Source organism: Gobio gobio, assembly GCF_949357685.1.
Source record: "Gobio gobio genome assembly, chromosome: 12".
NCBI lineage: Eukaryota > Metazoa > Chordata > Actinopteri > Cypriniformes > Gobionidae > Gobio > Gobio gobio.
Genome location: NC_137105.1, coordinates 12,957,961 through 13,201,753, shown reverse-complemented (window position 1 = coordinate 13,201,753; position 243,793 = coordinate 12,957,961). Strand labels below are relative to the sequence as shown.

Sequence of the window (243,793 nt, the reverse complement as noted above, 5' to 3'; positions counted from 1 at the left end):
AATTTCGGGAAGAGCACATTCAGACAATTAAACACGAGTGGAACACATTAAGCTAAATCCATTTAAATCAACGATAGGAGGTGTATATTTACCTTCTTTCGTAGACAGTTTCTTAGCATCCCTCCACCACCCCATCTCCTCACTTTGATTTAATAAACTCTTATTAGACGTCAAGACAATCCATAATACAATGCAGTCTAGTTCTAGACTACCTCTATCACGGGGGGGGATACTCTGGGTTTGGCCCAAAAATTCTGACCCCAGAACCCTCCCCGGACAGCACGCCAAATACGCATAATCTTTACTCTATTTAATTTGATGCAAGTGTGAACTCGAGAAAGAAATGAATGAGAAGTGCCATAAACTGAATCATACCTGTTGCGCAATTGTCTGTGACTTTTTTTAAGTCTAAAAATAGATCAATCCAAAGGAAATGTTGAAGAGCAAACATGTTGAAGATTAGCCGATGGGCTGTCGAGTCATTAAATATAATAATACCATATACATAATTATATTTCCTCACAAAAGTGGTTTATTCAGGGTAGTGAAGCCCATCCTCCATTGACATCCATTAAAAAATTGGCCTCTTGTCTTGTTAGCAGGCGTTACGCTTTTTTCGGCTAATTTTGCATGCTTGCCTTCAAGTGGCTTTGGTTCCGCCTTGTAAACGGCGCCTACTTAATGTCATTCATTTATAAAAGAGCACCATTCAACATCCAAATCCTTAACTTGAGAATGGCGGGCAGCAAGAATTGCTTAGATTGACGTGGAATTTAGCGCACACTCAAATCTGTGCGTACGCACATTTTATAAATTAGGCCCCTGGTTTCTGCTCATGAAACTGGGATATAGAGAAAGTTTTTAAAATTACACACTTCACCATTACTATCATTCTTAGTGGATTCAACCATGTCATTTATTTAGTCTCTACTGTTCTTCCAAAGCTGCATGAAACCACAACAGGTCCTTAAATCGCAGCCAGCGAGGAAGAACCGAGTTAATCACCTACTTGCTTTTGCAAATAGTACTGTACCGTGAGACAAGACATTAGTGAGACATTTCCAACAAAATCCATAATTACACTTGAGCAGAATCTCTTTTTAAGCCCCGACAACACCATGCTGCAGTTTGGCAAACATTCACATTGATTACAGAACCGTGTTGACAGCGGACGCAAGACTGGCTGGGGCGTAATAAACCCCATTCTAATTGTTTCTAAGGAAGTCACGTCAATACCCATCTTTTACCCTCCCAAGACCACGGACAGGCAATTAAAGTACACTCCTGCAATAATGTACGATGCCAGCCATCCAGGCAAAACCTTGCGAAGTCACAATAAAAAGGCTCACAGATGCCTCCAGGCCTCATATTTATGTTCTTATCTTTGCATACAGTATGTGAAGCTAAACTTCACCACTTCATTTTAAAGCTATTCCTCCCATAAACCGATGCACTTTTAAGATGGCACAGTGTGAAATCTTTTGTATTTCCTTGGTTTATCAATAGAAATGCATTTGGCATGTGCATATTCGTAATGATATGTAGATGATGTATTTGCACAGTGTTTCCATTTCTGGCTTGGACCCTCAATGAAGCATAATATGTGTGCATACATTTTATACATGCAGCCTTCCCTCACCCAGTACACGCTGTGAACTTAGTCCATAGGGTCTTGGCACTGGTCGCAGTGGATCATGTCCTCGCAATAAGGCTCCACTTGAATGGTTGTGCTGTAAAAGCCAAATTTGGTCTGAAGGAGATCAGTGGCTTCCTTTAAGACACTCTGAGGGTCAGCATTCTCCTCTAAAATGAGAGCGAGAGAAAATGTTTTGTTTAGCCTATTATCCTGTGCTTTAATGTTCATATACACAATCAGGCATAACATTATGACCTAATATTGTGTTGGTCCCCCTTTTGCTGCCAAAACAGCCCTGACCTGTCGAGGCATGTTCTCCACTAGACCCCTGAAGGTGTGCTGTGGTATCTGGCACCAAGGTGTTAGCAACAGATCCTTTAAGTCCTGTAAGTTGTGAGGTGGGGCTTCCATAAATCGGACTTTTTTGTTCAGCACATCCCAAAGATGCTCGATTGGATTTAGATCTGGGGAATTTCGTTGTTGTGCTCCTCAAACCATTCCTGAACTATTTTTGCTTTGTGGCAGGGCGCATTATCCTGCTGAAAGAGGACACAGCCACCAGGGAATACCGTTTCCATGAAAGAGTGTACATGGTCTGCAACAATGCTTAGGTAGGTGGTACTTGTCAAAGTAACATCCACATGAATGGAAGGACCCAAGGTTTCCCAGCAGAACATTGCCCAAAGCATCACACTGCCTCCGCCAGCTTGCCTTCTTCCAAAAGTGCATCCTGGTGCCATGTGTTCCCCAGGTAAGTGACACACCCAGCCATCTTCCTTGGACCAAATTTGATAGATACTGACCACTGCAGACTGGGAAAACCCCACAAGAGCTGCTGTTTTGGAGATGCTCTGACCCAGTCGTCTAGCCATCACAATTTGGCCCTTGTCAAACTGGCTCAAATCCTTACTGTCGCCCATTTTTCCTTTCCTCAACTTTGAGGACAAAATGTTCACTTGCTGCCTAATATATCCCACTCACTAACAGGTGCCATGATGAAGAGATAATCAGTGTCATTCACTTCACCTGTCATAATGTTGCCTGATCAGTGTATGTTCATACTTGAAATGAATGAAAGCATGAAATACAGGATTTATATTTATTTATTTTTTATATTTATATTTATGCATTAGGTAGACGCTTTTATCCAAAGCGACTTACAGTGCCCTTATTACAGGGACAATCCCCCTGGAGCAACATGGAGTAAAGTGCCTTGCTCAAGGACACACTGGTGGTGACCGCTGGGATCAAACCAGCAACCACGTATCAGTTCCATGGTTTAACCCACTGGACCACCATCTCACATTTATTATCATTCATAGATGACATTTGTGCCTAGAAATTTTGACAAGTTTGTAATTCAGAGACATATATCTGTGTCAACTACTTTTTGTTTTTGAAAATAAATTCTGTAAAAAAAATAAAATGAAATAAAAACCCAGATCACTGTGACTTGATACAGATACAAGTGTAACAATAAACATAATAAAACAGATAAAAATTAAAGGGTTAGTTCACCCAAAAGTTTTTGTCATTAATTACTCACCCTCATGTTGTTCCAAACCCATAACACCATTGTTCATCTTCAGAAAACAAATTAAGATATGTTTGATGAAATCTGAGAGCTTATTACCACTTTCAAGGCCCAGAAAGGTAGTAAAGACATACTACAGTACTACAGTGGTTCAACCTTAATGTTATGATGAAAAAACTAAAATAACGACTTTATTCAGCAATTTCTTCTCTTCCGTTTGAGTCTATGACGCTGTACACATGAGCACCACGATATATGTGTGTGGTGCTGATGCAGGAGCCGGCCAATACTGATTCAGCGTTCTTACGTAGAACCCAGAAGCGCTGCACTGTGTTTACTATATGTGAATGGCATAGCAGAATTACATGCTCAAAAGGTATTCTTATCACTTCATAACATTAAGGTTGAACCACTGTAGTCACATGGACTATTTTAAGAATGTCTTTACTACATTTCTGGGCCTTGAAAGTGGTAATAACATTGCAGTCTATTTGGGGGGGTGGGGTTCAGAAAGCTCTCGGATTTCATCAAAAACATCTCAATTTGTGGATGAACGGCCTTACGGGTTTGGAATTAATGACAGAATCTTCGTGTTTGGGTGAACTAACCCTTTAATTTCCATTTGAGACCTTGAGACAAAAAGACCTATAATTTTTATTATAAATAAAAATGACCGTAAAAGCATGATATTTTCATGTTAATAACAGCGAAACTTACCTAATATTTCTAAATGATAAATGGCGCCATGCAAATTTATATTTGACTAATATTCTTATAAAAACAATCATTTAAAAAAAAAAAAGTTCTTTAAATATAATGTTGCATCCCACATTACAATAAAATAAAGCAATTGATGTAACAAATAACATGTTTAATACATTTAGATAAATAATATGAACAATTTGCATAAACAATAAGACAAGTGAACATTAAAATAATAACAATATAATTGAGCTGTGACACAAGTAATGAACTTACCAATAGCTATGTGAACAGACAGCAGACTCTGGCTTATGGTGAGAGCCCACAGGTGCAGGCTATGCATGGCCTTCACTGCCTTCAGAGACAGCAGCACCTCCTTCACTGAATTAAACTCGATTCCTTTGGGCGCCCCTGAACACAGACACATGACAATGAGTTTACAAGGATAGAGGGAGACCATCTGCGGGATTTAAAGTTTGCATTTAAAGGTGATGTGTGTAACTGGGACTGGATTCTTGTGTTTGGGAAATGATTTCTGCAATTCCATTTGGTGTCACTACGAAGACATTACACACTTCACCTTTAAATTGAGAATATTAACCCATACAAAAATATACTGACATTGCATGCATATTTTAAGTCATTGAGAATAATGCAACTGTAATTTAATAGAGTCAATTATTTAATGTGAAAATTACCCTCCATGAGAATGCGGAAGACATCTTTTAGAATGGTAATGGTGGTGCCCAGGACGAACACAGAGAAGAGGAAAGTGCAAATGGGATCAGCTATTTTGTATTCTGGCTGCGTTAGAAGTTGGATAGAGAACAGGAGGTACTGATGCATTAAAGAACAAAATCAGATGGTTCTTTGCAAAGTGTCAAATTGAATTAGACCACAGATGTCAGAAGAAACAGTCTCCACTGAGGTGCTTTCAAGAGTCAGGGAAAGAAATCAGTGTCCAATTCCTTATCAAGGTAATTTGATTAAAGAAAGAAAAGAAAAAATTTGAGGTCAGTAAGATAAAAAACTGAAATATTGTAACAATTTAAAATAGTGTTGTACTTTAATATATTTTAAAATGCTATTTATTCCCGTGCTGAATAACATTTTAAAATATATTAATCTCTATTAAAACTCATCAAAATATAATATATTTTATAATATATTAAAACTACCTCTATCCTTGTAAACTCCAGTCTTCAGTTCTGCTTTTTAATATTTTTGGGGAGACCGTGATACATTTCTGTTAGGATTCTTTGGTGAATAAAAAGTTCAAATGAACAGCATATAAATATTTTAAATATAAATATTTTGTAATATTATTTGTATATTATTTGTTCAATTTAATGCATACTTGCTGAATAAAGAGTCTCCTATTAATATCTTTCATAAAAATCTTACTAACCCCAAACTTTTGAAGGTGTAAATAATTAGTTTAACTACCTTCTTAAAATAATGAATACATATTCATATCATTCATTAACCTTTTATGATGCCATTAAATAAGACAAAATTGCTGTCAAATTGATTAATCACGATTAATCGCATCCAAAATAAAAGTTTAGTTACACATATATGTGCTGTGTATAATTATTATTATGTATATATAAGAAATATTTGCATATATATAATATATACACACAGTTGCAAGAAAAGCATGTGAACCGCTCGCAGAATCTGTGAAAATTTGAATAATTTTAACAAAAGATAGATCATACAAAATGCATTTTTTTTATTTAGTACTGTCCTTAATAAGACATTTTACATACAAGATGTTTACATATATAGTCCACAAGACAAAAAAATTGCTGAATTTATTTAAATGACCCAGTTCAAAAGTTTATGAACCAACCTCTCTTATTTTGTTCAAATTATTCACAGATTTCAGAATCTATGAATATATATATATATTTAACAATTTTTTCTTAGATATATACATGAATGAGTGTGTATTTATACATACATGTACATGTATTTAAACAATCTCGATTAATCATTTTGACAGAACTAATTTAAAGACAATATAATTGACCCTTTTTGCTTATGTAAATAAATATCCCTGGGTCTTACTGTGCAAGTCCTTTATTTACAAAAAATATTCTGATTTATTGCCAAATGGAAGTTAATTGCACTGTCAATGCCTTTTTATATTGTCTTTAAGACATTTTTAAGGTGATTCTTTATGTTAGTGTTCATTTACCCTGAAGTAGATGATAATGGCGGCCACCAACACTCCAAAGCTCTGTAAGAGATCCCCCAAAACATGAATAAATGCTGCTCTGACACTGGTGTTCCCATGATTACCCAGGAGGCTGTGGGAGTGGCCATGGCCCACGGGGCTCATCCCATTCTCATCAATCTTGTGGTAGCCTGAACCGTGACTGTGGAAGGTCGTGGAATGGTGTAGAATATAGGCCATTCTGGAACATAAAAAAAGAATGCAAACAAAAGCATATCAATTTATCGAAATAGCCTATAGTCTTTCACAGAATAGAAAATACAATCTTATTGTACATTATCTGTACGTCCCTTAAAGGGATAGTTCACCCAAAAATAAAAATTAGCCCCCGAGGCATCCTAGGTGTATATGACATTCTTCTTTCAGACGAATAAATTCTGAGTTATATTAAAAAAGTCCTGGCTCTTCCAAGCTTTATAATGGCAGTGACTTGTTGGTTCGTTTTTGAAGTCCATAAAAGTACATCTATCCATCATATAACTGCTCCGGGGGGTTAATAAAGGCCTTCTGAAGCGAAGTGGTGTGTTTGTGTAAGAAAAATATCCATATTTAAAACTTTATAGACTAAAATAACTAGCGGTCAGCAGTACGCAAGTCGACTTATGGCGAAAGAGTAACCCTTGACGCATGCGTATTGACGAACGCAGAAGCGCAGAGGATAGAGCAAAACAAAACACCGGTCATGAATTAGAGTCTAAAACGAGTCTATGAGAGAAGAAATTTGTTGCCTAGCCCTATCCGCGAGAGGCGTCAAAGCTTGCGATGCTCCTATACATCGCGTCAGGGGTTACTCTTTCGCCGCAAGTCATCTTGCTGACCGCCAGAAGCTAGTTATTTTAGTCTATAAAGTTTTAAATATGGATATTTTTCTTACACAAATGTGCCACTTCGCTTCAGAAGGCCTTTAATCAACCGCCCGGAGCCGTGTGGAGCAGTTTTATGATGGATAGAGGCACTTTTGCGGACTTCAAAAACGAACCAACAAGTCACTGTCATTATAAATCTTGGAAGAGCCTGGACTTTTTGAATATAACTCTGATTTTATTCGTCTGAAAGAAGAATGTCATATATACCTACACTCTAAAAAAAAAAGGCTCGTAATCATAGGGGAACCTTTTTTAGTGCTATATAGCACCAATTTTGGTGCTTCAGTGGTTCTTCAGCGGTTCTTCAGAGGTGCTATATAGCACCTTAGTCAAAGAACCGGTGAAGAACCTCTGAAGAACCTCTGAAGAACCGCTGAAGAACCACTGAAGAACCTCTGAAGAACCTCTGAAGAACCACTGAAGAACCACTGAAGAACCTCTGTTTGTTTTTATTTTGGGGTGAACTGTCCCTTTAATTGCTACTTAAAGACTTTATTTCTAATAATCGTGGATTTATATCAAAATTATGCCTGAAAATTCCAATGTTAAAGTCACCATGAAATCTAAATTTATAATTCTTATGCAATATTGCGGCATTTATTAGAAATATCCGTGCACATCATTATTTTTATTTTATTTTTATTTGGTCTCATAATCTTTATAAATAATAACCTTCATATTGCAGGGACATCTCTTTTCTTTGATGATGTATTTACTGGCGCAAGGGCGGTACAGCCTGCCACTCACATGACATCATAGCAATAGCAAACCACAACCATCCAATCAATTCCCGATGGACAAAGTCCCGCCCTACATTTTTCTTGTTTTCGAAGCTGTTTCACTCGGATACATGTCAAAATAGGGAAGAAAAGACTATATCGCAACTTCTGTTTCATGCCAACTTTAACTCATAGGAATCTACTCACATGATGTTGACCACGACTGCACAACCTGAGGTGACGAGCATCACACTGCCTTCGATTTCATAATCATTTTTTACTATCCTCTCAATGGCGAGGTACACCAACACCCCAGTCACGATCCAGATGGACATTACAGATACCAGGGCTCCCAGAATCTCTGTGAAACGTTCATTTGAAACCATTGAAATATGGTTCGGCATCATATACTATTGCTGGATGTTGCAAAGTCTTAAAAATCTCCATAGTTCATGCAAAGGTGACTTAAATTGCGGCCCGCTTCTCATTCAAAGCCATCTTATAACTTGAGAAGATGAAGAATATAGCCCATAAACTGTATGGATTTCTTTTTGTGATATTTTTGTTGTTTTTAGAGCTTGACAGACAGACGTGGCCAGTGTGAATTAATGTTGTATGGGAAAAGTTCTTCAACATTTCACCTGTTACATGCATGGGACAAAACAGCATATTGGTTCAGAACATTAAGATGAGTAAAATTGTCTTAATTTTTATTTTTGTGTGAAATGTTTCTTTAAATTATAGGCATGATTTAGACATTTTCAACATGTCTATGAGGGGATGGACTCACCTGATCTGTGCCAGCCAAAGTTCATTCTCTTGGTGGGTGGTCTTGAGGAGATCCACAAGGAAAAAAGACTGACCATCATACTGCCAAAATCCGTCAGAAGGTGGGCTGCATCGGTCATAATGGCCAGACTGTGTGCTAGATAACCACCTGGAAGAGCAGCAGAGAATAAGAATAAACTATAAGAGAGGTACACTTTTAAAAAATGATACCATAGAAGAATCATTTTTGGCTCCCCAAAGAAACTTTCAGTGAACGGTTCCTAGAATAACCAAAATCTAAAGAACCTTTTTCACTATAAAAAAGCTTTTATGCAATGGAAAGGTTCCATGGGTGTTCAGGGTTCTTCATGGAACCATAGATCTGCCATAATTGGACCATGAATGTTATTCATTCTCCCTGACACGTCTTTACAAAGTGTTCTGTAATGAGTATAATACAATAATTAAAGTGATTGAGGTGCAATAGTTTTGGAGAAAGCTAGCACATCAGCATATTTTTTTGTTGTTTAAAAGAAAGAATGACTCAATGTACATATTTTAAAGTATTGCACTTGTATATGCTGACAAGCTGAACAAAACACAGAAAAGCCTGCTTATCACTTTTAACAGATGACTCAATGACTTCAAGTAATTATGTGCTACAATGACAAATTGCTTAATCCATAATTTACTTAGTTTTGAAATGCAATAAAAGCATTCATCGTAAAAAAGAACAATTTTGCACTAAAAGACAAAGCAAAATAAAGGGCATATGTTAGTTAAGCTCAGTGGTAAGTCTTTGCCACAACTTAAAATGTAATTTTATTGTAGCCTATTGTATATACACCGATCAGGCATAACATTATGACCATTATGGCATAGGTGAAGTGAATGACACTGGTTATCTCTTCATCACAGCACCTGTTAGTGAGTGGGATATATTAGGCAGCAAGTGAACATTTTGTCCTCAAAGTTGATGTGTCAGAAGCAGGAAAAATGGGCAAGCGTAAGGATTTGTGCCAAATTGTGATGGCTAGATGCACAGCAGGTCTGCAGTGGTCAAAAGTGGTCCAAGGAAGGAACAGTGGTGAACTGATGACAGGGTCATGGGCGGTCAAGGCTCATTGATGCACATGGGGAGCGAAGGCTGGTCCGTGTGGTCCGATCAAACAGACGAGCTACTGTAGCTCAAATTGCTCTAGAAGTTAATGCTGGTTCTGATAGAAAGGTATCAGAATACACAGTGCATCGCAGTTTGTTGAGTTTGGGTCTGCATAGCTGCAGACCAGTCAGGACCAAGCAACAACAGTGGGCACGTGAGCATTAGAACTGGACCACAGAGCAATGGAAGAAGGTTGCCTGGTCTGATGAATCACATGTTCTTTTACATCACTTGGATGGCCGGGTGCGTGTGTGTCGCTTACCTGGGGAACACATGGCACCAGGATGCACTATGGGAAGAAGGCAAGTCGGCGGAGGCAGATGCTTTGGGCAATGTTCTGCTGGGAAACCTTGGGTCCTGCCATCCATGTGGATGTTACTTTGACACGTACCACCCACCTAAGCATTGTTGCACCCTTTCATGGAAACGGTATTCCCTTGTGGCTATGGGCTCTTTCAGCAGGATAATGCGCCCTGCCACTAAGCAAAAACGGTTCAGGAAGGGTTTGAGGAGCACAACAACGAGTTTGAGGTGTTGACTTGGCCTCCAAATTCCTCAGATCTAAATCCAATCGAGCATCTGTGGGATGCGCTGAACAAACAAGTCCGATCAATGGAGGCCCCACCTCGCAACTTACAGCACTTAAAGGATCTGCTGCTAACATCTTGGTGCCAGATACCACAGCACACCTTCAGGGGTCTAGTGGAGAACATGCCTCAACGGGCCAGGGCTGTTTTGGCAGCAAAAGGGGGACCAACACAATATTAGGATAGGATAATGTTAGAAGTATGAGAAGTAATTTATGTAAAATTTAAGCCAGTTCTTAAAATTCTGAAACCCATACTTTTTTTTCTAAAAAGACAGTGTTCCTACCTATAACTTCTCCAACCATGAAAACCAAACAGACTATGGAGGCGATGTACAGTTTCTTCTTTGCTATGAGTTTCTCTCGGCTCTCGTCACAGGCTGCTTTTTTTGCATGGCAATGAGTTCCAACGGGCCTCTTCAGCTCGATGGCACCAGCCATATCACCATTTCCTAGAGGCAGGTCTGGACAGCTTTCTTTGGAACCTGAGAATTCACTATAAGAAGAAAGCATGATGTGCAGTGACACTATTTCAATGCCTTTTAAAACTCAGACTTCAAAATACAATAACCCTTCCTGGTTAGGCTACTACGCAAATTTGACAGCATCATAAGTAAATCACCTGTGGCCTGAGATACTGGGATAAGCTCTAGGTCCCTCCACGAACCTTATAAGCAGTTTGGAGAATTGATGGATGGATGGGTGGATATCATGAAAGTTACATGATATCAATTGGGCAATCAAAAAAAAAACATAAAAATATACTACAGCAATTCAGGCACATATAATATACATTATAGTTTTAAATAAAAACCAGGCCTGTATCACGCATGTGTAAGTATAAGGAAAATCGTATGTTCAAGTGCTTTGTGGGGGAAACACTGTACAGCGCATGCTATGAACACCCAGATCAGCCTGAGTTGAAATCTGCTGACATGGTCGTTTTGACTCGCCTGTCTTATGTGTTGATGAGAGAGACGCTATGATGGGGCTAATGGGGCGGAAAGCGCAATCTCGGTGCGCATGAGATCGCATCACGCGCGCACGCACACACACACACGCGCTGCTGCTGAAAGGAGGCAGTCGAGTGGAACTGTCTGTTTAATCACCCCACCGGGACACGGACATGATACATGAAATTTGGCCTGTATTCTACTTATTGACTTTCAAATCAGTTTTCATTTGCAGACTATTATTAAAATATAGCCTAGCTAGTAATAAGTGTGCTAAAATTAGGATGTGCGTCTCAGTTTGGCTCGGTTTATTTTTATTTAAATATGCATGCAAACGCAATCAATTTTCAGATTTGGTTAATTGTAGCCTATAGCCTATGTAAAATATATAGAATGTGTAAATGAAAATATTAATTATCTTATGGGCTAATTTACGTTTACAGTAAATTGTTAAAATCATGTTAAGTAAAAATGCAAATTTACGGTGCAAACGTTTGTTCCTAAGCATCACATTTGATTATAGCCTACTTTATTCTTAGTGTGTATTAAGTACATTAGTTTGTTTCATGTTGTTTAGTTAATGTTTAAAGCATTGTTTTAGTTTATTATACCATTGTGGTGTTTTGGGTATAGGCTACTCTGCCATTTAGCATTAATCAGTTATTATTAACTGTTAGTTATGTGGTTTAATTTGATCAGTTATGTAATGTTGGTTATAGTATATCGATCTATTTTAAGGTGTTCAGTTAAAGTAGATTAGTAGCCTGTATTAATACCATATCGGTGACCAAAATGGCTCTTAATGCCTGAAGTGAATTTTTGCCACTGCTTGCAGGTTCAACAGCATTCATAGGCGATATGTTTTGATGAGGCAATTCACATTCCTCCTCTAACACTATCACCTCTGTTCGTATTGTATTACATTTATTAAATTCACAAAATGTCCTCTTTTGTGGAAAGGTGCATATGGAGAGTTTAGAGTTTGGCAGGAGGTGGCTGAAACATGCTGGTCCTGTGGCAATGCAGTAGAGCATGACATCAGGGCTGGTTCTGGTTCTACACGCCACAGCTGGATTAAGATACTGCAATGTGTTGTGCTGTGATTGTAAATGACGATATATTTGAAAATCAAAATACGTAAATCTTTCTTAACACGTTTACAATAGGCTATTTAATGCATTAGAGTTTTTAACAATATAGGGTTGATAAATTAAAAAGTAATAATAGCATTTAAAATGATCGCCGTGAAGCACGTGCATGCTGCATTTCCCCTTTTCTTCTCCCAGAAAGAGCAAGCTGGGCAGATTTTCGATTTGAGAAAATTTAGAGCTATAATAGAATAGGCCTACCACCACATCCGATTCTACACAACATCTACTTCGCAGAGTTGTTTCTTGTCCTTCGACATTTTTTCAGGTGACCTGTTGATGTACTACAGTTTTACCAATGCCGTGATGTAGCTAGCATTCTCTGAAATAACGTGTTTGTTGATGTAATGCAACCAAGCTAAATCGGTGAAAATGCTTCAGCCACATCTAAATATTTCCCATTTCTCCTTTAACAATCTAATGCAAACCGCGGGATATTCATTGCAATTCACGGCAAACAACTGGGAAACGACTTCCAAGGCAATGGCTACTTGCACAATCGTTTGTGGTAGCCTATCGGCTGGACTTTTACTCGTTTTGTCGCATAGACAGTTTTCTGAATATGTACGCGGTTTCAAACATTGTTCCGTTCCTCGGCGTCTTCTTCAATGTCACAAAAATGTATTAGCCTATAGCCTACAGCTTTGGTTTGTGAAAATTGTCGGTTATGCTTTAGCAGGAGTAGCTAATTCATGCATTTGTATTTAAATATTTAAAAAGATGTTCAACTTCTATTTAAAACACACCATTAGTTTTATGTCCGTCGCAAATTGTGATGTTTTCGTATTATTAATGAAAAATGCTGACGAATATCTGTTGTTATTTAGTACCTACTATTTAGTTTTCATGGTGAAAATCGAAAATGTATTTCTACCAGGTAGCTAATAATCAGGAGTAGCCTATAAATGACACAATATTTATTTAAAAAAAATATATATGGACAAACTCAACCGTTGTTTTTAATAAATTTTAAACCCAACAGTTGGGTTTGTCAACAACGCAGTATTTTTAAAGTGCACGTTTAATTTGATTGCTCTTTTTCATATTTACAACTCAAGTGCATCTGTCCAGGTGCTGAAACTCTTCTCTCACCTGCTTGCTTTATATGATCATTTTAGCAGGGTGTGCAGACTATGAAGGGAAGATTTCTAAGCAATGGTTCATGGTTTTATCTGATTTTTATTGCTTCAAAGAAACATAATGAAAAGCTTATATCGTGCGTATTTCCATATGGAAGTCACATACGGTCATTTTGCTCTCTAAAGTTCCCTGAGGGCAATGCTCAAAAAAAGCTACTGTCCAAAATCAACTGAAGCATAGAAATGAATCTCTTAATTAAAACTATATAAGCATCGCACTCGCTGCATGCTTAACACATTTAAATTATGGAATGTGTTCAGAATTAACGTGAATAGATTGCTTTATAATAATTTTATTGTTTTTGAATTACAGTGTCACAATTCGTAAATATCAGACTCCCTCTGTTCACTACAACGGGTCTTGTAAGGGATTTGGGGAATCATTAAGTCAGAAAATATCAAAAGATTTCTGTGTTCTCAATAAGAACTAGCCTAAATGTTTTACATTTTTTCAATTTTCAAAAATGTTTTCTATAGGCTAATTGTGCACATTTCTAGACCATGCATTTTTAAATCACACCATCTCCAATGCAAATTGACAATAATAAAAACAATAGCCTAATCATTCTAATACATTTTACCTGTTAAGTTTTAAGGAGTATATTTTGGCATTTCTTTCGTTGATGAGATGCGATTTCTCTGAAGTCGGTGGAGGGTCCATGGTCCTGTGCGGCTTTAGTGACCAGTGGAAAAAACGGATTAATAAAAAACCGCGCCGAGAATTAAAATAGGCGTTTTAAATTAGACGGCAAAATAAAAATTCTTCCAAGCCATTTTCGAGGGATTCAAAAAAAAATGAGTGAAAGCACTCATTGCATCAGGTCCACAGAAAGGAGGAAACTGGGATTGCGGTCAGTAATTCCGATGCTGTATGCGGACTCGGAGCCGGTAAACTTGGCTGTGGGTGAGATGATCGGATGGATGTGGTGCAGAAGATTCAGCAGTCCAGTGAACTCATTTACGAATCTTACTATGGCGAAGGCATGGTTATTATTATTCATGAGCTAAAGGAAGGCCTGTAAGAGCAACGTCATCATTATATACACAAGCCATTGGAAAGCTACAAAGCAACGTCACCAGGACATAAGTAGTTACGCGAGCTAAGCCGTGGCTGTAGTAGGATATCCGTGAAAGGTGGCATCGCTTGTGTTTACCTGAATGAAGTCTGCGTCTGTTGGGATGAATGAGTCTGGCTCGTGTTTGGAACAAATCAATCACGTGCTGCGCAATTCTGGCTGCAGTGCAAAGGGGTGTACGCGTATGTAGGCTACAGAATGAACAAGTTATTTTCAGTTATTTCTATGTATGTAGAAAGAGCCTCATGACGCAACCAGTGTCCAAACAAACAAACACGGTCACTGGAGGGCCACTGTCCGGCATAGTTTATCTCCAACTTGCCACAACTCAGGAAGTTTCTGGTTCAGGTGTGTGTGGGTTTTTTATTGCAAGAAAAGAAACAGTAGGCTAGCTACTGGATACATTAACATAAAACTAAAAGGACAACAACAACAACCCACACAAATAACAGCGACAATTTAACCAGTAAGAAAAATGTGATCATAACTCTTAAAAGGATATTTTACCCAAAAATAAAAATTCTGTCGTCATTTATAAGTCACGCTCAAGTTGTTCCAAACCTGCGTGGATTTCTTTGTTCTGCTGAACACAAAAGAAGATATTTGGAAGAATGTTTGTAACCAAGCAGATCTCGGCAGCCATTGACTAGTGGGGGGCAAATACTATGGTATAGTCCAGTGGTTCCCAACCACGTTCCTGGAGGACCCCCAACAGTGCACATTTTGCATGTCTCCTCAATCAAACACACCTGATTCAGGTCATCAGCTCATTAGTAGCTACTCCAAGACCTGATGTGGGTGTGTCAGACAAAGGACACATCCAAAATGTGCACTGTTGGGGGTCCTCCAGGAACGTGGTTGGGAACCACTGGTATAGTCAATGGCTGCCGAGATCTGCTTGGTTACAACATTCTTCCAAATATCTTCATTTTTGGTTGAACTATTCCTTTAAAAAAAAAACGGCTATTGTTCGTATTGTTATCAATGAGCTGAAGAGATTTTACAATAAGGGAAATATCAGCGATAAAGACAATGGCAAAGTCTTGAGAAATTTGCTTTTGTGAATAAAAAACAATTTACACTGCAACACAAAGAAATTAACAACAAGATCAGTAGTATAGTCACTCCTAGAAATATAGCTAGTTTGTCACATTTTATAAAAGGAGAAAGATAAAAACCAAAATACATGCACTTTGCAAAATAGGCTACACATACAAGTTAACACATAGATCAACAAAGCAATCTGGGAGTTGGTTGGATAAACATTATGTAGAATCTTAAAGTGTAGCCTACCTCTCTTATAGGAATATTTTTTTTCAGGGAGTCCCCATGCTCTCTTTGAGTGAACAGTCAAAAAAATACATCTATATGTGTAAACCATAATGTAACAATAACGCTAGCATATATGTTGACAAATACATTTTTTATCAAGAAAACAAACTCCATCCAATAAAAGTTTGGCCATAAATGCTTTTCTCTCATTAAAGCAAATATGTGAGCACATAATTTGGAGACAAAGCTTAGAATTGAAAGTCCTAGCAGGCAGAGGAATTCCGGTGTGTTTGGGGTTGGAGCTAAACATTGCAGGACAGTGGTCCCCCAGGAGCAGGAGTGGACATCCGTGTTATCTACCTATAGCAGGCATTCTCAACCCTGGTCCTCGAGGACAACTGTCCTGCAGAGTTTAGCTCCATCAAGCACCCCTGGGGCCCGTTTCAGAAAGGAGGTTAAGTGAAAACTCTGAGTAGGTTAACCCTGAAATAAGGGAAACTCTGGGTTTTATGTTTCAGAATGGGAGGTATGTCAAGCCCGAGAAAGCAGGGTAAGCCAAGCCCGTTTCTGAAAGAGAGGTAACTTATACTCAGAGTCAGTTACCAGGGTAACTTACTCTGTGAACCTAACCTGGTCAGAAGCAGGTTTTCTTTGGTAAACCCAGAGTTTGTTTCGTTCTCCTCCCCCTTTTTAAAGCACCAGCAGTGTTTAAATACTTTATTAATTCATTCAAACGCCACAAATGCTTTTCTTACTGAGTATTTTGGTCATATTTCAAGTATAAATAAAAAAAATTATACATTTAATCTAAATCTAAAGTAAGCAAAGTTTACTTAAAACAAATTAAATGATCTGCCACTTGACAAAAATACAAAGTAAGAAAAGCATTCTTTGCAGGAACATTCATTGCTCATATTTTCATCATGAGGACACTGTCAAAGTGACAAACATGGCATGTCCTTTTATACAGGATCCTGACGTTCACTTGATAATCCTCTAGAAGTAACCTAATAATTAGAATTTCCTTTAGGATTTCCAGTGGTTGGATGCATTGATGACACTCATATACCCATCATCACACTTTCTGAAAACGGATTACTGTAATGGAAGAATGCCAGATGGTAGTACAAGATATATGCCATAACCACCACCACCACAGCTGTTAAATACATTTATTTACATTTTTATAGTCATCTTTATTTCCTACAAATACTTTATTCTTTTTCCTGTTGGATGTTAATATTCTTCCTCCATCTCCTCTTCATCTGTCAGTGGTGCTGGTGTTTGGCTGGATTGAGGCTGGATTTACTCTGGCCTGAGTAAAAGTCAACTGTTTAATGTCATTACCCTGATTAATAAATGTAACAGGTGGGATCAGAGAACATTTCATTATGTGAAAAGAGCATAGACCCTTTTCACATTTCTGGGTTTCCAAAGCTGAAGTCGTCATAGGGTTAACTCTTATAGTGGTGAATGAGAGAATACATTAAATATATATTTTTGTGTCCCCATTTGCTCCAATAGCAAAAGAAAAACTCCACAATAGTGATTTAACAACTTTCAAAAAGATGGAAAAATTAAGATTGATAACTGCAGTGAAAAAGAGAGAAAGGTGTTAATTTTAACTATCACTCCCATAGACGCTGTATTAGAAACACTCTCACAGCAGCGGTAACTTGATTTTTGTAATTTAATGCAAAAGTAATATAATACAAAGTATTAGTGTTATAAATGTACATACATAAAAATTTTTTTTTTTTTTTTAAACTTTGCAGGATTTACGATATTGATGACCATTCAAACACGTCATCACTGTGAAAAGGGTCTATGTGGGAAAAGCTGCTGCACATTGGACACTGTAATGATATTTAATTAATATGTCAAATGTTTGTAAAGTCATTAAACCAACACCCATGAACATTTTATGCTTAAAGCTTTTCCTGATTGAATTATGTTTTTTTTTAGCTGCTGCCACATTCTTTGTTTGCCTTTTGGATACCATGAAAATTAAACTTAATTAAAATAATTAAGAATTAAACTTGTGTATTGACCCGAAAGTATGCAAACGTCTTTTTGTTGGGTGCTGTTGCCATGGTGAATCGTAATTTCGGAGCTCCATTGATCGTGGCTTTTCATAGTTGGAGTGCATGTGCTTAACTCAGTCTACTCAGAGTTGATTGAACTACCTCAATTCAGCTGTTCTGAAACCCAAAACTCAAAGTTTCCCATCTCAGAGTAAGTCAACTCAGAGTTCAGGTTTAAACTCAGAGTTGGTTGAACCTCCTTTCTGAAACAGGCCCCTGAACCAGTTAATAAAACTCTTCAGGATTATTCAGGAAAGAATGGGAATACACGTGCGCGCGTGCACACCGTTTTATTTTTTTTAAAACAAATTATTCAAACAATAAACAAATATAATAATATGACAGTAATCTATAGTATTATATATAAAGTAATAAAATACAAGTTAGTCAAATAAAACAAAAAAGCAGTGGTCAAGCGTTAACTATGCGCCACCGCGAGCGTGACGCAAACGCACTTCCGGACATGCGTAACCGCGCGTTCGCGGCACAAAACATGGCGATGACAATGAGCCAAAACGATGTTCAGGTGCAACAGAAAGAAGAAGGAGAGGAGGATGATCCGTCGATGTCTAGATCTGACAGGTGAGTAGATGAGTTGCCTGACGAGCTCAGCTAATGTGATCAGTAACTGATCCGGTTGATAAATAAAGGACAGCGTTTTGTTGATCAGTGGCAACAGTACATCAGACGACACAAGTTATACAGTGTACCTGCTTCGTTTGATCTTGTTTTTCGTCTGGTTAAGATCTAGAACATGCAGATTTGAGCAGCTTCTTTTTTCTGGAGCTGCTGGCGTGGCAGATCTGCCGCTCACGTCAATGGAAAAATCAGTCGAATGAAGAGTTAAATTTTAAAGCAACATGCAGAGTTAATAAGATATGAAAACTCAAACATTACATTTGTTTTGAATGCTAAAGCCGGTATTATCCACTTTTGTTTGTTAAAAGGCAAAAATAGGCTATTTTGGGTGTTTTTACAATAAGGGTTATTGGGCATAATGTCCGTTAGAGTGTTACGTATATAACCTGATATTGACAAAATATGGATATTTATAAACTTATAATGCATATTTCCATTATCTTTTCACAATTTTTAAACACCTTTGGCCTTCTTTGTATAGACCAGAACCTAATGTGACATACGTTCCTTGTATTCCTTCCCAAAAAACAGCAAAACACACACATGCACCTCAAAAAATGCTTTTCTTATTTAGTATTTTTGTCTTGTTTCTAATCTAAATATCTATAAATTCTTAAATCAAGATGCGTTTACTAGATAAATAAAATGACATAAGATAATTTAGTTTGTTTTCTGGGGAAACAAAGCAGTATGACGTGAATTTTTGCTTAAAACAAGCAAAATTATCTGCCAATGGGGTAAGACAAATTATCTTGTTTAGTCCCAAACAGAAACAAAAAAAATTTTCTTACCCCATTGCAAAAAAATGTAAGAACAAATTCTCTTATGTCATTTTACTTATCTGGTAAAAGCATCTTGATTTAAGAATTCTTAGACTGGAAACCAGACAAATACTAAGTAAGAAAAGCATTTTTTGCAGACAATAGAATTTCATGTCAACTGCCCTTAATCCACATAAGCCTGGTCTGCGAGTCAAAGCAAACATCCTGACCTTTTCAGCACTACCACTGTGTAATGGACTGTACTTCAATTTGATGATTCATTAGTGCCAGTGAGTGTCCAGTGTCTGTCCATGTGATGAGAGTCTTACTCAAATGAGGCTCCAGTTTTGCCTGAGCAGATGTGTGGTTTCCTGGACAGGATATGAAGAAAGGTCCTAGTCCCTCTGCCGCACTAACAGAAATTATCATGTGAGCAGCTCTTTCTGAGGCCATCATAAAGACCACGATTTCCTCAAGCTCTCTATGAAACAGTATTCAAAAGCTATGCTCAGGTCAGATGGGGCCGTTCATGATTATAAAGGCATGTCTGATGGCGACGTGGACACTCGCACGTACTACTTTGCCCAATTCACTGCCATTATTATAATGCTTGGATTAGCCAGGACATTTTTTTAATATATCTCAGATTGTTTTCGTCTCAAAGAATAATGTCATGTATACACCTAGGATGGCTTGATTAAATCATGGGGTAATTTTCATATTTAGGTATCCCAAACTATCTTAAACTATCCCTTTAAGTGACATCATGAATTTTTTTTAGCTAAAGCATATCCCATTGCTTTATTATACATAGGCTTAATGTTTGCATTTTGGATTTTCTTTGTCCTTATTTTGTGGTAGTGGCGAGGATTCCCTCGATGGCCTTATGAGCCACCGATGTCCCCTTACCCCTTCGCTGTCCCCACGGAAACGGACCACCAGCCAAAGCAAAACGGAGCCTCCACTTTTAAGGACAAATAAGAGGACAATCTACACCGCAGGACGACCACCCTGGTACAACGTTACTGGGACCACCTTTAAAGAAGCCTTTGTCATAGGTACGACACCCATGCATACCTTTACTACATTTGATTACCACAAATCAGTCTTAAGGCCCTTTCACACCGGACGCGTAACAAAAAAGCGAAGCGTAAAAGCGAATATTTTGCGTCCGAGTAGTTCGCGTCAAAACCATTCACATCAGCCGCGACACAAATTAGCAACGTCTGTGATGTTTCAGAGCTCCAACATTCCAAAACATTCGCGGCGTCAGCTGAGAAAACACAGACACTTCCTCATTCAGTGAAGATGAGCTTTTCATTTTATTTCAAAGACCGAAAAGAAGGTTTTGGCTGCACCCAGTCTTAAAGGAACAGAGAGTCTGAAGTAGACTGGGTAAACCCAGCTTGATCTGCCGGCGATTTGATTTCGCCCTGCAACTAGGGTTACCGAAACACGGTGCCTATATAACCGGTATGTACCGGACCGAACCTGAACGCAGATTTCGGTGCCTCATTTCGGTGCAGCTTAAATTCAAACGTGCTTTTGCGCTTTGACTGGCGCCGAGCCTGAGACAGACACGCTCAGCGCTCATCACATATCACAACTATTCCGTGTTTTCAACCACAATGTTTATTTTAGGTTTCAGACATTTAAATGCTCATAAGTACTAGAAAAAAACACACACTGATGTCTATGGAAGCGGCAAAAACAATCCTTTCAGATAGTTATAACTTGACTACGTGTTTTATTCATATCAGATACACATTAGTAACTATATAGTTTACTCTATTCTTCTCCCAGTTCAGCGGTCACTTACTTTCATGTATTTCGTGAGACGTGAATGAATTTACGTGATGTACAGATCCGATTCGGATTCTCTGAGGTGCAAACTAACATGGCGCCGCCCATCACACAGTATAGATCAACTAACACACATTCACTCACACATATTTGAAAATTAGAATATCAGATAGTTCATGACATAGTTAGCAAGTTTTGTGAATATTTTGAAAAAAACGGAATAAACCCGATACAGCTGAGCTGTCATACAACGCTATTGTGGCAGCTGTGTGTCATGTGAGAAGCCTGACGCATTGCCATGGAAACAATAAGGTGACGCGTTCTAAATATTTAGCCAGAGAATATGGTCATATTTCTGAAAAATAAAGCTGGTTTGTAGCATACCAAGAATACAGACTACTGCTGTTATTACTGTAACTGTTATTTAGAGTTAAATTAGGCCTGTTGTAGTTGGGCTAGGGTGGTTTTAGTTTTACTGTGAATTTGTTAAGTAAATTGTGTTTTGTATTTATTTATATATTTAAGTATACTTTAAACTTGTAATAAATTGTTCAATTTAAATAATAAAAAGAAATCTATAAAAAGCCATTCTTTAATCTCATCCACCTCGTTTTGTGGCTCTTTTTATTTATTTAAGTATCGGTTCAGGCACCGTTTAGGCACCGGTACCGTTTTAAAAGTATCAGTTTGGCACCGGTATAGAAAAAAAACCAAACGATACCCAACCCTACCTGCAACTCAGTCTGGAAACCTGTACATTCATTTCTACTGCTTCTGTTACACTTTTGCGGGAACCAATCACAGATTGGCTTATCTACCTGGCGCGCTATTGGTGGGTTTAACACGATGACGGATAGAGAAGCGATGGGTCGTTGCCCATTGATCACGCCTCTTGTGGTCTGATTGGTTGAAGGACTATCCAATTGCGTACAGAGTCATTTAATTTATGCTCATTTATCACGCCTCTTGTGCAGTAGAAAATACCTAGCAGACTCCCCAGACCAATGTTCAATCTTAAGTTGAGCTTGGTCTGGTGATAGCCAGACAAAGTCTGAAGGGGAGTATGCTAATCTTGTACAGGAGCTAAAACTTTATCATGGCCAGTTCCGCACTTACTTTCAAATGTCCGTGGGACAATTTGAGGAGCTCCTCCAGAGACACCAGAAACACTGCATCTGCTGAAACACACCACAAACTTCAGGAACCAATCGATCCGGAGCAGCTATGTTTCCAGTTGAGTCACAATGTAAACATTTAAGTGCCACGGTCGTACTGACGGAAACACATTCACTTTCCATAGTCGCGGACACAATTAGGTTTAGAAAATGTTTTAACTCAAAAGGTTATGTTATCGTTGTCTGTAGCCTACAGTGGGCAAACGCAGCTGCAGAAATGCAATACCGGGCAAAGGTTAATGTTGACTGAATAGCTAATGACATCAACTGAACAGTTTGTCACCTATGTGATTGGTTTCATCAAAACGAAAAAAAGAAACATCGTTTTTTCGCCACAGCACATTCGCGTTCGGTATGGAAGCACTCATTACTCAAACAGCTGATCAAAAAATAAAACCATCGCTCGAATTATTTGTGCGTCAAAATCGCATCCAGTGTGAAAGTACCTTTAGTGCAATGAATTTTCACATTTGATAAAAGCTTATGAAAACGTTGTACAATAAGTAATATTAAGAAAATGTAATGGGCGTAATTAAGGTTTTATGTTGTATTAATACTTTATTAAACTCTTAAGAGACTCAGAGAAGCATAAATGTAAAATTAAGTATAAATAAAAACTCTTAAGACCGAATTCATGTTTTAGTTTTTTCCAGTTTGGAGAATATTGACATTGCTTGCTCTAAATAGAGACATTAATTATACACTATTGTTCAAAAGTTTAAAAAAAAAAAGTCTCTTATGGTCACAATTGCTGCATTTATTTGATCAAAATGCATAAAACACTGATATTTGTTATTTTTTCCAATTGAGATAACCGTTTTCTGTGAATCTGAGGTCTGAGGTCATTAGTATGCAATCCATTACTCAGAGTGCCTGTCGTACGGGTTACAATTTCACACTTGGATGTGCTCCAGTCAATTATTCCTGTAAAAAAAAAAGAAAAAAAGGCTGGTGTTACTGTCATCCCTGCTCGTTCGGTCAGAGAGAAACTAATAAATCCACCCAAGTGGAATGATCTTCCCTTAACAAAGGTCAGAGAAACAGGGAGACGAGAGGGGGCATAAGAACACTAAAAAAGTTTTAAGTAACTTTAGTCCATAGAAAAACAAGAAGCTTTTTCTTATTCCTACTGGTGGTGTATCTCATCTTTTGTTGTTGTAGTGTTTTCTTTATGGCCTTTATTCAAGAGATCAGGGCCTGTATGGCCTGTATTTATCAAGCCTCTGAGAATTACTCACAAGAACACTGCTAAGAATTGATTTAAGAATAAAACAACTCTTTGCTCAAAGCTGCACTTAAAAGTTAGTTATCAAGCATCTCAGTCGTAATTTAAGTGAAGTGTAGGACTAAATCTTAAGTGTCAGTCTTAGAAATGATTCACGGTACTTTGCTGTGCCACAAACAGAATTTTGGATGATGATATAGCCATGGACCAATCCCTGAATAGATTTCCTTATTTAGGAATGTTCTCTGATAAATTCTAGTTCCTAAGGAGTTTACATTCAACACACATTTGCTAATAAAGAATTTAGGAGAATACATTGATATACACATTGGAAAGTAAAGATAAACAAGTTTTCCACCATGTCTTAATTACAAATTTTAAACCTGTGCTGTTAACTGACCTGCCTATATGTAGCCTAGATTTTATAATATAATCAGCCACCGTGGATTCCAAAAGAAAACCGAACTGGCGAGAGGAAGAAGCACTGACGAAGATGATGCCTGCTCTGTCCAAACGATACCGTTTGATTAACTGTTCGTCGTCAAACATTTCAAAAAGTTTCTCCCATCACAAGCCCCTACTGGCAACTCCTAACCACTTGAGACCTCTCGAGCTGTCTTAAATACTAGATACTTACTCGGAGAGTAAGAGTGATTCTTAGCTTTAAGAAATGAGAACTTGCTTTTATACTTAAGTTTGGAAGTAGGAGTAAATATCACATTCTCAGCACTTAAGACTAAAATGGCTCTCTGAGAAGCTTGATAAATACGGGCCCTGATACTTAAAACTTTAGTGTCTGAAAATGTAGTGGTCAGCATAATGGCTTGCATGACTGGCTTTTGTATAATGCACAGTCTGAGGAGTTGTGTAATCCAAGCAGAATTTTTATTTTTGGTTGTTACTTTTAAGGTTGGACGGATCCTAGCAATTTATTATAATAAATAACTATTGTATTAACTGTTATATTAGCACAGTGACTCTAAAAAAAAGTTATTGTTTTTAAAAAATATTTTTGGGGCTTTACTTTACAGCCATTTTTGCATGTAAAAAGTTACCTTGATTAAATAGCTGCAAAAATTGTATTTATATCATGATTGTTCTGCCAAATAAATGTTTGCTACATAGTGGATGGTGGACAATAACCAGGTTTTGCAATTGCAACTTCAAGAATTGTATAAGTAAAGCTGGGTGAAATTTATATTTATTTTCATTGTGGCACATTATTAATATACATGTACACACATACCAAAACTATACATACACACACACACAGTGCATTCGGAAAGTATTCACAGCACTTCACTTTTTCCACATTTTGTTATATATGCCTTATTCCAAAATGAATTCAATTTTACAAACAATACCCCATAATGACAATGTGAAAAGTTTGTTTGAAATCTTTGCAAATTGATTAAAGAAAATCACATAAGTATTCACAGCCTTTGCTCAATACTTTGTTGAAGCACCTTTGGCACCAATTACAGCCTCAAGTCTTTTTGCGTATGATGCTACAAGCTTGGCACACCTATTTTTGGGCAGTTTCTTGCATTCTTCTTTGCAGGACCTCTCAAGTTCCATCAGGTTGGATGGGGAGCGTCGATGCACAGCCATTTTCAGATCTCTCTAGAGATGTTCAACCGGGTTCAAGTCTGGGCTCTAGCTGGGCCACTCAAGGGCATTCACAGAGTTGTCCCGTAACCACTCCGTCTGGACACTCTACCATACTGGCCAGATTGGTAGAGTGCTGCAGAGAGGTTTGCTCTTCTGGAAGGTTCTCCTCTCTCCACAGAGAAACTCTGGAGCTCTGTCAGAGTGACCATCGGGTTCTTGGTCACCACAGTGACTAAAGGCTGCAACATACTCCGCAAGAACAGAGAAAAAAAGTTCTCGCTCCCAGGGCTGCGAGAACAAAATGACGTAATTTTGTTCTCGGAGCCCTGGTTTGGGAGTTCTCGCAGCTCGTTCTCGACACATCGTCTGAGCAGAACTTTTCTCTTGTGGGTGTCCTAGAACTATTGTGTGATTGGTGAGAATTTTAAAGTGAGCGGGGTTAATGTGGAGAAACGGAGATGTTCGACACCTGCTTTTCTCGTGAAGTATGGAATGTCCTGGCCAGAACGAACTTTGTTTCTTTGCACCTCGAGAAAACGAACAAATTTCTTTGTTCTTGCAGAGTATGTTCCAAGCTTTCCCCGCTCACTTTAAAATTCTGACCAATCACACAACAGTTCTAGGACACCCACAAGAAAAAATTCTGCTCAGACAATGTGTCGAGAACGAGCTGCGAGAACTCCCAAACCAAGGCTCCGAGAACAAAATGACGTCATTTTGTTCTCGCAGCCCTGGGAGCGAGAACTTTTTTCTCTGTTCTTGCGGAGTATGTTGCAGCCTTTAGGCCCTTCTCACCCGATCGCTCAGTTTGGCTGGACGGACAGCTCTAGGAAGAGTCCTGGTGGTTCTAAACTTCTTCCATTTATGGATGATGGAGGCCACTGTGCTCATTGGGACCTTCAATGCTGCAGAAATTTCTGTACCCTTCCCCCGATCTGTGCCTCGATACAATCCTGTCTCAGGTCTACTGACAATTCCTTGGACTTGGTTTGTGCTTTGACATGCACTGTTAACTGTGTGCCTTTCCTAACCATGTCCAATCACCTACATTTACCACAGGTGGACTCCAATCAAGTTGTAGAAACATCTCAAGGATGATCAGTGGAAACAGGATGCACCTGAGCTCAATTTTGAGTGTCATGGCAAAGGCTGTGAATATTTATGTACATTTTATTTTTAATACATTTTCAAAGATTTCAAACAAACTTCTTTCACCTTGTCATTATGGGGTATTGTTTGTACAATTGAGGAAAATAATTAATTAACCTTGATAACACCAGCAAAATTCATGGTTATGCCATGATTGTTGTCCAATAAATGTTTGCATGAAATATTTGCTCTTTGTGCATTTGAACAAGCTGCAGCTTCTGGTTTGTCCTGCAGGTCTGTGTGGAGGGAGTGCCTCTGGGAAAACCACCGTGGCCAATAAGATCATAGAGGCTCTTGATGTTCCCTGGGTTGTTCTGCTTTCTATGGACTCTTTCTACAAGGTACTTTTTTAATCGAGTTAAAGAAGACCCAGAATACATCTGGGTTTGGACTTCTTGTCCTTTTAAATGAACATCGGTGGTGGGATTGCTTCTAGTTGCATTTGCAGACTACTGTGCCATTAAAGTGCTTCAAATGGAAGTTCTTCATGTGTTGAAACCATTGAAGCATTAATATAATTTCCTCCTGCCCCTGTTGGATGTGCTGAAACCCTATAAGGTCTACTCATCAATCCTTTTTTGATTTAATGGCACATCCTTCAGCCTATTAGTGGTCTAATTAAGTGGTGCAATCAGTCAATCTGTTTTTCTCTATGGAGGGAATTCTACAGGGCACTAGTACCCTTAAAAGATGTAATCTTTAAGGCCCGGGTATGCTTCATTTTCTGCGTTCCACTCCATCACTCAACTGTGAGCGAGCCTTTCATAGTATACTACTTTGGCCATGAGCGCGAAAACAACACGCGTTCGGCGCGTGCGCATCTAGTGAGCTTTGTTTTCAAGTGCTCAAGTCACTCAAGTCAAGTGCACTGTTGTACACACACCATCCACGTGGACAAAAATTGACAGATAGTGTGTATGGAAGTCTGCAGACTTTCGTCTTGATGATGAAAATTGACGCGTGGACTGTTTAAGAAAGCAGGCAGTCGAAGTATACTTTGGGCTTTAGCGTTATCGTGTTTTTTATCTTCCTTTTCTTGCTGACTTGCAGGTTTTGAGTAAAGAGGAGCAGGAGTTGGCAGCCAGAAACGAGTACAACTTTGATCATCCTGATGCCTTTGATTTTGAGCTGCTGGTAACTGTGTTGAGGAAACTGAAAAAGGGCAAAAGCATCAAAGTGCCAGTGTACGACTTCACCACCCACAACCGTCGCAAGGAGTGGGTAAGCAGTGTGTGATTGCCTGGTTCGTATGCATGAGACTACATAGACTCATGCGTACTACTACCTTTTTTCCCCCTACAAAATAAAACTGTAGTTTCTGCATCACCAAGTAGAATTGGACTTGGGTTACAAGGCGTTCACTTACATTTTGTCTTTGCGTATTAAGCTGGGATAGAAGAATGTTTTTTAGCTTTGAAGAAATGACTTGTGCTTTATGTGTAATGCAGCAATGCAATATAATTGTTCAATTAAGTTCTATTATGTCACATTGTGGCAGAAGAACATTACTATAACATGAATAACATCAAATATTTTTCCTGCATATTGATGCTAATTTAGATGGATTTACTGTCTAAAACCGATTATTATATGATTATCTCTGTATCGGTTTAATTTAACTCATATACTTATTTTAACACAACCCCCCATGTCAACTTGGTACAATTTTGAGGGTTACATTTATTCTTTAGGCAGCTTGCAATTTCATGCTTGATAGAAATAAAGCAGTACCATTTAAACCACAGCACTATAATTACTTCATTTCAGACATGATTATTTAGGGACTGTGCTTTTATTGTCTACCTAAAATTTAAGGTTTCATTTCGCCATAAATGGGTCGTAATGTTGATGAGCGATAAAGGGAGATTTCTGGCTCTGTGGCATATACAGGCCACATGTGCTGATCAATACAGCCTGAGTGGCCATTGACGGGAAGCCTCACGGTAGTGCGTCTGTCTTAATGGGATCATGACACCATCAGGGTTCCCCTCATTCTGAAGCAAGGGAGCATGGAGGAAATGCATCACTGCACACTTCCACAGTCTGTCTCTGCACTGCCTCAGTTTATTAACATCATTTGAAGTGAAAAAACGTTGTAGTCCAGATCAAGCACTTCAAGGCATTTTCTGGGTGTTTTGTTTACCTTATTTTTGGATAATTTGATCAGTTGGGGTATAAACCAGGTTTTGTATTAAAAAGCTCAATATAATTGATTAATTGTATACCATAAATGAAGAATTCATCAATGCATTTTTACATCTCATTATAATATATTCATATATGACAAATTATTAATCGCATCCAAAATAAAAGTTTGCATTTAAATTACATAATATATCTGTGTACGGTGTATAATTATGTATATTTTAATACACACATATACATGCATACACGCACATACATGCATAGTTTTAAGAAATATTTGCGTTTATGTGTATTTTTATTATATATATATATATATATATATATATATATATGTATGTGTGTGTGTGTGTGTGTACACAATTAATTCCTGAATGAATCAGCCATTTGAACAATTAAATGAATGAATGGCTTAATGACATTTAGACATCGACCACCACCTTCTGGCAGTTTTAGCTTCTTATTTAGAGTGTCATTTCATTGAATTTTTCCATATTAATAATAAAAAAAAAAAAGCTTTTTTAAGATATAGTTCACTCAAAAATGAAACCCTCATGGCTGAAGCCTAAAAATTTGTGTAATAAATTCTATGTTGATTACAAATTATTATAAAAAAATGTTTTAAAGCTACTTTTTGTAATGTCTTTTTGATGCTTTTCTCGTTTAATGCAATAATGATTTTAAATGATCTTTTGGGGGTAATTTCTCAGCCAAATTTGAAGTGAGATTAATTTGCGTTTAATTAGAATAATTAATCGTTATGATGTTATGCATGTTATTGTTATTCCTGGTCATTTGATATTCTGTTTATGATCTTGTGTGCAGAAAACTGTCTATGGGGCCAACGTTGTGATATTTGAGGGAATCTTGGCTTTTGCCAACAAGGAGCTTTTAAAGGTAAGCCACATATTAAATTTGTCGCACTGGACATTATATAAAAGTGTCCGATATAATCTTTTAAGTGTGGTTTGTGATATCGCAAAGGAACTTGAGTCTTGAGGATGGAAAGAGGGGAAGAATAATGGAAAACTTCATAGCCTGATATATAGAAGAGCATCATGGGAGTCATAAAGCTGAGGGAAAAATGGAGGTGTAGTAAAAGATAAGGTCAAATGAAAAGAGAGATGTGTAATGATAGGAAGAGACGAAAGGAAGTATTATGAGTTATGTATTCCCACAGGTTAGTGATGGATGCCGAATGACAAACGTTTTTTCCTTAGTGTTTAAAAGGCTGAATTTATTTGTATTAAAATGTACTTCAAAAATATAGTAGTTTTTCAGGGTTCTTTGAAGTTTAAAGGACAGCAGTTATTTGAAAAAGTAATCTTTTTGTAATATTCGTTACTGACTCCAAACTTCTGAATGGTAGTGTTTAACATTTAGGAACATTTGTCATTAAAATGTGCTTATTGTCATAAGAATAATATTGCAATGCAAAAGGCTTCATTATCATTATGTAAGGGGGCTGAGTAAACGACACTTGGGTTTACTGTATGTGTGTGTTCTGCTGCTTGCAAATGGAGACCTCGGATTGCCATTTATTTGCTGCCCTTATTGCACTCAATATGCAGGATTACACTTCACGCTCTCGCTCGTATCCAAGTTATATCATCAACACTATCATTCCTTACATTTGTTTACTGAACTAAATGCATAACATTGTCTGGTTACTTTTCTTCCTGAACAAGTGCGCACCCGAGTCTGTGTTGCTTTCACATTCATGTGAATCATGCCACAGTTCGAGTGCAACCACCTCCGGTAGTCTCGGGTTAGGTACCCCGGTGCACACCCGGGCTTGTCGGCTTTCACATTAGCAATTTTTCTTGTGCATCGTGCACCCGTTTGAACTAAACTGCCAGTGTGAAAGCACCCTAAATTTTAATGTCTTCTCTTTTTTTCTATTTGGGGTGAAATGATCCTGTAAATTTCACACATTCTGGTGTGTCTTGTCTCTGAGTAATGGACCTCATTCCCACAAAACGGCCAGGAAGATGAGATTCCCTTTCTACAATACCATCTCTGTCTCTCCGCAGCCCTGAATAAACATGAATACTGGTTAATGGGTGGATAATGAGTTTTAGTTGTCTCTTCTATCATTTAGGCGAGCAACTGCATCTCCGGTTGAAGATTAGGATTAATAAAATCGCATTCCTAATAAAACTGCACAAGGACTTTCCTCTCCTTGTGTTCTATTCCTCCTGCATCCGGTTGTTTTCCTCACACAATGAAGATGACTGATTCTTTTCTCTCTTTAATGGTGAAGGTAAGGACTGGCTAAAGGAAGTGAATAGGCAGCGTTTATTTACGCCAGCGTTGACTGTTCCCATTGCCGGGTTTCGATTCTTCCCTGTGTGAAGTGTCCGGAAATCTATACAAATTAAAATGGGACTTGTTGTGTACGTATTGGCAAAGCAGTTCATCCTGATGTGATTTATGAGCACCATGCAGCAGACGTGGCGCAGAACGAATGAAACTCAACAAACGGTAGGCGTTTTTGCATCTGTCGTATAGAATGGATCAGGGATTTCAGTTTAACTCTCTCATGGCAGGTCTTTGTGAATACAGCGACAGCTCACATCCATTATTTCATTTGAGAGAAATTCGTTCAAGAAGGATGAGCAATAACTTCCCGTCCTTTACAACTTGATATACACTTGACCTTTTACCCCATTCATATGCGTTTCTTGCATTCCTACACACAAAGTCTTATAAATTATACTTCGCCGTGCTGGCAGGGCTGCTGGCACTGCTGTTTGAGGGTGTTGGATTGTTTATCGTTACCCTGAAATTTAATGCCTTCGCCATGTCTTGTCGGCTCACTGAATGATATTCATTTTCAGCATCAGTGTCAGCACCAGCGGTACGTCTTGGCTAGTTGGCGTCACGCTGCACTACATTGCTTTGATTGATCCTGACTTTTACTTTGCTGAGCTGCTTTTTAAAACATCCTATCACTTCGCTGCGTTGAAAGATCTTATGCGTGTTTTCAGTAACAGAAACCGTCGAGGAGAGACAGTAGTAGGTCCTGGACAGATTGTGTCTGCCTTGCAAAATGTCATCACTTTGGACTGGAGGATGATGAGGTTTTACCTGATGAGCCAAAACATAATGACCAAATATACATATTATGCCAAATATACTTTTGATCATCCGTGTGTTGCCAAAATGGCGCCGACTCGCCGAGGCATGGACTTTACAAGACCCTTGAAGTTGTCCTGTGGTATCTGGCAACAATATGTTAGCAGCAGAGGTTGTGAGGTGGATCGAACTTGTTGGTCCAGCACATCCCACAGATTCTCAGTTGGATTGAGATCTGGGAAATTTGGAATATTAAACTCTTCATCATGTCTCAAACCATTCCTGAACAATATGTGCAATGTTGCATTATCCTGCTGAAAGAGGCCACTGCCATCAGGGAACACCATTGTCATGAAGAGGTGTACCTGGGGCCCGTTCTTTGTACCTCGCTTAATACATCTAAGATGATTTGACAGATCCCAGATCTTTTAATCGTGATAACTGATCTTTGGCTAATTTGGTTCTTCAAACGAATTTGCGGATTGGATTAAAATATCTGGATTAAATGATCTAAGATTACTGAGCGTTCTTTTTTCCCCTGAAGAGGGCAGATGCATCGATACTCGAAACCACGATCAGCAATGCAGCGATTGGCTGGCGTCAAGACAGCAACGTAATGAAATCATATAATTAAAAAGCCACCTGGCAAAAAACTTGACAAATTACACAAAAAAACCCCACGAATTTCTGAACCTTTATAAGGAAACAGCCAAACGACCAAACCAACATAAAAGTTATAATAGATAAATGATAAATGTTTTTTTTTTTAAACATGATTACCAATTATTTATATTCACGATTTTATACAGTATTTGTACACCCTTTACATTTTTATTTCAATGTTGTAATTTCATTTTTAATTTAATTTGAAGCAGATTTGTAACGTGACAGTTTCTTATGGGTCAAGATAAAATTATCCTCTCTTGCGCTGCATCAAGCCACTCCCATAATATCCGTGATCACTTAATGCACGGCTCAGAGTAACTGTACAACGTGTGTAAACCAATAAAAACAAAATTATATAAAGTAATTATTCTATCACAAATAAATCGCTCAATCAAGTGGCTGTGTCTATAGTATTATACACAACATTATACATTCTCATATACATATACAATATAACATTTTTATATTATTATTTAAAATTATTATTATTGCCCCTGGTTCAGTAATGAACTCTTGTAATAAAGTAGCAGTGGCTGGGACAGATTTGAAGTATCACCTCAAGATGCAATCTAATCCTGTTTACATGAAATAAGCCTGCTCCAGAGCAGGTTTAAGCTTACGGACCTGTGACTATGACAGCAAGTCCAGGATGAGCTTCGAAGAACCAAACAATCCAAGATCATGCCAAATCGTCAACAATCAAATCCAGCTAACTGAGTTAGCGAGGTACGAAGAACGGGCCCCTGGTCTGCAACAATGTTTAGGTGGATGGTACGTGGCAAATTTACGTCCACACGTATGGCCGGACCCAGCAGAACATTGCCCAGAGCATCACACTCCCTCCACCAGCTTATCGCCATCCACGTGATGCAGGATCAAAACCAGACTCATAGAACCAAATCAAGTCTTCAGAAACCACCAATGAACTATGGTGGAAAAATGTTTACCTTTTATCACAGGAACACTTTATATTAAACCCTTAAAAATGCACATAGTTGTGGCCTGGTTGCATTTAGCATTGTAATTATCGAAGTATTTTTCTTTGCAGTCCTAACTTGCACTTTTCTGTTTGTCTGTCACACAGTTTTTGACATTTTGTATTGTATTTCTGTCTCTGTGTGCCCTTCAGCTGCTAGACATGAAAGTGTTTGTAGACACTGACTCTGATATCCGGCTGGTCAGGCGTCTCAAAAGGGACATCACGGATCGAGGGCGTGACATTGGAGGCGTCATTAAACAGTACAACAAATTTGTCAAGCCAGCGTTTGAACAGTACATCGAACCCACTGTGCAAGTTGCAGACATTGTGGTCCCAAGAGGTAGGTGAATTTGGAAATTGGCAAAACACCCACCAGTCTTGACTATGAAGCATATTTTAGTGGAATTTTATTCAGAAATGTAATTAATACATCATTTGATAAAATTGTTTGATAATTTTTTGACATAAAATTATCTTTTTTATCCTTATATAGTTGTAAGAACTATATATAATCACCATGAATATAGCTTTTGGTGGTGATATAGCAATTAAATGCATAAAATAACTTTCATTTAAATTCATGATTTAAGTTATTATATACATTCAAAAACTATAACATTCAAAAATGTTTTGCCTCAGGTGGAGAGAACTTTGTAGCCTTAGATCTGATTGTTCAGCATGTCCACAGTCAGCTGGAAAAGGTACGTAATAAAAAGGGCTCCTCGTTCTCATCTGTTCAACATTGAGTGAGAATGGTTAGTTGGTCTGTGCATATTAAAGTGCTGAGACTGGTCAACATGCATGTTGTTATCCCTGCTAGATGATCCACATGCTCCTAATATATACACTCAAATGTTGCATGCATGTGCATATGAATCCCATGCCATGGTATAAGTATAATGTGCTCATGGTATAAGTATAGTTTGCCCTCTGGTGGCCATACTGTACCGGTGATACAAGATATATTGTTCTAAATAGTGTGTGCATTGGTTAAAACAAGAAAAGGTCTGGCCAGTAATCTTGATCTTCATTTTACAAACCGTCTTCCCCTTTATAGTCCCTTTTAATTCGTTTCTGGACAACATTAGGATTGGTTCCTCATAGTTTAGGACCGTCCACGAAACATCAACATGATTTCATTTGCAACCTGTAAAATTCTGTAATGTAATTTCTAACACGTTGAAATGATGACCCTATTGTATCCAAAAGGGGACATTTTGTTCCAGAATAAAGCCTGGCCCAATTGTGAATTTGCTAAAATTGTGCCTAAATAGCCGTTTGGTTGTTGGTTAAAGTCCCCCCTGTAGTCAATAATTGTATCCCTTAAAACTCACGTTTAACCACCAAAATGACACAGTTAAAAGTTTTTTCCGGTGAAAAATTTCTTCATGCCTTAAAGCTTGAATGTACACCCTTACTTCATTTAGTATACGTGGATTGATGAATATGCAAATGAGCCCCGTCTCCACTTACTCACACCAGCTCAGAGATTCAGTCGGTCAACTTCACTGTAGTAAACACTGCAAAATGGTATTGCTCTTTACAACGTTACAGTATAATTACATAACATGCATAACGGTAATTAATATGATTAGCCTTTGCCCTGACTACGTTCTCAAAGACCTAATATTGTGTTGCTAATGTTTCACAAACCATGTTCCCGTTCGCCATCTCTGAGTTAAGACATAAATCAACATCTAAATGAACAACTCAGAATGTCAGTGGAGAGGGGCATATACAGTGAGGAAAATAAGTATTTGAACACCCTGCTATTTTGCAAGTTCTCCCACTTGGAAATCATGGAGGGGTCTGAAATTGTCATCGTGGGTGCATGTCCACTGTGAGAGACATAATCTAGAAAAAAAAATCCAGAAATCACAATATATGATTTTTTAACAATTTATTTGTATGATACAGCTGCAAATAAGTATTTGAACACCTGTCTATCAGCTAGAATTCTGACCCTCAAAGACCTGTTAGTCTGCCTTTAAAATGTCCACCTCCTCTCCATTTATTATCCTAAATTAGATGCACCTGTTTGACGTTGTTAGCTGCATAAAGACACCTGTCCACCCCATACAATCAGTAAGAATCCAACTACTAACATGGCCAAGACCAAAGAGCTGTCCAAAGACACTAGAGACAAAATTGTACACCTCCACAAGGCTGGAAAGGGCTACGGGGAAATTGCCAAGCAGCTTGGTGGAAAAAAAAGGTCCACTGTTTGAGCAATTAGAAAATGGAAGAAGCTAAACATGACTGTCAATCTCCCTAGGACTGGGGCTCCATGCAAGATCTCACCTTGTGGGGTCTGAATGATCCTAAGAAAGGTGAGAAATCAGCCCAGAACTACACGGGAGGAGCTGGTCAATGACCTGAAAAGAGCTGGGACCACCGTTTCCAAGGTTACTGTTGGTAATACACTAAGACGTCATGGTTTGAAATCATGCATGGCACGGAAGGTTCCCCTGCTTACACCAGCACATGTCCAGGCCCGTCTTAAGTTTGCCAATGACCATTTGGATGATCCAAAGGAGTCATGGGAGAAAGTCATGTGGTCAGATGAGACCAAAATAGAACTTTTTGGTCATAATTCCACTAAACGTGTTTGGAAGAAGAAGAATGATGAGTACCATCCCAAGAACACCATCCCTACTGTGAAGCATGGGGGTGGTAGCATCATGCATTGGGGGTGTTTTTCTGCACATGGGACAGGGCGACTGCACTGTCTTAAGGAGAGGATGACCGGGGCCATGTATTGCGAGATTTTTGGGAACAAGCTCCTTCCCTCAGTTAGAGCAATCTAAGATGGGTCGAGGCTGGGTCTTCCAACATGACAATGACCCGAAGCACACAGCCAGGATAACCAAGGAGTGGCTCTGTAAGAAGCATATCAAGGTTCTGGCGTGGCCTAGCCAGTCTCCAGACCTAAACCCAATAGAGAATCTTTGGAGGGAGCTCAAACTCCGTGTTTCTCAGCGACAGGCCAGAAACCTGACTGATCTAGAGAAGATCTGTGTGGAGGAGTGGGCCAAAATCCCTCCTGCAGTGTGTGCAAACCTGGTGAAAAACTACAGGAAACGTTTGACCTCTGTAATTGCAAACAAAGGCTACTGTACCAAATATTAACTTTGATTTTCTCAGGTGTTCAAATACTTATTTGCAGCTGTATCATTAAAAATATATAGTTAAAAAATCATACTTTGTGATTTCTGGATTTTTTTTTTTAGATTATGTCTCTCACAGTGGACATGCACCTACGATGATAATTTCAGACCCCTCCATGATTTCTAAGTGGGAGAACTTTCAAAATAGCAGGGTGTTCAAATACTTATTTTCCTCACTGCAGTTCATCATAACATTGTAATATACATAGTTCACCAGCGATACTGCTAAATGTGCACAATTTTTCATAACAACAGAAAAAATTTACCAGGATAACCTGGCTTCTCTTGAGGCTCCCCTGCTTAGCAGCGGTTAATGATATGCTAAAGCCCGCCCGCCTGTTGACGTGATTGAACACCGGCGATTTCAAACCGCGTTTTTGGGACTGTCTTTGGTTCACTGCCGTGTTAAGGTGAAAATACTCAGCGATGGTGTTGACATGAGTTTGCACATAGTTTATCTTTTATAGCATATTAAAACCACCACATAGACGTATACATACAACATTAAAAACTTGATTTTCACCACAGGGGGTCTTCAACATTATCCACTTTTTACATGCGGTGATAAATCATTCAGACAATATTCTACGAAACCAGCAGACATGTGTTAGAAAAGCTAATGTAAAGTCAATTTTGATTTCATGTTGACTTTAGGTGTCTAACAAGGTAATTATTAGCAAGACAAAGATGTTAACACTAATAAACGTTTGGTGAGTGATGTTCATGTGCATGTACTGATGACAGTTATATTCCACAAAATGGGTTTAGAGCCTCTTTGAAATGTAATCCTTTTCTTGTCTGGCAGGCTGAATAAAGTCATGAATTATCCTGAGTTGGAAAATGCGATCAGTCACAGTGAAGAATGATCTTTAAGACTAATGAACCATGTGTTTTTGTACAAAAGATATCAAGCTCTAAAGCCACTGGGCCGCATTGCGTTTCTCATCCAATAGAGGTTAGATTTGAGGTCTGCGTTATTTTGGTATAACATGTGATAATGTGGGGTTTTAATATTGTGTGTGATGGTATTGACATTTTTTACTTTGAGAGAAAAAAATTAGATGAACGTTGGACTTGCTAACATGACAGGTTTGGTAACAATCAACTAAGTTTGATTGATATCTATCTATATCAATCTCTGTCTATCTATCTTCTAAAATTAAAGTAAAATATATCATTTATGGAAATGTAAATAAATAAAATATTATTGTTCCTATATTAATCATTTGGTAAATTAACATTTTATTTATGCAATATAGAATTTCCTTTTTTTTTTTTTTACGGTAAAGGGGAGGTTAAATCTAGGGGACAAGCCCCAAATAGAGCAAACTCAAAAAAATGTTGTTTGTTTGTTTGTTTGTTTTTAATTCACAGTATGAAAAATAATTGTATTTAATAAAAATAAAAAAACCCTTTTCAAAGTAAATTTGTAACCTCAAAGTTATGGAGAATGTATTGTCTGTATATGTGGTAAATGGTCAGCCTGCTGGACATGACCGCACTGATAAAGATTGATTATTTGCAGTGATGTAAATATGAGAAACGTAAATGTATATTAAAGGTCCCATGGCATGAAATTTTCATTTTATGAGGTATTTCAACATTAATATGAGTTCCCCTAGCCTGAATATTGTCCCCAAGTGGATAGAAATGTTGATCGGTGTAAACCCGAGTTCTGGCTGTCTTTCTCTGCCTTTGAGAAAATGACAGGCCAGACGAGCCAATCCTGAAGTCTCCTGGTTTGACGACCAAGCAGGAACGGTTACCTCCCTTTCCTCCGCCCAGAGAATCTGGCACGCCCTTGCAAGCGCTCGAGAGATCATTACTTGTGAACGAGTGAACGCTGGCAGTTTCTCAGTGTTTGGATGTACAAATGAAAACCGAAGTCTTTCTTCAGTTCCTTCTGATCTGTGATCATTGATTTCTTATGTGTAGCTAATTATTTATTATTCGTGCACACACTGCGGCTTCTCTCTCTCCCGACAGAAAGGTGTTTTCTATCTTGTGAGTCAGTGTTTTTGTACGTCCTCGTCGCGTCTATCTGTTCTTAAATGTGCATACAGTCTTTTCTGCTCAACACCAGCAGAGTCAGATCTTTAGATATAAACCTCACACACGCCGAAGCTCGGCCTTCAACATCCCCGACCCCCAGTACTGCATCTGGCCCACAGCGGAGGCACCAAACGCGGCGCGAGATTAAGCAGAAGGAGGGTAAGCGTGAGGGTATCCGGCTAGGCTAGCCAGCTTTCCCCACAATAAACTGGATTACATTCGATTACTGCTGTTGTGTCTTTGTTTGCGCTGTGTAACGTTACTCAATGCGCGTCACTGACGCTTTTCATATGATTGGAACATATCTAGAAATAATGCTTTAATCAAACTTACTAACTCGTTCATCTCGCTGTAATGGTACATTGCATGTGTTACAAAGTTGGTAGAATAATGATGAAGAGGACTCGGTGTGACTGGGACTCGTGTTTATTCAGAACTCTCAGATACAAACACAATAAACTCGCACTGACAGACAGCGCTCTCATAACTCAGTAGTTACTATAAATAACTTTGTTAGCAATCGCGCCGTCTCCGTGATGTCCGGTTCGCGAACGAATCATTCTTTTGAATCGGTTCTTTTTAGTGAACCGAACCAGTTCACCAAATCGGACTGAATCGTTCTAAACGGTTCGCGTCTCGAGTCAGCGCTGATCCATCATTTACTAAAGTTACTAACTTTCTGACATGATTGACAGCCCCTCCGACTAGAAATAAACTAATAACCTGAAGTATATGCTAGTAACTTCAACAGTTCACCCTGAACTGAGACATGCTGAGAGAACTGATGAGAAGTGAACACAGGTCCTTCTGTCTCTGGCAGACTCGTGCCTGCTCGTGCCTCGTTAAACCACGCCCCCTCCGCTCATTTAAAATGCAAAGATGTCAGCCAATCACAACAGTGGGCGTTTTTACTGAAGTCTCACAGCAGACACGCCTCTTGAAGCAGGGCATTCAGCCACAGGGCAAACAGCAGTATAGAAAAAATGCCTTTTATTTCTAAATTATGACATTTTATGATGTAAAAATCATACTAACAATATAAGTACACCTCAGGAAACACAATAAAATAATAGAAAAATGCCATGCCATGGGACCTTTAAGACTGCAAGAATGTGATTGTATCAGCTTAAGTGTAGGGTTCAAGAACAGCTGATATTGCCATTAAATATTTTCCAGTATACCATGGAGAGGGTGAGGGCTGACTGTTCGGAATGGCTTTTTCTGAGTGAATATCTCATTTCATGAGTTTGTCTTTTATTCTTTTCTTTTTTTATTCTTCTCCTCCTTGTGTGTGTTTGTAATGAAAATACTTGCTAAACCCTCAACCGATTGCTCTAACCATCCCAGCGTGAAATCACAGTGAGGTATGGCTGCTTCTCCCCTCATTCCCTTCCATCTATCTTTCCCTCATTCTTTAAACTTGTGCTTCATCTGTCCTTTCTTTCCCTCAAACCTGCAGAGATGCAAATAGAGACAAAAGGAAAAGCCTAGCTCTGGCCATGGTGTTGGATACACACGACTACTACACTAAACAAATTAAATGTTGAGTGTTGTTGTTGAGGCCGCCGCAATGTAAACGGATACACAGCTCCGCCCACATTGTAATCTCATTGGTCTAAAGAAATCTAATATGCTGATTTGCTTATCTATGTTAAAAACATTCAGGCTGCTTGATATGTTAGTGGAAACCATGATGCATATTTTAGGATTCTTTGTTTAAATAGAAAATTAAAAAAAAAACATTTGTGACATAGAAGTTTGTGACTTTTGAACAATTTGATGCATCCTTCCTGATAACAAAAAGTGGAGCCTGAACAAATTGCACAAAATTGACGTGATGACAAAAAATAGTTTTCTAAGGAAAAACACCATTGCTTCACCTTTTGTCTCCACCTCCACTGTTATTTTGATGCTGTTTCTAACACGGGGATGGGCCTATTTCAGTGGTTTTTCTCTTTAGGTACTGTGCAGCTTGCAAATCCCATGAATACATAGTCTCTATTGAGACGTCTGCTATCGTTTTATCATTTTATTCAGGCCAGCAGCATTTCAGCTGAAAACCACTGACATACTACCCAAACCTGAGCTCATCTTGGCTGTGATCTGTCCCATCTGTTCCGTATAGACTTTAATCAGGTCGTGTTCTTTTCTCCCCCTCCCTCTCTCTCTTTTCTCTGTCTCGTCATCATTATCTCCCAATGATCATTTATTCCCTTCTTCAGAGGAAACTCCGCTGGGATATGTGAGGATAAATTCTTGCATCCTCTCGCCTTTTTTTTTTTTTTTTCTCCCCGTTTCCTTCATTTCATTAGTTTATTTTCTTTAATCCATCCTCTGCAATCCTTCCTCACTTTATAAAACCATGTTCTGCTCCTTTAGTAACAATCAGCTTTTTTTTACTATTATTGTTTTACATTTTTTTCAACTCGCTTGTGTATGTTTAACTCAACTTCATCTTTTCAGAATGTGCAAATAACCTTCACTCTGTCAATCTATCACAGTGTCCTAACCAGTCTCAACATTGACAGGACATTCTGTCTCTTGTTTTCTATTTTTGTGACATTTTGCCTTGATAGCCACACCCACAATGCAATTTCATTGGTCCAAAATCTGATTGGTTATCATTGTATCATTCTTCTCAGCAGTTTTGTGTTCAGTGTAGACAATTTTTTTTTTCGTCGCTGAACACATTTCGTATCGCTCCTGGTTAGGACATGGTGGCTGCATCCGAAATCGCATACTTCCCTACTATATAGTAGTATAATAGTATAGACTGATATTATAGCTTGATCTGCCAGCTATTTGATTTCGCCCTGCATCTCAGTCTGGAAACCTGTACATTCATTTCTACTGCTTCTACTTTTGCCGTAACCAATCACAGACTGGCTTATCCACCTGGCGCGTAGTCTGATTGGTTGAAGGACTATCCAATAGTGTACAGAGTCATTTGAATTATGCAGTAGAAAATACATAGCAGACTCCCCAGGCCAATGTTCAATTTTAAATTGAGCTTGGTCTGGTAATAGCCAGACAAATAATAGTATATAGTAGGCGAAAAACAGTATGTGACAAAAGTATGTCCGAATTCACATTACTCATAAAATAGTAGGCAAAAAGTACCCGGATGACCTATTCTTCCGGGGAGATTCTGAAGTGTGCATGTGATGGACACTTTACTATCCCATTTGGCCACTGGAGAGGATTTGTGAATGACAGTGAAGCGACGTATCTGACGCTGGTAGGTCACATGATAATGACAACATGGCGAATGTAGTACATTCCAGATTACATTCATACTACACACATTCATATTATATATATATATATATATATATTACTTTTTTTTGTGGTCTTGAAGTAATTACTTGTTCAAAATAAGTACCTACTCAAGAGAGTATGTGATTTCGGACACAGCCGGTGTTTTTCTTTATGGGATTGTGGGCTGAGGTTTGGTAACTGGCAGCCACAATGAAGGAAATTTAGCAGATAAATATATTAATGACAGTCATTTTTCTTTCCTATCTGATTATTGTAGATTGCTGTGCACTGTAGAGGGCAGTGGTGGCTCTCTCAGTACTTGCTTAGTTTTTCCACTTTTACAATATTGTAACTTTAAACAAATCAATTGAACACTTATTTAGATTTTTAGTGTAGGTTCAGCCCTAAACCATCTTGTTGGTTTTATTTAACATCACATTATTTCACTGCAAAAAGTAGTTTACCCTAAAATTAAAGCTGTCATTTACTCTCCCTCAAGTATGACTTTCTTCTCCTTTGTGACGAAAGAAAGTCATACGTGTTCGGAATGAAATGTAGATTTTTAGGTGAACTGTTTCTTTAATGCTTGTACATCAGATCTTTGGTTGCAATACCCTCACTTCTGCCTACTTCTAATTTAAAGGCCCATTCACACCAAGTCTGACAGTTATATTGATGATGCACATACTTATCACACTGGTCTTTCTACTTAGAAACTAGCTATATTTAGCCAACACATAAACCAAGTTAATATCTTATTGGTCAGTAAGGTTTTCTGGATGCCATTGTTTAGTTTTAAAATGTATTCATTATTGAAATTCTGACTTGGAAGTGAATCGGCCTTAACTCTACCTTGTCCTGCTACCATAACACTTCAAGCTAGCTTTTCAAACCATATTTACACTGGGAAAAAGTCAAATATTATATTTGTCTCTTTTCCTTTAACAAAACGTGTGGTGTGTTACTTTTTGTTTGCAACACGTGGAAAAAAGGAGTGTTTACATCTCGTATCCATGTGCCATATAGATCAGCCCTGGCATCTGCCCATCAGGGTCAACCTCTACCCAAGACTCTGAGCGTCATGGAGAGCACCCCACAGGTCAGAGGAATGCACACTATTATCAGGTATGACTTCTGTTCTTGTGAATACTCAAGTACTTGTGTAACATTACATAAGTACTTAAATTTGTAATATATTGTTTGTTTATTTAAACGGCCGTTAAAAAGTTTGGGTCAGTAATATATTTTTTTTTCTTAAAGAGATGAATACTTTTAATCAGTTTTATTCAGCAACGACACGTTCAATTGATAAAATGTGACCGTAAAGACGTTTATAATATTACAAAATATTTATCTTTCGAATAACTTTCTATTCATCAAAGAAAAACGTATCATGATTTCTATCAAAAATATTAATCAGCACAACTGTTCAACATTTATTATAATAAGAAATGTGTTTTGAGCATCAAATCAGCATATTAGAATGATTTCTGAGGGATCATGTGACACTGAAGGCTGGAGTAACGATGCTGAAAATTCAGCTTTGCCATCACAGGAATAAGTTATGTAATTAAGAATGACTTTTTATTTAAAAAATGTATTCCAATTTAACCCCAAACTTGGAAGAGTAGCACATTTGAATGATTTAAAGAATCTATTTATCTATTTATTTTATTAAAATATAATGTGAAAAAATAAAAATGTTGAAGAGGTGCATCTTCACACATTGTCATGTGAACATCTAGTCACAAGTGATACTGATTTACTTTTCACCAAACACAATTTAATGTCAAGTTTGACATCTTATGGGATTCATGTGACTGATTCAAACTTTCATTAAAAAAAGTGTCTTTCATTAAAAGTGATTTGAATGATTCATTTAAAAGAATCTGCTCACCTAGCAAAGCCAAGCCTAGTTGTGCTGCACCTAGCAAAGCCAACATAATAATAGAAAGACTTGTTGGCATTAGCCTAGTTCATGGTACACATCTCATCACATTAACAAACTGATAGCTCACAGCTCAGATAAAAATAAATATATTTTAAAATGATGCTGTAGATTCAGAAAAAGCTACTGTACAATCATTAAAATTGGTTTGGATATATGGTTTTAGCTTCAAACCCAGCCAGAATCTTCACCACTGTACTCTTTAGTGTACATCTTGGGTTACTCTAGTATAAGTGTAAATAGAGAGCAAAATGTATCATTGTGAGATGGACTTGAGCAGGCCAGCAGGAGCTTGACTTGTATTTGTACGTTTTGGGCCACTGATGTTTTGTAATTGGGCAATTCAAATAAAATAAGGATAGTTTCTCACTTTATCTGAACTCTCTCAGACCTGTGGTTCCTGTTTACAGTATCATGCTCTCCTCCAAAACTCACATCATCTCTGTTGTGTATTATTGACTGTGTCCCCTGTGCCCCCAGGAATAAAGAAACCAGTCGGGATGAATTTATTTTCTATTCAAAGAGATTAATGAGGCTTCTCATAGAGCATGCCCTGTCCTTCCTGCCACTGAAGGTGAGTGGACCGTCATTAATGACCGACTTACATCTTTTAAACCTGATTATACGAGCTCTGGATATTGGTCATAATACAGTGATGCATATGAATGTCAGGCAGCACCCCCATGGACAAATAACATTTTTATGGTGTGAAGTGAAGCAAGTCTTCATTGAAGATTATAGCACTAGTTAGTTCCATCACTGATTCTTATTTCCTCTTCTTTCTAGCCGGTGTCTGTTGAAACTCCTCAAGGAACTGTATATGAAGGGAAGAGGCTGAGCGGGAAAAGGGTTTGTTTATTTGAAAATGTAAATGTGTATGCTTTGGGGGGGGGGGTGACTAGATTAAATCAGGGTTATTGTTAATTTACGGTGTGTTCACACTTGGCATGTTTGGTTGGATTAAAACGAACCCTTGTGCGATTGCTCTGTTAATGCGGTTCATTTGAATAAGTGTGAACACTGGCATCTGAACCCCAGTGTGCACCAAACAAGCGGACCGAGACCAGATGATGGGTCTCAATCTGCTTCCAAACGAACTTTGGTGCGGTTCGAGTGAAATATGAACGCAACACAAACATTTAAACAAAACAAAAACAGGACAGAAGATGCAGCCCTAAGAAGGACAGAATTTTCAAGCATACCTGTTTTTTCTTGTCATTGTTGCGATGTTGCCCATCACAGTTCGGTACAGGCATCAGAATGGCCTCTTCGTAGCATATCTTCGTTTGTGTGTGTGTGACAGAGGGATTCCTGCTGCTTTTTTGACTTTACACGTTTTATAAGCTCTTCACGAGTTCTCAGCTGGTCAAAATACCATCATTTGAAGGCTACGCACATACAACTAGAGCATTTAACCCAGCACATAACATTGTTTTGGATGTTTGACAAGTTCCGTCACAAATCTACATTTTGGGGGTTTGTATCTCTAGTTTCAGTGTTAAATATGACTGTAACAAAGTTCGTAGGTATGGGAAGGAGGAGGCGGGAACCGGCGAACGTTCAACAAACTGAAAGTAAAAACGGCCTCCTCACAGAAAACGTAAAATCCAGGCCAGGGGTCCGTTCTTCATACCTTGCATACATGATGATTTGACAGATCCCCACAACTTTGCATTGTGTGAGGGTGCCTCCTTGTCATTTCGGGCTTATAACAAAAAACAGAACAATGTCTAAAAGCTGCTATGTGACAGTGTTCAGAAAACAAGCTAAAAAACACAGAAATAAGGTTTTATAAGCTTTCGACCCAAAAAAAACGAACGTTTAAGGAGACAAAAGTGGAAAAAGGCAATAAAACGTGAAGCTTCAGCAGGAAGAATGGGTACATTTTGGGATCCTGACATTCGGTATGCCTATGTGTGCAGTAAACATTTTGTCACTGTTAAGTCAAATATCCAAATGTCAGTTTTATGTTATTTCCTGTCGCTGATTACGTTCCCCTCCAGTGGGTGTAGTTCTCAGTGTAATATAACGTGCCATCGTGATGCCACGCCCCCGTTGCGAGTCTGTTGTGTGCGACACACACTAATCCTCTTCTATAGTATTAGTTAAACTAAAAACTTCGCTGGGATTGCTCTGTAAATTAAATTGAGAATGTAATGTTTTAAATACTGTAGTCTATGCCAGATATATAGCCTAGGCTACATTTTGAAATCATTTGAGGCTGAAACATCCATGCGTGTTTATTTTAGCACTTCGGTCAGTGAAACAACACAGCCTATAAAACAAAAATGATTTTCAGTAAATAATGGTAACCTCAAGAATATATGAAAATTAAATATTAGTTAGAAAAATATTTGATTCATACTATTTCCCCGCAAAGATGCGTCATATAGGCTATACCGCTCTGCGCTTTGAGAGGAATGGGACACTGAATAGACACCTTCTTGAATATCTTCGTCTTCATATGTTCTACTGATGTTGCAAAGCAACACTTGCTGTAAAATGTCTGAAGAGCGGATTTTATTTTCCACAGGGTCAAGACATTTAGGCAATGTTTGATTATTCACTGCCAGAGAAAACGAAACTAAAATCACCGGCGTTTGTGAAATGCGCTATTCAAATAAACCAAACTTGACGCGCCTTACCAAGTTTAATAACAAGAACAAACTGTGTTAAATACAATTTGAAGTAAAAAGGTATTCGTCTTACAGTGTTTTTTATACTTTCCCACAGTAAAGGATGTGAATAGTTATAATAGACTTAATTATAAACAAACGAAAGGAATAAACGTTTATAATCCCCTGCGAACATGGGTGCGACGTGAGTGAAGATTTGGGAAAAGAAACGAGATGTCCATGTCCATTGGGATAAAATGGACTACTAGACCTATTGTTCAAATTCACAGAAAATCGAGTGACCATATCCAAATCCAGATCGCAAAACAGAATGAAAAAGTGCTATCTGACCATTATTTCCTTTCAAAGCTTTGTGCTTCACTCCTGTGGTAATATTCACGTGAAACAGCATTCACATACAAAACACTGGGTTAGTAAAATAACGAAGTTATTTTTTTTAAAGTAGAAAATAGTATTTATGTAAAGAGATATATTAAAATAAATAGAGCTCAACTCTTAAGTGGAAGGAACCTATTTTTCCCCCTCACGTGCAACCTAGCGGATGAATCATTATTTGGGTTAGTAAAAATAACGAAATTATGGTTTTAAGAGAATAGTATATATGTAAAGATATTTAGCCTAGTATATTATCTACCTATTTACCTAATTCCGGTTCTTCAAAGCTAACGGATTCAGTGTATTTTCGTTTTGTCATCTTAATTTGGTAATTATTTAAGTGAAAAATATTTAGTGTAGGCCTATATATTTTATTAATTTTATTTATATTTTATCTGATCTATAGATCTATAGGCTGTTTGCACGGTAAAATAAAATACATTTTGGCTGCTGTCTGTAGATTCCTTCATGCACAACTCGTATTCTCTCGGATGTTTCATATGCAAATGTTTTAACAGCGGCTGTTGTTTAGGGTCCTTGTCATCACGAGACAAATCGGCATTGCAAATTGAACGCGTAGCTCAACTTGAATCGCCTTCTTTTGACTTAAAGTATGCTGTCACGTTTTCTGTTCATGAGTTCCATTTTCACTTTCAACAGCGGCGTCATTACGTTCGACCAGCGGGGCCCCCGCGCATAGTGCAAGCCTAGGGTTCGGGCTCGGTGGAAATAAATTCTGAGGTTCGGCAGAAACCGAACCCAGTCAAAAAGCCCAATGTTCGGCCGAATCCGAACCCGAACCCTGGATTCGGTGCATATTATGACACGTGTCTCTATGAGCGTCGTAGAACCAAACAATCCAAGATCATGCCAAATCGTCAACAATCAAATCCAGCTAATGAATGAAGAATGGACCCCTGGGGCCCGTTCTTCGTACCTCGCTAACTCAGTTAGCTGGATTTGATTGTTGACGATTTGGCATGATCTTGGATTGTTTGGTTCTTCGAAGCTCATCCTGGACTTGCTGTCATTGTCACAGGTCCGTAAGCTTAAACCTGCTCTGGAGCAGGCTTATTTCATGTAAACAGGATTAGATTGCATCTTGAGGTGATACTTAAAATCTGTCCCAGCCACTGCTACTTTATTACAAGAGTTCATTACTGAACCAGGGGCAATAATAATAATTTTAAATAATAATATAAAAATGTTATATTGTATATGTATATGAGAATGTATAATGTTGTGTATAATACTATAGACACAGCCACTTGATTGAGCGATTTATTTGTGATGGAATAATTACTTTATATAATTTTATTTTTATTGGTTTACACACATGTTGTACAGTTAATCTGAGCCGTGCCTTAAGTGATCACGGATATTATGGGAGTGGCTTGATACAGCGCAAGAGAGGATAATTTGATCTTGACCCATAAGAAACTTGAATACTGTCACGTTACAAATCTGCTTCAAATTTAATTAAAAATTAAATTACAACATTGAAATAAAAATGTAACAGGTGTACAAATACTGTATAAAATCGTGAATATAAATAATTGGTAATCATGTAAAAAAAAAAAAACATTTATCTATTATAACTTTTATGTTGGTTTGGTCGTTTGGCTGTTTCCTTATAAAGGTTCAGAAATTCGTGGGGGGTTTTTTCTGTAATTTGTCAAGTTTTTTGCCAGGTGGCTTTTTAATTATATGATGTCATTACGTTGCTGTCTTGACGCCAGCCAATCGCTGCATTGCTGATTGTGGTTTCGAGTATCGATGCATCTGCCCTCTTCAGGGAAAAAAAGAACTCTCAGTAATCTTAGATCATTTAATCCAGATATTTTAATCCAATCCACAAATTCGTTTGAAGAACCAAATTAGCCAGAGATCAGTTATCACGATTAAAAGATCTGGGATCTGTCAAATCATCTTGGATGTATTAAGCGAGGTACGAAGAACGGGCCCCAGGTCCTCTCTAGTCCTTCACTGTCGTCACATCTCCTTTAATGCTTCCGGGAGGATTTGAGACCGGTGTGACGCACAGGTGATGTTCATCTGCAAATTAAGCCGCCCTGCTTGTCACATTAGCTGCATCTTATTTTGAAGGCTGCATCCTCCAGAGGTCGCATTTGAAGGCTGCATACGTCATTAATTATGTCTTATTTAAGAAAAAGAACCGTAATAAAATTGACTGTTATTCCTTGTGAGGTGTAAAATACTGTCATTTCTTTCTTACTTCAGAATCTAACGGTTACTTTTCTTAAATGAGGCCGCCTCGATGACGTATGCAGCCTTCAAATGCGAACTCTGGAGGATGCAGCCTTCGAAATGAGACGCAGCTAATGACAGCGTGAACGCTAGGCGAACCAGGACTATATGTATTGTTTTAATTTTTTGGTCCGGACAAAAAGAGCTAAGAGAACCAAACTACTAAGTGTGAACACAGCCTAAAACTAAAGCTATTCAAAACTTGTGTTAATTGAAATAAAGCTGAAAAAAGATATAAATATTAGTTGGAAAAACTCAAACTGAACGAAAATTAGAAATGTTGCCTTGGAAATAAACTGAAATAAGTTGAAAGTTGAAGCACTAAAATTATTACCGAAAAATAATGAACTAAAACTGAAATAAAAATAAATGAAACCTAAATAGCAATATAAAAAAAAAAAATACTAACAAAATGACAAAAGCCCATCAAGAAATCACTAAAAATTAAATAAATGATACTAAATCTAAACAAAACTATTAGTTTTCAAAATAAAAGCTAATTAAACTATAATAGCATTATAATTTGTCCCATTAGTTGGTATCGGTATTATCTATATAGCAGGACTTTATACCAGTGTTCATTCTTGTTTATTCGTTTGATAGATCACTGGTGTGTCCATTCTACGGGCAGGAGAGACCATGGAACAGGCCTTGATGGCTGTTTGTAAGGACATTCGACTCGGAAAGATCCTCATCCAGACCAATCACGACACAGGAGAGCCTGAGGTATCACATCTTCACCCATCCAACTGACACACACGTCAATAAACAAGCTCTGATCAAAAAGTGTCCATGTTATCATGTGCCCTTGTTCTCAGCCTTGGTAAGACCTAGCATGGGATTTACTCATAGCCTACTGTTCGGGTCACGGTCTGTTTCTCTTCTGTGGTTTGTCAGATTTTATATCTACGCCTGTTGTATAATCCATTCAACCTGATGTGTAACACGTGTCGTGATGTACATGATAAACTGTGCTGACACTGATGGATTGTTTTGTAAATGTATGGTGTACATCTTCCTCTAGCTGTACGTTCACTTTAGATTTATATACTATTATGGTTTTTATTAATATTTTAGATTAGCTTATCATTATTTTATAATCTTTTTCATTTTAGTTTTAGTAATTTAATGTGCTTGTCATATTTGTTAGTTTTTGTAAAAATATTTATTTTTAGTTTTAGTCATTTTAGTAAGATAACTTACAATAATTGTACAATAATTATGTTCATTTTAGTGAAAAACCTTGTTTCAAGATTTTTACTGATAATTATGAATACACACAGGACCTAAAACTAACTTTTTGCCACACCTGCCAGTGGCTGGTGACTTCAGACCGACCATGATTTTTGCAAAAACAGGCAGTGAAGATACCAGTGAAAGTTCACAATTCTGTATCCAAATTTCAATACCACATTTTGACACCATTTCATATGCTAAAACCTATTATTTATTTTTTTTGTCTTCTTTTTTTCGAGTGTTAATTTTAGGCACTGAATACACGCATTCAATATTTACATGCAGCAAAAAGGCTTAAAAATATATTTGTTTCCCCATTAACTTTTTAACTATATCACCCATCTCCAAATCTTTGATCTTCAAGTTCCTCTGATGTCCTTTTTACATTTCGAATTAAGTCTCCGTGCAAAACCACTCTCAAATTCCTTGACGTCTCCATCTGTTTTGCATGTTTATGTACTACCTAATGGCACACAAATCTCTACTCAGTCTAAAAATCTCTCTTATTACGGTCTAATATCCTCCACAGCTCCATTACCTGCGTCTGCCCAAGGAACTCAGTGAGGACTACGTCATCCTGATGGACAGCACCGTGTCAACAGGGGCGGCAGCTCTCATGGCTGTCAGAGTCTTACTTGTAAGTCACTCCAGCAGACACAAAGGTCATAGTGCGTTTCTATTTATTAAAATTCCCCAAATGAGCACAGGCATTGACATTTTTTTTTGCATTTCCAGTAGGGATCGACCGATACAGATTTTTTTAGTGCCGATACCGTTTTTTTGATGACCGATACAGGCTGCCGATTTTCTTGAGCCGATATTTGGAGCCGATACTGCTTTTGCTCCCTCAATTTACATCATAAAAATGACACAATGATCATGATGATGACAATATTACAAGTCTCAATTTAAAAAAGGAACATTTATTGTACAAAAAAATATATATATTTAACAAATAGTAAAAACAGGTAAGGTAGAACAAGTAAAAAAAGAGTTCAGTGCTAAAAATGAATTCTGAAAATATATATTATAATTAAAATAAAAAAAGCATAAATAAAATAATTACACTATTGCACACAGTAGCAACCAGTGTTGGGGGTAATGCATTACAAGTAACTTGAGTTACGTAATCAGATTACTTTTTCAAGTAACTAGTAAAGTAACGCATTACTTTTCAAATTTACAACAAAATATCTGAGTTACTTTTTTACATTTATTTGACTGACAGGTCTCCTGTCCCCATGTAGAGTGTAAGTGCAGAGGCGTTGTGTGTAAATATGATGGTTATTGTAGTTCTAGACTAAATGTGAGAATTTATTAATCTCACTTGCACAATAAAGATTCAGTACTCCTCAAAATGAATAAAATCATTCAAATGCAAAAATCAGAGTAGCCTACTATGCAAATAACCAATAAATAAAACAAATATTTTTATGGATTTAATCTACCTTTATTGACCAATGTCTTGCTGCTGACCTTTGATTCAGTTAAGCCATGAGCAAAAATTACTAGAAAAAATTACCAGCCCAGGTGATAAAAAGTAACGCAGAGGTAACGCAAAAGTAACATAACTCATTACTTTTCTTAAAAAGTAACTAACTCAATTAGTTACTTTTTAAGGGAGTAACTCAATATTGTAATGCATTACTTTTCAAAGTAACTTTCCCCAACACTGGTAGCAACAAGCAAGCAGCATAATAAAGTGCACACTGACTGTGCTATACTTAATTTTAAAAGTAACCAACTATTTACAACCTAGCCATTTAGTACTTAGTTGCACTTAACTTAATCTCTTGTAGAGCAACACCAGCGGTAATTCAGGAAAAAAATCTCCCTATGCTTCATGTGAAACTCAATCCCCACACATCCGAGTGTGACCTGTCATAAGCGCAGCACAGTCAGTTTCTACGGTTAAAATTCGCTTTGGCGGCTGCCAAAAAACACAATTTGTCACGGTTGATTATTTGGCGCATCGCCGCAAATTAGTCTGTGTGGTGTGGGAAACACTGGAGAGACACACACACACGCGTCCAAACCGCAGCAGCCAGGTGGGCACTGAATAAAACTCCCACAAATACCACGGAACAATGTCGGCATTACTTAATCCCGACGACCAGTGTTTGTAACAGCTACCGTTATATATACGAATTGCCTACAATTTAGCTATTTGCAGGTCCCTAAATACAATGGCAAGCAGTTTTAAAGACGAGGCATTCAGCATTTGCGTTTTCCATTTTTGGACGTACAAACTTGCTTAGCTAGTTGCAAGCACATATAGAGCAACGTGTTTCCACTTTCAACGTGTATAGCAATATTTCAACTAAGTCAAACAGTTAAAAGATGCTTTGAAAGTTTAAAACTTAAAGTTTTTTTGGGGAGGGGCAGTGCATGAACTGCAGTGTCTCCAGCAGCACAGAGCTGCTGGTGGACGCCTGTCTGTAAATAATGCCGGGAAAAAATATCGGCGAACGCAGCAGCCTTGTATCTGCCGATACACGTAAAAAATGCAAATATAGAACACTTATTTCCAGTGCATTGTTGAGGAATATTAGTAGTTAAAAGTGTCTGTTTAGCTGACCCACCCATAGAACAAACAAAACAAGCCCTGAAAATTGATACAAGAATGTGTTATACAGACACTTAATATGTAATGGTATTAGATGATTAGTTAATTGCATTTGATTTGCAATGTATTTGTAATGGCCGTTTCATGCATATTTGGCATGAGCTTTTGTTGAATTTACACTGTTCTGACCAGCAGGGGTCACCAGCGTATGGCGTTTTGAACACTTCGAAACAGGGAATCATTTTGCGAAAGCAATTGGTTCAGTTGATTTGAAGCTTTGAAAAGCTTTGTTTCTCCCATCACTATTGTAGAGTAGTTTATGCCTTTAAAGCCAGTTTATGCCTTTTAAGCCTAACTTTTAAGATGTGCGGGATAAATGTCAACATGTCACTATGCCTTGTCCTGTTCGGACTTATCTGTTTCAATGGACACCCCACACAATCACTTTTCTGAATGATCTTTGACCTCTCTCTTGCATAAAAAACAAACAATCCTGGCCAAATTGTGCAAAAGTTCACATAGGATATGGGTGTTTAAAAAGGTCTGTCTGGCATTTGTTCAATACTTCTGTCATCAACATGGCTACTTGGGAATATGTAGATATGTTGCACATTTATAAAAGATAGACTGATGGATAGATGGATGATATGTTGCACTAGGTAGCCAAATGTATTAAATTATATATACACAAAATATTAAATACTATATACACACAGATACACAGATCAGGCATAATATGACCACCTTCCTAATATTGTGTTAGTCTGTCGAGACATGGACTCCACTCGACCCCTGAAGGTGTGCTGTGGTATCTGGCACCAAGATTTTAGCAGCAGATCCTTTAAGTCCTGTAAGTTGCGAAGTGGGGCCTCCATGGATTGGACTTGTTTGTTCAGCACATCCCACAGATGCTCTATTGGATTGAGATCTGGGGAATTTGGAGGCCAAGTCAACACCTCAAACTCGTTGTTCTGCTCCTCGAACCATTCCTGAACCTCCATTTTTGCTTTGTGAGGCCACAGCCACCAGGGAAACCGTTTCCAGGGAATACCGTTTCCATGAAAGGTTGTACATGGTCTGCAACAATGCTTAGGTAGGTGGTACGTGTCAAAGTAACATCCACATGGATGGCTGGACCCAAGGTTTCCCAGCAGAACATTGCCCAAAGCATCACACTGCTTCTGCCGGCTTGCCTTCCCATAGTGCATCCTGGTGCCATGTGTTCCCCCGGGAAGCAATGCACACACACCCGGCCATCCACGTGATGTAAACGAAAACGTGATTCATCAGACCAGGCCACCTTCTTCCATTGCTCTGTGGTCCAGTTCTGATGCTCACGTGCCCACTGTTGGCGCTTTCGGCGGTTGGCACTTTTGGCGGCTATTTAGCCCCATACGCAACAAACTGCAATGCACTGTGTATTATATTAGAGCCAGCATTAACTTCTTAAGAAATTTGAGCTACAGTAGCTCGTCTGTTTGATCGGACCACACGGGACAGCCTTTGCTCCCCACCTGCATTAATGAGCCTTGAGTCTGTTGGCAATTCACCACTGTTCCATGAAGACATAATCAGTGGTGTGACACACACACACACACACACACATATACATATACACACACCGATCAGGCATTACATTGTATATAAAATAAATCAGGGTGATTTACAAACATCTGTTACAGGATCATGATGTCGAGGAGGATAAAATCTTCCTGCTCTCTCTGCTCATGGCAGAGATGGGAGTTCACTCAGTGGCCTATGCCTTTCCCAAAGTGCGCATCATCACCACTGCCGTGGACAAGAACGTCAATGATGAGTTTCACATCATTCCAGGGATTGGTAAGAGCTCCTTGATTGGCAAAAACAAAGGGGGGGAAAGGGAACATTCAGTATCTTGTAATCCAAAGCAATTGTTTTGCAGGTAATTTTGGGGACCGTTACTTTGGGACTGATGCTCCTTCAGACTTTTATGAAAGTGATGAGGGGATGGACTACTGAATTTCATCGAGATGTGTATGTGAGCAACTCTGCCTTCACGCATCGGAGAAGGGAACTTTTAAGCACTTAATCTCATGATTGTGGACCCAATGCCCTGCCCTATTTAAGCATAAGCCTTAGCGGTCTCTTGCTACCGGTTTTTGCAATACTATGTGCTACATGTGTGCCCATGCTCAATACAGGTCAAAGCATCAATGGACCCCCAAACATTGGAGATTACTGCTCATTAGTGTTCCTCAGTGCCCACATGACCATCACAATTAGCAGATTTTCATTACTACCTGAGTGGATTAATAAGGACACAGCACCGTTTGTTCATGAATGTGTTTGAAATGGCATAGTACCAAACTTATACTATTTTTTTGGTAGCATAAGTATACCGTATATACTGTGTAGAATGCAGTATGTATAATTGATTGCAAACACAGCACATACTCGCCAATGTTTGTTAGCTGGGGTCCGTTCTTCGTACCTCGCTTAATACATCGGAGATGATTTGACAGATCCCAGATCTTTCAATCGTGATAACTGGTCTCTGGCTAATTGGGTTCTTCAAACGAATTTGCGGATTGGATTAAGTTATCTGAGATTACTGCACGTTCCCGTTTTCCCTGAAGAGGGCAGATGCATCGATAGCTTCGAAGAACCAAACAATCAAAGATCATGGCAAATCGTCAACAATCAAATCCAGCTAACGGAGTTAGCGGCGAACGAAGAATGGACCCCTGATTTCATGTTATCTTGACTTTCCTTTGTATATGTGGCATACATGTGTATTTGAAGTGCTTGACCAAATTGACATCTTATCCTAAGTTCATATGTCTACATTTTTTCAGCTTTAGTTTAACCTGCCTTTTATATTGCAGCTTTGCTAAAACTGTGCAGATATGTTACTACCTTGAATGCCCATGCACAAAGTAGGAAATCTGAGGATTTGGTTCGGACATCAGTGTTTACTACAATGCTGCAATTCTAGTCCAAAACAATACGTCTATTGTTTAATCTGCATTTACTTTGTCGTTTTGGAATTTTTTCCAATTGATTAGTATCTTGAAGGCTGATAAAGATGTGATGTGGCAATCAATATATCAGTCTACTTGGTGGCACTTGTTTGTATGTAAAAATGTGGGGGAAAGGACTTTTGTTAATAGGAAATGAAATTTTGCCTCCAAAGGAATACTTTTCATCTCATCGTTGGTTTTAGTATTTAGCACTATATTGTCACAGAGGGGAACAAAATCAGGGTTATAGTTTATGTTGCAGCCATGTTCTGTTATATACTTGAATTGTAAAGTTAATGTAGATAAATGTATATTTATTTTTCATTAGTTTACTTGCCTGATTGATAAGAGGCAGTGACGGATTAATTTGCAATGACAAAAGTTGAGAGAAAATTATTAAAAAACCATTTGGCAGGTATTTCAGCAGCAATTAAACCAAGAGAGAGCAAAACGTGTGCTTCTGAACTTTCGCTGTTACGTCTTTTTTTCTTTCTTTCAAAGCCTGATTAGTGACAATACAGCAGCCTGTGAAGCACTTAATAGTGTAGCACATTATTTCAATAGAATTTAATTACAAATAATTTGTTTATTTGGTCCCATTTGACAAAATGTACTTGAAATTTACGTCTCTGTCTCAGGACCCTCCATGTAATATATATGTTTTTGTTGTTGTGTGTTTGTTTCTAATTGCCTTTTGGTAAACTGTGGTTTTATGGCTTGGTTATGTCTTATCCTTCTAAATAAAGCATAACCAAATATAAGTAATGGATTTCAGACTTCACTACATTGGCAACAGTTATAAGGAAACATTTGATGTCTCGCCAGAGATGTGTACTGTACTTACTGATTTTGTTGTACATGTATGATTGGTTTATCTGTTTACAAGCTTCAAACTGACCTCCAGTGCTGTAAGCCATTCCACTTATGTTGAACATTTTCGTGTCTATATAAAAAGCGCAATAAAATATCTTGTGCCTAATGTTTTTTATTCTTTAATTTAAAAAATAAGTATTTAAAGTTTGCATGACACGTGCCTTAATTTTTGATGCTTTTTTGTTTTCAAAATTGAAGATTTTTGGTTTGGTAAGTTTAATTGTTCTGATTTTTTTCTAATTCAAGATTTAAAATGTGTTTCAAAACGGGAACACTAAACCATTTTAATTTCAATAGTCACCACTAGACTTTTATTTTGAAGCATGTTCCGCTTTGCTTTTCTTGCTTCACGCTGCATACTCAAGCATCACGCTATATTGATGTCTTTTGGCTAAAATGAATTGTCAAACACCTATCAAGTTGTCCTGAAGCACGACGTACAAACAATACTTATTTAAGCGTGTGCGTTTAAACTTCAGTCCCATCTTTTGAAGTCACTTTCTGTCCTCTTTTGACTTTATCTTGAAATAGCAGCAGTCATCCCGCTTTAATTTCCAACATATCTTGGACAACTCATTGTACAACTGTTTTTCGTGACAAGGTAAGACTACACTTATGTCTAACAAAAGCCTTCGTACCGGTTAAAATTGTCTGTAGAAGAGTCTTAAAATATATCAAATGCAATTACGTAAGACTTGTGAGGCACCTGAGGGAAGACTGTTGGACGGAATTGAATTAAACATAGGAAAATAAATATGTTATGGTGGATTAAACATTCTTAGTTGTGTATGTCAAAGTAAAAAAACAGATTTACCCTTATCCGGCTGTGTTAAAACTTTTTTTGTTTGTGTGAAGTTTGTAAATTCATCTTGATTGTATGACGCGCGCACTGCACGCGCCTTTGATCAGCCAGAGCGCGCGTCTCGTATCAATCTAGGAATGCAACGGGACTTTATTAAATCAGAGATGCTCAGGGCGGACTATAAAGATTGGGAACCGGAGTTGTATAAATTCAGTTCCCCTGAAAAACTGTTCCAGTGGGTGGAGTAACATGAATATTCATGATTTGTCCCCTATTGTAGGCGTGTCCTTGAGGCAACGCGCAAACGAGTGGAACTGAACATATTAGTGCACACTCCTCAAATAGGATCTTAAATTCTTTAATGCTTTAGATTTCTTAATAATTACTCTTTTTTTTTCTCCCCCCCCCCCCCCCCCCCGCTGAAAATCCATAGGCAATAGGAATGTTAAAATATTTGTCATGGCAATGTATTGCATAAATAAAAAAAAAACATGTCTGTTTGAATATTTTTCTTCCAAAAACCGAGACAATGACATTTATTTTATTCTTGCCAGCCACATACTAATTTAGCTATTGCTCAAGTTGTCAGCTATTCTATGTATTTCTGCAGCAGTTTTCATTGCAGTAATTTCAGTGGTCTTGTGTTTATCTTAGACTTTGTCCCATGGCGGGTCTTTGGAGATCTTATCAGGGGCTGATAGCCAAACGTCCATGGACAGTGCAGATTATAACTGCTGGTAAGAGCTGTATGCTTCCCTACAAACTCTCCACAAACTCTTACAGTCCTCACCACTTTTTCTTTTTTGTCCTGTAGTTGATGTTCCCAATTTCCTTTTAGGTCAACTCTATCTCAGATGGTATTGGTTAAATATTTACCTTTCCTATTAGCACTATCACTTCTAAACAGCAGGATTGTTTTTGAGCATCAATAATAGATCAGCCATATAAACAACGGAAAGCCCTTCTCTGCAACAGTCTGCTTGGCTGTTTGCTTGAACTTTGTCATTGTGGGTTTTACAGGGTGGGAGTATAGATTAAAGGGATAGTTCACCCAAAAATGAAAATTAGCCCATGATTTACTAACTCTCAAGCATTCCTAGACATATGACATTCATCTTTCAGACGAATACAATCGTTATATTAAAAAATGTCCTGGTAATCCAAGCTTTATAATGGCAGCCCAAAATTTGAAGCCCAAAAAAAGTGCAGCCATCCATTATAAAAGTAATCCACACGGCTCCGGGGGGTTAATAAAGGCCTTCTGAAGTGAATCGATGGGTTTGTGTAGGAAATATAAGAAAGTGTAATGCCTCTCGAAACGCTTACGCTACGACTAACTTCATTGTCTTTTTTTGTGTTAGTTGAATACGGAAGGCGGTCTGGCAGAAGCTAGATAATTTACTTTATAACGTGTCAAATATGGATATTTTTCTTACACAAGCACATCCCATCACTTCAGAAGGCCTTTATTAACCCCCGGAGCCGTATGAATTGCTTTTATAATGGATGGATGCACTTTTTTGGGTTTCAAATTTTGGGCTGCCATTATAATGCTTGGAAGAGCCAAGACATTTTTTAATGTAACTCTGATTGTATTCGTCTGAAAGAAGAATGTCATACACACCTAGGATGGGTTGAGGGTAGGTAAATCATAGGGTAATTTTCTTTTTTTTTTGTAAACTATCCCTTAAAGGGGGGTGTTGGTTTGGTTATTTTAACTTGTTTTGAATTTAAATGCTATTAAATTATAATTTTTGAAACAGGATCACTCACATTATCTATCACCTTTTGCATCGAAGACATTTGGTTATTATTTAAAAACTGTCAAAAATTTAAATTAACATTTTTGCTGCAATTACATTATTGTTCCAGAAGATGGCAGGACAAAACAACATATTAATGAATAGTTGAAGTCCAGGTTGTTCTGCTGGAGACGTTCCTATTGTCTGAACGCAGATGTTGAAGCATTCAGATGATGAGGAGTCAAACATCCTTTGCCTTTTGAGATACATTCTAACCTTTTCAGAACTTAAGTTCAGTTCCAAGCGATTGGGGGAAATGTCTTGTTCTGAAAGTCTTCTGAATGATTTTACATGACTTATTAATTAACGCAGGTAGTGTAAAGTTTATCACTGATTTTGCAGTTCCCTTTTGGTGTCGCCATAGTTCTGATATCACACATTTTAATTTAATGTGTGATTACTGTGCATTAACCAATCAGACACGTTTGAAAGGAATCTTTTCACCTCGTTGAACAAAAGGAGTGAAGGAGAGTACATTTTATTGTTATTCAATGAGCATGTTTAAACAAGCTGTTGGGTGTATTGAGTCATTCCAACTGTAGCATTAGGATTAATTAGTGCTTGGCTAGACTGCCATTGACAACTTGGCCGAAATGCTTAAAATCACCAGTGGCCTCGTGTCGCAGAGCGATTGAGGATGCAAGTTTTATGTAATCAAGATTACAGACATAAGCTATGATTCATCGCCTTTGTTTTCCACAACTGGGAGGGATCTGATATTTATAGAAACTTTAGCCCTAAGGGTATAGGTTTAATATTAGACTGCAAGATGCTTTAAATGATAGGGAAGCGAGGTTATTTCAAAATTAAATAATATCTGGATGTTTTCTCAGTTGTGTGCCCCGGCGCTTATTCCCAGACCAAGGGACGTGATCTTACCTTCAAATAAATCGAATGCAATAAAACTTGGCATTCTCGGCCAAGGTGAACGACATGAGTGAGATGGAAGTTCAAGGTTAAGTTTTCATGTTAAAATAGGCTTAGTTTTTTTCATAAACCAGTTTAATCTACAGAATCTATTTGTAGGTTGTTTGAGTGTCCCGATCATCCCAACCAATGACATGAGTTTAGGGCGAGGTTATCTATTTGTCTGACCAGTTTGAAAGCTGTTTGAAGAGAGACATTATTTTAATTGTGTATATATATTTTTTTAAATATTATAATCTGACAATACATCTGATTTAGTTACATTGGATGCACACTACTGTTCAAAGGTCTTTTTAATGTTTTTGAAATAAGTCTCTTATTTGCACCAAGGCTGCATTTGTCTGATCAAAAATACAGTAATACTGTGAATAATTAAATATTCGTTTTCTATTTTAATATATTTCTGTGATGGCAAAGCTGAATTGTTAGCAGTCTTCAGTGTCACATGATCCTTCAGACCTTCAGAAATCATGCTTAATTGGGGCTCAAGAAACATTTCCTATTATTATTTATCACAATTAAAAACAGTTGTGATATATATTTTTATGGAAATATACATGTTATACATATACATTTTTTTCAGTATTTTTTTGATGAATAGAAAGTTCAAATATAATTTCATAATATTATAATTGTCTATACTGTCACCTTTACTGTGTATTATTTTATGTAACCCATAGTCATGATAGTTGCATTGAAAATATTTACATCTTGCACCCTTTATATCCACAAATAACTGCATGCAAACTGGGATGAATTAAACGCATTTATTTTACTCAAACTCTCCACTTTCTGTGAAGTGATGAATTGATGTTCACTTGGACTGAACGTAAAGGTGGGGTAGGTGATTTTCGGAGAGGCTTGCAATAGCAAGTTAGCTTTTAAAACATAAGATCCCCTCACTTCTTAGCGTCTCCAAAGCCACGCCTCTTTCAAAACACACGACGCACACAGCAGGGAGCAAACAAAAGCATCACGAGAGACGGCATTAAACTACCTCATGTCTCAAAGCACATAACTGCTGCGTCCCAATTCGCATACTATCCGTACTAAATAGTATTCGAAAAAATAATTAGTATGTCCCAAATCGTAGTATGTTGAAAAGAGTATTCCAAAGATTCCCGGATGGTCTACTATTTCCGGTCATAATTCGAAGTGCAGAACGATGCGCACTCTAACGGCTGATATTGGCCACAACCCATTGCGAAATGGACGAGGATTCGATCAGAACTACAAACGCGGATAAAAAGTGTAAAAAAAAACTACAAACATGACGGTTACGCGAGTCTGACGGTTAAGTAGAGAGGATTAGATAAAGGGGTTTGAGTGAGCAATTATCAGTATTTAACCTGACAAAAATATATTTATTCAATGTTAGCCACATTATATTTCTCCTGCAGCAGCATTGTGCACTTTTGTAATGATACGTTTGTCCATTAACTTTGCAAACACATGAGAGGAGTCTCTGCATTAAAGACCCACGAATGGCAGATCAACGTGGCGCTACTACATTTCTCTCCGATACGGTAGGAAATTAAATTGAATGTGGAGGATTTGAACTGTGACGATGATTGACAGGGCGGTTTAAACGGTGACTGGACGCACGTAACTAAGCAACAGAGTCCGTTAAAGATGACGAAGTAGTATGTCCCAAAGCTTGCATACTCTTCTACTACACCCTTAAAAGTATGTACTTTTTCTTTACAAAAAGAGTACATACTTTTAGGACATAGTATAAGTAGGCGAATTGGGACGCAGCAAACATTACAATAATAATGAACATAAACAATTTAAAGAGCACTGACTTGTACCACCTGACTGCTGCAGATTCATTTTGGCGTTGATAGTGTTGCCATTGAAAATCATAAATTCTAGTCATGAACCGCTCCGAGTATAATGCAAGCCTGTAGCACTCCTCTCAGAAACTGAAGCCTTCGCGCCTCGATCGCCCCCAGGTGGCTGGTCCCAGTATAGGTCCTAACCCCCCGGCCCCTCAGTGTTTTCTAATGGACGCGAGACAAACTAAACAATCAAATTACACTTCAAATAATTTTTCCAAAAGTTGGTTTCTGTCATTGTAGGCAGTTTTTATCACGATGATTTCATTTCAAGTGTTTGTTTTTGTAAATAAGTTTGATTTTCGTTAGTTATTTGATGCTGTAAAAACGGGGGGTGTGACGTCATGATTGACAGCTGAGATTGACAGCTTCTCTGAGTGAAGTTGTCACTGAGGCACTAACAGACTTTTTTCGGGAGGAGATTGGAGCTTTAGCTTAAATTTCTACATTTCCACAACTGTTTATTTCACACCGACATAATGAGTTGTTCTGAATCTGTGAGAGTGTGGGCAGGCTTTTGATGTCGCACCTCAACTTCCTGCTCTCTACCGCGCAGATTCCGGTCCCAAATCTGCGCAAGATGTCAGCGCCATATTCAGATCCCCGGAGGCTTCAGTTACTTCAGCGGAAGCCAATGAAGCCGCGACGTCCATATGTTTTTATGGTCTATGGTATAATGTCACAGGATTCTCTTCCAAATTACAGTAGTTATGATGTGAACACAGCTTAAAGGCCTGTACACACCGGGACGAATATCGCGCGCTCTTATCGGCAGCATTTTTCGGCGCGTCTTGAGTGTTCACACCCAAGCGATTTTCACTGGCGATGTGCCGAGTGATTCAGTAGATAGTGCTCCCGGTACACAAGGTGGTGCTGCGGCACTTTACGCTTCTGACACTCGCTTGTCACACAGAAGAAGAAGAGAGACAGTATTTACGTGCTTGCCAAAACCACAGATATATTATAGCTGTGTCCCAATTCAAGGGCTGCGTCCTTTGAAGGCCGTATCCTTTGAAGTGCGCGGCCGACGCAGCCTTCAAAGGACGCACCGAGACTCGTTTACAGTGGAAGGTATAGCGGATTGCGTCACCGCAGCGCGACGAAGGCCGTCCCAATTCGTAGGTCCTTCGAAGGCTCCTTCAAAATATGGCCTGCAAATGCGTCCTTCTTTTCCCATGAAATGAAGGATAGTTGGATGGATGCTTCGCAGCCTTGCCTAACCCAGAATTCATTGCGCGCCGCGACGTCAGATTTTTGAAGAGAAATTGCCAGATTACACTTTTAAATGCAAGTATTGGGTTTCAATTTACTCCAGTAATCTAATGTATCTACTGATAAAAATAAAACGTTGACTAATATGTTACCAACATATGATTTTATATAGTTTATACTCTTTATTATGCACATAAATGGGCCGAGGTAAACATCTTTAGCTGTTTTGTTTTTAGGCAGTTGAATATAACTTTAAAGTCCAGTATAAATGTTCATTTCAGTTCTCTTCAACGGCAGCTGTCAACAGTTGCTAAATATTAGGCTACAAATAATGTAACGAAATACATTTACTCTGTATTTGAGTATAATTGTGAAGTACCTCAGATTTTTATTCAACTTCATCTCAGAGGCAAATATTGTGGTTTTATGAAAAACTGACTTTTAACACATGGATATTACATTTTGATATAAGTTATCGTTTAAAAAAGAATCTAAAAATAAAATACACTAGAAATATGTCTTATAGATCAGGGATAGGCACCGTTGGTCTTGGAGGACCACTGTCCTGCAGAGTTCAGCTCATAGAACAGTTATGCATGTTAAAATATTTTGTTGTTTGCTTTGAGGATGTGAGTTAATTTAATTTATTCTTCCCTCTTTCTGAAAACATCTTAGCGACATGGCAGCCGTCGAATAAGTCAGCACTGCAAACCTGTTGGTAGACAGTGGAAAATGCACTGATCCCAGATGATGTCCCGCTGACAGAGGCTTCACCAGGGTCAATAAAGCCCAGCTCAATAAAAGACTACATAAAAACATTTTCTTCCATCTGTTATGTACAGTTAATTTTAAAATGTATTTAGTTTTTCTAATCTTAAACATAACTTATGTAAATAGTTGTAAAAAGTACTGTAAATAAAAATGTATAGAACAATTTATTTTTTCATTTACAAATTAATTGACATGACAAAAATAAATGTACAGAATTATTTATTTTATTAACAAATTATAACTTGCATAACAAAAATAATGTGTAGAACGGTAATATTTCATTTACACATTTTAATTTACAAAACCAAAATTTTAGTTCTCAACTATCTCTCAAGAAGAGAAAACAATCAATCCATTCTCTCCCTGCTCTCCTCTGTCTCTCGCTGAAACTTCCTGTCCTCCCTCAGTATCTCCATCAGCTCATCCTCTCGGTCTCTCCATCAGCTCATCCTCTCGTCTCGTCTCCTCTTGGTCATCCACTGCTGAACTTGGCCCTGGTGTGTCCTCAGGGATGGAGGCAATGAGGACAGTGGGGATTGTCCCAACACCTCATTCATGAAGACAAACCATGGCCAAGTTTCCCACTCCCTCACCTGTCCCAGGACACTTTCAATCCTAAGGCAGAGAAAACAAACATGTCTGTCAACAACAAACAAAACAGCACAATACATTTCAGTAAAGATGTGTCTATTAACTTGCATACTTTTTATTTATTTTTTAAGTTGTAATAAGTTTACTTTTTTTACCTGCAAGGCAGGGGTGCAATCTTAAGAAAAATTAAAAATATGATGCATCAGTAGCCTACAAACATACAAAATACTCCAGAAATCATATTTATAGATACTCAAATTCTATATTCTCGATTTTTCCGGCCTGGTAAATAAATACTAATTTGCTGCCTCATTTTAATAAAGCTGCTAAAAGTAACTTGATCCATAACAAAACGAAATATTACATCAGATCACCTAACGAATAAAGCTGTGCCGTGGTAACACAGAAATAAAGACCACCGGCTTTTAAAACGTTTCGTTGGTTATTTGAGTAAATTAAAACACAATAGGCTACTTACATGTATAAGTGTTCCTCGGCCGCAGGATGGGCAGAGGAATACACTGCGAAGGATCCACTTGTTCTGGTTGGTTCTATCCTTCGCGGCCGGGGAGACGGACGGTGGGTAGGGTTGCCAGGTCTCTGCAACAAAAGTAGTCCAAAAGTCCCAATGCGATTTTCTCCATCGAGCGGCCGAATTCTCCACTGCAGTTGTACGTTTGGGGGTGTTGGAGCGGCGAAATCGTACTTATGGGGTAGAACCAAACCCGCGGAAAAAATTTTTCACCCGCGGCAACAACTTAAAAGTGGTCTAATTCGGCTGAAAAAACGGGGACTTGGCAACAGGGACGGCAGGCTGCATTTGAAGGCTCCTTCGAATTGAGACAGCCTTCGTCGCGCTGCGGTGACGCAATCGGCCTTCAAATGCGGCCTTTGAAGGATGCAGCCCCCGAATTGGGACACAGCTTCTGTCTATGGCCGAAACCATTCACACACTTTTTGCTAACTGGCAGGCAGCATTAGCAGCTCATCTTCTTCTTTGTCTACTTACTACTTCTGCGTCGTATCAATGCATGCTCTGCAAGATCGTTTTGTGCTTGAGCGCCACCAAGTCGTGTTTTACTGTCACTTCAGCAGCTCCAGGCACGTGAACAAAAGCGCTGATCTCATTGGTCGGCCAGTTTAACGCGCCGCGTCAAAATAAAAAAAGGAACCAGAGGCGTTTTTTTTACGTTTAACGCCTCGTGACTAAACAATGGGCACCAATGTGAGTGTTCACACCGACGCGTAAAACGGCAGGCGTAAAAGCGTCATTTAAAAAAAAAAACGCCTCGGGTTAGTTTTTTTTATTTTGACGTGGCGCGTTAAAAACTGGCCGACCAATGAGATCAGCGCTTTTGTTCACGTGCCTGGAGCTGCTGAAGTGACAGTAAAACACGACTGGGTGGCGCTCAAGCACAAAATCGGTCTTGCCGAGCACACATTGATACGAAGAAGAAGTAGTAAGTAGACAAAGAAGAAGATGGGCTGCTAATGCTGCTTGCCAGTTAGCAAAAAGTGTGTGAATGTTTTTGCCATAGACATAATATGTCTGTGGTTTTGGCAAGCACGTAAATACTGTCTCTCCTCTTCTTCTGTGTGACAAGCGAGTGTCAGAAGCGTAAGTGCCGCAGCACCACCTTGTGTACCGGGAGCGCATCTACTGAATGTGCACGTTCACTCGGCACCTCGCCAATGGAAATCGCTTGGGTGTGAACACTCAAGACGCGCCGAAAAACGCTGGCGATAAGCGCGTGCGATATTCGTCCCGGTGTGTACAGGCCTTTAGATTGTTTTTTTGGTTCAGGAGGAACTGGAAAAGGTGCCTGCTGTTTCATTTGCGGTGCTCACGCTAATGTCTCTGCATAGCATGAAATGTGTTGATGATGTATGATGTCTGTGCGAACAGGGGCCCCTATTTTAAAGATCTGAGCACATGGTCTGAAGCGCATGGCGCAGGTGCACTTAGGGCATGTCTGAATCCACTTTTGCTAGTTTAATGATGGAAAAATCGGTCGGCACACGGCCTAAAATGGTTGTACCTAGTCTCAATGAGTCATGGGTGTGTTTTGGCCATAATGTGCAATAAACCAATCAGAGTCTCATCTCCCATTCCCTTTAAAAGCCAGTTGCACTTGCACCATGGCGGATTCGTTATTTACGTGGCAGAATTTGCTAGCGGAAAGACTGAACGCTTCTCCAGAGAGGAATCTTTTATTAATATTTAAAAATGTTTGTGCACGGCTGTGTGAGTAATAAGCAGAGTGTACGCGTGTTGTGTATTACTAACACGCGCCCTTTAAATAACACACAAAATACTGCGCCATTGACTTTAGACCAGGTTTTTGTTGGTCAATGGCGCAGTAACACGCCAACGGTGCACCTGAATACACCTTGTTTTCAGACTAGCACGCCCAAGGGCGAACAGATGGGCACGTGTGCATTTGCTATTTAAACAACATGGCTCTGGACGTGAAAATGATTACTGCATCGGTCTGAAACTAGCAAAAAACACCTGTCACACCTGGCGTCGCATTGCCACGGGTGTATGATAGGGCCCAGGGTGTGTGAGGGTATGTAAAAACATACATTGGCCCTGTCCCAAATGGCACATTCGGTCTTGTCGACTTACAATGGCTGTCGTGTGCACGTGTTCGTTAAGTCCATTAGACTATACCCATTGTTTATTTGCCACCAGTGGCACAAAAATTACACACTTCAGCTTTAACCGATGCACATGGTTGAAGTGATAGATGAATTTATTTATAACAGGTACAGATGTGAAGAGGAAGAGATTAATGAACGAATGAATAAATGAATGAATGGAGGGGATGAAGGCGCTACATTTCCGTTTTCAAGTCATTAGCAATGCATTAACCCCATAATCTGTGCTAAATGTAGAAACGAAAAAAATCAATGTCATCCAAAGAGGGCAAATCTGAACGAATGTGTTTACTGTAGCCCAGGTAAGCCATGTCACACCGGCCTCATCAGCTAAATGGGTAGAGTTGCCGTAGCCTGCCGCTGGTCCCCACGGAGAACGTGCAGATCCCTGCCAAATTGATCACAGATAATTTCACTAAGCACAAGATGCGTCAATCAGGGCTGTTCTTCCTCTGAGACTCTCCCTCAAGGACAGACGGTGGGAAGTGTTGTGCTGACATCAGCATATTTCGAGATGCATTTAGCATAGATGAGTGCCATACTCCAGTTGGCACGAGGTACGGGGCAGATTGCACCTGAGTGTGTGGTAAATTGCATTTTATTTGGCACAGCGTAATGGCAAACAACCGTGTTTATGTTTGTTCGGGGTCGTCATCTTTGCTAATATAGATAAATGGGCATTGGTTTCCTATGAAATTGCTGCTTTCTTGTTTTTTTGTTTTTTTTTGTAGTCAGAGACCTGGAATATAATATTTAAGCTCCTGTTTATCATGATGCAAAGATGAACGCAAATGAGAAAAGGTCCTCCCAGGACAGGCTGTTCTTAACAGATGTTTTAAGAGTTTACTCTTCGGTGCTTCTAAACCTGTTAATGTCAAGTTAAACCAAGAAGTGGAAAACATAAGTGTTTATTATCGCCTCACAACATGCTGTTAGCTCTCACTCAGCCTCTGCCCTCCTGTCTGCCTGGTTCTCCCTACCATGATCAATAAGCTGGTGCTGTTTTGATAAGATGACCCTGTAAAAGCATGGCAAAGGTTCCTGGCTCTTTTCAGTCTGCTATACTGGATTATTAGTCTTTCCTTGACATTTTATGAAAAGGTTAGGTCACTTAAAAGGGGCTACGTTGCCTCGCTGGGCTCTGTCGTTAAGGCAGAATGTCCTTTGTAAACCATGATATTTGGGCAAGTGTGAGGAAGCAGCTGTCCTCTAAATTTAAAGGCAGTTGCAATTTTTTATGTGTTGCTCCATTTCTCCTCCCTGGCAGTTCTGTATTTGGCTGCAGAAGAATTTTTTTTAAGGATGCTGCAATTTAGTCAGTCAAGGTGAAGCGTGATGAGTGTTTAGAAATCAGGGGGTATTGATGTGGAAACATTGTTGTCATTGTAAACAGCTTGACTTTATATAGTTGGGTTTTAATTAGGCATGCACCAATATAGAAATTCTGGAAGATTTATGTTATGTATTTATATTATGGATGATAATCGAGATGATGGTCAATATTATAGGTCTGTTTTATTTCTTTAAAACAGTCCCAATGCTTTCAATAGCAGTCCAATCACTGATACCTATAATACCACTAATTTTATATATAATGTTTAGGTCAGTATATGATATAACTGATATTTTATATATACTAACATTCAAATGTTTAAGTAAAATTGTTTTTGAAAGAAATTAATATTTTTATCAGCAAAGATGCATTAAATTTATCAAAAGTGACAGTAAAGACATTTATAATGTTACAAAAGAGTTGAACTTTCTGTTCTTTAAAGATTCCTGAAAAAATGTATCAGTTTCCACAAAAATATGCAGTATGTGCACAGCTGTTTTCAACATTGATAATAGCAAGAATGACTGCTAAACATTCAGTTTTGTCATCACAGGAATAAATTACATTTTTAAATATACTAAACAGTTATTTTAAATTGCAATATTTCAAAACAAATTCTACTGTATTTTTTATAAATTAAATGCAACTTTGGTGAGCATAAAAGACTCAAAAAACTAAATCTTACCAACCCCAAACCTTTGAATGCTATAGGTTTAGCGTATATTCCCTGTTTTTGCTGTTATGTACTGTTTAAATTGGGAAAAAATAAATGGCAATATTATCTGCTTCCAATCTGCAGTCTAATACTTATGCCTGTAATATAAATAAATTATTATATTATTATTATATATAATATATTATTTAGGGCTGTGTGATATTGAAGAAACATGTGATATGCAATACCTTGTTAAATGATGCAATATTCATGTGTAAAATCTATTTAAATTATATTTTAAATATATATTTTTATTTATCTTTGTTATTAAAAATAAGAACTAAAAACCGTAGTCTTCAAATGAATTAAATATACACAGATACATAAAAAAAAGCTACAAACGTTATTCAGCCAAGAGCACTAAGTGATTTTCTCTTTTTCTTTTGTTGTTTGACAGACAGCGGCAGGTTTACTGTATTAGCAGGCTGTCACTTTAAGACCTAATGCACAGATCCTATTGACACGCATTCGGTTTCTTTCCCCAACTGATATTGTTCACTTAAAGCATAACCGACTGTCTTTACATGAATACTCATCAAGACAGCCATTTTGACATAACTGTGTGTGTTTTTGACAGTTTGAGTGTGTAACAAGACACGAAACAGAACTGAAGGGATCACACGCTTTCAGGGAGGCGGCTTGTGCGCATATTTCGGTGTGTGTGACAGCGCGAGACTACAAGGAGTTGTTTTTCGCAAGTTATTGCGTTTAATAACTATTTTTAATGTCAAGCAAGTCCCATAAGTAACAGTCGTGTGCCCAGTCTATTCTCTGCTATATGTGTCGACTTAAAACATACACTTTTCACAATGTTGAAGCAGCCTATTAAAATCATTCAGATATTTTGTGCCGTTGCGATATGCATATCACGATATGTACATCTGCAATATTTAGATTATAATTTCGATATATTGAGCAGCCCTAATATAATTGTTATTATTTTGCTATTATTTGCTTCAGATAGTGACCTAATCACAGATAATTATTTGTTACAGCATATACACAATATGATGTTTACAATTTTAGGTCATACCAGTTTGCCTGAATCACCAATACACATAATACTAATTTGAAACCCTGTTAATCTTAACTTCAGAGATTTGTGAATTTGCGGCTTACTCAGGGCTTTCTGTGAACTCAATGGTATTTCTGAAGAAACAGATAATCTAGAAGCAGTGTTAGTGTCACAAACCCACTGCTGGTACCATCAGTCCAGTGCCTGTGTACTCTTAGTCATGTCATAACACTGAGTCACGGTGTTTGCGGTGGAGCACAAGGCCGGTGCTTGTAAAATGCAATCGGAGAGTCCAGTGTGTTTCTCTCACTGATCAGAAAAGGCATCGTCTGCTGTGTTTGTGTGGGGTTGAGTGAGAGCGTGACACAGTCTTTCTGTTGGTGGATCACCCCGCTGTGCCCGTTAACAACCTGCTGGAGCGAGACCAGAGTTCCCAGCATCCTCCTCTCCAAGGCATTTCATCTCACACCGCCCTCCTGCTATGGCATGCTGTGTACAATAGCGGCTTCTCTGCAGCTCGCCATGTGTTTTGAACAGTGACCTTACTTATCAGAGGTCGATCCACCTGATTCAGGTTCTATTGCATCAGAATTTATTTTCTCTTTTTTTTAACAATTCAGTACTATATACCAGTAGAATATAATTTTAGTACATCATATGCCGTGCCAGTAATTTTTTACAAACAAGTTTAAGTGACTTTCAAAACAACTTTACCCAAAGGGTTGTATATTGTGTTGTAACAATTTGTGGTAAAATTGATATGAACAATTTTCAGTTAACAAATATTGCAATTGTTTATGCTTTAAAAAATAATTTCATAAATAGATTTTATTGATCAAATTACTTCTATTAACTAAATCAAATAAATATTTGGTGACCACCCTTTGCGTTTAAAGGTGAAGTGTGTAGTATTTATGAGGATCTATTGACAGAAATGCAATATAATATACATAACTATGTTTTCAGTGGTTTATAAAGACCTTACATAATGAACCTTTTTATTACCTTAGAATGAGCCATTTCTATCTACATACACCACGGGTCCCCTTACTGTGAAATCGCCATTTTGCGCTGTCATGTTTCTACAGTAGCCCTAAACGGACAAACTTCTCTACAGAGCGCTAGTCACTCTCTACTCTCTCCGATGACAACATTTTTGTCCTGGGTCAGCCACCGTAGCTTCTCTATGTGCTTGGAAAGGGAGGGGTGAGCAGTGGGTGATTGCAATTCACAACCTCACCGCTAGATGCCGCTAAAAGTCACACACTGTTGCACTTTTGCCAGGCGCAACGCAAGTGTTTTTGTTTTAGTTTCAGACCAATGCAGTTATCATTTTCACGTCCAGCACCACGTTGTTTAAATAGAAGATGCACTTGCGCCCATCTGTTCGCCCTTGGGCATGCTGGTCTGAAAACAAGGTGTGTTCAGGCGTATTGTTGGCATGTTGCTATTTTGAGGCAACTGAAATCGACTGCGCCATTGACCAACAAAAACCTGGTCTCAAGTCAATAGTGCAGTTTTTTTGTGTTATTTAAAAGGCGCGTTAGTAATATGTGCCTATAGGTGGGTGCACGACGCGCAAACACTGTGCTTATTACACAACATTTTAGAATATTAAAAATAAAAGGATTCCTCTCTGAAGAAGTGTTCAGTCTTTCCACTTTCAAATTACGCCATGTAAATAGTGAATCTAGGATGAGACTCTGATTGGTTTATTGCCCGTTATGCCAAAAACACACCCATAACTCATTAAGAGACTAGGTACAACCCTTTTGGAACATGCGCCTGGACCCTTTTTTTCCCGTTGTTAAACTAGCAAAAGTGGATTCAGTCACGCCCTAAGCGCACCTGCGCCATGCACTTCAGACCATGTGTTCAGATCGTTAAAACAGGGCCCGTCTGTCTCCATTTTTTTCTTTTTCTCAATGTAATCACAGACAGACTCGATGATGGTGACATCAGATCTCCGTGTGGAGCATACCGGCTTTTGTCAGACTCCTTGTGCGTACAAAAATCTCCCTGGATTATTACAATTAATGGCAAAAGGAAATGTAAACTGATGTTTCCTACTGACACACTACAGCAAAATATACACTCACCTAAAGGATTATTAGGAACACCTGTTTAATTTCTCATTAATGCAATTATCTAATCAACCAATCACATGGCAGTTGCTTCAATGCATTTAGGGGTGTGGTCCTGATCAAGACAATCTCCTGAACTCCAAACTGAATGTCAGAATGGGAAAGAAAGGTGATTTAAGCAATTTTGAGCGTGGCATGGTTGTTGGTGACAGACGGGCCGGTCTGAGTATTTCACAATCTGCTCAGTTACTGGGATTTTCACGCACAACCATTTCTAGGGATTACAAAGAATGGTGTGAAAAGGGAAAAACATCCAGTATGCGGCAGTCCTGTGGGCGAAAATGCCTTGTTGATGCTAGAGGTCAGAGGAGAATGGGCCGACTGATTCAAGCTGATAGAAGAGCAACTTTGACTGAAATAACCACTCGTTACAACCGAGGTATGCAGCAAAGCATTTGTGAAGCCACAACACGCACAACCTTGAGGCGGATGGGCTACAACAGCAGAAGACCCCACCGGGTACCACTCATCTCCACTACAAATAGGAAAAAGAGGCTACAATTTGCACAAGCTCACCTAAATTGGACAGTTGAAGACTGGAAAAATGTTGCCTGGTCTGATGAGTCTCGATTTCTGTTGAGACATTCAGATGTTAGAGTCAGAATTTGGCGTAAACAGAATGAGAACATGGATCCATCATGCATCCATCATGCCTTGTTACCACTGTGCAGGCTGGTGGTGGTGGTGTAATGGTGTGGGGGATGTTTTCTTGGCACACTTTAGGCCCCTTAGTGCCAATTGGGCATCGTTTAAATGCCACGGCCTACCTGAGCATTGTTTCTGACCATGTCCATCCCTTTATGACCACCATGTACCATTTCAAATTGGTTTCTTGAACATGACAATGAGTTCACTGTACTAAAATGGCCCCCACAGTCACCAGATCTCAACCCAATAGAGCATCTTTGGGATGTGGTGGAACGGGAGCTTCGTGCCCTGGATGTGCATCCCACAAATCTCCATCAACTGCAAGATGCTATCCTATCAATATGGGCCAACATTTCTAAAGAATGCTTTCAGCACCTTGTTGAATCAATGCCACGTAGAATTAAGGCAGTTCTGAAGGCGAAAGGGGGTCAAACACAGTATTAGTATGGTGTTCCTAATAATCCTTTAGGTGAGTGTATAAATAACTGGCTTAAATATATATAGATATATATTTTTTTTTTTTGTGAAAATACTAACGTGTCTAAGACTTTTGCACAGTACTGTGTAAATATACAGTTATATTAGTTTAATTGAATGGTCTCAGAGTCACGATCCACAAAGGCATGTGTGGGGGGGGAAAGGACAGAATTCTCCTTTGTGATGGGTTCTTTTGGTTTTGTTTCTTTTATTGAGGTTTGTATTCATTTGGGGTTTACGATACATGTCAAAATCCAGTGAGGTCTCTGTTTATGCACACATGCATAATGCATGGCTCTGCAGACGATCGAAGAGTGTGTGAAGAGAAAGGAGACCTGTGACATTTCCAGCAGTTAGGAGGAAACAGCTCTGTCAATGTGATTGGCACATAGTGTGTGTGAAAATGGGGAGAATGTGATGAGCTGCAGTCTATCTTAAGCTTTCCATCACTCATATTCAACAGCTTTTGTTCATTCAGTGTTTCCTCAAGGATGAATGGATGGACACACACACACACACACATAGAGTAGTGGCCATTGTCCGGGGGGGGGATATGTGCTTTTACACTTCAGGTTCAACTAAACAATCACAAAAATATGAGGAGTGTTATATTGGGGAAAAAAGGGATACAATAAACTTGGTTAATGACAAAATTATTTGGCAAGACAGGCAAACTCCAGCATGCAATTAAATGTTGTTTTGCCAATAAAGAGGCATAGAAAAACATAAATTGACAATAATGTAATGATTTTAAAAAAAAAAATCCTTCTTTTTGTTTACAGCTGTCTCACTAAACTTTGGGCGTGTCATGCTATCTTCCCAAAGTTAAGCTTCATTGGAAGACCTGCATGATGTATCACAATTTAGGTTTATAATTTCCCAAAGATTTTCAATGACTTTAAGGTCAGGGGACTAAGGAGGCCACTTGAAGACTTCAAAATGCTAAGCATGAGCACTTTAATTGTGCGCGCCTTTGTTTCACTCACGATGTTGGAAAATACACATTTGCTCTCCAAACAGATCCTCTATACTTGGCTACATGGTGTTCAGCAGGATTCCCAAGTATCCCATTTTCAAAGTGCCTGCGACTGTAGATCCTTCCAAAAACTTGCTGCAGACATGCATCCCCAATACCGATATATTTCCCCTGCTGTGTTTAATGGCACCATGCATTCATTTTGTATTAAAACACTCCATTTGTCTTCTACGAACATATCTGACACCATCCAATGCTAGGTTGTTAAATTTCGATTTGTTGGATTGCAGAATATGGCCCCAATCTTTCACATTCCAGTCCTTATTTTCTTTTGGCAAATTGCAGTAGATAAAACTAATATGGTTTCTTTACTGGTACACAACCTCTCAATCCAGCCTTTTAAAGCAATTGGCTTACAGTTAAACTTCAAGATGAAATTGGAGGTTGGTGGTCTCATCCAGGTCTTTAGAAGCTGTTTTGAGGTAGTCCCACATTCAGGTGATTTTCATCCTCCTGTCAAAATGTACTCTAGTCTTCCTTGACCGGCCACAACACTTTACATTCTGCATGGTAGTGGTCTCACTGTGCTTTGAAATAATTCCGTGGGCATTGTGACCATTCACATCCAGCACATGAGCAATATCTAAAACCGATTGACAAGATGTAGCCATTTTTACAATATTCTCCTTGGTTGCAGAGGACAGCTCCTTCCGCCTGGTCATTTTCTCTAAAACCCACTAAGTAACAATACCGGCCACATAGTGATTTTTGAATTATAGGCTGGGAATAATGAGTGCAAGCTTGGTATGTCCATTTGGCCAAAAATGACACAATCGACACAATTCTGTATGTTTTATTTCATCATGGCAAATTATACAATTGGAACGTGGAACACGTGGAATTTTCCTAGGTTGGACATCACTTTTGGCCACTACTGTACTGTACACTTTCAAACTTTAGGGTGTCTCTCTTGGTTTAGTTCAGGGGTGTCCAATCCTGCTCCTGGAGGGCCACTGTCCTGCAGAATTGAGCTCCAACCCCAATTAAACACACCTGAACCCGCTAATCAAGGTCTTATTAGGCATACTAGAAACTTCCAGGCAGGTGTGTTGAGGCAAGTTGGAGCTAAACTCTGCAGGATAGTGGCCCTCCAGGACAGACTTTAGTTACTTAAACACTTTGAGATGAATTTATGTATGCATCATAGTGCAAATGGACAGCACTAAAGACTGAAGGCTTTGAAAAGTGTTTGCAAATATACCTTGCATCAGGACACATGGTTTTAAAACATTTTGATTAATAAATGAGAGTTTGGTATTACTTTCTAACTGCAGTGGATAAAAATGTTTTCAAAGTGATTTCAGAAATATGTTTCATGGCTTATCTGACTAATCGTGTTTTACAGGATAACATCTGTCCCTGCTATTAGGAAAAAACCTCCCGTGGTGTTCCTAAGGGGGTCTCGATGCAACGTGAAATTTACAATGTGACATTTAAAGGTCATTGTGGAGTGACTGGATGGATTTCTTGGAAGTCTTTGCATATTCGTTTTACTATAGTTATGATCTCTGTTATTTTGAGTTCTCTACGGTTACATTTAGTAATGAATAAGTGTTTGAATAATTGTAGAAGAAGAAATGTATTTAATCAAGTCACTACATGGTAGAAACCACTTCTACTTAATGAGCTAAAGATTATAAAAGATTGTAATATTATGTACCCTACTGAACAAAAAGTGCGGTTTGTAAGAAGTCTCTTATACTCACCAAGGCTGCAGTAATATTGTGAAGTTTTATTACAATTTAAAATAATTTTTCTATTTTAATATACTTTAAAATGTTGATTTATTACAGTGATGGCAAAGCTGAATTTTTAGCATCATTACTTCAGTGTCACATGATCCTTCAGAAATCTGATTTGTTGCTCAAGAAACATTTATTATTATTATTATCATCAACAGTTGTGCAATCCAGTTTTTTCTGGATTTTTTATTTCTTTGATTCTTTGAAAGTTCAGAAGAACAACATTTCTTTCAGATCCAAATCTTCTATAACATTATAAATGTATTTCTTTTACTATCACTTTTTATCTGTTGATTGAATGCGTTTTTTTTCTGAATAATAGTACTAATTTGTTTTTGTTTTTAAATACTGACCCTAAACTTGGTGTAAATGATAGTCTAAAGGTCAAAAAGTCAGGATTTGTTATCCTTTACAACTTCTTTCTGTTATCATTTAGCCTCTCTTCTCTCAGTCAGTATGGAGTGAATGGGGCAGCAAAAATCTGAAAGAGTCTTTCCTGTCAATTCTCTTTGGCATGATCACCTGAGTGCGGGCCTTCACGCTGGGCAGTTGGGGCAAACAGATGCCTGACTGTCACCCCCTCTTTCTCCCTCTCTTCCAGGCTCTCTGGTGGGTGTGGGTGATGTCATCTCCCAGCAGCTGATTGAGCGCCGTGGACTGGCCAATCACAGCGTGAAACGCACAGCCAAGATGATGAGCATTGGCTTCTTCTTCGTCGTAAGTCTCCTGTGATTCTGTTCCATTTGCATGCATTTCTCTTGAGATCCTCCAGCTTTGCAACTGTGGATTGATGTTATTTAAATGTTAGACCAAGAGAGTTTTTTTTTTTTTTAAATCCTGAAGCCTTTCATGGGTATCATTCTATGAGAGTAAAGACAGACCAAAAATGTCCTTATTGTGATTTCCCGTCTGTGAAACCGGGCCTTTATGTTTTGTATATTTCATACTCTTGCAAACAAATTGAATTTCATTAGAAGACACGCTTTCAATGGAGAAAGAGATGTTTTTTGGGCCAGAATGATGTAGTTATAATCTCATGTGTATGCCACAGTTTGTTTTGTTCATATGTGTTTGTGGTCGGTAAGATTTTTTATTGTTTTTGTCTTTTAAATCTCTCATGTCTCATTAAGTCTCTTATGCTCACCAAGGCTGCATTTCTTTGATCAGAAATGCAGTAAAAGCAGTAATATTGAAAATAATTACAATTTAAAATAACTTTTTAAAACATTACACAATATTTTCAGCAGTCATAACCGTTGCACTGCTTAATATTTTTGTGCAAACAAAAAATTTTTTCCCTTGGAAAGTTCAAAAGAAATTGACATCTTTTGAAACATTTATAAATGTCTTAGCTCACACATTTAATGTTAACACATTTAAAAAAAAAATGTTGGGAGGAAAATTTACGCTTAATTAAATTTTTTTTTAATAATAATTACAATATATTTCAAATGATGGTATAACTGTTAAAGATTTGAAGCCACATTTTCCTTGCAAAATGCAAACAAAAAAAGGGAAAACAAAATTAATTCTCAAGCACACGATGTTTCAACCTAAAAACAACTTTATTTCCAGATGTAATCAGATTCGATTTTACTAACTGCTGATGCAGTGAACCCTCGGCTCCTTGTTTTACATTTGATAATAATAATATAATTTCACAAAAACAAAAAAGAATAATGATGACACATTTGTTGCAAAATGTCAGTTGAGTTATGACTGTGGTGTTATGGCCATAACAGATCATGTGTAGGGTGTCATTTGTTGGAACAGGTAATGAAGTTGCATAACTGCACACAGTGATTGACATATTGAACATCCTGATCTTCCCTTCCTCTCTCCCTCTCTCTCTCTCTCGCTCTCTCTCTCTCACACACACACGCACAAAGCACTAATGCACTTGTTCTGTTCAAATGACTTGAGGACTAATCTGCAAATGGCCTGTATGATTCAAAGCTTTTACAAGTCTGAGCCTATTAAACATCAGACCTCATTCGTTATTATTAGTGCCGTAAGAACTGCTGTTAGAACAGAAGTGTTAACTATAGGTCAGAACTTAAGGTAAAATTTGTCCTGCATCTCCTGAAATGAAATCTGTGAAAGACTTTCTGTCCATTGACTGTAATTATATTGCATTTCTGACATGCTTATTTTCTGTTGGCGTTTTATGGTTATAGGCTGTGTTCTTATTGCTCAATCAACCGAATTAAGCAGAAGCTTAGCATTAATCATTTTATGTGTCATATGGCATCCTTTGTTTTGCTAAAAGGACAGGAAAGAATGCAGAAAGATGGCATACAGCTGCTATATTTTCGCTGTGCATAGAAAAATGACAAACATCTTCTCAGACAAGTGCACAGCTGTTTGTTAAAGACGCCCATATGCATAATTTAGCATTGATGGGTGATTTCACATCGATGCTGCTGAACCGCAAATTATAATTACATTAAAAGAGACATTTACCAAAGAATTCTGTTGTCGTCGTTGACTGAAACACCCCCGGTAGACACTGTTTGACACATTTATTGATCAGTTTGCTAATCAGGCCCAGACTGAAACCACACTGGGAAACAAAAAAGTAAGCTCATTAATTCACAGAGGATTGGAGCTAATTACAGCCCGCTGTTTTCATTATCACGTCATAAACAAATGAAACCACTGGCACGGTCTCAATGTTCTAAGCCTGTGTTCGTGACTGTTTACTGAAGTGTTTGAATTTTTTAATGTGCTACACATATTTAATGACGTTTTCTGTGTTTTGAAGGGTCCAGTGGTCGGTGGATGGTACAAGGTGCTGGACAAATTTGTGACTGGTGGTACTAAAAGTGCAGCTCTGAAGAAAATGCTGGCTGACCAGGTGAGCAATGTATTGCAGTCATTTTTTTTTTTTTTGCATGTGTGTGAGATCTTCATGGTATTAATGTCTTGGGTATTAATACACATTTGTGGCTAAAGCAGACATAACTACAAAAAAAATTACCAACATTTCCTGTCTTTAAATACTGTGTGTGTGTGTGTGTGTGTGTGTGTGTGTGTGTGTGTGTGTGTGTGTGTGTGTGTGTGTGTGTGTGTGTGTGTGTGTGTGTGTGTGTGTGTGTGTGTGTGTGTGTGTGTGTGTGTGTGTGTGTGTGTGTGTGTGTGTGTGTGTGTGTGTGTGTGTGTGTGTGTGTGTGTGTGTGTGTGTGTGTGTGTGTGTGTGTGTGTGTGTGTGTGTGTGTGTGTGTGTGTGTGTATATATAAATCACACCGATCAGGCATAACATTATGACAGGTGACACACTGATTATCTCTTCATCACGGCACCCTTTAGTGGGTGGGATATATTAGGCAGCAAGTGAACATTTTGTTTTCAAAGTTGATGCGTTAGAAGCAGGAAAAATGAGCAAGCGTAAAGTGTTATTGTGATGGGTCAGAGCATCTCCAAAACTGCAGCTCTTGTTGGGGTGTTCCCGGTCTGCAGTGGTCAGTATCTATCAAAAGTGGTCCAAGGAAGGAACAGTGGTGACCCGGTGACAGGGTCATGGGTGGCCAAGGCTCATTGATGCATGTGGGGAGCGAAGGCTGGCCCGTGTGGTCAGATCAAACAGACGAGCTACTGTAGCTCAAATTGCTGTAGAAGTTAAGGCTGGTTCTGATAGAAAGGTGTCAGAATACACAGTGCATCACAGTTTTTTGAGGGCTGCATAGCCGCAGACCAGTCAGAGTGCCCATGCTGACCCCTGTCTACCGCCGAAAGCTCCAACAGTGGGCAAGTGAGCATTGAACTGGACCACGGAGCAATGAAAGGTGGTGGCCTGGTCTGTTGAATCATCATGAATCACACACATATATATATATATATAAATATTGTGTATATATACAGTACCGGTCGATTTCTGAAGGATTATGTGACACTGAAGAGTGGAATAATGGCTGATGAAAATTCAGCTTTATCATCTTGGAATAAATTATATTTTAAATAGGGCTGCGCAATATATTGAAATATCGCAAATGTACATATCGCAATATGCATATCGCAATGGAACACAATATCTGAATGATTTTAATTGGCTACTTCAACATTGTGAAAAGTGTACGTTTTAGGTTGATGCATATAGCAGAGAATAGACTGAGCACACGACTGTTACTTATGTGACTTGCTTGACGTTAAAAAGAGTTATTAAACGCAATAACTTGCGAAAAACAATTCCTTGCAGTCCCGCGCTGTCTGACACACACACCGAAACGTGCGCACAAGCTGTTATTTTTTTTGTGTCTTGTTACACACTCGAACTGTCAAATACACACACAGTTATGTCAAAATGGCTTGATGAGTATTCATGTAAACAGTCGGTTATGCTTTAAGTGAAGGATATCAGTTGGGGAAAGAAACTTTACACACTTAAAACAATATCGTATCGCATGTCGAATATCGCATTATTTAACAAGGATATCACATTTTTCTTCAATATCGCATAGCCCTAATTTTAAAGTATATTGAAATAGAAAACCATTATTTTCAATTGTAATAATATTCACAGTATTACTGTTTTTTTCTTCTTCTGTATTTATGATCAAATAAAGGCAGGCTTGATGAGCATAAGAGATGTTTCCACATTTTTGACCGGTACTCTATATGTAATTCATTTGAAAGTGTTTTATAATATATTATTATTAATATTATCAATAATAAAATATATAATGCTTTTAAATAAGAGGTTTAGCAATTCCCATGACCTCGTTAATGCTCATTCAGAATCCATCATACAGATGATCTGCGGTCATATATGACTTGTCATTACCCCATTTATTATTAATAAAAGTAATACAGCAGACCAAAAGTAAATTCAGATCTCAACATTCGGTATGTTACAAAATGTCTTTCCTGTCTTAGTTATAAATAAACCCGTGGAAAGTTGTCCTTAGAGCTGACTGTTGTGTCTTTTTTGGGGAGTCTGCAAACACATTTTAAGTGCTTAGGAGCTGCTATTTATTTTGAGATTTATTGTAAGAGCTGCTACGTGCTTTATCCCTTTTGGGTATCCCAACTGAGCTCTCTCTTCATGCATGTCAAGTAATCCAACCCCTGATAGGCAGTCAAACAAATGAGTGTTTGCATAAGTCATTGTTTACATGATTGGTGGAATGAATGTACAGGATGAAGCGGACAAAGACACGCAAGACAGGCCCTCTCCCCATCACCGGATTACACCCAAACAACAGCGCTTACAACGCCAGCCTGCTCTCCCACGTTTATTCAGAAAAGAGATTCTAGGGCTATTTTTAGAGACCCACTTTCTAAATTTCTAAAAGCCCATACGGCCAGCGAGAAGTTGTGTGTGGGGTTGTTTTCGTCTCTGGATATTAAATTGTGTTTTGTTGATGGTCTTACACTGGCTGCGTAAATCTAAAAGTAAAAGAGGTCCTCAGATGTTAAAGTCATTAGATTGTTCAATTAGCTATGAAGCCATGTTTGATTTATAGGATTTTACAGTCAGTAGCAGGAAATGCCAGCATGCCCAATAGCTTATATCTCTTTACATACACTGTAAAATACCTAAATAAAATGAGAAAACACTTTTTTCCCCATGTCGCTTGCAAATAAAATGTCGTAATATCACCATTTCAAATTATAACATATAAAACATTGTGGAATGTGTACCCTAAGGTCAAAGGAAAAGCAAAGGGGCTGGTTTTAGTCTGAGTTTGACACATTTTTGATTTCTGTGACAAATCTACTTGGGATGTCCTTTGGAAAACAAATGGATGCATCATTGTCTCCTTGATATCCTTCAACAGGTGCATGCATATTTCATCAGATGTGAAAATGTACGCCAATAGTCTATAAATTAACAATTAGGCTGGATTAGTGGTATAATTGTATTTATGAACACTGAACTTGATGAATCATATACATTTATGTGGCATCTAAAAAAGAACAAGAAGGTTTCCATTGACTAGATGGGAAGAGTGTTACAGGAGGTGCTCTCTGATCTAATCAGGTCTTTGTGTATCCACAGGTGGCCTTTGCTCCGTGTTTCTTGGGTGCTTTCCTGGGAATATCTGGAGCACTCAATGGACTGACTGTGGAGGAGAATGTGGTCAAACTCAAGAGGGTCAGTTTTCATCACAAGCCTGGATTAAACATAAGCATTGTGACAGCTCAAATGACTAGTATTATTAAAAGAAATTAGCGCTTTTGGCTGAAACTGGATGAAAAAAAAATACACTGGAATGTTATCCGAAAATGATATTGATAATTTAGCTTTGTATTGGAATAACAAAAATTAAATAAATATTATTTTAAATAATAAAAATATTATTACAAAATAATATTAAATAATATATGTTTATTTTTCTTCAGCATTATTATAAAAAATAATATAATAATTAATAATAAATAAAAAAAATTATATATATATATATATATATATATATATTATTATTATTATTATTATTATTATATATATATATATATCAACATTCAAAGGTTTGGGGTTGGGAAGATTTTAAATGTTTTGAAAGAAATCTCTTTTGCTTGCCAAGGCTGCATTTAATTGCTCAAAAATAGTTATTTTTGTAATATACAGTAATAAAACAGTAATATAGTAATATATTGTAATAATTTAAAGTTTTTTTTAATAATTTAGTCCTGTGATGGTAAAAGTTGAATTTTCAGCATCTTCAGTGTCACATGATCCTTCAGAAATCATTCTAATATGCCGATTGGCTGCTCAAAAAACATTTCTTATTATAATTAATGTTGAAAACAGTCGTGCCGCTTAATATTTTTGTGGGAATCATGATGTATTTTTTTTTTTTTCACAGTTCTTTGAATATTAAAAAAAGAAAGTTTTTGTAACAATGTAAAAGTTTTTACTGTCAATTTAATGCAAGAAAAAAAATTTATTTCAGAAAAGAAACTGACCCAAACCGTTTGAACAGTACTGTAAAATAATTAATAACTATCATTTATATTAATATTATAATTACTGTTAAATATCTCCTAAACTGAGTGATTTAAGTCACATCCACAAATTGGCAAGATCCTGAAATATTTTCAGGTGTAATATAGTTCCACACTGCCAAAGTAAATATATTCCAACTCCATTGGTAGTCCTGAAAGTCCACTCTCTGTCCTGTGATCCTTATATTGGCACGGTACAATTCAAGATTATTTCTGCTGATGGAGGGATGAAGGGACGGAGGGCTGGACCAGCGAGGAGTGACTCATGGGCTAGGAGCAACGGTTGACGCAGCAGTGTCTCTGAGTGGGGTCATCCATTATTTATGTAGGAAAGGTGGCGGAGTTAAAATGAGACTGAAAGGTCAGTCACCTAAATGCCAGAAAAGACAGAAAGCTAATGATAAATGCGCTCATTAACCCAAACAGCCAGTGTGAGCTGAAAGCCAATCACTAACTCTGTGACTCGACTTAAGGAATATCCCTCTGATCCATTAAAACATGTTTTGTACCTGCTAGTTATTAGCATGACTGTTTCTGATGCTGATTTAACCCATGGCTTGTTGTGGACGGTGTCTGTCTTTGTTTATAATGACTATAGGTCAGGCAATTCGGTGCTTCCAGAGTGAGAAGATGGCAGTTCAGATGCTGCTCGCTGAAGTGCCCTTTAGAGCAGAAGTAAACGGCAGTCTGCTACTGCAATGGCAGCTCTTTGACGCTCATTATGTGCTTGTTTAGTGGTTAAGGCTCTGCTTGAGTAATGGAAAGGTCATTGGTTTGATCTGAGGTTGGATTGGACAGTTGATGTGTGAGCTGGGGTTCTGATTGTGTCCCAGGCACTGAACCCACAGGGGTCTCCAGGGAAACAGGCCTTCAGTTAGTCAACCCAGTGTCGCTTTAGATCGGATGCTGCTGATAAATGAAAATAAACATTCACCTGATCTGGATCTTTCAATGGATGAAATAATCTCTCCGCTCCTCTTTTTAGTTCCTTCCTCTCCTCTTCCTTTTTACTTTCTTTTTTTTTCTTTTTACTTTCCTTTTCCTTTTCTTCTTTTTTTCTTCTCTTCACTTGTTCTCCCTTCTTGCTGTTTTTCTATTTCTCCTCTTCCTTCGTTCCTTTCTACTTTCCTTTCTTCTTTTTAATATTTTTGTTGTACTTTTTATTTTAATCTTTTTCTTTTTCTTCTTTTTCTTTTCTTTTTTAATTATTAAATTTTTTGGTATTTTCTTTTCATTCTTTCTTTCTTTCTTCTTTTCTTCTTCCTTCCTTCCTCCTTTTTTAATCTTGTTTTTTCTTTCTTTCTCTCTTCCTCCTTGTAGTATTTTTATTTTTAAAATTCCTTCCTTTTAATCTTTTTTGTTTTCTTTTTCTTCCTTCCTCCTTCCTCCTTGTTCTTTTTCCTTCCTTCCTTCCTTCCTTCCTTCCTTCCTTCCTTCCTTCCTTCCTTCCTTCCTTCCTTCCTTCCTTCCTTCCTTCCTTCCTTCCTTCCTTCCTTCCTTCCTTCCTTCCTTCCTTCCTTCCTTCCTTCCTTCCTTCCTTCCTTCCTTCCTTTTTAATCTTTTTAGTTTTATTTATTTCTTTCTTTCTTTCCTTCCTCCTTTTAAATGAATTTTTTCTTTCTTTTTCTTTGTTTCTTTCTTCCTCCTTGTATTATTTTTCTTTCCTTCCTTCCTTCCTCCTTTTTATTATTTTTAGTTTTCTTTCTTTCGAAAAAGGGGTTCTTGGAAAAATTCTGAAGTTAAGCAAACATTTTACTATAAAACTGAAATTAATACTAAAAATATTTGTCCTGGCTAACAAACCAGGGACTGTTAATATAATTAATATTTAATTATATGATTAATATTTAATAATATAATTAATGGTTAATTCATTAATCATTTTTAATGATTTTTTCAGTTCCTTTTTAAAGGTAAAGTGTGTAATTTATATAAAATATTGGCATGAAATTGAACTGCAAAAAAATCCACATTTTTAATATAATAATTAAATATAATTATATAAATTAAATATTTAATTGAATAGATTTCTTAAAAATGCCCATCAAATCTTAATTAAATCAACATAACTTTGGCAAAGGCCTACAATTGCTAAAACAATTAGTGTTGTCTACATAATCTGTGAAGTCAAGTTAAATGCCATCTCCCCACTGACTACTTTCTCTAACTTTACCAAATGACGCCAAGTGCAGCATCATCATCAAGTGTGAGTCTAGAGAGTCACGCAGCTTTTGATATTATATTGAAAGGTTAAGTGTGCATTAGCTCGCCGAAAAACCAAGATTAGAACAGAAAACTCATCCGCTCATTATTGTTCTCATCATGAGCTGGTGCTATAATAGATAAATGTCATAATGAAGTGACAAGAACACAACACTTTCAAGTCTTCAGGTTTGTTCTGAACCTCTGGTTTGATCATTGTTAACAGTTGCTTACAGCTTTCTGCTTGTGGGCAGTTTCCAAGGCGTTCAGGATTTGGCTGGTCTTTGATGTTGCTCACTTCTAGAGATTCAAGATTCAAGATTCAAGATTCAAGAGTTTTATTTGTCACATACACAGTTATATACACAATATACAACTGGCAGTGAAATGTAAACAGGTCCGCTCCATGGACAGTGCAAATAACAGTTACAAGAAATTAAATAGAAATAGAATAAAGTTAGAATAAAAAGTATTAACATAAGTAGAATTATAAATAAATCAAGTAAAAGATAAAAATAGGAAATAAGATAAAAATAAAAATATAAAAAATATGTGGATGATAAGTGAGATAAACTGTGACTTAAAAATAAGTGGTTAACATAAAATATATAGTATGTATATATAGGAAGTATAATGTGCAAGGTTTATACAGGTTGTTACGCAGTAACAATAGGGACGTAAAGTAAAGTGCAGTGCAATTGCAGTATGTGGATGTTAATGTTGAAAGACCGTATGTTTATGCGTGTGCGGGGGTGAAGTGAGTCACGTGACTGAGTTCAGGAGTCTGATGGCCTGGGGGAAGAAACTCCTCCTGAGTCTTTCAGTCTTTGCCATCAGGCTACGGAAGCGCTTACCAGATGGCAGCAGGGTGAAGTGAGAGTTTGCAGGGTGATTAATGTCTCTGATGATTTTAGTAGCTCTACCTCTGCAGCGTTTGGTGTAGATGTCCTGCAGAGACGGGAGAGCTGAGCCTGAGATGCGCTCGGATAAGCGCACCACTCTTTGCAGGGCTTTGCAGTCGTGACTGGTGCTGTTCCCGTACCACGCTGTGATGCACTGAGTCAGGACACTTTCTATCGCCCCTCTAAAGATGTAGAATATTAGCATCCCTGTTGTGTTCTCTGTCTTTGTGTATTCAAAATGGTCCAAAAAATGAAAAGCTCTCTCCGTTCCTTAGGGGCTAAATTCCTGTGACGTCAAATTCAGTGGGAACAATATAATGACGTCTCAGCCCCGCGGTAGTTTCACCCCAGGTGGCCGGTGCCTTGTTCGTTCTTAATTAGAAACTGTTAAGGCAAAGAGTACAAACAGAAAGAGCACAAGTTTCTAATAAGGGCTTCTTTTACACACTCAGTCTCACTAAGATGACCTTTCAAAAGATGACACTAGCAGAGGAAAGGGCCCTCGTGTTCCAGATGACTTGATTTTTATATGGCACCAGGGATAGGAGGGTGTTGACTTGCGGTTGATGCGGTGGGACGGAGTTGTGGGGCTTTTACAGCACTTTAAGGGAACCCTGACGCTTTCCACCTGAGTGGAGACCCTTAGGCTGGGTTTAGGCACCAGCGTCTTTAGTCATGACATGATGAAAGCATGAATGAACAGGTAACAAGGAAAAAAGGGAAGGAAAAAGAATCATAACCAGAGTGAATTTCTACTTCAGACACTCAATCCTGTTATATATATATATATATATATATATATATATATATATATATATATATATATATATATATATATATATATATTAAAAAAAAAAAATATATATATATATATATATATATATTAAAAAATATATTATAAATATAATATATATATATTTAAAATATGTAGTGAATGAATATCTATGTAGGCCATGATGTACATTAAAAAACAAAAGCACAAAATGTTAACTTGAACGAGGTATGAGGAACACACACATTCACTCGTCTGAACAGTAATTATATTACATTATTGGGCAATAGTGCCTTTAATGTTACTGCTCTCATGAATACAATTACTTGTACAATTACATGTATATTTTTAAACCTGCACTTAATTTTAACAAAAAAATATTTGATCTAAATGTGTATTTTAGTGTATTTCTGTCTGTTCTGTCTGTATTTTCCCACTGGCACTCGTTCATTGAAGTCAAAATGTAAATACTCAGGACTTTATATAACCATAAAAATGCAAGTTATGCGCTGAGGAAAACAAAGGCATTAAACAGCACGCATTTGTCAAAGCTATTTTCCATATGTGCTTTTTCCATAGAAATGGGTTATTCACCACTGTGAAGTGACGTGACTGGCTGATGGTTTGGGTGCTGGGCGCAGCTTGCAGACGTTTAATTATTTTCATTATCGATAATGATCGATTTTAATCGATATCTAGGGCAATGAAGGCTATCCCATCTGGTCCGAGCCAACAAAAGATCTGCTGTGGCACAAGTCACAGAATTTTAATGATGGTTATGGGAGGACTCTGATTGGTCTGCAGCTACACAGCCCCATACGCAGAGTGCCTATAATGACCCCTGGTTCGACGAGTTCCATTTTCTTTTACATCACGTGAATGGCCGTGTATGTGTGTGTCGTTAAGCTGTGGAAGTGATGGCACCACGATGCACTGTGGAATGACGATAAGCTGGTGGAGGGAGTGTGATGCTCTGGCCAATGTTCTTCTTCTGTGTCCGGTCATTCATGTGTACCTATACATTGTTGCAGACCAGGCCTCTTTCAGCAGGATAATGCACCCTGCATTATCCTGCATTATTGGTTTGATCCACGCAACCTAAAGGACTTGAAGGATCTGCTGCAAACGTCTTGTTGCCAGATACCACAGGACAACTTCAGGGGTCTTGTAGAGTTTTGGCAGCACGCGGATGACCAACAGCATCATAATATTTTGCCTCATATGGGGCAAGCAGAACAATATCTAAATGTTATTGTGTATTCACTGCTTTTCTAGTAGTGTCCTTCGACAAATCTGTAAAAGCAGCTGCCATGGTTCTGATTGGATCTTTGCAAAAGCATGATTCTTTTTAATTACATAAATTGATATTAATCAAAAATTGGTATTAAGGTTCTCGCATAGTCCTTCAGCTTATGGTTGAAGAAATGTCAATTTGCTCAAAACATTGCAAGGAATATTAGATAGGAACAAGCAGCCGGGTCAGAAACACTTCATTTATTTCATTATATTCAATTCTAAGCCAAGTTATGATCCTTTGTCTGAAAATAATTCATTAAAACTAAGCTTTTCCCCAGTTTCTCTATGAATGTGTGTGTGGTCTGCCACAGTGGGTGTTGTGAGCGGTTGCTAGTTCATTGCTGTGGTTGTTAAGATGTTCAAAGTGTCTTTTAGAATGTCGCTATGGTGTTCTAGATGTATAAGTGTTTGCCTACTGGCCCAAGTAAAAAGTGCCAGTGACCCGTGCTCCTGTCTTTAGTAGAATTTTGTTTAATGCCTGGTTGGGCCAAACAAGATAAAAAAAAACAGTGGCGTAATAAGTAAAGCATAAGGCTTAGGCTGTGTGTCCACCAAAGTGTTTTTTCATGCGGCTGGCTGGCGTATTCAATTGTTTTCAGAAACCATGAGCTTAACGATGCACTGAGCATCTATTTCACGCTCAAGCTCTGAGCGCTCTGCGTTTTTTAGCAGCACTCATCACTAGCCGCATTTCCATTACCCTTCAAATTGTGCAAATTGAAATTGCGAATTGAAAATACGCCCAATGGAAATGCGTCAATTTCCCAAAAACTCCCATATATCGCAAAAAAGGCAAAATATATCGCGTACATGAGGTGGTTTTTCAGGCAATTCGAAAAAGGAAATTTTCCCAAAACTGCAATGGAAACTGTTTTTTTTCGCATTGACAGGTCGCCTGGTACGGTCATGCATTGCTCCCACATGGGGCCTACATATAATTTTTTTCCACTCAAGTATGACAACATATATTTTCTCCTAATAAGGACAGTGGCATAACTTTAACCTAGTCATAACTATCTATAGGCCTACTGTAATTAAGACTTATATTCAAGAAATGTATTAAAACAGAAAGACGCTATAGTTATAGCCTTCCTCAAAGGCCGCGGAAACAGCCCAGTTACGCACGTCAATCCATTCTCGCCGATCTTGGTTTGCTCCTTATTTATTAAATATACAGCCAAATAGTTGATTAAACATTGATAAAAAAATTTATACAATTTATACAAAACCAAATAAATTTTAAAGAAAGACTTTCTAGAAAACAAAATTCAATGAAGTGCTCAAAATCCATGTCCCCAGACATATTCGCATCTGATTATGTGCCTTACTCATGCTGCTCACTTTTCATAATCAACATATGAAATAAAAAAATTATAATATTTAAACATAGCCTAACTATGAAACTAAATAGGCTACGTTTTCTTTACCCCCGAAGACGTCGGCGCCTTCTGATGGATTTTTTCCTTTATGACAGCGGAAACAACTCACAATACTCATTTTATATATACTCAATCAATTTTTAGCCATACAGATAAGTGCAAGATATAATTATAAACAGTAAACTGTCTACTTTTATTTGTGTACACAAATAACAACAAAGGCCGTAGACTCAGGGAACAGATTATTTTGCACTTCATTTCAAAAATATATTTTGCTTATTAAACGCAAAGTTTTTCATTTCGAAACCATTTCTATATTCAGTTTATATTTCCAACAAATGAAATTCCAAGCCAAGTGGTAAAAAAAAAACCTTTGAGTTACCACCATGCAACTTCAAACTTCTCGCTTGTCTCTGTATGTGGCAGCAATGCGTCACAATAACCTGGTGTATGTAAAAGTCGATCATTCTTTACAGATGATGGTATGTTTGGCCGAGTTAGAGTTCTTTATTAAACTCATAAAAGACAATAGAATATAAAATGCCACAATTTATCAAGACCTTGAAGCAGATAAGAGGCACCCAGAAACACCTCATATGTGCCTCTCAAGTATAAGGTGCTTTCCTTGCCATCAGTGCTTGGATAACACACACGTCTCTTTCCATTAAAAATAATGGCATGCGGTGGCTGGGATACACATAAACCTAACAACATGCGTAGCATAATTTTTGGAATGACTTATCACGAGAGGAATAAAATAGTTTTAGTCGCATAACATTGGTTAATGGAAAGGCCGTCATTTCGAAATATTTTTTATCGACTTTTAGAAAATATCGCAAAAGTTTTGCGCAAATCTGTAATGGAAACGCGGCTACTGTCACTTTTCACGCAGCTGTCCAATCACAGTGGAGGGGTGGGACGAATACAACACCGACCAACCACCACATTCTGCTTGTACAAAGTCAACAGATGAAAACAAGCAGTATAATAACAGAATGAAATTAAAGCTGCAAGCAGCATTTATCGGGGTTCAAGCAGTTAAGGCCTTTAAGGCCTTGAAGCACACAAGCATCAAAAGACATTAAGTTTTATTTAGCAAGCATTTAACAACTGCCGTAATAGATGAAAAAGTCAATTTACAGCCTATACAGGCAGTTTACCATAGGAAAAATATGGTTTTAAAGCGTTTTTACAGTTATAGAACGTTTTGCCTGAGTCTTCTTATAGTCTTGCCTGATCTCCACCACTTTTATTAGTAGTACTCAAAGTGTGCCCATATATATGTGTCAAATTTGTTGTAAATATGTAATTTTGATTAGGAGTTTAGACAATTATATTCAGTGGCATAACGAGCCAACACCGGGCCCTTAAGTAGGATTATCAAGGCGGGCCCCTTGATGACGCAATGTCCGTGAGTAGTCTACCATGAATAGGACAGGATATGATCATACACAGCATATAAGAGATGAGATGACTAACAAAATCAGGAGGAGCCTACGCTCACCAAAAAACAACAACAAAAAAACCCACTGGTGACAGCGCACCATAACACATTGTTAGGCCTAGGTCCAAATACATGAAAAAGATGCTCTCTTAAATTATATCGGGATTTTCCGGGCTTTACTATGTGCAACTGCAAAGTTGTCGATTAGATCAGGATTGTGCGCACGGGCATTCTCAATTGACCCTTCGCAGGGAGTTTGATTGACAGGTGATCTGACTAATCATAATCTGCCATTTTGTCCAACAAAGCAGTCAGGAGAGTTAGTAGATTAACATAGGAGGATTTAAATTTGAAAAACAAAGTGTACTGACGTCTTAGCACTAAAACAACATTCCTTTTATGTTCATTCATGTTTATTTTAATTATATAGATTAACTAGAAGGAAGAGATGATCGGTTCACAAGCAGCTTTAACTGAGCCTCGAGTCTACAGTGATCTATCAGACACATTAAAGAGTCACAAAATGGTATTTATTGTTTAAATGTCTCTAAAAAATGACTACATTTGAAAGGTGAGACTTTGTTTCATATCAAAAGTACTTGTCTGTCAGCACGCAGTCTTTTCTCTGATCCGCAATGTATTTTTCACTGCGTGAGAACTTGGTGTGGTGTGAGAGTGGCGTCGCTTGTCAGACATAGCAACAGTAACTAAAGTGGGCGGGTCTTTGCGAAAACGGTCATTGACAGTATGGACGGGGATTCGCCAGTCCCAATTCAAAACAAATTTCATCACAATCCATCATTGTTCGTTTCAAACATGTGAGAGCATCAAAATGATCCATGGGTGAAATTGATTGGATTTAATTAATTTTTTTGTCAGTTCCTATCATAATTTTAACATTTTGGCAATATTGTTTAGCTATTTACCTATGTTTTCAAATTTCCTTTGTTTTTTTGTTGTTGTCTCGATCAGACTAACGGCTTTGAAGATAACCACAATTTTTTAAAGCTCTAAATGACACTTAAAACCATAAGGCGAAACCTGGCATGTTTGGTATTGTTGAACTCGGCAAAGATTCTTAGGAGGTCACTCCTGTGAAAATAACACGGGCTTGAAACTTCTCAGGCTCCTTCAAGGCATTGTGCCAATGACGTATACTGGTTTTTTTTTAGATACACCAATGTTCTCATAGACTATCATGGCACCCTGGACAAAGACACTGCATGCCAATTTTCAGTAGACTAACGGTTGGGTGCGCTTATAGCTATTTTCATGATTTTTTCCACTGTTATAGTGCCACCAAGTTGCCAATTGTCACGATTTTTTTCATGTCAATTCAGATTGAGTTTATGAACATGTGTCCCAAGTTTAGCGAAAATATCTCTTTCCGTTCACAAGTTATAACCATTTTATAGCGCCAACAAGTGGCCAATTGTCATGATTTTTTTTCACGTGACCTCAGAATGAGCTCATGAACATGTGTCCCAAGTTTTGCAAAAATATCTCTTTCCGTTCACAAGTTATAACCGTTTTATAGTGCCACCTAGTGGCCAATCGTTGCGATTTTTTTCAAGTGATCTCAGATTGAGCTCACGAAGATGTATGCCAAGTTTAGCAAAAAAATCTCTTTCCGTTCACAATTTATAACCATTTTAGTAAAAATGGCCCTGGTGCCATCAAAGATTTTGGTTCCCCTTATCGACCGTTAATTTAAATTTTGAATTTTTTGGGTGATTATTGATTGTCAGACTCCAGAGAATAGTCTTGCAGTGGTTTGGTTCCAATCAAGCCAAAAACCTAGGAGAAGTTTGCAAAAATAGGTTTTTCAAAAAAATGCAATTTACTCGAAATTGGCGCCTGAAGGGTCCTGGGATCCTGGTCCTGGGACAATCGGTCTAAGAGTTATGAGCAATTTTGAACTTTTGGTTGCTGTAGCGCCACCTATGGGCCATTCGGGGTCATACTCTGATAGGTTGTCCCCAAACTGAGGCCTACCATCTGGCCAGGTTTCATGTCTCTAGGCCTTACGGTTTGGCCTGCACGATGCGTTTTACGAATCCTTACAATTACAATAGGGTTTCAGCATTTCATGCTTGAACCCCTAATAAGAATGAAGGCTTTTTGCCAGTTATAGCGCCACCTATGGTCCGATCTGCATGAAACTCTGCATGCTTCCTCACCATGTTCTGACACATATGCTCATCAATTTTGGTGAAGTTCTGAGTTTTCATTTGGGATGTATAGGCTTTTTAGTGTATTTTGCCACGCCCCTTTTCTAAATGACCCTGTTACAGCCACCCAAATTCCAAAGTTCAACTTTTTTTGATAATTATTGATCGAGAGAGTCCAGAGAATTGTCCTAGACTGGTTCGGTTCCGATCGGGCGAAAAACCAGGGACTAGTTCGCAAAAGTAGGTTTTGGACAAAATTCGACATAGCAGAAAATTTTCCCTGCCTACATCCAAATCGGAGATAGCCATTTTGTCTGCCTTGAGCCAAGGATTCCAACGACATAAGACACTTGATCCTGGGACAAACAGTCTAAGAGTTATGAGCAATTTTGAACTTTTGGTTGCTGTAGCGCCACCTATGGGCCATTCGGGGTCATACTCTGATAGGTTGTCCCCAAACTGAGGCCTACCATCTGGCCAGGTTTCATGTCTCTAGGCCTTACGGTTTGGCCTGCACGATGCGTTTTACGAATCCTTACAATTACAATAGGGTTTCAGCATTTCATGCTTGAACCCCTAATAAGAATGAAGGCTTTTTGCCAGTTATAGCGCCACCTATGGTCCGATCTCCATGAAACTCTGCATGCTTCCTCGCCATGTTCTGACACATATGCTCATCAATTTTGGTGAAGTTCTGAGTTTTCATTTGGGATGTATAGGCTTTTTGGTGTATTTTGCCACGCACCTTTTCTAAATGACCCTGTTACAGCCAGCCAAATGCCAAAGTTCAACTTTCTTTTGATAATTATTGATCGAGAGAGTCCAGAGAATTGTCCTAGACTGGTTCGGTTCCGATCGGGCGAAAAACCAGGGACTAGTTTGCAAAAGTAGGTTTTGGACAAAATTCGACATAGCAGAAAATTTTCCCTGCCTACATCCAAATCGGAGATAGCCATTTTGTCTGCCTTGAGCCAAGGATTCCAATGATATAAGACACTTGATCCTGGGACAAACAGTCTAAGAGTTATGAGCAATTTTGAACTTTTGGTTGCTGTAGCGCCACCTATGGGCCATTCGGGGTCATACTCTGATAGGTTGTCCCCAAACTGAGGCCTACCATCTGGCCAGGTTTCATGTCTCTAGGCCTTACGGTTTGGCCTGCACGATGCGTTTTACGAATCCTTACAATTACAATAGGGTTTCAGCATTTCATGCTTGAACCCCTAATAATTTAAAACAAGAGCCAGAGCAAATACTTTACATTGTATCGGCATTTTTATATAGAATCAATACAGAAAGAAACTGTCTGTGAAATGAGATTCTAGTAACACTTCCGTGGATATTCTGTATCATATCAAGCAAAGAGTCTCAACTGAAAAACACTGCACTGTCAAAACGCTCTCAAGCGCCCACAGCAAGGTGTTTTCAGCAGAGCGCCTAGTGTTTTCAGCTGGATAAAAACACTTTGGTGGACACGCGGCCTTAAAGGGTTACTTCAGCGATTAGCATTAAGCTTTGTATCAGTAGAAACCCGGTTGTATATTCAAATTATCGTACTTTCCCCCCTCATGTCCCCCTGAGACGAGAGAATTATGCATTTTATTTCTGGGAAAAAATCCTCCGATGACGCAAATATCGTCATTTTGCGTCATCGGAGGATTTTTTGGCCAGAGGCTAAAGACTACAGCCAGTAGAAGGAGCTGTTCCCAACCCGCCCACTCACAGAATGTAAATGCGTACGGCCACTCGGATCAGGCATTAATAACGGAGCGGTGCGGAGCAAAGTGAGTGTTCCAACTTTTCAATGAATTCCTGTGAAAGTTTAGCTTCCATAGGCATGATCTGATAACGCGCCAGATTGGACATGCGTCGTGAATGACTTGCTGTGCTTACCTCAGCTCTTCTCTCTCGTGATTTATGAAATCTGACTCCTGCTGCGTCTGTGCCGTGACTTTCGTTCGGCTCACTCACAATTTATTGAAAAGACACGTTCAGTTTTTAATTGTAGTGTCTGTTCTCTAACTGAACAAATTTATTTTATGACTATGAAAATCAAAACGACGGTGGGGGTGGAGCCATGGTGGGCAAGAGATGTAACCAGGAGCCGTGGCTTTGGGAGTGGCCTCGTTGGGCAGCGAAGCAAGTGCATTCTGGGAGTTGTTGTCTTTCATCCACATGAGACAAAAATACATTTTCTGTCTTTTCTCAGTCTAGAAGGCACCAAATTCAAAAATAATTTCACATTTCTACTACATAAATGACCCAGTTTAAATACACATTCATCTTCCCAGCACTGAAGTGCCTCTTTAAAGGTCTTGCTTTCGACGCGATCGACCCCAGTTTGAATCCGCCTTTAGCAGAGCTCGCCCTTTTCTCATCACATATCACATCGGAAAGGCATTTTCTTTCAATAAAAATTAAGAAAATGTTCTAAAAGGGGAAATAAAGTGCCTAACGAAATGTTTAATAATAATAAAAGCATTTATTGGATAGGGATAGGGGTAGGCGTAGGGAAGGCTTTTATTTTCCCCTTACGGCGGCATCCATTTAATAATTTTAATAAATATTAGGGATGCAACAATACAGTTAGTCCACGGTTCAATGCATACCTTGGTTTTTTAACCACGGTTTTTGGTTCGGTTCGGTTCTGATGGCTTGTCACATCAGTTTTCTTGTCACATCTTTGTCTTTTGTTGTTTTATTAACATTAAAGGGATAGTTCACTCAAACATGAATATTCTGTCATCGATTACTCGCGCTCAAGTTGTTTTACACCTGAATAAAGGGCTACTGTCTGTGTTTAACAGAAGAAATTAAGGTTTGGAACAACATTAGAGTGAGGTAATAATGGATCATTTTAGAGGTGAACTGTCCCTTTAAGGACAAGCGGCAGCGTGTTCACTAGGCTGCACTGTTGTCAATTTATGACCTGCACGCATCTAATATACAGACACGCGCCGATTTTACTTTCACTTTAGACATAACTGACTGTGTTTATGTTAACCTTGTGTGTATTTGACAGTATTAGTGCAGTAAGACTACTTAGTCCAGTAATCACATGTTTGACAGGCTTTTAGTGTGCGCTCGGAAAAGCGCATTGTGCATTCGCAAGCACGCGAATGAAATGTTTAACCGGCCAGGCTTAAACTTTCGTGATTGTGAATAACTATAGTGTTCCGTGAGTATAACTCTGCCACTAATGTGTGATGTGAATGCATGTCGCGTTGTTCAGTATATTGGGATGGAGGCAAATGATAGAATGTGTACTGTAGCACTACGATATTTTTTCAAAAGCAGATTTTGGAGACGCAAAGATGTGGTGCGCACTGCAGCCTCACTTCACCGCTCTGTGAGAGTGTGAAATCTGACACCAGCATTGCAAGTGTGGCTAAACACCCCTAACTTTATATTAGTGTATAGTGACTGGAAATTTGCTCATATCAGCGCGTAGACAGTAGACTCACAGGAACACTCAAACAGAGCCAATTCGTAGAGAAATAAAAATAATTCATTAAATGCAAAAAAACCCCAGAAGAAACCGCAATTCACAAGAGCGTTTTGAACCGTGAATGCCGTACCGAACGGTTCAATATTATATTGAGAATTGTGGCATCCCTAATAAATATAATAATTTACACTCTGTTATTATTGCATCCTGTTAATGTACAATAATACTGAGGTGTAGGGATCGACCGATATGAATTTTTTAGTGCCGATACCGATTTTTTTTCATCAGCCTTACCCGATGACCGATGCGGGCTGCCGATTTTCTTGAGCTGATATTTGGAGCCGATACTGCTTTTGCTCCCTCAATTTACAACATAAAAATGACACCATGATCATGATGATAACAATTTTTAATTTACAATTTAAAAAAGGAACATTTATTGAACTAAAAAAAACTAAATTTAACAAATAGTAAAAACAGGTGAGGTAGAACAAGAAAAAAGAGTTCAGTGGTGAAAATAAATTCTGAAAATAAATATTTAAGCATAAATAAAATAATTACACTATTGCACACAGTATCAACAAGCAAGCAGCATAATAAAGTGCACACTGACTGTACTATACTTAATTTTAAAACTATTTACAACCTAGTCATTTAATGGTTACACTCTAAAAAATGCAGGGTTAAAAATAACCCAAGTTGGGTTGAATATGGACTAACCCAGCAATTGGGTTGTTTTGACGCAGCGGTTAAATGTTTGCTTAAAACAACCCAATTGATGGGTTAGTCCATTTTCAACCCAACTTGGGTTATTTTTAACCCAGCATTTTTTAGAGTGTAGGTGCACTTCACTTAATCTCTTGTAGAGCAACACCAGCGGTAATTCAGGAAAAAATCTCCCAATGCTCCACGTGAAACTTCGGTCTTTCGACCTTTTACCATCCTGTCAATTCTCAATTGATTTTGATTAATATGCACAAGGGAGGGAGAGCAAGACAGTTTGAAGACGGTGAGAGCTGCCTGTGGACGCCTGTCTGTAAATAATGCAGGGAAAAAAATATCGGCCAACGCAGCAGCCTTGTATCGGCCGATGCTGTTACACTTAAAAATCGCAAATATCGGCCCGATATATCGGCCGGCCGATATATCGGTCTAACACTACTGAGGTGCAAAAAGCATGTATCTGTCAAAATGAAGTATAAATTGCATGTAATTACTATTTACACATATTGCAAAGAACTGCTCCTTTTATATGGTGTAAATAGAATATATCACTATTTGCACTTAGCGTAAATATCATCTATCGCTAAGAAAATATGCTATTTTCACTTGCTGTAAATAGCCGCTGCCTTTATTTTATTCTATTATTCTTATCATCCAGTAAGTAACTGACTGCTACCACCAAAGTTTAATACTTCAGGTTTAGGGTTTGTTCGCATCCTTAACCTGAAGTATGAGCAATAATAATAAACAGCGTTTTTGTCAGATCATATATTTACTCTGCATTTTCCATATCCCAATAGGACTACACGGACGCCTTGATCTCCAATTACTATGTAAGTGGCATGCTTGACACTCTTTTTTTAGTTTTCGATTCATTCAGTTGAGTTCTGTTTAATGCAACGTGTCTTCATTTCTCCAGCTTTGGCCTCCGGTGCAGATTGCCAATTTTTATTTCATCCCTCTCCACCACAGGTAAAGTTCTGTTTTGAAATACAACCCTTTTAGCCTCAGAAGTCAAGTGATCATTGATAATGATAATTTGGCCATTGCAGCAGGGCACTAATCCAACAGTGCTGGAGATTTAAGGGCGTCACTGGGGAAAGAACGAACAGGACGTGCAGCATAGCATTATGAAAGGACATTAAAGGGAAGGAAGCTGGGAAACTTTAATTAGGATCTTATTTTTATTTTGACTGTTGGGAATTTTGTAAAATATTTTTTTGATGTTACTTCTTTCTGGCACCTGAATATCCCCACTGGGGTTAACAACTAGAGTCAGCTGGTCTGTTTCACCTGGATTTGTATTATTTTTTTATCTGCATCACATTCATAACACACCTATATGATTTCTGCTACAGTCATTTGGTCATGCTTGTGTTTTTCAGATTAGCTGTTGTTCAGATCGTGGCTGTTGCCTGGAACTCTTACCTCTCCTGGAAAGCTAATAAGATGTAAAGAGACGTTCCAGATCTTCCACTACCTCACACATGGGAACTTTTTTTTGCTAGTAGTTTTTTTTAAACAGTTTATCAAATAAATATAATAACATACTCCAATTTACACAGTACCATAAAGCTTACAGATGTAGTTTGCACTTCAAAGGTCAAAGTACACAACAATGTAATTAACTTTTTATTAACATGATATTATTGCTATTGTAATATTTGTTATTATAGATTATGTAAAGAATGTACATTGATTCTATACAGTTGATTTGTCCATTTTACCAAAGTTTTGATGGTGAATTATGCTTTATCAAAAGTACAATCAATAAGAACAGCAGGGCTGTCTGTGTTACAAAATGTGACTCCATTTTGAGTCACTTTTTGTCTTCATGCGTGGTCATGTGAAGTTACGGATGTGACGACTTCTACTGAGGCATTGAGTAGCATGTTAATGCACTAATGTGTATAAAATGCATCTTTTACTATTTTACTTCATAAAAAAAGCATCACTCACACCATGAATCTCTTAGATGTCTTTTTTTAAAACTGACATATTGAGACGGCAAATGCAAAAGTATGTTTTTTTTCCCTTTTCAATTGCTGTCTCTGAACCTTGTTAACCCATTATTAACTCATCCGTACGTCTTGTACTTGAAGGTGTTGTAGATGGTCCATATTTCAAAGGAAACGGCTGACACTGAGAACTTGGCCTGAATTGACTGTTTTCCTAGCACAACGTTGAGCTAATAGACCCTGTTCTTTGCTGCCCTTGCCAATAGGATGTAGGGCGGCTGTTCCTCAGCTTGACTGCAATTCACAGCTTCAGCCTGCACATCAGATTTTTGAGTGGACGAAGCTGTCACTGGACAACTGGTGTATCTGCCAATTGTCATCCTTCCAAATACATTACATCACATTAAGACTGTATTATGGCTTTATATCTTTCCTGTAGCTCAAACATGGGTTCAATTCCCAGGGAAAGCAAGAATTGACAAAATGTAAAATGCGTAGCTTGAATGCAATGTAAGTCGCTTTGGATAAAAGCGTCTGCCAAATGCATAAATGTAAATGTAAATGTATTATATGTTGGTTTAGACGGATCAGGAAGGTAAAGCCATGTTTAGGAATTTCCTTCGAGAGCGTGTCAGGCTTATATAATATAAATATCTGTGTCCAGTTAATGCTGCGTCACTGGGGAACTGACGGTCAGCCAGAAACAATACTCAACAGTGACTAAACCTCCGCATCTGGCTGTTGAACACATTTTTCTCAGCCACGCTTTAAAACGTTATATTTTACAGTCACAAAGTATTTTAATTTATGACCATGTGGTGTATTTTTACTCTATTGAATGTCAGTATTATCATTTACAGAGCTTAACCTGAATTATATGAAATACTCACAGTACTTAAGCTGTGAATTTGGCTCATATATAACGCTAGACAGCTTGTTTTTACAATGTACTTCTACATTTTTATAACTATTAGATAAATGAACAATGTAGTTTTCATAAAGAAAATGTATGTGTACTTAAACACAGCAATGTAACATTGCAATGTCAGATGTGAAATATTATTTTAAAAAATATCTATTTTTAGTTTTTCCATTACTGTGGCAATGGAATATAGATTGACAGACAGACAGATAGACAGCGAGATAGACAGACAGATTGTTTTTCTCTCTAGCTATCTGTCTCTCTCTCTGTCTATCTGTTTTTCTCTCTGAGATAGACAGAGAGATAGATAGACTGATATATAGACAGATAGATAGAGATATAAATAGGTAGACAGATGATAGATAGAGAGAAAAACATAGACAGACAGACAGATAGACATAGAGATATAGAGAGAGATAGACAGACAGATAGAGATAGATACAATTGACTAATTTGTTACACCGTTTATTTAAGTTTAAGTTATGTTGTAATATTTTCCTCTATTATTTTGATGTTTATTATCGTCATTAATATTATTATTAATGTTCATGTATTATTATTTATGTTCATATATTCCAAGCTTTGGCAATATTGTATGATTTACATTCATGCCAATAAAGCAATTTTGAATTTGATAGATAGACAGACAGACAGATAGAGATAGAGAGAAAACAGAGATTGATTGACAGAGAGACAGACAGATAGATAGAGAGATAGACAGAGAGATATAGACAGACAGAGAGAAAAACATAGATAGACAGCGAGATAGACAGACAGATATTGTTTTTCTCTCTATATCTGTCTGTCTATCTCTCTGTCTATCTCCGTTTTTCTCTCTGAGATAGATAGATAGATAGATAGATAGATAGATAGATAGATAGATAGATAGATAGATAGATAGATAGATGGTTATATAGACAGATAGATAGAGAGAAAAATAGATAGATAGATAGATAGATAGATAGATAGATAGATAGATAGATAGATAGATAGATAGATAGATAGATAGATAGATAGATAGATAGATAGATAGATAGATAGATAGAGATAGACAGACAGATAGAGAGAAAAACAGAGATAGAGAGATAGACAGACAGATAGAGAGAGAAACAGACAGATAGAAAAACAGAGATAGAGAGATAGACAGACAGATAGAAAGAGAGAAACAGAGAGAGAGATAGACAGATAGATAGAGAAAACAGAGATTGACAGACAGATAGATACAGACAGACAGACAGACACAGACAGACAGACAGATAGACAGACAGACAGACAGACAGACAGATAGATAGATAGATAGATAGATAGATAGATAGATAGATAGATAGATAGATAGATAGATAGATAGATGACAGACCTCACCCAATATAGAAATATGCAAAGAAATAGTTTTATTATAATATAAATGAAGCAGCGAGGTCTGACTGCGTCTTGAAGATTTTCAGCACCTTGGACAGAGTCAGAGCCTCTCGTGTCCCCGTCGCGCGCTTCTGCTCTCCTCCTGACCACAAATGACCAGCCATGCAGAAATCCATCACGACAGCAGCTCCTCAGCTCACTTTGCTCAGGTGCATTTAACAAACAAGTCATTTGACAGTCAAAGTGTCGCCATCCACTGATCACCTGCTCTCCCAACTCCGGATATATTCTTTTTGAAACTTAAGTTCATGACTTTGCAACAGCATCAAGATCATCTGTCCTGATTGAAAACTTTGGAGAGGCAAAGAAACGCCTCACCTTGTCTTTCGGATCTACAGCACCTTTACTCCACTCTTCCCTCCAGTTCAGATTTGCCTCATTCACAAGCAGTTTATGCAGTGCACTGACGTCAATGGAGCGGTGTGTGATGTATATAACCATTGAGCTACAGGAGCTCCACTCCAGTCTGTCTGCAAACACTCTTCCTCACAAGTACTTTTGAAGCAACAGAAGACGATCGAGTAAGTTTCCTTATATGACTTGCTTTCAACTTTTTGACTGAGGCCGTTCAAGAGTCGAGATGTTCTTAGTGTTTATATCGTACAGGGCTGTCGTTATTGTTTATTCATTGAGAGGATTGTTCAGATTTCTTACAGATTTGGTTTATCTGTCTATTAGAGTACATTCGGTATTGATATAATATTAGTTGACGATTTGTTACTCGTCTTTAATTAAAACACAACGGTGTGTGCAGATATATGCTACATTTACTGTGATATTGACGATCATCATAGTTTTTTACAAACTCTCTTAACTCTTCACCGGTATTGTTGGATGTACGACTATTTGTATATTTTTTTTATAATATAATTTTTTATATAATAATCGATTTTATAAGTGTATATTCATCATTTTGAATTGATTTTTGTAATTAACACGAACAATTTGGAGAGAGAAAAATATATTGGAAAAAATATTTTTGTAAATGTTTAATTTTTATAATCGATTTTAGTAGCCAAAAAAAAAAAAATCTACTATCTAGGCTACTTGGTCTAAGCACTTTTATATTTACTAAACAAACGTTTAATTTATTTATATACTTGTATACAAATAACTCGTTTACTAATTGCCATTTATGCTACTTATAGGTATTTCAAACAGCTGAAACTATTTCAGTGTGTATTGAAGTTTTGGTTTGATGTGAAGTAACACACCTGGGTGTTTTCCTCAGGAAGCGCGCGCGCGGCTGTGTCCAGCATGAAGCCCGTCCCTTTGGTCCTGCTCATTACTTCAGTCTTACTGACCACCCACATCCCGCTGAGCACCTGTCGACCCCGCGATCTGAGCTTCATGAGCAACCGGCTAGACGACGTGCTCCTAAACAGGGCTGGAGACGACGCCATGTCGTACCTGCTGAGCGAAAAACTCCTTCAGTATTTGCAAAGAAGCGTCGGAGCGCAGAAAACAGGTGGCGTCCTGCATCTCCAGCACTTCCCCACGGCGCAGCTGCGCTCCCCTCACGAGGACAACAGCTTAGAGGAGCTCACGGAGTTTTCCAAACGGAACGACGACCCTCCGATCTCCATCGACCTCACCTTCCACCTGCTGAGAAACATGATCGAAATGGCGCGGAACGAGAATCAAAGGGAACAGGCGGGACTGAACCGCAAATATCTAGATGAGGTTGGGAAGTAGCTGTGGTTCAACGATGATGCTTTCAGTCGGCGAGTAAAGAACAAGCTCAATGCACTCTTTCACACCCCCAAACTCTCGCTAAAGCATACGACATTCACCGATGCCTCCTGCTCGACCCACACTCTTAGAAATAAAGGTTCTTCAGCGGTTCTTTGGTTCAGCAAAGAACCTCCTTCTCGTTGTTGAGTTGGCTGTGGTTCTTTGGAGATGAAAAAAAAAAAAATCTTCTTCAGATCAGGCTATTGGTTTCTGGGTTCTTTAAAGCGCCCCGGCTTGAAGAGCTAGCATAAAAAAAGTTCTTCTGTGGCATCAGGGTTATGTGGAACCTTTATTTTTAAGAGTGGCATCCATCTGTTATCCAGAAGAGTTTCTGGTGACCTGCTGCTGTTTCCATCACCTCTGGACCATTTCAGAACCGGGAACCACATGCAAAAGGTCCCTGTTCAGGACCTCTAAACGCTGTGCAGGGGTTATGCATGTGTAACCAAATCAATCAATCGACTGGTACCCTTTTAGTGTTTAAAGTGATTGACCTCCTAATTCGTGTTATGAATGGAAGAAGTACTACTAAACCGTTACAAATCCTATTATTGCTAATTCTATCATATACAACGTGGGTATAGATGCTCACTGTTCACTTGTAAATGGGCCACAGTCATGTTTGTGTGGCTGGTTTGGTTGCAACCTCTCAACGGGAGTGTTCTCATGACATAAAATGCTATATTTTGGTAATAACGCCAATATAATCCCAGTGTAAGTGCAAAAGCATGTTCTCCTCACATGGTGGGAAACAATGATCTTTGCACTTCAACCACGTTTGTGACAATAATGTTGGACAATATTACAAAGTGCTAGAGATATACTGTACATTGTATATTGCTTATCATTATGTAAATGACATCTTATATTGCACCTAACATGACTTTGTATTTTGAACATGAATCTGCAGAAATAAATGAGACGACATGCCTTTTACAAGTAACTGCAAACATGTAAACCTCATTATCACCCATTAAAAGTGGTAATGATCACAGCAGAAGCCGGCATCACTGACATGTACACGGGCATTAACATAAAAACACATAAAAAGGTGAGAAACTGTTGAAAATTACTCCATATTCTTTTGAAATGTTAAGCGCCTGTAACTGCGATACTTCCAAAAGCCTTTTTTCATGAGATACTAATGGTTGAAGTGACATTTGCAGTTTCAATTCAAATGAATCAGCATTATTTTTAATTAAGGTTGGGTGTATTTGTAGATAAATAAAGAGTGATCAGCCTGTTATAAAAATTATTCACCTCTTTTGAAAATTAAAAAAATATTGATTTACAGATAACCTACAAAATTTGGCTCATCCAAATAAACAACAAAAAAGGACAAAATAGGACTATATATATGTGTGTGTTCTATATATATAGAACATATGATACCAAAAACATTTGTGGGTTGTCCAAATAATATATATTATTATACCCACAAAAGTTTTTTTGGGATCAAATGTTCTCCTCGAATTTTAAGTGGTATCAACTCTGCTAAAGTTATGTGATCAAAAAAGACCAAAAACTGCATCATAAACACACAGATTTAAACATCCAGAATGTAAAAGCTATGAATAAATATGTAATTCCTCTTACTGAACTATAGCTCAGAGTCTTAGGGCCACAAAATGCCAGATGAAAGAAGCTCTCGCCATGTTGAAAGGATTAAAGAAAACCTCCTCCTTATAGTCTCTCTTAAGTCAGCACAGGAAATACCCTGGAAATGAAAAATAAAACATATGAGTTAAATCTTCCATAATCTTCCACTTACACTCCGTCTATTTCAGTCATAAATGGGGCAAGTGGGAGAGGACAGTGTGTGCTTTGCATTGGCAAGAACATATGTTGACTGAACGCTCATTGTTTTTAGGAAGTGTCATTGTACACATTGTGTTACATAAACTGTTTTTAGCCATTTAAGCATAAAATAAAGGCAACTCTAAAAGATATATTAAGCTCAAGCAACTGTTCAACAAGTCGCATCTCATTCTGCAGATTGCCTCTCCATCCTGCTTCTGACACCCAAAAAACACTTATTCTAGGAAGAATTATGGCTTTAAATTGCACGAAGGCCTGTACGTCAGCTTGTGACGCACCACGTCCTCAAAATAAGATCCATCCTCATTCCGAGTGGACACACTCCATGTGTGGAGTTGTTCTGCACATACATACTGCTTCGCCAAATGACTCTCTCACTCTCCTTCCCTCCATGAATTGATCAATGAGCTGACAGCACGAGTGACAAGGTCAGCGTCGGTGAGAGCATATATCTCCACTGCCATATATCCTATCTGGTGGCACAGAGACCGAGCGGTTATTAAGTAATGGGTGGAAGTAGACTCACGGCTCCAGCGCAGGTGGGGGCGGATGGACCATCGGAAGCCGAGAGGTAGGATTCAGAGTGCCTGCCACTTGCGATTTAGCCCTGTTCTCAACGCCGCACTTACTCAATGGACACACGGTCTTATTAGATCAGTAAAGGGCCAGAGAGAAAGCTGCATGCTGCCCGATTAACTGAGGTTTCTGACCTTTAAATTGAAGTAAGAGGAGCGGTTATTTAAAGAACACTTGCAGAGGTGGGGACGCCCCTGCATGACAGGATACCCACCTCTTGAAGAACAGGAAATGTATTGTGTGCAAATACTATTTTCCAAGTTGTATGAAGTAGGAAGTTTAAGGAACAAAGTTTTTACTGTTTCCTCACTACACTCTTAAAAATAGAGGTTCTTAACTGGCATCTATGAAGAACTTTTCTTTCCACTGCACACAAGGTCCTTTATAGTAGGTTTATTAGATTATTCAAATGTTCTTCACACTAAGAAAAAATGGTTCTTTTAAGAACTGTTCACTGAAAGGTCCTTTGGGGAACCAAATATATGGCATCACTGTGAAAATAACCCTTTTGGAACCATTCTTTAAAATACAATAAAATGATAAATTAAAGGGTTAGTTCACCCAAAAATTCTGTCATTAATTCCTCACCCTCATGTCGTTCCAAACCCGTAAGACCTTCGTTCATCTTCTTAACACAAATGAAGATATTTTTAATGAAATCCCAGCGCTCTCTGACCCCTCCTTAGACAGCTATTTAATTACCTTTTTCAAGGTCTAGAAAGGTAGGAAAGACAATGTTAAAATAGTCCATGTGACTCCAGTGGTTCCAGTGGTTTGTGTGCAAACCCCCAAAAATAATGACTTTATTCAACAATCTCTTCTCACCTGTGCCAGTCTCCTACGCTGTTGACATAGTAAATACAGTGCATTGCTTTTGAAGTACTACGTCAGAATGCCGGCTTACCATTGGGCGACGGTGTTCACGTGAGCACCGCGACGTTTGCATGTGATGCTGACGCAGGAGCTAGCCAATGGTGAGCCGCCGTTCTGACGTAGAGCTCGGAAGCGCTGCACTGTTTACATTACCTCAACAGTGTTGGAGACTGGCACAGACGAGAAGAGATTGTTGAATGCAGTTATTTTTGTTTCGTTTTTTTGCACAAAAAAGTATTCTTATCGCTTCATAAAATTAAGGTAGAACCACTGGAGTCGCATGGACTATATTAACAATGTCTTTCCTACTTTTCTGGACCTTGAAAACGCATGAACTCGTGTGGATGTCTATTTATCATAGCTGAAGTGGAGCAAAATAATGCTTCGCCAAAATAAAGCAAAGATGACGGACAACAAGGAAGAACAAAAATTAACATGCAGTAGCCTACACAGCGCCCTCCCTAAAGCTCTTGCCTGATCATAACCCTTCTTATTCCAGTGATATTCCTCTGACCTTTTCTCTCAGCCATCTCTCTATGATTGTAATACAGAAAGGACCAAATGACAATCATCAGTGACAGTGGAGATACACCCGTACTCAAAAGCAAAATATTAGACTGTACAGAAATTGAAATCTACAGGTAATGCTAATACACACTAAATGCACGTAGTCACGCAGCGATCATTAGATTTAATCACCATTGGTAGCGTGATTTTTCTCAGTTGGTCAAAACAAAAGTAGCAGACATGTTACTTGTTCAGATGACATTTTCAGGAGAAAATTCTTATTTTGGTCATACATCCAAGATGTAGAATCTGTGATTCCGAAGTACAGGGACTGACAGCTAGACTGGGTAAACCCAGCCAGATCTGCCGGCGATTTGATTTCACCCTGCAGCTCAGGCTGGAAACCTGTACATTCATGTATCCTGCTGTCACACTTTTGCGGGAACCAATCACAGACTGGCTTATCCACCTGGTGCGGAATTGGCCGGGTTTAACACGATGATGGATTGAGGCGATGGGTCGTTGCCCGTTGATCACGCCTCTTGTTGTCTGATTGGTTGAAGGACTATCCAACTGCGTACAGAGTCATTTGAATTATGCTCGGTTATCACGCCTCTTGTGCAGTAGAAAATACCTAGCAGACTCCCCAGACCAATGTTCAATCTTAAATTGAGCTTGGTCTGGTGATAGCCAGACAAACTGACAGCCACCCATACTCCTCAAAACATTAGATTAATCCGCACTGACGATCCGCGCCACAGCACAACCCATGTAAAGATAATAATTCTGCAAATAACAGCAGAATCCAGGTTTCAAACAGAGATGGCAACAAAGAGGCAAAACTTACGGACTGCAGCTTTAGGAAGAAAAGCTTATTTTTACAATTTACTTTAAGAATTTTTTCCCCCAAAATGGTTCTTCTATGGCATCACTGCAGCAAAAAACTATTGAAGCCTTTATCTTGGAGTGTATGCAAGAAAGAATACTATCGGGGGGTTTGAAACAACATGAGGGTGAGAAAATGATGACAGAATTTTCTTCTGTGAGAGAAGAACTTTAAACCGAGCGACTTCTGCAAAAAAAATTATACTAAACAATTTCTTAGAATGTTCTTTTTTCAGCCATTTGCAATTTCATATTAACTGGTGTTGATGTGATTTTTCATTGATGTATAAGGTTTACGCAGGTGTAGTTCATTACATCAACATTTCACAAGATCCAAATTGTTATGCCCTTACAGAGACTTTAGTCAGCGAATTTTTAATAGAGTTTGGTGGGAGATGACGAGTGTACTCAATAACACAATGAGTGCCACTGCTGCCAAGAATGATCACGTCACAGGATGGGACGTCTGCATGATCTGCCAGATTCACACTAATAGAGAAGAGAAACACTTTAACCCTGTAAAGCCTGACATATGAAATAACGGTCAGAAATATATATACTGTATAAAAAAAATTGGAACAGTTTCTTTTGGACAAACTATTGAATTTATTTAGTTTTGTTGAGTATCATAATCATATTTGAGCTTTTATAGCTCATTTAGTGTGATACAAAACAATATAAATAAAAAATATATATAATATTCTGATAGCTTGTAATGTAAATCAATGTGAGAGAGCGGTGAGAGGCTGGTGAGTGATTGGATGATGAGCGCCAGCTGCACGTCACACCGGTCTCGGATCTCTCTTGAGGAGTGACGGGAGCATAAAAGGAGGAGCGACGACAGTGAAGGACCAGAGAGGACCAGGCCTGGATTTTATGTTATATTTATGTTTTATTATGTGTGTGGTGTGCGCGGCAGCCGTCCGTGAGGGGCTGTCTGTGTTTTACTTTCATTTTGTGTTTATTTATTTATTTATATAACGTCTTTAAACTTTCGCTGGTTCCTGCCTCCTTCTTTTTATGTGTCCGAGCTCCTCCGTGAGACACGAGGCCGGTATACACTACACGAGTGTCCTAATACACTATATTGCCAAAAGTTTTGGGACACCTATCTTTACATGCACATGAACTTTAAAGACATTCCATTCTTAAAATCCGTAGGGTTTAATATGGAGTTGGCCCACCCTTTGCAGCTACAACAGCTTAAACTCTTTTGGGAATGCTTTCCACAAGGTTTGGAGTGTGTTTATGGGAATTTTTGACCATTGACCATTCTTCTAGAAGCGCATTTGTGAGGTCAGGCACTGATGTTGGATGAGAAGGCCTGGCTCGCAGTCTCAACTCGAATTTATCCCAAAGTTGTTCTATTGGGTTGAGGTCAGGACTCTGTGCAGGCCAGTCAAGTTCCTCCACACCAAACTCACTCATCCATGTCTTTATGGACCTTGCTTTGTGCACTGGTGAGCATTCATGTTGGAACAGGAAGGGGCCATCCCCAAATTGTTCCCACAAAGTTGGGAGCATGAAATAGTCCAAAATGTATGAATGCTGAAACATTAAGAGTTCCTTTCAGTGGAACTAAGGAGCCAAGCCCAACCGCTGAAAAACAACCCACAGCATAATCCCCCCTACACAAAACTTAACACATGGCACAATGCAGTCAGGCAAGTACCGTTCTCCTGGCAACCGTCAAACCCAGACTCATCCATTGGATTGCCAGACAGAGAAGTGTGATGGGTCACTCCAGAGAACACGTCTCCACTGCTCTAGAGTCCAGTGGCGGCGTGCTTTACACCACTGCATTCAACGCTTTGCATTGCACTTGGTAATGTAAGGCTTGGATGCAGCTGCTTGGTCATGGAAACCCATTCCATGTAGTTCTCTATGCACTGTTCTTGAGCTAATCTGAAGGCCACACAAAGTTTGGAGCTATGTAGCTATTGACTCTGCAGAAAGTTGGCAACTTCTGCGCACTGTGCGTCACTGTGCCCCCGCTCTGTGATTTTACATGGCCTACCACTTCGTGGCTGAATTGCTGTTGTTCCCATTTGCTTCAACTTTGTTATAATACCACTAACAGCTGACCGTGGAATATTTAGTAGTGAGGACATTTCACGAATGGACTTATTGCACAGGTGGCAACCTATCACAGTACCACACTGGAATTCACTGAGCTACTGAGATCGACCCATTCTTTCACAAATGTTTGTAGAAGCTTCGGCATGCCTAGGTGCTTGATTTTATACACCTGTGGCCATGGAAGTGATTGGAACACCTGAATTCAATGATTTGGAGGGGTGTCCCAATACATTTGGCAATATAGTGTATATTACTAACAACATAAAAGTTATTCTTTCGTTTACTTAATAAAAATAGTAAAGATTTCACAGCAAAAAGACACATGTACCACAACCTGAAAGTGGACATTTATAAATTTACACTACAAATTGACTTGCTAAAAAAATATAAATAATCAATCAGATGACAGAAGGCATGTAGAAGTTTGTGTACAACAGGTTTTTCAGCAAAGTTTCGATCATGATGATAATTTAGAGGGCTTAGAAATTTGTGCATCAAATATGATACAGTAGGCTTTATAGGGTTAAATGGTTTTGAACTTTTATAAGAATTTGAACATGGGAAAAAGTAAAAAGAAAGCACTTAAAGGACTTTTGACTTTATTTTGAAAAATGTCCTTTTTTCCATCCAAGCCAATAGGCTCCAAAGTCGTTTGATTCCCAGTGTTCTTCAAAAGCTCTCCTTTTGTTTTCCGCAGAAGAAAGAAACTCATACAGGTTTGGAACGACATGAGGGCGAGCAAATTATAGCAGAAATGTCCTTTTTGGGTGAACTATCCCTTTAAGGCCCCACAAATTCATCTTTGAAACTAACCTTGGATTTAAAAACAAGTTAGCATCTCCCTGATTCACCACTCTGACCAGGTGAGTTGGTCAGGTCTTCAGGAGCTTCGTCACTGCCGTCTTCCCCATCTTCACCTGCAACAAAAGTACGTTTCATCAATAAAAATACATGACAATGCAACTTCAACTTGCCAACACAAATAACTGGACATCAATGTACATGTGACAAAGATGATGTCATCATAACAGTGAAGCCTTTACCTGTTTGGAAGTCAATGCCTCTCAGCATCTCGGCCACATCCATGGTGTTGATGATGAAGTGGTCCATGCTCTCAAAGCCTGCCTCCGTCTGCTCAATGTTGGAGGCCTTGGCAGTGTCTGTGATCCTGTCAAGGACAGAGCGGTGAAGGCACTCGGACAAATATAAAAGTGACAGATAGCGTTAGGTCCCAGTTCCTCTGTCTCCCCGTGGCTGCTCGTGACGCAGGTGCACAAGGCACCACTCGCCGTCTCCGCAGGTGGAGGGTAGCATGAAACATAAGACACAGCTAGACAGTGTTGTAAGCGTAAGCATTTTTCTAAACAGTTAAGAGGTTTTGGGGGAAAATGTGATGAATGCTGATTCATGCGTTACTGCGCATGCTGCATAAAGTTTCATTTTGCAAACAAGTGCTTTTTGGAGGCAACTTACTTGTCTAGCTAGCAGCATCAATGGAAGACTTGCATTTACTGAAGGAAATACTTGAAAACCTCAATGTTGAACGTTCATGCCTTTCAACTTGAAATCATATTATACTGACTTCAGGATCACCATAATATTCAGATTTGTGCTCAACAATTTTTTTCAGAAAAAGTTTCTTCAACTATTACCGGCAATTGTAAATATGTGGTCACAGCCTTGTAAAGTACCAGTTATCTATCAGTATAAATTGAACAGATAACTATGGAAACATTTTAAAAGATAATTGCGACTTTTTATTTTTAGAAATTCTCAGAATTGCGAGATATAAAAATCACAATTGCGAGTTATAAAGTCAGAATTGCGTGATATAAAGTCAGAATTGCGAGTTATAAAGTCAGAATTGCGTGATATAAAGTCAATTGCGAGATATAAAGTCAGAATTGTGATATATAAACTTTCAATTCTGACTTTATATCATGCAATTCTGACTTTATAACTCGTAATTCTGACTCTTTTTTTTTCAGAATTGTGTGAAATTGCGAAATAAAATTGCGTTATAAAGTCAGTTATAAAGTATACAGTCCAATTCTGAGGGAAGAGAAGTCAGAATTGTGAGATAAAAAGTCGCAATTACCTTTTTAAATTTTTTTATTCTGGCGGAAACAAGCTGCCATAGATAACTGCCTCAACAAAGAGCTCATTAGAAAAAAAAGTCAATAATCCATGAGATCTCTTTCTCAATTCAAATATCAATGTTACATTTCAAATTTTTAGGGTTGAATGTTTAGCCAAAATGGCTATAGACTTACAAATATTGCAACATATTACAATGTTTTCTGTTAATATTTTTCAACTTTGTGTAAAGAAAAAAATCTCAATAGATTTTTCCCATAACAGAGTTGAAATATTGTGCTTGCTTGACAATGAAATGATAAAAGTAATCATCAACTAGTAAACAATGAAATACTGATAAAGGCTGTAAGAACTCTGTTCTAGTCTAAAACGGGTCAAATATGGCACAAATACTTAAAAAGGCCTATCGGCATAAGTCACTGGGGGATTTTACATTTAATCTTACATTTATTTAAAAACACTACAGTTCACAATTTTGGCGTTCAAGTGATGGTCCACTTTAGACATTCTACTAACTATAAGTAACTTTGCAAAAACATGTCAACTACCAGTCAGTAGAGTATTAGTAAACTGTTAGGTTAGGGTTAGATGTTGGGGTTCGGGTGAGTAGAATAAGTTGAAATGTTGTAAAGTTACTTATAGTCAGATGGGGGACTATTTAAAATAATGTATGCTTTTATTCAGCAAGGAAGCATTAAATTGCTCAAAAGCAACATTAAAGACATTTATGTTACAAAAAACAAAAGAATACAGCACTGTTTTAACATTGATAATAATAAGAAAATATTCTTGAGCACCAAATCAGCATATTAGAATGTTTTCAGAAGGATCATGTGACACTGAAGACTGAAGTAATGATGCAAAAAAATTCAGCTTTACCATCACAGGACCAAATTACATTTGAAACACATTTAGCATTAGGAGCTGAATTACACTCAGAAGTCAGCAGAAGATAAATAAGTAGTATTATGAGGGATTTTAATAAATCCAGAATCTTTCCCACAATATTGAGGCAGTTATGAAGCAATGCATAATACAGTGGGTTGTTAGGGGTGGGAGGCTGGTTGAGTCATTGTCTGTGAGGTTGTTAATCATGATTGTTAGTCTTTAGGAGGCATCAGATATTGATGAAGCACACATGCTGAATAATGGACAGTTCAACATAAAATGAAAATTCGGTCATCAAGAAAGCCATATATGATAACATACATGATATAGACAAGCAGAATTTACATTTTTGGGTGAACTATCCCTTTAAGACACATCACTCACAGCTGACTTACTTCTTGAACACTTCCTTTGCACTCTGTGAACACAACAAAGAAGAACACTCATTTTAGGACTATAGATAGAGGATTCTGCAGCAGATTAAAACATAAAACCCCCAGTCCTCTGCAGCATAGTTTCACTGCGCACACAAAAAAGGGTACATACTAAATCACAGACACTTGTTAGGCAGTCTCCTTTGACACTCTGTTTGCACTGAGAAGTGCTAGTTAAAAAGAGCAGTGCTGCACCTGAGGCTTCCACTTTACAGTGAAAGCGGTTTCAAAAAAACAATTACACCTCTCCATCACCTACATTTAAAGTCTATTTCTGCAAAGTGCAGCTCTCAGCCATGGTGAAGTATTGACTGCTTGAGCCACTAGTCAAAGGACAGGGTTCTGGGTTCCTCCGTCCCCAGCTGTGGGAGGTTTGCTAATCAATGTCAGCCCCCCTCCATGGGCCTTGTCATTAAAGGATGCTTGAAATTTAGTGTCAATCAGCAAACAGCATACGCAAGGGCTGGATCATTTGCATGAAGCATCTCTGGGGGGCTCTGAAAGCAACCAGCTCTGCCGCTAGCATCCCCGGAGAGGTGTTGCAGCGTTAGCTCCACACAGCTCAATAAGTCCACATCACATATTCACAAGCACCTGTACTGCCATTGATCAATGATGCCAGAGGTTTGCGCAAGTTATGCCTGCCACAGACTGTGCAATTTCGGCGATCCTATAAGATCATTACAAATCACACTGTACGACTGTACAACACAAGTTGGTATAGAAGAATAAAATGTTACCAGCATGCGATAGTGGTAAACAAATTGAGCAGGAGGAATCGCACTTTGGCAATTGTGTTTTTTTATGTGCCATGAAAAGATGAGAAAGCGAAAGAGGAGAATATGGACGCGGTCATTATGGCTAGGGGAAAGAGGTCAACTTGGCATGCCAATCTAGCAAATGGAGCTTGAGGTAAGTAGTTTTGAGTTTTAGCACCATGTCACATTGATCAATACGCCATTTCATGTTGCATTTTTATTGACTAGTCAGTAGACGTAGGTCATAGCACCAAACACACTGTGAGATGATCATGCTAAATTTCTGACACTGTCAGAAAATTATCACAGGCTATCTTTGGTCGCAAGATCGTGACAATGGCTGTTTTTGAACCTCTCTCACTGTACGAGTTATGACCACCGTTTAGGAGCTACGACCACAGAAATCACCACAATTGGTGATCTTTGGTCTGGGATAGCCTATAATCGTACAATGTGTACCGGACATTAGATGTAGCAAGTGATCATTTAAGACATTAAGGTAATGTTGTCTGTAGCTTTGCAAACTACTTTGAGGCTAATGAACTAGATACTTTTAAGGGCCAGACATTACAGGGATCTTTTTTGACAATTGTACAATGCACTGGTTAATTTTGTGATTTTGAGCTATTTGGCTTTTCATAACATTGTTTCAGACTAGTGGAATGAAAACATCCAAAATGTTTTTGTTTTTTTCGCAAATATATTTGCATCTGTGGATTTCCAGTACAATACATACACTATATTGCCAAACGTATTGGGACACCCCTCCAAATCATTGAATTCAGGTGTTCCAACTTCCAATAAAATAAAATCAAGCACCTAGGCATGCAGTCTGCTTCTACAAACATTTGTGAAAGAATGGGTCGCTCTCAGGAGCTCAGTGAATTCAAGTGTGGTACCATGATAGGTTGCCACCTGTGTCATAAGTCCATTCGTGAAATATCCTCACTACTAAAAATTCCACAGTCAACTATTAATGGTATTATAACAAAGTGGAAGCAATTGGGAACGACAGCAACTCAGCCACGAAGTGGTAGGCCACATAAAATCATAGAGCCTCATACAGACCTCCAAACTTTGTATGACCTCAGATTAGCTCAAGAACAGTGCGTAGAGAGCTTCATGGAATGGGTTTTCACATGGCTGAGCAGCTGCATCCAAGCCTTACATCACCAAGTGCAAAACGTTGGATGCAGTGGTGTAAAGCATGCCGCTACTGGACTCTAGAGCATTGGAGACGTGTTCTCTGGAGTGACGAATCACGCTTCTCTGTCTGGCAGTCCGATGGATGAATCTGGGTTGGGTGGTTGCCAGGAGAACGGTACTTGGCTGACTGCATTGTGCCAAGTGTAAAGTTTGGTGGAGGGGGGATTTTGGTGTGGGGTTGTTTTTCAGGGGGTTGGGCTTGGCCCCTTAGTTCCAGTGAAAAGAACTCTTAATACTTCAGCTTACCAAGACATTTTGGACAATTTCATGCTCCCAACTCTGTGGGAACAGTTTGGGGATGGCCCCTTCCTGTTCCAACATGACTGCGCACCAGTGCACAAACAAGGTCCATAAAGACATGGATGAGTGAGTTTGGTGTGGAGGAACTTGACTGGCCTGCACAAAGTCCTGACCTCAAGCCAATAGAATACATTTAAGCCTTACAAATGCGCTTCTAGAAGAATGGTCAAAAATTCCTATAAACACACTCCTAAACCTTGAGGAAAGCCTTCCCAGAAGAGTTGAAGCTGTTATAGCTGCAAAGAGTGGGCTGACTCCATATTAAACCCTACGGATTAAGAATGGGATGTCTTTAAAGTTAATGTGCAAGTAAAGGCAAATATAGTGTATATTTAAAGACCATTTCCACTAGTAGTATGGACCAAACCTTTCAGTTTTATTCTAATCTATATCCTAAAAGATTTTATACAACATTTTATTCCTAAAAACATGGTTAAAATTGAATAATTTTTTTCGTGCTGTTGACAGTATTTTATGATTTATGGAGTGATAAAAAGAGATATTCAAAATACCCTCTGTTAAAACCTTTACGGTAACTCTTAATGTCGATAAAAGTTTTGAACCTGGCTTTATACAAGGTTCAGACAGATAGACGGACGGACGGACGGACGGACGGACGGACGGACGGACGGACGGACGGACGGACGGACGGACGGACGGACGGACGGACGGACGGACGGACGGACGGACGGACGGACGGACGGACGGACGGACAGACAGACAGACAGACAGACAGACAGACAGACAGACAGACAGACAGACAGACAGACAGATAGATAGATAGATAGATAGATAGATAGATAGATAGATAGATAGATAGATAGATAGATAGATAGATAGATAGATAGATAGATAGATAGATAGGATCAACTGAGGGGGAGGTCCCTGTTGTACCTGGAGAAACACAGCCATCTGAGGTTCCTCCATGGACTGGATGGCCGTTTCCACCAGTTTGATGGACATCTCTAAGTGGTCTCCGTGGTGACGGATAAGGGATTGGACATGGCCCAGTTTTTGGTTTTGCTCACGGCCCACTGTCTCTATTAGTTCCCTTTTACGCTCTTCTAGGATAGCAAAAAGTTCATCAAACTTATCAGAGATGTGCTGCATCTGTCGCCGACCATTTTCCTACAAAAGATTACCAGCGACTGTGTTTTAGTTTGAAGTAAAAGTATACTTTGATGAATAGAAAGTTCACATTTATTTGAAATATAAATCTTTTGTAACATAAATATTTGCTCTGAAATGGCTTGTGATAATCAGAGGATCCATCATTTTAACTAAACAGCCACTGCAGTCAAGAATATTCAAAATGTTTAATGCAAAAAGTAAATCATCATGAATATATCTTAAATATTCATTATATCACCCAGCCCTATCACACAATATCATAATTGTTGTGGTTTACAGTAACATTTCTTTCTCACCTTGACAGTCCTACAAATATCCTCCATCTGTGAGATCAGGGCCTGTATTCTGTCATTTCCTGCCTCCAAGATGGCTATGGCATCACTTAGCTCTGTCTGAGACAAAACAGCAGAATATAACCAATTGTGACAGGTCTTCATAAAAAAAGAGGGGGGAAAACACATGACCAATGCACTCAACGTGTCATCTTTCACAAGAAAGCCATGTCAGACTTGGCTATGCAACTTGTGATAACCACACTTACAGACAAGAGAACAGCATGTGAAATAAAGGACGAGATTGTAAGAATGTTACCCGTCATGACTGATCAAACTTTGCTGATTTGCATTTGAAATGAGTGATTCACTGTTTATAGTGGGCCATGACTAAAAGAGAAAATGTCATCATAGCCACCTGGCAAAAATCATGGCCGTTTGGGAGCCGGTTTTGGCATCGACCACCCTATCCTGCAGCGTTACGTCATTCTGTTCCAGTATCTCAAAACCAAGAGCCACAGAAGTAGATATATTGTAAGAAGAAAGAAACTATTTGCTACAATGAGGACTGACCTTCAGCATAGGAACACTGTAAATAACAGATCGACATATGGTGTCCACCATGCACATGCTTTTCTATTGGGAAAGGCTGGAACGTTTAGTCATTGTTCATCTGGTATATGCTGAAGGGAGCGAGAGAGCTGAGAACAGGCACTTACAGAGGACAAAACTGAGAGACAAATAAAGTAAAGACCAGAAGAAGCTGCTATGACTCAAACACAACAGGGAGGAGTGACTCATTTCTCAGGGCCAGTTGCACCCTGGTATGAAGACTTTCATTACTAGCCATTTCACAAGCGGTGCAGGAGGTCAAGACCTCAATATCATGTAGGTCAAGAAAGCATCAGAAAGTGACAAAACTGCTGTGACACTGCACGTTTTTTTTGTGTGACATGAAACACATTGGTCCTGTATTTATTTTTTTGGGAACAACCTGAATCTTGTAAGTATCTTGGTCCTATTTAAGGGCCAGTTTCTGTTCTGTGATGTGCTATTATTGGTGCTTGCTATAGATCATTGCAATTGCTCATACTCAAGTCACCTTTATTTATATAGTAGCTTCACAGTCATAAATAAATAATTTCATTTTTTTTTTTAATAATAGGAAAAAATTGTTGCTAACAGGTACATGCTCATCTAATATAGAATATCTTGCTCGAGCAGTTTCAGTCTGCTTATCGTTCATATCATAGCACGGAGACCGCAGTTATTAAAGTCACTGATGGCTGCGGATTCTGGACCTTTATCAATACACATTCTTCTTGATTTAAGTGCAGCTTCTGACATCATTTTACATAGTATTTTATTGGAGAGGTTGATTTCCATTTGAATCACTAGAATTCCTCTAAATTGGTTTAGATCGTATTTATCAGGTTGGACTCAGTTTGTTCAAATTATACATTTCAAATCACAAACATCTCAGATTACCAGTGGTGTGCCTCAGGGCTCCGTTTTGGGCCCTCTTCTGTTTATTATTTATATATTGCCTTAAGGAAAAATTTCCCGCAAATTCAGTATAAACTTTCATTGTTATGCTGATGACACCCAGCTCTATATTCAACATTACCACCTTCCTCTCTTTTGCTTTGTTTACCCAAAATTAAATCATGGTTTACATGTAATTTTCTTAAGGTTAACAGTAAGAAGAAAATTGTGAAAGTTTTACATTGACTATTGACAATTCTGTTATCTCTCCTTCCCCTCTGGGTATTATCCTTGACAGCACTTTATCTTTTGAGGCACATGTGAATAACATTACGCTGCACGGTCAGCTTATTATCTTCTGAGAAATATTAATCGTCTTCAACCATCTCTTTCTACTAATAGTACTGCTGTCCTTGTACATGCATTAGTTACATCTCGTATTGACTATTGCAATTCTCTTCTGAGTGGTGTTTCACAGAAATATCTTTACAAACTTCAAATGGTCCAGAATTCAGCAGCCTAGATCATTACACCAACACTGTTAATTGAGCACATTACTCCAGTTTTAAGGCAACTCAATTGGATTTTACTTATAAGGCTCTCCATAATCTATTTGCGTGAACTTCTTACCTACCCAATATCTCAGGTCTCATGCTTCTATGTACGTATACCATCTGTACATTTGACTACCATGGGATGTAGAGCTTTTAGTTGTACTGCTCGGAGTCTTTGGAATACCTTAACTCAAGACATACGTAACAGTTCTAGTCTTTACATTTTTAGATTAGCTTATTCTGATTGATATAACTTTTGTGTATTCATTTTTTTTTTCATAAATTTTTCATGTATCTTATTTGTAAGGGGTCAGTGAGTGTTTTGAAAGGCACCCATAAATAAAATGAATTATTATTATTATTAAACAGGTAAATAACAGAATCAGCTCAAGTCGGTTTTGTTCAGCTCAAGTCGTTATTGATCGTTGAACAGTTTATTAACCGAGCAAAAGTTCATCAATTATGAAACAAGTTCAATTCAGCTGTTCACGTCACTTATGATTTAATTCAGTTCGAATGTGTTGCAAAATGACACAAATATTTAACTAATTTGAAACCAGGCTCAGTCAAGTGAACTAACTGACATGGTATGATGTGAACAAACACTTAAACACTCAAACACTTTGTGTAACAGACATGAATGACACCTCAAATAACGCGACTTGTTGATGAGAAATACATTATTAATTTTCCATGTGATTGGATTTCTGATTTTTGCCCGGTGGATAACAAAACAGGGGCGAAAATCCTATAGACTTAAAGATATTTTAAAGAATGTTGGTAACCAGACAGTTGACAGCACCCGTTGATTTCCATAGTAGGAAAAAAATGCCATGAAAGTAAATGGCTACTGTCAACTGTCTGGTTACTAATTTTTTTTTAAATATCTTCTGTGTTCAACAGAAAAAAGAAACTCACACAGGTTTGAAACAACATGAGGGCGAGTAAATGATGACAAAATAAAACATTTTAGGTGAACTATCCCTTTGAAAGGTACACTATGTAAATTTTGGCCCTCTAGCGATTAAAAAACAAAACTGTATTTTGCGAAAGAACATTGTTTTGGTTGTACGTCGGCTCAGCGTGACTGAGGATGAATATGGTTATCCTATTATACTACTTGGCTTAAGAGCCAGAGAGAACCAGTTTAGATGGAAAGGATCTCGAGCTGACTAGCTGAAGACGTTACTGTAGCTATATCCATTAATAGACACGGCATTCCCTTGAAAATAAATTACAGCATAGCGCTAAAACAACCATAATGAAATGACCTTTGACAATAGATAATGCTTTACAATGAACTGTTAGAGAGCTACATAATGGTAATTGATCTGTTCCAAAAAAAAATCAATAAAAAACTTTTTTTAAATCCTTCAGCTGCTGCCATCTCCGAAAAGCCAAGCCAATGTTGTTTCTCGTTTTATTACGAGCTCTGTCACATTTTCTTTTTGCCAGCAGACTCTCCTCTGTTCGGCGTTTGTTTAAAACGGGTGATTCCCTGGAGGTTTCGAGATCAGCATACTCATGTCAACCTTTCTCGCTCGTTGACACAAGTAACCTATGCCTAAGTAGTCTAAAATAGGTCACACTTTAGTTTAGGGTGCAATTCTCACTGTTAACAAACTATAAACTATGACATTTGCCTCAATAAACTCCTAATTACTGCTTATTAATAGTCATATTAATTAGTAAGGTAGTTATTAAGTTTAGGTATTGGGTAGGATTAAGGGGTGTAGAATATGGTCATTCAGAATAAGGCATTAATATGTGCTTTATAAGTACTAATAAACAGCCAATAGCCTAGTAATATGATAAGGAATAGTGAGAATTGGACCCTACCATAGTTAATCCATGTAAGACAAAAACAATTTTGGAAGAAGGATAGATGATGACTCATTATTTAAATGTGGTTAATTTTGAACAACAAAGTTGTATATTGTACCTTGAATGGTTGAACTTCTTGATTAATCTCTTCAGAAAACATGAAAAGTTTGTTTGCTGGCAAATTAGATGCAGCAAAAACTGAAAAAGTGGGGACAGTCTAGAGAAAGCAGCCATTGGTTGAGGCAGGAGTCCGGGCTGCTGGTGTTCTGTGTACTGTATGTGTGTTCACATGTGGGTGGGTGTTGATGCGAGGGAAGTTTGGTGAGATCGAGCCCCTTGCAATGTGTGAAACCTGCTGGTCAGCGTGTTATAAACACATCTGTCTAGTTCTCAGCGTCGCACAGCCGCAAAACAGCCTGTGTTTTTTTTCTGAGGTCATTCACACCACAACAAACTAAGTAAAACAAACTTAAAAAAAACCCAGATCAACTCTGGTTGATAAAGTCAATTGTACTGTATGTAAATCCTCTACCTTTTGTCTCTTGTAGATGACCGGCAGTGGGGCCACATCACAGTCCTTGTGAGCCCCGAACACCTTGCACATGGAGCATGTCGGTGTCTCACAGGTGAGGCAGTAGATGTTGATCTTCTCCTCCTCATGCTGGTCGCACATCAGCTACTGCTGGTCTGTTTTGGGCAGGAGTAAGCTGTAGAGTCAAAACAGAAAGAGATTTATGGTATGTTGTAAACTAAGCTGAAAGATTTGTATTGTTAAATCAGAGCTTGCAAATTTGAGCCATCACCACTGTGCCCTTTAGCAAGGCGCTGACCCCAGGTTGCTCCAGAGGAAAAAGTAATTATGGTAATAATTATATAATATAAAGAAATGTATAATAATATAATATTTCATTTTAATTTAATCATTTCTATTTAATGACAACGCTAACGTGCTAGTGGGGCATGTTGTCACAAAATGTGAATATTTAACTTTTTCTAAATGTAATATTTCATTCATTCATTCATTCATTCGTTCCTTTATTTCAGTCCTTAAAGACAATTTTTCATAATAAATAAAACAAAAATATACATATTAACCGATAAACTTTTAGGCTGAAGCCTTTGCTTACTATGCTTATTATCATTTATTTTTATTCTGGGCAATAACAGTGGCAAACAATAGCTTTAAGGTATGTGTCTATATAGAAACTGACTTTCAAATACAGTCCTTTTTCTTGACAGATACAGTATAATTACCTAAAAGTTTTGAATAGTTAAATAGTGTAAAACAATTATCAAAGCAATCAAAATTTATTTTAATTTTCCCATAGAGCACCACTAAATGTCCAGCACATTATTAACATAACTTTATAAAAACAAGTATGTATAAGTGAGATGGAAATTCTGGAATTCTAAAACTACAGTTATACTCTGCAGAATTCTAATTCAAATTGTAATTCTTCCCCAAATTCAAATTTGAGATAATTAGAATTCTATCTAAGAAGTCTTCCTGTTTGCTACCTCTTTTGAAGTTTTAAAAGACATCCTCAATTAAATTCTGAAAAGCGAATGACACTGGTTCTTATATCCATCTAAATGTGCATGTGATGATAAACTACATACAACAATATGCATTCTGTCTTTGTGACGTGGGTACAATATCACTTCCCCTGAGGTGAATCACTATAACAGGAGCTGATGTGAAAATTTGACGTTAAAGGCATTTGCAGCAGGTGCTGCGTTTAAAAGTGATTGATGCAACTAATATGATATTCTGCCCTAAAATGGGCACATTACTCACATAGACCTTTTCAACAAGCATCTGTCCTAATCTGTCTTGTCAAGTGGAAAGAGATGGTTTGTATGTACAATGTGTTGGCAGCAGGACTGTTCAAACAGAATATGTTTATGAAAGACTGCCATCCAGTGGATGTCTGCTGATAGGGTAGTCATATGAAAAGAAAAAAAAGTGTTTCAATTAATAGTAATATTACATCAAATTGAATTGAATAATCCTTTACTTTTTTTTTTACATTCTTTTTTTTTTTTTTACATATGGATTATTCAATTCATTTTGATGGAATTTTACTATTAATTGAAATATGTAAATCTTAAGGCTTAGTTTTTGTGTGGGTTACAAATCTATTTATACCTATTCATTTTTGCTTTTACATTTGTCTTCTTGTAACTAGTGATCTCAAAGCATAAATTCTCAAACTACAGGATATATTTTAATACGTTTACAGTATGTCTGAAAATTTAGACATTCTCCTTGAAAAAACCTAAATAAAAACATATTATGTATTTCAGAGTGAAACAATATTCAACAAGAAAAAAAATAGGATGTGAATGAACTGGCTCATGAAAAGCAGACATTTTAAAATAAAATATTGTGTTTTGTTTGTGACAAAATATCAGATTAGCAGATGTGAAAAAGCACATTTACATTTTTTTTTTCTTAAAAAACAAACAAACACAACATTTGAGAATTTGAGAACTAGAGAAAACATGACCTAGCTGATATCACAAAAATATATATACATTTTTTTTTTAATTGAAATCATTATTAAGAAAAGTATTAAGAAAGAAGATAGGGTCAATTTTAAAGAAATATTTATTTTATCTGGTTTTCTATTAAAAATGTTACAACAAAACACATTTACTTCACATTTTATATGTTTATATTTCTTATTATTCCCCCTGGGCAATCATTTTCTTGACTTAAAAAAAAAACTGAATTTGGTCAGATTTATTGTTAAAGGGGCTATATGCGTTTTTCTGAAATTTAAACTCGCGACTGACACCTGTGGCCAAAAAACAGAACTGCTCTCATTTTCTGCTCGCTCTCGCAGCGGTGGTGACGTCACATCCGCAGACAGCGCGGGAAAAGACGACCCGCCAGAAAATAGGAAAAATAGGATACAGGCTTATAGGTGCACCCACTGTGAGCGGACAAGGTGTCAGTATGCTCATCAGGAGATGTTTGAGTCATAAATGGTAAAATAAAAAGGCTATTGTTACGTTTATTTTGGGGAAAAAGTTGCATATAGCCCCTTTAAAACTAGAGAAAACATGACCTAGTTGATATCACTAAAAATTTTAATTTCAAGAAAGAAATAAGAAAGATGATTTCAATTGAACCCTTCTAGGGTCTTCGGGGTCTTTTCTGACCCCAAAGGACGTTTGCTCAAATAAAAATAAAAAGTTCCCTTTGTCCAAATGCCATGAGACTTTGTACGGTTGTCAACACTCTACAGTAGATCTACAATAAAAAAAAAATGATTGGATTGATATCTGTTTTTATGTTCGTGTGACGAAAAAAAGACACACTCAGGACAAAATTCATCCTCAAAAACAGAAACAACACAGAACACGCATACAGAAATGAAGTGGCAAACTTCCAACACCGCATAAAACATCCACAATGCAAAAGGATCATGCTCTCACACACACACACACACACACACAGGAATACATTTGTTATTGCTTGTTGTTGCTGTTCAGTTCATTGCATTTTGATCTTCAAGTTGTGTATTTTTTACTCAATATGTAATATAACTGTTCATTTCTGTTAATTTTTGTTCCGTTACAGTTAGTAACTGAAGTGTAGATTAAATTTGTAGAATTATAAGAAAAACAGATGTTTGAAATAAATGATAAACTCTAAAGACTTTTCTCTTGTTCAGGTTTGATTCTAATCATAATGTAACATCATTGAAAAAATATTTTTTTCAGTACAAAAAAATGCTAAACTTTGACTAAATTAAATCATTTGAATTGTTATAATATATATATATATATATATATATATATATATATATATATATATATATATATATATATATATATATATATATATATATATATATATATATATATATATATATATATATATAATTTTTTTTTTTTTTTTTTTTTTTTTTACTGTATTTTCCAAAAGATGGCTAAAAATCTTACACTAAACCATGTCAAATTATCCATGTTATCCCCACGAATGAAAGTTAGAAATTTGGGTCTTTTATAAAGTGAATTTTACATTTAAAAAAAAAACTTTTGTATGTAAAATTTTACATTTTATTGTGTGATAATCCATTTAAAAAAAAAATGTTTCATTTATTTATATAAATTTAAAAATGATTATAAATACTCCAAAAACTCCACAGATGTGTATGTATATAGGTGTGTGTGTGTGTGTGTGTACAATACATCTTTTGTGTCTTTGAAACAACCTCTACATTCAGGTGACCTGCTTTCCATCAAAGACACACTATTAACCATGTTACATTACGTATTTATGATAAGCACCTCAGCGTTTGTTACAAAAGGCGTCAAAGTCTATCTGTCTTATTATACCCAATTACGCATATTTTTCACAGGAGGTCTCATGACACATTGCTTATTGCCACAGGGATAAAGCGTCCTAGTTATATTTAGTGTTTTGGCAAAGGACTGCAGCAGTCACCAGAGCCTCAGGTCTCATGTCTCTGTTGTGTTTACGAGAATCTCCCACATGTGGGTAAATCATATATTGTGTCACTACACAGGGTTTAAGCCTCATTGATGAAACCGAACAAGTGTCGGGTAGTGGCGTGTCACTAGACTTTTGAAACGCAATTAAAATCTGTTGGCATACAGTGTATTTTTGCTACTCAGCTCAGGGGGGTTGCTGGATCTCTATACAGAAAAGACTGCTTTGAAGTATGTACAATAAATAGCTATCATTCATATCAGTGCTTCCAGAACAGATATGCTCGTTCCTGGTGCGTGGAACAGGTCCAGAAAAAGCCAGCGCTTTAGAGATGACTGCAAGTCAAAACTGACCTGGTACACTCTGATTTGTAGATATCAATGATGTTCTCAACTAGCAGGTTCCTCTGTAGGCCATATACACCATGCCGGTCCAATATCACTTCACGGCGACAAGATGGGCAGCGGAAACGTCCCCCTACAGACACAGTGGTAGAGCCACGGTCTTGCCAAAAAGAGTTAGAGGCCTAAATCAGTAAAACATTAGTTAAAACATTAGTTAATCAGCCATTGTACACATCAATGTCATTTCTTTAAGCTAAGGGACTAGTCAAAAATATAAAGTTTATACCATTTCAAATATATTATTCCTTTTAATCTCCTGTGGCACCCATAAGGTTAAAAGGAATAAATATATGTGAAATATACAAGGACATTATATTTTAGTGAATTTCTCTGACACCATATATTGTCACAGTTTTAAGTCTGGACGTCCTGTAAAGAACACATTCAGGGCTTTTCGGAGATACCATTTGTGTTGAGGTTTCACCAGGACAACAACTCCATGGTCTTTAAAAATGACTGAATGGTCAAATTTAGCACTCTTATGGAAATATGATAGTTTGTAATTATCATTTACATCTATTTGACTAATTTTCAAATGGTTTGTTATAAATCAACATCTCAGGAAAATGTTATGTGGTTTCTAATCAAATATGACTTTCTGTTACAAAACAGGGCATTGATTTCATGCATGTCCTCAATAGAGGACACCGGGACTTAAAGCATGTTTATCAGGCTTTTGAGACACGACAAGTGAATAGGGAAAGAAACTACAAATCCATGTTCCTATAAAATATTAGATATTATTATGAAAATGTTGCCAACTATTACTCCCATTATTACACTTCTGTTGCTCCAAGAACACATTATTATGCAAATTAGATACAGTGTATACATTGCATTGAAAGGGAAAACCATATTTTTCATAACATCTTTAAACAAAGTTTGGTTTAAAAAAAAAAAAACCTGAAACCTGAAAATCTATTGGTGAGTGAAAACACGCAAGATATTTTGAGTGTTTTTTTTTTTGTCCATTTAATGGAAGTCAATATTAACCAAAGCTTGGTTACCAGCATTCTTCAAAATATCTTCTTTTGTGTTCTACAGAAGCGAGATATGCATACAGGTTGATTGAAGGTGATTCATTAACAGAATTCTCATTTTAATATTGTCATTATGGGTTTTAGACATGGGCGTCGGAAGCAAAAAAAATGTGGGTGGGTCCTCCCCCAGAATTTTTTTACTGGAGTAGATATGCAAATAGCCTTCCTTGTTTACTAAACGTCAGGTTGGGCCAGACAAAATAATGGAAGACACTGAATTTGAATTTTATTTGCAGTGGCAGTTTGCAGAGTAGGGATAAGGCACATGGCAGAAAGTTTCGATGGCAATTGAGCAGACATGAACAGACATGCGCTGAATTAGAGACAGTAAAAGTGAGTGGGTCCAATATCATTGGTCTTAAAAAGTGGTTGGGTCTTGTCCCACCCACATAAAATGGTTCTGACGACCATGCTTTTAGAAAAGCATAAAAAGCACCACAGGCCATGCTATATTGTGAATATAGTCTTTGCTAAAAAGGTTTGCAATTAACCACAGGCTATACCTTAAACTGGCCAGCAGCCATATCACCCTGTAGCCCAAGACTGGTAGAGGTGTTAGTGAGGCCAGCAGGGGGTGCTCACCCTGTGGTCTGTGTGGGTCTTAATGCCCCAGTACAGTGATGGGGACACTATACTGTCAGAAAGCACTGTCCTTCGGATGAGATGTTAAACTGAGGTTCTGGCTGTCTGTGGTCATTAAAAATCCCAGGATGTCTTTCGGAAAAAGAGTACAGGTGTAACCCCAGCATCCTGGCCAAATTTGCCCATTGGCCTCGGCCCATCATGGCCTCCTAATCATCCCCATATACTGATTCATTACTCCATCCCCTCTCCACCAATCAGCTGGTGTGTGGTGGGCGTTCTGGCGCAATATGGCTGCCGTAACATCATCCAGGTGGATGCTGCACATTGGTGGTGGTTGAGGAGATTCCCCCCTTCTATATGTAAAGCGCTTTGAGTGCCTAGAAAAGCGCTATACAAACGTAACAAATTATTATTGGTTAAAAAGAAAGGCAGACCTTTTTTAGCCCACTCTGGGCAAAGGCATTGAAACTGGGCTGTCTCTGCTGTGTTGTCACACACCAGAATCAAACCTTTGCGCATGACCCTCATCATGGTTAAATCTGAGTCTGCACTTCCTGTTAAGTATGTTGAAAGGACTGTTAATGAGTGTGTGGAGTTGTACTCTAAGCCGATTACAAGCTTACGGGTACAACTATAGCACATGAAGCTGCAGGGCGAAGTTAACCAGATAGCAGACATAAGCCACCATTCATTTCCAACCACAGACTAATAGTACTAATTAAAACTAAAAACCATGTCATCTCGAAATGGATTTATACGCACGAATGGCTAGTTTTGAAGACGACATCACAATAAGAATCACTCAAATGCAAGTTTTTATAAATCCCCATTTATTTAATGAATTCAGATTCAATAATATAAACACAATTAAATACGCGATGCATTACGAACCATGTTGAATAAAAACAGGAGGAAAGTAACGATGTAGTGCCGTGGTTCTTAGTTTAGTTTTGGCTATTGGTAAATTCAGACCAGCCTTGGCTTTTCCCCCTCGTCATCAAACAGGTTATTACACACAGCATCACAGAACTTAATATGTGCACTGGTGAAGTGGCCAAAACCTTTCAAATGCTTTAAAATCATTTGCACCCCAAACAAAGTGCAAAAAAAAACCCACAAAAAAAACATTCAGAATTGATTGCTGAAATGTGCCTTGTCCAGTGAGCATGGAAATGTGTCGTTAGAAAAAAATGAAGCTATTTCGAATGAATGTCTGCCCTCATCTCTTTACCTTTTGGCAAGTTTATTCTCTGAAAGCAATATCCAGTTTTTACGGGGGAAAAGAAAAACGTCTTGGCTATAAGAAAATGCCCCCCTCCCCCCAAGAACAGACAGATGACCATACACTACTTGAAATTACTACATACATTACTATTTGCACACAGAAAAAAAATGGTGTAAAATCCAAGTATATACTATGGCATTCGGAACAACAATTTACAGGGAAAACATTTGGCATCTAATGTAGGGTTTCTAACAGTAACCTGACTATGGTTGAGTCTCACATTTAACACAAACGGGCATTTCCTTATTGCTAAAATCACGATTCTCTTGCGGATCCAAAATTTCGAAATCAAGTTTACACAGTGGATCATTGAGTCAGAACATGTCAAACACAATCTCAATTCTGCTATATTAAAAATAAATAAGATCATTTAAAATATTAGCGTTTTGTTGTCATATGCCCTAAGAGCACAAAGAAAGCAGGTTTGCTCAATGATTTGGCATAGCGTTGATCAAAAGTAGGGTTGATTCCATTTCAGCCCCTTTGAACAAATTAAAAAAACAACAACAATCACATTTAAAGATATTCTTGCTTTCTCACATGATGAGTAGCAGTAAGGGCTGAAGCCATTAAAGTTGCATTAGAAGCCTCCTATGAAGGTAGTGGGGGGGGGGGGGGGGGGTGCATAGAAAAAAAAGAAAAAAAAAACCTTTCACCAGCATATTCAAGCATCTTGATTTTAGGGAAATGTATGATCATTGCACATGACTTGGAATACCAAGCACGGCACGGCACGTCAGCTGACGTTTGAGGCTTCTGCCTTGGCTTTGGTCAGAAAGAGTCGTTACGCAACTATGTCTTGCCATTTGCGTAAGATTGACCGATTCGATCTTAAAGGAAATGCAATATAATGAAATGTAACAGATGACTGCAAACTTGAGAGTGAAAAACTCCAGTCTGAAGAAGCAAACTAAAAAAAAGGTACCATGTTATGGCTCCACTTTCGGATGAAGAGAAGTGGGAGGGGTTTTGCACACGTTCCAATGCTGTATAGTAGAGGCATGCTGTTATTGCTTTGCATGCACTCACATGGTCATTCCACTCACATCCATGCTTCTAACACAAAACAAAATAAAAAAAATTAAATAAATAGCCCGAACCAGAAAGAAACACCCCAAAAGTAAACCCACTTCCCTCCTGGAGCACTGCCCAATGGCACCAGTCTCATAGCTTTTGGAAATGAATGTGTGGTTACAGATAAACAGACAGACATACACACCGGTGGAGACAGATAAAGTGAGATTGGCTTCCTTGTCTTTTGGCAAACCGTCTCTCGTTTGCAATGGGTCAGAGTCAGAGTATGACGCAGTGGCACAGTTTAGTCCTGGTGCCGTGATGCCCTGCGATCAGCATATTACATCAGGGGCCTTAGAGTCCATCAGCAGGACCCCCTCGACCTGATGATCGGGACCAGGACCAGGCAAGGTGGCTCATTTCTGGGTGTTGTACACGGACTGGCTGGCTGTGAAATGCGTGGACTCTGAGGTGTTGATGGTGGAACTGGGCTGGATCCAAATAGGGACAGTTGAGCCTATAAAATAAACAATAAAGGACAGAATTAGGATCTGAATATTCTGACTGCAATTACTTTAGCAAAACTACAAAGACTCATCTCTTAGTGTACGTACACTATATCGCCAAAAGTATTGGGACACCCCTCCAAATCAGAATTTAATTCAGATGTTCCAATCATTTCCATGGCCACAGGTGTATAAAATCAAGCACCTAGGCATGCAGACTGCTTCTACAAACATTTGTGAAAGAATGGGTCGCTCTCAGGAGCTCAGTGAATTCAAGCGTGGTACCATGATAGGTTGCCACCTGTGCAATAAGTCCATTTGTGAAATTTCCTCACTACTAAAAATTCCACTGTCAACTGTTAGTGGTATTCTAACAAAGTGGAAGCAATTGGGAACAACAGCAATGAAGTGGTAGGCCACGTAAAAAAAAAAAATCACAGAGCGGGGTCAGCACATGCTGAGGCGCACAGTGCGCAGAAGTCGCCAACTTTCTGCAGAGTCAATAGCTACAGACCTCCAAACTTTGTGTGGCTTCCAGATTAGCTCAAGAACAGTGTGAAGAGAGCTTAATGGAATGGGTTTCCATGGCCAAGCAGCTGCATCCAAGCCTTACATCACCAAGTGCAATGCAAAGTGTCGGATGCAGTGGTGTAAAGCACGCTGCAACTGGACTCTAGAGCAGTGGAGAAATGTTCTCTGTAGTGACGAATCACGCTTCTCTGTCTGGCAATCCGATAGACGAGTCTGGGTTTGACGGTTGCCAGAACGGTACTTGCCTGACTGCACAAAGCAAGGTCCATAAAAACATGGATGAGCGTGTTTGTTGTGGAGGACCTTGACTGGCCTCGAGTCCTGACCGCAACCCGATAGAACACCTTTGGGATGAATTAGAGCGGAAAATGTGAGCCAGGCCTTCTCGTCCAACATCAGTGCCTGACCTCACAAATGCGCGTCTAAAAGAATGCTCAAAAAGTCCCATAAACACACTCCTAAACCTTGTGGAAAGCATTCCTAGAAGAGTTTAAGCTGTTATAGCTGCAAAGGGTGGGCCAACTCCACATTAAACCCTACGGATTAAGAATGGGATGTCATTAAAGTTCATGTGCATGTAAAGGCAGGCGTCCCAAGACTTTTGGCAATATAGTGTATATGTACACCAAGAGACGAGAGAGAACAACCATTTATGTTCATCTTCCAAGTCGGCAGAATAATTAAAAGGTGCAGATCTTAAAATGTCCAAATATCAGCTGACATATCAGTCTACCAATACCATTAAGTGATGTGCGGCATGCATTCATGCCTTCACTTTTGAAGATTTGACAGCCAGAGGTACAGAACATACAGTTTTACTAAAATGCATTACCAGTAGGTTTTATGGTATGAAGGATGTGTGGGTTTTGCAAGCAGGAAATATGCACACTAGGCCTACACTGTTCTCTATAGTGAAGCACATCAGATGTTGTTTCTTAGGAATATGGCCAATGGTGGTCACAGCTCTGCTCCAAGACACGTACCTCCCTTCCCTGATGCAGCTCTTCCAAATCACCGCCCCACTAACGGACAGCATACATGTGCAGCAAAGAATGAAAATAGAGAATTCCTTAATGAATTTGTTCTTTACAATTAATCACTCCTAGCAGTACATTAAAAATGAAAACCAAACACACTGTATATACCTTGTTTAAATAAGAGAGCTAAAGAAAAAGTAGTGTGACATGAAACAGTATCGGGCAAAATGGGCTATACATGGAGATGTGAGGTGAGATGAAGAAGACATTGCTGAACAGATGGCTGCGCTGACAGGCCAGCGGTGCCTCAGTGCGAGACGGCTCGTGTTGATTGCGTTTCTATCGATGAGATGTACCTGCTTTGACAGCTTTGCTTCATGCTGATGCAACCTTCCCATCAGAAATCCCATTTCCTGCTGACTCATCCTCGCACTCACTGGCACATTTTAAGATACTCTAACATAAATGGTTTTATTGCAGGATAATATTAATAATAATAAATTATTATTAAAATTTGTTCTCTAATTAATTACATTAGTGTAACAAAACACGTGCTCATGTGATCAGCTTGTGACCCGGTGTTTTCCGCGTCTCAGAACAGCTCAGTTCACAGTGAATAAATGCAGTGAACATCCCAGCTGTGAGTTTAGCGTGCATTTGGGAACGTAGCAGGCTTCAGTTAGGCATTATTTTCACATTTGCACAATTTCCAACATTATTGTAGGAAGATGATTACAGCATTTCACTCGATTTGTGAAATGCATTGTAAACCTAGTTTTCTGTCAAAATAAAAGCTCTCAAATGTAGTTTGTCAAAAGCTCAAGGGTTTACCTCTTGCAAGTGCAGAAATAAGGACAAAAGTATTGCAGTTTCCTTACTGTAGTGTCAAGTAAAAAGATGAATCTTCATTTATTTTACAATATATGGCTATTTCTGTCATTACTACATTCTAATTGTTAGGCTTCCTAAAACACCAGTGTGAATGTAATGTAGACTGAGACACTATATCACTACTAAAAGAGGGTTTAGTCCCCTTTAAAGTTCAGATACAAGTCAATTCACAACTTTTTTCTTTGTTCAATTTGCACACTGAACATGGGTTGGAGCTCTCAATATTAAACTCTCAATGTGCACCAAATTGATACATTTAACTTTAATCTTGCCCCCGGACCACCCTAGAGGAACCGCGTTTCACCCACCACACTGGCTTAACTATAACAGTGCTCTTTAAACTACACACTATTATTCAATTTTCTGGAATTGTAGTGCAAAGTATTACAACAAATGCATTAGGACAAAAAATGCACTGGAAATCATAACAAGACTGCTCTAAAATACTGAAAACCGCACTTTATGGCTAATACTAAATAATTGTAATATTTTAATATTATTATATATAATATACACTGCCATTCAAAAATTTGGGGCCATTAAGATTTTTTTAACTTTTGAAATAAGCCTCTTATGCCCACAATGGCTGCATTTATTTGATCAAAAATATAGTAAAAACAGTAATATTGTGAAACAGTATTACAATTTTTATTTAATACATTAAAAATGTAATTTACTCCTGATGGAAAAATTTCACATGATCACATGATCTTTCAGAAATCATTAAAAAAAAATGCTGATTTGCTGCTCAAGAAACATTTCTTATTAATGTTGAAAATTGTTGTAATTTTTTTTTTTTGAAAACAGTGATGCATATTAATTCAGGATTCTTTGAAAAGAAGCTTCAAAAACAGCTTTTTTAAATATAGAAATATTTTGTAACAATGTAAAAGTCTTTACTGTCCCTTTGATCAATGAAATGCATCCTTTTTAGCTTTAATTAATATATTAATTATAATAATATATACAATAAAAAACAATATAATAATAATAATAATAATATATTAATATAATATTAACATAATTAATAATGTTAATACATTTATATATTAAGTATTATAAAGTTAGTAATTTCTCAGCTGTGTGGTCTGGCACTATCATAAACAAAAGAGTCAGATGGTGTCCTTCCACCTCCTGTTCACCAAACTCCAATACCTACAGGAGGTTCAAAGTACTTGGCAGAAAAAGACTCAGCCTGACAACATGCAAAACAAGGACATACACAGCATGCACATGCAAAACTTTAGGTTAATGCATGCATGGGCCTAGCAAAGCAAACAACTCAAGATCTCCAGATCTGCAATGCAAGTTACTGGCTTTGGGTTTCAGTTAATTGCATTAGTCTTTCAGTGCATTTTTCCAGATCCAATGACTGACTCAAAGCCAACAGCAAACACAAATATCAAATGCCGCACAGTAATCCAAATGTTAGTGAAAGACAATGATGTGAATCATGGACAAACACAGGGTTCTGTAGGTAGACATTCACAATGGAGTGACTCATGCTGGATATAAATATTCAGTCTTACAAGTCATTTTGAATCCGGTAAAGTTTCACTGCAGATTTCTGGACCAGGACTAGGTATAGGCTGGACAATAATTATTGTTTCACCTGTCGAGTAAAAGAGTAAAACCATTATCTGACATTACATAACAATAAAATCTTTTGTGACCTGTACTCTCTCAGAACTGAAAAAAAAAAAAGAATTGTTGGTTTACAACTTTAAATTCAAACAAACATGGAAATAGTTTTAAATCCACTTAGTTTGCACTAACTACACATTAAGGAGACTATCTGTATGATTTACTTTGGTTTAAGTATAAACATTTATAGAGTGAACATTTTGTAATATTCATAAATATAAAAAAAAAAACACTTTCAAATACTGAAGCTGGCATCTTTAAGAATAACAGGAAATGCAAATAAAATCCTAAACACAAAGATACTCAAAAGGTTAGGTCAATATTACAGGATCAAACCCAGTATTTCTTGTCTACTTAACTTGACTGTCATGCATTTGTATGTGCTAAATTTAGACACAACAAAATTGCCCAAACACCTTGCGCTTGCACTCTATAAATAATATAAAAGCCATATTAGCATCAGGAAGACAAGAGGCGCTCTGTACCCAATGTCCTAGCTGACTGATACATGCGCATCTTGGTATGATCAAAGTCAAGACAAGTGAAATGAGTCCTGTCTCATTTGACACTTCATTCATTTCAGCATTAAACAAGAAGATAAACGGCACACACCTTCAGGTCATTTCAAACACTAGATTAGACCGGAATACAGGACTGGACTATTAATATAAAATGTAGCGCAACATTTGAAGATGATGGGTGATTCCGACTATTCAATTTGATATGAATCTGAGACAATCTTCCATCATGTCCTCAGTCATATTATTTATCCCATATGTAAAGGACTAGACAGTATGAAAAAAGCACAATTCATTCATCAGAACTGATTATACTTGACACTATCTAACATATTCTTTTTTTTTTTTCAATTTATGTTGAAGCATGAGCGTTAATAATAAACAACCCTCAGAGGGCAACCCAACAAAAGCACTGACATCTATACAAGCAAAATCAGAGTTATAAATAGCTGCATGTTTATTCTTTTTGCTTGATCTGTTAAATTTGTTCCTGCTGTATATGCCACCTGAGCAATATCACGTCACGTGTCTCTACCGACACAGCAGAGATGATCAGACACCTCCTCAACTGTGGATGAGGCTTTAGCAAAGAATATCTAGTCTTCCCTTGTAAAATAGAGACATTATATGGTCAGCAGTGCTAGATATTAATAAATTAATTCAGTGTATATAACTGCAAGTTATTAATTTCAACGTTCAAGTTTATGAGATATATATATATATATATATATATATCACAAAAGTGAATACACACCTCATATTTCAGTAACCATTAGTATATCTTCTCAAGGGACAATACTATAGAAATGAAACTTGGATATATTTTAGAGTAGTCAGTGTGCTGCTTGTATAGCAGTATAGATTTATTGTCTTCTGAAAATAACTTAACATAATGCCATTATTGACAAAATAGCTGGCAATAAAGTTACACCCTAAGTGAAAATGTCAAAAAATTGTCCAAAGTGTCAATATTTTGTGTGAGCACAAAAGGGTTCAGGTCTGAAGATACTTGGCCACTCCATCACCTTCAGCTTCCTCAGCAAGGCTGTTGTCATCCTGGCAGTGTGTTTGTTATAAGTTTAATTTCTATAGTATTGGCCCTTGAGAAGATATACTAAAATGGTTGCTGAAATGTGAGGGGTGTGCTCACATTTGTGAGATATTATAAAATGCATTTTCAGCAGTCATTACTCCAGTCTTCAGTGTCACATGATCATTCAGAAATCATTCAAAGACATTTCTTATCACAGTTGAAAACGTTTTTGCTGCTTAATATTTTTGCATTTATTTGAAATAGAAATATTTTGTAACATTACAAATGTTTTTACGGTCACTTTTGATCAATATAATGTATCCTTGCTGAATAAAAATGATTTAACTTTAAATTATAACCATTTATTTATATATAGTATAATTATATACTATATACTATATATACACTATACTAATACCATATATATAATTAGTAATGACTGCTGAAAATGCATTTTAAGTTCAAATAAAAATGAATCTCTCACAATATTACTGTTTTTACTGTATTTTTGATCAAATAAATCCAGATTTGGTGAGCATGTGAGATTTCTTTCAAAAATATAAAATCATACCAACCCCAAACTTTTGAATGGTATTTTACTTTGATAAAATATATAAAGTACAAATTGCTGAAATGAATAGTAGTGTTGTATTAATAATTAATAATGTTGTTTCTGTGGCCATTCTGACGGGCTAAGTGAGTTCATTCAGTGAAAGATTCATCAGAGTGATTCAAACAGCTAATTCCGGAGTTCACAAGTCTTTTGAACAATTCCTGACATCAACGAACTGCCAGATAAGCAATACATTAGCCATCCATCTAAAATAAGAGTGTTACTAGAGTACTAAAACATGCTTCCCTTCTTAGCAAACGCAAGGCTCACCTCCTCCATCCTGCTCTGCTTTGATCTGTGCCTCCAGGTCTTCTGGGTCCACGTATTGGTAGTTCTCTTCCTCTGGTGGTTTGCACTTTCCACAGCAGAAACAGCAGCAGCAACAACAGCAGCAACAGGAGAAAACGGCACAGCACATGACCGTAGCCTGCGGAAAAGACACAGACCTCAGATCATAGATGGCTCTTTCAGAAAGGCACATGTTGGAGCTTAATGCCACAGCGACAGGCAAGTTAGCAAGATGCTACCACCAGCTACTACTCGGTCAGTCACTATACTGACATTGTTGGTCAGTCATTATCATGCTAGGAAGTCCGAAGAGCTTTTCGAAAGCTCCTAAGCTGAAACACAAGGGAAATGATTGGCAAAAAAACAAAGCACACCAGCATTTATTTATAGCTTTGTAGATCAAAAACAAACTAAAAAAACTGATGCATTTTGAGCTGTCTTGCTTTCTGCATTAAGCCTATTTGAGAAAATGATTGCATGTGGATCAAACGCCACTATCATCTGCAAAGTAAATTCATCAGAACGTAGCATCTCAAAGAGAACAAAGCTTGCTAAATAATGCCTGTTCTGCTCAGATTATGGTAGTGGATTGGAGTGCCACCAATTTCCTTCTGAAACCATTCTGCTCTTTTCTCGATTCCAGGTTTTCTATTGCTGACTCGTTTCTTCTGGTGACAGAAAACCCAGAGTTCACGCAGTCTGCATTGTTTATTTTTGATCGCAGTCTTTCCAATAATATTTCAAAAATTCTATCTTAGAAAAGTTTTTTGTGCCAAGCAAAATCACGCAACTCCTTATTTCACCAAAACTGCATTAAGTGAATGTCACCAAAACATTTCAGTGTAAGTCAACACACTGAGTTCACAGTAAAGACGATCAGTAATTAAATTTTTTTTCACGCGACTGTAAATAAAACCTGTTTATAGGGAAACAGGCTCTCACCTTGAACCACCACTTTGACATGAGGAAGTAGTATTTGACACTCTCTTCTCCAAACTGCTCGGATACGTAGAGCCCCATGGAACCATACTCATCGTAGATTTTGCGTTTGGTCTCATCGGTGAGGATCGAGTTGGCATTGTTGATTTCTTTGAACGTGTCTGCGGCTTCTGGGTTGTCTGGATTCTTGTCTGGATGGTATTTCAGAGCTAGTTTTCTTTAAAAACAAAGAACTTTGAGTGTCATGAATCTTATGTAGAAACCCTGTTTGCAGAGCAAACAACTCAATTGAAATAATTAAAAACTGTTAACAGATATTAGCAGGTATTTTGATAGGGCTTCTATCATGGTCAATGAAAAGTCATTTGGCTGCAGCTAAATTTGCGTTTCAGTGAATGACACACACACACACACACACACACACACACACACACACACACACACACACACACACACACACACACACACACACACACACACACACACACACACACACACACACACACACACACACACACACACACACACACACACACACACACACACACACACACACACACACACACACACACACACACACACACAATTAAATAGAAATCACCATATTATCTTAAATAGTGAAATAACATTCCTTTCTTGGTGTGTGTTGTTCACTTTTGACTTGATATTTGAAGGAAAAATACAATTGCTGAAGTTTTGATCATGCTTTGATTTGTCTGACTCTGCAGTGAGGCTTGTGCATGCGTGCATGTATGTGTGTGTGTGTTAGTGATGCACGGTTCGCGGTTATATTCACCGATCGGGCGGGCAAGTAATAAAAAAATAACATTCCAATTAATTGCAGGTGGATGAGAGACAAATCATTGTGTTTGTTTGATAAAGACATTTTGCGAGCCCTTTGGGCGAATCATTCCGGTTGACGTTTTCCCACACGCTTTCAAAACAATTCCTCACATGTACTCAAGGGGGAGCAGAAGCTCATTGTATTAATATGCAAAACTTATCCAATCATAGCAGTGGGCATTTACTTCCAAGTCTTCATTGCGGCACGCCAATAAAAACCGAGCGTTCCATGAGAGAGGCTCAAAACCAGGGTAGAAAATAGCCTTTTATTTATTCATTATGACGTTCACATGGTTTTAACATTCAAAAACATAAGTTGACCTCAGACAACAGTATAAAAAATTTAAAAGCCAGTTCATGACACCTTTAAGGCCTTTTAAAATATTTTTAAATATATAATTATTATATAAATATGCGCTGTGTGTTTTGAAGTAATAACAGTGAGGGTTTCACGAGCTACTCGGTTCATTATTAAGCGGCTCATTCCGCATAATCAATAAGAAACTCATTCATTCCAATCCCGGCACTGTATTGTGCATGAGATTGCATTACACCGGAGAATTCAAATGTCATGAAAGGCTGTTTCAGGTCTGTTCATTTAACAGCCATCTGTTAATCTCCACACTGTTGTCTTTCAGAGACATATCGTGTGTTTCGTTCCTTCGTGTGCATTTGGCTACCTACCAACTAGACATGTGCCGGTAAACGGTAATACGATATACCGCAATAATGAACATGCACAATATTGTTATCGTGGGCACTTCAAAATACCGTGAATAATTATTTATTACGAATTATTCAGATTTTTAGAAATGTATTTTAAGAATACTTTACCCATCAACCGTTTAAAATGAACAGAGCGTCAAAGAGGAACGTGCACTGATGTAAACAGACCGTTCATGAGTCGAGCACATGGCGGAAGGCGAAGACGCACTGAAGTGCACATTCACTATCAGAAAGCAGAGGGCGCTGATGGAACAGCAGAAATACAGCCGTTTCCCCAGTAACCATAATCCGGTGCTCGTCATCACATAACCTAATACTTAAAGAATTAAAGTCATTTTCAAACTTCATTTTTTTTTTTTTGTTTTAAATTACATGCCCTAGATATTGTTTGAATATGTTCTGACTGTTGTTCAATCACACTTTACAATATGGCTCCATTATTTAACATTAGTTCATTCATTAACAAACTGACAATGAAAAATACTTCTAAAGCATGTATTAATCTTAGTTAAATGTACATTTCAACATTTAATAACACATTATTAAAATCAAAAGTTGTAACTGTATTATTTAATGGACCTGAGCTTACTCTAACTAACAGTTGCTTTTTTAAACTAACATTATCAAAGAAGAATAACTTCTGTAAAAATGTAGCTATTCGCTCTTTGTTAATTTTAATGCATTAACTGGCGAGACATTATTGTAAAGTGTTAACTATTGTTCTTTATAATTCTTTAGCACTTTAATCTGTTTCAAATATTTGTTTACTTTATACATTTTTTTGTGTATTGCTTTATTGTATTTAAATGTTTGGTTCTTTTGTTATAAGAAAGTTTTTTAACCTGTTATAGTATGACAACACTTTTTTTGCAACTTTTTTTATAAATATCGTGATAATACCGTATACCGTGATAAAAGCTTCAGCAATTAATCGCAACATGAAAATTTGATACCGGCACATGCCTACTACCAACACACAAGGAAACAGTCCGTAAAAAGGATTTCACATGTACATACAAGGAACGAGCAGGAGAGCGTTTTGTGCGCTGAACACTGCAATGAGTTTAACAACACTCACTTTACTTTAATGGTGTCCCGGATCGTGTCTGAGGGTTATGTTTGTTCGGAGCATTTTGTTTTGTAAATGAGAGGCACGGTGTAATGGAGAGTTCACAAATAAGCTTTTGTTGAAAGATGAAGTTCATTCATAATGCTTAATTAGTCTGTAAATTACAGCTTTATATGGATAATGTTTTCAAAATAGCATGTTTTCAAATAGCGAATGGGCATTTAAATGGTTTCCTATGCAGTAGGCTTGCTGCGATAGTCGGTGTTGCCGGTGTTACTGGTGTTCAGGCGCAACACATCACTTGCCCACTGCGGCACTGCCCCCACCAGTGTTTTGATTTTTTTTTTTTATAGTAATAAAATCATTTAGTTCAGTTAGAGAACAGACACTACAATTAAAAACGGAACGTGTCTGCTTAATACAGCGTGAGCCGAACGGGAGTCGCAGCAGCAGGAGTCAGATTTAATTTATCACGAGAGAGAGGAGCTGACTGACAAGATGACGGCGGAAGATTTGGTTTCAAAGCGAAATGTAAAAGCACCTATTTAAGAGAGTTTGTCATTGTACGGTTTTGTTGTGTTTTTCATTAAGAATAATAGGCTAATGAACCCACCATTCAAGCAACCAGCCCCCGCATTGGCGCTAATTCTAAACCGAAAGTAAAAATGCGCACAGCCGCACTGTCATTCATTCATGGCCGCACAGTCATTCAACTTCCAAAGGAATTCATTGAAAACACTCACTTTGCTCCACACCGTTATGAATGTCATGCACATTTTACTTTCGGTTTAGGATTAGCCCCCGCTGGTGATACCGGTATTACCGGTGTTGTCACTCGTCACCATCACATCAATCATAACGGTGGCCATTTACTGACAAGCCTTAAAGGAGCTGCCCCTTAAAGACATAGTTCACCCCAAAAAGAAAATTAGCTTATGATTTCCGCCTGCCGGAAGCTAGTTATTTTAGTTTATAAAGTTTTAAATACGGATATTTTTCTCACACAAGCGCATCGCTTCAGAAGGTCTTTATTAACCCCCTGGAGCCGTGTGGAACACTTTTCATTCATTCTTCATTCTTTATTCGGATCCCCATTAGCTTCAGTGGTTGCTAATCTTCCTGGGGCCCACACAGCCATACAAGAAAAAAAAAAAACCATACAAATAAAATAAAAAGACTTTTATGGACTTTAAAACAGAAATACCTATTCAATGCCATTTATAATGCTTGGAAGAGCCAGGATATTTTTTTTTATATAACTCAGATTGTATTCGTCTGAAAGAAGAATGTCATAAACACCTAGGATGACTTGAGGGTGAGTAAATAATGGGCTAATTTTCATTTTTGGGTGAATTATCCCTTTAAAACTGATAATTTCAGTCAAAATGAAAATAATAGTTTTTATGCATATATTTGTACTTTGTGCAAATTAACATTATAAGTGAACCTCAAGGAACATATTAAATAAAAAAATCCATGTAATAACCCCTTTAATGTAACAACGTTTACTGTACCTGTAGGCTCTTTTAATGTCCTCTGCTGTGGCCCCTTTCTCCAGTCCCAGAACCTTGTATAAACTGTCCCCTGTAGTGGACATCTTCCTCTGAGGCCTGTCAGAGGGTGGCTTGGCATCTGCCATGATTCAATGCTAAACAGCAAAAAAAACAGACAGAATTATGCATTCAAAGAATTCATTGCATCCAGTAGGAGCTGCTCTTCAAACTCTTCTGCGGCAGCCCATTATTGACAGACGGAACAATGTACTAGGGATGAAACGATTACCGGTTTCACGATAAACCACGGTAAAATTTAGTGACGGTTAGTAATATCGTATAAAATGTAATTATCATTAAAACCGCGTGAGATTATCACGATTTTAAAACTCGCTGTAAATGTTGTCCAGTCAGCGTCAGTCTGGCGCAGCACCGCTGTTTTCTGAATGAGAAGAAATGGCAGAAGGCAGTGACAGCGCCGGGAGATTTTTCAGACTTCTAAAAGGACCAAATCTGAGGCGTTGTCATATTTTGGCTTTTACAAAAGTCCTGAGGGAAACTCAATCAAAGATGATCACCCTGTCAGCAGAACATGCCAGAATAAAGTCGCTGTAATGGGGGAAACACTTCAAAACTACGAACGCAAGGCAAGTGGACTTTGACCTGAATACCAAAACTACGTCTGGGAAATAATTACGTGAAGCGAACGAACAAGTTCAGACAAGACTAGGGTGACATTTAAGGGATAATAATCAGGGTTTGCCATTAACAACCGCCGTTTGCGGGTGTAAGTTAACGTTATTTCGGCTGCACATTAGCCACTCTGCTGTTAAACTTATTATAGTCTTCTCAAAAGCCATCTGTTATAATCGCGTTGCGCATTATAACCACTCACACGTGTTTATATTGAGTTTATGAATGCAATGTCTCATAATCAGAGGCGTTCAGATTATCCGGAATTTTGTTCAGAGCGCGCGCCGCTCACACGCTGAAATCTACACTAAAAGCAGATGTGTGTGTGATGTACACAAGAGATTCATTCATCATACAGAGGTTGACTGTTTTTGTTCTATTTCAGCAGCGAAAATAGTTTCAAACAAACACAGCAGAACCACAGCGCATCTGATGTGACTGGCATAAAGTTGGTGAATTTAGGGACCGTCTCTAAAGTTACACACAACATTGGTAACGTTATACACGTTTGAAACTTTAATAGCATTTGAAGAAAATGACAGTCATAAAACTGACTATAAAGTGATCATCTAGGTGTCAGGTATGATGCAGACATTTTGATATTTAATAAAATAAACTAAACTGTCAAATCATATGGAAATATGGATATGCATTATTTCACTAGGATACTGTTTGGGCTCTTACACAAAACATGCTAAATTTAAATGCATCATTGCTGAACACTGATGAGAATATTGCTTGAGAATATATTTACAGAGATAATATTAGAGATTATATTTACGAGAAATTATTATTATTTATGCGTTGCTATTGACGGCGGCCATTATAAGGAAGAAAATCCCACAGAATCTTGCTTAAAAAAGTGCATAGAGCTGCTTTAGTTTGTTTGTTAATTTTCAAATATAAAACTTGAACAAAACCGTGATAATATTGATAACCGTGATAATTTGGGTCACTATAATCGTGATGTTAAATTTCCATACCGTTTCATCCCTACAATGTACACAGCCAAAGCAAGCAGAAAGCACTCGGCTCTATTTTAACAACACACTGCAGATACAAGGTGTGGTAAAGGTGAATTCTGTGTTTATGCTGAAATAACAGGTGTAGTTTTTCGGATGTATATGAGCAATCCATCAGGAAATTAATTAAACACTACTAGGAAACCATGAATAAGATGTGTACTCTCATAATCATAGGATATGTACCAGCATGCAACAGTGGGCGGAGCAATGGCTTCCCCGTTCTCATAACGCCTTTGCTAAAGAAGATTATTTTTTGCTGATCTCACAGATTACAACTCCATGTTGACAAAGGCTAATAGACGCTTGTATACATTACACAAGACACCTTTCTGATCATGAAAGCCCATTTTAAGGGGTTTAAACGCTGAACATGGATCTTTTTTAGATATCTTGCTGAACCGCATCACCAAATTTTGGCAACAAGACACATTCCTTAACGTAATTTATAATGTTACAAAAGAGTTCCATTTCAAATAAATGTCGACCTTTCCATTCATCAAATAATCCTGACATCATGGTCTCCCCACACACAAAAAAGCAGCACAACAGTTTCAACATTGATACGAAGCGTTTCTTCAGACACTAAATCAGTATATTAATGATTTCTGAAGGATTATGTGACACTAAAGACTGGAGTAATGGCTGCTGAAAATTCATAAAAATATAAATAGAAAACAGTCTTTTAAATTTGTAAAAACATTTCAGAATATTGCTGTTTTTACTGTATTATTGATCAAATAAATGAAGTCAATGTGCGCATAAGAGACTTCTTTTAAACACATTTAAAAATTTAAGTTTGCAGTCAGTAAGTTCTTTTGTGTATTTATTACTGAAAAATAAATAATAGACTCGATTATCCGCAAAGCTCCATGAGGGAGGGCGGTTGCTGCTCATATGTTTGGCAACAGTTTGTTTTCATGGTAACAGTGATTTCTCTGACTGGAATTATGGGTACTACTGTTTAACACAAATCTATCAATTAAACACAGGAGATTTCTACAGAAGTGATTGCACCTTTTACAGGAGGCTTTAAAGGGTTAGTGTAAACAGTCCAGCGCTTCCGAGTTCTACGTCAGAACTAGGGGTGCACCGATCCGACTTTTTCAGTCCCGATACCGATACCGATGCCAGGGCTTTGTGTATCTGTCGATACCCGATACCGATCCGATATATTGTTGAATTAATAATAAACTGTATATCTTCCACCTTATACCTTCCTTGAAGAGACTAAAGGCACCAGACTTTACTAACTAAACATAACTAAGACAAAATAACAGATGTATGTAAGGTGTTGAATTCTTATTTATTTAAAAAACAATTGTGCATTCAAATCTAAAATAGAATGTAATCTAACTTCTTTAAATAAATAAAATGTAGCAGTGGAAACAAAAAACAGTGTAGGCCTATTGGTCAAACATACAATAGTAATCTGACAGTTACCAAACATTTTTTACACTACAGATAATTGTTTTGGTATATAATCATATCAATATTAAAAAGTAGCATTACAAATTAACAAATAGTCTAATTTTCTGCCATATGCAATTTATTAAAAATTTTCAGCTAGCTAATAACAACTTTGTTCTGGTTTCACCTCACTCCAGATTAAATGATTGTAGGCTAGGCCTATTTATTTTACTACACATTGTCAACAGAAATAAGATGAAATACTGTTGATAATTAAAAATAATTCTTACTACCCACTCTTGCTAAATTGGGTAAGCACACTTGTGTTCTCATTTCAGTTGCGTTCTGAGTAAATTAATAAACTGAGTTCATGAGTTCAGTGTTGGACGGATCAGTTGTTCTGGCCAGTCGTTAAAATGATTCGGTTCAAAGGAGTCATTAGGTCACGAATCGGACATTAGCAGACGCGTTGTGTGCGAATCCCGTCTGTTAGAACATCGCGAAAGATGTCAACACACAGAAAACACTTCATAACTGGATATAATTTGTCTCCCGCTTATTGAAAGTACGCTTTATGTCAGCTGGTCAGAGAAGAGTCAATGTTTTTTGAGCGCAATTCACACCCAGTGATAATTCAAGGACAAAATTGTCCGAATGTGTCACGTGCAACATGGTTTCGGTCTTCCGAGCTTTTGATTTGGATTAATATGTGAAATATGAGAGCGAACACTGATTATCTTGAAGACCCAGAGAGCGCGCGCGGGGGAGGAGCTCTCAGATCGGTCTCTCTGTCACTCAGTCACGAGCGCAGCATCTGTTCTACATCACTCGTAAATCACAATAACTCATCAAATTAGGCTTTGGCCGTCAAAAAAATGTCAATGCAGGAAAGACCCTGACTTTGCAGTAATACCCTCGAAACAGCGACGAACTAGTTGGCGTGGCAAGCGTGAAATATCTCCTCCACACAGCCGACTCTCTGGCTCGCTCCCTTCTAGCAAGCGACACACGTGAAGCTGACGAATGACGTAGGTTCTGCTGCGACGGAAAAAAACACCTGGATCGGCTTGTGGATCTGTTCATTTTTCCGATCCCCGATCCAGCTATTTTGTCAGTATCGCGGCCGATATCCGATCCTAATATCGGATCGGTGCACCCCTAGTCAGAACGGCGGCTAGCCATTGGCTAGCTCCTGCGCCAGCATCACATGCATGCGTCTTGGTGCTCGCGTGAAGAGTGCCGGCCAATGGGAAGCCGCCGCTCATTTACTACATCAACAGCGGAGGAGACTGGCACAGACGAGAAGAGATTGTTGAATGAAGTCTTTATTTTGGGGGGGTTTTTCACACAAAAAGTTCTCATCGCTTCATAAAATTAAGGCTGAACCACTGGAGTCACATGGACTATTTTAACTATGCATTTCCTACCTTTCTAGACCTTGAAAGTTGCAATGACGTTACTGCCTATGGGTGGTTCAGAAACCTCTTGGATTTCATCAAAAATATCTTAATTTGTGTTTTGAAGATGAACAAAGGTCTTATGGGTTTGGAACGGCGTGAAGGTTATTAATGACAGAATTACACTTTTTGGGTGAACTAACCCTTTTGAGCGTTTTTTTTTTTTAGGAGAAATAAAGGGGAGTAGTGTTTTGGATAAAACTCATTCATTTCTCAATTTTGTTTTAGAACATGACCTTTAAAGCTTCTGCAAAAGGTGCAAGTCACTTCTGTAGAAATCACCCTAAGCCACACAGCCTTTTAAAGCTTGAAACAGTTCCATTCATTCATTTGAGAAAAGTTGAGAGCTAGTTAAGAGATGATCATCACACAGCCAGATATAATAACAGCCTGATAAAACAAACATAAGACAGATTCACATCTTCAATTAAGGTCGCATAGAAAGCCAAACGATCCCCCGTTTCAGACTGCAGCTGTGCGAGCCTCAGATGAGCCTCTGTTCATCAAACTGTAAGCTTATCCCAGGCTTAACTCTACAGTCAGTCAGTGTTTTTCGGATGAATCTAGCGGCTGTGCCAATGTCTAATGAGAACACACCCTAATCACACAGGTCACTTTCTTCCAGATGATGACAACCGGCTCAATGCTCTTAAATGAACCAGTCCAACCTGACGAAGCTGACACAACTTTATATGTCATTTCAACTCAAACCTAATGCAACATACGCTAATACTCCAGTTCAAAATTGTTAGAAACTTGATCAACAAGACCTTTAAAAGCCAAGACAGCTAATAATAACAACAACAACCATAAATCAGACTGCTTTGGAAGTCCTAATCTAGTTAAATAAAATATTGATTTCTCAATTTTAATCGATTCTCATTTTTACTAACCAATATCGATTCTTAAATCCCAAGAATTGATTAGTCATCCTGTTTTCAGTTGATGAATGAACGAAAAATTGCAGCGCGCCTCCCATCCAATAAATCGCAAAAATCTTTGTGCTTTGTTACTATTGATATGAAACAGTCTCAGATTTCAAATAACGTCCATTTTATTACAAAATTCAAAAAGATAAATACCATTTGGGCACTGTGGCGTGAGATTGCTCTGGCGCAGCTCAGCTCAAGAGAAGCGGCAGCGCAGAACGCACATGAGCTGATCTTCGCTTCCGCCTTAATACCAGTTACAGCATGAAATAAACATGAATAAGCATCTGAAAGTGTTTTAAAAGATAGAGTAAAGCTTGCCGAAATCCGTATCATGAAATCGCTCAATCAGTGTTTCAACCGCGGAAAGACATAAGTAAAGCAGCTTGTCACTTAACGTCACATTTACCTCAGAAAAAGCATATTCAGTGTCCATAAACTCGTTAGTCAGCTAGAAAAATGAATCCCAAAGGAGCATTTTATATGCACCATATTTCTTCAATATTTAATGCATGTTTGAATAAATCCGGCAAGTTTTTATGACAGCCACCATTTAAATGTTTATATTTTATGTAACTTTAATATTATTATAAAAAAATGTAAGTGTAATTTAAGTGTTTGTAACTTTGTTTGTAAATTTTTACCTTCAATATTATAGTAGGCTAATGTAGCCTTAGTAGGCAACAACTAACTCCCATAGTTCACAGCATTAGTCAAGAGATTTGTTTTCCTTGAGAAAACTTGCCAATAATTGTACGGTACCTGATATATATCAAAATCGATATTGAATCTAATCGAAATCGAATTGCAAGCTTGTGAATTGTGAAATTTTTGTCAATACCCAGCCCTAGTTAAAGGGGTACTTCAGCGCTGGGAAGATGAAAGTCATTTATGTAGTAGAAATGTAAAATAATTTTTTAATTTGGTGCCTTCTAGACTGAGAAAAGACAGAAATTGTATTGTCTCATGTGGATGAAAGACAACAACTCCCAGAATGCACTTGCGTCGCTGCCCTACGAGGCCACTCCCAAAGCCACGCATATTGGTTATCACCAGTGTTGGGGAAAGTTACTTTGAAAAGTAATGCATTACAATATTGCGTTACTCCCTTAAAAGGTACTTTTTAAGAAAAGTAATGCGTTATGTTACTTTTGCGTTACTTTTTCTCACCTGGGCAGTTTGATTTTGGGGGAAATGTAAAGACCATTTCACATCAAAATTGGAATAATAAGGCGGAAGGAAATGCAAATTCACGCTTGTATAGTAGAGGGCACCGCTCAAACAAACCTCTCAGCTGTGCTTCCATTCTGGATTACAGAAGAATTGGACGCAGGAGAAGAAAGTTTAACAATTCACCAATAAAAAACAATTAAGTTATTTTTGCCTAAGGTTTAACAGAAACATCGAAGGTCAGCAGCAAGTACATTGATCAATAAAGTGAGATTAAATGCATAAAAATATTTGTTTTATTTAACATATTTAATCATTGGAGGTTTGCGTGGTATTCGGATTTTGCATTTGACTGATTTTATTCATTTTGAAGAATTCTGAATATTTTTTTGTGCAAGTGAGATGAGTAAATGCCTGCTCATTTAGTCTAGAACTACAATAATAACCATCATGTTCACACACACTCACACAAACACAACGCCTCGCTATTTACTTGCAATTTCACTCAACAAAAGGACAAGAGAGCAGTCAGTCAATAAATGGAAAAACAAAGTAACTTGCGTTACTTATTTGAAAAAGTAACTCAGATATTTTGTTGTCAATTTAAAAGTATGCGTTACTTAACTAGATATTTGAAAAAAGTTCTGATTACGGAACTCAAGTTACTTATAATGCGTTACCCCCAACACTGGTTATCACTGGCCCACCATGACACCGCCCCCACTGTCGTTTTGATCTTCATAATAATACAATAATTTCGTTCAGTTAGAGAATAAACACTACAATTAAAAACTGACGTGTCTTTTCAATAACGTGTGAGTTAGCAGAACGAAAGTCACGCCACAAATGAGTCAGATTTCATTCATCACGAGAGCGAAGAGCTGAGGTAAGTGCAGCTGTCATTCTCGGCGCGTGTCCAGACACATATGGAAGCTTAACTTTCATAGGAATTCATTGAAAAGTTGAAACACTCACTTTACTGTCACGTTTACATCTGTGCGCATTCACATTCTGTGAGTGAGATCCCACTCCAATGGGCGGGTTAATAACATGCGGAACAGCTCCTTCTACTGGCTGTAGTCTCTAGCCTCTGGCCAAAAAATTATCCGATAACGCAAAATGACGATATTTGCATAATTCTCTCATCTCAGGGGGACATGAGGGGGGGAAAGTCCCATAATTTGAATATACTACCGGGTTTCTACTGATACAAAGCTTAATGCTAAATTGCTGAAGTAACCCTTTAATACCTATATTTAGCAAAAATGCATTGAATTGATCAAAAGTACCAGCAAAGAGATTCATAATGCTACTATAGATTTCTATTTCAAATACATTGTTCTTTTGATTGTTCTACTCCAAGAATCCTGAAAAAAGTACAGTTTCCACAAAAACATTAAGCAGCACAATTGTTTTCAACATTGATTATTGATATTAATAAGTAATGTAGGAGCAGCAAATCAGCATATTAGAATGATTTCGGAAGGACTGGAGTAATGATGCTGAAAATCGAGCTTAGCCATTACAGGAATAAATTATGTGTTACCATAAATTAAAATAAAATAAAAAGTTATTTTAAATTGAAATATTTTACAATATTACTGTATTTTTGATCAAATAAATGCAGCTTTGGCGACGCAAGAGCAAAAGATATATAAACCTCTCTTGAAACACTGTTCTCTGCCTTTTTCAAGATTTGATAGATTATGAGAGACTTCATCAACATTAATGACCAATGCATAGGCATTAATACTTTAAATGCTTTAATTTTAACATATGATTTAAATCTTTGACAGGACCTGTGGGTGCTGTCATAAATCGTAATGTGTTAAATGCACTGCATCATTAAGGACAAAACAATAAAGAGAACATAATTAAATGTAATAATGATTTAAATTTCATATCCACACATTTGGGCCTGACATCAGTGTTCAATCTACTGTGATTCTCTCTTGAGTGGGTTCTGATAAACTCAAACACACTTTAGCAGTAAATCATTACCTCCATCTCTCAAAGACCAGGTAAACATGTGGATTGTCCAGCCAACCCTTATTAGGTAGATTGACCAAGTAATACATAATGACATGTCTAAAAAAAATATACTCACTAGTATATTATAAGACACTACTCAAAAGAACAATAAAGGTTTATAATGAAGCATAAATCTATTTATTACATACAAGTGAAATAATGTGCTCAACTTTCACAATAGTTCTACATCAGTAGATCTGAACAAAAACACGTGTTAACTCTCCAGTCACTGCTTCCAACATCTGGGATGAGTTTTGTGACGTCACGTGTGAATTGATAAGGTTTATTTTTATCCTGTCGTTGATATGCATCTAAGGTATTATCATAGTCATCATATTTACATTACTTGTTGTTGGCTGCTGTTGTAACGGGCCAGTGTCCTTGTAAAACTATAATCCAGTCTTAATCCAGTACAGATTACTATCCCCTTCAGACCCTGTATTTTCCTTCACTCTTCACTGTTTAGCCATGACCTGTATGGGTTGACCTGGACACCAGCTACTAGAAACAATATGTAAGCTCAGTTAACAAAAGGTAAACATTGAGTTCATTCATCTTTATGCGGGATTACTGGATCTGGGAGGAGAGGACGAAATTCGACCGTGTAACGTAATTCATACTAAGTGTCAACAATACCACTTTGAATATAAATCTTCTATCATATTTACATGTACAGCACAACTAATACGAAACTCACACACAATACTGACTGGTTTATAGGGTCATTATGAATTTGCAAATACTTTTATCGAGGAAGCAAACGGCTGACTATGCAGTTAGCATTAGCAGATTTAGCAACGGTGGCAAATTTTCTGTGGATTTTAAGATGCAAATTTCAGCACAGTCGATCAAAACTCACCTTGAACTGGGTGGTAATGTGATATTGTCAATTGTGGCTGAATCATAGAGGACTCAGCCTAATGGTTCTTTAGATATACTATGTACAAATCCTCATTGCTATCGCCGCATGTCCTCCCTTGAAAGCGAGCGTAGAGCGCTCTGAGGACGCGCTTGCTTACTGGAATCGACTCTTTGAACCGAGTCTCCAGTATGTTCCGCAAAGGGCACGATTGAATCATGGGAGTCGAATCTTTAGCGGAGTCGACTCTCGTTCTATGGATTATGACCGGAGAATGCCATTGGGCGTAATCGATGCTTTGACTTTTATTTACTCAAATGACTCCTGGGCGGATTCTACCATGTGTAGTTGGTTAAAATAACCTTTTCATCAGTCAAAGCTAAACAACTTCACGCGTTAAACACACAGCACATAAGAAGGCGGGGTTGAATTTAAGACCCATTTTATGCAGTTTATTTCGGTTTTCAAAATAAAGGTCTGAAGATCCGAGTTAAATAATGACGTAAATTTGTAGGCCGTGAGTTTCTATTATTTTTCAATTTTAACGGGTCTCGGTTTACACGCAATTTAAATAATAATAATCCAATAAATTGCGCTCTATTTATGCTAATTTGTTTAAAATTCAGTAATGAGAATACACTTCATAAAAATGTACACATACATTTAACAGATTTAACCCTTGCATTTGAATATGATACAGGACAATTTCAACAAAGCCTTTATATAGTGTAGAAAACATCCAATAAAACTTTGTCTTACAGTCTACCAAATGTTCAGGTGTTTTATGTTTTTATCGTCTCACTTTATTTGCACTAGTACATTGTGTGCTTATGGGACAGGTGGACTGTATGATGTTGCAGTGGAATAACAGATTAAAGAGCAGAGAAAGGTCAGAGATTGCCATTTTTTTTATTTTCAAAAAAGTACAAATTACAAAACTTTTATTCCATAATGAAAAATGATCTCCCTACCATACTATATCTACCTCTTTGAACAAACAGGATTGAGTTACAAACGTCTGGTCTCCTAATGGAATATCAGAATGAACATGAATATTTTGTTGTAAATGCACAACAAAAAACTACAGCATTATAGCAATTATAACCTTAAAATATGTAGTGGTCAAATATTTTTCTGTTTGCAAGATTTTGCTGATTCTGAAATGAAACTGATCAGCCTGCTATTCTAGATTGCTACATTAATGTAATAATCTCAGATATTCAGGATTGAACTAGGTTAACCACACTCCACTGTGGTTGCATTAATGTGCATGTTTTATAATAAAACAGTCAGTATATGGATTTTATTGTTAATACTGAAAGGAACAACAAATCCGGGTACCCCTAAAAAAACACACCAGCTGGAACTATAGAGAGTACACCGAATAAACACCAGTATGTTGCCAACAAAATCTTTCCCTTTACTGCCAAATGTCCAAGACTAAACCATGATGGTCCCTTCACCGGCCCAGCACAGTAGCCAGAAGTGCCATCCGAATATACATCCCGTTCTCCGCCTGTCGAAAATAAGCAGCCCGAGGATCCGTGTCCACCTCCGCACTGAAAACAAAATGCGATTACGAGAGACTGCAAACTAAACTTTGTATTCAGCACTCCAGTACATGTAACTTCCGATATTTGACTTGACATTCCTCCTGAAAATTGGATTTTAACCTGACGCTTTGAACAGAGAATACCATACCTGATCTCATTGACTCTGGGAAGAGGATGCATGACCACCATCTTTCTTTTGGCTCCCGTCATGATATGTGGGGTTAGAATAAACTGCCCGAAACACTGTCAGAAAAAGTAAATATTTTAAAAACACGCCATGATGCTTAAGAAATAAAAGATGCAATGATCTCATCAGCAAATTCTCCCACCGCTTTGTACTCTTCTTCAGAGGCGAATCGCTCCTTCTGTATTCTCGTCATGTACAGGACGTCAGTGTCAGGGAGGGCCTCTTCAATGCTGTTAAACTCCTCCTGTGGACATAGTTTAGACACACTTGAGGGAAATACAGCAATGCAAATAATAAGCACCCAAGGAACAGTCCACTCCTGAATTCATATTTTTGATAATGACGCACCTGTTTAATGCCTTTGGAGGCCACAAAGTCAATGATCTCAGCGGGCATGCTGAGGTTCTTAGGGGCCACGTAGCGCAGAGTGATTCTGTATTGAGTGAGAAGTCTAGCCAGAGAATGCACAGTACGCCCATGTTTCAGATCACCAACCATGGTAATCTGAGATTTAAGAAAAAAAGATCCAAAAATTAGAACAAGACCATCATTATAAAACTTTGAGCATCTTGTCCAGAGCAACACTGGCTCAACTTCGAGTGTGAGTTTGAGATGGGATTCTCAGTTTGTTGGTTTCTGTTTGGTGATAGAAATCGCAAGCTAATAGTTTGAGAAGACAGAATATTTTTCCCATGTGAACTCACAGTCATGCCATTGACTGTTCCCAGCTCCTCTCGGATCGTAAAGATATCCAGAAGGGCCTGAGTGGGATGTTCTCCGACTCCATCACCAGCGTTGATCACCGGCCGCCGACAATGCCTTGCTGCGCTCTACAAACCAGAAGCATTTTTTTTTTGTTTAAACTGAGGTACAAAATCAAAAAATTTTTAGCAAACACTAAAATATTTTAATTAAATATAATAATAAATCATGCACTGAGGAATCATGCACAAACAAAAAAGGAATATTTATGAAGAAAATAGTCAATTTAGATGTCATGTCTTAAAGCAATGTCTTTTAAAAGTCTGAGCTCAGTAGTATGGCCCTAGCCAGCTATGAGGTCAACGAGGTGTATATAATAAATGTTGTGAAATAATTTCCTGATATAGAATTAACACTACTTTAGTGTTACAAGGATATTGCACAGCACCAATCGTATTGACACTTCAGCTAACGGTCATAAAGTACAAACTAAGATGTAAGTAGCTAAACATTTAATATTTGACAGCTGTTTTAGGATAGAAATTTGTAACGACTGACAAAAAAATAAATCAGGCAAACGTGTCTAATTTCACCCATTTTAAATTGAAAATAGCCCTATATCATGTCTGTGATTCATGACAAGAAAAATTTAAGCCGTTTTCATCATATTAGGCATACGATTAATAATAAATGTGTACATACTGTACATATTGTGTATAAAATTAATAAACTTGCATTTACCTAACGTTCGTAGCCTTCTAAGAAAATAATTAAAACATATAGGCTAAATATCAGTTGACCCTGTTTACTTTCTTCACTGACACAGGCGAATATAAAGCTCGGCTTTAGGAGGGGAAGAGACAGGGCAAGATAAGCAGACTGAGAGAAAAAGAAAGAGTGATGGAGATGAGTAGAGAGCAGGTATTGACAAATAATCTACTGCCCACTGTCATGGATTTAAAGCTATTTCTTATGTGCATATCAAGAAGGCCTTGATGTCCAAAAAAATTTTTCTCGGGGGACCATGTCCCCGAACCCCTCTATTTACCTCGAATTTGGGACTCTGTGATTATAAAACCATGCATACGGCTCTGGTCAGTATGTTTTTTTTTGTTGATAAATGTATATTTGTATTCATTGAAGATGCATACAAGTCCTCAAAAGTGACAATAAAGACATTTATGAATGTTACACATTTCCTTTTCAAAAGCGCAAGAGACTTTTTCAAAAACATAACTTTAAGCGGTAGTGTACATTTCTTTAAAAATGCATTAACGTGTGGCTCACTTCTACAGCTCCAGGTATGGGGTGGCGCAGAACAATGATATCAGCGTAGCAGCTCATTGTGTGAACGGAGTCGGCCAGAGACTCGCCCTTCTGCGTGGAGGACGTGGACTCGCTGAAATGCACCACTGAACCTCCCAGACGTTGCATGGCTGCTGCGAACGAACTACTGGTGCGAGTGCTCACCTCGTAGAACATAGAGGCCATGACTTTACCCTGGGAGAAGAGGAGCAGAACAGAATTAAATTAAGAGTGTATAAGAACTTTTTCCATCCACGTTCATTTAATCTCCTTCTGCAAAAAGGTTCTGTTTCCAAGGGCCACAGATGCCCATTTCTAAAGGAAGAGATTTCCTGTGACACATCACTGCCAGATTGAACAACATCCTGACTCCAGACTGCGGCTGACTTGAGCAGTTAAATACTCCTGCAGGGGGAGGTTTATGTAATCTTCAAGATGTGACAGAATTGACAGAATGACACTATCAGAAATCAAAAGGTAATGTGGTATACAGGACCGGTTGAATCAAGGTCAAATTGCTCATTCCAATCGGTTCCTTAATGATTCTATTAATTATTTTAGTATGGGACCCACCACCCTAGCCTGGTTAAAACCAGACCATTCTCAGTAGTAACTGAGTTACGGTCTGGCAAAGCTTCATAGACAAATAATTTCCAAAGGGGCGTCACCAACGGGCGTCGCTCAAATGCCTCTAGGCGCAATTGGATAGACCTAAAACCAATCAGAGCGATGAGGGAAATTTTCTCAATATGCGTTCTTGTCTGTACTTGTGTTCTCAAATAGGAAATGTCCCTGGTTTCCATTTCAGAAATCTGGTCACCTTACCTAAACCACATATTAATGTTTAATATATTATTTTTAAAATGTAAACGAAAAGAGGCAGGGTGTTTTATACTTCGTTTTATTATAAATATATAAGATAATCAATGTAGGCCTAGCTACGCGTTGCCTGAACCACATTCGTGTGGCTATTATTATGTTTCATTTTTATTTTTTATGAAACGAGGCAGTTGTGTTTTATGACATATTTCGTACGCAAACTTCTGACTTGCGTCTGTGACTTACCAAGTTTGACTCCGGAGAATGAACTCCCGAGGACGGGAGGACACTAGTCCGCCTACTCTGCTAATGGACAAGCAGCGTTCTTGACAGTATCACTCCATATATATGTAGTGCAGGCAATGCATATGATCTTTAATGCATGTTTAACAAAACGAATTATAAAAAACCCAGCCTCTTTTCGTTTACATTTAAAAAAACACACACACAAAATATAGGCATAATATAGGCTATGATTATCACTGTAATAAATTAAAAATGACACAAAATACAACCCAGTCTCTTTTTGTTAAATGTCAGTTTATGTGTGATCATCAATAGCAATTATAAAAGTATAAGTAAAAGGTATAAGAAGCTATACAATAAATAAAGCAATTCAGTCAAAGTCAGCGCTAGGAGACTACAACGGTAAAGTTTAATATCTTAAAAATATAAAGTAGTGAAACTTCACTTTGCCCTCAGACAAAACGATCTGTCTAGGAACAAATGATAGATTAATGAGAGCAAAGATCAGCCGTTAGATCTACACAAGACGAGACGGTTTAACCACTACAGAGACATCAGAACCAGCGGCAGACGGCAGAAGGACTGGCCGAGGAAAGGCGCCTCTCGTGGGGTTAATGATCGATTGAGCGCCGCTGAACCACTGGAGCTCACAACTCCGAAGACCGCTGATCAAATTTAAAAAAAGGCGCTCTCTTTATGAATAAACCACAGATTTGAGCTTTAAACAACTTCATTCACGCCTGAAAAGGACTTAAAACTATATTTTGTAAAACATTAACACTACCAGAGGGCTCTCGCTAAGACCCATTTGTTTAGCCACCAAAGGGTCAAGCTGGTATCAGACTTTTGCCGAATCCAGTCGGTAAGACAGCGATAACATCTTTTTTAGATATGAAGGCTTCGAGTGTTGTTCTTTGCTCGGGTTTTAACGAAAAGGAAAAGTTTAAATCGCTTAAAACAGACGCGATAGCTGATTCGAACGAGTGATGCTCCACGTACAAATCTGCTTCAATGTCGCTGCGCTGTCGTCATCGTGTAAAGCCCGCCCCAACGTTTCTAATTGGTGCCGCGATTTCTAGGGTTTAGAAATGGGCTTGAATGGGCTCTTTTCCAGACTACTTGCAGAGCAAATCTAAATTTGCCGGAAGTTGTCTGGGTTTTCCCAGGCTACCACCACCCACCTTGAAGGAAGCAAATTGTCCACTGGAGTCATATGAACTATTTTAACGATGCATGTACTAGCTTTCTGGACCTTGAAAGTGTTAATTAAATAGCTGTCTATGGATGGGCCTGATAGCGCTCGGATTTCATCAAAAATATCTTCAGTTGTGTTCCGAAGATGAACGAATGTCTTACGGGTTTGGAATGACATGAGGGTGAGACAATATTTTCATTTTTGGAAATATCGCTTTAACATGGTTCCAGTACATGAATAAGCAGTAAGTTGTTGTACTGATTTAAGTCTCTAAGCCATTAGTTCTCAGTTTTCAATCCGAGATTGTCCTGATGAAAGTATTGACTTGTGATTGAACAAGTCAAGAACCACTCTGACCGATTCAGTCAACAAGTGAATCATTAGACTGCTTCTAACGAACTACTTTTTGACATTAATAGAAAAGAAAAACATTCAGATTCACAAATTGACTACATATTTTATTTATCACTTGATATTTTAAAATAAAAATAAGTGGAGAATTACTTCTACCAATAGTCAATGTACCTTCAAAATATCCAACGATCTCTCTTTCTGCACCATGAGACGAAGAGTATGCGCCACATTGAACAAGTGTGACATCTGAAAGCCCAAGACAGACAGGAAAGATTGATGAGCCACTGTAAATAAAATCCTTTTACATGCATAGAAGCAATATTTCTGGACTCGACAACAGGATAGATAACACGATGTCACCTGTTCCTTGCTGAACTGGCGCACGGACAGGATGTGCTGGCCCACCAGCGGGTGCAGCAGCGGGGAGGTCTGGGGGTGGGGCAGGATCTGCTGTAGCCCGGCTTGAGGTGACAGGATCCTGGCCAGGGGAGGAGGGTGTGCGTATGGCTCTACTGGAGGAGCCAATTCTGATAATGGAAGCAAAAGAACGTCACAATCAGCACTCAATATATCACTGCAGTGTATCAGTCAATCTTGCTTTACACCAATAAGCATGACACTGCAGAAGAGCTCATTGGGATCAACCTGAAATCACAAGGAACAGCATGCAAGCAAAGCATGTGCAACACAGAGAAACAGACCACCATGTCCTGTTTTGAATATGCTTGTGTAAAATATGCCCATGAAATGAATCCAGGAACCAAACACAGATTGGCAGAGAGAACAGAAGGTAAGGATGGCAAAGCTCTGGTAAACATCACTACAAACGTCAAACCTGCATCATACGGTGCTCTTAGTGACACCTCCTCTTCAGCTGGTCAAACATTGAGGCACAAAGTTTGAAGAAATGGATTAGTAACTGTACAATTATAACTATTTTTTAATAAATTATTGCCAATGCACTGTAAAAATGTTTAGTTTTCCAAAAAAGGGCTTGAAAGCTGGAAAAACGAAATATTTTTAGATAACTCAATAAAGCACTTTACTGCACACTAGAGATGAGGATAAACCTGATGGTTAGTATTACCCTTTGATTTTGTAATTATTAAAATCTTATTTGAGTACCACAAATGGAAAAACTCCCAGTAAATACTGTCTAGAATTAAACAAGTTAGTAGAAAAGTTATGTTCAAAGCCACTCAACCAACATTCTTTTATTTGAAACCTGCCATTCATCGTTTTAAATCTTTATGCAAACAAAGTGCATTGTGATGCTAATTTTATTTGTTGGTTTTTGATATAAGATTTGGTGAAATAATTTCAGTGTGTATGAGTACCTTTTGACCATTTCAAGCACATTTGAACAAAACCATGATCACATATCCCAGCTTATAAAAATCTGGCATTAGCAGTATTTTGCATGCATCCAATTTTATATTATTTGGTTATTTCCTAGATGATTTTAAGATAATTAAGAATAAGGAAGGTGGGAAAAAAAAATAGACATGAATGAATTTACAGACTCGGTTGCAGAATCATGAGACATAGATATTGATTTGATAAAACTATACACATCACATGGACGTTACCCAATTCCTTTTGCCATTGTATGGTAGATCTTTTGAAACCTGCATATCAAAAACATTCTTGCTTGAAATGTGATTTTAGACAAGCAAATAGTTCAGCTGAACCATTTCCAAGTTTATAGGACATTCCAGCTCAAACAGACAAACAAATGACTGATGCTAGCAAACAAATACTGCCATTGTCCAAGTGAAGCACTGTCTGAATTTAAGATTTAAAATATTTTTATTGTAAACCGATTACTGACAGTACAGTGGTTCATTTGGCACACAAACTCACGCACAAGCTCTGAGTGAATACATTGCAGGCCCATAGTACCTGGAGGCAGACCAGGATCGGATGCGCGGTGGATACGAGGTGGGAGAATGAAGCGACAATCCCCAGTTGAACGGCGTGGGCTCGGGGCACGGCTACGGACCACATCAACAGATGCTGCCTGACGGGGACGCTCAGGAGTTATTACCTCACTCACACGCTGTGATGAACAAGCATTGTTATTTGTTAGTCAGTACACATTAGAAAGCAAGAGCTGAACCGTGAACAATGCATGGTCAGTGAGTTGAACAATTATGGAATGTTACCTTAGGAGCATCCTTGATCACCTCGGTTGTTCCTGCCGGGGCTGCTGGCCATGACTTCACATCCTGACCATAACCTGGAGGTACCAACACCTTAAGAGAAAAACGAACGATTAAACCTAAAAAATTGAGCATGTGCTCCAGACAAATTTAGGTGGGTGGCTAGTAATTAGATTTGTGAGAAAAGGTACCAAGTACCATACACTATGGTTCAGAAGTTTGGAGTCAGTAAAAAAAAAAAAATGGGAAAGAAATGCTTTCAGCAAGGATGCATTAAATAAAAATAAAAAAATCAATTTTAAAATCCATACTGTTCGTTCTATTCAAAGAATCCACAAAAAAAGAAAAAAGTACAACATTTTCCACAAAATTGATAGCAGCTCAGCTGTTTACAACATTTAGACATGTTTTTTTTAGCACCAAATCAATTAGAATAATTTCTGAAGGGTCATGTGACACTGAAGGCTGGAGTAATTACATTCTAAAATATTAAAATTGAAAAAAGTTATTTTAAATTGTAATAAAATTTCACAACATTAAAATCAAATAAATGCAGCCTTAGAGCACATAGACTTTAAAAATGTATCAAATAAGAAAAAAAAATAGCCAACACCAAATTTGACCGGTAGTGTATACAAGCATTAGCTCTTTACCTGTCCATCAATATAGGCCAACTCTCCCCTGAGCACCACTCTCATGACCTTTCCCTTCACTTTCATGCCCTCGAATGGTGTCCACTTTGACTTGGTGAATTGCATGTGCTTCGGAATAGTCCACTCTTGCTCCAAGTCCACCTGGAAAATTCAAACATCACTTTTGTACTTTCTAGAGCATCACATCAAGTTCAGGCAGCAATTTACTATCTGAACTTTGTAACTGAAATACCTCTACATAAGTGTCTTCTTGAGCAGGAAGAGAGAATATTTTGCTGGGGTTTTCATAGAGCCTCTTGATGATGTCATCAATGGTAAGGCGACCCTCACTGACAGCTGTGAGCAGCAGAGGAAGCATGGTCTCCAGACCCGGGTAACCTGGAGGTGGTTTCTCAGAGTTCTTCTCCTCTACTGAATGAGGGGCTGCAAGTAAAAAAAAATACATAAATGTATAATGGCCACACCTGAGCAGTTCTTGGATGCTTATATTTAGCATTTTATTCATGTACACGACCATTCAAATTTGGGCTCAGTAAAGTAAGAAAAGTCAAATTGATCAAAAGGACTTTTAAATAGTTCAATATTTCTTAAAATACTTTTAAATAGTATTTAAATAAAGAATATTTCTATTTCAAATAAATGTCGTTCTTTTGAACTGTCTTTTCATCAAAGAATCTCTTTTCACAAAAATATTTTAATAAGCAGCACAATGGTTTTCAAAATTGATAAGAAATGTTTCTTAATCACCAAATAGCATAGTCTCAAATCTCAAGTCTGATTTATTTATAAAGAAATCATTTAGAATTATTTCTGAAAAATTCAGAAAATTCAGCCTTGCTATCACAGGAATACATTATATTTTAAAAACGTATTAAAATAGAAAAGTTATTGTAAATTGTATTTTCACAAAATTACCATTAAAAACTATTTTTTTTAATTAAAAAAGCAAAATTGCAAAACAACCCTAAATCTTTTAATTGTACTATACGAGTAAGCCTGACAACAAAAAGGTTTTTTTTAAGGCGTTATGTAAATAAATACTAAAGTATTTTACTCTTTAAAATACTAATGCATTTAGATTAAGTTTAAATGTATAAGTCAGAAGTTAGCTTCAATGTCAAGATAGTTTGAAAAGAGATCTGAAGGTTTAGTTTGAACTCAAAAATAAAGCCTATTATAATAGAATATTGTGTAGGACTGTGCCAGTTTCTAGGACTGGGCATAGCTTGAAAGTTTTTTTTTTGATCAACCACAGGAAGGCATGTCTGTCTAAACAATTTGAAAATATATAGAACACTAGGAAAGAACAGTCCGAAGGTCTGTACAGGGTCTTGATGTAGCTTTAAAGTTCATGCTGAATTTTAAAGTCTTTAAAACAATTTTGGTCTCAAGTTAGTGTTTTTGAAATTGTCAAGCCAACATAAATAGTTGCCTGAAAGGCATAGCAGAGAAATCTGATCCTATTATTACCGTGGTCTGTTGCGAAACAGTCAATGATGTCTATATTTTCCCACAATGCCTCCATGTCCTCACGTGTACCCAGCATGGGCCGTACTTGTGCCCTGTCCTTCCCAATGGTAGGCACATTATCTTCGCACAGGAAGAGATGGTGAGGAGCCACTTCACACGTCACCTGGATACCCTTTTGTTTAGCAGCTCGAATGATCAGAATCTGAGAAACAACACATGATTTTAGTTGGTTACAAAATCACAGGAACATGTAAAGAAGGTTTGACCATGAAGGTCAAATAAAATGCAGTTGTTAGACCACCACAAACAACAAGGATTCTTACCTCTTCTTTCTTGGCTACATGGCAAATATGAACGGGTCTCTGATACAGCTGCGCTACCATCAAGATTGCCGCCACTGTCTGCTTCTCAGCATGTGCCACAATGGGGAAGTGCTTTGGCCACTTTTCAAAGTGCTGCATACAAAGAAAATTATATTCAAGATGTGACATGACAAACTGCATCACCAAAAATAAAATAAAATGGATACATTTAAAATAAATATATTTTGAAATATTTAAAATTAAATTTAAATGAAATAATATTTTTTTATTTTAAATATCTATTTTATATTATTTTAAATCATTGCATACATTTAAAATAAAAAAAACGTCAAACAGGTTTCCTCAGGTCTAGTTTACCTCCATCCACAGAGAAACATTGTCCATTTTTAAAGTGGAGTATGTGTCATTCAAGTACATCTTCAGACCAGCTGTAGAGCTCGCAATGGACGGAAGTAGTGTGGCGTTGTCTGATGACGCCCCCACGAAAAGAGCATAATCACAGCGGCAGCCGGCCTTGGCAAGCTTGACATATTCATGACAGAAAAAGCAAAAAAGCATAAACCCAACTTCCCCATTTGTTTTCATGTTAACAACCAACCAAATCTGTCATTTGTTGACGTTACCTTCTGTGCATTAGTGAAGGAGCTGGGGTCAATGATTGCAGGGTTAGTGTTGGGCATAGCGCAAACCATGGTGATTCCTCCAGCCAAGGCGGCAGCTGTGCCTGAAGAGAAGTCCTCTTTATGGGTGGCACCAGGCTCCCGCAGATGCACATGGACATCAATCAAACCTTTCGACATAGAACCATCATTTAACCATCTGAATTTATTTGTTTTGACAATTAAAAAATATAATCTGAAAGGTCGCTGCCATACTCACCAGGTAAACGGATGAGTTTCTGTGAAGTCATGCTGTCTATATGCGTCTTTACACGAGGAGCCCGGCCAATTTGCCCCAGAGCCTGCCAACCACACATACATTTCAATCTTACAAGTTAAGGCTACAACAGCGTGTAGTTGACTTCAAAGCTTTTCAACAATGTGAGCGTGTCACTGCTCACCTGAACAAACAGCTTGGTGCATTTGATGTCAGTGATGAGTGGTACAGAGTAGTCAATGGCCATACGACGAGTGCGGTAACCTTTGGTCACAAAGGAGGACAAGCGTCTTCCACCAGAGTTCCTCATAGACAGATTGATGACCAAGTCAAAATGGTTTTCCTCTAGATAGTCCATGATGTTTCTTTGCTTGTCCTTATTATGGCAGTCACTCTCCTCTTCAAAAGGCCAGTCCACTGCCATCACCTGATCAGAGACAGATAAACAAATGGAAATCCTAAAACAGCATACTATGCCTGCTCAAATACAATTTTTTTTTTTTTTACATTTTAAGCACTAGATATTTTACAGTATGTTATGTTATGCTATTTTACCTTAACTCCATGTTCAGTGTAATAGTCAGCGGTGCCTAGACTGGCATACAAGTTATAACCCAAACTCTCCAAAGTCTGGACTGTGGGCAGAAGCTCGCTTTTATTCTGAAAGAATAATAAATAAAAAACTTGATTTATACATTCTCTAAAGAAAGCGAGAGTGAATGTGCACCACTATAATACAGTGTTGTGGGTAATTCCAAGGGTGTTGCCATGTAGTTGCTAATGTGTTCTAAGTAGTTTTAAATATGCTGATATGCATATGCTAAGGTGATCTGCAAGGTTGCTTCTATGGAAGTCAATGGCTACCATCAACCGTCTGGTTACCAACATTCTTTAAAATATCTTCTTTTGTGTTTAACAGAAGAAAGGAACTTGCACCGGTTCAGAAGAAAAGTTAGCAAGTTAGCATACAAAAGTGGACTTATACGCAACCCAACTCAAGTGAGTCAACAGAGTCATGCTGTAAAGTAACTCGTTACCTTGTAACTACCAATAGAGAGGAGAATATTCTGTTTAGGGATTTTGAAGCCGGTGCTGAGCATGGCTTTTAGATAGGCCTCATATCTGTTCTCCCCAAAGCAGGCCACTTCTCCAGTGCTGGTCATTTCAACACCTAAAACCACATCTGCTCCAGCCAGCCGTGAGAAGGAGAACTGCGGAACCTGAGGGCCACACACAGATGTAGATCTTGGAAAACACTGGGATAGTTCAGTTCAAGTATTTCCATCAAAAACAGACATCATCGAGAGTTAACAGACATTGTGAAGCTTGTTACCTTAACTCCCACAATGCCAGTTCCCCTCATCAGCCCAACAGCCTCAACTTCCTCTCCCAATATGACTCTTGTTGCTAGGGCAACAAGATCGACACCAAGTGTTTTGGACACATAAGGGAACGAACGTGAAACTCGCACGTTGCATTCTATCACCTTCAGCTGATCATCCTGTTGACAAACACACGCAATTTAAGTTCAGAAGCATTTTGAAACATATCCTAACTTTAAAAAAACCTGCATACACTCAAACTCACCTTGGCAATGAGCTGTAGGTTGAAGGGGCCGGTGACCTGAAGCTCCTGGCCGATAGCATGAACGATCATCTTAATGCGCTCCATGGTTTTCTGGTTGATGTCCTGAGGGGGAGTCACCAGCGTAGCATCTCCAGAATGTACCCCTGCGTTCTCCACATGCTCAGACACCGCTATGGCAATGACCACTCCATCACAGGCCACGGCATCCACATCTATTTCCTGATGGCCATACATCACATATAACAAAATTAAGTGCACAAAGCTTGCCACCACATCAGCGGTACTAATAAAGAGTACAGAATTCAAATCTTACACACAAGGATCAGTGTTGTTATTGTTAACTAAAATATATATTTGTGTAAGCTTTAATTAGCTTTGAAAATTCGAACACAATTCTCATTAATTGAAAAAGCTGAAATAAAATAAAATACAAATATTAACAGAACAAGCACTAAAATGAATAACTGAAACAAATAAAAAATAAATTGATGCTAAATAGAAATATAAAAAAAATACTTAAAATAAAATTAAAAACCCAAGATATAAAAATAAAAGCCAATTCAAATATTAATAAACAATATAATGGTATGTAAATAATAGTAGAATAATACCAAGGATGCACCAATATTAAAATGATGGCCGATACAATGTTTTATTTTTTGGCCGATAAATGGCTGATATTCAAAGTCTATAATATTTGGTACAAAAAAACAACAAAAAAACAACAAAAAAAAGTTGTATAATTTTAAAAGTAAATTTAGATATTACAACGTTAGACTCAAAATGAATATCCCTTTTCAATACAGTAAATAAATTCTAAAGGTAAACCAAATGTAAAAATAGGGAAAATAAGCATGCATAAATAAGCAAATATCTGATATCAAATAAACTGATACAAATGCATAATAAATAACCACACACACACACACACACACACACAAACAGGTAACAGTATTCTACATATATATTGAGCATGCCTAATTACACAGTCACATTGGAAGTTTTCATACAATCTTTCTCTTCCATTCCCAACTTGAGCAACTGGAAAAGCAAAAGCGTTTGGCATGAAATTAAGCTATTGTACAACATTCACATCTCTGGTTATGGCAGCAGTAAAAACATGTTCAAACTAGCAATGTATAACTTCCCACGAAATGACTGTATAACCCAGTAATTAACTCGTCACTCTCGTAAAATACACACATATATTTTACAGAGAACTGGGTGTGAAAAAGTCTGTAAAAACATCTCCCTCTTTTTGTTGACTAACCTTGGCTTCCTGAATGAATTTGGAGATAACGACAGGGTATTCCTTTGACACTGCAACAGCGCTGGTCAGGAACTTTTCCAGGTCAGTATCCGAGTAGGCAACGTTCATAGCAGCCCCGCTGAGAACATACGAAGGCCTCACCAAACAGGGGTAACCCACGGTCTCACAGAAACCTACTGCAGACTACAAAAGAAATGTAGGTCATTTGAAGTTATATACAATTACAGAAGAACTTTTAGAGTGTTCTTGGTATTCCTTGAAGTTGAATGAATTCCCTTTATAACGTACATCAATATCAGAGAGCTCTTTCCATCGGGGCTGGCTGATTCCTATGGTGTCCAGCATCCTGGAGAATTTGAAGCGGTTCTCCGCAGAGTCAATGAACTCAGGTGAGGTGCCCAGGATCCTGCACTGCTGTCTATGCAAGGACATGGCGATGTTGTTGGGCAGCTGACCACCCATGGACAGAATAATTCCCTCTGGGTTCTCCATCTCATATATGTCCATCACTACCTGTGATCAAAAGCAGTTGTACAAATATAATAAACTGAAATAATAAAAAAAACTAAAATCTTAATTATACTAAAATGGCACTGATCATTGATAAATGCTACTTTAGACACATTATAATGTACAGTATAAAAGATGGATATTCAATTTGAGATTTGTTTTGCATTAATAATTTAACAATACTGTAAAGAGTTTAAAAGATCAACTTCAAGTCAGCATTCGACAAATGGCAAAAATCAATCAAAATGAAATAAAAATTCCAGCATTAAATCTATTAAATATCAGCTATTAAAAGATAGGGTACATATTTCCTTTACATTACATTATCAGCACAACTGCTGCTGATAAACACGCTTAAGATCCATATTCATTTCTTACCTCAAAGGAGATCTCATCAAAATACAGTCTGTCACACATATCATAATCTGTGCTGACTGTTTCTGGGTTGTAGTTCACCATAATGGTTTTGTATCCCATCTGTGAAATATATAGTTCATAAATACACGCTGAAATTCACAAATGTATGGTTTTATATTTCCTGCATTAATTCAAGCCACATAAAGGTGCCTTTTACACTTAATACAGATGGCTCACCTTCCTCAGCTCCATAATACACCCAACAGCACACCAATCAAACTCCACGCTGCTTCCGATGCGGTAAACCCCTGAACCGATCACCATGACATGGGGCTGCTCGAAGACCACATCGCTTTCTGAGCCATTATAGGTAAGGTACAGATAGTTGGTGTAGGCAGGCCACTCGGCGGCCACTGTGTCAATCTGTTTGACCACCGGAAGAATCTTCCAGTCTCGCCTCAACTTCCTCACAGCCAGCTCAGTGCTGAAGTGGGGGAAAGAGCAGGAACCTTACAGATTTTGACATCTACTGCAGCTCATTTGACCTAATCCTTGTACAAACAAGTCTTGACACTTAAAAACAGTTTGATTTTGCAAAAGAAACATCAAAAGCAGAAAGCTTTATATCTGCGATTCATTGCACAAGCACATTTCCTGGTACCTTTGCACAGCTTGGGCAATCTGTTTGTCAGAGAAGCCCAGCTGCTTGGCTTTCCTCATGACTTCAGATGGCATTGCACTCTCATCCTGATTATACATCTCCAGAAGCTTCTCGTGGTCTGCAATGTTCTTCATTTTATGCAGAAACCAGTGGTCTATCTTGGTCAGCTCATAGAGCCGTTCAACTGTGTAGCCGGCACGCAGCGCAGCCGCCAAAACAAAGATGCGCTTGTCTGTGGGTGTCTGCAACTCCTGAGATACAAGACAAAATATTTCATGTTTTCATGTATAATTTTTTTTCAGCCTTTTGCATCTGACTTGGGAGTGAGATGGAGGATCTGTATCTTCAGTACAAACCTCTTCGGACACTGGTTTGATGGTGTGATCGAAACCAACGCAGTTCTCATCCACCATTCTCAAAGCTTTCTGGAAGGCCTCTTCAAAGCTGCGGCCGATGGCCATCACTTCTCCTAAGATGGAAGAGAGAGCTGAATGAGTTCACAACATACTGGATATTTGTGATCTAAAAGAGAAGCTGATAAACAAGAACAAATATTTTCCTATAATATGTAACTTTACCATTTAACACAATGGGTTTAAAAAATATATATATAAAATCGCCATTTTGTCAATTAAAACGTTTAAAGAATTCAAACTACGCTATTTGAAAATGCACACTTTTGAACAACATGTGATGCATTGAAAATACCACTTTTAAAAAGACAAATGGCCTATAAAATTAAAAGATTTTAAAGAGGTCCCTCTTAATAACCAATCAAATTAAGGCTTAATATCACATTTATCAAATGAACAAAATAAGGCTTTAAATGGTAATATACGCTAATATAAAATGCAAAAAAAAATAAAAAAAAATTGTTTGTATATATATATATATATATATATATATATATATATATATATATATATATATATATATATAGAAAACATTGGTTCAAAATATTGCAAAATGGGTAAATCCAACCAAACCCCATTACTTGTGCCTGCTGGACTACGCTCCTATAAATGCAGTGTAATGTGTTTGAGAGTTATTTTAGTAACTATATAATATTTTAGTACTTATTAGTTTGAATAAGCATTATTTTTACTTTTGTATTTTCAGTTGTCATTTTTATAAGTTTCTCCTTTAATTTAGATTTCAGCTTTATTTTTTTCTTTGTCATTTTAGTACTTGAAATGTAGTAGTACTTGATGTATTTATTATGCATTTGATATTTAATTGTCAAGGCAAAATGTCTAATTAGTTTTTTCTTTAAGGATTTCCATTTAACATCTTTTATTATTTCAGCTTTATTAAAAATGAACAAAAACAAATTAATAGTTTTAATAGTTAAAATTAACACTATTGAGAATTATAATATACAGATCTCTGCTGCAATTTTTTTTTTCACGTAGGATGCTCACCAACACTCTTCATGGAACTGCCAATTGTAGTGCTGACTCTAAGGAACTTGCTCAAATCCCAGCGAGGAACCTTCACCACACAGTAATCCAGGCTAGGCTCAAAGTTGGCTGTAGTAGAATTCGTCACTGAATTCCTGGAAAACAGCCACTTTTAAGCAACTTTGAAAATAACAATACTTAAACATTACAATTGCATTCAGAATCAGTACAATAGATCATTTTAATGAAAGAACTCACTTGAGCACGGGCAGAGGGATTCCCAAGCCGAGTTTAGCAGCCACATAGGCCAGAGGGTAACCTGTGGCCTTACTGGCCAATGCAGAGCTTCGTGAGAGACGAGCGTTGACTTCAATGATGTAGTACTGCCAAGACATGAGCATGAGATTACGGGATGACCACAACTTCCTAAAACCCATTATTCATGGATGATATAAGTGACTGAATTACCTGCTCGGACTCAGGATTTAGGGCATACTGAATGTTGCACTCCCCCACAATTCCCAAGTGGCGAACAACTTTGATGGCCGTGTTTCTCAGCATATTGTATTCATAGTCGTTCAGTGTCTGACTAGGAGCAACCACAATTGACTCCCCAGTGTGGATTCCAAGAGGATCGATATTCTCCATGTTACAAACCTAGATAAAAAGAAAGCCTGGTAATATAAGCCTGGATACTGGTAAAATGTGAAGGCACTGTAAATCATTTTGGATTAAAGTACAAGTCTAAATGTCAGAATAAGAGGGAAACCACAGGTCGGTGCGCTTCGTACCGTAACACAATTGTCATAGGCGTCCCGCACCACTTCATACTCAATTTCCTTCCAGCCTTTAAGCGATTTGTCAACCAGGACTTGTGATGTGTGAGCAAAGGCCTGGGTGACCAATGTGATCATTTCCTCTCTATTATTGGCAAAGCCTGAACCCAGTCCACCCAGGGCAAACGCAGAACGGACCAGAACGGGATACGAGAGTCTTTCAGCAGCAGCCACTGCCTATAGGAAACACAAATTGTTGGACCAAGCATTGAGAATTTTACTAAACGTATTTTAATAGTAATAAAAGCACAATCTGGATATAGCCTTGTTAAAAATAAAATTAATAATATTAATAATAGTATTATTACTACTTGTCGTATGACAATTGGAACAATACGACTATATAAAATACACACACACACACACTTTACAATAAAGGTCTCATTTGTTAACATTAACAAAGATTAATAAATACCGTAACAAATGTATTGCTCACTGTAAGTTCATGTTAGTGAATACATTAATTAATGTTAGTTAATAAAAATCCAGCTTTTCGTTACTTGTTCATGTTAGTTCACACACAGTGCATTAACTAATGTTAACAAATTCCATAGAAGTATTGTTAATTCTTGGTTCATGTCAACTAAAGTAGTTAAATAATGTTAAGTAATGAAACCTTATTGTAAAGTGTTACCAATAACGCTACTCAACTTAGTAAAGAATAATTACTTTCTAGATAATATTTGTATTTGTTTTGGCTTTAGTAGAAAGACAAATAAAGGCCAATTTAGTATTGGCTAACAGATGTTGCCTTTTATTTACCATACTATTTCCTAGTGCTGGGCGGTATATCGGTTCATACCGAATACCGGTGTTTATTTTTGTTATGATATGAATTTTGATGATACCGCAATATCTATATATTTCGCTTAAACAACGTTCAGAACGCGGCACAGCTGTTTGAGAGGGGTCCCATTTCACTGTTGCGCTGTAGTGAGGACACAGCTTAGATAGCATTACAGCCTATGGCTGAATCCGTAATCGTCCCCTGAACCCTCATTCACTATTTCCTAAGTTATCCACTAATATAGTTCACTTGAAGGAGTGAATGAAAACGAGTGAGTGAATTCAGACAGCCGTTGTGTGTACATTGGATTCTAGTCAATCTACTGCAGTATTTCCTCTCTCAATCAGTATAAAATATGGTTAACATTCGTTAACGTGTTATATTGAACAAAATATATCTTCATATACCTTGAAACAGGTATAATTTAGAAAAATACAGTGTTATAAATGTTTGGTCATGCCACCCAGCACTACTATTTCCTATAGCATTAATGGGTCTCTATACATGAAAATATATAGGGCTTTATGTTTTAGGAAGAGAGTCCCTTGCAAGTGAATCATAATAACCAAAAATCCTAGACATAAAAACATTATGAGATGTAGATTAATGAGCTAACCTGTTCAACAGACATGGCCGCTTCACTGGGGGCAACATGCTCATTGATTTCCTCCATCTTCTCCACAAATATCTTCCTGTCTTCAGTCATCTCTATGGAGGCCACTGGGGTTCCAAGCACACGCACTTTGTATTTTTCCAGCACTCCTTGCTTAGTGAGCTCCACACCACAGTTCAAGGCCGTCTGACCTCCGAATGTGAGCAACACTCCATCTGGACGCTCGTTCATTATCACCTATTTGAAGGGCGGGAGGATAGAGCTAAAAAGCTAAACAAAATCTGTCATGGAAAGAATGCCTTGTAAATTACTCTGGGATGGACAGCTTTCTCCTACCTGTGTCACATAATCTGGTGTGATCGGGAGGAAGTAAACTTTGTCTGCCAGGCCCTTTGAGGTTTGTACTGTGGCAATGTTTGGGTTGATAAGAATGGTTTGGATGTTCTCCTCTTTTAGAGCTTTTATAGCCTGAAAAGAAATACATTTTGGGAAAAGGTGCTTGTTAATTTGAACAATCTTGGTTAGTTTGTTACACTGATGATTATATTTCTCCTGTAATGTTGGCTTTCCAGATTCAGTCGTAAGCTTCTTTTACATAATCATTCAGAGACAAAGAAAATTTCAAATTAATGGAGAAAACAATAATAAACAGCTGGCTTGCAAGATGCACTCTTTAATTTGCACTCCAAGCAGTCTAAAGGGTTCTTCTTTGATACTCACCTGAGATCCAGAATAGTCAAACTCTCCAGCTTGTCCAATGGAAAGCCCTCCTGAACCTAGAACCAGAACTTTACGAGGTCGAACAAACGCTTCCGGGTCAGGAGATCCAGGGAAAGTGAGGTGCTCTGTTAGTCTTTGCTTAACTGTATAAAAGATTACCGTTTGTGAGTAATTAGTCAAATAGTCAAACAAGTATGCAAACAACCCTATAGGAATTATGATTGCTTTACAGGCATACGTCATAACAGATCACCTGATTTTCCAGCTTTGCCCTCTTTTGCATCTTTGACTGTATCCAGAAACACATCAAAGAGACTAACAAGGTCTGTGGGACCTGCCATGTGTTCAGGATGGAACTGGACACTGAAAATGTAATAATACGGTTTACAAGTTTATCAACTTAATGCATTAAAACCATTTATACTGTATGTATATAAACAAAACACACATGAGAAATGAAGGCAAACCTGAATAGTGGTTTGTGGTTATGAACAATGCCCTCAATGGTTTGGTCATTGGCATTTGTGAAGAGCACATCCCAGTCTTCGGGGAGAGTTTGGGGATCCACAGCAAACCCATGATTTTGAGACGTGATGAAACAGCGATTTGTTCCTTTATGGATGCAGGGCTGGTTATGGCCACGATTACCATACCTATAATACACAGGGAACATGAAGTTGTAGCTTTTAAAATTCACAAGAAGATGCATTGCTTCACAGACATTAACCATCTTCTGAATGAAGCTGCTGACTATCTGCTTCTAAAGAAAGGGCTGTAGATTGGCATCACTTTCGGCCTTGAGCACAAGCAAACAAGGCAACTATCCCAGGACTCTTAGAAAAACACAGCCGCTTATCCCAGGAGTAACGCAGTGGCTCCGGTCTAGACGGCTGAGCTCAGCATAAACTAGATTTCACACCATGTTGGTTTTTCATGAAAACTGGAATGGCATGGTAAAAGGCAAGGAACCAGCCTTTTGTTCCTCTGCAATCCCTATAATGCACTGACCATAACGTGATGCTTTTTGGTTCAGTTAGACTGCAAAAATCCTATCATTTTTATTCTGAACCGTTATCTTGTTTTTAACTAGTTCAATTTCCCTGAGAACAAATTGAACACGATATTAAGACTGGTTTCAAATCGTATCTTGAGCATTATAGTATTAAAAGTATTTAGGATTAGGAAATTTCCCTGTGTTATAACAGCATTAAAAATTAATATTTTACTTTTAATTATTTCTATATGCAATTTTAACAACACGCATATGCTACCCATACATTTTCATATTTATCCTTACCTTAATTAAAAGTCTATTAAAGAGATACCACGTTTAAAAAAGTTGTTTTTACACCCTCAAGTCATTCCAAAACTGTATGACTTTCTTCTGCAGGACACAAGATATTGAGAAACATCTCAGTCTTCCATACAATGAAAGTCAATAGTTTACAATGTTGTTTGGTTTCCAACATTCTTCAAAATATTGTATTTTTTGTTAAGTCCATTATATGGAGAAAAATCCTGGAATGTTTTCATCAAAAATCTTAAATTTCTTTTTGACTACAGAAAAAAAGACATGGACATCTTGGATGACATGGGGGTGAGTAAATTATCAGCAAAAGTTTATTTAAAAGTGAACTAATCCTTTAATACTCAGTGGAAAGTGAAAAAGATTAATGGATTGCTTACTTCATTTTGTACGTTTTTGCGCCAGTGACTAAAGATAGCAGCTGATTGCCCAGACATATCCCAAAGACAGGTTTGGGATTCTCCACACATGCCACCTTCCGTATATTCTCTACAGTCTCCTTACAGTACTCTGGATTGCCAGGGCCATTGCTGATGAACAACCCATCAAAGTCTGGAGAGAAACAGAAGCAACACAGAAGTGACAACATTTTCATTTATTGAAATAGCAGACGACACATTATCTTTAAAATGTATATAAAACATCCTTCTAAGGGCTGTGCGACTAATCGTAATTGAGGCAAAATGATTATTGTAGCACTGCCACATTTAGCAGTGCACTTTCATTCCTCCCGTAAGCCAAACGTAACGGGCAAATCACCCGAACACACAAGTTGTAAATGCAGTCAACTGTTGCTAAACTTCGGAACGTGACTGATATTAAACAGTGCACAGTAAGCTGCGAAAGAAACGCTGTTCCCCAAGCGGCACAGAACGCGCATGTATACTTTTGGCTTTGGATTCATGCCTAAACAGTCAAATAGCCTACACACTAAAACGTCAATGCCGTTTTAGTAGGCATCCTCGTAAACTCTTTGATTTAGTGATTGTAAACAGTTAAGAGAGAAAAACGCGAGAGTAACAGGATAAGTATATTGGATCAGTGCATTCGCTTTTAATGTGACAGCAGCCTAATATTCCTGCTTCAGTCCATGCTCAGACATCTTCCTGAAAAACTTAAAGCACTGTTTATTTACTCTGTACTTTGTTCTGTAGTATTTATTTGTCTATTTTGTTTATTCTTATTGTATTGCTGACTGTTTAGTTGTCTTCTGTAACCGTTTTGATGATCTTTTACTTAGCTACATTAGTTAACCTAGTATTAGTCTTTGCTGAAATAGTCTACAGATAATTGTGAAATTTTTACTGATACCTAAAATTACTCGTATCAAAAGACATGATCATATCACCCACCAATAATCATGTTAAATAATTGTGATTTCAATATTGACCAAAATATTCAAATTATGTTTTTTTTGCCATAATCAAGCACATCCATCAACAATATATGGAAAACAGCACCATGGCTCACCATTGCTATCCAGAGGATGATCCCAGGGGACAACAGTGACCCGGGCACCTCTCTGGCACAGGCAACGGATCTGGTTGTATTTTATGCCACAGTCTATGGCAGTGATTCTTACTGTTCCGTTTGGATTAAAAACCTTTGGTTCCTGTTGGCATAAATAACATAAGGAATAAAATGTCATTAAACAAAATTTAAAATCACATTAAAATTGATCGGAAAACATTTATCAAAGCTAGCCACCTACTTTCATGGAAACTTCTTTAACAAGGTTTCGGGTGTCTGGATTGTCAAACGGAATGCTGTTGGCTGAAGTTCCTTCCACCACAAGTTTCCCCAACATGGTTCCCTTTTCTCTGATCTTTTTGGTCAAGCGTCGAGTGTCAACCCCTGATTTCACAGGAAGAATAATTTTTGTATTTCAGATTAATGCTAGAACCTTAACCAAATGCCATGCTTTACTTTGTATAAATCAAAGCCTGCACTGACTGACCTTCGAGTCCAGGGATGCCTTGCTCTCGCAGCCACTGATCCAGAGACTTGGCAGAGCTCCAGTGACTGGGATTCTCAGAGACCTCCCCAACAATGAGAGCAGCAGCATGGATTCTGGAAGATTCAAACCACTAGACCACAAAGAGGAACATTTAGAAGAAACCATACCAGTATTACTAAAATAATCTGTTTTAGAAGAATGATGTACTATTAAGAAGACTACATGGGTACAAGAAAGGGAAAAAAAAAACCTTGCTGAGTCCAAACTCTCCATCCTCATCTTTAGGAACGCCATAATTGCCAATCAACGGGTACGTCAGAGTAAGTATTTGAGACTTGTAAGAGGGATCTGTGAGAGCCTCTGGATAACCCACCATTCCTGTCTGGAAAACTAAGGACACACAATGTATGACTTTGGGATATCAAAAGTACTGGTACATCTGTACAAACATTTATATGACAGTTTACTTAAATGTATACTTGGAAAAATATTACTGATTTAAAGGGAACATGACATTGTTTTGATTTAATGTGTAGTAATGTAACTTGATTACATTTGATAAACAAGCCTTGATAGAATATTAATTGCTGTGCTATCAAATTGTATCAAGAAAAGGGTCATTTTTACAGGTTTTGTTATTTCATCACTATCCTAGTAGTACTGGTTGGGGTCAGTGTGATATAAGAGGGGTTGTCATTCCATGTCTAAATTAATAATGAGCATGAAAACAACTCTGACCTTCAAATGTGTCTGATGCATTTAGTTGTGTTTGTCTTAGCCTTCAAAGAAAAACATTTATACAAACTTTTGGACACACCTACTTGTTCTTTATTATTAACATTTCCCACATTTATTGTATATGGAGGACTAGGAAGGACACTCAAATTAAGGATTAAGTCATTTAATCATTTCAAACTAGGGCTGCATGCGGTTACATTATAGATGTAATACTTACACCCATAATTGCAAAAACACAAATTATATGAAAAGAAAACTTTTAATTTAATTTAATGCATATACTGCATGTACAGTTGTGGTCAGAATTGGCACCCCAGGTAAATATGACCAAAGATGGCTGTAAAAATTAATCTGCATTGTTTATCCTTTTGATCCATCATTCAAAAATGTGATTTCATTGAAATAAAAATGGAAATAAAATGTTTTTCTCCAAAAACACATTGGCCACAATTATTGGCACCCCATAACTGTTTTATGAGTTCTGTTTCACAGGAGAATAAATATGAGGAAACAGAAAGGCCAAATTCCCTTAATCATTCATCACAATGAGTAAAACCAAAGAATATAGTTCTGATGCACGGCAAGGAGGAGAGTTTGAGTGGCCAAAGACCCTCCTAGGATCACAGATGGAGAATTGGGGTCAGAAAAATTCAAACAACGCCTACATCACATGTTTGGGAGGGATTCAAGAAAAATCCTTCTTGCTCATCCAGAAACAAACTCCAGCATATTCAGTTGTCAGACGCGACTGGATATTCAAAAGGGACCTGGTTCTGTGGTCAGGTGAAACTCTAAAAAGAGCTTTTTGACAGCAAACCCATCAGATGAGGTTTGGTGCAAACAGGGATAAAAAGTACCCCATGCCCACGGTTAAAAATACTGCTAGATGTTGTGGGCCTATTTTTTAGCTGGAGGTCCTGGACATCTTGTTCAGATTCATGGCATCATGGATTCTAGCCAATACCAACAGATAAAAAAAAATCAAAACCTAAACAGCCTCTGCTAGAAATCTTATAATGGGCCATGGTTGGATCTTCCATCAGGACAACAATCTACAAAGACTAACATCAAAATCAACACACAAATGTGTCACGGAGGACACAATGAAGCTTCTGTCATAACCATCCCAGTTCCATGACAACCCTATAGAAAATGAGTGGGGTGCACTGAAGAGAAGAAGCACCAACAGGGAGCTGGGAATCTGAAGGATCTGGAGAGATTCTGTATGAAGGAATGGTCTCTGATCTCTTGTCAGGTGTTCGTGTTCTCCAAACTTATCAGGCATTATAGAAGAAGACTCAGCTGTTATCTTGGCAAAAGGGGGTTGCAAAAAGCATTTAATAAAAGGCTGCCAATAATTATGGTGAACGTGTTTTGGAGAAAAACATTTATTTCATAATGTGATAACTGTATACATATGTATATAAGTGTTGCTATAAACAAAACAAAATTGTGACGGTGTGCTTTTTAAACAACATTGAAGGAAGCATATTCCGAACATTTGCGTTTTTTCTATTAATTATTTTACATTAAAAATATGGGGACTATTAAACACTCGGAAAAATAATATGGCAAGACAAAATATCACGAACTTGTGTCTAACGATTTACCACACTGGACAAAGAATGAACCAGAAAAAATGCTGGGAAGTCATAAATGTGGCGCCAACGTGCTAGTAAAGTAAGTTAGCTACTAGCGAGTGTTCCCTTTAAAACTTTTAGCGCGAAACAGACACGTGTAACTTACTTCGTGCTCAACGTATTTATTCATCACTTTCCGGTTACAGGAAATGACAAGTGTATTATAAGGAGCAGTGGCAGAAAATAGGGCTGACAGGGACACATATTTCCAGTACATTTCCTTTGATTTCACTTACCAACTTCACCAGACACTGAGGATACGGCACCGAACAGACGGCCTTTAAATTCTGTCCCGTCCTCCAATACTAAAGTTGCCATTTTCTCCGACATGACTAAGTGTTAGTACTTCTAAAAGCAAAAAGAATCACAGCGAATATCTAACGCTTAAACGTTTGTGAACCGAAGTGAATGCCCCGTAGTGCGTATGTTTTCCCTTTTCGCTGAAGGTCCCACGTGAAAGCCACGCTGCTCAAGGTGATGTTCGCCCGATGCGGATAAAATATATGCGAACTTAGATATCGCAATCTAGGCCAAAAACCATGCTGTCCTGATGTAAAGTTAGACGGAGCTCATTGGCCGGTAGCGATGTTTTAAGTGGGCTAAAGCCAAAAGAGTTCAGATCAATAGTGAGAAGTCCACGCTCTGCTCCAGTCACAGCAGCGTGGAGCCGTGCGCGTAAACTTCAGCTGGTTTTATGCATGCGTACAAAACCACTGCGAGCGTCAGCACGTCAAAAGGAGGGGGATGGTCTGACCTAATGCAGGATGCTTTATTAAAAAAAATGACAATGAGGCTTCACCTTGTTTATTTTACCTGTGGGCAGTCGGGGAATAATAATAAAAAATAATAATAATGTGTATCTCGTGGATTTTAACCTTTAGGCTTTAAGCGAATCTTAGGGGTCCAAGTTAGCCCCCAAAATAAAATAAAAATATTATTGTGTTATGGCTACAAAAGTGAAAAGGCTATATATAATGAAAGTGTTACGGGTTTGGAACATCATGAGGGTGAGTAATTAATTAAAGAATTTTCATTTTTGGGTGAACTATACCTTTAAGTTTATTAGGCTGTGCAAATCTTCATGTATATATATCACATTATGACCTCTGACGTGAATAACACTGACTATCTCTTCATCACGGCACCTGTTAGTGGGTGGGAGATATTGGACAGCAAGTGAACACTTGGGAAAAATGGGCAAGCTGAAGGATTTGAGCGAGTTTGACAAGGGCCAAATTGTGATGACGATATCTATCAAAAGTGGTCCAAGGAACAGTGGTGAACCGGCTACAGGGTCATGGGTGGCCAAGGGTCATTGATGCACGTGGGGAGCGAAGGCTGGCCCGTGTGATCCGATCAAACAGACGAGCTACTGTAGCTCAAATTGCTCAAGAAGTTAATGCTGGTTCTGATGGAAAGGTGTCAGAATACACAGTGCATCGCAGTTTGTTGCGTATGGGACTGCATAGCTGCAGACCAGTCGGGGTGCCCATGCTGGCACCTGTCCACCGCCGAAAGCACCAACAGTGGGCACGTGAGCATCAGATCTGGACCACGGAGCAATGGAAGAATGTGAACGGGTCTGATGAATCGCGTTTTCATTTACATCACGTAGATGGCCAGGTGCGTGCATTGTTGCAGACCATGTACACCTTTTCATGGAAACGGTATACTGTGGCCTCTTTCAGCAGGATAATGCGCCCTGCCACAAAGCAGGAATGGTTTGAGGAGCACAACGAATTTGAGGTGTTGCCTCCAAATTCCCCAGATCTCAATCCAATCGAGCATCTGTGGGATGGGCTGAACAAACAAAGTCAGATCCATGGAGGCCACACCTCGCAACTTACATGACTTAAAGGATCTGCTGCTAATATCTTGGTGCCAGATACCACAGCACAACTTCAGGGGTCTAGTGGAGTACATTTCCTTTGATTTCACTTACCAACTTCACCTGACACTGAGGATACGGCACCAAACAGACAGCTTTTAAATTCTGTCCCATCCTCCAATACTAAAGTTGCCATTCTCTCCGACATGACTAGTACTTCAAAAAGCATATATATATATATATATAGTTTGGTACTAAATTGGAAGACAAATGAACCACAGAGCATTTCATTTATTTATTTATTTATCATTTATTCATGATTCTGTTCTCAGTAAGGTAAACTTGAGTAGACTGATATTACTCACTGGTGATTTACATTGTTTAAGGTTATGCAACTTTTTTGCTAGTTGTAATAGATAAGAGTGGTTTGTGGATCACTGACACTGTCATTTCGTTGGCGCTGAGGCTTTTTGTAGCTGATAATGGGTACAGGGACCCCTCTGAAATGATCCATCAGATCCATCCCACCAAAGAAGTTCACAAAGATGATGCCCAGTTTGGCAGGCATGAGACTGCAAGAACATGAACAGGAGTTGATTTATAGTTAAATTAGATCTTGAAAATGAAATTGAGACATTTATTACACAATACAATTATTTTCTGTTAATTGTTTACTTACTTAATTTTATTTGTTTTTTAATGATTAAATGTTGAAGAAAGGCATGAAGATAAATGAACTAATTTTATATCTTCAATAACAAGTATTTAGAGGCCTAAAATACCTCTTAAGTGCCAGCAACAAATATAGACTTGAGGGTAACAACAAGTACATCTTCTCCCGTAGTATGGCATCCACGATCTGTTTTGCTGCATGTCTCTGATCCAAGACTGGAAGAAAAGACGGTCTCCTTAACAAAAGTGAAATATCAATGTTACCACATCACCAGAGCACAAATCTCTACTGATGTTTCATATATGGAAACTGTATTTTGCTTACTTTGTTTGACATCCCCCAAACATTTTGGTATTTATTAGATAGGGACACACTATTGTTGTTTTGATTCCTTCCTTTTTAAGGGCAAGCAACTCCAGTGCAATAGATTCTGCGAAGCTCACTGCTGCAGACTTGCTTGCACAATAGTCTGTGGACAAAACGTGTTGGAAAAACACATTCTTTTTTTAAATCATATCTCAATTTAACACTAAACTTCAAACATTGCACATTCATAATTTAGTGTCGTACAATGATGTTACAACGTCTCTAAAATCCCGCTATAAAAGTACCTGCAAGGCCATTCATTGCAAACAACCCTCCATGGCTTGCCACGCAAACCAGGTGCCCATGGTTCCGTTGCAACATAGCTGGGAGAAACGCCTTGTAAGTCTGTGAATTCAAATATTTGTGATAACAGTAAGTTTGCTGTTCCCATCACATAAAAACAGAGGTATAAAGAATGTAAACCATGAAGAAAACGCTGAATTATTTTTCTTTACCCAGAAATGAGCAGCAACATTGACCCTTAGAGTTCTATCCACCAGACTGTCAGGGGCTTCAACGAAAGTGTATTTTCCTGTTACCATGCCTGCGTTGTTCACCAAGATTGACACATCTCCAACCTCCCTTTTAACCTGTTGAAATGTTTTAACTACATAAAACTACACCTTCATATTTAGCCCTCATGTTAAAATATATAAAAAACATATAAGTATACACCAATCAAGCATAACATTATGACCTAATATTGCGTTGGTCCCCCTTTTTCTGCCAAAACAGCCCTGACCCGTCGAGGCATGGACTCCACTAGACCCCTGAAGGTGTGCTGTGGTATCTGGCACCAAGATATTAGAAGCAGATCCTTTAAGTCCTGTAAGTTGCGAGGTGGGGCCTCCATGGATCGGACTTGTTTGTTCAGCGCATCCCACAGATGCTCGATTGGATTGAGATCTGGGGAATTTGGAGGCCAAGTCAACACCTCAAACTCGTTGTTGTGCTCCTCAAACCCTTCCTGAACCATTTTTGCTTTGTGGCAGGGCACATTATCCTGCTGAAAGAGGCCATGGCCACCAGGGAATACTGTTTCCATGAAAGAGTGAACATGGTCTGCATGACCATGCTTAGGTAGGTGGTATGTGTCAAAGTACCATCCACATGGATGGCAGGACCCAAGGTTTCCCAGCAGAACATTACCCAAAGCATCACACTACCTCCGCCGGCTTGCCTTCATTCCTTAGTGTATCCTGGTGCTATGTGTTCCCCAGGTAAGCGACGCACACACACCCGGCCATCCATGTGATGTAAAAAAAAATGTGATTCATCAGACCTGGCCACCTTCTTCCATTGCTTCGTGGTCCAGTTCTGATGCTCAGGTGCCCATTGTTGGCGCTTTCGGCAGTGGGCAGGGGTCAGCATGGGCATTCAGACTGGTCTGTGTTCTATAGCAATTTGAGCTACAGTAGCTCGTCTGTTTGATCGGGCCACACGGGCCAGCCTTTGCTCCCCACATGCATCAATGAGCCTTGGCCACCCATGATCCTGTCAACACATCAACTTTGAAGACAAAATGTTCACTTGCTGCCTAATATATCCCACCCACTAACAGGTGCCATGATGAAGAGATAGTCAGTGTCATTCACTTCACCTGTCAGTGGTCATAATGTTATGCCTGATCGGTGTATATTGGCTATTATTTATATATTAATTATTAAATATTTACCAGTTCAGCAACTTTGTAGACCTCACTTCTTCTGCTGCAGTCACAGGTGTAGGCATACACTCGCACATCTAATACCTGCTTTAATTCTTTTGCTGTTTTGTCCAGTGCCTCCGAGTTGATATCCCATAAGACTAATGTTGCTCCATACTGTCCAAGTTCTTTGGCGATCAGTTTTCCAATCCCATTTGCAGCTCCAGTCACCAAGACTATCTCTCCCTCAACATCTTTCTTGCAATGTGGAATAAAGAGTCGAACAAAGGCTTCAAAAAAGTAAAAGACTGCTCCAAGAACGAGCTCAAAAATGTCTTTTATGAACCAGAGATTGTGCAGTCTCCCCTCAAAGCTCTGAATAACCTGGTTATGCATGTCTCTTATCTAATTTGATCTGTTTCTCACATAGCTGTTTTGGTGGTTATTCTCCTTGAACATGCTTGAGTAAGTTGGGATCTCAGGTACAGCTTGTTCTAATCTAGAGGTTCTTTATATGACAGATAACCCCCCCCCCCCCCCCCCATCCCATCTGTTGGTTTCCAGTCACAATGGTGTTTGTTTGACCTGTCACCTAGAGTACATTAGTGTAGTTAATTTTAGATGTTGCTATTACAGCATGTGGCTAAAATTTGATTTCACAATAATGTTATTATGAGACTTTAATTGTGTGATTAATAAATGTCTATATTAAAAACAGTTATTTGTATGATATCTTTATATATGGGTATGTGTGTAAGTGAATATTAAAAAATAAAACAAAACGTATTGTTATTCATGGCAATGTTTAAATATTCATCTATCTCGCAGAGGAAACAGGAAGGGGATGTAGCTCAGTGGTAGAGCGCATGCTTTGCATGTATGAGGCCCCGGGTTCAATCCCCGGCATCTCCAGTATTTTTAATTAATTGTTTTATTTATCTATCTCAGAATAACGTTAGTAAACGCTGCCATCAATAGTGTTTAATTTTTTACGTCTTTAAACGAGTTAAACAAGTATCGTGCCATTTACGTATTTACGTCATACGTTCTTTCCTTGGAGACGGTAACCAGGGTGAAAGCTATGTTTACCAAAATGTCTTCAGCCTGACAAAAACATGGCTATATCAAGAAATGCGTCCTTATAACTCCGCGGAGTCTTTTATGAATGTAAAGCATGCAGCTAAAGTACCTGAAGACTCTTCTAACACCTCAGGTAAAACATTTACCACGTTATTTAGCGACGCTAGCTAACTAGCTCTCGGCAGTCCGTTATCTATAGGCATGATAACGTTTCTTAGCTTAGCAACACTGCTTAAGTAACTTTAGTTATCTTCTCTGATATCAAGTAAAGCATTCATTTGTGCAAAGAAACAGTAATAGAAATCCTATACCGAATGTTAACCGAATATTTATTTAAATCTCAGTGAATCCAAGACTCTGCTTTTGATTTGATATATATATATATATATATATATATATATATATATATATATATATATATATATATATATATATATATATATATATATATATATATATATATATACATACACATAGAAAAATATAATAGCTTACATCCTATATACACACACACACACACACACACACACACACACACACACACACACACACACACACACACACACACACACACACACACACACACACACACACACACACACACACTTGCTCGAAATGGAGGCTTTGGAAACAGTGTTGTGTCTGTATTTTCTTTTCTTTAGGATGGAGCTGCTAAAGTCACCTGTATGGCTTGGGCTCCAAACAATGCAAAGTTTGCAGTGTGCACTATTGATAGAGTGGTTATATTGTATGATGAGCAGGGAGAGAAAAGAGACAGGTTTACCACAAAGCCTGCAGACCCCAAAGTAAGTTATAAGCAAATCATTGAATTTAAATATTCTAAATTAATTTTGTATCCTGCCAGTGCTATACGTATGTTAGTACACCAGGAAAACCGCATTCTTTAAGTCATGACTGTAATTTGTTGCAGTATGGAAAGAAAACCTATGTGGTCAAGTCCATGTCATTTTCCCCCGATTCAACCAAGATAGCAGTTGCTCAAACAGACAACATCATATTTGTTTACAAAATTGGAGAGGAGTGGTAAGTATCTCAGTATAATACTAATAATTAATGCATAATAATCTGCTGCCATTCATAAAGCGTGGGCCTAGGCTTGGGATAAATGTATTTGTGCGCTCTCCTAGCAATTCTCCTAGCAAACACCGCTTTTTTTGATTGTTTATATATATTTGTGTTACTTTAAGTGTTGTATTCTGTGTTGTATAAACACATACAGTTGCAAGAAAAAGTATGTGAACCGCTTACAGAATCTGTGAAAATGTGAATAATTTAACAAAATAAGAGAGATCATACAAAATGCGTTATTTTTTATGTAGTACTTTCCTGAATACGTTATTTTACATTAGAAATGTTTACATATAGTCCACAAGACAAAAAAAGCTGAATTTATTAAAATGACCCAATTCAAAAGTTTATGAACCATTGATTCTCAATACTGTGTCGTTCCTTGGATGATTCACGGCTGTTTTTTAGTTTTGTGGTGGTTGTTCATGAGTCCCTTGTTTGTCCTGAGCAGTTAAATTGCCAAATGTTTTTCATAAAAATCCTCACGGTCCTGCAAATTCTTCAGTTTTCCAGGATCTTTTGCATATTGGAACCCTCTCCAGCAGTGACTGTATGATTTTCAGATCCATCTGTTCAAACACAACTATTAAAAAAGGTTTAAACATTCACTGATGCTTCAGAAGGAAACACGATGCATTAAAGCAAAAAAAGAGAAAAAAGATAAGAGCCAGGGGGTAAAAAACTTTTGAACAGGATGACATTTTTCTTCATTTAGTACTGCCCTTCAGAAGCAACAGAAGATACTTATGTTTCCCGGAATTTACCTTGATCTTTAAATTAAAAAAGTTTTCACCCCCCTGCTCTTAATGGATTGTTTTTCCTTCTGGAGCATCAGTGAATGTTTAAACCTTTTTTTAATAGTTGTGTTTGAGTTCCTCAATTTTCCTCAATGTGAAAAGATGGATCTGAAAATCATACAGTCACTGCTGGAGAGGGTTCAAATATGCAACATCTACTGGAAAACTGAAGAATGTGCAGGACCTGGAAGATTTTTCTGAAGAACATTGGGCAGTTTAAAGGAACACTCCACTTTTTTTGAAAATAGGATCATTTTACAAGTCCCCTAGAGTTAAATAGTTGAGTTTTACCGTTTTTGAATCCATTCAGCCGATCTTTGTATCTGGCGGTAGCACTTTTAGCATAGCTTAGCATACATCATTGATTCTGATCAGTCCATTAGCATCTCATTCAAAAAATGACCAAAGACACTTTCAATATTTTTCCTATTTAAAACGTGACTCTTCTACAGTTACATCGTGTGCTAAGACAAACTGAAAATGAAAAGTTGCGATTTTCTACACCTATATGGCTAGGAACTACTTTCTCATTCCTGCGTAATAGTTGCGGATCTTCGCGGCCGTACCATGGCTGCAGCGGCGCAATGATTTGTTGGTATTCTGTGAAACATGGTGGTAGTATACACCTTCGACTTACTATCACAGCCCTTTACAACACACAGAACCATGGCTAATCACACAGGTAAATCCACAACACAATTTGTCGGCTGCAAGCCTGAAACTTTCTCTGCAACTACACAAACTTCGTGCCGGTCACATTGAAAGTTACCTAGCTGGGGGCTACTTTCAGGCGCTGTAATATCAATGCACTGATGCAGCCATGGTACGGCCGCGAAGATCCGCAACTATTATGCAGGAATGAGAAAGTAGTTCCTAGCCATATAGGTGTAGAAAATCGCAACTTTTAATTTTCAGTTGGTCTTAGCACACAATGTAACTATTAGAAGAGTCACGTTTTAAATAGGAAAAATATTGAAAGTGTCTTTGGTCATTTTTTGAATGAGATGCTAATGGACTGATCAGAATCAATGATGTATGCTAAGCTATGCTAAAAGTGCTACCGCCAGATACAAAGATCGGCTGAATGGATTCAAAAACGGTAAAACTCTATTTAACTCTAGGGGACTTGTAAAATGAGCCTATTTTCACAAAAAGTGGAGTGTTCCTTTAACTGCTCAGGAAAAATTACGGACTCATGAACAACCATCACAAGGAAAAAAAAACCCCAGCCGTGGACAACACACAATATTAAAGGGATAGTTCACCAAAAAATAAAATTCTGGCATCATTTACTCACCCTCAAGTTGTTCCAAACCTGTATGAGTTTCTTTGTTCTGCTGAACACAAAAGAAGATATTTTGAAGAATGTTTGTAACCAAGCAGCAGATAGAGCAACCATTAACTACCATAGTAGGGAAAAAATACTATGGTAGTCAATGGTTGCTCTATCTGCTTTTTTTTACAAACAATCTTCAAAATATCTTCTTTTGTTTTGTCTTGTAGACTGTATGTAAATATTTTTTATGTGTATTATCTTATTCAGGACAGTACTAAATAAAAAATAACATGCTTTTTGTATGATCTCTCTTATTTTGTTAAAATTATTCACATTTTCAAAGATTCAGCAAGCAGTTCACATACTTTTTCTTGCAACTGTATGCATGTATGTTGATCATCATTTACAATATTGCTAGTCGTATTTTCAATTATTTTTAATTTCTAATATAATGTTTTCTGTCCCAGGGGAGATAAAAAGGTTATTTGCAACAAATTTATTCAAACAGTAAGTATTCTGATGATACATAAAATACATCATTACTAGGCTGAAGTACCATATATTGTGGGCATTAACTTTGTTGTTGTTCTATAGAGTGCTGTAACATGTCTGGTTTGGCCGTCAGAGCATGCAATAATATTTGGACTTGCAGAGGGAAAAGTAAGTGTGGCACATTTTCTGTTTTACACCTTGAGCTGAATTTCCTATTTTGTAAGGATTCATTTTGTGAATGGTTTATGTCAAATGCAGGTTCGACAAGCCAATACAAAAACAAGCAAGTCCTCCACGATCTACGGAACAGACTCTTATGTTGTCTCACTAACTACAAAGTATGTGTACTTGTTTAAAACCCTGACACTATGATGCTTGCTTCTTTGTCCAAGTACCCTTTTCTGGTTTGTTTACAGCGTTATTTTAATATTTATACTGCATACTATTATAGCATATATTAATATACTATAATAGTATATATTAATATTTTGAATTAGCCTTTATATTTGAAGTTATCATTTTAATTTTAGTAATTGTTTTGTGTAATTTTGTCATTTTTATTAGTTTTCTTTTTTTTAATATTGCTTCATAGTTTTATTTTTGATTTCTGTTTGAATTATTTTAGTAGTTCAACTAAGTACAACAACACTGTGTATCTCTCTTGATCCATTCTCTCAGTGTCTCAGGGAAGGGAATCCTCTCGGGTCATGCAGATGGAACGGTCGTTCGGTACTTCTTTGAGGATGAAGGTTCTGGAGAATCTCAGGTAAAGAGCTGCTTTATATTATATTTAAATGTATTTATAACAAAATATACAGATGTTAATTAAAATATTATATCTGCAAGCAATTTAATGACTGATTTGTTTTGATTGTTGAAAGGGCAAACTGTTGACTCATGCATGCCCACCATATGCCCTTGCATGGGGCACCAACAGCATAATTGTGGCTGGATGCGATAAGAAGATCGTGGCCTATGGGAGGGAGGGCCACGTGCTTCAGACATTTGACTACAGCCGAGATCACGCCGAAAAGGAATTCACAGTGGCAGAATCCAGCCCCAGTGGCCAGTCCATAGTTGTAGGAAGCTATGACAGGTGAGAGAACACATTAAAGGGTACATAACACACACAGTTTCTGCCAATCTCATGTTAATCTTGAGTATATATAGAGTAGTAATGCATCCTTCATATCTCTGAAGAGTCTTTAGTTTTATCATTTTTATAAAAGACTGATACGCTGTACCGATTTTTTCCGAAAACAGCCGAACTCGTGGAGGCGTGCAGTGGGTGGAGCTAAAGTGTCACACACACCTATGACACACACACACACACACACAATACATCATAGCATTATCCATGGATAACTTTGACCGGGGCATATGATTCCCATGACCGGGAACAAAAAAACACACTTGCAGAACTCCGGAAAAACAACTGCATCCACTGTTTCCTTAACACTGGGTTATTTGGGAAACTGAACAAGGTTATCTTTCTCTCACAACCAAAAACACACTTCTTTAGTGACATGATTTCGTGGTCTAAAAACAAAATGACAGCGCTGCCGACGGCTTCCGAAACGAAGCTGGTTGATGGGCGTGCTCATGCTCTCGCTCTGGTTGATGTGCGCTCATAGTGCCCATACAAAGAATTACGCATTTTATGACGTCATACAGGGCCATACTCGAAATTAACTTTCCGAAACGTTGAATCCTGAAGGAGTGTATTTGACACAGAAATACTCCGTCATACGTCCAACTCATTTTTGGACATTTTGGCCATGTTTAGCATGAGAATCTAACTCTTTAAAGGGTTAGTTCACCCAAAAATGAAAATTCTGTCATTAATTACTCACCCTCATGTCGTTCGACACCCGTAAGACCTCCGTTCATATTCGGAACACAAATTAAGATATTTTTGTTGAAAGCTGATGACTGAGAAAGGCTTCAGATAGGCCTCCATTGGCATTCAGTACATTTACACTCCCAAGACCCATAAAAGGCACTTAAAACGTGGTTACAAAGTCCATCTCACCACAGTGGCTCTACAATAATTTTACGATGCGACGACAATAGTTTTTGTGCGCAAAAAAAATCAAAATAACACCTTTATCCAGCTTGTTATTGTCTTCCGTGTGTGCCTCCACGACGCATGCGCGAGAATATGACGGAGCGCCAGCGTTCGGGAATCTATGAAATGCACACTTAAGCCCCATTTTGAGCACTACGCTGAGACCTAAAGCACGATCAATGTAGAATCCAACAGCTTAGACACGCGCGTCTTCCTCTGCTTGTAAACAAATCCCTTCTGGGTCATGTGTCCGAGCGCCGGATCTGCGTCATATTCTCGCGCATGCGTCGTGGAGGCACACACGGAAGACAATAACAAGCTGGATAAAGGTGTTATTTTGATTTTTTTTTGCGCACAAAAACTATTGTCGTCGCATCATAAAATTATTGTAGAGCCACTGTGGTGAGATGGACTTTGTAACGACGTTTTAAGTGCCTTTTATGGGTCTTGGGAGTATTAATGTACTGAATGCCAATGGAGGCCTATCTGAAGCCTTTCTCATCCATCAGCTTTCAACAAAAATATCTTCATTTGTGTTCTGAATATGAACGGAGGTCTTACGGGTGTCGAACGACATGAGGGTGAGTAATTAATGACAGAATTTTCATTTTTGGGTGAACTAACCCTTTAACAGTGTAAATAAGTCAGAATGCATGAAATAGCATTAGACCCCCGCCCCCTTAAAATGGAAAACGAAAACATTCGGCCAATGTCTTGACATATCTTTTGTTTTTCTTTAGATTGCGAGTTTTCAATTGGAGTCCTCGAAAAGGTACCTGGGATGAAGGTTCTCCCAAAGAAATTCCAAACCTGTACACCATCACGGCTCTATCCTGGAAGAAAGACGGCTCTCGGCTTTCTGTGGTCAGTCTGGATGGCCAATTTCTTAAAGATTTCAGAACCTCAATGTCTTTCAGAATATCTTTGGGCTGATTTACACCTGGCCACTTCATGCATTCTCTCTGATCGGATAGCTATCCAATCGTGAAAAGACCATGTGTAAATGCCCCTAGAAACGCTTTTGAGACGGATTTAAATTCAACAACTCAAAACACTTCAGGAGGTGGTTTGAGATGCATCTGGTTGTTGAAGCCACATATGTACATTTTTAACTTTATTTAAAAAAAAAAAAAAAAGCATGCGAGAGCGTGTTATATCAGTTCCTGGTAGCCAAATATGACAGCGCTACTGCAACACGCATTACCACATGTGTTATAATGTTTGGTGTCACATCATGAAAGCTCAGCACAGAGTAATTTTTATTAAAAGTTTTTATTAAAAGTGGTGAGCGGGGACTTCAGTGAGCGCTATATTCTCTCACCTTTGCTGACATAGCTCTCGCTCCTATTGTGTTCATTGTTGATGTTGAAATAAGCTTAGCTGATGCTAAATACATTGCAATGCTTTCGATGACGTGAGCTACATTGATTTTGTATATAGCATAGGAATTGAAGATCGTATTTATATTCGTTTTGTGGTGACATTTACAAGTGTAAACGGAACAGTTTTAACTAATCGGATTGCTATATTAAAACTTTAGGGCACTAATCCTGAAAATATCCCAAATATCCCATTTCTGCTCATAAGTTTGTCTGCACAATGTTTATAATTTGGTAACAGATAAGCAGGACCCCAAAAGCATTGGCTCAATGATGTTGATGTCCAGCTTTGCCACTTGGGACAACTGAGGGACTGTGGAGATGATGTGTAATTAAATGTCCATCTGTAAATTGCAGGGCACACTGTGTGGAGGTGTCGAGATGTTTGACTGCTGTCTCCGCAGGAGTATTTACAAGAACAAATTTGAGATGATATACGTCGGACTAAGTCAGGTGAGCATTACTTTTAGATATTTAAAGTGCAACGTTTTTTTTAATCTTGTTTATATCCTACAAACAAAAAAACTTTTCTTAAACCCTCCCAGGTGATTGTGAAGAATTTGTCCACCGGCACACGAGTTGTGCTGAAGTCTCAATATGCTTATGAGATAGATGAGGTGAAAGTCATGGGGAAGGATCGATATCTTGTGGCTCACACCTCGGACACACTGCTGCTGGGAGACCTGGTGTCCAACAAACTAAGTGAGGTAGGATGTCAGGTTTGGACTTGTTTGATTATTTACAACTGCATTATTTCGGTTATGTAGTTTTGTCAGAATGATAATGCTTCTATTTAGATCACTGTCTGTATTAATATATTTCTGGACAATTTTGCTTGATATTTTAGCAGAGTCAACGGCTTCATCGGGGGGACAAAAGTTTAAAATGTCTAATTAAAAGTTCAAGGGCTTTACTGTGTTAATCCATGTTTAATTGAGTTTCCAAAGTGCTCTTATGGGAGTCGGAAGAAAATTCAGTGTGACAAACAGGATAATGGTGAAGGGCCTTGGCTGTGGAGTCTGTCTGCTTCTTTCTGTGTAATGTAGTGGAAAGCAAAAGTGCAAGACAACAATGATGTACTTCATTAAACAACATCACTCTCCCATTACAGGTGGCGTGGCAGGGCTCTGGAGGAAATGAAAAGTTTTTCTTTGAAAATGAAACGGTACCGTCTGTTTTATTGTATTATTGTGTGTTATTAATATGCTTCAGTTGTTTAAGAGCATGGTACAAAGGAAAATGACTGGGTTTGATGAGTCATGCAACTCTAGCTGATATAATTAAAGTCATTGCTGGCTAATTGTAAATTGCTATATTTCCTGGTTAGGTGTGCATGATTTTCAACGCTGGAGAGCTGGCACTGGTGGAATACGGAAGCAATGAAATACTAGGATCTGTTCGAACAGAGTTTATGAACCCACACCTCATCAGGTCTGCCATTATTACACTGAAAAAAATATTGACTTTTTTGCTACATTTGTTTTTATAATCCTTCATCAAAAAATTATATATATATTAAAACCTTCTTTGCCTCTGTAATGACATTTCCTATTAAAATATACATTATATCATATTATACAACGATCAGGCATATCATTATGACAGGTGAAGTGATTATCTCTTCATCACAGCACGTGGGTGGGATATATTGGGCAGCAAGTGAACATTTTGTCCTCAAAGTTGATGTGTTGGAAGCAGGAAAAATGGGCAAGCGTAAGGATTTGAGCGAGTTTGACAAGGGCCAAATTGTGATGGCTAGACGACCGGGTCAGAGCATCTCCAAAACTGAAGCTCCTGTGGGATGTTCCCGGTCTGCAGTGGTCAGTATCTATCGAAAGTGGTCCAAGAAAGGAGCAGTGGTGAACCGGCTACAGGGTCATGTGTGGCCAAGGCTCATTGATGCATGTGGGGAGCGAAGGCTGGCCCATGTGGTCCGATCAGACGAGCTACTGTAGCTCAAATTGCTGTTAATGCCGGTTCTGATAGAAAGGTGTCATAATACACAGTGCATCGTAGTTTGTTGCGTATGGGGCTGCATAGCCGCAGACCAGTCAGGGTGTCCATGCTGACCCCTGTCCACCGCCAAAAGCGCCAACAATAGGCATGTGCGCATCAGAACTGGACCACGAAGCAATGGAAGAAGGTGGACGGGTCTGATGAATCACATTTTCTTTTACATCACGTGAATGGCCGTGTGTGTGTGTGTGCGTCGCTTACCAGAGGAACACATGGCACCAGGATTTACTGTGGGAAGAAGGCAAGCCGGTGGAGGCAGTGTGATGCTTTGGGTAATGTTCTGCTGGGAGACCTTGGGTCTAACCATCCATGTGGATGTTACTTTGACACGTACCACCAACCTAAGCATTGTTGCACACCATGTACACTCTTGCATGGAAATTGTATTCCCTGGTGGCTGTGTCCTCTTTCAGCAGGATAATGCGCCCTGCCACAAAGCAAAAATGGTTCAGGAATGGTTTGAGGAGCACAGCAACGAGACTTGGCCTCAATCCAATCGAGCATCTGTGGGATGTACTGAACAAACAAGTCTGATCCATGGAGGCCCCACCTCGCAACTTACAGGACTTGAAGGATCTGCTTCTAACATCTTGGTGCCAGATACCACAACACACCTTCAGGGGTCTGGTGGAGTCCATGCCTCAACGGGTCAGGGCTGTTTTGGCAGTAAAAGGGGAACCTACACAATATTAGGAAGGTGGTCATGATGTTATGCCTGATCGATGTATATGGATACAAGCCCCACCCTATGTCATTTCCTGTTGCACCATTTAATGTTATAACATTATTGAATTGCAAACAACACCTTTGAACAGATAATAGGCAGTTACTTTCCTACAGAAATCATATATAAAACTGACCACTAGATGGAGGGGTTTACCTTGGATTTCCCAGTTGTCCTTCTACTGTCATTCTGCTCTGAAAGCCGCTATTGCTGTTGATGCATACAGCAAGCTCTTAGTGAGCAGACCTAGTCATCACAAATCAGCATTCATGTATAAAGCCTGTCAGTGCTGTCAGATTGCAGTGCTTGGTTCCTCTTGATGGAGCACTGACAGGTCCCTCAGCACCCACAGGAAGTGTTCAATCCCTGGTTTGTGTGTTTGTGTTTGCAGCGTGCGTCTGAATGAGAGGAGGCAGAAGGGAGTGGAGGACAACAAAAAGTTGGCCTACCTGATTGACATCAAAACTATTGCTATCGGTAAGTTATTGCCCATTACTTCTGGCAGGGGTATGTTCTCTTGAATTTTTACTAAAATGAAATAATAATTTTAGTAGTTGAAGGATAATAACACATTATCATTGAGGAGAATACGGTTAAATTACTTTGGAATGATTTAAGACTTTGGGTGACAGAAAAATATGCAACTCTATATATTTATTTTTAAAGTGCTTTTCAGCACTTCAGCGTTTCATTTTATTTAAAGTTTGACTAAACACATGTTCTTGCTCTTATTGCTGTCAGTTTATGATTAATTTAGACATTTAGCTCATTGAGTGAATGCAAAAATGCACGCAATTATACGGAGTTAGAGTCACATTAGCTCATAAAGGAAAGTCTGTTCTCATCATTAGCTTAATCGATGTCGTCATCGATGGTATTGATTACATAAACGTCTGTTTCCACTCTAAATGGGACACCTTCTCCATATGACCCATTTTTTGATTCTGCTGAGAAAAGATTTATGGGACAGTAGGAAGGTGTGTTTGGTTCGGACGTTACCTTTCAATTAGACAGTTACCCTGCTGTGTCATCGTCACAGCCCTCTCCTTCACCGGCTACCGCCAGCCATCTGCCACAGCTCTGACCACTTCCTGTGCTAATTAAGTCCTGGCATGCTCCCTCTGTCCTGCTTGCCTTGTTTCTTCTTCAGGTGGTGAAAATGAGAAACAACTTTCATCCAATTTATTTTCCTCTGACAGACAGCAGAGTGCTTTTCCCCCTCACTGATCCATGTGCTTAAAACCTGTTCAGAAAGTGCAAATTGGAAAGTGTTTTTCCTCTCTTTCTCCCCTCTCCGCCCCCCTCCATAAGTGATGCTTCCCATCAGAATGGTTATTTGTGAACAAAGAGCCAGAAATGCAGGGAAGCGTCACACAACGTGATTCATGAAAGACTCATTGATTTGTTTTTGTTAGGGCATGGATGGTCGGGGTCTGTATGAAAGGCAATGCCTTTTTTGCAGCATGTCTTTGTGTATGTGTGTGAGTGTATGGTGACATTCATGGCAGTAAATGGATCTCCGAATTTGATGATTCTGATTATTACAGCTTTTTGTTTGTTTTTGGCTGGAAAATACTCCATCCATTCTTTGTGTAAAAGCATTGTACTTTTTAAAAGTTTTAATTATAATGCTTCATTTCTGACCTTGGATCAACAGAAAAGAATCTGCATCTGGTATTTGGTGCATTCATCTCCCATGATCCTTCTCTCTTCTTGTCTTTTTCAGTGGACCTGGTGGGTGGGTATAATCTGGGCACTATAAGCCACGACTCCAAGATAGACTGGCTGGAACTGAATGAAACGGGGCGTAAACTGCTTTTTAGGGACAAGAAACTCAGGGTAAGGGGGAAACGTTATTATTTTAGCTCTAAGATCACTAATAAAATCAGAATAATGTGTCACTTCTGTCTCTTTTTCCATGTTCAGCTCCACCTGTATGACATCGAGAGTAGCGTGAAGAGCACCATGTTGAGTTTCTGTCCGTATGTTCAGTGGGTACCGGGTAGTGATGTAGTTGTGGCACAGAACAGAGGAAACCTGTGTGTTTGGTACACCATCGACAGCCCAGAGAGGGTCACAATGTTTCCCCTCAAGGTGAGTTGAAGTCACAGCTCACTCAGAGTGAACAGTGATTTTATTTGCACATTCTATGTTGTTTAAGCACCTGATTAACTAAAAGAACTATTCAAAGCGAGCAACGATGCAAACAACTCACAGAATTGCTCCACCATTGCAATTCAGACACAAATTAGCTTTTTAAAATGTAGAAAATGTTTTGATATAACACTACGGTTCAAAAGATTTGTTATGGTTTTTAAAAGAAGTCTCATCCATGTTCACCCAGACATTTATTTGATCAAAAATTTAAATTTTGATGGTATTGTGCAATATTATTACAGTTTAAATAATTGTTTTCTATGGTAATATATTTTTAAATGTAATTTATACCTGGGGTGGCAGTGGCTCAGTGGTTCATGTAGGTTGTCTACTAACCAGAAGGTTGGTGGTTCTTACCCCGGTTCCAACTGACCAAGTGTTGGGGTGTCCATGAGCAAGACACCTAACCCCAGCTGCTCCCGACGAGCTGGATGGCGCCTTGCATGGCTGACACCGCAGTTGGTGTATGAATGAATGAGTGAATGAATCAATGAATGAATCAGTGAATGGGTCAATGTGAGGCAATATGTAAAGTGCTTTGATGGCCATTGGTCTGTTGAAAGCGCTAAATAAATGCAGTCCATTTACCTCTGGTGGAGAAGCTACATTTTCAGCAGTCTTCAGTGTCACATGATCCTTCAGAAATCATTCTAATATGCTAGTTTTGTGCTCAAGAAACATTCTTATTATCATTGTTGTAAACAGTTGCGTTTCTTAATATTTTTGTGGAAACAGTGACTTTTTAAGGATTCTTTGATAAATAGAAAGTTCAAAAGACACAGGATTTTTTTTTTGTAACATTGCGAATGTCTGTTCTGTCACGTTTGTTCACTGTAATACATCCTTACTGAATAAAAGTGTTAATTTCCTTTAAATTCTTACTGACCCAAAAGGTATAATGGTAGTGTAACATTGTTTTTTTTAACATTTGATCATTATTTTATGAATTATTGCAGCCATAATCAGTAGGACAAATTATAAAGTGGTAAAATGAACTGCAGGTGAATAAGGCATATTTTGCACTTAAATACTGTTGAATGAATTCGATTCGTCATTGTCTTAGTTTCTTGTTTGAGTCGACTGTGAGTTTAATCATGTGACTTTGTGTTGGCGACAGGGTGATATTGTTGACCTGGAGAGATCCAATGGCAAAACTGAAGTCATTGTGACTGAAGGGGTTAACTCGGTCTCCTACACTCTAGATGAGGGGCTGATTGAATTTGGCACAGCCATTGATGATGGTGACTATTACAGGTAAAAACAAAACACCACAGCCACCTGCAATAAAACATGAACTAGACCTCAATTATTTAAGCATCCTTATTCATAGCTGGACTTGTATATGTGTGCGTGCAGAGCAACCGCATTCCTGGAGACCCTGGAGATGTCGGCAGAGACGGAGGCCATGTGGAAGACTTTGAGTAAACTCTCCCTGGAGGCACGACAGCTCCACATCGCTGAGAGGTTAGACAAGCAAGACAGATGCCCACCTCTATGACTCAGCTACTGCTGCGATGACTTCAGCATAGCTGTCCGAATCATGTGTCTAACCTTGACAACTAGGAATCAGTGACAGACTTAAAACATATTGTAGTTTGTTTGAATTCCTTTACAGAGCCGTCTTGGGGTTATTTTACAAAAAAATAAGTCACCATGAAATCCAAACTGACAATTCTTATTTTTTTAAATGGAATATTGCAGTATATAACCTGTCACTCACACAAGATCACAGCAGTAGCAAACAACAATGATCCAATTATCTAATCAATTGTCGATTTACAAAATCACCCTAATTTTTTGTGGTTTTTTTTGGAGAAGCTGTTTCACTCTGACATGCGTCACAATAGGGACAAAAGACTATCGCAACTTCTGCTTCATACAGACTTTAAATTCCTCTGTAGCTTTTGAACTTTACAAAGTAGTCATCCTTAGCTACAAGTAGGACACTTTTAGGACCCTATCATAAACCCAGCGCAATGCGGCGGCAGACGCGACGCAAGTGTTTTTCGCTAGTTTCAGCACGACGCAGTTATTATTTTCACGTCCAGCACCGCGTTGTTTAATATGCAGCATTTAATTGCCGCTACAGAACTAAATTAAATATAAACGCATTGAATTAGCGATACATTTTAAAGGGGTCATAGCATGAATATATACATTTACTTGATCATTTGAAATGAAAGTATTTACAGCAGCCACACTGTACTTAAAATATCTTGCCAAATAAGTAACAAATACTGAATATATATTTTATTAAAACGTACTTGTAAAAACTTGCTTAGAACTACCTTTAGCAAGTCACCCACTTGTAAATGTCAACAATATGTCAAGGTAATTCAGGACTGATTTTGGGGCAGTTAAACCATATTTGACTCGAGTCAAAAAAAGGCTGTTGAATTCTTAGGACTTCCAAGGGAAAAGGTGGTAAAAAGGTTTGCTGTAAATTATAAATGGATCTGGGGAATAAAATAATGAAATGTTACAATTCATGCCAGAAGCATTCGTCAAAAGAACCTTAAAGAAAGCTGATATTCTGCACAGCTGCTCTGCGTGTTGCACTTTAAATGCTGAAATGCGTCTCAGATAATATTCTGCCTAAAGAAAAATGTGTGAAATCTGTGCAAAAGGGCAAAAACCGTTCACCTGAGCTTGTGCGGGAGGATAAAAGCTTTAGATCTAAGCACCAAAGGTCCTCTTAAAAAGGCTTCCAGTTGCTTTAGGAGGCAGTGAGCGTGTTTAGAGTTTTCCTTTTACTGTATAAGCATTTTTAAAAGGGTTTGAAGCCGAAATTTAAATGAAAAAGGATTGGTTTGTTATGAATAGGCTTATCTGCATAAAGCGCGCAGAGAAAAAGTGCTCTGACCGCGAAGGAGAATGCTAATGAAGGAATTGCCTGGATATTCTTTCCATTGCTGGTTTGCTTGATCTCACTTTTGGTCATCTGATCATAGGCAATAAGTTCTGTCCAACCTAAATGCCCTGTCATTATTGCAGCATTGGTGGTCGAATGTGAAATATGCCACGTGATGTTTGTATTTGTATTTGTTATTGGCGTTTTCACATCTGAGGTACTGTTGGATTTTTCTGCAGGTGTTTTGCAGCCCTTGGGGATGTGTCCAAAGCCCGATTCCTAAATGAGACCAACAAGATTGCAGATGCTGTCTCAAAGGAAAATGTATGTATTGCATCAAACTGTGGCATCTCTAGTTATTATGTCTGCACAGTTGTAGAATGTAAATTTCTGTTGTTGTACTTGTGCTTATGCATTTATGCACAATCACCTCCTGTAGGACGGTGATGGTACAGACCACTACCAGGTGAAGGCGCGGCTGGCCATGCTGGATAAGAACTTTAAGCTTGCAGAGATGTATTACATGGAACAGGTGAGGAATAGTTTTGAATATCTGCAACTAGGAGTATGACTTAATGCAATTACCAAAGTATTAAATTCAACACTTTATATTAAAATATGTACATTTTAATGTAATTTCAAAATGGCCAAATAAACAAACTGCTTAATAAATTCATATATAAATATAAAATATACACAGATTAGGCATAACATTATGATGTGTATTACACTGATTATCACTTCATCACGGAACCTGTTAGTGGGTGGGATATATTAGGAACAGTGTTGAACGGTTGACAGGGTCATGGGCGGCCAAGGCTCATTGATGCACGTGGGGAGCGAAGGCTAGTCTGTGTGGTCTGATCAAACAGACGAGCTACTGTAGCTCAAATTGCTCAAGAAGTTAATTCTGGTTCTGATAGAAATGTGTCAGAATACACAGTGCATTGCAGTTTGTTGGGGCTGCATAGCTGCAGACCAGTCAGGGTGCCCATCCTCACCCCTGTCCACTGCTGGAAGCAGTGCATCAGAACTGGAAGCAATGGAAGAAGGTGGCCTGGCTGAGTGTGTGTCGCTTACCTGGGGAACACATGGCACCAGGATGCACTATGGGAAGAAGGCAAGCCGGCGGAGGCAGTGTGATGCTTTGGGCAATGTTCTGCTGCCATCCATGTGGATGTTACTTTGACATGTACTACCTACTTCAGCATTGTTACAGACCATGTACACTCTTTCAAGGAAATAATCCGCCCTGCCACAAAGCAAAAATGGATCAGGAATGGTTTGAGGAGCACAACAACGAGTTTGAGGTGTTGACTTGGCCTCCAAATTCCCCAGATCTCAATCCAATCGAGCATCTGTGGGATGTGCTGAACAAACAAGTCAGATCCATGGAGGCCCCACCTCGCAACTTAAAGGACTTAAAGGATCTGCTGCTAACATCTTGGTGCCAGGTACCACAGCACACCTTCAGGGGTCTAGTGGAGTCCATGCCTCGACGGGTCAGGGCTGTTTTGCCAGCAAAAGGGGATACAATATTAGGAGGGTGGTCATAATGTTATGAAATGCAACTTTTAAATTGCAGTTTTAAAAAGCTACTTTTCTTTATATATTTGTCAATTGAGTTTAATGGCTTTGGACAGTTCATATGTGGGAACAGCAGAACTGAGTTATTTCTTGATTGCTGAGTAATATTTCTGTAACCCTTCAGAATGCAGTGGATGAAGTGATGGAAATGTACCAGGAGCTCCACATGTGGGATGATTGTATTGCAGTGGCAGAGGCGAAGGTAATATCTGTTTATAACATAATTTTCATAAAGTCTAGTCAACAGTTTTTTGTTTTTTATTTAGCCTAAAACAGCGGTTCTCAACAGGTTTTATCCAGATACACTGGGTATTAGAACTCAAGTGGTGATCCAACACAGAACCATACTTTTTTATTGTACAAAAGTAAACAAAATGTCCTTAAAATCAAACATGGCAATTTAATAATATTGCCATTAACTACACTTTGCCAATAATATACAAAATTGTTGTCTGGATTCTTATTGTCTATTGAATTTTGATGGGTTCATGCCATCAGCAGTCAATAATGAACAGCTCAAAACATATTATAGACAACACAAACCATGTTTATTTTCATTTTATGCGAACCCATAATGTATTTAACAGGTCTGGGTCATATTTTCATTTATTTGGTTAGTTATATTTTGCAGGGCATGCCACACAACTTATCCCATGTTTTCATAATATAGGAAGAGTTTTTTCATCCCTTATAAGAGTTGATAAGCCTTTGTATGCTGCTGTCTTAACTATGTACAATGATGAGCTTTACTAATATTAAATGTGTTTATTCCATAAAGGGCCACCCAGAGTTGGACAATTTGAGACGCAGTTACTATTCTTACTTAATGGAGACCAATCAGAATGAGAAGGCCGGTGAGGTGAAGGAGAATGAAGGAGACTTCACTGGTGCTGTTAACCTCTACCTGAAAGCGGGACTTCCTGCCAAAGCTGCTTGGTTGGCCATGAGCAGAGATGAGCTCTTATCAAGCCAAGACATCATCAGCCGCATCACTGCTGCGCTCATCAAAGGAGAGTTCTATGAAAGGGTGAGTTTTGCCTGAGACGGTATGTGGCTTGACAAGATGGCTACTGTTAAGATCCTTGCATTTATAACTTTCATATGAGTAGCAGAACCACCCGCCCAAGTAACTGACATTGTATTTTTACAAAGGGAATTTTTTCTAATCATAATGATTATTGAACTCAACAGGCAGGCGACCTGTTTGAAAGGACAAGAAATAATCAGAGAGCCCTGGAGTGCTACCGCAAGGGAAATGCTTTTAAGAAAGGTGAGCATAGCTGGTAATAACAGATCAGAATAGGGTGTTACGTTACAATTAAAACAATAAGTCAATGGTTGTAATGAAAAGCATCAGAGCTATAGATTCATTGCCTTCATTGACCTCTGCTGTTTGCATTGTGCTTCCACAGCGGTGGATCTGGCTCGCATTGCCTTTCCTGCAGAAGTTGTAAAGCTGGAGGAAGTGTGGGGTGACTACCTAGTGCAACAGAAACAATTGGATGCTGCTATCAACCATTACATAGAAGCTGGGTGAGTCTCGAGAGTAACAAACCTCTATAGATCAGGGCTATTATATTTAGAATTTTTTTATTTTATTTTCATTTTATATTTTTATTTTCTGTTTCATTTTAATGGTGCTTTATACAATTAAGTTCAAGGGCCCTATTTTAACAATCAAAGCGCATGTTCTGAAGCATATGGCGCAGGTGCACTTAGGGCATGTCCGAATCCACTTTTGCTAGTTTAATGATGGAAAAAATGGTTGGTGTGCCAGGCGCATGGTCCAAAAGGGTTGTACCTGGTCTCTTAGGCCCCGATCAGACAAAACGCGTTTTTGCAGCGAGAGGCGCCTTTTTTTGATAGATTTCTGTTGGCAGAGAGTGTTATGCGCGCTGCTTATGCGCCCCGGGCGCCTCACGTTTTAACCGCCTGCTGTGCCTCGCGTTTTAGAAGGAGCGCTCTGAGCGCTTGAAGTTGAAAAAAAATCAACTCTGAGTGGAAAAGCGGCCGACGTCATCGCGTTTTTTTTTCTATTGTCCAATCGAATGAATGGAGAGGCGGGCCTTCCGTTCTGGTGATCGTTACCTCAATGAGACTGACAGCACAGCTGATTCGGGGGTTTCCTAGCAACATAAAAAAAACGCAGCGAACTGCTATTTTCTAAATAGAAAAACGTTGACCAATAAAAGGCAGTGCAGTGCGCCTCGCGTTTTCGAACCTGAAAAACGCGTTCTGTGTGATCAGGGCCTTAATGAGTCATGGGTGTGTTTTGGGAGTAACGTGCAATAAACCAATCAGAGTGTCATCTCCCATTCCCTTTAAAAGCCAGTTGCGCTTGCACCATGGCGGATTGCTATTTACATGACGAAATATAGACACTCTCAACCTGACAAGTCAGTTTAAATACAAGTGTGTATTAGGGCTTCCCGCCCCTAAACATGGCAGGCGCCATTTTGTTTGTCCTTATCTGACTCTCATGTTTCCTTCTCTGATAAAGACGTTCCACCAAGGCCATAGAGGCAGCAATTGCAGCACGCCAGTGGAAGAAAGCATTGCACATACTGGAGCTACAGGAGGACAAGACTACTGCCAAATATTACCTGAAGATTGCCCAGCACTATGCCTCCGTACAGGAGTTTGAGGTGAAAAAAGCACATTTCAGCTAAATATAAATATTAAAGGTACACTATGTAACTTTTGGCCTTGTAGCGGTTAAAAAACAAAACTGCATGCATTTTGCAGAAGAACATTGTTCTGGTTGTGCTTCGGCTCAGCGTGACTGTGCGGATGAATATGGTCAGCCTACTGCTCAAACAACATTCACTTTTTAAAATAAATTCCAGCACAGCGCTGCAACAACCATGATGAAATGAACCTTCAGTAAAATACCTTACTCACCTGTTGTGTAATAAAAACACTTTTCAAATCCCTCAGTTCTTGCCATCTCCAAAAAGCCAAGTCAATATTGATTCTCGTTTTATTACGAGCTACATTTTCTTTTTGCCTTTTATCTTTTTGCTCTCCTCTGTTTGGCGTTTGTTTAAAACGGGCGATTCCCTGGAGATTGGATATTTAGCTTGCTCCTTGTCAACCATGTCAATATCTTCTTGTGACAACTAACCTATGCCAATCCCACACCATACACACAGCAAAGTAGCCGCAAAGTAGCCTCTATTTACGGGTATGACGAGATGCGTACGGGAGTGTGACGCATGTGCGCAATTTCCCACAACAACCCTCCTGACAGGTCTAAAATATAAACACTTATAATGTTACCATAGTGAATCGCCTTAAGACAAAAACACGTTTGGAAGGATTGCTTGTGTAAATGGTACTCAAAATCAAATCAAATCAACATTTATTTTTATAGCATGTCTAAAAACAACACAAGTTGACCAAAGTGCTTAACACTCTCAACATTACAAAAAAATCAACAATTGATAATACACCCAATACATGTCACTTCTCAGACTCCAAGCCCCTATGGGCAGTTGTAAGCAAGAGAAAAGAGATGCGTTTTCAACACAGATTCAAAACATTCCGAGTCACAGGATCTAATATGCGGAGGAAGGCTATTCCAGAGGCGTGGCGCTGCCACAGAGAAAGCGCGCTCTCATTTAGTCTTCAACCGTGACTTAGGAACACTCAAAAGGAGACTCTGCGACGATCTTAAAGGTCTAGCAGCACAGTGATGTTGTAACAGGCCTGAAATATACTCTGGAGCAAGACTATGTAAACCTTTAAAAACCAAGACCTTATATTGCACTCTAAAATCAACAGGAAGCCAGTGCAAAGAGGCCAGCACCGGAGATATACTAGAGCATTTCCTTGTGCCAGTCAGGCCACGGCATTTTGCACCAACTGCAAACGATTTTTTGACATCCCCAGATATAAAGAATTGCAATAATCCAGTACTCACTGCAGATTCAAATGACGTCCAGCTCTAACTCTCTGAATGTCTAATGAGGTGGAGGGATTGAGTTGTGGGTAGGCTTAGGGTGTGGTTGGAGGATCTAGCTCCACCCATTAGGCCCAAATTACATCCTCGCTATATGTATGCTCCACCTATTTGCTCTGCAGTGAGCAGCCTCGCAATGTATTGACTCGTTATTTAAATGTTGTTAATTTTTAATCAATTTTTTTTACCTTTTAACACATGATCTCACCTTTCTAAAAACATGATATTAATTGAATCTGTGTTGGCTACTCTTATTTCTCTGAGTTACAGGTGGCAGAACGTCTGTTTGTGAAGGGTGATCATACTAAAGATGCTATAGATATGTACACCCAGAGTGGGCAATGGGAGCAAGCTCATAAGGTAAGTGTCACATTGCGCATTAATTAATAAAAGCTGTATATTTTAGTGCTAATATTTTTGTCTGCTATTAAACATCTGAAAAAATTCCATAGATTTACATTGAGAGAACCGAAACGTATTTAAACATTGGGCTGGCCTCTTTTGACTTTGGCCAATAAGCATCTGCCTAGCAACCACCAAGAACACAACTACATAGCAACATGCTAATAAATCAGTGTAGTGGTAATTATAAATCTGATGAATGGAAGCTGAGAAAACAACTGCTTTTGTTTTTTTCTTAATTCAAATCATGAACAATTTACATTTAAATTATTACTAATCACGATCCATTTACATCGGAATTATTATGTATCATTTTGTTCTCCTCTCTTGTTCTCTTCTGTCCGTCTCCAACACAGCTTGCTGTGAAGTGCATGACACAAGAGGATGTGTCTGCCCTTTACATCAGCAGAGCACAAGAGTTAGAGAAAGAGGGGAAGCACAAAGAAGCCGAAAGGTAAACACACACAGACACAAACACACACACACACACACACACACACACACACACACACACACACACACACACACACACGTTGTGTTTTCATGTTTTATGGGGACTTTCCATAGGCGCAATGGTTTTTATACTGTACATACTGTATATTCTACGAGGACGAGGATTTCGGATATTGCCATCTTTGTGGGGACATTTTGTCCCCATAACGTAGGGATTACCAGTCCCCACACACACACACACACACACACACACACACACACACACACACACACACACACACATACACACACACACAGCCTTTTTTTTTATCTGACCATGAATCTTTTATGATAATTAATATATAAATTAATTTTTGATAGACAAAAGCGTTATATTCTGACTATGAATTAAGAGACTGTCATGTGTGATATTTCTGCCTTTTTACATATTTGAAATCTGTCTATAGGCTTTTTACCACAGTAGATGAACCGGACCTGGCCATCACTATGTACAAGAAGAACAAGATGTATGATGACATGATCCGTTTAGTTGCCATTCATCACAAAGACCTGCTTCAGGAAACGCACATTCACCTGGCCAAGGTTCAAGAGAACATTTGGGCCATTTTTTATTTGTCTTATTCACATTAAGTTACAAAACACATTTGATCCAAATATCTTTTGGTGCAGTTTAGTCTTGTTCATGGCTCAGTAAATCCTCTGTGGTCACGGTTGTTATGTTTATCACAGGAGCTAGAGGCTGAATCCAGGTTTCAGGAAGCGGAGTATCACTACCTAGAGGGTCAGGACTGGAAAGCTGCTGTAAACATGTATAGAGTCAATGATATGTGGGAGGAAGCTTATCGGGTATGTGTGTGCACACTACATGGTCTTATATGGTATTGGAGTTGAAATCATTTAGAATGTAGAGAGATTCAGACATTGGAAGTTGCTCTTCATGTCTTTGCCACAGATAGCGAAGACCCATGGAGGAGCTAGTGCTCATAAGCAAGTGGCCTACCTGTGGGCAAAAGGTCTTGGAGGAGAGGCAGCAGTTAAACTGCTCAACAAGTTTGGCTTTCTGGAAACCGCCATTGACTTTGCAGCTGATAACAAGTAAGTCTATGCTAAGTCAAGACCTTTTTCTGTCTTTTAATTATCTTTAGGTATCATTGGTACATACAGATAACAATTAACTGATGCATAATAGTAAAACTGGTCTTTATGTACTTTTTGTCTTTTTTAGCTCATTTGACTTTGCCTTTGAGTTGGCCCGACTGTCCATGAAACAGAAGATTCCTGATATCCATCTCAAAAATGCCATGTTCCTTGAAGATCAGGTATTACTGACTTTGGAGAAATGATTCTTCTTTTCTCCACTGTTAACCGCCACGTCTCCGGAGAAATGCGGGTGTGATTGTAAAGTAGATAGAAAGTCCATTTTCAAGGTCAAGGACTGTGAATGCAAATTAAACTGGGGTCTTTTTTACTTGGTTCAGTTTTTGAATGTCTGATTTGGACTTTTAGTATAGTTATTTTATACAGGCCTACTTTAATTAATTTAATAAATGTAAATACATATAATAATTATAAATAAAATTTATTTTATTTAACAATATAGTTTTAAAAAATAATAAATATAAATAAAAAAATACACTGCCGTTCAAAAGTTTTTGATCGTTAAGATTTTTAATGTTTTTAAAAGAAGCCTCTTCTGCTCACCAAGGCTGCATATATTTTATTAAAAAGACAAAAAAAAACAACAACTGTAAAATTGTGAAATATTATTTAAATGTAAAATAACTGTTTTCTATTTTAATATATTTTATATTGTAATTTATTTCTGTGATGCAAAGCTGAATTTTCAGCATCACTACTCCAGTTACTAATCATAAATGTTTCTTGAGCATCAATTTAGCATATTAGTATGATTTCTGAAGGATCATGTGACGTGATGAAGACTGGGGTAGTGATGCTGAAAATTCAGCTTTGCATCACAGAAATAAATTACATTTAAAAATATATTCAGATAGAAAAGTTATTTTACATTTTAATAATATTTCACAATATTACTATTTTTGTTGTATTTTTAATAAAATAAATGCAGCCTTGGTGAGCAGAAGAGACTTCTTCTAAAAACATTAAAAATCTTACAGATCAAAAACTTTTGAACGGCAGTGTAGCTGGTAAAAATTTGACATCCACCAGCCATTGTAGCTACCTGACTGTAAAAAAGTGTAATCGATTGAAAATATTGATGTATTAAAATGTGTTATGACATATTACTCTACACTTACACTAAGACAGGCCCACACAGAGTTTTTATTCTTATTATTAATACCCAGACCCAGAGTTTATTATTCTAGTTATTAATGATTGCATGGTGCCAAGTATAATTGTAATTTTTAACTTTTAAGGGCAAATTCAATGAGGCTGAGACTGAGTTCATCAAAGCCGGGAAACCAAAGGAGGCTGTGCTAATGTGAGTGAGCTTTCATATCACACTTTCCTATCTCAGTACACACACAGACCACTCTATCGGGTGGATTGCATCGCTTCAGAACTTTTTGTCTGCATAGATTACTTTTCTGCACTTTCTCTTATTATAAGCAAAGAGTGGCTGGAAGCAGGTGGCACAGGGATTGAGAGTGTTTGATTTGTAGATCTCATGCAGGAGTGGGGCTGGCACTGCTACAGTGGCACAACAATAGTCACTTCAGTGAAATAAAGATGATGTGATGACTCCAAGAAATCATATTTGTGTAGTTTTCCTATACAAATAACTAAACATCGCTGAAACAATAATATAATACTATTAAAATATATATTTTATAATATTATAATATAGTATTCATCATAGTATATTATAAATAAAACAATATTATTATTAGAATGTAAGATAAGAAGACTTGTTTTCAGAAAACATTTTGAATTATGTTTATTTTTATTACATGATTGGCAAACAGTTTTTCTTGTAAACACAAATATAACAATATTTTGTGAAACTTATACTTTAAAAATACATTTGCCAATGGAGTAAGAAAAAATAACTGAGGCATATATTTTTCATTTTATCCTATTTTCCCATGCAAGTTATTTTATCTTATTTTGAAGATGTTAAGATGTCTTTGTAATGTAAAACAAGATGCAAATACTGATTAAGACTTAACTAAGCTTTGCAGTTAAAAAAAAAACAAACAATAGGTACATTTATTTCATGGTGATTTATAAATTACATTTATAAGAGAAATATCCATATATAAAGTGCAACAAAAAACATGCACATTTGACTACACTTTGGTTAATTATTTCATTGGTTTTGCATAATTGTCTCAATGTATTTAATCCAACTGACTTAATGTTTATTATGTGGTCATTGTATATACATCGTATCGTAGAATTTCTCAAAATGAGGATTGAAATATGGATGACGGTGTCTATTTCTATTGCAGGCACGTCCATAACAAGGACTGGAGTAATGCCCAGAGAGTGGCAGAGGCTCATGATCCGGAAAGTGTGGCAGACATTCTAGTGAGCCAGGCCAAGTTCTGTTTTGATCAGAAGGAATTCCAAAAAGCTGAAGCCTACCTGCTTAGGGCACAAAGGCCTGAACTGGCTATTAAATACTACAAAGTAAGAGTTTAAAACACAATCTGTACTTAGACGATGAAACAAAAGTCTTCTTCATTGTAGAATATCATGGATTTGATGCCTTTTAAAGATAACCATGCTGTAGTCAGCATCCTCTTAAAGCACACAGAGATTGAAATGTTCTAAACATTTTTAATTTCAAGGTAGCTACTTTCCGAAGTTTGTTTTACCAAACATTAAACAGATAATTCACCCAAAAAATGTCCTTTACTCTCCCTGATTTTGTTCCATTTTTGTTTCTGTCAAACAAAAAAGGTGGTTTTATCATTCATTTTCATGAAATTTTATGATTGTAATTCTAAAACTCTAAAAGTGCATTGACTTACTGTTCATAATATAATTGTGAAATATCTATACATTTTTATTGTTTTTCTCAGTTGTACATGATCGTTCTGTAGAAAAAACCTTTGTGAGCAGCGTGTCAGCAAGAATGATAAATACTTTTTATATAATTTATTGCATTGAATGTTAAATTGGAATTAAAGAATTAAACCACATTTTTTTATATAATTATTCCAAATTTACATCATGTCAGGAATAATATCAACAACAATAAATGTAACTTTAGAATTACAGAAGACAAAATTGATCACAATTACATTTTAATTTAATAGATTGTTATCATTAAAACAACAAATGTAAGATTTCTTCTTACTGGCAAAAATATGAATATTAAGTTATGCAGGCTTTGAAGAATCATATTTTCCTTTTCCAGGATGCTGGGATGTGGACTGATGCAATGCGGATTTGTAAAGACTATTTGCCCAGCAAGCTGAGCGTCCTTCAAAAGGAATATGAAAGCGAGGGCAACTGGTAAAAGAACTCTCTTTTAACTTCTCTACTATCTGTTTCTCTCTTTTTTTCCTGCCATACTTTCATATGTGTCTCATTCGCTGTATCAGAAAATCCTCCCTTGTTTGTTGTTCTTCAGAAACTAGGGCTCTGCAGTTGTGTGGAAAAGCTAGCAGCTCTGAACTACATTCAGATCCTCTTTTCATTGCCTGGCTTCCCTCCTTTATTAGAACATGGCAGCTTTTTATCCTAAATTAAATCCATAATGAGCAGCTCATTAACGCGCAGACACGCAGCAAATCCGTTTCCACTGATAATTTTCCTATTTTTAATGACTTGTGGGAAAACATCAAAGGCTTCTTCGCTGTCTTCCCTGGGAAGAAAAGGGGAAACATTTTGCATAGTCAGTTCAAGGCCCACTCAGTAGTAATATAGGCTTCTTGTATCATTAACCTATTTTCAATCAGGAATCTAAACTTTCTTGCCATGTTGTCTTTTATGATTGACTCCTTTGGCCACTTTATGATCCCAAATGTGTTTTTTTCTCTTTCCAAAGGCAGAGGTGTAGGGTGTGTGTCTCTTTAGGTGTCCCTTCAGCCATGTTGCTTTGTTTTGCCCCTGTCCATTCGGCCGAACCTTATGTAGTACGAGGCGGAAATTGATACTGGTTGAGTGCTCATCTTCACAGCCGTGAAATTCAATAAATTGCCAGCAGTTTTAAAGCCATCATTTCAAAACATTTATGCACACAAAACATGCTACTTGATTTTTTAAAGCTGAAGGTTTTTCATGTAGCTTTCACGGTCATTAATCGCCATGTCATCTCAAGATTTGAAGCACAGAAATCTGAAGACCTTTCATAAAGAGGGGTTTCAAGTCTTTATTCAAAACACTCATAGTAAAATAATCAGCACTAACAAAATTGTAGTACTTGTAGTATTGCTTTTGCAGAATTAGAAAAAGCAGTGAGTGTTTTTCTTCCCATGAGTACTATGACGTCAATAGAGATGGAAGGAAAGAAGGAAATGGCAAACAAATGACAATGTCTTACAATTCCGTGAGAAATAATTAGAATATGTGTGTGTTTACAGGGGTGTGGAAGGTATGGTTGAGCAGGCTCAGGAGTGGGAACAGACAGGAGAGTACACCAGAGCCGTGGACTGCTATCTGAAAGTGAAGGACTCATCTAACATGGACTTGCTGATGAAGTGTTGGATGAAGGTAAAGTCCAGACTCAGAACCACCTGGCAGCAGTAATCATATCCTCTAACTTCATGCTTGACATGAATTGAGAAATCAACTTTCCCTTGAGCTTTTGATATATAAAAGGTCATGGTAATATAAGAATATCCTGTACGTTTCAGAGCTGAAAACTTCCTTGTTAGTCAAAGAAAAGCTTTTATTGACACCAGGCCCAGCAAACGCTCGATCTCAGAATGTGCCAGGCTATGACGTCAGAGTGTGGTGAAACACCGCCTCAACAGAAGAATAACAACGCCTGATTCTGTAGCCCCGCCCATCGACTCATGCCACTAACATAACACAGGCCTACATAGAGCTAAACCGGATAGAATTTCTAAACATACCACATAAGCTTCATTCAGATTCCAATATTATGAATGCATGGATGAACTTTATTTTTAATGAATATCCAGCTCACATGGGGAAGACATTGCGCGTTTGTTTCTTCATTTAACCACGGATTTGTTTATAAACAAGAGACTGGATTTGCAGACAGGATGAGATTACATGAATGAATAAAGCAACACACTTATGTGAGTAAAAATGTTTTTTATATGCGATAGTAGGGCTGTAACGATTTGACCAAAAATAAAAACCTCGATTAATTGAACATTTGACCTCGATTACGATTAATGAACGATTATTTTGAATGTTTTTTTTTTTTGCCCTCATAAGGTTTTTGAGCAAGTTCACTGATAAGGTTTGTACTGTAAATATTTTCTACTATTAAAAGGTGGATTTTTTTTTCTAATGAAAAAGTGCATTTCTTTGTGATTTTAAAGTACTTGAAGGAAATGGTTCACTTTCAGCAGTTATTGTCTATGGAGCAGATTTCTGTTTGTTGTACATCAGATACAGATAAATTAACACAGTAGGCCTATATTACATTTTTTAGAATGCATTAATGAGAGAGTGATTGTGTGTGTGTTTGTGTGTGTGTGTGTGTGTGTGTGTGTGTGTGTGTGTGTGTGAGAATTACTCATACCGTCTCTATTCATTATGAAGCTGCTGTACTTACTTCAAAGGTATTAAAATACATGCCTATAACGGTTGAGTTTCTAAGCTACTTTAGTGACTTTACTTTAGTCACAGGACAGCTGACACTGCGTTCACTGCGCGCGATCTGCCTTCAGGGCGCGCGCGTTGTCAGAGACGCGACACGGCTCGGCTCTCTGTCACAGAAAAAAGCTGAGCACTGAACAGAGAAGTTTTCCGTATTTTTGTTTTTGAATAGTGCACAATCGCGTTAAATGTTGAAACTGGCAAGCCTTTAGTTTAAACGCATACTTGACAAACTTTATGAACACGAAAGTGAAAGCGATCTGGCTTCGGGGCTTGCGCACGCCGTCTCTCTGTGTGTGTGTGTGTGTGTGTGTGTGTGTGTGTGTGTGTGTGTGTGTCAGCGTGTATAGGCTATAAGAACAGCAATTAACTGACCTGTATAAACTGTGTAAAACATGCAGTTACTATAGTGATTCTGAGCATCTATAAACACCGATAACTGCTCCTGCATCTGTGTGTGTGCCTGCAAACTGCCCTTGATGTGACTGACGGGGCGGAGTCACGTGAAAACCGAAATAACCGACATGGGAAAAATACGTCAGTTAGAGGTTCTGAATGTCGGTTTCGGTTATTTTTCGATTAATCGTACAGCCCTATGCGATAGTATTGCATTGTTACAAATCGTTTGATATCTATTAATTATGTGTACGTGTCTAACTGAACATTAGCATGCTGTCAAAGGCTAGAGAATCTTTTATTTGTGGTTTTGTTGGTTCATTGCGATTCGGGATCAGACTCGGACATGTATGGGCTAGGGCTCGCAAAGCCTAACGTCTCGGGGCTATGTGTTTTTCAGACGGACTACCAAAATGTAAGCCCGGCCTGCCGACGGGCTATCTTAAATAGTGAAATAACATTCCTTTTTTGATGTGCGTTATTCACTCTCTTGACTTGAAATTTGAAGGAAAAATACAGTAGCGGAAGTTTTGACACGTATTTGGTGTGTGTGTGTGATTGATTCACGGTTCATGCTTATATCCACTGATCGGGCGGGCCAAGTAATAAAAAAAAATATTCCAATCAATCGCGGGTGGATGAGAGATAAATCATTGTGTTTGTTTGTTAAGTTCTTGTGTACTCACGGGGGAGCCGAAGCTCATTAAATATGCAAAACTGTTATCCAATCCTAGCCATGGGCGTTTACTTCCAAGTCTTCAGTGCAGCACGCCCATCAACACCGAGTATTTCTTGAGAGAGCCTCAAAACCAGGGCAGAAAATAGCCTATTACTTATTCATTATGATGTTTTTAAATGTAAAAACCACGCAAACGTCATAAGTTGACCTCAGACAACAGTATAAAACAATTTAAAAAGCTAGTTCAGGACACCTTTTAATATTCATTGTGTTGTAATTTTCTCAATGATTCTGTAAAAAAAAATTTATGAACGTGTCAGCAAGTACCATTTACTGATGTTCAGTGAATTGTCACCAAAATGTTTTTGACATTTGCTTTTTTATTATTTTGAGAAATGTTATTAGTATTATTATTGTTACTAATAATACTATTTTGCATATTATTATTATTTTTCTTTCTTTCTTTTTTCTTTTTTTTTTAAAAAAAAAAAAACCTTAAAATCATGACTGGAATAGAACCAACAACAATAAATTGATTACAATTATATTTTAATACTTTTTATTTAAATATTTGCATATTGTAGCTCACATGAAATGTACAGTAATTAATTACTTAGTAACGCATTACACTCAATACTGGCTAGGACTCAAGGACAAATGCTAGACTTAAGACACTCTTCTCCACCCTTCAAATGCATAAAAAAGGACGATGTTATAAAAGCTTTAGTTATTTTGACAAAGCTGTCTCTGCCTCTTTTAAAAGGTTCACAGATGTTTCATTTACTGTGAATTTAAGACTAGACATTGCATTTTCATCTGCATCACTTATACATTTTTACTGATTGATAATTTTTTGCATTGACGTCAGGGTGTGTTGAGTGTTTAGGTTTATTATTTATCTTGAAGGCCATGCAAAAATCAACAGAGACAGAATACCATTAGCAGTATATTAGACTAATGGCTACATTTTTTTTAAAATGCTTCTATTGAAGCTTTAGCCGAGAGGCTGAACTAAAAAAAAAGGAATCAAAACATTGATCTTTCAACCTAGATCAACTGCTAATTTTCAATTGCCCTGACTGTTGTATGTGGCCATCCATTAGAGAGCTCTTCTCAATTTCCATGAAATGTCTGTTCATTTAGTGCATTCCTTTCAAAATTAATTGCATAAAAATGTTTGTCAACTATTTCACTTACCTGCTGTATGTATGTTTTTATGCTCCTTAAGAGCTTAATTTTAGTTGCATCTACATTTTTACAGAGGTTTTCTCATCTTTTCATGTCCTTCAGGCAGCAGAATTGGCCATAAAATTTTTATCCCATGACAAGGCTGTGGACGTCAGTCAGGTTGTCGGGCCACGGCTGATTCAGCTCAGAAAGTACAATGAGGTATGTTTTTTTTTCAGGCATAGAAGCACATTCAGTATATGAAACTCGACATTGACATTTGTTTTTTATTTTCCTCAAAGATTTTTCGACAGTTTTTTAAGCAGAAATGCTAAAAAAAGCCAAAAATACTACCTTTTTTATTCTCAGAAAGTATTGTGTTTTGAGAGAGGAAATGGTGCTTTCAGTGTGCTAGTGTGCCCTTGTGCGCGAGTATATATTTAGTGTATATGACACAAAAGCAATGTGACCACATAAAAAGCTCACAGACTTCGTCTTTTCTTTGGCGTCCTCGAGCCATGGACCTATTGAGGTACAAAATGTTTTTTTTTTTCAGGCTGCTGAGCTCTACCTCAACCTGGACCTCATTAAGAACGCCATAGACGCATTCATTGAGGGAGAAGAATGGAACAAAGCCAAAAGAGTGGCCAAGGAGCTCGATCCAAGGTGAGCCCTTAGCAGACTGGTCGCCCCTAACAACGCTACAGCCAACAATGTGAGAGGGAGGCAGTGAAATCACTCTCTCGCTGTCAGAAAAATCACTCAGTGCAACAAATGAAGTGCACGACAGCACAAGGCCAAAGAGGTGCAGATGGCCTTCGCAGTTTATCTCTGACTGTCTTTTATTCATGCACGGAAAAATAGGTTTAGGAATCAAGTCTAATTGCTTTCCGGTGCTGCATAAGGTGTATTCTTAAAGATCAACCAGTAGTATAGAATTAATATATATATGCCTTATTGACAATACTGTGATGTATTGTTCTCTACAATAGTTTGCAGTTAATGAGTTTTCATGGCCTTTCTTCTCTTCACAGGCTAGAGGAATATGTGGACAAACGCTACAAAGAGCACTTGAAAAATCAAGGCAAAGTCGACTCTGTAAGTTAACTTTATCCGATTAATCTGACTTTTTGCCACTTTTATTGGTCTATATGTTATAGACAGGACTTCAAATGATGGGGAGAGAGCAAGGGGTCAAGGTTTGGCTGTTTAGCATGGGCCAGTTAGCCTGCTGGTAGATCATGGAACTACACCATAATGGAGGCAAAAAGCATATGAAGCAGCATCAAATGTAGATATAAAATAAACAAATATTGCAAGCAGCATATAAATATGAATATATCGTTATGTTGTTTTGTCAGAGACTGATTTTTGTTTTAGATGGCTCTTAAAAGCATGTGATTGACTTACTTTTTTCCTGCCTGCTGCCTCTGACATCACAGCTTAGGATAGCTTGCCATTGAGATAAATGAGATTGCTACCGGATAGCTTTCTCCAGGTATTGCAGACTTCCTTGGGTGAGCGAGAGGAAACAGGATTGTTAATCGAACTCATGTCGCCCACATGAGTAGCATGTCAGGAAACTGCTAGCTGTCAGAATCCTGTTTAAGTTCGAACAAATAAAATCTATTTCCTAGCAATGGAAGCTGAGGTTAAAGAATGCATTAAATGAGCATAACACAATACCGCAGACTGCAGCTCCTCCGCTCCGGTACTTCATTGTTTTCAGTTATTGTTGTGAGGGGAGAAAAATGGAGACGATTGGCTTGATTCAATTTAGAATAACAGATAAGAGTCACCAAATTGATGTGAGCGCTTGCCTCTCATTGCAATGATTTACTGGCAGTTTAGTTACATTCACCGTCACTGAATGATGGAGGTCATGACTTTTTATTGAAAAGAAAGACAGAATGTTAATGAGGAAACTAGTTAAATGTACACGTACATAATAAAATGTAGTCAAGGAGGTGCTATATCATATACTCTATTGTGTATGAATTATAATAATTATAATTTGTTACATTTATATAGCGCTTTTTCTGCGCTTTTACTACTACTGTCATTAATTAACACAATTTTTAATTTTGATATTATTATTTTTAATAATACATTTTAAACTTATTCTTTTTAAAATATTAGTAATAGGTAACAGTTTTAATTATTTTAAAACCTAATCTGTCCTGATTATTGTCCTTAATTTTTTTCAGTAATTATTATTAATAATAATAATTGTCACATATAAGTGACAATTATTTTTTTTTGGTAGTAGTTTTATTCATATTAATATATTATATATTTATGCATATTATTTATATTTTAATATTATTAATAATAAGCCCCGTTTCCACCGAAATTACCTGGAACAATTTGTCCCAGGAACTTTTTTCCCCCAGACCTGTTGCTGTCTGCGTTTCCATCGCGGTCTAAAGTACCATGAAGATTAGGCAAATTATTCCAGTGATGTAGGACTGTGCGAGATTTTCCAGTTCCCGCTGGATTTCATCCTCCGCATATAAGCTTGATAAAGCCTGAACCTCGTCGTCGTTCCATCGGTCATATTTTTGAAACTCCATTGTTGATTCGAATAGCAAACAACTCTTACTGCACGCACTGCCACAGACTTGGTGGTGGAAATAAATTGCTGCGTGGAGTCAGCCTATCGAAAAAGCTGCGTGAACTCAACTAATCAGCATGTTCAGCGCCCAAGTCCCACCCCCGAAAGTTCCTGAACTTTGAAAAAGTACTACCTCGCGAGCAGGGACGTTTCGAGGGAGAAACTTTTATCTGAAACTTGATTTAGACCCTGGTTTCTGCAGTCAAAACACACAGAGTACCACCCCAAACGCGGCTATAGTTTTATTTATTTCTTAATAGTTTTATTTAACAGTTTTTGTTTTTCAATCAGTTGGTTGGAGTAGATGTGGTGGCTGCCCTGGACATGTATGCTGAGAGAGGACAGTGGGAGAAATGTATTGACACCGCCTCAAAACAGGTGCCATTTCATCTGTTCTGCTACCCCAGACGTGTTAGTGTGGAGACATGGCATCATTTTCACAGAGTATCTGCCTTCCCCTTCTCCAACAGAATTTTAAGATCCTGCACAAGTACATAGCGCTATACGCCACTCACATGATCAAAGACGGCGAGGCAGAAAAAGTGCTTTACCTGTACGCCCAGCACGGTGTGCCAGCTTATTCACAGGTACATGCAGTTATGCATGGTAAATCAATCTCTTTTGTTTTTAAAAATATAAAAAAAAGTGTTTCCCATTAAATGTCCCCTCAAACTAAGCATACTGTATAGTTGTATCTTTACTCCGCAACATCTTTCCTATCTTGCAGAACTTCAACATCTACAAGCGGATGTTTCTGGAGCTGGTGAGCCTAAGGGACCGGGATTGCACAGAAGCTTACCGGATGTGGGCCGATCTGCGGGACGTCCTTTTACTGCTGGTGAGCTATAAGTTACTACGGCAGCTTACACTTGGGAGATCATTTAGTCAATATTGATTCTATATTCAAGTGGGAAATACTGAATCTTTTGGAACTTCTGTGCTGTGCAGTGTGAAAACCTGACCAAGTCTTCAGAAGCTAATTCTCCAGCCCATGAGGAGTTTGAGCAGATGCTGCTGGTTGCTCACTATTACGCCACCCGCTCTGCAGCCCAAGGCATTGACCAGCTGGTGTGTACATACTTCAAGCAGATCTTTATTATGTGCAAACAGTATTGTATATGCATTGTGATACCACTTAAACCCTATTCTCTACTGTTCAAAAGTTTGGGGTCCCAAAAGCCCCCTCCCAAATTATATTAGTACCTTTTTTCAGCAAGGATGCATTCATTTGATCAAAAGTGACACTACAGACATTAATAATAATGTTAAAAAAGATTTTGATTTCAAATAAATGCTGTTCTTTTGAACTTTCTATTCATCAAAGAATTCTGAAAAAAATGTATGACGATTTCCACAAAAACATTAAGCAGCACAACTGTTACAGCAACATTGATAATAATAAGAATGTTTTTTGAGAATGATTTCTGAAGGATCATGTGACACACTGAAGACTGGAGAAATGATGCTGAACATTCAGCTTTGCATCACAGGAATAAATTACATTTTAAATTATATTAAAATAGAAATTATTTCAAATTGTAATATTTCAGAATATATGTTTTTTTTTACTGTTTAATCAAATTAATGTATAAGAGCAACATGAGAGACCTCTTTCAAAAAATGTATGTTTCTGGTGTTATTGCGCATGATCATCAGTGATTGTTATTCTAGAGAAAAAAAAATTGTTTTCATTATCTTTCATCAAAAAATAGCATCAACTTTTCTGCTGATGTAAAAATTGCCCTAGGGAGAGGAAAAATATTAACCAATAATATCATTGGTTACCACTCTCGCCAATGGATAAAATAAAGCCCGTCCCACATTATTTTATTTGGAAAAATGCCTTTTCATATTGCTTTTCGAGTGTGTAATTCCAGCGTCAACAAAAAATAAAAAGCCTCCAGAACAGTCCCCTACCTTCCATTGGTCGGCCCCCAAAGTCATTGACTCAGACACAATTAACTGGGATAGGATAGCATCCAAAACACTTCTCTTTTATGTTATCTGTGTCACTGTAATTGCATACGTGTTTACTTGTCTACAGAGTTCTGTGGCGGCCAAGTTGTCCGTCTCTCTTCTGAGGCACACCGAGCTCATTCCAGCTGACAAGGCCTTTTATGAGTCCGGCCTGGCTGCCAAGGTGAACTCACAGCGAGCCCAGCTCCAAGCACACACTCACATAGTTGCTTTAACTATTCATGTGAGACAGGAGGGCAGCTAAGAGCCCTGGGAAATTGGCTTAATTCTCTTCTCTTTGCACCAGTAAGAGCTCACAGCAAGTGTAAATAATTTGATTCGCAAAGCAGTTCGAGTCGCCTCGCGTTCTGAAGACGAAGCAGCAATGTGTCCTTTTTCTGGAGTTCTTTTAAATATTTCTTAAACTTTTCATTTTTAATTTGAGCTGTTTCAGTTCTGCGTGCCACTGATGAATATTTCTCATGCAGGCTGTGGGATGGGAGAACATGGCTTTTATCTTCCTCAACCGCTTCTTGGATTTGGCTGATGTAAGTAAAAGACTTTTGCTTGTGTGTGCAGACTGATGATTATCTTTCAAATGAGACTGTAGGCTACAGAGAACTCAAACCATCAGTTGTCACTTAGTTGGTATGGAACAAACTTAAACTTTTCAAATAGGGCTGCACGCTATTGGAAAAAACTTCCATTGCAATATTTTGTTTTTCTGCTATGTATTTTGAGATATAAAAACAATTTCACCAGATGGTTTGAATGGCTCTATTTGAAAAGAATGAATCATTCTAGGATAATTGGGCTGATTTTGTAGGGGAGTGAATCTGCAAAGAAAATAATAAACAAGTTACAAGAATATATAAATATAATAGAAGAAAGATACAATTGAAATAAGGAGTGCTTTGCGTTTTTCAGGTAAGTGTAACAGTATTCAGGCACATAAATTGAATAATCAAATGTAAAATAACAGTCTTCACTGTATAAATGAAATATAACTAATATAATTAATTATTAATACAATATAAAATACAATATCTTTGTTAAAGCTACAAAAGTAATTTTCTCTTTCTGTTTTGTTTGATCACCATTGGTGACACACACAGCTGCGGGTACATTAGGCCGCTGTGCCTTTAAAACGAATACACGGACATAATATAAATGACACGCATCTGTATTCTTTCTCAATTGTTTACAACACATAACCGACTGTGTGTATGTTTATACCGAAATGGCATTTTGACTTCATTTTGGATGCACATGTTCGTTTATGCTCAAAACAAAGAAATAAACCTGAATTCTGCGTTCATTTGCTGTCTGCGTGGCTCTGTGTGTGTGCACAGAAAACAGCGTGCAAGTCTCCTTGCGCTTGATGCCTGACTCGACTTAAAAACACATGCAAATGATAAACTTTCACTCTATGATGGTTAAACTTTGCAATTAATCCGTGATTCACGTGCGTTCTGAACTGGGGAGCAGCTGGCCCATACAGATCACAGATCAACTTCGATCCCTATACTTGACACGGATGTGCACAACGCGATATCGATGCTAAAAATACATATCGTGCAGCCGTGCTATTCGTGCTATTTACAAATGACTTTTAAAGGTAGCTGTCTTGCTGCCCCAGTTAGTCAAATGAAATGTGTTCAAAAGTTTGGGGCAAGTAAGGGTCATTTTTATTTTGAAAGGAAATAATTATTTTATTAAGCAAGGATGCATTAAGTTAATCAAAAGTATCAGTAAAGACAGCAGCAGAATACAGTTGTCAGTCCTACATTTGAGTCCTTAATACGGTTACGTTCACACACAGTTCAGTTATTTACGGGAGGGACAACCGCATTCTATAACCAAACTCACATCCGCACATTTTCAGGACTCACAACCGCATTCTCGGAAAACCTACACTGAGTGAACGGAACCACACTGGATACTAGTTGTCTGTCACATCATACAGAGCCGCTCTGCGTTGCACAAACGCATGCCTGCTGTGTGTTGCAGATTTTCGTATGTGGTTTTCGAGCTGTGTGTCATCTGAAGTTTCTAGATCCAGTCACTGCTCTCCATCAGAGCGGCTCCTGTCAGTTTTGAGCTCTACATGCGACTCAAATGCTCCTCTCTCCTCCCAGATATAAAAGCTGCTTTTGGTTAATGAAGACTTTACGGATGAACTTGCGGCTTGATTGGACTCTTGTTGTGTCAAAAGTGACAAGACTTCAGTTTTATGCATGTCGCAATCTTTGATATTACTTTGGTCACTGTCGCTATGGTTACTGGTAAGAGAATACAGGCTTGACTCCCGTCGCACATTCGTACAGATAATATTCGAGACGCTGTTGTAAGTTGCTGTGTGAACAGGACATTTCGAGACTCACACCTGCAAGTTAATGCGGTTGTCAATCCCAAAAACTGTCGGTGTGAATGTAGCCATATATAATGTTACAAAATATTTATATTTCAAATAAATGCTGTTTATTTTCTTTTTATTTATCAAAGAATCTTGGGGGGGAAATGCATCAGTTTCCACAAAAATAATAATCAGCACAACTTTTTTCAACATTAGTAATAATAATAATAATAATAAGAAATGTTTCTTGAGAAGCTAATCATCATATTAGAATGATTTCTGAAGGATCATGTGACACTGAAGACTGGAGTAATGATGCTGAAAATTCAGCTTTGCCAACACAGGAATAAATTACATTTTAAAATATATAAAAATAACTATCATTTTAAAAAATGTATATAGTAATATTTCACAGTATGTTTTTACTGTATTTTTTATTAAATAAATTGGTTAGCATAAGAGACTTTCAAAATTGGAACTCAAAAAGGAGATATTTTGAGAAATGTCTTTTGTGTTGTTTTAGACTACTTTAACTTTCATTGTATGGACAAAAACATTGTTCAAAAAAAGTGAAAGTATTGAGGGTAGAGTAAAAAATGACAGATTTTTTCATTTTGGGTGAACTATCCCTTTAAACGGGCTCCTTTGAAGGGCTTTCTCCTTTCTATTTATCAAATAATCTTGGGAAAAAATCCATCAGTTTCCACAAAAATAAGCAGCAGCACAACATTTTTCCACATTAATAATAATAAATGTTTCTTGAGCAGACAATCAGCATATTAGAATGATTTCTGAAGGATCATGTTATATTGAAGAGTAAAGACTGGAGTAATGATGCTGAAAATTCAGCTTTGCCAACACAGGAATAAATTACTTTTTAAAATATATTAAAATAATTATAGTAATATTTCACAGTATTTATGTTTTTACTGTATCATTTGATTAAATAAATGCAGCCTTGGTTAGCAGCATAAGAGACTTCAAATCCCTTTTAAGTGTTCTCATTTCATTTCTGTAATTGTTCTAAATTTCCAGGGCATCGACGAGGGCACGTTGGATGCTTTAGATCACACAGACTTTCAGGAGACAGATATTCCATTTGAAGTCCCCGTACCTTCGAAGCTACATGTTACCGTAAGCTTCCGCCACAAAAACTGTGCACCGCCGCTTGTGTATTTTTCTTTTGACTCTTTGAGCAAGCTCTTTCCATTTGCTTTGTTCTAGGTGGAGAAGAGAGAGGAGATTAGGGAATGGGTTCTGACTGTGTCCATGGACCAGCGGGTGGAGCAGGTGCTGCCGAAGGATGAGAGGGGCACATATGAAGCCTCCCTAGTGGCTGCCGGCACTGGCATCCGGTCCCTACCTTGCGTCGTCACAGGTGAGGCAGTCTGCACAAAAAACGGTCCAGTGTGATGGTCACAGTGTGTGCAGGGAGACTTGGATCTATGTTTAAGGAACACGCCAACTTTTTGGGACTTTAGCTCATTCACCGTATCCCCCAGAGTTAGATAAATCCATACACACCATTCTCATCTCTGTGCGTGCCATAACTTTTTGCTAAGCTAGGCTAGCTACGGAAGTTATGGCACGCACGGAGATGAGAATGGTATGTATGGACTCATCTAAGTCGGGGGGGATACGGCTTGTTTAAAGGGATCATTCACCCAACAATGAAAATTCTTTTTCAAAATGGAAATATTCACGCTCATGTCGATCCAAACCTGTATGTCTTTCTTTCTTCTGTGGAACTCGAAAGAAGATACTTTGAGAAATGTCTTTTGTGTTTTTTGTCCATACAATGAGTGTTGTTTTAGACCACTTTAACTTTCATTGTATGGACAAAAACAGCTGAAAGTATATAGGGTGAGTAAATGATAGATTTTTTTATTTTGGGTGAACTATCCCTTTAAACAAGCTCATTTAAAGGGCTTGCTTTAAAAGTAGAATTATAAAACAAACATGAATGTTTCTTAATTTTTCTTCTACACAGGTTACCCAGTCCTGCGCAACAAAATTGAGTTCAAAAGACCAGGGATGGCAGCAAATAAAGATGACTGGAATAAATTCTTGATGGCTACAAAGGTACAAGTTAGTCATTGTTACCTTTTGAGCTTTCACAATTAGTCTTCAATCACGCTGCAATCGTTTGATTTATATTTAATATGCTCTCTTGATCAAAAGTTAACTCTCCAAGTGTTGTGTTGAAGTAAATGTAAATGCTCTCTTTCGATGCATTTCATCATCATCATCATCATCATCATCATCATCATCATCGTTTTTTTTTTTATTTTATTATCCTTGTGGGTGCATTTGCAATTTTCGTTTTTTTCCTATCCATCCTGCCTAGGGTCACCTGCGGTGCTTTGATCATGATTGGTTGTTTTTGTTTCACCTTTTAGACCACTCACAGTCCGGAATGTCAAGATGTGCTGAAATTTATCACACAGTGGTGTGGAGGTCTCCCGTCAGCTGGATATTCCTTCCACTAAGATCGGGGGAAGGTGCACAGTATCTATTTCTCTATTTGTCGTCATCCTGTTCTTCAATTCCTTGCATTCGCCTTCCAGCTGTTCTGCTTAAACATTTAATCAGCCTTTTTCATTCTCTTATCCAAAGGCAATGTTCAATTCTTGGTCATCATTCCCTGGCCTTTTTTATATCTAAAGTATCATGAGGTCAGTGCCTGAAGGTCATTTAATATGTGTAAAATTTGCTTAACTACAGAAAACCTTTTAAATGTCTTCATTGGAATATAATCTGTAACTGTTATACATATTCCATTAGTTCATATGAGTTGGGTATTTTGATATTTAAACACTAAATAAAAAAACGAAATGTATTATAAAGATTGTTCTCATGACCATTTGTATGAAGAGGTTTTAAATTAATAGTTAGAATTATTGTTGAACTGTTAACATTTCTAAGCTTTCTGAGGGCTGTGCCTATCGTGCATCCTATTTTTAATATATTCATTCCAAACGAATAACTTCTCAGTGGCATTCACTAGTCAGTGTATGCTATTTACATTTTATGTGTAATGATCAGCTGGTTTATGATAATTGATAGTCACTTGTCAAACAACGCCACCTTGTGGACGCCATAAGGTGTTGTGGTGAGACAGGACACACTCGCACACACTCGTGGCCTGGTACAATGTCAGTTCTCATGATGTAATAATGTGGAGCATCCCTTTTTATTTCAAGCCAGATATTTGTCCCATAAAAATGCATTAAACATCGAGGCATAATTATAGGGTGCAACGACTATTTTTAAACATGTAAAATAAGCATCAAAGAAATTAATGAGCTTGTGTGTGGTTTGGATTTCAGTTTCTCCCTATTATATAACTGAATGGATCATTCATTACACTCATGGTGCTTAGTTCCAACCCTTTTTCGAAAAGAAAGAAGAACTGCCGCAAAGGAACGATTTATGGGGGTCAGACCCCCTAAACATGAACAAGAAGTCAAAAATGTGGGTGTCAGGGTTAAAGAACATATTCTTATTCTCTCTCTCTCTCTCTCTCTCTCTCTCTCTCTCTCTCTCTCTCTCTCTCTCTCTCTCTCTCTCTCTCTCTCTCTCTCTCTCTCTCTCTCATTTAGATTACAAGTAGGGCGCTATTTTTACCTGCAAACGCGTTATAACGATAAAGCATTGCACGTAGCCTCTAATGTCATTATGCATCTCTTTATTTTAGGCCTATCACCCGCTTTAGTTATGGTTTAGCTACTGTTATAGCCTACTGGTCAGAAATGACCATTTCTATTGTGCCAGACAAACCTCGACAGAGTGTGCTTGAAAAATGTAAGTTTTTAACAATTTAGCAGGTGTTTGAAATTCTTCAAAACTCGAATTCATTTAAAATAGTTGTATAATTCACTGCTTTGTTCATCTCGTGAATTAACACAACTCTGTATTTGGTCAAAACAGTCCATGTTTTCCAATATACTCGCAGCATTATATTTCCTTGATTTGTAGTTTTGAATGTTCTTTTTCTAATAACTTTTATTCAAATCCACTTATGCAAATCCCATTGAAATAACTTACTTTTGTGTCCCTGCCACCGTGTCCCCGCGTCCTTCAAGAATCAACATTTACAAAAAAAATTACCAACTCGCTGATTGAAACACAGGGGCAGCTGTCTGAATTTAATCTGCGACCTAAATATTCTTTTGATGAAATATGCTAATATAGGCTACACCTCTGCCTAATGAGGTTGATCTGACATTATGCAGTGTCCTTAAATAACCTTTAAAGGATATAGCGTTTTTGACAAGGCCACACACGGTTCGCTTCTCTGCTGCTAAAAGGCGGAAAAATCTGTGTTCTGCATAATTCCTAATTTTTCTCTACTGCGATGTCTTTGACCATTTATGCCCTGCTTCGAGGTTACATCATTCACTACTTCCCGTATAGCATGAGACAATTTATGTCATGCAAACTGCCCGTGTGCGCTTATTTCTTTTTCCTTTACCTGAATGAAATATCCAGCCTATAGTAGGCTAATGCACGTGTGGTTTTATAAAATTACATTTTGATAATCTCCATATAGTGGCTTGAATTGCCTGAACGGAGGAAGGCTTGCAGTTCAGGAAGAAGGCCTACATGTTCTATTCTGAGGTTAATTTGCGTTTTAATCATATTTAAACCTCTAACGAAAATGATAACGTTGCCTCGTGGACGAAAATCTTTCGACTGGTATAGCCGTTAAAATTCAAATTATGTCGCTACAAAAGCATGTTTTCTTTGATATGATTGGCAAAGCTATAGCCTACGCGTTTACATAGAATAGTTGCCTGTTAATTTATAAAAATGGCATTTATGATTTGGCAAAAGCCTATAGGCCTACATATCCAAAATCAACCATTAGCTAGGCTATGACCTTGAAAATGAGGTCCGCGGTTACTATAGGCTATAGGAATACAAAGATGAAACACTGTTTGGGACGTATCTCTAAAAATGAACATTTCATAGGCTATAAGGTGAAGATGAAATATGTCAAGAGCTGTTTAAGGCGCCTATAATGTGAAATGTTCGTGTCGAAAAATCCGAATAGCCTATAGACCGTGTTATAGGCTACACTTTAAAATAAACGCTCTTCAATTGTCCTCTTAAAAGCAGCAAAGAACCATCAAGAATGTGTTTGCTGTGGCTGGTTCTTTAAAACTTTATTGGTGTTGTTTAATTGTAGCCCATTCTTCAGATTTAATGTTTTGATTGCTGGGTTCTTTAAATCATCCGTGAAAATGGATAAAAAGTTCGTAATGGGACTTTATGGGACTAAATTATTCTATATGGAATCGAGCAGTAGGCTAGTGCCCTTTTGCTTCTGTTTTCGACTCCAAATAAAATGTAAATTGTGAACGTCAAATATCGTGTCTCTAAATTACACGTATAGCCTAGCTCGCGGCCTGCATTGTAATTAGGCTACTGAGCATCATTAACATCCATTTTTTTTGTAAATATAATTATCATTCATAAAGATGAAAAAAGTGTCTTTTCTGATCAATCGAATCATGAAGTGGCAAATATTGCGTGTGAAAAAAAGAAATTAATGTCTGCTTCGTGAATATGTGATTTTATTGACAAACTAAAATGATTTACAGTATCAAGGATACAATAGACAAACGTACATGCGTAGTGATATTTTCTGTGCCATTAGAATGAGGACAAGTGTCACTTCGAAAACCCACTGCTGTCGTTTTAAGTGTTCAGAAATTCAAGAAATCCGGAACGCTTCGTGATGTGTTCTGTTCAAATTGGTTGTCATTCTAGGCCTCACAACTTTTCATATTATTCTTCGTCTCCTCCTGAAGACATCGTGTCCCATATACATGTCTATGTGGCATTTCTATATTTTAAAAGCGTCCTCTAAATAGACAAATAACAAAAGGACGTTTAATCAGGTTAATTGTCAGTGTTTTGAACTCGAATGTTCATAATGCCACTTCATAACATTCAAGGAGACGCACTTTTGCGCAACATAAAATAATGGAAGAACCTAATGAAATATTAAAGATGAGTTTGGCCGCATTGATGCGTCGGTTCGCCTCCACACACACTCCACACACGCGCGCACCGAGCGAAATAAAATAAGAACTGTCATGCATCGCAGGCACGGACTATCTGGAAGAAAAAAAACATTCATCGATGATATTTGCCATCTCTCTTGGCATTCACCGCGTGCCTTAATTGTATGGACATTTAAATCAAGGTCCGCTGTGAACACGAAGAAAAGCAGGCCTGTTTTCAACCACAATGTTGAGAATCGCACATACATGCCAGCAACGATGTTGCACCAAAATGTCTACGTCCTCCTCCGACTGGTGTAGCATCAGCATCCAACATTGCACAGAGCATCATGCAAGTCTGTGCATCAACACGCGCACAATAATTCAAACAAGCGTTCCCAGTTATTACATTACCTATTTTTCGAATGGCTCGAGTGCGTTATTTCCACAGAGGACGGTGCGCATCTCTCCATCATGTGTTGGTGCAACATAAGGCCCGAGTGATGGCAATAAAATGAAGGCGCTCAGTGGCTTGCTGCATGCAGTTGGTCCCTTGCTCAACTCCCATGAGATATAAAAAAAATAGTAGAGGGCCCATCTGGCTCCTCACCAGCCTCAAGTCTTGCATACGCTAAAATGCTAATGACCTAGATAGCTCATGCAAAATGCAGCAGAGGTAAGAAAGAAGGGGGAAACTGTGGGACTAGAGACACCGCCGCCTCGTGTGGGGGGTCGGGCGGGGTATATGTTAGAAGGTGGGGGCAGTTGAAAGCACCTGCATCAGGAGGGGGTAAACTAAATATTGGGGAAAAAGTGGAGGGGACCATTTGTCAAAGCCGACCTTGCACCATACACAGAAAGGAAAATTCCCCGCAAATTGGATTTTAATTAGGCGATCCATTCAGTGACGTCCATTCAGTCTGAAAATCAAAGAACCTATTAATATAGCCGGACATAATTTGATACAGTGGCACCTCAATGCATTTACAGTCTGCTGTCATGAGCTATAAGAAGGAAAAAAGAAACATGCTTTAGTAAAACACACGCAATTGATTGACATTAACAATTTGTTAAAAAAAAGAAGAAGAAAGAAACATTGCACATCGATTTCATCAAAACTTACACAAATACACCTTGCGAATAATAGGTTTTTATCCCTCGAGATAATAATTGTCCATATATCCAGTTTGGGGAAATGTCCACAAGGCAGCCGGTGCAGAGGAGCGTCGTTCCAAAATCATCAAATGTCCCGCACGCTTTTGCGCACCTTGATGCTGTTGGATGCGACATAAATCATTTCCGATTACAGTGTTGCATCACTCGAATTTCTTCAAGATAAACGAAAAAGCAAAGCGGAAAAATGCACGTTAGAAGCAAATAGCCAGAGCAGAAGGCTTCGGTGCTCGTAAGCAGAGTCGGTCATCATGTGAAATGGTGTGATGCAGAGCGCGATCTGACAGAGAGGAGGAGAGCAGCCCAGTTTATCACACACACTGAAGCTCTTCGTCCTGCTCCTCTGTTCCCTTCCCTTCAGAGAGGATTATACTCTGGTGGAAAGAGGTGGCATCTGTCGGCTTACTAAACATTAGCCGTTTGGAAAAGAGTTTCTGCACTTTTAATGATGCAGGGTTTCGGTTTTATTTCATCGTCGTGATTTCTAAACAATGCACATTTTCGTTTTATTCGTTTTTTTGATGCACGAGTGCCGTTTGAGTTGCTAACAACAAAAATTTGTTTTAAGCTTGTTTGGATTTCTTCATTCTAACATTAACACAAAATTTGAATGTTCTTTTGGAATGCGTATTGGCAAATAAAGTCTCGTGAACCAGTGAGGTCACCGTGCGCCATGAGACCATTGACGGTTAATTCTTCGACGTAAACAATTTCACGTCAAATAAATATTTTGTTAACACCGCGATAAACCCTTAGAAACTATTAGTTCATCAAATTGTGTCCCCCCCCAAAAAAAAGAAAAAAAAAAAAGAATTCAGGCCGACTCCATATGGCCTGTCATCTGCGCGTTGAGTCCCATCCCCCACACGCTCATCCCTCATGCGGCATTGATTTATTGTCGAACACTGATTTATCTTCATCCTTTCCTCATTTTATTGGTACACCAAAACGTTTACACCGACTCCAAATCACTGATAGTTCTCATTTGGTTAGTGATGTTAACCAGTCACCCACTACAACAGCGCGTCTTTTTTATGCAGGCCTGTGTTTAGGCCTATGTAAAAATATACAGCGACTTTCATGGGACATTTGATCGGTAAATCTTCCGACTTCGAGTTGTCTTTCTACGTAGTTAACGTACAATATCCTAAACTGACGTGAAGACGTTTATGTAGCCTAAATTACAAACGTGAAAACAATGACAGTAGGCTGTTTTGTCGAAGCACCGTAGCCTGCCTATAATCTATCTATCTATCTATCTATCTATCTATCTATCTATCTATCTATCTATCTATCTATCTATCTATCTATCTATCTATCTATCTATCTATCTATCTATCTCTGTCAAATGTGTCATATATGTGAATTATCCATGCACTTTGCAGTATTTCATCTATTGCATGTATTGTGTGTGGGTTGGTATCGGTCCCTGCGCTTGCGTCGAGGTCAGCAGAGGTCTCCTGATCCTCTCTTGTGTTGCAGTTTGGAGGACTGTCGTCTGCCGCACGCGTGTCTCGAACAAACACATTCGACACGCAGTGAACTCCAGATGGTAAAGCTTTTCAATCCACCCTTATGCTGACGACACATGGATAAAGACACTGTCTCTGAGACAACACCTTAAAGGGCCAGGGAATATCATCTCATTAAACAAAGAAATGTCTACTCAATGTTCTGTTTTTATTTTGCAAGGCTACAGTAGCCTATACATTATTTGAAAATAATATATACAATATTATTTGAAAACACCTTTCTTTCAGTCTATTCATTAATTAATTAATTAAGTTTATTTCACTTAAGGGCTTATTTAGTAAGATTATGCCTAAAAAGGTTTTGGATTTTTTTTTAAATCACATGTTATTTAAAAAAAATCATATATAATTTATTGGGTTTGTTTTCTTGGTTTTATTGTTTTTATATGATATTTGTGTTTTTGACATGAAAATAGCCTTGGATGCTGACATGGCATTAAATAAAACAATCTTATCAGTCTTATTAACTGATAAGAGATCGGACTGCCCTTCAGTTTGAAGCAATTGTTACACATAATCAAAGATCATAAACTTCCAGTTGACACAAGCACACAATGATCAGCACAAAATATGAGCATTTTGAATATGAAATACAATAGCATATGGGCACACAAAATACGTTATTATGTGTTGATAGCCTACTCAATTATATATATATATATATATATATATATATATATATATATATATATATATATATATATATATATATATATATATATATATATATATACATACATAGCTACACACACACCTAAAATTATATTTTATAAACTCACATATTAAACATAATGGTCACACCACGGCTAATAAAACCATAAAACAACGAGTTGCTTTACCACTTTTTATTAAATATTTTATAAAAGAAGCTATTCCACGCACATACGCTGTTTTTGACAACACAGCAGTGAGTGACTCCTTTAAGCTCTGGGTTAAAAGGGAATGTAAACATTTTATTATAGAATGCTTATTTACTTCGAGTTAAGTAACGAGCACGTGCTTGTGCAATCGTTACACAAGGGCATCGCGTGCGGCGTGTTTGTGCTCATGGTCGCGCGGACATCCGTGCGTTTGGTTTGGCGTCATTTTATCCACAGTAGAATGGGAGATATGTCCTCCAAAGTGCGAATGCCATCTCCGGAGGAAGCGCTACCTGGAAGAGAGCAGAGCATGAAAGTGTCAGGTAACGTTTTGGCGTTGAGAATTTGTCTTACTCTCTCAGTCCACGTGCTAACGCGGCTATCAGTGGTCAAACAAAGGCAGCGCCGTAAGGGTTTAAGCCGCGGATAATAGGAATGTTATAGGCTACGGAAATGCAGCCTAAGCTTACGTGTGCAAAAAGAAATTCTATGATGGGTCTTCTGCGATCGAGGAAACGGGGGGCTTTGTTTTGTTTTTCCTGGAGCTGTGCGACGCGCATGCGCAGTGCTACAGTAACATCTAATCGTCATTTTGTTTATTCTTGACATCCATATAGCGAGTATTTGCAGACATTATTTACTCCTATTTGCCTGCTCAATAGTCGACTCATATATGTTTTAAGACACCGTATAGCAGCACATCTTACGCATCTCCTTTTTTTCATTTTTATCCATCTTTCACTTTAGAGTACCATTTAGGTGAAGCAAAATGTTTTCAAAGTAAGTCTTCTTTTACTGAGTAATACCTCCAACACTCTTGGCATTAAATATTCAATATCTTTTTCCTCAGAGGCAAGAGTAGAGGGTAGTAAAGGGCAATAAAAAGCACACTAGCAGTGGAACAGAACAGCTGACTCAGGCTCTTACATAAAAATGGAAATGCTGCTTCAAGTAGGGTGAAGAGCTCTGATGGGAACAGGAGGCTTGCTACGAATCCTAAATCACACCGTTTAGGTGACACCATTTAATCGGAAAAGAAAACATCCAGTTAAAACGGCAAGTAGTTATTTAGCACACTTTTATCCAAAGTGAAATGGATAATGTGGGTGCAGTTATTAAAGGGACAGTTCAAAATTATTATTCCAAACCTACAGCAGTTTTTTCCTTGGAACACAATGAAAAATTGCAAAAGCAAATGCATTTTTTTAATTGATATTTTCTAATTATCCCTTTGTGTTCTACTGAAAAAAAAAAAAAAACAGCATATGGGTAGGAGTAACAAAAACAGAATTTTCATTTTTGGGAACACTATCCCTTTTGGAGCTGATCACTTGTCTTGCTCAAGGGCACAATAGTGATAACACAAGGCTTGTTTCTTTTGGAGGTCGAACCAGCAATTTTCTGGTTTCCAGCCCTGGGCTATAGCCATACACCTTGTCCCATTCTCCCAGCAGCAGGTCCATGTTGACATTTCCTTCCCATTCTTGCCTTTGCATTCATTTTAATTGTACAGCTGTGGACTTATTAAAGTTGTAAAGGAATCTTTAGAGTAGCTGATAATAGGTTTTTGTTGTAACTCGGCCTAGAAGTTCATACGTATAATAATAATAATGTGTCTGCAACGCTCGCTCTCAGGAGCATCCGCAGGCTGCTTGACATGCGACTCACATTGGCGTTCAGTGCAATGGCATGAAGCGTGCCCGTGCAGGGATCCACCCCTTCAGACTGCAGTGAACTGATTATCAGCGCTCGCCTCTCAAGGCTTCCCCTTGGCAACGGGACTCCACCGCGGAGCTGGAAGGTTGCCAGGTAACACTCTGCAACACTGACACACGCGTGTCTTGCTTTGAAGATGTAATGAACCTGGTTGAAGGTTACAGACCACAGAACAGATGGAAGAATGAGATCAGAGCTTAGGGCAGTGTGATGTCTCTTTGAACACGAGCACCTCGTACAAGAAAACTTTGTGGGCGCTTAGCTCATGTGCTGAGGGAACTGCTTCAGTTCTTTCGAGTTATACAGTTGGTGTGGACTTCTTTTGGAGTGGGATTGTACTTTTTTTATACAAAAAAATATCCCCTCCCTTGACATTGCTTTTTAATATTTACTCAAAGCTGCTGTCCACAACTTTTTTTGTGTTCAAGATTGACAAAAATTATATAATGAGAATTTACAACATGAATCAATTTTCTAAACCGTGTTTTTGTCTTACCCTGAATCATTATGGTACACTTATAATAAGTGTTTATATTGGGACTATTTCAGACCGGACTGGTAGGAACTGCTGCGGAGGAGCACAGTCCCTGCGTGACTCGCCATAAACAGAGAGAAGTAGCTCCGGCTGCAATGTTCTTCCGTAAGACGCATGCAGTTCTGTGTATTAAAGGGTTAGTTCACCCAAAAATGAAAATTCTGTCATTAATTACGTACCCTCATGTCGTTCGACACCCGTAAGACTTCCGTTCATCTTCGGAACACAAATGAAGATATTTTAGTTGAAATCCGATGGCTCTGAAAGGCCTCCATTGGCACAATGCACGGTACACTCTCAAGACCCTTAAAAGGTACTAAAGACGTCGTTACAAAGTCCATCTCACTACAGTGGTTCTACAATAACTTTATGGAGTGACGAGAACAGTTTTTGTGCGCAAAAAAACCCTAAATAACGACTTAAATAGTGATGACGATTTCAAAACACGGCATCATGAAGCTTCGAAGCGTTATGAATCAGTGAGTCGAATCATGATTCGGATCGCCAAACGCTTCGAAGCTTCATGATGGAGCATGAATGGATTAAGACTTCTTGTCTTTTGAAACTAATCACTTATGCTCAACAAGGCTGCATTTATTTGATAAAAAATGCACAGTAAAGGCCTGTTCACACCGGGACGATTTTCGCGCGCATTTAACGCCTTGTGACTAAACAAAGGGCACCAATGTGAGTGTGCATACCAATGTGCAAAATGGCAGGCGTAAAAACGTTATTTAAAAAAAAAAAAACAGCTTGGGTTCGTTTTTTTGTTTTAATGCGGCACGTAAAAAACTGTCCGACCAATGAGATCGGCGCTTTTGTTCACGTGCATGGAGCTGCTGAAGTTACAGTAAAACACAACTTGGTGGCACTCAAGCACAAAACGGTCTTGCCGAGCACACATTGATATGACGAAAAGGAAGTAAATAGACAAAGAAGAAGATGAGCTGTTAAAGCTGCACTATGTAACTTTTCCGTCCACTAGAGGTCGCCTATTCAAAACAAAGGCGTAGTTTGATGACGCCAAGTTTGAGCGCAGAATCTTGGGACATGTGGTCTCCACCTCACAGCCGGTGGAAAAGAATCGGAATAGGACTCGGGCAGAAATCATGTTCATGGATGTGATTATTAACGTTACTGTAGTATGAAGCAGAAGCAGGAGCGATTGTTAATAAGAAGAGCGCAACACAAGCCTTGCGAGCAGCGGGACCTTTATTATGGCACAGTCGCCGGCGGGACTTTAATTATGCCACTGTCGCCGGCGCCTTTTCCGCTTTTCCGGCCATGAGGATGAGGTAACGCTGCTCTGTTTATCATATTAGATACATGTGTTGAAAATTATGTTATGACGTTACTCTGTGCGTTCGCTCGGCGGCTGCTATTACACTAGTTGCACATTGCAGTGAGAGTAAAGCGTCTCTGCAAATTAAAACCAGAAACTGAGGGAACGCAGATATGATGCCATCGACAGGCGACTCCCTCACACGTCCTGGTTCCTTGGTTAAAATAGCAATTTTCTATTACATTTGGGATATTGTAAGTACTCAACTGAACAAAATATATAACGCTAGCCTAGTGGTTTTGGGGTATTTTACTGAAAAAATGCTACATAATGCACCTTTAATGCTGCTTGCCAGTTAGCAAAAAGTGTGTGAATGGTTTTAGCAAGCACGTAAATACTGTCTCTCTTCTTCTTCTTCTGTGGGACAAGCGAGTATCAGAAGCGTAAAGTGGTGCAGCACTTGTGTACCGGGTTTGTACGTTCACTCGGCGCATTGCCAGTGAAAATCGCTTCGGTGTGAACCATAGACTGTAAAAAAATATGGACGTAGTGTCCGTGACGTCACCCATAGGATTCTGAAGAGCAGTTTTGAAGCGTAAAGTAGGGACGAGCTGGCCATTGCCATCTTGGCAGCGCATCATCGCTCGTTACTTCCGGATAACAGAAAATGGGCAAAGAGGCGGGATATGGGTGGAGCTGAGGTGACGCGATGACTAACAGACAGCAGATAAATGGCTATCCACCTGTCACTCAAAGTGGCCTTAATAATGCAGGACTTTAAAGCTTTATATAATGTAAACGAATGAGTTATAAAAATATTCACCCCCCTCACAGTTGTCATGAAGGGCAAAATTATCCGTATAGACCAAAACCACAATTTGTTCCAGGCTGTAAACATGTTTTTTTCTGCTGTAAAGTTGGGCATTTTAATATTGGGCTCAATGAGATTCTGCTCCCTTCTGGAGTCTGTCCCTAGTGGCCAGTCATTGAATTGCAGTTTAAGTCACTTCTGTATTGGCTTCAAGAGAAACTGCGGGAGGTTGCCGCTTGGTGTGAACGCAAAGATGTGCCGAAAAACGCTGCCGATAAGTACGTGCGATAATCACCCCGGTGTGCACAGGCCTTAATTCTGTGCAATATCATTACAATTTAAAATAACTTTTTTTTATTTTAATGTATTTTAAAATGTAATTTATTCCTGTGATGGAAAAGCTTTATTTTCAGCAGCATTAGAAATCAGAAAATAATTCCTTCAGAAATCATTTCAAGATGAGTTTGAACATGCAAAAAAAAGAAAAAAAGAATTGTACTTAACAGGATAGCTCATCCATAATTGAAATTCTATAATCATTTACTCCCCCTCATGTCATTCCAAATCCCTTTCTTTCTTGTGTGGAACACTAAAGAGAATAGTTGTTGTTTTTTTGTCCATGCAATAAAAGTCAATGGGGTCCAATGTTTAATTGGACATCGGCATTCCTGAATATATCTTCTTTTGTGTCCACAGTTGAAAGAAAGTCACACATGAGGTTTGAAATGACATGAGGTGACATAAATGGTGACAGAATGTAACGTTTTTGGATGAACTATCCCTTTAAGTGTCACCCACAATTACACACAATTTAACTTCTAATGGGCAAATTATAACAGACATTTGTGACTATACATGAATATTTATTTTTTATTTTTACTTTTAAGTGCTTTTTAGACATTTTAATTAACACAAAAAATATTCCATGTTTTTCATCTGGTAGGATGCTTGACCTTGGTCATATATATTGATTTAGTTTAAAAGGACTGTTGTTGCCAGGAAAAGATGCAAAGAAAATAAATGTTCTGCTTTGATAGTCGATTAAGCAGTACAGAATAAATAGGTCTCTAATAAGGAGGTTGTGCTATTGAACATACATGTGATCTTTGTTTAAACATTAATTCTAACCAAAAGAGGCAAAGATTACATTTGCTGTATATTAAAATGATATTTAATAGGAAATATAGATTGTCAGTGCAATATAGACCAACTGTTTTCATATTCTCTACACTCGTTCATTTGCCGTGCTAAATATCACAATAGTTTTGTGGTAGTGCATTTGAGTGCATGGTTTGGTTTCCATAAGTGAGAAATTTTTTAGGGAGGGCGTCCTTAGGGCCGTCCCGCTTTGGCACAGCATCGCTGCCATGTCCCCAAAAATGGCAGTAGTAGCACAGGAGGTGCTGTTTTGGCACGCGCTGAAAAGAGGAACAGCAGCAGGACTTTTCCCTGCTAAGATAGATTTGAAAGTGAGTAGGTGAAACACGGAGTAACTCTCGAGTGCCGGTGGCGAACAATGGATGAAGCGGATGGCCGGTTGAAGGAGGAACATTGGATGTGCGGGGACGCTGGGGAGATTGGGATGACAGACATTCCAATGTCCTCACATCTGTGCATCTGGCGAGTGAAGAGGGGAGGGGACCGTATCTGGATGGAGGTGGCAGGGAATGGCAGAGAAAAGAAATTAATTTGAGATTCGTTTTGATCAATTTCCCTAAATTTCCGGGGGGAGGAGGGGGGCCCAGACGAGCAGACACAGGTTGGAGCTCCGCCAGGGTTTCTCGGGAAAGTTGCCACGCCGGGAGTGCGGGAGCACAGAGAGGGAGAGGAATGGAAGAGAAAAAACCCAGGCGAGACTTGGCAGGGTTCTATCGCAGCTCCCTTTGTCTGTTTGCTCAGCTTTTGCGCAAAGGAAATCAAAAATACCCCGAGTGCAGGAGCTCAGCTTCAGTGCTAAAAAACTAAATCTATAAAGAAAACTACATTTTATTTCGCAGGAAGCTAGTGCAAAGGTGGCGCACGTTGTATTCAGTGAGACGTTTAGAACAATTCTGGAAGAATCTGTCCCCCATTTTTTTGGACCGGACTTTTGCAGTTGTTTGCGCCAAGAGATGACCATGTGCCTTCAGGGGTCTTCGTTATCTTAACCGCAAATCAAGATGCATTTGTTTATGTTCTCACTAATGGCTTCACTATCGGAGAGAATGTCTGGAACTACAAAGAAAAGTTTGCGCCTCCATGATTGGACTACAAAGTTTTGTTTTTACTTTTATAAGTTTACTTTTTTAAACCTTTAAAACTAAGAGCCAGAACCAAGACACTATTGGAAATGGATGTTTTTGTCTTGGAGGAGGAAGTTAGGTGACTTTCCAACAGTCCTCATCAACAGTCTTCTTTCTTCAAGGTGTTTCTCCTGAAAACCAAGACCATATTCCAAAACTTTATCACAGTGCGTTTAGATCAGTGAGGGCATTAAAAGACATATGTGATATTCCAGTCCTGTAACTTTTAGGGAATTTAATGCTCTACAAGAAGAAGATGGATTGTTGGTCGGCCATTTTGGTGCTCAAAAGCTTGCGGTCAACAGTGAATGTCTGGAGTATAAAGAAGGCCTGGATGTTGATTTCCTAACATCTGTAAGTGGCGTCTCTTTCAAACCAAATAAAGCAGGTTTGTCTCATATTAATACAGATACAATCACATGCTAGTCATGAAGTTTAGAGTTTTTGTCTCCGTTGGTTTCCTTGATGCTTAAGAGTCACTGTAAGAATGTTGTGCTTATTGTTTGATTATAGATGAGGTGCATTAAATGTCAGTATGATTTCCTCTAGAGAGATTGTTTTCTGCTGATTCTGTGTCTGCTTTTTCTCACACATCCTTGCTTGGTACATGGTATCCTTCTGTACTTACTTTATAGCTTCCTCTCCTCAACTTTTATACTAATACACTGGTTTTCTGTCTCTCACGGCTACCCATTGACATTGCATTAGGATTCGGCTGCATCAGCAGGCTTCCAGTTAATAACTGTGAAAAGGGCAAGAATAGAGAGGAGACAGAGACAGAGACAGAGATTTTGTTGATTCTGAGCCAGGATGAATTTGCCAGATGTGTTTCATCACAAGACAGGTGTCCATGGCTGATAGAACAGGTGCATTGTGATGTTTGGCGTTATAGTTTGATATTATGGTTTTCTGAAAAGGCCTCTCTGTTTTCCATCAATACTCAAAAAAAGCAAAGGCCTAAACTCTCTTCGGCAGAATTTTAAACATGTGGACGTTGAATTTTTAATCACCAGACACAGTATTTCTGACCTTTGAAGATGGATCCAAATTGAATATCTCTACACTGTTCTGTGTGCCATTTCTGATTTGTTTTATGAAGTCGATTTTTTTTTTGTGTGTGCCATCAGCGTCTTAGAACAGCTGCTTATGAAACTGCAAAATGCCAGTTGGAAACTCTCCATTGCTTTCTAAAAAATAAATATTAATTATCAACAAGATTATTCACATACCACCTGGATAGATCTAAATCAACAACACTAATTGTCTGAATATGTCCATTTAAAGCTTATCTGTAGTGTAGATAAAAAATAAAAAAAAGAGTTTAAAGTAAAATACTACTTCTGCAAGGTTGAACCTGTTACAAAAGAAATGGACAGAATTCACAAATATTGCTTGGAAAATTGCTTGAAGATTGCTTGACTCTACACCACATTAGATTTGTTTAATTAGTTGATTGTTTGGTAACTTTCTGATGTTTTTTAAGGTGAGGTGTGTTGTGTTGTGTCTAAATATCTTTCTCAAACAAAATTGATTAGACCAAACAAAAGTTTATATAACTCAAGCAATGTTTTGAAAGCTCCAAAGAACATTTAACTCTTGAAGAATCTTTAACACTGAAGAATGTAACACAACCGTTACAGGGATGGTGAAATGAAAATGTTATGTTATATAGATATAGGTGACTTTGTTTCTTCAGTAGAACACAAATGAAGATTTTTAACTCCAACCGTTGCAGTCTGTCAGTCGTATAATGCATGTGAATGGTAACAAAACCATGCACAGACAAATTAAACCCTGCGGCTCGTGACGACACATTGATGTCTTAAGACACGAAACGATCGGTTTGTGCGAGAAACCTGACAGTATTTATATCATTTTTATACACCACTATGTCCAACAGCCTTGAGCACGAGAGATCACTTCCAGCGCTTGCGTAAACTACTCCAGATCGTGTACAGACCTCACGCACCGGAAGTGATCGCACACTCAAGGCTGTTGGACAGTGGTGTATTAGAGGTAAACAATTATATAAATACTGTTCGGTTTCTCGCACAAACTGATCGTTTCGTCACGAGCCACCGGGTTTAATTTGGATTTGTCTGTGTATGTTTTTTTTACTCATAGATTTTGTTACCATTCACATGCATTATATGACTGACAGACTGCAATGGTTGGACTTAAAGTCCCTGTAAAGTCAAAATTAAATATGTGTTCTGAGTTTGTCACACCACAGACAAATATGTTATCAACCGCCCAGCCTAATTTGAATCATAAAAAAATCCACCATGTAAATAAAATAGCTTATCAAAATCTTGAAAAAATAAGCAGCATTCTCTGCTCTCAAACGCTGGGGGCATGTCCGCTGTCGGCGCTGGAACCGCGCCCACTCGCGGTTCACAGTAGCACACAAGGGCTGAATCCGAAATCGCTCCCTAAACCCTCATTCACTATTCCCTACTTCAGTCCACTAATACAGTTCACTTGAAGGTGTGAATGAAAACGAGTGCGTGTAAGTTGTAGGCTGTAGTAACTGACAGTAACTCGCAATCGAGCGGGTGAACTGATGCGAATGTGCTCTAGTTATGATAGTGTTAGGGGAGGGGCCAGGCTCGGTGGCTCCAGTGCGTCATTGAGCCACCGTTTTAGCCCCGCCTAAAAAATCCTGAACACAGCAATGATGAAAAACTGTTTAACTGTCTAACTCCAGAATTCAGTACTACACAGTTCACAGTCTTTGTAACGTGTTTCAGCAATACATTTCTAACATTTATAGTGTGTTTAGAAACATATCTCAGAATTGCCTTTACAGGGACTTTAAAAATCTTCATATGTGTTCTACTGAAGAAACAAAGTCACCTATATCTCTTGGATGCCCTGGGGGTATAGCCTAGAAATGTAGATGCACCCTAGCGGCAGAAAATTGATTATGCCGCGATTGTAGTCTAGCAACTCTCGGTAGACCTGAGAGCTGGAAAAACCAAACTCTGGTCAGGCCAATCACAGCGTGTGTAGAGTCGGTGGGCGGGCTTAACATAATGACGGCACGTCACGGCAGAGTTGCGGAGGTTCTGCGTGCTACTCGTAAACAAAGCTGACGAACAGCGGCCTTTTGAATTGGCTTTGGCCGTGACTCTGGAAGACTTGGAGTTAAGCTTTTCTTTGAGGAAAGAACAAAGAACGGCACTGAAGTCCTTCTTAAGAAAAGAAGATATGTTTGAAGTTTTGCCGACCGGATACAGCGAAAGGCTATTAACTAACGGTAGCTTGGCTTCACCTTCTTCTTTGCTCTGGTTGGTTGTGGCGCTCATGGCGCTATCCAATTGCATGCAGAGGAAATTTGAAAGACAACCGTTTATCCCGCCTCGCGGATTGAGCCCTGCCAATGGTGAGTTTCCAGACCCAATATCTTGATGTGGGTCTGGCTTGTCAGGCTACTGGGGGTAAGCAGATAAACATCACATTTTCACTTTTGGGAGATCTATCCCTTTAATGTTTGGGGTCAATAAGATTTCACTTCTTGAGCCCCAAATCAGCATGTTAAAATTATTTTTGAAGGGCCATGTGATACTGAATACTGGAGTAATGGCTGCTGAAAATTCAGCTTTGCCATCACATAAATACATTACCTTTAAAATATATATTTGAATAGGAAACAGTTATTTGACACTGTAATAATATTTCACAATATTTAAGTTTTTGCTGTATTTTAGACAAAATAAATGCAGTCTTGGTGAGTATAAGAGACTTCTTTCAAAGACATAAAAAAATCTTACCTACCCCAAACTTTTGAATGGTGGTGTATATATGCATGGATTGAAACCTGCATACTTTTTACGTCAGCATTTTATTAGTAGTGAGAACTGCATTCCTCGTGCTTGAGGATTGTCTTTTGAGCTCTTGAGTTTTTTCGCTGCCTAAGTGGACATGTAGAAGAGTCCAACCATGCATGTGTAACAGTGGCTGTAAATTATTCATAACTTCCTTGGCAGATAATAGAAAACCTAATATGTTGCATGCCTTTTCTCAGCAGTACAGTTTTTTGAAACTCAGAAGTAGACCTTTAATGGTTGCAGAAAAGCAGTGTGGTGTTTTTGGTGAATTTGCCCGTTGACCCACTTTAAGTCAGTTAATGGCTTGAGAGTCTAGCCTCCTTTATATTTCTGAATCTGAAAGTGTTATTTGGAATTGTCTTTCTCTTTGCTGATGTGCTGTAACTCATGTGATGTTCCTGTAATTCCTGTAGTGATCACACATACTCTGTACACCTTGTAAGTCAATTTGGATAAAAGTGTCTGCCAAATGCATGAACGTGAATGTAATCTGACCGTAGAACCCTAATGTGTAGAGAAAAGGAAGATCTGTAAGTGTGATATGATTAAGTAGATTGTTTAAAAAGCCTGTTACACACTCCCTCCTCTGTCTCCCACAGTGCTCTTTGCCACGCTCAAGAACACATCTGTCAATACACAGTTCTTGTATTGCTTTCAGCAGACATCGGACCTGTCTGTCTTTTCTGATTTACAAAAGATAGTGGTTGACTTATGCACAGGCATAATGATTGTTTGAAATGTTTTATGACAGATTTGGACTTAAATAAGGAATGTGAATCATTCCAAGGTTTTGAATGGACTTGCACTTCATCAGCTTGAAAAATCCTTAAAGGAATGTTCTGCGCAGAGCGCCGCGATGAGATTAACAACGCTCACCACATGGGTCATATAGATCAGATACAGACCAGAGCGAGCGCTTTTAAGTTTTTTATGGACATATTTCATATACTCTAGTGCTCTAAACATGAACCAGCAGCGTGTATGTGCACATATTTCATCACGTCTTCTTCAAATGAAATATATGTGCAAACAAGGTCACTGATACAGCCATACGTCTGATCACGACCGCGATGACACGATAGATTATTCTGCTACACCGAAGACAATGATGTAAGTTAATAAATAGATTGACAATTCAAAGAATGGGGGAAAAAAGTAACTGCTTTATTCTTTCCGTGTTAAACTTACGTGTGTCATTTGTTCAGAGACCGTAGTGCTTTTAAATGTATTGAAAATATCCTTAGCCCTTTTTAATGTTCTTCCGCGTTTCTCCCTAGTTTTGGCAGTTTGTTGTTATACAGGGTTAGATTTTTAAAATGCTTAAAGGGGTGGTTCCTAGTTTTTTTCTAGGCTTGGTTGTGTTTATGGGGTGCAGTATAACATGTCTTAATACTTCTTTTTTTTTTTAAACGCCGTGATTTTCTTATATTTTACCTTTATTCCACACCGCCATCTCCACTGTCCTTTGAACGGCTCGTTTGCTTCCTGCTTCTGTGAAGCCCATCCCTCCGAAAAACGCAATGGTCTTAGATTGGTTAGATGGCCAAATGTAGTTTGTAGTTCTGCAACAGCTCTCTCTCTTTCGTAATGACTGCGACGTGGCCTCGCCCACTTTGTTGCGTGTTCGCGGGGGCAGTGTTTATGTTAATAGAAAGGGTTTATGATGTCACCAACCCGGGAAGAAGCTTGTTGTAGTCCAAACCGGCCGTTTTTGTAGGCAATAAACTGCCATAACTTTAAAAGACAATATCTCCGTTTGCATTGAACTTTCAGCGCTGTAAATTTGCAGATACTGTTTATGCTCAAGCAGCAACATTACACACTAACTAAAGTTAAAAAAGTGAAATCGCATGCAACCACCCCTTTAAGGGGCCCTCAACTCATATTTTCATATCATATTTTAATATATATGTGTCTCTGAGTGTGTTGCAGGTCTGTGTTTTATTGGTTGTCTCCCCACAGCATAATTTTGTGGGGCTTTGCAAACCTGTATTAATTCTAGTGTGGAATTTTTCTACAATATTCACTCATCATGACAGTAAAATAGGGCATTCTAGTCAATCTCCTGGAGTATTTCCTCTCTCAATCAGTATAAAATGTGGTTAACACCCTGTCATGCATAGGGGAAAAAAATACCGTCATATACCGCAAAACCGGTATCATTTAGAAAAATACTTTGATATAAATTTTTGGTCATACTGCCTAGCACTTATTGTGGAAACAGATAGGATATGCATATACAATGGAAGTCTATGGGGCAAGACATCAGGAGAAATGTTTTTAATATGGATAGTCCACCCAAAAAAATGAAAACCCTCTTGTCATTTTGAGAAATGATATCCTGTTGTTTGGCTCTCAATAATCTTCAAAATGTATTTTTTCGTGGAAAGAAAGAAAGTCATACAGGTAGGCTATGGAACGATATGAGGTAACTGATCACAGAATTTTCATTTTTGGGTGATTTATCCCTTTAAGAACATTATAAGTTAACGCAAGACTATACTAACATTGTCTGCAAATTTAAATTTAAGTAAGGAATAATTGACGACGGGCCGTTGAATTAGGCCTATTAGAAAAATAATGCACATCCGTGGTGTTATTGCGGCCAAGACGCAAAGCAGAGTGTGTGTCCATAGTATTCATGTGTTTGAGTGGGTCCATACATAATAAAACGTTTGATTTTGTGGCAAAAAAACATGGAAATCATTTGTCAGTTTTACCCTGTTGTTTACTATATTTATTTGCTTGGTCAGTGTCGTTGTGGGTTTTGGTTATTTTGCTGTTGTAGGCTGTAAGGACCTTTTGAAATAACTTCTGGAACTGTAGGTGGTCAAGATCTGCCTGGAACTACTTTAGCCGTGCGTTTCCCTGAAAATAATTGCACAACTTTTAGAGCGTTCGTAAACCAATCAGATTCAAGCATTCAATAGCCTCGTAGTATAAATAAAATTTAGATTGCCCAAGGACACCAAAAAAGCGCTGTTTACATTGAGAAGTTCATATGCTGTAGTCATACTACTAAAAAGGTGATTTAGACTACTTTGCAGCTCAACTAATACATTAATGTAATTAATATCAACGCTTTAAAAATATAGAAGTATTAGGCACATATTATGTGCTTTTAAACCCACCAAAAAGCTTTGTTCAGTAG

The 243,793-nt window shown here is 38.2% G+C and overlaps 10 protein-coding genes across 18 annotated transcripts in view; 5 read left to right on the top strand and 5 right to left on the bottom strand.

The window, feature by feature from the left end:
- Nucleotides 1-1,657: 1,657 nt before the first annotated feature.
- slc30a2 (solute carrier family 30 member 2) lies at nt 1,658-14,116 on the bottom strand (the record flags this gene model as incomplete). The annotated part of the gene is made up of 8 exons (XM_079830357.1): nt 1,658-1,803; nt 4,149-4,283; nt 4,571-4,676; nt 6,076-6,295; nt 7,907-8,060; nt 8,490-8,636; nt 10,503-10,711; nt 14,037-14,116. 8 exons carry the CDS (start codon nt 14,114-14,116, stop codon nt 1,658-1,660), a joined length of 1,197 nt encoding a protein of 398 aa, XP_079686483.1.
- Nucleotides 14,117-18,364: 4,248 nt separating this feature from the next.
- Nucleotides 18,365-56,597, top strand: LOC307135073 (uridine-cytidine kinase-like 1). 2 transcript variants are annotated; one of them, XM_079831240.1, is made up of 15 exons: nt 18,365-18,469; nt 20,149-20,345; nt 26,485-26,591; nt 27,301-27,471; nt 29,218-29,289; nt 33,266-33,455; nt 33,755-33,816; nt 40,557-40,576; nt 42,619-42,717; nt 44,021-44,114; nt 44,327-44,389; nt 49,423-49,545; nt 50,585-50,692; nt 54,304-54,460; nt 54,543-56,597. In XM_079831240.1, the coding sequence occupies exons 1-15, from the start codon at nt 18,381-18,383 to the stop codon at nt 54,617-54,619; spliced, it is 1,629 nt and encodes a 542-aa protein (XP_079687366.1). In that variant the 5' UTR covers nt 18,365-18,380; the 3' UTR covers nt 54,620-56,597. The 2 variants fall into 2 exon arrangements, with proteins under 2 accessions (XP_079687366.1, XP_079687367.1); XM_079831241.1 differs by lacking the exon at nt 40,557-40,576 and adding an exon at nt 39,682-39,698.
- A 214-nt stretch (nt 56,598-56,811) lies between these two features.
- On the top strand, nt 56,812-100,513 carry mpv17 (mitochondrial inner membrane protein MPV17). The gene is made up of 8 exons (XM_079831239.1): nt 56,812-57,094; nt 57,950-58,032; nt 76,809-76,924; nt 78,972-79,064; nt 82,207-82,302; nt 98,291-98,323; nt 98,410-98,462; nt 98,876-100,513. Exons 2-8 carry the CDS (start codon nt 57,960-57,962, stop codon nt 98,943-98,945), a joined length of 534 nt encoding a protein of 177 aa, XP_079687365.1. The 5' UTR covers nt 56,812-57,094; nt 57,950-57,959; the 3' UTR covers nt 98,946-100,513.
- A 1,231-nt stretch (nt 100,514-101,744) lies between these two features.
- Nucleotides 101,745-104,842, top strand: uts1 (urotensin 1). Its single transcript, XM_079830476.1, has 2 exons — nt 101,745-102,310; nt 103,021-104,842. The coding sequence occupies exon 2, from the start codon at nt 103,047-103,049 to the stop codon at nt 103,482-103,484; it is 438 nt and encodes a 145-aa protein (XP_079686602.1). The 5' UTR covers nt 101,745-102,310; nt 103,021-103,046; the 3' UTR covers nt 103,485-104,842.
- Nucleotides 104,335-126,203, bottom strand: trim54 (tripartite motif containing 54). Its single transcript, XM_079830475.1, has 8 exons — nt 126,029-126,203; nt 121,743-121,917; nt 117,372-117,467; nt 116,839-117,072; nt 113,642-113,664; nt 111,305-111,429; nt 111,075-111,178; nt 104,335-105,240 (listed from the first exon to the last, which is right to left on the bottom strand). Exons 2-7 carry the CDS (start codon nt 121,881-121,883, stop codon nt 111,093-111,095), a joined length of 705 nt encoding a protein of 234 aa, XP_079686601.1. The 5' UTR covers nt 121,884-121,917; nt 126,029-126,203; the 3' UTR covers nt 104,335-105,240; nt 111,075-111,092.
- A 2,310-nt stretch (nt 126,204-128,513) lies between these two features.
- On the bottom strand, nt 128,514-151,845 carry dnajc5ga (DnaJ (Hsp40) homolog, subfamily C, member 5 gamma a). 5 transcript variants are annotated; one of them, XM_079830471.1, is made up of 7 exons: nt 151,646-151,806; nt 142,096-142,229; nt 137,947-138,160; nt 136,987-137,143; nt 134,438-134,520; nt 132,024-132,062; nt 128,514-130,520 (listed from the first exon to the last, which is right to left on the bottom strand). In XM_079830471.1, the coding sequence occupies exons 2-5, from the start codon at nt 142,218-142,220 to the stop codon at nt 134,441-134,443; spliced, it is 576 nt and encodes a 191-aa protein (XP_079686597.1). In that variant the 5' UTR covers nt 142,221-142,229; nt 151,646-151,806; the 3' UTR covers nt 128,514-130,520; nt 132,024-132,062; nt 134,438-134,440. The 5 variants fall into 5 exon arrangements, with proteins under 5 accessions (XP_079686597.1, XP_079686596.1, XP_079686598.1 ...); XM_079830472.1 differs by lacking the exon at nt 132,024-132,062 and having other exon boundaries at nt 128,522-130,520; XM_079830474.1 differs by lacking the exon at nt 134,438-134,520 and having other exon boundaries at nt 128,522-130,520.
- A 690-nt stretch (nt 151,846-152,535) lies between these two features.
- cad (carbamoyl-phosphate synthetase 2, aspartate transcarbamylase, and dihydroorotase) lies at nt 152,536-178,596 on the bottom strand. 3 transcript variants are annotated; one of them, XM_079831869.1, is made up of 45 exons: nt 178,109-178,560; nt 175,745-175,884; nt 175,495-175,624; nt 175,249-175,391; nt 175,008-175,149; nt 173,918-174,089; nt 172,699-172,884; nt 172,485-172,594; nt 172,232-172,374; nt 171,848-171,979; nt 171,515-171,748; nt 170,067-170,288; nt 169,744-169,932; nt 169,534-169,658; nt 169,297-169,430; nt 168,232-168,344; nt 167,876-168,126; nt 167,452-167,698; nt 167,236-167,334; nt 166,636-166,860; nt 166,348-166,530; nt 165,078-165,296; nt 164,824-164,991; nt 164,528-164,710; nt 164,046-164,150; nt 163,675-163,917; nt 163,494-163,575; nt 163,238-163,404; nt 162,972-163,136; nt 162,615-162,746; nt 162,292-162,493; nt 161,054-161,244; nt 160,822-160,962; nt 160,172-160,261; nt 159,909-160,065; nt 159,596-159,634; nt 158,842-158,880; nt 158,367-158,533; nt 158,178-158,252; nt 155,375-155,587; nt 154,090-154,215; nt 153,734-153,889; nt 153,528-153,629; nt 153,347-153,441; nt 152,537-153,204 (listed from the first exon to the last, which is right to left on the bottom strand). In XM_079831869.1, the coding sequence occupies exons 1-45, from the start codon at nt 178,200-178,202 to the stop codon at nt 153,105-153,107; spliced, it is 6,771 nt and encodes a 2,256-aa protein (XP_079687995.1). In that variant the 5' UTR covers nt 178,203-178,560; the 3' UTR covers nt 152,537-153,104. The 3 variants fall into 3 exon arrangements, with proteins under 3 accessions (XP_079687993.1, XP_079687994.1, XP_079687995.1); XM_079831867.1 differs by lacking the exon at nt 159,596-159,634 and having other exon boundaries at nt 152,536-153,204; XM_079831868.1 differs by lacking the exons at nt 158,842-158,880; nt 159,596-159,634 and having other exon boundaries at nt 152,536-153,204; nt 178,109-178,596.
- Nucleotides 178,597-179,976: 1,380 nt separating this feature from the next.
- LOC307134945 (epidermal retinol dehydrogenase 2) lies at nt 179,977-182,920 on the bottom strand. 2 transcript variants are annotated; one of them, XM_079831036.1, is made up of 6 exons: nt 182,415-182,920; nt 181,195-181,329; nt 180,985-181,084; nt 180,698-180,842; nt 180,483-180,608; nt 179,977-180,272 (listed from the first exon to the last, which is right to left on the bottom strand). In XM_079831036.1, the coding sequence occupies exons 1-6, from the start codon at nt 182,778-182,780 to the stop codon at nt 180,104-180,106; spliced, it is 1,041 nt and encodes a 346-aa protein (XP_079687162.1). In that variant the 5' UTR covers nt 182,781-182,920; the 3' UTR covers nt 179,977-180,103. The 2 variants fall into 2 exon arrangements, with proteins under 2 accessions (XP_079687162.1, XP_079687163.1); XM_079831037.1 differs by having other exon boundaries at nt 179,981-180,272; nt 180,483-180,588; nt 182,415-182,918.
- Nucleotides 182,921-183,237: 317 nt separating this feature from the next.
- On the top strand, nt 183,238-223,855 carry ift172 (intraflagellar transport 172). The gene is made up of 48 exons (XM_079831687.1): nt 183,238-183,597; nt 184,127-184,270; nt 184,396-184,508; nt 187,094-187,133; nt 187,221-187,286; nt 187,377-187,456; nt 187,797-187,884; nt 188,000-188,214; nt 189,927-190,050; nt 190,923-191,018; nt 191,111-191,272; nt 191,677-191,730; nt 191,893-191,996; nt 193,697-193,782; nt 195,032-195,144; nt 195,232-195,399; nt 196,580-196,716; nt 196,819-196,926; nt 198,553-198,637; nt 198,753-198,845; nt 200,025-200,102; nt 200,679-200,927; nt 201,092-201,170; nt 201,313-201,433; nt 202,401-202,545; nt 204,132-204,221; nt 204,620-204,717; nt 205,163-205,298; nt 205,446-205,562; nt 205,669-205,811; nt 205,942-206,035; nt 207,113-207,177; nt 208,148-208,328; nt 209,062-209,159; nt 210,230-210,359; nt 213,808-213,906; nt 214,241-214,350; nt 214,719-214,782; nt 216,590-216,676; nt 216,769-216,885; nt 217,026-217,136; nt 217,247-217,366; nt 218,343-218,438; nt 218,743-218,802; nt 221,646-221,744; nt 221,835-221,988; nt 222,601-222,692; nt 223,010-223,855. The coding sequence occupies exons 1-48, from the start codon at nt 183,559-183,561 to the stop codon at nt 223,097-223,099; spliced, it is 5,238 nt and encodes a 1,745-aa protein (XP_079687813.1). The 5' UTR covers nt 183,238-183,558; the 3' UTR covers nt 223,100-223,855.
- A 6,360-nt stretch (nt 223,856-230,215) lies between these two features.
- The window catches only part of msraa (methionine sulfoxide reductase Aa), a 102,437-nt gene continuing 88,859 nt past the window's right edge, over nt 230,216-243,793 (top strand). Inside the window, exon 1 of the mRNA XM_079830712.1 lies at nt 230,216-230,509. Within this exon, the coding sequence (XP_079686838.1) occupies nt 230,290-230,509 (220 nt within the window). The 5' untranslated portion in view covers nt 230,216-230,289. The remainder of the gene's footprint in view (nt 230,510-243,793) is intronic.

What these genes read in the sequence shown, in the direction of transcription:
- dnajc5ga (XM_079830470.1), bottom strand. Translation starts at nt 142,220, where the DNA reads ATGGCAGATGCCAAGCCACCCTCTGACAGGCCTCAGAGGAAGATGTCC. An exon ending in GACATTAAAAGAGCCTACAG is followed by an intron (nt 138,161 to 142,095) that starts GTACAGTAAACG and finishes TTGTTTTTAAAG; the next exon opens with AAAACTAGCTCTGAAATACC. An exon ending in TGTCAAAGTGGTGGTTCAAG is followed by an intron (nt 137,144 to 137,946) that starts GTGAGAGCCTGT and finishes TCTTTTCCGCAG; the next exon opens with GCTACGGTCATGTGCTGTGC.
- trim54 (XM_079830475.1), bottom strand. Translation starts at nt 121,883, where the DNA reads ATGTGCGACCAGCATGAGGAGGAGAAGATCAACATCTACTGCCTCACC. An exon ending in TCATCTACAAGAGACAAAAG is followed by an intron (nt 117,468 to 121,742) that starts GTAGAGGATTTA and finishes GTTTTGTCTCAG; the next exon opens with ACAGAGCTAAGTGATGCCAT. An exon ending in ATATTTGTAGGACTGTCAAG is followed by an intron (nt 117,073 to 117,371) that starts GTGAGAAAGAAA and finishes AATCTTTTGTAG; the next exon opens with GAAAATGGTCGGCGACAGAT.
- ift172 (XM_079831687.1), top strand. Translation starts at nt 183,559, where the DNA reads ATGCAGCTAAAGTACCTGAAGACTCTTCTAACACCTCAG. An exon ending in TATACGTCGGACTAAGTCAG is followed by an intron (nt 191,019 to 191,110) that starts GTGAGCATTACT and finishes AAACCCTCCCAG; the next exon opens with GTGATTGTGAAGAATTTGTC. An exon ending in GACTTTGCAGCTGATAACAA is followed by an intron (nt 205,812 to 205,941) that starts GTAAGTCTATGC and finishes TGTCTTTTTTAG; the next exon opens with CTCATTTGACTTTGCCTTTG.
- LOC307135073 (XM_079831240.1), top strand. Translation starts at nt 18,381, where the DNA reads ATGGCGATGACAATGAGCCAAAACGATGTTCAGGTGCAACAGAAAGAA. An exon ending in TCGATGTCTAGATCTGACAG is followed by an intron (nt 18,470 to 20,148) that starts GTGAGTAGATGA and finishes ATTTTGTGGTAG; the next exon opens with TGGCGAGGATTCCCTCGATG. An exon ending in CTATGGACTCTTTCTACAAG is followed by an intron (nt 26,592 to 27,300) that starts GTACTTTTTTAA and finishes GCTGACTTGCAG; the next exon opens with GTTTTGAGTAAAGAGGAGCA.
- LOC307134945 (XM_079831036.1), bottom strand. Translation starts at nt 182,780, where the DNA reads ATGCATAACCAGGTTATTCAGAGCTTTGAGGGGAGACTGCACAATCTC. An exon ending in TCTACAAAGTTGCTGAACTG is followed by an intron (nt 181,330 to 182,414) that starts GTAAATATTTAA and finishes ACATTTCAACAG; the next exon opens with GTTAAAAGGGAGGTTGGAGA. An exon ending in TTGTTGCTGGCACTTAAGAG is followed by an intron (nt 180,273 to 180,482) that starts GTATTTTAGGCC and finishes ATGTTCTTGCAG; the next exon opens with TCTCATGCCTGCCAAACTGG.
- cad (XM_079831869.1), bottom strand. Translation starts at nt 178,202, where the DNA reads ATGTCGGAGAAAATGGCAACTTTAGTATTGGAGGACGGGACAGAATTT. An exon ending in TAAATCCTGAGTCCGAGCAG is followed by an intron (nt 169,659 to 169,743) that starts GTAATTCAGTCA and finishes ATGTCTTGGCAG; the next exon opens with TACTACATCATTGAAGTCAA. An exon ending in GATCGTTGGATATTTTGAAG is followed by an intron (nt 155,588 to 158,177) that starts GTACATTGACTA and finishes CTCTTCTCCCAG; the next exon opens with GGTAAAGTCATGGCCTCTAT.
- mpv17 (XM_079831239.1), top strand. Translation starts at nt 57,960, where the DNA reads ATGGCGGGTCTTTGGAGATCTTATCAGGGGCTGATAGCCAAACGTCCA. An exon ending in AGAAAATGCTGGCTGACCAG is followed by an intron (nt 79,065 to 82,206) that starts GTGAGCAATGTA and finishes GTGTATCCACAG; the next exon opens with GTGGCCTTTGCTCCGTGTTT. An exon ending in CCTTGATCTCCAATTACTAT is followed by an intron (nt 98,324 to 98,409) that starts GTAAGTGGCATG and finishes TCATTTCTCCAG; the next exon opens with CTTTGGCCTCCGGTGCAGAT.
- uts1 (XM_079830476.1), top strand. Translation starts at nt 103,047, where the DNA reads ATGAAGCCCGTCCCTTTGGTCCTGCTCATTACTTCAGTCTTACTGACC.